Below are 288,358 nucleotides of genomic sequence, written 5' to 3'. Positions count from 1 at the left end.
AACCCTTTTTTTTCTCTCTTTTTCTGGTATCCCTTTCCCAAACAGACTGTGATGCTATGTACATCATTGTGCAAACAATACTTCTTTAAAGTATTGGAATTATTGTGATCTTAGAAATGCTTTACATTATGTTTTTCTGACTGCATAGTAGACTATGCAAGATAACTTTTTGTCCCTTTTTTTCATCTACTTCCTGTTGTTGCCAGTTGATTGACAATGCTGCCATCATATTTTTCCAGAAGTATAGAAAAATGAGAGAAAGAAACTGCTTTTCTGCAGTCATAACAAAGAAATTGGTATCTATAAATTGCTGTAAAGTGAAGAAGCTCACATGATATAGAAAAATATTGCAATGCCTCTACACTCAGAAAACTCCTTGCTTAAGGCTTAAGATTTAAAATCTGCAAATTTGTTAAATTTTGAGACTTTTTAAAATTTAAAATAGAATACAAATGGAATGACCTATGTCTTTCAATCCTCTATAGTACATGCTACTTCAGATTCCAGGCTCTACAATGTGTTCTTATTATTGCTTATATATTCATTGTTATACCTCAGAGGGATTGCATTAAGAAGAACAAAAAAATTGTTAAAAATAAGAAATAAATGTTGATATCCAGCAAAAAAGACTTGACAAAAAACTTCCAATCTCTATCAGTGAAAATGTTGGCCTTTCATGGGGAAAATTAGAGATAGAGTGTTATCCTTTGCACAGGTAGTCCAAAGACAAGCAGGTATCCTAACAAGGGAACAATAGGATTGCACTAAGATGAGTTATAGAACTTTTCTTAGTGGTAACACACACTGTAAGTCACAGGTTCTGTCCCTTTCCATGTGATTTATTCTGTATTCAGATTAAGTTTAACAGAAGAAAATACCGAAATCCCCTCCTTCTTAGTCTCCAGCTGAGCAACTATGCTTGTAAAAGTCCTTATTTTTATTTAAGATCTACTGAGTCAGTTCTTGCAGCACTAGCAATGGCAGAATTTCTGGTCTCTGGACTGGCCTTGAAAATTTTAACTTCACTTGGATGTATACAGAGCTAGGGTAGCCCGTATTTCCCTTAAAATTCAATAGGTGCTATCAACTATACTTCTCATTTTTTATAACGGTGATACCAAAACCTGAAAATATTATATTCAAATGGCCAGAAAGAAAGTTAAATCTTATCTTATCTTTTCTTTTCTTTTTCTTTTCTTTTCTTTCTTTTTTTTTCTTTTATTTATTTATTTTTTTGCCAACTTTAACAATGTAATTGCAAAGATTTTCTGGCATTCAGCTCTTTAAAATTTTCACAGTCAATTTTGCTGCCTGCAACCAAATTATTACATCTGTTCTTAAATAACTTTAAGATTACTATTTTTTATGGGGTGAGGAGGAACAGATCTGAATCCAAATTGCTGGAAGGTAAAGGAAGAGCAATAGACTGTGAAACTGACTTCTGAACAAGTGACAGTGCATGTAACGCATACCTGTAGCTGACAGATGACTGGATTACACGCAATTCTGAATCATCACTCATGTCTTTTCCACAGCACAGCAGACAGCGGCAAGTTATCACAGCCAGAGTCCCCGTTGAGAACATGTTCTCTCACATGTCAATGTTTTTCCACAATGTAACCTTACAGATATTAACAGAATTGACAAAGTAAATGTCATGCAAGATAGGTGAATCTATAAAAACAAGTTTAAAATAAGCATGATTAACACAGACTAATGAATCTGACAATTCCAAAGACTTAAGACTCTCTTTGTTGTCAGTTTTGACAAGCAAGTACACATTATCCTTATTGATTAAGTAAAAGAGTCTTGTAGCCAACAGAGGGAAAACCCAGGTCATTCACTTCTGTCTGTTAGGTTTGATCAAGAATATTTCCTGCTTCATTTTGATCATAGGGATTCCTGCAGAGAACACAATTTTGATTGATCAGTCCATATACTACTTTAAAGTGATATTATCCTTTCATTTCAGCAGGGACAAAGTTCCAACAAGGACTAGAATATTATCAAAGGCCTTCTAGAAGTTAAAGACAGATTCTCCAGCAGATAGCTCTATATTAAGACTACTTTCAGTCCTCACTTTAGGCTACATACCCTAAAAATTGTATTACCTCATCAAAGAAAAATGATCCAAGATTTTTTCCCCAATATGAGAAATTTTCCCAAAATAAGAAATATAAGAAACAAGAAAATCAAAATTAAACATATTGTTTTCATTGTAATCTGAAAGTGAGAAGTAATTCTAAACCAAAAAATGTAGCTTTTCAATGGCTTTGTCATCACTACAAACATTTTGCCAAGACTTCTGGAAAGTAGAAAAGGCATGTAATGTAAGACCAGAGTGAATCATCTGCCTCAAGCTTCCTTTCTTTTCTGAACTAGCTGCTGTCTGATAAATATGCAAGGATGATATATATACAAATTAATTGTAGTGATGGATATGGGCACCTACCACACAGGCAGAAGACTCTGTAAATGCCAATGTGTGGCACATGGACTGGATTCCTAAACCTGGAAAGAAGTTCCTAAACTCTCTGCTTTGTGAAGGAAGCGACCAAAGGAGCCTTAGGAGGAAACATCAAAGTGGTGATGAAAATAGATCAGACTGAAACATTATCACGGCTGAAGAGGTCTCTGGCATAACACTTGGATTGCAGATAAATGTAAAGGCAAGAGAGACAAAGGAGAGCAGTGTGCTACTCACAGGATTATTATTGGTAATATAGAGCCAAGAGGAGATTAGAATGCATCAAAAATGGAGAGCGAGGAGAAGTGGATTTGTGTACTGCTTGTAAAGGAGAGACCAAGTTGTTAAGAGGATAAGAAATGGTCCTGCTCCTGGCCCCACTGATCTCCTCTTTCATTCCTGTTCACTACTTCTTTTGTACTGGAGGTGGAGAAGAAGCTATCTGTCCTCAGAGATGCAGCGTCTGTAAATGCTTTGTGTGTGATTGCGCAGTTGAGTAAAAAATACCTATTTCTTTCATTGGTAATTACATTTCCTTTGTGTAGGTGTTACCATGTTTTCTCCCATTGAAAGAGACAAGCTAATTCTTTACTGTTGCGTGCTCTGCCTTTGGAAAGTTATGTGACCATCTCATGCTTGGTTGCTATGAATGGGTTAGTGTCATGGAGGGATTGGGTCAGGGGGGCCACAGGCAAATGCAATCACGCCATGACACGCACTCTAGAATTTATTTAATGTGCAGGATGGCTCAGGAGTTTACTGATTTCTAGTCTAGCATTTCCATCCTACACATCATACACCAGTCTCAGTCCCTTCCTCTCTGTCCAGCTCAGGCGAGCAGCACAGACCCAGGCGAACAGGACACGCTGGTGGTGTTCGAGTCCTGACCTGGCTGCCCCTGCACGAAACAGTTCCACCTTGGGCTCAGCCTTCAACATGGTGTCTGAAGTCCTCCTATGGTGTGCTGCCTTCATAGCACATGGGGCTATTGTCTTAACAGCCCACTGCTTTCTAAATTAGACTGGCAGCATAGGCTGCCGATGGCCTTGCAAGGCACATATCCCCAGGCCAGTCTTTTCCACTTTCTGTATACCTAAGGCCAATTAGCAGTTGTCACCATTTTCACCAGGGTTTCTATCACCCGCTTGTGTCCAGCCTCAAATGTGTTACAAGAGTGTGAAATCAGTAACAGGCATATAGCACAGTTTGTCTCTGGTCTAGGCTGCAGTGTAAGGAAGATATATATAGATTGTTCAATATTAGAAAGTGTTCATATTTCCTGTAAAAGCTAGTAAGTCTGTCTGAAAATACTTACAATGGAGCAGGAAATTATTCAGTCTTTCCCTGGTTTCACCCTTCCACATCCCCCTGCATAATCCAGTGTGTTTACCTGCACAATTATTTGCTCCAGAGTACAATAGTCTCATCCTGTTTTAGTCTAGCTCATAAATTGAGTGGTATTTTTTCAGACTAATCAGATGACTTATACAAAAATTCCACTTGCCTATTCAGTTCACCATTGTATCAAGCAAATATTTGATATTAAAATGTATCCACATGCATCTTTCAGGGTATTTATACTAGTAAAATTCAGATGCTCAGAACTTTGTAAGAACAAAGTATGACAAGGAGTTTGGAATAAGACTTTTGAATCTCCTTTCTTCTCAGATTTTGTGCTCACATCCTTCAGACAGTAAGCCATTGTCATGCCCTAAGAAAGATCAAGACCCCTATCTTACAAAACCCATTATAGTTCCTACCCAGCTAGCAAGACTGGGAAGCTGGGCCATTTCCAAAGCAGATCTGCATTTCGGCGAAGTAGTCAGTTTCTCCACTGCCTGGAAATGCTAGCTTGCTGCTGCTGCTGAGGAAAGGTCAAAACATGAAGGATGGTCACTACTGCTGAGTGGCTGTCATCTATCCTTTCTCCTAACAGCAGCAGGAGCAAAAAATCTGGCTCTCGATATCTCTCCTGCCTCCCTCTCCTGCCTGTAACAAGAGTGACCTAGGTCTCCTTGAAGAGTTAAAGTTCCATAATGCATCAGTGGTTTATGTACATTTCCTTACATGTAAAATAAATTCCTCCATCCAGTTTCTTTAATGGCCACATAAACGTTGGTACTGGCACAAAAGTAAGACCAAAAGGTCAGAACAAGGTATGTGCAGGACTATTTCTTTCAGCACTAATGCCAACCAACAGTTGTAACAGAATCATGGAGCAGCACTGCAACCTGCAGTCATTATAGTAATAGTGATGTCGCCATCAAAGTCCTCTGTCACTGGTGTCTCATTCATTTTCCCCCTTTCCCTGCTCATTCCTGAAACAGTAGGTTCAAGATATTTGGGGCAGATGTGTGCTGTTGCCCTGTGGAGGCAGATCACGCATGTCTCTGGAGCTGAGCAGAGTGCACCAGCAGCAGAGAAGGTAAGGTTGTCAGGGCAGACTACTGTAACTGAGCAGCTGCTGTGGCTGGCTGTTTTAGGGATAAATACAGAGAAGGGCAGGAGAAATTTAGACGGCTTTCAAAATGTCGCCTAATGCTTATATGACAATTGCAGTGCAAGTCAGGGAAAGTGCAACTTTCCCTTTCTCTTCTTTACTGTTCTTCTGTCCATATTTCAATTCCTATAATAAAATATGGTATCATTTAAGCTGGAAAAAAGTTGTATCGTCTGGCTTCTCCTATACCCTCTAGAAATTGTTCTTTCTCCCACTATACTCAGCTTTCCCAGTCAGAACAATTAGTATAATTATCTCAGTTCACACCTCAGTTCACAGTGCAGACACTCCAGTTTAATGGGCTGAGACACAGATGAACTCAGACACAGTTCAAATTATTCTCATAGTCTCTGTTCCAAAGTCACTGTTCCATGAAAAAATATTAGAATAAAATTTCTAACTCATATTTACCCATTCAGTTCACATGTCAGAACAGACTTTTTTTTCCCCCCCTCTCTGAACTACCATCTGATTGTCTCACTCTGTTGCTGGCTCTTCTCCCTCAGCTGAACTCTCAGATGATCATCATGCTAGAGACTGAAAAGAAATACCTCTGGGCTACATTCTGCTCTGCTATGCAGATATGCCTGTGTAAGTTTAAAGTCACTTAATTGATTTTCTGGTTAGAGAGGCATTGGAAATGACTAAATAGGAGGCCAAATCTCTTTCAGCCTTTGGCTCCAGATACTGTTATTACCGATAAACCATTTCATAAGCTGCTTTCCTTTTCAGATATTTTGCTTGTAAACATGAATCTTGCCTTTAGAAAACTGTAATCAAATAAGTGCTCATGCTGTCTAATATAGAACAGTGATAGCTGCACTGCACAGTTAGTGTAATCTGTTTCACAGTATGTCCTCTTTTAATCTTTTATTCGGTTCACAGAAACTGCCAGGTCAGAACACACAACTGCTGTCTCTGAAGGAGGAACCTGTTAAACGTTTCCAAAGAAGGCCAAAAAACATTTACATTAATTATACTATACAAATATTGTTTTTTTTAGGCCCATCTCTTTTCATTAGAGATGAAATGTGAGTTTAAGAAAGAAAGCTGAGACTGTGAGACCTACTGAGTCTCTGAAATTCCTGATATACTGGCTGGTGGGGAAGATAAGGTTCATATTGGAAAAGAAACCCCTTTCCTCTTGTGTGTTTGCTCATCTGAAGATGACAGAACTTGTGCCTTTGCCACTTCTCATAATGTAAGATTTAAAAATATGTTTTTGAAGACTCCAAAGCTGTTTCATTCTATTGTGAATTTAGGAGTAAGAAAAGAGTTTGAGGCTATTTTTCCCTTAACCTCTCAGTCATAAATAGCTGAAAGCCCAGCCGAGCCGCATGTTGTGCAAGCCCAAAGAAACAGGGGCATTCTCGCTGTACTGTCTCCGCCTTGAGTCCCAGTACCACAGCGTTCCCAACAGGAACGGGACTAGGAACAGGGCTCTTTTGAACAGAGACGTTTATTCCTAAGTATGACAACAGCTAGAGTACTCTCAAGTGGCTAGAAGTCTAATTTCCAAAACACTATAAGGCACATTTCCACATGTTTACATGCATACAGTTCCTATAACAAGCCATGATAATGTGTTCATATTCACCTCCATACATGATAATGTGTTCATATTCATGTATTTGCCTCCATGTTATTTATAAATGCAAACACTTAAATTACGTGGCAAATAGAGATACATAAGTTGAGACTTACATGCCAAATAATAAAAAGTATGGGGAAAAAACCAAGTATATTTAAAGTTTCAAGGTATAAAATCAGTTAAATTCAATATTGCATTGGCAACATAATACTTGCATTTTACATTGACCTTTAATAGACAGCAATACTGATGAGTCTTGTTTTCTGCATTTGCTGTGTTGACTAGAAAATACGTAGAAATGCAAAAGGAGCTACTCAGATTTGTTTTAGATTTGACATTCCATTCCGCATAACTCAAGGATATAAATTGTTATTATCAGGTAACACTAGCAGAATATGTAACAAAACAGAACAGGAAAAAACTACTGAAAAAACTTGTTTCACTTAATTCAGTTTTTAATTACTTATAGATACACAATCTGTATCTCATAGTTGTCTTGAATCCACTAAACTCTGAAATATTTTATTTTTCCCAAATAACTATTATTTAAAAAACAAATCTCCAAAAATCATATTCTTTAAACAGGAAAAATAACTACCATTTTTAGTGAAACAGAATGCAGAAAAAAAATCATCTTCCATCCAAATCCGTTTGACTGTTTTGCAGTTTAATTTAAATATGTCCTAAAGTTTATTTTCCTAGATAGAGGTAAAGTGAATAAGAGCAATGGTGTCTGATTCAGAATCATTCATGGTAAATGCTGTTATGTGTTGACCTCACATCAATGGAACTTATGTCCATTGTTTTTTTGCTTACATGGGCAATATAGCTGTAACTATATATATGTACATCAATAATTACAATTATAAATAACTACAACTATAAATATAACTATAAACATAAACTTGTTTTGCAATAACTGAGATCCTTGGGTCTTCAAACTGAGAATATTACATGTTTGTGTGGAGGTAAGAATTGAGAAAATCTTACCCACAATTTCAGATTTTCTACTTCATTTCTCCTGGTCAAGTTGATCTGACTTACTGATATGAATCACTTTCCCCCACTCCCAGGAAATAAGTACAAAGGCCTGGGGATTTGTATTTGTATTCCAGCCACCCTACGTTTTATCTTGGTTTCTCCTTCATTTGAACTCCAGGAGTTAAAAAACTCAAAGATAGCCTTTTATATACTGCAAGAACAGCTTAACATGACTAGCATTTTCCTTATTCTTTTTCATCTCAAAACAAAGCCCTAATCTGTTCATACTCTGAAGTATATACATTAAAAACTTTATACACAAAAGTCTTTGGAAAATCTCAAGAATACTGTTGGAGTTGAAGAGAGAGAGATCCCCAAACTTAATTTTCAAAACTTGGTATTTAGGTACCCAGGTGTAGCTCTCACCTAGGGGGGCATTGGGTACCCCCTACCAAAACTTTATAATCCTCAATAAAATCTTCCTGAGTCATATCTTCCTTTTGCACTAGGTGCAGCCTGCATGTGTGCTGGCACCACGCCTGGCACAACATGCACCCAGGAAGCGTACTGCTTCTATGCAGCAGCCCTCGGTGGGCATTTACCTGGCTCTTGGAGACGGGCAGGAGGCAAGCTGAGCTGAGTGTGGAAAGCAAAAGGAAAGTTGGATGGTCTTGACACCCTTGCTGTCCTGCAATTTTGTTTACAGGTAAGCAGGGAGAATCTATTGTATAACTATGTGCTGCAATCACCCTTTTAATAATGAAGATGAATGAAATACTGTTTTTCCATTGAAAAACTAGTTTGGTAAACACATCAAAGAGTTCTTGTGTGTTTGTGAACCTCAGTGGGGTTTTTGCTGGCTACTGCCACGTTCTCAGAGAAACGTGGCAACAGGGGCTTAGTGTGAAAAGGGGCACATGGGAGAAAGCTATAACGTCTTTAGAAGGGAAAAGCTTTTTTTCCCCTGCTTTTAACAAGTAAAATCTAAATATTTTAATCTTGTTAGTATTGCCTTGAGAATGAATTACCTATATTATTCTCATTTTGTAGGATATCTCATAGAGTTGTATGTGCATCCATGCCCACACTCACAATCTACTAAAAAATTTTCTGTTGAGATCTCTAACATCTAAAAAGTATTAAAACTGCCACTATAGGTACCTATGTCCAAGATTAAGATTCTCAAAAGCTCTGTCTATGTTTACAAATATTGTGGTACTGTAGGAGTAGATCTGTATTGTGAAATGGTTGATGCTAAGGACGTAATATCCACAGCCTACTCATTTGGTGGGGTTTAATTCAGATTACCTCTCATCCAATCCCATGGATCCATTAGCAGTTGGAATGAGTCTTCAGTTATGTGTCCTCCAAAGGAATCAAACTCCTGTGCTTGAAATGGGAACAAAAGAATGGTAAGACGGTATAATTTGGAAATTCTCTTCGAAAGAATACTCCCAATCTGAAATTAAAAATTAACACTGGTGCCCTAAAGTCTCTAATCCAAAGTTTCTTGGACAACCTCCATTAGCAAATTATTACAATTCCCCCTATTTCTGCTTCTCATTACATGAACTCTGAAGGTTGTTAAATTCCAGCAAACTGAAAAAACTTCAGAACTTGATATACATTCTTTGAACAAGCACCTTAGACTGGCCCATGCAAGCTATAGCAGGGAGGAACTCCACTCCTCAATTAATTCCAGAAATTTAGCTGCTAGATCACTTATGTGAGTTTCAAGAGACCTCATAATCTTTCATTTGCCCAATTTAAGAGCCGACGTCTAGCTTTCGACGATAGTGCCTAGTTATCAAAACTGGATTTCTTACACATTTACAAACTCACAGATTTAAAGTTAGCATATTTTCTATTCAAATACAATTTGCCCACCTAATCCTTAACACATTCAGGAGGTAAATTTTCAATGGATGAACTCGAGAGGACCTCACAGAGGGTGTTCAATAAACAAGAACTAAGACCTTCTGTCAGGATCAGAAAGAATCAAATTGGATTCAGGTGTCTACATCAACAGTGGCTAAAACAAAAATAAGAGAGTTAATGCCTTTCATAATCCATATGGTTTTCCATGCTACCAACCTCTCGTTAAATGGAAAAAAACAACATCAAAAAAAGTACAGGCTCTAATACTTTGGTGGTTGGTGCTGCTTAGCATCCAGCATCAAAGGAGGTGCTTTTCACAGTGTAGAGGAATGAATTTAAGACTTTTCTTCTCCCGTCAATATTTTAATACTGGTTAGATTAAATAGCTCACCATTTGGGGTCTAGATTTTTAGGGGATTTTACTCTTGTCTGCTAACACTCTCCTTTCAGTTAAGTGCCTAAACCACTTCTGATGATTTGCTATAGAGGAGGATAAATTTATACTAGAACATACATTTGTCTGTTTTAATTATTGGTTAAGTTTCCAAAACTTTCTTTTTCATTTCACATCACATTTGAATATCATCAAAAAAAAAAAAAAAAGTTCAGCATTTATTCATCAGAAAGCAAATATCAAATGAATGTAGCATTGATTATTATTTTTATAGACTGTCATAAAGTTATTAAAATGCTATTCAGAATGCAAATAATAAGAGGTCTGCATGACCAAAAATCCTACATTCATCCCTAAAAGCAGCAGTGGCCCCAATGCTTCCTGGTTTGTGGGGTTCTCCCCCACTGAGGGCCACTGTGCTGCTGGAGCATCTGTCTTGCACTGGTGTGCACTTCCAGGTCCCATTTCTGCTTCCTGTCCTGCTGAGTTGTGGTGCTGGGTTTGGGGCTAGCATGTGTACTGCTGGCACTTAGGGGCAAACAAGACTCAGAAAGATTGTACTGACGGTTATAGATTTCTGGCAGGGATTGACCTTGCTGTCCCCAAGGTAAAAGCTCTCTTGCATATAAGTATGAAAAGAGAGCACTCTCAGAGAACCTGTGCAACAAAAAAAGAATTCTCCCAATTTTCGGTTTGAAAGCTATCCTCAGATAGTACGTGCAAGCCATGAAATTCAGCCTTAACTTTAAATAACAAGCTCTCCACAGAAGGTAGATAAAAAATGTTCCTCTCATGTTCCTGTACATATCCTGAGCTTGGCATGGATGATAACACGACCTGAAAAATCTTTATTTCATTATATAGATCTTTAACAAGAATTATAGTAGCCAACAGACTTAAGCATTCAAAATAATAAATAGCTATGAAAATTGCCAAAATTGTTTGACATTCACTGCAGACAGGCAAAGAAAGAAAGATTACTTTAACTTTAAACCCAATTTTTATTTTACTTCCCATGACTATCAAATAGAATTCATGAATCTTTAAAAGTAAGAAGGTTGGGAATTTGAAGATTAAGAAGCATATATATGTATGGGGGAATAGAACTACACAAAGCTGTTCACACTAGCGATTCAAAGTGTTTTTAAAAAAAACTCAGATTTGCATGGGAAAACTCAGAAACATGGATGGGAACAGGAGCAGAACTACAGATCAAATATGAGATGAATTACAGAAGCTGACAGGAAGACAGAGAGGGCTTCCCTGCGCTTGTACCTTTTTCTTTTAGATTATTCTAATTTCACCTCCACAAACATTGATTTTGAGCTAATAGACTTTTTATAGAAAAATGAAATGCTGAGCCAGAATTCTGCTTTATAATTAATATTTTGTTTTAACAACACACAGAGGTAAGTAGAGAAGCTGTACCTGAGAGAAATTTTGCTTAAGTAAGTATGCAAATAAAAAGGTAATATATGAAGTTAAAAAAAAAAAAAAAGCTATTAACAACTGGGTGTGATTACATAAACATGGTTCTATGAGTGCTGGTGACTTATGTATTTAAAAATAGTAATACCATAATACTAAAGCATCTATCCAATCTTCACTATTTTTGAATGCTGAAGTGTTATAAAGACTGCATATCGAGAGTGAATTCAAAAAAAACCCAAAATAATTACAGAGCTCTTTAAAGAATGCCAAATTCAACAAAAGGAGCAATCAAATCCTCTAATACTTTAATCTCCACCACCACCTAAACCAAGCCCCAGTTCCATTGCAGAAAATAAAGGTCTCATAGATGGAATTTAATTTTTATATTTTGTATGGACAGGCAGGTGGGAGCAGAGGTAAAATAGGTAACAAGTCTTTATCTTATTTTTAGGCCTGTCATCGTAAGCGTACAGAGAAAAAAGCAATGAGCAAAGATAATGAGGGATTGCCTAGAGCTGACCAGAATCAAAACAGGTGGACTGGAAATTTCCCTGCCTGTAAAACCTAGGATTTAGTATGTGGGTGTATATCCTGGAGAGGGGTTTGTTAGCATAACCATTAGAGCTATCTGAAAGAAAAATGTTTTGAGATCAAAATGTGATGAAATCACAGCTGTGGAATTTTGAGCAAGATAGCTCCACTATTGGTTTTGACTGTATTCAAGGGGAATACATTTTTTTATGCAAGATTACATCTCTGTATCTGATTTTTGTCATTGAATAGTTTATCCTCACAAAATATCCTTGAAAGGTCTAAGTGTTGACCTTATAAAAGTCAATATAGGGCTAAGCCTTAAACATTATGGGTTATCTTGAATTGTTATTCTAATATTCAACTGCGAATGAACCTCAGATTTAAGATTACTGCAGAGCATGTGGAATATCACTAAGATGCACAGGGGACTATAGCTAAGTATTATAAGAGTGAGTTTCTTAAAAAGAAGTTCAGAAACAGTGATTCACAAAGTAGGGGTAGTCTGTAAGCAATTCATAGCAGACCATATGGTACTATAAAGTTGTCAATAAGATCATACAGTTAAAGCAGTTTTGAAAATGAGTAGTGATCCATCAGAATGAAAATATTAGCTAGTCTAGAATAACTGTCACAAGAAGTAGGTCATGAGTTTCGAGCAAGTTATTCAAATTCATTCACAGTTTCACCCTTCAGACTAGGGCAGTCATCCAGATAGTTGAGGGCCAGGAAGTTCTGCTATTTTGATAAGGACCTCACCTGTTTCGTGTAGTGCTTTCAGCTGAAATATGTAAACAGTACATAGGCCCATAGCAGCAAGAGGCAAAAACAGTTCCTGATCTCCCTTTGCAATTCCTTGGAAGATTGGCCCTACTTACCAGTTTTCATTCATCTTCTCTCAGCGCCTCCATATATGTAATGGCATACATTTCCCATAGAGAGCAAGTCTCAGCTTTTGTCTACTTCAAGAAGTCTTGTATAGAAATCCCTTCATTTTCCCTCACTCTTTAAAGAGGCTATGATTTATATTGTTAAAGCAACTGGAAATTAAATTATGTTAATCTTATTATCATGTTTATTGTTATGACTGTATCTAAATGGGCCACATATCTAGAGAGCAAAAACTAGTAAGTGATAACAGAGTGCTGTACCTATCTATGCTCACATCTACGAATATATTTGAACCACAGCAAAAGAGTAGTTAAAGAAGTCATTTCTGATTTTTCTCATGACTGAAGTCAGAGACTTCCTATTGCTATATGTGTGACTGATTTAAAACCTATGCTTAAATATTTTGTGAACTATAATGTTGTAATTATTGCCCTTATAAAGTTCAGTCAAGAACACAATTTCATTGCGCCTGTAGGAAAGATCCATCAACACTCCTGTTTCATTTTCTAATATTCCATCTTCTTGGACCAAAGAAGCAAGAAGAGCTGGAGGGTCAGATAACATAGTTTCAATGCTGTCTATCTGCAAGCTGTCAAACACTTATCATCCTGAAGCTGAGATTTTTTTGCAGCTGAGAATTCATTAATCCTAGCTTGCACTTAGTATGTTGCCACTGTAATGGGAATTGCTGAGACTAAGACCATGTAAAAAGCACTGAACAGTAACAAATCATGTGTCTATGCTGTAGTCATCACAGTGATTTGTGTAATGCAAATCTATCTGCACTAATTTTAAACTAGGTAACTTGAGTACTCAACAAATCCAAGTCCAGTGAGGTCTACTGACTCAAGCATTTTACTTATATTTGACAGATTTTCTTAGCTTCTAACTCAAATATGTCTAGATCTCATCATAATTACAACAGCTGCTTTGCAGAAACTGGTGGCAAAAGTTCATGCATGTCCTACTCTTCTGTAGAGATGCTCCAGGAAGATTTTGAGACCTGTCTGAATTCAGGGTTTCTGGAGAAGCGGTTACTCCTACAGGACCATGTACAGTGTATTGTACATATGCATAGAAATCCCAGATGATAATGTAGTAAATCTGAAGAGAATAAGCCACAGCTCTATAGAGTAAGGTTGAAGGTATAATTTGCATACATCAAATAACTGAAGTAGGAGGTTTTGTGGGTAAAATTAGAGTGAAAGCATGGCTTTTTGTATTTTAGAAACCATTATTTCTTCAAAATCACTGAGAATGGAATGATTTCTGAAAGTTGTCATAGCAGATTATAATCTTTGTACCATTGTTCAGATTTTAGGTTAAAGGCACTATGATCCAGGTTTGTGTTTTACTGCCTACAGCACAATGCAAGATATTGCCTCATGAAAGGAAAATGCACTACAGAAGACCCTACAGGAGCTAGGAGACTATTCAGGACTGATGATTTGGCTATAAAAATGAAAAGAAAAAACTTTTCCAGGAGTGTATGGATAGAGCTGAACAGGCTAAAATTAAGACTGTAAATAAAAGTAAGTGTTGAATTTTATTAAATACTCAGAGCACTCATAATAATTGCAGTCACGTGTTGGTCTAAAATTAAGTTAATTATTTTACATTTCTTCAAATCAGGTACTCTGACTGGATTTTCTGCTGTGGTTATGCTTCAAAGTCTACAGAGGAATATTGAATTCCATGAAAAAATACAATTATAAAATAAACGCTGTGCTAAAATTTATCAGTCCTTAACATTTCTATTTCATGTCTTGTTCAATGAAGTTATCAACTCATCTTTGGCACTCCTAGTAAATAATATTTTATTAGATGTTTAAACTCATGCAAACAGGTAAGAGAATAATAAACTACATAACTAGAAGCATGGGTTTGCTGGCTGAGTGTCAGGTATGGCCTTAATATGATTTACCCATCTACCCTTTCAGAGAAAAGGTAAACAAACATATAACCTTATAAATAGATGAAACACAAACTTGACAGCTTATGCTATTTATTATAGATTTCTCAGGCAGGCAAAGCAAAGGTTAAGGTTAAACTGAGACATAGATTATAACCCCTTGCTTACACATTCTGACAACGTCCACAGAAAAAAACTTTTATTTTTTCAGAAAAAAAGATTTTCTCATCCCCTTCCTCCAAAAATAAAAACAGAAAATTAAACTTTCAGCTCTCTGAGTGATATGTAATTTTTATGTTAAAGATCTTTCACTGACATGGCTCAAATACTGATTTTGGTTCAAGCGCTGGAAAGTACGAATAATATAAATATATATTCAATCATTATTCAATTAAGACTAATTAGTTCTTGTAATGTAATCAGAGAACATACTGGTAGAAAAACAAAACAAAACAAAAAAACAGCCCCCCTTTCAAACCACAACAGCAATGGTAACAAGACTTAAAGATCAGTCATGCCTGTACCATGTAAAATATTCACTAAAATAATAGTGCTCTCTACAGAGGTAATGCATATTGTATATACTTTAAATATACAATGTGCCAACTTCCAGAGGTGGGTAGCAGTTCTGGTTTACAAATTCTGTCCTAGGTCCTGGTTCATAATTTCTACTGACAATCTTATTATAACACAGGTTGAAGCATCACATGATGGCCTCTAACCTGCACAGCTCCTAGAGAGATTGTCTGACTTACTGATAGAGCCATAGTACAGTCTGGCTGAATGACGTCTCCTTCCTTCTTTCCCATGTAACTTCTTCCAAGACTTTGCATGCACTTTACAGGATTAGTTGCTGGGAAGGATGACATAGATTCAACTATGTGCTTTTCCACCACCCAAAGGTGCTAAAATGAACAGAACAGGACAGTCCTTTTTCATGGTGTTTATTATAACTGTATGTTTTTTACTGATATTTCACTCTGAATGAATAAACTATGGAAACACAGAAATCCATAAAGCAGGTTTGATGCAAACACTTGTTAGTTATAACTTTCTATACACTGCATGAAAAACAGGACTGGATGTTTCATAGGAGTTTTAATTCACCTGATGTGGATTACATAGCAGTTCTCACCAAAATTCATTCTTGACTATATATTCCATTAGAAGTAAAAACATCTTCTGCTTGTAGTTTGACAGTTATATTGGAATTCCCAAATTAAGGTATGTCAGGAATGCATATTTCCAGACCCAAGAATAGGAAATAAATACTACAGAACAACGTGTATTAATATCAAACTGGGTGGTGCGTATATGTGGGCATGCATATATCTTTATATTTTTATATATGCATGCCCACATGGATACATACATAAAAACAATGTATCTTATATATTTTGTATATAATATATGCAGGTAAAAAAAGATTTTGTTAGACTTAAAAGAGCAAAAGTGCACAGAGGAATTGATTCCAATGGAATTTCCACAGTGATTTATAGATTAAAGTCTGCCAGAGACCACAATGATAAATGAATAAACACGTTCTCTGTAGAAACCATAAAATTATTCTAAAACTATATAAATAGTTTATTTAGAGAATTACCTCACCTTGCCATAAATTAACATTTGTCCCCTCTCCATCCTTTGCAAGCCATTCCCAAACTAATCACCATGATTATATTTCATGTTCGTTAAGGTTAAACTTGCTAAATCATGCCTGAGAGAATTTGCTCAAGTAATGCCTTTCACAACTTTACTTCAAGAGCTCATGGTGAAGCAGCTATTAAAGGTGACCTCCAAATAATTTATGAGTTGCTGCTTTCTGAGACAGTAGCTCATGCCTAGTGTATAACCTGTGATTCTTTGTTTCAAGGTGCGTTAATCTGTACTTGTATTTTGTTGTATTCTGGCAATTTAACCAAGTGATTCAGATTAAATTCTAACTGTAAACTGCCCTCCTAGTTATTTAGTATGCTATCAATCTTTTTGTCATATGCAAATTTAATCAGGAAAGATTTTATTTCATCATCTAGATTGTTTATAAGAATGCATTGCATACTGTTGGACCACGAATTTCTCCCAGGGGACTTTGCTAGAAACAGCCCTGCTCATTGATATCTGCCAATAAGCCCTTTTTTAATCCATCTAATGTGTGCCCTGTTGATTAAAAATCTTGCATTATAGGGAATTAAAAATGCCATGTGACACTACTGCAAAACCCATAGAGAAATCCAAAGATGCTGTATCAACACAGTTGCCAGTTTTGTTTTACAAAAGATACCTTTCTATGAGACTGTCTTGAGCAGTGTTCATGATATTTTCAGTTTATGTTCTTCACTGAAGGAGCCCTGAAAAGTCACATTAATTTGTATGAGATTGAGGTGAATTATCTTTCATTTCCTCAGTTACCCCTTTTAAAGTAGTAGAAGCATGTGCTTCACTGTCTTTTCTTAGTAATTAAATAGTCCTGTGAGTTGGGAGGATCTGACTACAGCCATCGGTAATTAAACTGTTTTCTCCTAAAGTCCAAATTATTGAACATACAGTATGCATGTATGTATGTATGTATGTGCGTACAGTACACATACACAAACACACGCAGTCTAAGAGTAACAATCTATATATGTCATTCATATTTTCTGTAGTCGCTGCCAAAAATCAGTTTCAGTTTTTCAGTTCATTTCAAGAAGAAATAGATCAATATCCTATGTGTCAAAATGTGATTTACTTACTTGGAAAATGCCTATTCACTACAGTGGAACTAAGGTGTAAGTACAGAAATAATTTCAGCTCACTGTGATTATGGCTCTGCTACATTGTGACAACATTTATGATAATCTACAGTTTTGATCTAACTCTTCTTTTCTGCATAGGCCTGCAATAATTATGTAAGTTATTATCTATGTCAAAGAAAAGAAGTGAGCTTGAGAATGTAATGTATTTTATTCCTTTAAGATTTTAGGAGAAAAAGGCAGCTGCACTGCAGGCTAATGGGAAAGCTGCCTCACTCTAAAGGATCTACTTTCACTGGCCTGTGACATACCAATTCACAGTGTTTAGCATTTAATTTACTGGTAGGTTATGCAGTATTACGAGCAGTGAAGTCCCTGGTCCAAAGTGTCTTTACCTTTTGATCTTTACTGAAATTTAACTTCTCTTTCAAATGAAGATGTGGTCACAGCTACTCACCTTCATCAATCCTTTGAATGCTGCTTTGGATCATAAAATAAAGACATGTTCTTATTTAAAGATCATAAAAGACTTTAAAACCTTCATAACTTTTAACAAGATGCATATTTTAATTAGATTAAAGTAAAATCTACTAAATATGTTTACTAATTGAACTTTTAACTCCCCCAATCAAATTCAGAAAGTTAGTAAACTGACAATTTCCACAGAATTTGAAAGAATTACTTTGTTTTTGTGTTTAAAACGTACAAACTTTTCGTAAATGTGGACAGGATAAACTGTGCAGGTATAATTCTCATCATTCTGAATGCTTTGATACTCTGATATGCCTTCTAGCACTTCCATCATCTTCTCTGTAGAAGAATGCAACTGAAAATAATTCTTTTGGTTCATTATTGCAAGAACACTTCTGCATCACCTTCTATTTCCGTACCTACATCGCCAGATACATATACTTCATGGATTTAGAATCATTTACCACATTTATCCCCAGTGATATCACGTAAGTCATAGGCAGTCTGGGAATATTAAGCTTCTTCCTCTGCTACAAGAAAAGTTTTAGAGTGGTTTCATTTTTTATTTAGAAATATTTGATATTTTTCTTGCAGAAAAGAAAGTTTTTAAATTGACAGCACTGCACATTGCCCAGAATTACGAGTCTCTGACAGAATCCGAGTGTCAAATACTCTGGCTTTTAATAAAAGGCATTCAAATACTTGTGGGATTCAAGAAAATTGGGCCTCTGTTCTTCACTGAGAGCTCTATGGTTTCTTTTTACTTCTTGATTTTTGAATTGCTTGATCTGTGCTGTTAGTAATTTTGTGAGGGGAGGTTGGTAGGTGGAATGAAAACAGATTTTCTGTAGTCTATGAGGAAAGATATTCTATTAATATATTTGTAAATTTATGCAAATGTATTCAATTTAAAACAATTTAAATTGCTGAAATGACACAGTTATAACAATCAGCTAGCCTCAGTAAGAGGCCGCTATTACAGTTTGTCTCCAAGTACTGAAATACAGACTTTAGCATCTGTGACTATTATAAACCAGAGTGATGAAGAATCTGACACATGAAAGCAGCATACTGTTTAGTAATGGGAATTAATTCAATTATTCACATAAAAGATTCACTCTTCAGACTTATATTATCTTTGAACTGTCTTGCATAGCACTAGTACCAGTGATAAATTTTCCTGCATTGTAAAATAGAGGCAATGCCGCACTGACATAGTTTTGCTGTTTCTCACACCACAAAGTCGGACTTGTGGTGGTGACATTTGGTTTACATCCTAGTACCTTTTTTTTTTTCAGACTTGTACTGACAAAATTCTGCCTTGCCTTGTAACAGAAAACCATCTCCAGCTCCTACATACAGCTGCTTTTTACTCATAGTAAAGCAACACAGCCAATTTACATCTTTTCTCCTCCTCCCATCATCTTCCCCCTTACTATAGTCTTTAGGGACTCACTTCTGAAGAATTGCTCCAAGCACAGAATCTAGTCCAGTCTTCAGAAGAAACTGCAATGAAATTCTGGGAAGGCTTCTTTAAGACAAAAAGTTTTGCACAAACTAATTCCTCTATCTCCAAACTAAAGTGGCCATGATATTTAACTTGAAACATTAAGCATAGGTGTGGTGAAGAAAGAAAAACTGTGGTCAGAGGCCTTTTCCACTTTATTCCACTCCGTAAGTGCAAGCGAATACATGCAGGTGTATCTCTAGGTTGCTGAATACTCCAGCTGACTTCAGCATGTGATATCATCAGTTGCACAGCTGAAGCTTTTAAGCAGGATTTCTATGGAACAGATCTTGAGGCACCCTAAAAACTCTATCTTTAGAAGCCTGACTCCAGATTTAGGTATTGAAGTCTAAATTTTATCTTCAAGAACTCTGCTCAGTTTCGCTCTAGCAGTAGGAGCATACACTTTAGCTACATTTCAGTGGCTTATTCATACTCTTTTCCAGAATTTAACATTTGTGGGTATGTTAACGTGTACCACCTTAGTACACATGGTAGCTGGTGTCATAAAAGTTCCCGGACCAGCAGCTCTTAACTTCTGCTGGCAAACCCAATCTAGGCAAGATCATTAAACTTCTGTCTCATGAGCTTCTCCACTCTTTTGGTTTAGGATCTCTCATGTAGCATAGTGCTCTTCTAGCAACCGTATTCATCCTCTGAATAAGTGAGAGCCCCTCCTCCACTATTTCCACTTTCTGCCTTGTGCTCTGGGCTTGGCCTCAGGCTCTTTCATTCCAATATAGCCAGCAAGAGAACTTTTCTCCAGGCCCCTGAAACATGTGACTACCCATCTGCATTGCCTTGATTCAAAATGTACTCTCTTCTCTTCCAGGGATTGTGGGGAGTTAGATTTTTGAAAAGGTGGCCATTTCTTTTCTCTCAGCATTTATTAGTGTATAAAAGCCATGTTTTGTGAGCCCTCTATTAGGTGCAAGAATTTCTGCTTTAGATTTCTGTGGCCTTTGTATCAATGTGCTTGGAAGGAGACGCAGATGAAATTCCTACATTCAAAATGGAAACTGTAGGCCAATGCAAGCACTCCAAAGGAGTTCCCCATTATCAACGAGAGATCATAAGCTGTTTGGAGAAAGATTTGCCATATTGTCGCACAGGAGCAAGCAATAAAATGGTTTGGAAATAGAAGACAAAATGTCTGTAGTATTCTAACAACTAGCAAAATCATATCTTCCCATTTTTACTAATAATCAAATACCTGGAAGTAGAATTACAAGAGACTGAAATTTACACACTTATGCATAAGAAATCAATGATTAGAATAAAGCATCCTTTTATTGACGAAAGGCTACTCACTCGTGGTAATGAAACTAAATGATTTCACAACATTAAGAGGACAATCATCAAATCTGTTCCAGTCGCTTTGGCATGTTCCAGCTGAAAAAGCAATAGAAAATCTGAACATTCTTCACTTTCTAACCCTAGCATACAGGCTCTTTCGGGAGAAGTGGGGAATGACCTCAGGCTCCGGTGCTTCTCAGCTGCCAGAATAGCTCCTTGTGCAGCCAGGCTGCTATAAATTGCAGTGCAGATTAGATTGCCCCTGGCTGATTGTAAAGTCAAGGGAATAAAAATATGGCTTTGTTTCCATTTTCTCAGCTGTGCCAGCTAAGGAGCCAGCCTTAAAAGTTCACCGCTTGCTAAAGGCATGTAAGAGTGCCACAGACAGGGCTGAGAGCCATGTCTGCCTCAAGGACTGAGGGCTATCAGGGAGCCTGTGAACCAGCACATTCACTTGTGTCCTCCCATGTATCTGTGCAGTGCTTCTGGCAGCGGATGTCTAATGCTTTCTGGGGCCTTTGGTACTCTTGTACAGTACTGCAAATAAATAACAGTATGTTATACACACGAACATGAGAGAATACTCCTCAGCATTTCCTCCAGTAAGCTGTCTTATTTTACAAACAGCAAATGTACTAAGAATTAAAAACATTTGATATGAACAGAATGGATATGCAACTAAAGATAAAAAAACAATTAATATGCTGGAAAATCTAGAAAATGATAAAGTTTGAAAATATATTTTTTCTAAGAAGAAATCTTTAAAGTCAGTTAGGGGATAGCAATTTAAATGGAAACTAAAATCTTGATTATTTAAGAACTACAAACTGATTCTTTTTTAGTGATTTAATTTCAGTAAAAGGAAGACTTTACTAAATGATAGGATTTTGAATTGGTGGATTTCAGCTCAGACATGATCTAATTCACAAATTCAGTAATCTCCACCTCATTTCAGTAAACATTCAAAAACAGTTCCTGTTCAATTCAGCATGCTGTTTGAGCTTGTCTAAAGGATGAGCTTGACCTGAGGTGTCTCAGGTCAACACTAAAATATATGCAAAAAAATGTGTCATGAAACTATCTCAGTAGCCTCTCAATTTTGATTTTTATGTATGTATACTTACTTGGGAAACAGCATTAAAAACTTTCTATTTAGAATTTATACTGTATATACTCTTTGAAAGTATATAAAAGCAAGATACTGCGAAGTCTACAAAATGATGCCAATACCCTCATGACACATTTATTATAGAAGAAGTAAAATATTACAGGAGGTAAATATCAATGTATGTCTTCTTATACCCTTAAGAATTTAGTCCCACAAAGAAACAGCTCAAACCTTTTTCAAGTTTTATGAGGGCTTCTTTAAATATTTAGAGTTGGGAAAGCCACTTCTTTTCTTCCTCAGGCCGATGAAAGAGGAACTTTCCTTTAGTCTTTTTAGAACATGAAAGGGGCAAGATCACTAACATCAGAAGCCCTTTTCCCTAAGAATGGTTCTTTCAAATCTTCAGACAAGAAAATACTTTCCTCTGTAGTTTCCTGATCTTGCACAAGATGTTGGGCCACATACAGTGCTTTAATCCCACTTAGCTCTGTGTGAGTGTGGGTGTGTGGGTGTGTGCGCATGTGTGTTAGAGGAAAAGAAAACCCTTTCACTTTCAAACATTGTAATATTGTAAGAATGAATATGTTAGTTATATGCTATTACTTTAGCTAGTTTACCTGCTTATATAGCCAAGAATTAAGGACAATAAAATGTTACCACTTTTTACAGAGAGAATAAGACAAATTAAGGAAAACCCAAACTATACCATAAAACAGGCAATGAACAATGCAATTATCTTCATTTTTCAGCAATGAAAATATCTAGACTCCCATAATTTTGCATAATCTCACCTAAGTATTTCTAAATAACTTGGAAAACACTGTAATATTTTTTTTAAGGTATAATGGTCACCATGCATCACAAGAGCAGATACAACTAAACAAGTGAGAACCCAACTCTTTTCCTCTCCACAGTCCCAAACCTGTCACATTCTACCTTCACAACAGGCTATGCAACCTGAAGCATGTAAGATGCCACCTGAATATGCATAGATATGAGCTGATGAGGGGAAAACATTTCCTAGATCTTTGCCCTCTCCTGTATTGTATTCCATCAAAATTCAAGCTGAGAGGAATCATCTGAGTCATCTCTGTGGAGCCTAACAGCAACAGTATAGTAAAAAGATGAGGCTGGACTCTCGAGCAGTCAGATCCCTGGGGGTAAAAGCCATAAAACCTTAGATTAGATCTAAAATCAGATTTGAGTGGTAATTAGGTCCTCAGGCCTTACAATGGTCCTGCAAACTTTCTCCTTCTATGCCCAGAGCAGTATCTTGCTTATATGATTAAAAAAAGTTACTTTCATACACTTTTTAAGCATGTTAAAAAAATGCTTAATATACACTCTTAAAGGAAATAGTCCTATGCTGGCATAGGGTTAGCTGATTTACTTCAGGTACATGAACTTACTGAACTTTTCAAAGTGCTTGACACTAAAAGCTATTTTTACATAATTTATGTCATACCTGATAGCTGAACTCTGTTCTCATACTTCATGCCTGCCATTCTCACACACATGATAGCAATAGTCCATCATGTATATATATACATATATATATAGCATTCTGATGCTATTTGCAGGTTGATAGGGATAAAGATACAATGAAGCAATAAATAGAAGATGGTTGCAGAAAAGCCCTGGGCTTATGAGAATTGAGGAGGGGAAACTTTATTCTTTCATATTTACATTAACTGTTGGGCACCATGTTAGTATACTGCAATGTGGTATTGTGGTAAATGCTAACCATCCATGTTTTGTTATAGCACATGGTTAATTAATACAAATTGCAGTCATATTCTGTCCTTATTAGGCCAATTCCACAACTATCATGAATATATTTAACTATCTTGGAGCAATTGGAGTCTTGTCAATTTATAATAACTGGAGCACTGGACTTTATATATATACTTCATTCCTGGTAGCATCAGGGTAAACCGTTTGAACAAACAGTAGTTTGTAGTTAAATATTACCATTTCGAAAGGATTTCTTATGAGTTAGCTGATTGTGTGGGGAAGATTACATGTATATAGTACACAGGACTGAAGATATATTTGTTCCAGAGGTAATGATGGAGGTCAAGAGGCGTGATGCTTCTTAGTGAGCCTTCTAGAGTGCTGCACCTGTCCAATGTGCTTGCTTAAGGAAGTGTATGAATGGCCTGACCTCACCCTTCTCTAACGTACACCTATCTGATTCTTTCCACAAACAAAACAAGAAAGATTAAGGACTAAAATAATCAAATAGAGTAAGGAAGTGGCCTGAACAGATAAGTTAAAGCAGGTTAAAACCGACTAGAAGTTTTTAAACGTCAGTGAACACATGGTCTATTTTAATTGTCTCTAACCATTCTTAATTATTTGAAAAAGCATACATGATAGCCAAAGATTTACAGGCCTCTAATATTTATATTAGATATACTATATATTTATATTATATATAATATAGATATACTATATTACTAGAAATTTATAGCATGAGTACTGATCTTAATCATTGTACTAGCCAGTAAGAAAAAAAAATGGATCACCAGGAAATGACATACAATAAAACATGATTGCAATTAATAATAGAGGGTAGTTATCACATACATTAAGGTTTTGAAGGTTGTAAGTGATTACTTAGGATATGTTGAGGATGCTCAGTGCACTGCCTTCAGAGATACCTAAGTTTTCTGTGAATGATTTGAAAAAATCTGTGTGAGATAGAGTAGCTCCATGCAGAGATGGCAGCCTGGTCCTAGAAATGGAATAACCATGTCAGCATGACCCTGAGGAACTAATGCAAGTTTGCCACTGCGAGGCAGCCTTAATGAGAGAGGTGGAGGGCTGCACCCACACAACTATGCTGTCCTTCGTTCTGGCGCCAGCCTGGCACTGCTCTGCCTAGTGGACTCCATTAAAACTTTATGTTTTAGGAGGAAATCCCTTCTCCATTCCAGTCAATGGCAACATTCCTATTTCCTTTAACAGGACCTAGTCTTCTTATCTGTTTTAGAAGCCAGTGCATTAAAAGGGAAAGTTCTCATGAAAGGAAAATTTCTGTGATACTCTAACAATAAAGATGAAAGTGTATAGGAACAAGCTTATAAAGGCCAAGGCACAGAAAAGATACGGCAAGCAACTTACATAAAAAGAAATATGAAAAAATTCTATAAATTCATTAAAATAAAGAAAAAGTTGAAAGAAAGTAAATGTCTATTAGTTGATAGGAAGTAAGAGCAAATAACAGATGACATAATGAAGAACAAAATCTTTTTTCTATCTTTTTTCGTCATTCTTCACCTAAAAAGGTTAATTGTGACCAGAAGCTTAACATAATTAATATTAGCACCTAAGTGCTAGAACTATAAGTCAGAATTGGTTAACAGACAAAAAAGTTCTTAGATGAACCAGATCTCTTCAAATCACCATGGCTTAATGACATTTTTCCCTAAAGTATTTATGAAGTAAGATCCTCTGTGAACCATTAGTAGTTACCTCCGAGAACTTTTCAGAATAGATAAAGGCTGAGTGGACATATAATGGAAAAACACAACTAGTAAACTAAAACTAAAAAGGAAAAGAATATTATATATATCATCTGCCCAGCTGATACATCGAATGATACTGGAATTAAGAATTAAACAGTGATTTTCTCTCAGAGTACTTAGAAAATCTGAAGTTGATTAAAAGTAACCACAATAGAGCTACTGAAAACAAATCACAACAGACCAGTCTAATTTCCTTCCATGATAGTGTAAATAGCTAAGTGGGTAATGGGGAAGCACTTACTTACTTTTCCTTTGTTGACAGGTGACAGTTCCACACGACACTGTCATAAGTAAACTATGGAAATATGTTCTGACTGAAATTACTGTAGAATTGGTTGAATCACTTAGCAAAGACAACTTATCATCTTTTCACCATCAAATTGAAAGAACATACTTGAGTGTCATCCTACTCTACGCAGCCTTACGCAATATTTTCATTTGCACTTGAAGGATTTATATTTGTTCATAACCCTAACCAGATGGATATAGACATGCTAGAAGACAGAATTAGATTCAGCATGATTTTGATAAACTGGAGAAATGGTCAGAAACCAATAAAATGGAACATAACAAAGACAGATGCAAACTACTAAGGAAGGAAGGAAAAGAAAATGCAGAATGTAGAATGCCTCACTAGGCAGATATAGTGTGGAAAAGGGTCTAAGGATTACACTGGATTGTAAATGGAACACTAGTTAATGTTCCAAAACCAGCAAAAAACCAGGATGATTTAAAATAAGTAAGTCATGAGAGACACGGAGTAAATATTTCACTCTGCTCAGCATTTGTGAGGTCTTGACAGGACTACTGAATGTAGTTTTAAGCACCACATCTAAGGGAAGAAGGGAACAAAACAGAAGACGTGTACAGGACAGCAACATAAAGCTAATATATTGGGAAAATACTGAGCAAAGGCTGAATGAAAAACCTTTTTTTTGAGACTAGAAAAGCAAACCTTGAGAGGACATGATAACAGTCTTCCAATATACAAATTGCTATAAAGAGAAGAATGATCATTTGCTGTCAGTGTTGCGACCAAAAGCAAAGCAAAAATAATCAGTTGCAGTAGAAAAGATTTACATTAGATATCAGGAAAACCTTTTCATACAGTTAAGAACAGGTTACCTACAGCACTTGCAGAGTGCCTCTCATTAGAGATTTTAAAGAACAGGTCTGATAGACTGCTGTTAAGGTTGGTCTAAATATACCTGTTACAGCCTTGAAGGCGGATGAGGGCATATCCTGAGGTCCTTTGCAGCTCTCCATTTCTAGGATCCTATGTTTCTTTGTAAAGCCTTGTAAGATACAATTTTAAACTGCAATTACTCTCAGAATGTCTTTTGCACATTTAACAAAGTGCTAAGTATTTTTCTCCCTTCAGGAAAATATGAAAAATAGGATACAGCAATTGAAGTGGAGGATTTAGGAGTTTACTTGTTTATTTAGTACAGTGTAGTGAATAAGTGACTGGATAATATTTTCCATAAAACTATAAATAAAAAATATTTCAGTAAAAAAATTTAGTAAACTTTTTCTAACTCACTCTCCCTAATGAAGTGAGTTATCTTTTTCACACCGTATCAGATGTCTAGGTTGACATTTATCCCAATGTTTTCATAAATGTTACTACAGTGTCTTCTGTGATGTATGTATTTGTATTTGACCACAAACATTTTTGTTTGAATGACCTGGATCACCAAGTTTCTTGAAAAAATTCCATGTTACCTGTATTTATAACTGCCCATAAGTCTCCCATGTTATACTCATAAAATAAAGGTCACTGAGACAGGAACTGACTTTTACTTACTTGTGTACAAATGTGAAACAAACCTTTGATCAGGACCTTTAGTCACTAAATAAATAAGGATTATCATAATGGATAAATCTTGGCAAAAGGTCATAGTGACCCTGAGTTGGTTGAATGGATTCATCTTTGCCTTTAAAAGTGTATCTATTTCACCAAGAGAAGGAAATTTAATTTAAATATACAAAAATAAAATGAACTGGCTTTTCTGCTGGTGACTTATCCTTGAGCAGGAGAGAGAACTCTGGTGCACAGGCTGGTTTGCAATGAAGAAAAAAAAAACTGTTTCATCTTAACTATGGATCTGTTAACATTTGAAAAAACACATTTTTTACTTTTTAGAGAAGAAGACTTTATCAAATCATTCTTGTTAATGATACTGGAATATTTTTTAAATTAAGATATAGTTACCTATGCTTTTTATTCCACCTCGGGCACTGTTTGTGTTCTGTTTAGAGTCAGACATAATTTCTTCATTATTCTGACTTGTCACAAGTATTCATTGTTAAACTATTCAGAGAACTTTTAAGGACCTGCAGTGTGACATCTCTGTCAGAATGAGATCTGTGTTGCCCTAATTGTGAAGTTCATCTCAAATTGCTTACAGTGAACCAGAGAACATCATATACTTTTTAATGTACTCAACTTGTATATGAGTTAAAATAAAATGAAAAGCTAATGGATTACACTGCTTCACTCTTTGAGTAGTCCCTTGAAAATACCTGTCATGTTAATAGGTTCAATCATTAATCAGACACTTACAGTGGCTGAGCAGTAGGAGTATGGTTTATTTTTTGATTTGCTTTTTATGACTGTTACTTGAACTCAGTCTGGACAGCACATACCTGATGGACAAAAAATACCTTCTCCTATAGTTCCTGACTTTTCACCAATATTTTTTTTTTAAATCACTGCAATAAATGAAACGTCATAACAGAACTCATTTTTTTCCTATAATAGTAAAGCTTAAGACTAAACACAAAAAAAGAATAAATAAGGATCATTTCTAAATAATGTTTTAAATATTTTTTCCCAAGACTGTTTTTACTATTTACTTCTAACCCCTTTGCCCTGTAAGAATAAATTTTGAAGGGAATAAAAATTGTACTATACCTCTTCTGATGCCGGAAGTGAGATAGGCGGGCTTAGCTTTCACTGAGCATGACTTATCTTATGAACTAGTATTCAAATAATAACATTATTCAGTCCCTATTCACACATATAATAAAGAACATGCAGTGAAGAATTTCAGCAAGGCCTCTGTACTTGTGGTTGCAACCCCTTAAGTTTTGTTGAGGCAAACGTTAATTCTGTGCAAAACAGACCATGCAATAGTGTTGATCCTGGCCAGTATATCTCACAGTAGCCTGCTCCAGGCCTCTGGGTTGTAAGATTAAAAGTTTAAACGGATTTGAAGTTTTCTAAAATCCCTTTCTCTTGTTTATCTACTATGTCTTTACAAAAAGGTATCAGTTCAATTATTCAAAATTCTTTAGAAGAGACCAAAATACAATATGTTTTTGGACCCATCATTATTAATCAATATATCTCTAATTTTTAAAAATGAGTATTCTCAAAAACACTGCATTGAATTTTACTCACATTCAATCCATTGCATAGAAAAGATCCTTGAAAATATAATTAAATATGTTGACTAATGAGTACATTCTATAAATCTATTTGTAGTCATTCAATGGAAAAAAGATAAACTCATTGGCTTGCCAACTTCCCTGAACTTTTAGAAGTTATTGCTAAGGACTGGGATAGACCTTAGCTCATTGATAGATGCTGAAAAATAGAAAAATTTTAAAATTCAGATTTTTTGAAAGATCATATGGTGATCCCAGATTGATTTTAGACAAAAATCGGCAGTAAGACACAGCAGTGGAATTATATAGTTGGAATTGTTTGCAAATGGCTCTTGGGCATTACAGAAAATAAATTGTGGTTAGTATTATGTTGCCTTTGAAGAATCTTTTAGAACAGAAAAGATACATCAAGCTTTCTAAAATGGATTTTGTTCCATATACACAAACACATTTTTTAATGATATTTGATGGTACATTGAGAAATACAATTAGTTAGGGATTTGAAAAGAAACACCACAAAGCAATACAGAAATATACACTACTGTACAAAATTTTAACTAAGGAATGAAAACAAATGGAGTATTGAAGTCTTTTAAAAAATTAAGTCTTAAGTTACAAAAAAAAAGTATTTATTTAATTTAATTATTAAATAATAAAAGGTAGCTTTCTTCTACATGATAAAATAGGAATTTAAACATTATAGAAAAATAAGCAAAATCCTAAAAACACTGACAGACCCAAAATTTGTGTTAGTCTCTGGGAGGGATGTGTTGGCTGACTTTAAAAAGAGATGTAACAAAACTAATAGGTAACTTGGTGCAACACAGAGTGTTATTCTGATTACCTCAATTATGCAGATGGTTGATGCAGTAGCTTTGGCTCTTCAGAAATATAGAATCGAAGTGGCTCTGAGGGAGGGCAATTCTACAGGGTTCTCACAGCCACTTCCCATAATTGTTCTTTGGGCTGTGAGTGTACCTACACCACGCAATCGAGAATGGTACTGAGATGCTCAAGCTAATGTCAAGTCAGCTGGGATATCTACCTAGCACAGAAAAGCACTGTGTAGGAATACTAATTCAGGGACTAAAATCAGTACAGATGAATTAGCAATGCTAATTGATATAGACAGTGCCTAATGAGGCACTTGTACTGCTTTTGGTACTGGTGCTACTACCTCTGCAAAGCATAGGTGTTGCTTGCAGCACGGGGTAACCCGAGCACAGAGTATTTGATCAGATGAAGCTTCCTTTAAATTGCAAAAAAACACAAGTCATTTCACAGCTTTCTCCTACTTTAAAGCTTGCTTTTTCACAAAGTGACAATGAATACTGGAAATACCAGAAGAAGACTGATATCAGCTCAGATATAACTTTTTTTTTACCAAAATGGGGAAAATAAATCCAAAAGTTGGGACAACGAGAAGAAAGTATTTTTTTATAGTGGCTAAATAAAAAGTAATATTTTTTCTCTGGCTTCTACACTGTTAAAATTATTGTTATTTTTGAACCTCAATATATTTTTTACTCAGAAAAATTATTTTGAGATATTACCTTGATAAAGTAAAATTATAATATAATCATACAAGATTTTCAAAGTCAGTTTTGCTAGCCAGATAATGTTGCCATCAAAGTAAAAAATGCTTTTGACTTTGCTGGTGGCAAAGTTAGATAATAACTAAACACTCCGCCAAGTGTTTTGAAACAGAATTCTGAAAAGTTTGAAATGGTAAGACTTTGAAACATCTTGGAAATATTTACTTCTGCTGAATTTTTGATTGCAGTGACTGTGTTTAGTAATCATTATTTATTATTATCTATGTACTGGTAACCAGCAATTCAGGCTATCTTTGAAATCTCACTTTTAGTTTTAAGCAAACAATTAAAACCTGTTTACTTGGAGTCCCATGCCAAAAATATGAAAAGAGAACAACACACGTTATCCTCACATATGAGAATTCAAGCAATAGAGATTTTTCATGTCTTATCACCAGAATTTACATTATACATGAAACAAAAACATTATCTTAATAGTTTTTCTGACTATTCTAATTAGAGAGCAAATATAAAAGTTGTGACCGTAGAATAGAAAACACAGAAAGGCTCCATTTATAAATGTGTTGTTGATTTCTGTAAGCACTCTTATGTTGAAAGACAAGTGCATGTTACAGGCTGCACTTCTTGTGTAAGAGCAAGTTTTGACAGATCAACAGAGCCTTAAATGTGTTTAGCACCGAGGGAAGCTGATGGAGGGTTCTGCTTCAGGGATGTATGAACCTCATTATTATACTGTATGAGTTATAATTACTCTTCTTGAGAGTAGGAGGATGCTTTGCCAAAATCTCCAGAATGTGTAGGGTAACATTTCAAGACCTATTTGTATCTCTGGAACAATTGATAAACAGATGCATTAAAAATACAGCATGCCTCTGTTTGATGTGCACTACATTGTTCTAGTTGTTTTTTATCATGATATCTGCAGTATCTCACGGTTCCTATTGTCTCTGCTTCTGTTAGGAGAAGTTTTCATAATTTTCTAGGTCTCAAAATGCTTTGTAGCACAGGGACTTTTTTATTAAATATATTTTAAAATTACATGTCCCCTAAAGTTATTTTAAGACCTTTCTTCAGGCTCTGATTACAGCACGGGCAGCAGGGGAGAGGGCGGAAATAGAGAGGATGGGAAGGAATAATTTTTGTTGTGCTCTTGATAGCTTTGTTGCTGTCAGTGGACATGCCCCACTGAATTAGCTATTGATTAAGCTTTTGCACATATGTGACAGAACAAGACACAGAAGACTACAGTCTGATAACACTTTTCTTCAGTGGCAGTGCTGACTTAGGCAGCCGCTACATCTCTGGCACTCCTTATCCTCATTTCCCTTGGTTAAAAAAAACTAGGGAGAATGTCTTATTTTTCACTTCGGATCAATTCCTCAATCCAGTTCATTGCACAGACCTGCAAACAGCTGTACCAACTTAACTGAGGAGATGGCATAAAGGCTACAATGATTGATGAGAACTCCTTAAGCCAATACTGATGCTGAAAGAAATGTTCTTCAAAATACGCTGCAAATACATAGCTTTAATGGAATTTCTTTTTCTGTTGTGTGTAAATGTGAATGAGAGAAAGAAAAGAGCTGTTTAGAACCAACTATGGATTGATTTTTCTATCGTGCACTACTAATTTTTGACAGTCCTGATATTTGTAGTATATAGCTTTATTTTTTCTTCATAAACGAATCAGATTTTGTTAAAAAAAATGCAAAACCTCAAGCAGCTAAAAAATGAAATCCTATTTAAACCCAGCTAATCTTCCTACCCAGGAAAACCAGGCTTTATTAAATTGCCTTTTCTTTGCTTGATGCTATTTGACTGGCTTCATTCAACTGTTTTTCCTTTCTTTTGTTGTCTTCTGCATGCTTATTACTCTTTTACTTCTTGAATTCTTATATTACAACATGATAAAACACGATTCTTAAGATGCCCTTAAAAATAGATTTTCTCAAGTACAAAGATACTCCAGTGATATTATTATTAATAGAATGTACCCAGGAAAATGTTGGACAACAGATATGTCAAGAGTCTCTGCTCTCACAGAAAATCTGACCTGAGAAGTTCTTTCTACTAATGATTGTATCCATCAAGCTTCAGAAGTCGATTCTCTATTACATTTTGGGTTATACTGCATTTTGTTACTTCTAACAAGTTATGTTAGACCAATGCAGCATTGTATACAGACAAAATAGATGGATACAGTTCTCTGTTTAAATTAAAGTTTAATCCAAGTTCTTCTAAGATCTTGGTTTTAAGATCTTATCCTTCTCAAGGGACAACAGATAACAGTGTCATTGATTCTCTTAATTAAAGTTTCTGCAACTGAATACTTCTTTACAAGAGGAATACAATAACAATTATAGTTGTGCAGAAAGGATTTCACAAATTGTAAAGGAACTATCTCAAATGTCTTCTTTTTTTAATCTCAATATCAGACAAAATACATTTATTTTGTTTCAGTGGTTCTTCAGCATTTTTGATCAATGCCAGATACATCTCTTTTTCAGGTAATTTTTATTTCCCCAGTATATTCTCCTTCCTCCATTGTGACCTCAAGGCAGGCAAGAAAGGGTCGGATACCATCGGAGAGAAACACTCAAGGTTCATAAGGGGTTAAACAGGATAGGTTTAATAAAGGACTTACACTACAGACTGCATGGGGAGCCCCAGGAACCATGCGGAGGGGTTGCTGATGGAGGCTCCGGAGGCATGGGTCGGACGCCCAGGCGGGACTCAACTCATTGTTCATAAGGGTCCCTTAAATCTACTAGAACTATTTCCTTATCTCAGCTGTGCTAACATTGAGAAACTACTGTCCGAGAAGCACCTAGACATTGTTGACCAAACGGAATATGCATGCTTGACTCTGAAGGGAATTTGGTCAGTGTGTAGTTTCACATGCTGGGCCTGCTACCGCATAGTCTGCCAGTCACTGAATCCTCAACAGGTCTTCTGCAGGTGTTCTCACTACATTCACCTTCATGTAATCTTCATATTTCTCATATATTTACAGATGTGATTGATAGGAGTAAATCTGCTCTATCTTTGGACCAAAACTAACTCTGTCCTTCTGTTTAGTGGTGTCCCAAGAGGATGCCTCATTGACTGTTTCTCATTCCTTCACAGTTTTTCTTTTTTTATGTAAGATTTATTACATACTAAAATATCAGAAAAAATCATTTTCAATTTTGATGCCCAGATTCCAGAACATCATAAAATTTGCACTGAAATCAAAATGAACTTCAATAGGACCAGGGCCACAGAGATGGATTCTGAAATAACATACAGCTGAAGATTTTGTCTGCTAAAGTCATTTTCCATTTTCCTTCATGTTTGTCTCCCATAATTTGAAGATGTTTTCTGATACCTACTTTTAGCCTCAGTAAATATAAATTTTCATTGTTGTTTCACTCTGCATGAGCAGAATTAAGTCAAATTTCCCTGTGAGAAGACATTTATTCTCTTCCATATCGTTTTAATTACTACTTGAAAGGGCTATGTAAGCTCATCTCAAGTATTTAATAAAAGGCTTCCAGATGACTTTTGAATAAAACTGCTCATATTATTATCTCAATGCCAGGGTTAGAAGGCATGTTATTTTGCTGTTTAGCTTGTTATCTGTTTTTCTTGCCAGAAATCTATTGGGCTTTAACTATTATTTTGAATTGACAAAATTGTATGTGGCCTATTCATCTTAGCACCTTGTCAAGATAGATTTGCCCCCTTAGCTCCAGTCTTTGCCTTTTTTATTGTTGTCCTCCCTGTCTGATCTAATTTTTCTGTGTAGAAACAATTACTTGTTCCTGACAGCTTCAGAATAAGTATGTATGTTTTAAGTGGCAGTTTTAGATGATATTCCACGTTGCTGAATCACTGTATTATTAAATCATAACTGGTAAGCTGAAAAAGAGGCAGTGAACACTTTTGAGAAACAAGGAAGTGCTTAGTACAGCGGGGAAGAATAGTGAGTCTGTTTGGACTTAAACTAGGGTTACCACAATGGACCACAGTTTAGAAGTCTGATTCACAAACAGGATTAAACTGCTGAAGTAAGTCTTGACCCCACTGTGTGGCCTGTCTTTCTCTGCCTCCTTTATTTGCAGGCATGTCATCTAACACAAAATACTGAAATTCTTTCAGTTTAAAGCTTGGTCTATTAAGAAAAACTGGCCCCAGTGTAAACTTTCTTACTTCTACAAATCTGTAGTTTGCGCTCTGTGCAGAGAAAGTGCAAACTTCCAAAACACGGGCAGAGCATACAGCTGTAGATAAGTTACTCTAGTTATTTATGGATTTGATCCTTCATATACACAAGTGTTAGTATAATTCACAGATCAAATATTTTTCAAGGTCATTTCCTATAGTTTTCACTCCAATGAATTTAGATTTCCTGCGGGGCTATGCTGGATTTGACCTGTTTCAAGCACACAGTCTTTCAAATTTTGTAGAAAACAGACTTTAAAAAAGTTTATTAGAAACTAACCTAATTATATTTTTGTCAAAAATAATAACCTCTCCATATTGCTTGGTTTTGTTTTCTAGTTAGTCAAATATTTTAATAGCTGTAGGCTATAAAATCTGTCATTTATTGTGAGAAATGGGGTGGAGTAGAGTTCTTCCCGTCACAGCTGATGACACCTAATTATATACCAGAAAATAGAACTCCCTAGGGAAGAAAAGAATTCAGAGCATGCTCAAGTGCAATTGTTTAAGGCTATTTTGGATGGTGTGAGTATTTATGAGCTCTATTAATAATAAATAAACTAATGTTGTAGCTCTACAATTTTCAGACAACCTCATCTGACCAATGAGGAGATGTCGGCTTTCTGGCAATAATGAAAGTACATAAATATTAATATCTTAAGAAAAAAACCCGTATCACTGCATAATGGTTGAAAGCACATAAAATGTAATGAAAAATATGAAAACTATTGGGCATTACAATTTGGGGTAGCTTACCATTTTTCTTCATTTACAGTTTAAAAATCACATTAGGTATTCTCTGTGTAATAAAAGCCATTATATTTTTTAGCCTTCAGCCAGTTATTTAACCAAAAGTATTAATTTTTTGTTTAACCATAGTGCTTTGAAATACACAGATATAAAGGAGCTTTGCAACCCTTTGGGCTCAACTTTTTGGTGTGCTTTCTAAATGTGTCTCAGAGCCAAATGAATACTATATAATTCCAGGTAAGTTAAAAAAAAAGAAAAGAACATCATGTAAAACAGTGCTTATCATATTCACTACGCAATTTTATGTTCACAGATGCACAGAATCCCAAGCACACAAATGCCAGTAAATGCCTTCTAAGCACCTGTTCACAGTTTGAAAATATTGATAATTATAAAGGCTGTTTGCATTTTATTTGAGGCCATTCTTTCCTAGTTACAAAATTAACTCAACATAAATTGTACAGTACCTAATGGGAAAAGAATGCATTCTTTTTTTTATTACTTATTATCACCATTACAATGCCTAGGAACCCCAATCATGGAGCAGGGCAGTATGTAACAATAGCATTGGCCTTAATTTCTTAAAATATGAGGACATGCTTTTACTCACCCTGATCAAGGCTATCAACACTTGTAGTAAAACCCACAGGCAGGAAGATAAGAACCACTCTCTGAACTGAAGTCAGTAAAGTCCTATTCCCCTTAGATTTACAGCTCAGGAAGTTCCTTCTTGCTTAGGGATCTCTATGACAATATGTGATGTTGGTGTATCCTGGGACTTCTATGTATTCAACTAACACTGGGGCAGGAGGGGAGAGATACAAGGTAAATGTAAGCAAACTTTTATACTACTCTGCAAGTCACATATGCTTACTTTCCTTGTGGTTCTAGAAAAGCCATGCAAGCTCTTCTGTTTGATTTTCCTATGGCTAAGCTGTCAAAACAGGGACAGAACATTCTCGTCTGTGAAGTCAATCAGCACTACCAGCGACTGAAGAAGATTTTAAAAAAGACAAAATAACGATGCAAATTAATTGATTTTATCTCCCACCAGTGAATTTAGTAATTCCTTTCAGTAGCATAAATATGTATCTTTATCATCACACAGTCTCACATGACTCAAATATTCATATACCAGATGTAGGTGTAAAATGATGGAAGGACCCCCTGGCAGGATAGGGAGGACATAAAAGCATGGAGATTTGAGCAAATGTAACCACTGAAGCCAAAATGCAAAGTAGTACCACACATACAGCTATAGTTCAAAGTCTAGAGTAGCATCTACAGAGAATTGTGATTCTTTCCGCAGCTTGATACAAATGTGTGTATCAAGCCACTTTATGAGCTATACTTAAAAGATGCGGCTCAGGAAAAGACAATCTGATGAATAAATGCAAGCTCCTTTCTTCTTTTTCTCTTAGCAAATGTCCGTTGTCTATTTATTAAGATAATTAATCTTTTTTGCATATCACCCCTCCAACTTAGAGCCTTCTTGTTCAGAGCAATCAGGAGAATCAAACAGAAGAAATATATAAGAGCTGAGAAATCTTTTTTTCTGGTTCTCTTTGTATTTTTTAGGCCTATTGTGCAGGTGCTTTTACATCAGTCTGGATACCACAATGCACAGGAAATGCAAGAAAATGTGCCTGTGCAGTAGGCCTGAGTGGGGATTTTGTTGACTGTCCCCAAGTGCCCAGAGCTGGCCATGTGATAACTCAGGCAGAATGTGAAAAGTGACATGTAGGAGAAAGCTACAAAGTCCTTCAAACAGGAGGCAATGATTTCTCTTTTTCAACGTATAACACATGATAGTCTCTGTTAGTATTATCTTGAAAATGAATAACCTGTACTGCTCTTGTATTGTTCTCTTATACTATTGAACAGCGTTGTTCTCGTAAACCTTTGTTGTATTATATACGCTTATGCTCACATACATGTGCACATGCACACACACACACAGAGTCTACTACAAAATTTTCTCTTTAGAACGATACCAGCTAAGAAACTCAGCCATAACTGGTTCTAGTAATTCCATAACTCATGTTGCCTTAGTGCTCTTATATAGCTGTTATATAGAGTTGTGTGATCCCCGAAATTCTAGACATCCAGCTTATTTCTAACAAGGCATTTGAGGCATTAAAAGGGTCAAAGATTCACCCCTCATTCACCGAGCAACATTAAACATGAATAATTGGAGATACTCTTGCTATTTTTAAACAGCTAAAGGAATCTCTATACCAATAATTTATTTAAACCATTAGCAGTAAGATGTTAATATTGAATCCATGAATAATTTCCACTTTATGAATTTCTGGTTTACTTTTCTGAATCAGGAGTATAAACTTACCGATTTATAGGAATTTTCAGACAACTGGAGAGACTCATCTTCAGTATTTTGTTTCAAAAATGATAAACAATGAGATTCACTGCAGTTGACGAGTACATGCTGGAGAGAGCCTTGTATACTTTTCTGTTTTGCTCTTTGAGATTTCTTTTAGCATAAAAGGGAAGAAAAAGAAAAATCACAAAGTCTGTAGGTCTGTTGGTATAATCAAGATCTACTAAAACCGCAATTCTCCATTGAAAAGAATGCTACCAGTTGTTCAGGCAGATGTCCTTTCTCATGGAGAACTGGATCTTATCCCACTGCACTTGATGGTCCAGCCTCCATCTCTCCCCGGAGGTCAAAAGAGTTTCAGCCACTGGTGCAGGATGGTGGTGTAAGGTGCTATTCCACATAGGCATCTAATACAAAGGCATTAGAATCTGTCCAAATGTTCTATCAGCTTTATCAGTACAAAATGAAATGTTCTCCAGGTTTTAGAGAGTTATATAAACTACAGTGCTTTTGTTTTTTCATTCTTCCTCACCCAATTATTCCCATTTTATTTCAAAACACTAGCTGCTATAACAAATAATGCTTTATAATGCGAATATAGGCAGCAGAACTGTCATCTAGACCAACATAGCTACCTGCAGTATGAGACCAATAGTTTAGATTTCTGCTTTTAAACCTATGAAGTTTTTCTATGAGTCATTTGAACTCTTTCCTATTTTCTAGCTTTTGCTTATCTCTTTAAAAAGGTTTCCGCTTTTGTTTAATCACTTACTAAAACTGTGACACAACAGGCATAATTTGAAGAAAGAGAACTCCTGCCTAAATGTGAGGAAAACCTTTTTCACTGTTAGGACATCCAAGTACTGGAACAGGCTGCCCGGAGAGGTTGTGAAATCTCCAGCCTTAAAGGGTTTCCAGACCCGACTGGATAAATTCTCGAGCAACCTGGCTGATCTTTCAGATGATCCTGTTTTTAGGAGGTTGGACTACAGACCTCCTCAGGTCTGTTCCAGCCTGGATTATGCGATGATCCTAGATGCAAATACAATTAATTATTAAATACTAAGTGAGTTTATAAATTAAGGATTTAATACTAAAACCTTTGCACATTCTTACTAGTTCCCAGTTAATCCCAATCTCTCTCCACAATTTCCCCCTACCATACATAGAAACTGTACTGTCAAAGGCTATCAGTGACAGGGACAGTGGAGCTTAGCACTATCCTACTGTCATGGAGAATGAATAGTATTTTCCTCCCTTCTTAGTGCTAAGATGTTTTACATTTCAGGTTCCCTAAATAAGACTGCCTTGTATTATCTCTCATAGCCCATGTCTCCCTCCTACATTCAGTTAGTTATAGACAGTTACAGATTTAATCTTATTTTGGTCCACTTTGGTACATTCTTTAAAGAGTCCTTACCATCGGACTTTTGCTTTGTGGCCTACAGATAAATTGAGGATGGACATTTTAGCACAGCTTTATTTGAAGAACACTGGGCTCTTTGGTGGCTGAAGCTGTAGAGTATGTTATGTATGAGATGGAAGGTTACTCGTAAAAAGATAATCTCTTTGGCTTTTCACAATTTTCTCACCTCTACCTACAGTAGTACCTCCTCCTTGCCCAATTAGTTGCTCAAACTCAAGGCTCAGATTCTGTTTTCTTCTCACTCTGTCTATTTCAAGGCTAAATCTAGACTTCTGCTTCCATTCTGTTCTCTCATTTCCCCTCTGTGTTTTGGATTGGATTCCACTTGAACTGGACAATTTCTTTCTGTCAGAGACCAGTATGAGGGTCACCAGCAATGGCCCAGAACTGCAAACCGAAAAGAAAGTACTCCTTTGTAATAGACTAGAGAATGTTCTATACAAGCAAAATTGTCTAAGGCAATAATTGATAACCAACTTTATGTTGAATATATGAACTGTAATTTTTGAAACCTTGTACAGGCATGTTAGGTAGATGTTAATATAGAAGACTAAATGAATATGTTTCAAACAAAGGCCACTCCCAAACAATTTCTAAATAACTGCTCAAAAGTATGATGCAACTGCACATGTTACAAAAAGGCTGGCAATTGTTTAACGTTTGCAAACAATGCATAATTTTCTACTTTCATTCTCAAAAAAAATGAACTGTTTTATCTGACATTAAAGGTGAAAAAGAAAAGAAAAACATAAAGAAAATCAATCTGAAATGATCATTTGGAATAGAAAATGTATACCCAAAGAGATGAAGTTTATCAATATTCTAAGCAGCTGAAAGCACAGTCTTATAATAAGAGTGATCAGACTACCTTAAAAATAAGTGGTACTACTACTGTCTAGTAAAACTGCGGTTCAGATATGCTTGGAGAAATTCATGCTCACCAGAATTAAAGGCAGATTTGTCTGCAGAAAGAATGCCAAACCAAGCACTCTTCCCTCTACATTTTAAATATGATCGTGTTAGGATTATGCAGTTTGTATGTCCTGGTACTGCAATCCTAGCAGTATCCTACAGTAATCAGCTCTGGAGTATTCTGTGCACACACACTGCAGGCATTTTGATTGCAGTGGCCTTCACTCACTGTCAGCTATGGACCATTAGATGTTGAGTATGGCATGCCATAAGAACAGATTCATTGCCTAGGTGTAGTTCTGGATGAGAATAGTCAACATGCATTGATGAAACATTGTGGGATTTGAGATGGTGGTAAGGAGCTTTTGGCTTCACAGTATGCAAGAAAAATTCAAGTACATATGTATACAGCTGGCCCCTTTTCTAGATTGCAGTCTGTAATCTCTGAGTGAGACTCTTCTCACTGAGTGCTCAATGAGTTCAATGTGGTCAAAATGTTTGTCACCCAGAGCACTAATGGAAATACACAAGGTCATTCAGATTAAGGCCTCTTCCTAGCTTAAAACTATGTATATTTTTTCAGACTGTTGCAGAGTTGAAGAGGCTTTCATGACTGCAACTTTCATGACTAACTGGGGACATAAATGTGACCCACGTTCTCATCCACTGTACTCCTAGTTTATGCCTCTAAATATTTAAATGGAAAAGACTATCACTGCAGACCAGGAAGAATATTTGCTCATGTGCAAATGTCAGACTCTCTGGCCATGGGAATCCCGTACGCTCAGGAAATTTACAGTAGCATCTACAGATTATTCATAAGAAAAAAGAGTTGGCTCCCTGCCCTCATCCAGTGCAAATACTCACCCATATCAACAGGACAGGGCCTATCACTTGCTGTCCTGGTACAATATGTAGCCATTGGTTGGCCAGTATGGCACAAATGGAAAAGTCATTTGTACCCTGTAAAGTCTCCATGGAACGTGTTTGTGGCTGTGTGCTTGCTGTGCTGACCACATCTGTACTGGCTCACTGCCAGCATGCCTGTAACAGTACAAGTAGTGTACCAGACATGCAGTTGCTCTACCACAGGCGATTTCAGAGGAGCAGTCTGAAAAGCATTTTTCTTACCAAGGCAGTGACTTTGGGAGTGGCCTCAGTAGCCCTACACTGTGAAGGACAAGAAGGGCTGATGTGATACCATTTTCACACATGGGAAAGGGACGTAGGGATTCTGTTCCAGTTCCATAATTGAATTTGGCTTGGGCTGGCATAACCCTGCCAATGCAAACTAGACTAAAATTTCCACCCACTTTGCCTTCTCTCATCTTCTATACTGCACTCTTTGGCATCTTCTACACCAACAGCAGAATCAGAATTCAATTTTAACTGTGGGGAAGTATACCTTACAGATGCTGAACATGCAGATGCTTTCTAAATAAACATTATCCTACATTTTCCATTTCTTAATATGCCTTTCCCACAGTTTAGCCTCTTTTACAGGGAAGGCTGAGTGCCTCATTCTGTCACTCTCTCTGTCCCTCTGACTGCCTACAACAGAGAGAAATCCCATACCTGAGCACAGTAGCCAGCCATTTCACTCTATTACTTAAGACTATCCAGTATAGAAGCCTGTATCATCATGGATAGATTTTTATGGTTTATTTGTAAATGCTTCCTCAAAACTCTGTCCTTGCCTTAGCTGCGTTTTGAACCTTTGCAATGTAAGGTAGAATCAACCCCATTCGGCTATCTCCCAGCCGTCTATGTTTTCAGTTTCCCCATGCTTCCTGAGACCTGGCTGATTGGTAGATTTTCAGCATAATGCTTGATCTGTTTTTCAGTCTGTAGATGCCAGTTAATGATCTATTATGGTCATGCATGTACACAGCTGAAACAGTTCCACAGAGATAGAGAACAAAAAGATTTTTTTAAATGATAAAGCTGCCTACTATTTCGCTATTCTCTGACAAAACAAAATGAATTTTTCAAAAGCTTAAAGAAATGGCACACATTTTCTTCTGCAAATATTACTGTGAAAAGCAGACTCATAGAAATCTAAAATACTTTTAAAATCACTGCCATTTTAGTTCAGTACAGTAGAGTTAGACTTAAGTAAATTCTACTAGCTTCCCAGTATCTTCTTCAGCTGCAACTTAAAATGGCCTGATTAGATAGCATTTCAATCTATTTAGCTAGAAGGAAATAACTTTTCATCCTATCCCTCTTCTGAGCCTTCAGCTGCTGTTGCAAACACATGAACTCCAAGTACAGTTCTCCAGTAAGGTCTCTTTAGAATGCAAATATCTCCCCAAATAATTCTTTTACACTGAATTCTACCAGACATTCCGCTGAGCCACACCCTGTAACCGAGTTTATTTCTCTCCTATTTGAAGCAGATGCAAAAAAGGCATCGCAAAAAAAACTGTTCTATTTCTTTCTATGTAAAGAAATATTTCTTTCTATGTAAAGGCTATGTAAAGGGTCTCTGCAGGGAAAGTGCAGTGTGGTATGACCATTCTTTGCTCAGTCTTCTCCTGTTTTCATTGCTAACCTAAAATTACAATAAACATAGCATAATCACAGAAAATAATTATGTTGCTTGGGAACTCTGGAGATCATCTGACCAAATCCTCAAATCTAATTCAGGTTGCTCAGGACCTTGTCCAGTCAAGTTTAAAATCCTCCAAAGACTGATTTTTCTAAACAACTCTAGACAATCTGTTTCAGTATTTAACCACCTTCACTGTGACTTTTTTTCTTATGCCCATTCAGAATTTCCCTTGCTGCAGCCTGTGTTGATGGTTTCATATATCTTGCTGTGCAGCTCTGAGAAGAGTCTGGCGCTGTCTTCTTTGTAACTCTCCTTCAGACAGTTGAAGGTTTCAGCTAAATCTTCCCTTAGCTTTCTCTTCTTCAGCTCTCCCAGCCTCTCCTTGTAACATACGTGCTCCAGCCTCCGACAGACTTAGTGCCTCTCCACTGGACTTGCTCCATTTGTTTACATCTCTTTCACACTGAGGGGCCCTAAACCAGATACAATATTCCAGATGTGGCTTCGTAAGTGCTGAGTACAGTGAATAATCATTTCTGTCCACCTGCTCTACCTTCTTCTTCCCCCTCTTCCCTACACACACTTCTTACTGCAGCCCAATTTGTAGTTACCCATTGCAAGGGTACATGCTGATTTGTGTTCACTTCATCCACGAGAAATCCTAAGTCCTTTTCTACTATCCATCTAGTCCTCCATCAGCCTGTACAATTGTTTGGGATTATTGCACCCCAGCTACAGCAATTTGCATTTGTTTTTGCTGAATTTCCTGAGGTTCATGTCGACCCATTCCTCCAGCTTGCTGAGGTGCCTCTGAATGGCTGCCTTCCCTTCCAGCATATCAGTTCCACCCCAGTCTGGTATCATGCACAGACTTGCTGAAGATGTGTCATCATTCAGGTCAGTGATAAAGAGGGTAAATAGTATTGGCCCCTGTGTTACCCCCAAAGAATGTAATCAGCCTCCAGTTAGACTTTGAACCATTGACCGCTATTCCTGGTTGATGCAGCCAATTTTTCACCTACTCTCTTGCCCACCCACCCAGTCTGTATCCACAGCTTCCCTCTGTATCCTTGGATGCACCCCATCCAGTCCCACTGTGTAAGTAAACCAGATCCAGTTTACTTATATGGGCCCTAACTCATTCCTCCACTACTGTGTGTAATACCTTTCTCCTTCAAACTCTGCTACTAGGCCCTGCCTGAGATCCAGAAGGCATGAGAACAGACCTTTCCAATAAAGACTGTAGTAAAAAAAGTATTAAGTACCTCACCCTTTTCTGTGACCTTCATCAGTAGGTCACCCACAACAATCAGTAGTAGACCAGCATTATCCTTGGTCTTCCTTTTACTTTCAATGTACCTTTGTTATTGGCTTTCACACCAATCACTAGTTTCAAATTTCAACAGTTTGGCTTTTCTACTTCTATCCTACTTGCCTGAGCAATGGTTCTGCATTCCTCCTTAGTAGCCTGTCCCTACTTCCAACTCCTTGTTTTATGTTCGAACTCAGAGAGGAGTTTTACATTCAGCCAAGGTGGCCTCCTGCTGTGCCCACTCTTTTTTTTTGGACACTGGGCTAGACCATTCTTGTGCCTTGAAGAGGCTGCCTTTGAAGTTCAGCTAGTTCCTTTGTGCTCTTTTGGCCTTCAGGACAGACTCCCTAAAGAGCCATCCTATAAGGAAAAGACTAAATACTCTCTCCTGAAGACCAGAAAGTTATTTATTTAGCATTTCCTTCAGGATCTTAAACTCTGCTGTCTCTGATCACTGCAAATAAGGCTGCTATTAACCATCACATCACTACCCAGCTCTTCCTTATTTGTAAGTAGCAGATCCAGCAGAGTATTTAGCCTAGTGAGCTCATCCAGCACTTGTATAAAAAAATTTGTCTCTACACACTCAAGAAATCCCTCTCCAGTTGTGCTATCCCGGCACACCTCTCTAATCCCAATGATGTCAGAGCTCTGCAACGCTGCACAGACTTTCACTGACCCTCCTGCCTCCAGTGTTTGTATACAGGTGTCAGGCAGCAGTGAGGATAGGGAGGAGTTCCCTGTGGAGCCATGACCCTGTCCCACTGCCTCTGAGGGAGCAGAGGTGGCAGCCTGGTCTGGGGGTTCAACTAAGAGCCCATGTCATCAGGCAAGTCTGTGGTGATGAGGCACATCCAAGGTCAAGCTGGGAATGTGACTCAGTGGGTCAGGGTGAGGATCAGGCCAAGTGAGGGTAAGCAGGGTCAGACACAGTCCAGTGATCACCGGGCAGGGCTGTGGTGATGAGGCACAGCCAAGGACAAGCCAGGAAGTCAGCCTCACTTTGCATTAATTTGTCAAGAGGAATGTGTGAGAGTTAGGGAGGAGGCAGCCCAATGGGGCAAAGCTGCTGCAGCTCCATGCCCCCAGGTCCAACCAGCAGCAAGGCTGAGCACCTATTCCCAGAAAGCTCTCAAGCAAACACATGAGCACAGCACAGATATACATGTATACACTGCTGGACACACAGATCTACATGGACACACATCCACAACACTTCACAAACCCAAACAGCACCAACAGCCTCATCCTGTTCCCCTCTCTGGCTAATCAGGAGGACAGTCTGTTAGTGGCACATATATATATATACCTATATACAATGTGCATCCCTCCAGCAGCTGGGCATAGACACTCAGGCCACCCAGTAGCTGGCCCCAGGATCCCCGGTCTCCCCAGCTGCTGGCACCTGGACATGTGAGCCACTGAGGGCCACAGCCCTACTCCAGCTGCTGGTACAGACCACCTCACACATAAGAGATGCACAGACACAGACACAGACTAGAACCATCTAGTAGCTGGCCTTGGACAGGCAGTTCTTCAGGCAGCTGGTCCTGGATCCTTGCTCTTCCCAGGTGCCTCATCCCTAGAGAAACATGCATACGCACACATGCAGGTCTCCCAGCCCACCCCCAGACACTCTAGCCTCGCTGGCAGCTGGCCAGACTCCCCTTGTCCCTCTAGTAGCCAGCTGTCCCTGTGGTCTTCCCTTAGAGACACACACACACACACCTGGCTACCATGTTACTTTACCCACTTCCTGGGTAGTCTGGCTTGATGTTTGCACACTGACTTAGAGACCCTCATTCGCTCCAGCTGCTGGCACGGCAGATGCATGGCTCCCCTGACCTGTGGTCCCCAAGTGCTGGCACTTAATTCACTCACTCTGGTCTGAGTCCAGTTGCTGACACTTCAACCTCCACAAACATGTATGCACACAAAACAGAGTCCTTCACCCAGGAAAAATAGTCAGAAAGGAAATCAGTACTCCACAAGTAGAAGGAAAAAAACATAGCAGACTTCTCTAATCTGGCTTTATAGTGATTTTTAGCATTATCCACACTATAGAAAATAGAACTGAAAACTCTCAGGGTATTATTATATATTTTTTTAAAATTTATTCATTAAATTAGACAAATTAAAGTACTCAAAGATAAAAAAAATTAGAAAATGGTAAACAAATGCACTGTATTCTGTCTGTTTCAAGAACAGTAGTACTAATGAAGCTCAGTGAATGCAAAAATACTGAAATGGCATCATCTATATTACTTTTTTTCCCTAGATTTCCATAAAGAAAACATAGTTCATAATAGCAAGTCCACAACAGAAATAAAAAGTCTTGAGATACAAAGTCACTTCTTAATGTTCATCAAAAGACCAGATCTCTTTGATTAAATTGGTCCTGGATGTCATCTCTAAGCATGTGGAAGAAAAGAAGGTGATCAGGAGTAGCCAGCATGGATTCACCAACGGGAAATCATGTTTAACCAGTCTGACAGCCTTCTATGACGAAATGACTGGCTGGGTAGATGAGGGGAGAGCAATGGATGTTGTCTACCTTGACTTCAGCAAGGCTTTTGATACTGTCTCCCATAACATCCTCATAGGTAAGCTCAGGAAGTGTTGCTTAGATGAGTGGACAGTGAGGTGGATTAAGAACTGGCTGAATGGTAGAGCTCAGAGGGTTCTGATCAGCATCTCAGAGTCTAGTTGGAGGCTTGTAGCTAATGGTGTCCCCCAAGGGTCAGTACTGGGTCCGGTCTTGTTCAACTTACTTATCAATGACCTGGATGAAGGGACAGAGTGCACCCTCAGCAAGTGCACTGATGATACAAAACTTGGAGGAGTGGCTGATACAGCAGAGGGCTGTGCTGCCACGCAGAGAGACCTGGGCAGGCTCGAAGGCTGGGTGGAGAGGAACCTCATGAAATTCAACAAAGGCAAGTGCAGGGTCCTGCACCTAGGGAGAAATAACCCCATGCACCAGTACAGGCTGGGGGCTGACCTGCTGGAAAGCAGCTCTGCGGAGAAGGACCTGGGAGTCCTGGTGGACAGCAAGTTAACCGTGAGCCAGCAATGTGCCCTCGTGGCCAAGGAGGCCAATGGTATCCTGGCGTGCATTAGGAAGAGTGTTGCCAGCTGGTCGAGGGAGGTGATCTTCCCACTCTACTCAGCCTTGGTGAGGCCACATCTGGAGTCCTGTGTCCAATTCTGGGCTCCCCAGTACAAGAGAGACATGGCACTACTGGACAGAGTCCAGCAGAGGTCTACAAAGACGATTAGGGGACTGGAGCATCTCTCTTATGAGGAAAGGCTGAGAGAGCTGGGCCTGTTTAGCCTGGAGAAGAGAAGACTGAGAGGGGATCTTATCACTATACACAAATACCTGAAGGGAGGGTGTCAAGAGGATGGGCCAGACTCTTTTCAGTGGTGCCCAGCGACAGGACAAGAGGCAACAGGCACAAACGGAAACAAGGAAGTTCCATCTGAACATGAGGAAAAACTTCTTTACTGTGAGGGTGACAAGAGCACTGGAAAAGGTTGCCCGGGGAGGCTGTGGAGTCTCTTTCTCTGGAGATACTCAAAACCTGCCTGGACGTGATCTTGCGCAACGTGTTCTAGGTGATCCTGCTTGAGCAGGAGGGTTGGACTAGATGATCTCCAGAGGTCCCTTCCAACCTCAACCATTCTGTGATTCTGCGATTCTGTACTTCTCTGAGACTGAAAAGTGTTAAAGAAGTGACTGCAATGTGGTCCTGTGGTCTGTATGACTTTCAACTTGTGGTTAAACATGACTCTCAGCTGTTTTTGAGTGGTTAGATATGTGATAGAGCCAGCATAATATTTTTCCTCTCCACTTAGCTAGAATATTGTAATCTTATCTTTCAGGCACTTGTCAAATTGTTCAAGGAAATATTTCTACCCTTAACCTTTAAACCACTTCTCTCTGCTTATTTGCAGTATTTAAATTTGCTCATTCCTACCTACAGAAAATCCACATTAATAATACTGTTAAAATTGTTACGCATAAACTGTCAAGCATCTAAGCTTTCACAGAATCACAGAATTGCTCAGGGTAGAAGGGACCTCTGGAGATCATCTGGTCCAAACTCCGTGTACAAAGCAGGGTCAACTAGAGCAGGGTGCCCAAGACTGTGTCCAGTCGGGTTTTGAGTATCTCCAAAGACGGAGAACCTCTCTGGGCAACCTGCTCTAGTGCTTAGATGCTTCTTTGGACTGAGCTCCCAGTCCCTCGTCAGCTACCAGGGCACTGGACCTGTTAAGGATGCTAAAGGAGCTGCTGAATCCAGCGGATGCCAGGATGTGGGATTCCTTCTTGCTGACCACTGGAGCACAGCTGGGTGCCCACGTTGAGACCCTGGCAGTGTCTCTATCCCGGTCCCACAGAAGCAGCTGGTCTGTTCCCATTCACAGGTCTGGCCAGTAGTGAGACTAAGTGCGTATACAGAGAGGTGTGCGCGCACACACACACACACACACACACACACACGACACTAACATGGCTGTCCACACAAACTGGCACAGACAGAGCAGAGCCTTTAGCAACAATCAAATATAACACTACCAGAATTCACATAAAACATTAAGTACAGATAGTCAAGTCCTGTTGCTTCTCTCTGGCTGATCAGGATTGAAGTTCACTGGTGAAAACACACATGCCCTCCCTCTCTAGATTAACAAGCATGACCATGTTCATGGATCCACTGAAAATCAGCATGGTCTCTAAGTCCATCCAATATCCATGTCTGGGCCCTGGATCCCCTTAACTGGTATGCGAGTCTCTTCCTACTTGCCTGCTAGGCCAGCTTGACATTTGCTACAAATTGCACATGCACGTATACACAGGCACACGTTCAATTCAATGGGGAAGTATCACACCAAGGTCTTTCCAGTTGCTGGCATTTAGACCTCTCACATATACCTGTACACCACAGGAACCAATTCCTCCCTTTTGGGTTAATTACTACATAGTAAATATGTTAAAATTAAATTTCTTGCATATTTTATTTTTAATAGTTTAATGCTACTGAACAGATAAAGGAATATCAGATGAAAGCCTGTGTGATTCTCAAAACGAAAACTGCCCCTCAATGCCCAGTGCTTTATAACAGTAGAGTTAATTTTGAAATAAGAACAAAGGCAGATTTATTTAAAAACAGAAACAAAACTTGCTTTTTTTTTTCTTTTTGCAAAACCTATATTATCTGAAGCTAGTTTTTTTCCTCACAACTTTTCTAAATTGACTGGAAAAGAATTCACTGTTTTTGCTTGCAGTGCAACACTATTTTCACACTGCTAAACCACAGCCAACATACTATCAAAGCTTCAAGAGAAAGTCAGTGTGCCAGGTCTTTCTTCTCAGTTTAATATCCCTGACAGTAGAGCGAATATCGATGACAGCATTAAACATCTTCTGGCAGAGCTTTGCTAAATCTGCAGAAAAAATCTAGCCACTCAGTAAAAGCACGCACACATCTTCAGAGTCTGTACAAGAAAAAAAATCTCCTTATGTGCAAATTAAAACATGAAATAATTGAAAGCTTTCTACTTTTATTTGTTTTTTTCTTTAACTCTTTCTGGAATGGCTAGCGACAAAGCAAAGGCTAACTGTGAATAAAATACACAATGGCAGAATAGGTAAAGCATATATGCTAATTCTAGGACAGTCTTGAATCTTTAGTAGATACTTTTTATAGTATTTAAGGGATATTGAATAGAATGACAGTAAGAAAGTGGCAGGTATTGCTCTGATAACTCCCTTAACAGCTTTCTGAGGAGCACATTGAAAAACATATTAGATTTTGAAGAAGACAGTTAAAAACTCCTGCTGCTGAAAAATGTGTGGTTATTTTATGTGCTGGTTTCAATAAAAACATCAGAATAACAAACATGCGGGAGTCATTACACCCTAGCTATCTTATCCGGTGCAAGGTTAATGACTTTTCTAGTAATGGCAATCTGGACAGGTACATAAAGATACTGGATACAATTACTACTGTCCTAGCAGGTCATAATGCAATGTATAGAAGAAAATTGGTCTCTCCAGGATTATCCATTTGTTTTCTGTCTCTTCTTTTGCTTCCTCAAATTCTTTTCCAGGAATAAACTGTGGCCTAGAGCTGAGAAACATGTATTTTTCTCTTGTGATCAAAACTCAGTAGCTGGATACTACTTCTGTATTGTGGAAACTCACTTAAATGATAATAAAACAACAGTATGGGAGGATGTCTCTGCGTGCATTCACTCCTGAATCAGAAAATACAGTGAGCCTTGACTATAAGTGCTGTCAAGTATTTAAACTACCCTTCTTCAAGTATTTATTCAGAACTCATTTTCACAGAGCAGATGAGGATATAGTTACTAGACACTGAGAAAAGCCAAAATAGCAAGAGTATTTTTACAGTTAAAGAGAATATTTTTTAGTCTCACAGGTTGCTATTGCTGATATGGCTGCTGCTGGTGATACAGATTTATGGTCATGACAGAGGTTATTTATGGTGTTATTGTAAAATAACACTGCAATGTTACCATGATTTACCATGTAGTTTATGCAAAATACCAGGTGGTGTTTTACAGTATCTGGGTAAATAATGCCACTCTTCACTGCAGCTTTTTGACAATGACAATGATATATGATGTCAGCTGAGGTTGAGAGGCTATGGAGTAAAAAGAAGGCCTTTGGTTATATATCGTCCTCTGGCACCCCAGTATCACTTACATGCCTTGACATACTTGACTGAAAGGCACAGAATTAAATGGCCTTGCATGGCATCATTTTGCTATAAAACCAGGTATATTCTACCTGTGTGGAAAATTTTCAAACAAATAATTAACCCGTTAACATCATCCGTCATGATTTCTTAAAGAATTAGTGACTATCGGCATCTCCATTTTTAGATACCCAACTTGGGACCCTGTTCAAAAATTGTGTACTTTACAAACTGAGGCCCATTGCAGATGTCTCTCTTTTACTGCCCAGTAGAAATATGCGTATTTCTTATTAATGCAAGTTTTCAGAGAACTGTTCAAAACATAGTAGACTAGAAATAGAAGGGAAGTCAGTAAGAGGTTAGGGGAAGGTAACAGAATCCATGCCAACTGTAATCAAGCAACAAATGATAAAGTAGTAACAGGTAAGGGTGAAATGCTTTCTCTATTTTTATGTATCTAAACAGACTGTGTTCAGAAAGGCTGAAGACCTAAACTTTCAGGGAGTTCACTAATAGTGCACAGAAATAGATAGCCCCAAAATAAAGATACTGACTAAATACTGACCTCAAGGACTACCCTTTGCTAAATAGAAGTGAAGCTAGCAGTGCTTGTGCCAAATGTTTCTGAGTGCCTACAAACAGCTCCCAAATCCTAATAGACCTGTCTACTGACACAGTAGAAACTTCAGGTACAAACAAACAATGTATTTATACATGTAAATACTTAGTAAGGTGTCTTGCATACATACTTATGGCTCAGTCACAAAGAAGCTAGTCACCTGCAGCTCCCAATGGCTTCAGATAAGTTAAGGCTCAGTACTTGTGAAAGTCAAGTCACAAAACCAGTAACTTTGATCTGGTCTCTGCTTTCCTCATTCTCTTGGGACTTCTTTTGAGTGCCTTCCCCCCTAATGAAAACATTGTGTGTTTATCTACTGTGCAGTGCAAACAGGGACTCACAAGAATGCACTTGCACGCCCATCACATTTTCTGCTCTCTGCCTCTTCCCTTCCTCTAGGCCCCTCCACAACACCTACGAGCAGGAGAATGTTATTCCCAAAGTAGAAAGTCTTATTGTATCACTTCAAAAAAAAAGGACAACAAGAAAAAGGATGAAAAAATGAAACATGAGGCTTCCAGGAAGAAAGCCTTGAAGCACAGAGACAAAAGAGAAGTTTAAGGATGTGATCAGTCTTGTCCAGGAGTGTTTTCCTGTTCCTTGACAACTTGATGCTTGCTGGTTTGAGTTTGCTTTTAAGACACTTCTTTCACTCTCTTGGGACTTCTTGTTCTGTTTTGTCTAAGCACAGAGTAAGACTCTAGGGCATATATTTAGGTTCATAAATGTTAACTTGTTGATCTAATATTCTGAGGTTTCGAGGTTAAGATAGTTCTGGTAACTAAGCTCCCTTTGAATATGCAATATAGAATTTGATGGTGCCCTGCCCTGTATGAAATGAGACTGAATGGAGAATACAAAGGTGCTAATTGACACCCTGATATATATCTGGGAAGCTGAACTGGTGAGCAGCCCTGGTTCCTTACCATGCCCTTCTGATAACATTTATTTCTCCAGAAATATGGATATCTCAATGGAATTTTTGTCCATTCCTGACTTGTTAATATAAGGATGTTAATATATATATAAAAAAGAAATGTAAGGAGCTGACACAAATCTGCTGGTGGACTGAGAAAAAACAATGTTACATCAATACTCTGTCTGAAAACTGAGGCTGCCCGAGAGCAGATACACATTCTGGTCAACCATCCCTGTTGCCAGGGTGGTGCTTTGTCAGATGGGGCAGGGCTTAGGGCAGCATTTACTGGAGCTATACTGACTAATATATTACTAAATATAAGTCAACTCCCCTAGACCCTTAATACATTTCAAACAGTTTCACTATCAAATAAATAGTGTATGTATGTAATAGTGACTGAATTACAGAATAAACATAGCAGTGGTGCAATGGAAAGTGCTTACAGAGACTTTAAAGTTGGAATTCTTAAAAAAAAAAAGAGAGAAAAGAGAGACAGAGAGAAAAGAAGCTTCTTCTCCCCAGTACTGCCTTTAACAATAGAAACTATATAAGTATATTTCTTCTCAGTGCACTCATTTGTATAAGGAACATAAATTACATTATAGAAATAGTTTTTCTTTTCTTTAAGAAAACATATTAAGCTCAATCTGCTTCTCTTCAGTTATTAAGATAAAACCTAGCTGATAACAGACATTGCGATTTTATGGAAATTATTAATGTTATAATCTGGAGAGAGGCTGTGAAGTGTAGAAATGATATACAAGAACTACAGAGATCTTGTTTCCCACTAAATAATCCTAGTGAGGAAGAGTAAAATTTATCTGCCATCATTGTGATAATAGATCAGAGTGATGCTGTATCTTCTGAAACCTTCTGATGGTAGTTTACCATTAGGACTGTAGGAATATGGGAATCCTCTGTGATAGGACAGGTATTTGAATTCCTGCAAGATGCTTTATTTCCATTTAAAATAAGGATATACTCTAAAAACTGGCTTTAAAAGTGTTTTGATAATTTCTTTTTATTGCCTCTCAATATTTGTTGGAATTAGGCCATATTCCATAATCCAACCCTCACATGTAGACCCTTCATATGGACCCAAACTGTACAGATGTCATTGGATAGCAAAAGTGTACAATCTTGATTAATTTGTGATATAAATTAATCCTACTCATAATCTCACTCTGAATCTGAAAAACAGATTCCAGTCTGTCCAGCTGAATTACCATCACCAGCATAACTAACTTAACAGATGTGGTGAAGGTGTTCATCTCTGAATATCTTGAGAAGAGGATTTTGATCTAAGACTTTTTAATTAAATCACTTTATTGATTCAGTAAGAGACAGAAGAGATTCCACCTTCACTTTTGAACAGCTCTATTACTTCTGCATTTCTAACTGAAATAAAAGCAATGTAAATCTTATTACTAGTAGTAAAATGCAGAGATATGCCTCACAATTAGATCAGGATGAATATTGTTTAATTGCACACTGACAAATCTGCTGGTGAATTTTGCTGAAATGTTGCAAATTCACACAGTTATGTTTTCAGTTAGTAATATTTGTCTATAATTTTTCTTCCAGAGTAAAGATAAACATTTTATTCCTGCATATAGCAGGAATAAAACAGTGCCATTATAGAATTCCACTACTCCCCATACATGTATGCTAATCTTTAATTACAGAAATATTAAAGAAATGGATAAAGTATGGCAGGTGATTATTGATGGCATTTGGTCTAATATGTGCATTGTTAAGCATAGAAACTGATAAAATAGAATAATTACTTTTCATAATGGAAAAATGAATACGGACATTTTCTTTTTACTTCACTCAGAAACTCTGATAATAATTATTATTATGTTCTTGTCAATAGAAGTTGTGCATTATTGATTCTAGCTGAAGCATATGCTTAAAGTTGGAATGACTGAACTATTTTAGCTTTAGCAAAAGACCTGTTTAATCAGAAAATAATCTTTCACCTTTTGTTTTTTTCTTCTTTACCTGGTTTATATACTTCTTAAGTCAACCCATTCAATGTTTTTTCACCTCATAATAGACAGCACTATCAATAGATAATAGCACAGAAATACACTCATGCATGTTACTTCAGAGAAACTGAATTTTCTTCTATTTTTGCATTGGCACTTATCTCACTATATATTGCACTCCTTTGTTCCTGTGTCTATACTTTAATGCAGGAAACAGAACTCTTAGCTGATGAATCAGCACTGCAAAACCTCATATATTTTGATGCCTGAACAGCTCCTGGAGTAGTAATGAAAACTGCCACTTCCTAACAGGTATTCTGTTGAGTCTAGTGAAAAAAGAAATTTTGCATGGGAATCTATAGACTGTTGAGACTTAGTTGCAGCTTTTTCCTCTCCAAGTTGAAATGTATTAATAATAGCATCAATGGCAATTATACCTGAATAAATTTATTTTTTTCTTATTTTCATATCTATACTTTGAATTATGTGGCAAAAGAACTAATCTCTAATTGCTGATGCCGCCAACGATCTAAACAATTAACTGTGAGCAGTTGGCTGATCAAAAATTTGGTGGTCTATAGATAAAATGTGTAGTATAAGATTTTCTGCCCTGATTCATTAGTAGTCTCTTGTTCTTTCCATCTCTTTTGTTTTAGCAACTTATGCATTTATACAGTGTTGATATTTTAATGGCACCATTAACAGAAAATGATGGGATGATGTGGCTACTTGTGTCACTGAAATAGTTTGGATAAAGAAGACATTTGTAGTCATGTTTCCAGATGTTTTGAAATTTTTTTTGCCTGTCTTCTTGTCTCTCTTTTCTAATTAGGAAGGGACAAGCTTCAGAAATTTGCATCAAACCATCTAAAACTCTTACATATTTGCCCTGGTTTCCACTGTAGTTGGAAAACTAGTTACAGAGAACCATCAGATCCATAGACACATCTATGATTGGTGTTTATAACAAAAAATCAACTGTAATCTAGCAACCTTAAAGCAATTCTGACAATTCAAAGTATTTGTTGAGTAAGCTCAAACTGCATGATCTATAGCAAAATCTTACTATTTCAGTGCCAGAGATTTCAGTCAGGTTACAGATTGTGGGAAAATAATGGGAAAACTTACATGAAATGGGAGAATAAAGGAAATTTTGAACAAACAAACAAGAACAATTATAAGTCACCAGGTTCCAGAAGAAATAAACAAGCAAAATATGCAAGCAGGTGAGATAATGTCCTTTATAATTCACTTTTCTAAGTTAATCTTATATACGACAGTAATTTTTATCTGCAATTATACCTGCTTCTAAAATTTGGAAAAGGAGTATGCTATACATGGGCAGATATCCTACTATGCTATATGTGGGCACATATCCTGACTTCTTCCTTCACAGAGTTACTCTTTTTTTTTTGTACGGTATGTCGTCCAGCTCCTTTTATCAACTTGGTGGCTCTCTGAAGAACTCACTCTAGGATGTCAATATATTTCTTTTACTGAGGATCCCAAAACCATAGTGCTCCAGATGTCATCTCCCAGGTGCCACAACAAAGAGGAATAGTCACTTCCCTTGGTGTGCTGGCTGCACTGGCACTAACAGAGCACAGTACGGGTTCAGCCTCCATTGCTGCAAAGATGCACTGCTGACTTGAACCATCTTGCAAGTAAGAGCGGTATTCTAATATTAATTGGGCATAGGTTAGATGCCTGGTTTGTGAAAAGCCATTTATACAGTCCAAGCAATGGAGAGCTACCTTAGATGTTTACAGATCTTTAGATGTCAAAATAGGCCTATGAAGTTTCTTGATGCTGAATGTATGGCAGGACTGTGACATAGCATGATGATTGATGGAGAGACACTAATGATAGCGCATTCCCAGCTTCCAAGTAAATATAATCAAGCTTTACATTCCTAATCCTTTTTTATTTCTTCACATATGGAGAATTATCCTTTCCTGTAACATGCTTTGTCTGTTTTCTTAATCTGCTCGCTGTCAAAACATCTTTGTGGTAAAGATGTGGTTGTGAACAAAAGCATTTAAATAGGTTTCACTGGCACCACACAGACAAAGATTAATGCCTTTTGTATGAAGAGAAAAGCATCCCTTGTACTAGTTTCCTATGCTTCCCCACCATAGTATCTTACTGGCCACCTTGACAAAAGTGAGCAGTTGTAGCACACAGTGTTGTATTTCCTAGATTACAGATGGCTTTTCTAATGGGAATAGTTTGTTGGAAGTTTCATGTGGGGGAGAAAAATAGTCCCCAAATATTTTAATCCCTAGTGTATCATCACTTAATTAGATCAATATAATTATAATAGAAAACAGGCATGGCCTTTTGTTTCCCCAGCAAAAGAAAGAATTTAACTGTGGAAGGATTTGGATGGACAGAATTTTAGACAATATTAAATAATTTTCTTTCCAGGTCACTTGAAACACCTCTTTCTTGAAGTATCATATTATTTTTCTTTCAAGGTCATACAAGTTTATTCCACACACTCTGCTAAATCTTTTCTTTCTACTCACTGCCTGAATAAAGCCAAATATAAAATCTCACATAAACATAATGAGAAAGGAGAAACTTTTCCCCATTTGGACAGTCAGGCTGCCCAGAGAGGTTATACAGTCAATCCTTGCAGGATTTCAAGACTTGACTGGACATAGACCTGAGCAATCTGGTCTGACCCTGTTCTCAGCCTGAGGCTGGACTAGATGACCTCTTGAGGTACCTTCCAACCTGAAACCTTTGATCCTAAAAGCAAACTGAGAATGGTAAAATATAAAACAAATTAAAGGTGAGAATTAGCAAGTGTGTTCTTTGACCCCTGAATGCAATTGAACCATATTGCAGGCCAACGCAGTCTTTATTATATTCTAAATAAAAATAGTTGGAATGTTGAAAAATTTCAAGTAATCTAAGCATGGGGATATTCGGTTGGAGACTTTGATTTAGTGTATAGCAGTGTATAACTTTGGATGCGTTTGGAAATATTTTCTAGTGCTTTTCTTTCAGACCTTTGAGTCGGGCTTTCTTCTAAAACAGGAACAGAGGGAAGCACTTGAAAACTGCTTAGAAGTTCATGAGTTAATGTCTATTAAGTTGAAAGCAGAGTAACCTGAACACCTTAAACATATAGGACATTTTTAATTGAGTATAACCTAACAATAGATGAAATGCAAGATGATTCCTTCCTCTTGTACATGGCCAAGGATAGCAACTAATTAAAACTCATTTGTTATAAAAGATTTACAGTTATGGAAATTAACCTGCCTATATCGAGATATTTGAAGAGATTGAATTTTTCTTTTTATGAGAGGATTAATAATATAAGAAATTGAATTCACTATAAAATGCAGTGTTTTTGAATACATGCAACAGTATGAAAATAAAGAAGTATTTAATGAGAAAAATTAAATTTGTCTGTAATAGCTAGAACAACAAGTGTGTATTAATTTTTCCTGGTTATACTATTTTTGAGTACTTAATTTAATTCACATATGTAATGCATAAAACATAGTTGATTCTTTCTATATCTTAAAAAGTGACATGTCAGGAAATATGCTATAAACCATAAAATTACCTATCACAAACACACCTATGTCCTGATAACAATGCAATATCTAATTGCTCCAGCTGAAGACTTGCTTTACCTGAATATGATTTTTTAAAAGTTTTTTGTAGCATTAGAGCCATTGGCTAAGGCAATAATACTAACTGTACACATCTTAAGAAAAAGTGTCTTCCCCAAAACGTTCAGCAATTGTGAAAGAAAGAAGGGCAAGTGATTTTTTTTTTCCCTCCAAGAGCTAAAGAGTAGCTTAGTATCGTATCTTGGATTAGAGCCCTTTGCCCAGTGACTTACTTATCCATTGACTCATTTTGTTTAAATACATTTCTCATTTGCTTGCTTGGAAACCAGCAGCTAATAACACCAATGCCAAAACAACCCTCTGTAAAGAAAAAAAAAAAGGTATGTCTAACACACACTGCTGTTAACAGTGTACTTCCAGAAAAATATATACCTTACAGTAAAGCAATGTCTTTCACATGGGTACTTTGTGATTATGCAGACATTTTTCCTTTCAGCAGTGTTAGGCTGTCCACAGTGGCACTCCATACAAGGCAATGATAATCACTATTTTCATACAGACAAGGAAATACTCCTAAAACAAAATTCACATTGTTAAAAATTTTACTAAAGATATGAATAGTAACAAAGAAATGAAAACAGAAAGGCCACTGGCTTGTTCTCTTCAAGAAGTTCATCTTTTTTCCTGCTATTAAAGTTACCACAAATCCTGATAAGAAGCAAGAATATAATATAAAGTACAAAACAAATTCTGATAAATATAAAATATGCGTTCAGCATACTCCTATATTAGAATCACTTTCACAGTACCAATTCATAAGAATGTAGAACATTCCTAATTAAAAAATGATATAAAGGCTGAAGTCAAAAATATTATCAGCATGTCTTCTGTATTTTTTAAGCAGGTACAGTTCTTTCTTGAGTATCAGTAAAACAGAAATGTAACAAAAGCTGAGTAGAGTCACTTCTTAATTATCTTTTTTAAAAACTGAGATATGTCTGCCACCCTATGATATTTTTTAAATCTTAAAATAATTATTATGAAATTGCCATCTTCAGTTATTATTAATTCTACTGAAAATAAAGGCTTCAAGTTACCACAGGCCAGAATGCCACAATGTATTTAGCTACACACCACACTGTGCTAGAAGGAAAGACAGAATGCAGCACCACTGTAGTTAAAAATGAGATTTCCTCTGAGTTCACATACCCTTCGAGCTAAAATGTGGTTTGATGTCTCATGGTCAACTCAGGTACTGGGGATTAAGTTAATTAAAAGAGTTGCCCTACTCTATTAAGGCTCCCTGTAGACTAATTACTAAAGTGCCTTGGACCATTACAAACCTACAGCAACAGAAAGTCACAAAAAGGGTTGCTTATATTATAAGCACTCCAGTACCCAGTAGATTATCTTTTGCATGGAAGAGCTTGCAAAATAAGAAGCAGATTGCCATCTCCTCTTCTTTTCTGCCATCTAAGGAATAGGAAAACACAACAACAGGAAACCTACACATTCATTAGTGCTTTCTTTAATATATACACATCCATCTGGTTATATCACTTGTAGTCAAATTCCTTACATGTGGAAAAGATCCTCTTTTTAATTCCCTATTTTTATTTTCTTTTGCTAGATTGAGTCAGCATGTATACAAGGCATAGGGATTTTAAAAACTCTAATTAATGAAATAAGGTGCATAGAATCATTAAACAGAACTTCTTACAGAAAGGCTGAAGCTGTCCTGTCCTGTCCTGTCCTTTAAGAAATCATAAAAATACGAGGATTCCAGGCACACAATTGTATTTTCTCACCCCAATTTTACACCAGCGTGGACCTACTCATTTCGCTGAAGGTTATCCTAGCATACACCCGTGTTACAGAGAAGACCAATGAAGTAATGCAAGTGACCTCACAGAGCATAGTCTTAAAATGTAATTTTGTTTATCATATTTGTGTATTTCCTTTTAGTTCTTGGCTGAACTAAGCATGATGAAAATGGGGAAGAGAAGGAGAATAGCAGCAAAATCATCCTCCCAGAGCCATTTAGTACCTCTTAGGCATAGGTCCGTTATGGCTCTGGACCACTGATTTTCCTCAGAAGGACTGATTGTACTAGCCTACTAGCCACATGCGATTATACGAAATTTCACCAGAAGCATCTAGGGCAACTCTGAGTACTTTTGAAAATCCACCTTAGCTTTTTCCCTAAAATTTCTGGCCATAGGTACAGCTGATGAGGCCACTCAGCATGAAAGGAAGTTGAGTGAGTAATTATAAAGATGACTTTTCTTAAAGGAAACACTTAAAACTTCAAGTGTATTTCTAGAACAGAGAAACAAGCTCATACGTAGTACAGTACACTGGAAGTAACATATTTCGAAAAGGCTTTTCAATATAGTTGACTTATTCTTGTGCTTTGCCATTACACTGTGCAATTTCACAGTTCTGTTTACTTGATAAATTTGGCCCATTTTAGGTGGTACCACATGGATGAGAATATCCTCTCTCTCACGGCATAGTGAATAAGATGAAAATAAGTTTATTTCATGGATTGGCTGTTTATTTGGAGACACATAGAAAGAAACTTGTGTATTTAAAATACAAATTGCCCTTCTGATCTTACTATAGCATCATCTTATCATTTAATTATTAATAGTCTTTATTAATGATAATTATGTATTACAAATCACACTTTCACAGTTTAAAACAAATACAGGATCTGATTGATTTGACAAAAATAACCCTCTTACTTTTAATGATGGATTTGCATAAGTTTGCAGTGGAGAAATATTTCACAGTAGTTCATTAATCAATGGTGGAGATAAGGGAAGCAACAGTATATCTGAATGACATCAGACTAAATTTAGTATATTACAGCCATTGCAATATGCAATGTGTATCCCATTAAAATTGTTTCCCTCAGATATGGAATTGTTGAAAGACATGGCCAAATCATACGCTAGGTCTGTGCAGTCATATACATGCAGATCAAAAGCTCACAGATCTAGTTTAAAATAAAAACTTAGAGTCAGATTCAAAATAGAAAGTGGAACTTATAAACAATATAAATGTTTGAAGCCCAGAAGAGCAACTCTGAAACCCTTTTGCTGAGCTACTGTCTCAAGATAAATTCTGTTATTTTATCAGTTCAGTGTTAGCATTCTCAGGTAACATAAACTATTTAAAAGATGCATTAATTTTCAAAATATTGACTATATCAGCATAAGGCCCATTCTTAAAAGTACGAGGGTTTCAAAAACAAGGCATTTCTTGGCATTTCCATATCCTGTCGGGCTTAACTGGTAGCCTACATCCTTGTGTTCTTGCTTCCTATAGAAACAGATACCTAAGTGTTTTTTTTTTTTAATATTTCTGTATTGTGGCATTATCATTAATAGTGGTAATGACAATAATAATATAAAATAAAGATCTATGGTAATGATTTGTTATGCTCAGTATTTTTCTTGTTATGGTTGAGTAGCTACACTTTTAATTTCTTGTGCTAAAATAAGTATGTGTTTGCCTTTTGGGAAGACAGAAAAATGGACATGAGATGCAATCATTTTCACACTATCTACTGAAATATTACATTTACCACTGTTCATATGTTTCTAAAAGTTGACATGAAAATGCAAAGACCTACCTGGTACTGTTGTTTGGAGAGCATGTGGCATGTTCAGTGCAAACCTGGAAGCAGACATTTCCTGCATAAAGAAAGTTACTGACAATCACACCTGTCCAGTTGCAGCATTAGTGAGAACTGCATAGATCACTGCCTCTTATTGTCGTGAAGGTAATATAGCCATTTTTTTTCCTTTCTGGTTCATACTGATGACCAGAATTGTTTAAACTGTTTTAAGTTCTATGGGGTGATAAACTTCAGAGCAAGGAACAGAAATTGGCCAAGGACAGGAGGAGTAAATCAGAACACAAATGACGGCCACATAAGATCTATATGTCATTAATTCCATTAAATTGTCAGAAACCACTGATCAAAATTGCTTTTTCCCCAACAATCCACAGTGTTAATAAGGATCATAAAGCTTAGATTTGTTCTGTCAGTTACTGAAGAATCAACTATCCCAATTCAAGAGCTCCCAATTAAGTAAAGTTGCTTCGCCTAATCAACAGATAGTTGAGAGATTTAGATATTATATGTATTTAAATAATTCTTTAAAAACAAACAAAAATCAACCAATCACTCCCTTTTAAAGGTGTTCTTTAAAGTCATCTCATTGCAACATTATGCATCTTGCAGACACACCACTGTATCACCTGCAGACCTTTAAGTCTCATACATGGCTGCTTGGTCAAATCACACAAAGCTGCAATAACTCTAAAGGGAAAAAAAGATGGAAAGAGAAGCAGAGGAGAGCCACAAACAAAAGCCAAGCTACTTGTCTGCTATTAGTGACAGTAGAGTATATCAGTATTTCAACAGGTATGCAGTCCCACTGTTTTTTAAACTTTATCTTTTCAGAACGTACCATACCTCTCAATCCAGTGATCAAATCAGTTGCCATAGGAACAGCTGAAGATTTTCAGTTTTTGAAGACTGAATCTATAATAGTTTCTATATATGGCTCCTGTAGTAGGTCTGACCTGATCCTGCAAAGGGATGTCTGTGAGGCTTAGCCCATTCTGAGGCCCTGTAAAACCTAAGGCCCTATATACCTAATAATTAATGAAAAAAAGTTCAGAGAGAAAAAGCTGGTGACTCAAGGAAGGAGGCTGGCTAGTGAAAGGAAAGAGTATGGTCAATCAAAATCAAAGTGAATGAATCAAAAAGGAACACTGTAAGAAAGGCTGGGAAGAACTTTCTAGTATATTAATGGGAGATTCATTTTATTCCTAATTTCTAAAAATGCGTCTCTATATTTTAGATCCTCTAAGTTTTATTTCATCTGCATATTTACAGTTAGATCATTACACCTAATCTGTTGTACTAGATAGCAGTTGTTGTGCATATTTACATTTAACGCTTTTGAAAACTGAAAGAAAAAAAAACAAACGCAAACAATAGAAAAATAAAATTTATACTTCTATTCCAAAAAGTCATTAATGAGCTGCTAGGCTTAGCATTAATGTGCTAACCACCTCTGATAACGGGGACTAAAGAGTCTTTGCTGCCCAGACCATGATCAGCTGGGAGGAGAAGGTCGCCTTTGCGCCTCCTTGCAATGAATCCTCAGCGTTGCTGAGCTGCTGTCTTCCACTGTCTCTGTTGACACCGATGACTTGACCCAAGGATTCCTGACTAGCCTGACTGTACTTCCTGGTTATTTTTCTTTAGGATTTTATACCTTTCCATGCTGGTGTTTTCCCTCTTGAATCCTTGAGCACCAAATAATCCCATCTTAACAACCCTATCTCTATAATTTTGCCTTTCTTCTTTCTCCACAGGCTTCCTCACAGCTCTTTCACAGCAGTCTGAATCAAGATTAGAGCTGAGCCTGAGAGACTTGGCACACCAGCAGCTAAACCCAGGGAGGAAGGGAAAGCTTACAACAGGTGCCACAGAGAGGTGGTACAACACCCTCTCCCAAAGTACTTATTAAGTAGACAAGAAAAAGCATAAGTGAGGAAACAAAGGAGCAGTAATAGTTGCCTTAGAGCTGAGATATGAAAAAAAGTGTCCCCTGTTACCCTCACCAGTGTTCAGTCCATCAGGCTGTCACCGTAATAAAAGCTTGAACAAAAGGGTATTGTTCTCCAAAACCAGGCAGGACAGACTGCTAGGAGAAAGTAAGGACTTTGAAAAACACTAAGGATGAAAAAGACAGGAAAGCCAGTCTTTATTTTTGTAGTTGTTTGAATATTATATGTACATTTGAAAAATCTAGAGTTATAGAGAAACAAACAAATAAGTTAAGCTTACAAAACAAAGTGCTAATGATTTATGTCAACAGATCCTGTGACGGACTAACATCATCATGCTATGTGACTGCTTATCTATTATTCTTTTTATTCAGTTCAAGAACTTGTTAAAAATTACTGCTCTTTGCTTGTGTGTGTGTGTTCTATGTATGAATTCTGTTGGAAACTAGTGAGGAGTATTTGGAAGGATGGAAAATATGGAAATATTCTTTCTTTAACTGTTCTACCAAAGTATTCAATGTGAACAATAAAACTAGAAAATATGTCAGGAGAAGTGAGCTATAATTAGATTTAGCCAAAAATTGGATACTCTGATTTTTGGTTCAAGACATTGAGAATTACGTTGGCTACATTGTCCTATGTTTCTGTGTTTCTTTGCTATGCTGTGGCTATACAGTCTACAAAAAGGGCATTTCACATACAGATCAAATCTTCACAAACATCTTCTTACTTTATAAAAAATCTTAATATTGCTGATATTACTTGGACATTTTACACCACTTATTTTTGATTTCTAAATTTCTTAAGTATATGTGGAGGACCTTCGGGCAATGTAACCATTCTAAGAGAGAGGAGGGCATTGCAGAGAAATTCCTGGATCCTAATGTTGACTCTCATATTGACAAGAACTCCTGAGGTCTAATGTTGACCTCTTTGCTATTAGATAAGTCTTTAGACTTTTCTGTGTTGGTTTCTTAATCTGTAAAAATCTGAATAATCTCCACGTGTAGAGCAATTTGAGATTTTTGAGGTTTAGTTCAGCTACACCAGAACCGCTCATCTTCTCTGAGAAACACATTTTGAGTCAGTATAGGTAGTCATTGTAGGGGTTACAACCATGTTACTCCTCTTCTGGACATGTAAAGCATACAAGAAAAAGTTAGTGTAAGGCTAAGCCTCAGGGGAATCATACTGGTGATAGAGAGCACCTGAACACCCATTAGGGTGTAATGGTTCTGCAAAAATGCTAATTTTTCATGGATCAAAGCAATAGCACAAAAAGGAGCTACTGCCCCTCTACTCTTGCTGCAAACTCCTTCCTGCTCCACCTACCTCTCCAAAGTACCTGTCTTCTCTTACATTCTGGTAGCTCTCAGTGCTAACAGCAGCAGCTGTCAACTTTTGAAAATATGTGGGCAAAAAATGACAGATGTGCAAAGGCACAACAGAGCCATTTTTCTGTACCATATTATCTAATAAAAAATTAGTTAGAACAATCTCCCATAAAGAAGGACTAAGCACCTAAATCTAATAATGAAAGCTAACATGAAATGGTGGAGAAGAAAGAGGGGTACATAACAACTGGAGTACATTTGTAATTCACTGACTGAATAACAGCATTTAGACTCAGCCTAAACAGAGCTAGTGTGCTAAGCATATTTTCTTTTCCTGAGTTTTAATAAAGGTTTAGATCTGAAAAATAAAATAAAGAAAGAAAACACTATCACCAACTAGTGATATAAATATACATATATATTTCATACATCTATCTATCTATCTATCTGCCTGCCTGCCTGCAAAAAGGGGGTTATTTCAGTTAAATTCAGATTGTACTTAGAATTATGGTTCATTCATCCCTTTTGGTATCTTCTAGCAAGAGAATAAAAACATGGAGAATTTTGAAATAAGAAACAAAAAAATACCACTTTCTACTCACAACAATGCTAAAAATGCTAATAATAGTTGGAAGCTACAAAAAAGATTGATTTTTTGCATACTGAGTGGTTAAAGTGAAAAAACATCTTTAGCCACAGTCTGGGAAAATAGTTCTGGTACTGAGGAGAGGCTGACAGATACATTCAAAATCCACCTTTAATTTTATTATTATTTAGTTCAACTGCTTACATTAATTTTTTAATATATTTCTTTGCTTGATCTGTCACATCAATCTCAAGAACATGCATGTCCTCCCAATGGCTCTCTCTTCCTCCCCTCACATGTCCTTTGCCTTCACATTCTTTAGTCAAGTCATCCCTCTCAGGTCTGGTTTTGCACTGCAAGATTGTTTTAATCATGCCTGCTTCAGCAATGCAACTGGTGTCTCTTTCTAGCACCTGACTGCTGACATGATGATTTTGGCCCTTCAGCTACGTCGGATTATAAGAAAATTCAGGCAGGAAAGGACCTCAAGTGGCTTGTAGTCCAACCTCCTGCTCAAAGCAGGGTCAGCTAGGAGGTCAGACCAGGTTGCTCTGGGCTTGATCCAGTTGGCTTTTTAAAGGCTGCAAGGATGGAGACTGCCATCCAGCAGCCTGCTCCAGTGCCTGACTGTCCTCATGGGAGAAACATTTCTCCTTATAATCAGTCTCAACCTCTTGTTTCACTGTATGCCTGTTGTCTCTCATCCTCCCACCATACAAGTCTGTGAGTGAGGAGTGTGGTTCTGTCTTTTTGGTGACCTCTTCATAGGTGCTGGGGGGCTCCTGTTAGGTCTGAACAAGTCCAGCTCCTGCAGCCTCTCCTCACAGGTCAAGTGCTCCAGCTCCTGACCAGCTTTGGGGCCCTCTGCTGAACTCACTCCAGTTTGCTCACATCTTTCTTTTCTCTGTATCAGTAAATCCACTACCTTGGCCCTTTCATAAACTATTTCCTAGGAACTGCTTAGATGTTGACTGCCAGCTGATTGTAACTAAATAAATGACAAAGTAGGTGTTTCTTGTTTAAAAGAAAGCATGCTTCTTTTATTGTAATTTTAGTTCTCTATAACTTCAGTCTCTCTGTTTCTTCCTCTTTGTCACAACCCTGACTTGAGTTCTCCAGGACAGAGAGGATCCTAGATGACTTTTACATAAAAGATAGCAACTTTCTTGCATTATTTCTATAATGTTGAACAGGGCTCGGGTTCATGACTGAATGTATTTTTGTAGTACAAATGAATGCAAAAACCCACCATTGCTCAATTTCTTTCTCTTCTGTATCTGATATTGCCACCTGTTTCTCATATTGCAGTTAAGCTCAAAACCTCTTGGAAGAAACAACTCTTAAGGATGCTCTTTTGCCAAGGTCAGACCCTAATTCCTTTTCAGTCACTCAGCAATTATTCAGTGTCAAAAACAATTAAGAACAATAAAATGATTCTTACTTTGGAAAATTCCTTCCCTATATTTATATATCATCCTTCAGATGATAGTGTAGGGAAGTCAATTTTTTTTATCCCTTTTGTAGATTATTTTAAAAGGTGTCTGAGGCTCATATATAGAGAGAAAAACTTTGACAGGACTTTTGAAGGCAGAAAAAGCTGTTCCTAGAAAGAAAAGATCTGTGGCTCTTTCCAAAGCTGTCAGCAAGTCAATGGATTGAAGATCTCTCCTGCTGGGAAGAAGATGGGCAATGAGACTTACAAAAGAACTTATCATTGATTTAGTTCATTGACTTGTTGTTGGTTGGTATAGAGGCAGCTGGGAATGAGGTGAAAAATAATAAAAAAGGTAAACATTTGTCAGCATTTGTACAGCTGCTCTTAATTAAATTTATTTATCATTTATATTTTATCTATATGCAGAACTATCAGCTGCGGTCAAATTCTGACAAGCGATTAAAGGAATGGCTAGTGAGAACTTTATCTCACCTAACTCCATGTGCTAGTGTCTAGCCTAGTGTCTAGTCTGAACTACTCTTCTGGGTTCTCTCTCTAGACAGTAGACAGAGAATGGCACTTCTAGACTGCGATTGCTTCAACCTACATTAGACATCTATCTTCATGCAGAAATAAAAGCTAAGTACTCATATGTCTCCACTGACTGTAGAGGAAATATTAATGATTAGCTTGCACTAGTTGCCTAACTTCTTGATGGCCACATTGAAGTAAGATGGATCCTATTACCAGTATAAGTGTAGGTAATGTACATTCAGCTCACATATTTGAAACAGATATGCCTTTGTCTTCTAGAAATACCTCTCTCTATCCATTGATGTTAGCAGAGATGTTGAAAGAAATAATTAGCTTAGACTTAACTTTTAAGCAGCTAAGGTTAAAGTAGATGAATATCACCCTTAGTGGCAAGCCACTAAAAAAACACCATGATTTTGAGGTTGACATTGCCACTTTAACTGACTTTACTGTAATGCTGAGAATTACAAGGAAACCATTATTACATTCCTGATATAAGCCCTAGCACCTGATGGTTCATGCTGACCCAGACAAGCCTATATCTCCCTACTGTTTCTTGATAAAGTGTTTATCAGATTTTCCCTGCCTACTGCTTTTCCAATATTACCTGTTCTTTTGCATTACAATTAGGGTGGACTCAGAATAGTTTTGAAAGGCTGAAACAACTTTGAATATACAGGATTGTATGGCATCTACTTTCATATGCAGGCATTACACTACCTGCTTCCTAGAAATGGGTCAGAGACGCCTGTAGTCACTTTCACAATACATGTTTTGTTATTAGTTGAAAGATGAGTAACATCTTTTGTCCATGATGGATTTACTCAAATGATTTGAGTGGAGAATTACAAGCGCAATCTTTACTGATGTCAAAAGACCTTTTGCTTTGACTCAAACAGAGGCAAATTCTCCAGAAGAGACTTTGATCCTGACATCAAATGAATCGTATTGCTCAGTGTAAAATAAATTCATTTCTAAAGCACTTTGAAATCTAAAAGAAAAAAAATCCAGATAAATATTTTTTGTTTCTATGATGGATAAGTGATAATAGCTAGTCACACATTTTGCCTATATGGACAAACCTTCCCTCTGTTCATCACATTCTGCTCATCACATCATACAATGGCTTAAACAAAGACTAGTCCCTGCTCACAAAAGTTTGTAACAGAAGATCCTGTTGAGTCAGTGGCATTGCCAGTAAATTGGGGTGTAAGATGGAATATATAAAACATAAAGCATTTGGTACATGACACCAAGAAAAAAAATACATATTTTTCATTTCTAAATAAATAGCTCTGGCTCTTCAGGAATGAGGCATAAAAAACATTTTGTGTTGATTCTTGACTCAAGACCATATATTATACTTAAGCTTGAGGATCATTTTAGAGAGAGAGGCCATCGACTCATAAAAAAATACTTCCTGCTTCGTCATTAGTTATCATAACGGTAAAAATCTGTTTACCCCCAGCTTCTGAATTAGTCATTGTATCAAACTCTGCTTTTCTAAATAATGACTCCATCACCACTTATCTGCTTTCTGATAAATATTAAATTTTCCTTTTTAAACCTTATCCTAAAATGCAAGATGTCCAGTCAGTAAACATTCTGAAGCCTTTACAAATTGTCGGTAAAATATGAAGTGTGGAAACACAGTTAGTAGGTAGGTAATATAAAAGGTAGCTTTTGAGGATTTGGAAGGTAGGAACACAGTTTTTCGAGTATTAGGCACTGCCATGATGCTAGAAAGGAATTAGGGTAACAATAAAAATATGATACTTTAATAGCACTGCGAGCTATCAAAAAATCAATTTTTTTTTGGTTTTCTAGTCAATGAAATCTGTTGTGTAATGGTTGAAAAACCTCCAAAAGTTATTAAAAACTGGATAAATAAGTACCAGTCAGTTAATATAGATTTACTCAGGTTATTTATACAACTCTTATTATAGAAAGTACATAAAAACTCAAGTTTACTTTACAGTAGAAAATAAAATATGTCCTGACCTTTGATAATTGAAGTTTGGAAATGCTGATAAAATTATTCACCTTTGCACATTTTAAGTAATATAAAATCTTACAAGCTGACGTAGAAAAGGTCACACAAAACGTCTTCATGGTCCTCTCAAGTCTTAAAAACTGATTTGTTAATAGAAGAATTTCAATGTTGCTTAGAAATTATTTCAGTCTAAACATTTAGAATCCAGACACACTATTATGCCCCATTCATCAACAGTCATGCAGATTGCTTCAGCTCAGTAGTTCCAATATCAAAACCATGTCTTATGCTGAAGTTTGAGTATACTTTTAGAAGGAGATCCAATATTGACTTAAACACATTTCATCATTAAGTATCATGAAAGTTATAATATAGTAACACCCTCTTTCCCTTTTTTTCAAGATCACAACAGAAATACATAACTCTTCAGCATATAAAAACTGCCAAACGCTTAAAAGATCTATCTACTTCTTGCAGTCATTTGCTTTTTGTAGGTCATTAACTCCCAGAAAAGATTTCTAATACACTGGGGTAATCTAGAAGGATCTTCTGTTCTTTCCTCTTCTACTTTTTTTCATAGTCCTTAGAAACACCAGGAAAAAGTCTGCGACATGCAATGCCATAAGCCAGTATTCTCAAATCTGGTAACCTCAGGATACATCTCTTAGGAGCAGTACTTTGTATACAAAGAATTGCAATGACATAAATAAGAATTACCCAGCAATGAATAGTTGAATTCATCTATTTTTCTGATGCACAAGCTAATTTTAAGTTAATAAGAACATCCTAATATAAGTATGATGATTGGAACAGTGAAAAAGAAAGACCAGTGATGAATAGATAAAGTTCAGATAAAGCAAAAATTATGCTGGTTGGTCCATCACCTGCTGAGTTCTCCCATCTCATTTATGGTGCCATTTATTGGCAATAGGATTTTATGTTCCCAATCTCAATGTCATTTTGGAATCAGTTTCTCTTTAACTACATCATCCTTCTAGTTAAGATTTCATGGAGCCATTTTGGAAATTTAAAAAGATTATAATCTTGGCTCTCCTGGCGCAGCGCTGAACCTTCGTTGATTTATGTAGCATTCTAACCCTAAGACCGCATTTCTGCAGTTCCTCCTGTGCTGAGTCTCCATGAAGGGCATTTCGTGGCTAAGGAGAGCCTGAAAACGTATTCTCCTCTTTCCCTGAATATAAATTCAAGCAGTTAAAAAAACTTTGTTACTTTAAAATCCATATTTTTTTCACTTTCTTCCCATTAGAGAGCAATTTTGTTGAATTTCATTTTAATGAACTGTGAACATATTGATAAATTCTTTTTGATTAAAGCTGGTAGACTGAAAGGAATTGTTTCTTTAAAATAATTATTCTCTCAGTTTAACAACTCAGTCTTTAACAAGCTAGAGTTTTATTATATAAAAGAAAATTTGAGAATTAGTCTAGATATCTCAAATGATGGAACTCAACATACTCTGAGGTAAGACGGAATGGACAAAGGTTAGTATGTGGTACAAATCTATACTACAAACATCATACTGAACATAGGAGAAAGAGGAAAGAATACTTGCAATATGAGCTAAATAATTCGCAGATTTGTTACGTCATATGGGAACTACAACCAGTAATTCATATAATCCATGTCATGGTTCCTGTTTGAGCTGTTTCCAGTTATGATATTTTCCTGGGTAGTTACTAGGTCTGACAGGAGAAAAAGTGATTATTGTGTTTTTCTGTTGGAAAAAGCTAATTTGACCAAACCAAAAACTTTTATAGGAAAAAGAATAACTTTGTTATTAAAATGAAAATATAAGACCTTAAAATGATATCAACTTTAACTGAAATTAATATTTAACCAAAAGGTATTAGGCGGTAAGGACAGTGGGAGCAAGAAGGGCATACGTAGAAATGTCCATTCAACAGGTTTGGGGTTTGTTTTTTCGCTTCACTTTAATTCTCCTGTTTCTTGCTGAACACCTTCCCTCCCATTCCCCAAACACAAAGACATAAACAAACAAATCCAAGGATCTCTTGATCTCTAATGGTAATTAAAAACACAATGCTAAATGAATTTCATAATAAAATGCATACCTTTAGGTTCAGTCTTCTTAAATATCAAGAACTGTTTTGATTGTTGTTCTATTTATTTAATATGGAGGAACCTGAAAACTATTTGAGCTGAATTTTTCAGCTTATGATTATTGGAAAACACTGATATTGGGGCCAAATTTTGATAATTTTTTATTCTTCTTTTTCTTTTCCCCTGAAATAGTTTACATCAATACAAACTTTCTGATTGATTGCTATCTAGTTTAAAGATTTTATAGAGCACGTATATACTTAACTGCAAGTGTTATGACATCCCCAGAGAAAACATAAACCTCAAAATGGAGCAGTACAGAGTGAAACAGATTCTGAAGAAATATCAGCTATTCTCTACTCTGTCCTTAATATTCCCTTCAAGAGCCATTGTTTATATAGGGTTTAGCTTGCTCTCATTGTAGCTGTATTATATTTCTGTTTAGTTAGCGCACAATATTTTCTTTTCCTAATACACAAACTAATGAATAGCAATGAATGATAAACCTGGACATATGCCAAGAAAGATATAGGAGAAATAAAAGTAGATAACTTTTGGGGACCAAAATAGGTTGGCGCTGTGTAAGACAGCAGAGAATCTCTAAGGTAGAAAGTGATGATGTGGTAACTATGATCTGTGGCCAGAATGTGTGCACGTGAGTTGCCAGTGATCATGATGTGCCTTCTTCCCTATGCACCAGCAGCCATGAGGTGCCTTCTTCCCTGCATACCAGCAGTCACGGTGTGCCTTCCTGCCTACATGCCAGCAGCTGCAGTGGGCCTGTCCTGCTGGCCTGCCTGCCCACTTGCCAGGGATCAGGAGATGTCTTCCTACCTATCATAAGATGCCACAATGCTTAGGAGATACTTGGAGGAGTGGCTGGGCTTGGTTGCTATATAACCGGCCATTGTGTTTTTCAATAAAGGATCTTTGCACTACCCTACCTCAGGTCTGTGTTGTCATACGCCACAGATAACGATAAAAGATAAAAATAAGAAAAATCAGGTAAAAACCATAAACCCCTCCCTCCCTACCTCCCTGTCCTCAGAGGAACGACTCCAAATTCAGAATGCATATATGGCCTTATTTGGGCACTGTTTGTATTTTACAGTCAAAGGATCATTCAACCTCAAATATTCTTCTAGTTGACTTACAGTACTTCCAGAAATACTGCCTCAGTGACAGAAGAAAGTTAGTTGTTTCCTTTTTGAGGTGGTCTCTCTATATTCTAATGCGACCCATCTACCCAGCAACACTGACAATGCGCATCCATACTGACGATTAGTACATCTAGAGGCTCGACTTACCTAAGGACACACAGAAGTTAATTAATCATTGAAACTGTAGACAAATCTCAAGTCTCCTCAGTGGCAAATGTGTTTTTAATTAGCATTTCATTGCATTGCTTGGAAAGGGATAGAGAGAATGCAAATACTAAATAATGCAAATTTAATATACCATAGAGCATATATAGTATTGCTACAATCCAGTGAAGACTATTAGAAGTTCACAAATTTTTAAATATTATTTCTATGTTTGTTAAGCTGTCAGTTAAAAAATGATGGACTTGCTCCATGACTTTGACTAATCTTGGTAGCAATTCAAACTGCCTTCATGTGGTTTGAAACATATATAAAACAATAACCAGCCTGAAGAATTCATATCATAATCTCATTCTGTGCAACATCTCAAAGGCTTTCCTGAATATTTACTCCTTCTTTCACTCTTGGTAGCTCTAAAGGAGGGACGTCACAATCCCAAACAATAATATTCCTAAATATGTTTATGTCTCAGTTTTCCCCAAAAGATACAGAAGTTCTTATAACAAATGCTGCTAATAAACTCTGAATGCTTACAATCAATTATAAACTATAGTAAGCCTGAGTCTCTTTAATGGAATTTTAAAACATGATGGGGCAGAAAATTATGGAACTTTTAAGAAGCAATTGTACAACTTCCATGAGAGCATAAGCAGAAAATATTTAATGTCATCCCAATGTGGATACCACTGACACATAAAGAGATACAATAGTGGTGGAGTGGTGGAGTGTCAATAATAAGTAATTATAAATCAGCCTTTTTCTATATTAAAAAAATAAATTACTAGAAACAAACTTTTATATGTCAAAACTATAGAGTTATAGTAAAACAGATGGCTGTGACAAAGATGTAAGCTGTTGCCTTTTAGATGAGCTATAGTTCAGAAATGCCAGGATGTGAAATGCCTGATAATCTACCCCTGAAGTAACAAATCTGTTTACCCATATTTCCAGATTGTTCATAATGAGCAATGATCTCAACCTGGCAATATTTCTTAGGTAATAAAAACTGTAACATTAGCAGACTAAAGAATTTGTCCACAGGCAACTGAGGACAGTGTAGGTAGACCTTCCGTTCAGTCAGCAAATATTTGATGTCAACAAACAAAACTATGCTTTAATTTAGGATAAGTTTCATGTAACTGTTACATTTTCAATCAGTATCATACCATAGTGGTTAGAGTAAAGCTAAATTCATTTTTACACAAATAATAGGCAAAAACCAAGGCTTCTTAAAATTTTAACAATAAATAGCATCCATACAGTGACAAACCACAGATGATAAGAAAAAAATCAGTGCTGGCACTTTAGTAGGAAAAGAGCTGTTTCTTTCTATCATTTCTCATTTCTAGTCTGTTAATGGATATTAATACCTAAATAAAATTTGTGCTTAAAGATTATCTTCTTTTTTAAAGTACTTAGCAATTTAAACCATAAAGAAGAAATCCACAATGGCTACAATTTCAAGATATTGGAAAAACCATTAAAGTACACACAAATAAACAACTGAGCATCAGGCATCAATTAACTTTGGGCCCAGTAACCTTATACTTTGTTCTGAATCTCTTTAGATATTCTTTCAAAGTTTCTATCTGTTTTGAGTCTCAAATATAGTATGAAATGCATTTATTTTTTCAGGAACAAAGCCACTTTCATTACAGTTACATTAGGATGCTTAGCTATAACAGTACTTTGATGGTGAGGTTATATGCTTATATTTAGAAATGTAACATATGCAAATATCAGAAAAATGTCTCAAGCTGGTAGTAAAGGAGTTTTTCAGAAAGGTATTATCTTATTTCCTCCACTTGGACTAGTAACCCTGCAGTTTGGGCTTTTTTCCTACTTCTAATACATTTAACTGGTCTGTTGCCAGAAATATGGGAATGCCATCATTTTCAGGTTAGATTTTTTTCCATCAGAATTCATTTAGATCTTTTGAGAAGGATATGCTCACAGAGGCATTTTAGTATCTGTGAGGATGACAGAGTAAAAGACCACACAAGCAAAAGTCCAGAGAAAATATCCCTTTGATGCCAGTACTGAATTGTATATTGGCAGTAAAGCCTGGTCACTCTGTCTTTCTATTATACTGATAGGAATATGATAATTTTCAGACACATTCTTCTTGTTATGCAAGTATCAGTTCACTTGCATCCTTATGCATGCCTAAGTATGTAGGCACTTAACTACTTTGCTAAATTAAAACCTTAGAGATATGTACAAAAATACCTGGATATTGCTGTCTATTTCATTTCATTGCTATTATGTTCATTGACTTTAATTAAAAATGACATACAATATGCATATACAAATAGCTAAAACTCATTGCAATATCCACAATATTATATTAAAACAAATGTTTCCTACATAGACTCAGCAAAACTTACAACCGTAACCAAATCTGAAATCATCCATATGAAAAACAGCATTTGATTGTGTCTCTTTTCTATAGCTTATAGATCCAAATTAATATACTGAAGCTAAATGAAAGTAAATGTTTCAAAAACTGATATCGCACATGGTACTAGCAGTATTTTTCATACCAATATGCCAAGAATTAAATTAGTAACTGGAATTTGTCTGCTTTCATTTTCTTGAAAATTCATTTGCAATATGTAGAATCTGGCAATCTGCCTTATTCCTTTGAACCCATAGTCATTCATTACATATGGTTTATTTCCTAATGGTGCCCATTCAGTCAGAATCTGTATTTCTGAAATGGTTTACCTTCCTCAAGACAAATGAGATATACTGCCTGTAATACACATTTCTCTATTCACTCTTCATCAAAGCTCTCTGCTTTTACTTGGATAAAATTTTCTGAAGGGTTCTTTTCCCACTCCCCTTCGATCATATAAACCCTGCCCTTAAGCAGTGAGGTTCCATCAACCTAATTCTTTTCTACAGTATACCTCTGCTTTCTATTACTGCATCTGTTCTTAATGATTTTCTTCTTACAGTTCAAGATGTTCAAGAACTTCCTGCTGCTTGTTAAGTGAGAAATCCAGTAGTGCAATAACTGGTAAAATAAAATTAAGGAAGCAGAAAACAGAACTATGTTTCTAGTTTGTTTGACTGATACCAGAACTAATCACAGTGCAGTTCAACCCATATATCCATTTTGATTATTCTGAGTTTTACAGGCCAACAGAAGTATGAAACACCTTTCTAAGGGATATCTAAATGCATGCAAAAGTGCTACTTGTTAATAGAGGATCTGAATAGTTTTATTTTTATCTATTATTATCCGTTTTTATCCATTTATATCTCACAGGAAGTAAACTGAACTTATCTCTTAGCTCAGAATAATAAAGGTGTACTTTTGGTTCTCCAGGATCCAGCTGTGATGTTTAATGCCAAATTAATGTTTATCCAGAGCAATAACCAATAGAATATTGTGCATGTGCATTTTTCACATCTATTTCCATGATAAGAGAAATGAAGGTTACTGAAAGTTACTGAGCAGCTTGTACAGAAAATGACAGATTTGCCACTTTCAAAGTTGATCACAGATCTGTATCTAGGTTGAAAGGGCTCTCTGGAGGTCATTTAGTCCAACTTTCTGCTCAAAACAGTGCTAATTTCAAAGTTAGATCAGGTTGTTCAGGGCCATACCTAGCTGACTTTTGAAAATCTGTAAGGATGGACATTCCCCAGCCTCTCTGGGCAGCCTGCTCCAGTTCTTCACCACCATCACTGTGAATTTTTTTTTTTCCTTAATTCCAGAGAGATCTTCCCTTGCTGTAAATTATCACCATTGCCTCCTGTCCTTTTGTCGTGCACTTCAGTGTCTGGCTCTGTCCTTTTTATATCCCTTTTTTGGAAGACTGCAATTAGCTTTCTACTTAGCTTTCTCTCCTGCAAGATAAACAAACTCAGCTCCCTCAGCTTCTCATGCTTTATCTGCTCCAGGCTCCTAACAAGTTTAGTGCCATTCCACTGGACTACTGATCTCTTGTATTGGCAGGCCCAAAACTGAGCACAGAGTTTCAGGTTTGGCCTCATGAGTGCTGAGTACAGGGGAATAAGTGTTTCCCTTGAGCTGCTAGTTATGCTCTTGTTAATGCAGCCCAGTAGGCAATAATCCTAAGGACATGTTGTTGACTGATTCACATGTCCTGTTCTGAAGTGCTGCTTTCTAGCCACTCCACAGTCCATACTAATGCACAGACTTATTCTGTCCCAGATCAGGACTTTCACGCATGTCTGCCAAACTTCATGAGGATCCTGTTGGCTCGTTCATTCATCTTGCTAAGGGCCTTCTAAATGGCAGCCCTGCCCACCCAGCTATTAATAGTTCGCCTCAGTTTGGTGTCATATGCAAACTTGTGAAGTATGCATCCTATCCCATGAACTAAGTGCTCAATCAGACAGAAACAAGCACGTGCTTAGGATGCAATTCTCTATATTTTAGGTGTAAAGAATGAGACCTTCATCTCTTACAGACAGATTGACTTTATGTGCATTTCTACACATTGCAAGTGTTCAACCTGCACACACTGTTGGAGTCTCAGGCAAGCCTATATCATCATCACTTCAGTTAGGTAGGACTTCCTAAGTCTTAAGAAATGATCCTGCTAACAACACCACTGTACTACTTTTATCTAAGCAGAGCAATCCTTGAATTGTTACTGAAAATAATGCCTAATGAAGGAACTGCCCTCAGATTGAGCAAGTATCATCCAGATGACTGCCAGCCAGCCTCCCAGCCTATTATTTTTCAGGCTCAATGGCTCATCCTCCCAGAAAAACAAAGTAACCAGCAAGTTCCCTTATTTATGTTTTGGATCCGTGTCAATTTTGCCCATTTGTTTGTTAGCCACTCTCCTCCCAACATACTGTTGTCATGATAAGTAGCTGGTCTTAGGAGGGTGGCAACCCTATCCATTCTTACACAACAGTAATTCCTGAACAGGGTCTTAGGTCACCATACATCAGCATTTTCTTTGGTTTTATAAAAATTATTTTCAGTAGAATTAACAAATATGACAAATTATTTCAGAACCATAGTGCTACCCTTGACATTCTAACATTAAATATTAACTGATTTTTTTTTTTAAGAATGAATTGGGGCATGCCAATTACTACAAATAAAACTATAACCAGCTTCTGAGTCATGCAGCTTTTATGACTATCATTCACCCTCTGAAATTAATAAGAAAATTTTATAATAGTGATGATGGCAGAGATCTAAGGGTGAAAACTGTAATGAGAAAATAAAATTGTGTTGAATATAATAAAAATATGCTATTAATAACATTGATAAAATTACCTTTAATATATTTAAACTGTTTTGTAATTTCAATCCTAGATCCCTAGAAGGTGCAAACAAATTGGCAGATAATGTCCATTTACCCAAACTATGCACAGACTCTTCAATAACTGAAATCACTAAGAATTTCTCTGGTTAATCCAGATTCAAGACAGTATTCCTAACCTAGAAACAGTATACTAAAATCTTCATATTTTATACTTCTTTTTTCTGAATTTAATAAGTTCAGTAAAACTCACCAGGTCAAAGGGGAAAGTGATTCTTTAACTAAAACATTAAGAGACTACTGTAGCTGTCACTGCACATATTATGGAAATATCTAAGCACTTTGGGGCAAAAACACTGCACCCGATGGAAAAGGAAGAGAGTCAAAAAGTCAAACCAGGCAGACACAAACAGCAAAGCTTAATTTAATACCATATGTGAACTGAGAAATACTCACTAGCATGTCATGAAAAGAAAACGCCTGAGGAAGATTCTTTGAAAAGAAGTCACTTTATGTATTGGTAGTGACTCATCCACATGAGTTTCATGAGTTTTTTACTTCATTATCTACCCACTGAAAGATTTTCAAAAAAAACCCCCAATTTGTTGGTCTTAATAATATCTGAGTTGGAAATTCTAGATACTGGATTCTTCAGCGCATGACTCCTAAAAAAATATTCCGGTGAAATCCTCATCAAGTTTTGTGTAGGTGAGGTAAGGACCCTTGCTTCTGAGATTATAAACAAGGAAAATCATAATCTATTTCTGGACTAGAAAATGTATTTTTCACAGGGCCAAAACAAGCATTTTTCACATTGCTTCTTGCTCTGTTAAATTCCTGTTTGTTCTACCAACACTCACTTTTTCAAGACAGGACATCTAGCCTTTTAGACCACAATCTAAATACATTCTTTCAAGAAGACTGGATTGTTGTACTGTACAGGAGGTCTTATATGCTTTTTATTATTCTTTGCACCTCTCTTATGAAAGTGGGCATAAACCATCTGTGAGACACCTTACGGGAGCGTTCCTACTCTGGGCACATATAACACAGCCAGCTCTTATGCCTCTCTTCCTAAAAATCCTTTTGAGGAAGACATATCAGAGGCATATGGGTTAAGACCCTTGTGCTGTCATTATTTCTGATTTGTATATTTGCTGTAATTTGTAAAGTGTCCAATCTCAGACAGTTCACTGTAGACTTTTTACCAGGCTCTTGAATATCAGGAGAGAAAAGTTACCAGAATAAGGAACTTAAATGACTGTTATCAACTTCTTCCCTTTTTGTCCTGTCCTTAGTGATGAGACAACTTTTGTATATGTACCTGAACAGGCGTGCAGAACTAAACTAATATTTATACTTTGTTGTTCTTTTTGTGAATTCTACAGTGAGAAAAAGCCAAGTGATGCATTCCTAAAATGACCAGTCCTCCTTATCATGCAGAAACACTTGAGTTTTGGTACAGTTCAGGTGGCATATCTTCCCTACCTAATCAGAGACACTTTTTCTTGAGGATCATATTTAAAAATCTCGGGGAACAAAGTTTAGATCCCTGTCTTAGACTTTGTTTAAAAGACATGCAACTATTTTGAACAGATATTACCATGCAACTTTTTTTTTGCATTTGCTTATGGTCCAGCATTTATATTCTAATAACTAGATCATTGTTGTCTACTTTACAGAAATCAGATAACTATGTGATTAAAAAAATACACCATTCTAGTGAGAACTCCAATAAGCAACCTTGCTTGTCAGTGCTTAACCAATGAATGGGACTTACAGTCAAAATGTTTATCAGATCTGATGAAAAAAAAATTCCAATACATTTTTATCTTTCTTAAAAGAAAGTGATTATCAACAAAATAAAAAGCTTGGAGAAATCAATGAAAATGTCCACATCAAATAGTCCTTTGAATGAAACCTTGTGAATATCAAATAACTGTTTCTATAGTGTTGCTTTAAAGTTAGACTACGTTAGGAGATTAACCATTTGCATTCAAAATTTCAACAAATGGATTTTATTCTTTTCAACTTGAAGGTAGAAGAAAATTAGCACTATATATATAGTCTTACTATTCTATCTCCAACATATAAGAAGTCTGTCCAGCTAATGGGCATGCCTCGGTAAAACTGAATACTACATTTTACTGAAGAATTTCAGCAGATAAAATGATAATTGAAGTTAAACACACACATACATTTTTGCAAGAACACATACATTTTTGCAGATGGTTCCAGAAATATTTTGTTTTCTCTGAAGTTATTCACATTTCATCATTAATATGACATATACATGTTAATGATTATATATATTAAATGATATACATCTACTAAGACATACATTTATTTAAATTAAGTAATATGATATCATTTGTGATACACATATTCAGCCTGTTCAGGGCCCACTTTGGAAGAATCCCACAGGATTGCCCTGGAGGGAAGAGGGTTCCAAGAGAGCTCATTGATATACAAGGGTCACCTCGTGACCAATGTGGGCATACCAACAAGCAGGAAATCGAGCAAAGGTCACAGGAAGCTTGCAGGTGAGCAAGGAGCTCCTGCCTAAACTCAAACATAAGAAGGAATTGTACAAGAGCAGTGGCAGGTGACCCAGGAGGGATATCGAGACACCATCCATGCATGCAGGGACGGAATCAGGAGAGCTAATGTCCACCTGGAGTTGGAACTGGCAGTGGACATGAAAGGCAACAAGAAAGGCTTCTATAAGTGCATAAGCAGCAAAACAAAGGCTAAGGAAAATGTAGGCCCGCTGCTAAACAGAGGCAGGGGCCTTGGTTACAAAGGACACAGAAATGGCAGAGGAAGTAAATGCCTCCTTTGTCTCAGTCTTCACTGCTATGATCGTCCCTCAGGAATCCCAAGCCCCTGAGACTGGCAGGGAAGTCTGGAGTGATGAAGACTTATCCTCTGTGGAGGAGGAGGTTAGGGATCATTTAAACAAACTGGACATACACAAGCGCATGGGCCCTGAAGAGATGTACCTGCGAGTGCTGAGGGAGCTGGCTGATCTCATTGCCACCTTCAATTATCCTTGAAAGGTCATGGCAATAAGCAGAGGTTCCTGAGGACTGGAAGAAAGTAAATGTCAACCCCATCTTCGGAAAGGGCAAGAAGGAGTATAGGGGGAACTACAGGCTGATCAGCATCACCTCAATCCTGTGAAAGTGATGAAGTAATTAATACTGGATACTATTTCCAGACACATGAAGGACAGGAAGGAGACTGGAAGTAGTCATTACGGATTTACGAAAGGGAAATCATGCTTTACCAACCTGATAGCCTTCTATGATGAGGTGACTATCTTGGTGGATGAAAGAGCACTGAATGTTGCTTACCTTGAACCCTCGAGCAAGGCTTTCAGCATTGTCTCTCACAACATTCTCATAGACAACTGATGAAGTACAGGATAGATGAGCAGACAGTGAGGTGGACTAAAACTGGCTGAACTGCTCAAAGCTTTGGGATCAGTACCACTAAGTCCAGCTGGAGGCCAGTCATCAGCACTGTTCCCCAGGGATCAGCAGTGGGACCAATACTGTTTAACTTCACTAATGACCTGGATGATGGGACCAAATGTGCCCCTGGCAAGTTCACAGATGATACAAAACTGCGAGGAGTGGCTAATACATCAGATTAGCACTGCTTATCATAGGGACCTTGACAAGATGGAGAAATGGGCAGAGAGGAACCCCATGAAGTTCAACAAAGGGAAATGCAAAGCCCTGCACCTGGGGAAGAATAACCCCATGCAGGCTGGGGGCTGACCAGCTGGAAAGCAGCTTTGCAGAGAAGGACCTGGGAGTCCTGGTGGACAACAAGATAAACATGGGCCACCAATGCACCCTCGAAACAAAAGAAGGCCAATAATATCCTGGGATGCTTTAGGAAGAGTGTTGCCAGCAGGTTGAGGAAGGTGATCCTTCCCATCTACTCCGCCCTGGTGAAGCCACACATGGAGTGCTGGGTCCAGTTCTGGGCTTCCCAGTACAAGAGAGACATGGATTTACTGTACTGAGTCCAGCGAAGGGCCCCGAAAATCATTAAAGAGCTGGAGCATCTCTCATATGAGGAGAGGCTGTGAGAGTTGGAACTGTTTAGCCTGGAGAAGAGAAGGCTCTGGAGGGATCTTACCAATGTATATAAGTATCTGATGGGAAGGTGTAAAGTGGGTGGGTCCAGACTCATCCCAGAGGTGCCCAGTGACAGGACAATAGGCCATGGGCATAACCTGTAAAACAGGAAATTCTGCTTGAACATAAGAAAACAATTCTTCATTGTGAGGGTGTTTGAACACTGGAACAGGTTGCCTAGAGAGGTTGTCATCCATTCTCAGGGATATTCAAAAGCCATCTTGGCATGATCCTGGGCAACCAGCTCTAGGTGATCCTGCTTGAGCCTTGGAGTTGGACTAGATAATCTCCAGAGGTTCCTTCCAACCGCAACTATTTTGTGATCCTGTGATATTTCATCATTAGGTCAATGGTCCAGATTTCTCAGTGTCAGTATCTAATTAGGAATGGTCTAGAATATTTTTTAAGAAGTTAAACTACAGTGAAACTTGTGCTTAACTATATCTAAAATGATTCTTTTCCACAGTTTAACCTAACCAAAATATATTCCTTATGAACATGCAAATCTGTTGCTGCTTGTGAGGAGGGAGGCACCTTAGATGGAAACTTATGTGCTGAGGAAAGCGAGAGTAGAGGAAATATTTTTCAGGTCTTTTGTATCACACTTTATTTAATATTCTTCTTATCAAGACTTCTAATAAAGCCACTATTCTAGAGTTGTGTCTTATGGGAAATTCTGGTGTGCTTCCTCAGGGAGTGAAAATAACTTTGGAAACAGACACTGTAGGCATTACACTACCACCACCAAGCAGCTACCTCATTGCTTGGGTTATGCCACAAAAAGTCATTTTATTTCAGCACTGAATCATATCCAAGATCTCTTCATCAAACATTTTCATTTCATTGTGTAGAAGCCCATTTTGTGAAACATCTTTATTCCATGAACAAAAAAAGATTTTTTAAAAAATCTTTTATTTCTATAAAGAAAATATATTTCAAGTCCCTTACATTTATTTTCAAACATTTACTTTAACCTGCCAAAAAAATCCATCAATTATATCATCTTTTCTGTCAGTGTTGTCCCTTTCAGTTCATTTCTACAAATAGAACATAATCTTCTTCAAAAATATATTAAATGTTTAGACTGTTCCACTTTATTTTTGGACATAATGATAATGTGCAGATGGCACAAGAGATTTAAAATACCTGAATTAAAAACCATAGTTACTTCATTCAGAAATTATCTAAGTCATTTTATTAAACCTATGCTGAGGGGGGAGCCGGAATGAAAAAGCAGAGAAAAATCAGCAACACATTTTGAGATACTAAAGAGAGGGTAGTGTCAAATAGTAGGTGGCTGTATGGGTGATAATAATAGCATTTTGGCACATATATGAAGTCAGATGGATGATATAACACATATTTTTGGTCTGCAGATGGCAATCAAAATAAACAGGAGTTGCACATCACACGATGAAGAATATGCTTAATACATTCATCATAGAATTTATTGATTTACAAATTATGTTGTGAACAAAAAAGTGTACCATGAAAAATTACCATGAAAAATTCCACTGCTTTCCACAGTGTCTCTAATTACACAAGCTTTCTGATAAGACAGAACTGAAAGTTAGGTCTGATATTTATTTAGTTAAAATTTGGAAAAATGTGTTTTATTAAAATGTTCTTTTTTATCTTGTGATGTTATTCACTACTTTATTTCCAGAGTATTCCTTACCACTGGATTTATTATGATGATATGCACATTAGTTCCTCTGCCAAGTCTGACTCTTTGTAAAACATCCTCTCTTTTCTGATTTCTTCATGTAAATAAAAAAAACCTTTGTTTCTTTTCTAGTCCTACACAGATTCCACACAAAATTTACAGAAGATTCTACACAGAAGTATAAAACCTTTTTATATTCTAAAGTTACTTGTATTCATTTTTCCTATGCTTTGTAGAGGACTGCAGAGGAACAGTAAAGCAGTAAAGCCTGGAGAAAAAACACAGCTATGTTGCTTCAGCCTTTAGTATTCCAGAGCTACCATTATTCATTTTCTGGCAAAAATATCCTGGAGTCACTGCTAGAGAAAATGAATCTGAGCAATGGATATTAATATTTATTTATCTACCTATATTCTGAGATAATTGTAGAACAGGCATTTCTGTTACATTCCTCCTTGCCCCACTTTGCAAACTGCAATAAATTACACCCTAAATTCTACAGCAGAAGCATGTGGTCTGTTTGATTTAGCTTCTACATCATCCAGAACATATATTATACAGAGAAAATAAATGCAACAGAGATTGTTTAAAGACTAATACCAAATTTTTTGTTGTTGTTGAGTAAAAGAAAATGCAGGAGGAAGAATCAAGAAACATGGCTCCTTTCTCATAGGAGGAGGATATTTTTTCATGGATTTTGCAGGGATTTTCATCTTATTACCTACTGTATGCATGTATGCATGCTGGTTCCCCAATAATAGCGCAAAATAAATACTTACCATTAAAGTGACAATTCCACTGTCTGAGAGCTATTATTTTCAGATTAATACAAACTGACATTCTTTCATAACTGATTTTTAGGCACAGGAATGTACTAGATACCATTTTTTATAGAGCATCTGAAATGGTACCACACATGAGAATATGATTAAATTAATAGAGACTGGCAAAACATCTTTAATGTGGAAGCTAGACAGAAGAGAATCAGAAAGAGGTAGTGTTGAAAGAGGAACTACCTGGCTTAAATGAGATTACTGATGAAGTTCCTCAAAGATTAGTTTTAGGACCAATTTTGGTTAATAATTTCATTAATCATACTGAGAAAAAAAGTGGGAGTACAACAAAGAAAATGACAAAGTTAAGTGGTATTATTAATATAGAAAATCAAGAAATAACTGGCTGACATGGAGCACTAGGATAACAAAAATGGCCTGAAATTCAATTATAAATAAACTGAATATAAATTCCATAAAATGAAACTTCCTTCAGACTTAGTAATAAGAATTTCTACCATGAGTTTGGAGCTTACCTGGGAACAACAGAGGAAGGGAAGATCCAGCAGTACTATCTGACCACATATTCGCTCTGCAAAAATCATCTGGTGCAGCTGTGTGGAAGAAAAATACAATATTATGATGTAGGTGCTAAGTTTTACTTAGAGTTCAGCTGAATTATCTCCAGGATAGACAGGGAAATATTTATTTCATTTTTCAAAGTGTTTTTGAGACCTCTTGTGGTATCCTTCTCTAGAATACTCTGTACAATTCTCCTCACTAATTTCCTAGAAAACTAGAATTTTGAAGAATACAGGAAATTATGAAAAATTCTCCTTCATCTGAACTCTGAGGTTCTGAAAAAGCCTTCCATTAGTAGGATGCAATAATAAGTGAATAAATAAATACATAAGTAAAGCTAGTCCATTTGTAGAATTTGAGCACCTTATGAAAAGGATATTATGTTGTAATTTTCTAAAATTATGACAGGATCATACCAGACAACACAGAACACATTTTACTCCTACAGTCCTGTGTTTGTAAAATTATTTAGATTATTTGAACACCATTCCACTGTCTTCAATGTAACTAAAGTTCAAAAATAAAAAGAAGAAAAAGAAGATAAGCACCAATCTTTAAATACAACTTGCAAAAGTTTTCAGTGGCTATTTGAAACGTTATTTTAGCAACTGCCATGATATCCCCTTCATAGCTGTTGATATTATATCGAATGATTTTGTGAATTGTGGACACATGCACTTCTACATCTGTTCGTCTTTCCTGACAGTTTCCTTAACAGACAAAAGGGAAGTTGGAACTCCTATAAATTGATGATGCATTCAACATAGGTACAAAGAAAAGGGCACCATAAAGTAGTTTTTATATATCATTGAATTCTAAATTAAAAGAAAGGAACTTTATACTATCCAAAAAGTCATCTTCTCTTTAGTCACTTCAGTTGTAAGGACTAGTTAAGTGACTTCATCCACTTTCTATAAAATGTATGTTTTCATCACATTATAATGCCTCTATATATCTTCTAGAAAATAAGATTACTTTGCTGAAAAATCCTTGGGAATCAAAATATTCATTTCAAAGTTACACATTACGTAAAAGACTATCTAATGATCTGAATGTCTTTCTTTTACACTTGCATTTGAGAGATTATATACATATATATATATGCACTATGTGTACACACACGCTAATTTACAAAATACATTATGTCATGTATAGTGTGGCATATATACACCTATTCTATAAATATGATGTAAACATACATATACATGAACACATTAAATATACACACATAAATGATTATATATCTACATATCTATCAAACACAGTTCCAAGTATAGATGCTTTTGAGATGTTTCAATGTTTCAAATAGTCTGATGGAAAGCTTTTCAAAGCAATGAAGAATCTTGTTTTGTTATGAACTTATTTCAGGGGGAAATAAATGACAGCGTCCATGCACATCTCCAAACCCTACAAATAATCACGCTAGCAAGGAACATGTTTTTTAAATGAAATCTCTCACTGTTAACCTCCTACTAAAAGAACAATCCCACATGAGTAAAAATAATGTTCTACCACTGACTTCAATGCAAAACAGAACCTAAATATTTTGTTTACAGATAACCTAGGTGTTTCATCATCTGTTACATGTATCTTTCACAAAGAAGTGCCTTCAAGGGCCATACATGTGTTTAAATTTTTTTAATGTTGCAATTTCTGCACTGAATAGAAACAAGATCATTCTTCTCTTTGGCAGAGAGCAGGAGAAATACATTCTTAGAGGAAAATATGTTATATTCTAATCCTTACAATGTTCGCTGGTATTCTTGCAGTTAATGATCTGTCAGTATTTTCATGTGCCATATTAGTTTTATTAGTTTATATTTTAGATATTTATAAATCAGACCTAATGATTTAATGCAGGCTAAAATTTATAAAATAAAGTTTCAGACAACAGGTTATTTTTATCTCACATTCAATTAAAAAAGTTTATAACTTAGAAAACTTTGCATGAGCGTCATGCAACATAAAGTTCCTGTCTCTCCAGGAGGAAAAAAAAAAGTTATTAATTGAAGTAACTGTGATTCATGGCTACACAATCTAGTTGGATTACACAGATTATTAGGAATCTGTTACATAAAACAAAAGGAAAATATAATTCCCTTAATGTTCTGGCTCCTTTTTTAATCCAGTTGATTGGTACATATGCTTTAGTCTAGCCCCTTCAGTCCATAATAAGAGTACTGTTGCCCTCCATTAAAAAAAAAAAAAAGGTCATTACTAATTGTCAGTAAGGAGTGGTCCGTCAAAATGAAAAAATGCTATCTTAAGAACGTTCAAAATAATTACAGATAACCCAGACTAGATCTGAAAGGAAACTACATGTTTAGAACAACACCAAAAAGTTATGCGACTTGCAATCTTTTGGAAACAACAGTCCTGAGTTAGACAGTGAATAAAGCAAGCTAGATGACTAAAGAATTGGATTAATGGAATCCAGTAATCCGAGAAGTTTCCAAAGCTCCCATAATATCCATCGACAGCTGAGTCACCCTCTCCAAAGTGGCTTCTCACTAATAACCTTAGTTCTTGAAGCTGAATGCACAAGTCAGGTTTTCATGTCGCGTGAAAAACTCCAACATAAACTCTCTCGACCTTTTTCATTTCTTCAAAGAAAAAGAAGAGAGCATCATGAATATTTTTTCTTTTTTTTAATATATAAATTGAAACAACTTCATGGAAGAGACTGAAAAAGACAATGCAGAATATTCACACACCTGATAGTAAGGCTGCCCTCACTGCACATGGAAGGTATGACTGGTTCTTTTGAATTCCCAGGGAATACTCACGTAGCTAGTATATTTAATATCATCAGTAATACCTCCACTAAAATACCTTGTTCCAATTTCTTTCTCACACAGGCTGTTTTTTTTTTTTTAAAGGTCTCCCAGATTGGGTAACACAAGAAACACAGTCTGAGAAACTCAGCAGGGTTTAGACATGAGATAGGACACAGCAGCAAGATCATGAATTCTCAGGAGTTATACTAGCTCCTCAGACATTTTAAAGCCCTTACATAGCCTTGCTAATCAAAATGTCTGCAATCATAGCCAGCTCTTCAAAGATATTTATGTGCTCTACTCCCATCAAAATTGATATCTTTGAAGATCCGGATTACAAGGACACCTACCAGGTGAAGCACCAAAAGATTTGACTAGTTTTGAAGGCATTAACAGTACAAAGTGGCAGTTAGGCACTTGTATAAAACTAGTCCATAGCTTTTTCTTATCAATAACAAAAACAAACAACATTGATCAAAAACCCCCCACCTCCTTTACATTTCCAGCAACATTTGTCACATTAGTAGGAAGATTTAATATAACTTTGTAAATGGAAATGCTCCAGAAAATGAGAGGGGCAGGTAGAAGACAGCAGTGAATGGCGAAACACGCAGTGTTATCTGTGAACTGCAAAATGCCCCCATAGGTAAAACACTGCACTGGGGCTTCAGAGCGACAAGATGATATGAAAAGAGAAAGACTATAAAATGTGATAGGCAGGGCTGGCTGTAGGCACTTTTGGTTGCCAAGGAAGCTTGCAATGTTCAGATGGTTCCCAAGGGAACATTTTAGTCAGTCGTTTAACATAAGCTGTGGATAGAGTGTGATGGGTAACAGTGACAAAACTGTGCTACCGGGGAGTTTTTTTTCTCTCACCTATAACAACATACCTCCTGCCTCAACCAGTTGTCTGTTCTCCACAGTCTAATAAAACACTAAATGGTGCTTAGTTAATGTTGTGTTCTTTTCTGTTTATCTACAATGTGCAACTTAACTGATTTAAAGTCAGCCCTGTGTTTTCTTCACAGCACTGTTCTTGAACCATTTTGCATTATTTTAGGGAGAATATCTATACCTAAAAGAATACACTCCTATACATGATATTTTAAAGAATACATTTAGGTATTCATCAACATGTAATTAATGCATTAAAAATAAATTAAAAACTAAAAATTTTTTTGTATCATTTCCAGTATAACGTATCAAAGCTGTTGTTTAAAAAAAAGAAATCATCTACCATGAAAATATATGTAATAGGTAATTAGATTCTGTGTAATTAAATATGAATTCACCTAATTCAGACTAATTTAAAACTACAGCTCAAACTTAATATTGGAAAATATTAATAATTGATGTACATAGATACTTTTGTTTTTCAACATGATGAATGGCTGACTTGTATTTCAGGTTAAAAATTGAATTTACTTTCTCTTCTCTTACCTCTAAGTCAAATAATATTTCTGACATTAACATAATTTTGCAGAAGGTATAGGGGTATACAAGCACCTTAGAGATACCTACTGCAAAGCATGAAACAACTTTTGGGAAAAACTAACTAAACACTATTAACAATTAAAATATAGTAATGATTTCCATTTTTCATATTGGAGAATATTTCCACAGCAGGCACAGTTATAACTCCCATTAATAACAACTACATCTCTCAAAACAGGGATCCTGTTCTGTTAGTAGTCTCCTAGGTGTTATGGAACTACAAATAAGGAATAAAAGTTTATTATAGAATCAGAAGAATAGGCCCCTGGGGATGCCCTCAAGAGACCATGTGGTCAATCTCTCCTCACTGAAGCAGGATTACTTGGTTTCAGAATCATACCTGACAGCATCCCAGTAATTTGCACTTAAAACCCTTCTGTTTAAGAATATTCCTCTGCATCACCATGCAGCCTGTCCCACTGTCCACAAGCCTAAAAACTTTATTCCTACTATCAAACTGAAATATTCCTTGTCATTCAGTAAGCTGATTGCTTTTTATTGTTCTGCCAAGACACAAAGAGAGCACTGTATCTCCTTTGTAAGGACAAATTGTATTTGGGAAGACAGTTATTACTATGTCTCCATTTCTCTCTTTCATTCTATACATCGCCCTTCTTTTTTTCAGGGGTATCATCCAGTTCCTTTAACCTTTTTTCATTGATTATGTTTTTGCAGAAACAGATCTGCTGGGGAAACTAAGGCACTTTTGCTTTTCTCATTAGTACCATACCATGTTTGTCTGAGATTTCTAAATCATGTAGGCTCCTAATCATGGCAGTAAGTCCAATGGCACTGTTTGATGCCAGACAGTCCCATATACAAGGGTGCATGTCTCATTTGGTTATTCAGAACACAGGCAGTAAGAATTCCTACATAGACAGCACTAGTGACCAAATCTGAAAGGCATTTTTATCCTCCACGTGTGATAAAAAAATACTTCTCAAGTGTTAGTGAATCTTGGAATCTAATTGCCTTTTTTGCCACAGCAACATGTAAATTCTTGCTTAATTTGTAGCCCCACAACAGTCTTACATCCTTTTTGGCAGCACTGATGCCTAGACAGATAATTTCATCGCACATTTGTACAAATTTTATTTAGGCTTCTTAATTGTGACATCTCATACTCTGTTTTTATTGATGATTTCAGATCAGTTTTCCATTTTCTCTAGATGACATTGAATTCTGATCTGCTGAAGCACTTACAACCCCTTCTATCTTGCTGGCATCTGCACATATTATTATGTATCAACATATAATTCACTAATGAAAATATTAAACAGAATCAGTCACAGAACAAACCCCAGAGCGACCTCACTTGAAATCTTTCCAAATCAGACAGTGAATCAATAATAAATACTGAGTGTAGTTTTTCATCCAACTGTACACTAAATTTATGCAGATTAAATATGAACCATACTTCCCGAGGTTGCTTGTGAGAATGTTATGTAGGAGAGTCCCCAAAACCTTACTAAGATCTTAATAAATACCACAGTCTTTGCTTCTCCCTCATTTATTATCCTATTACCCTGTCAGATAAGGAAACTCGATTGATATGACGTAATATGTTCTTGATAAACAACAGTGGATGTATTTTACCACTTAAATATCTTCTATTTAACATCTAAATACATGTGAATTGTTTAATAGCACTGCTCCACAGTACTTGAGAGGGAAACAGTTGGGTGACTATGTTTTTTTAAATTATCTTCTTTCATTTTTATTCCACTTTCTCCAATTTCCAGTATCCTTTTCTTTCTCCCAGAAGTTCTCAAGCATGACCATAGGTTCACAGATCATTTCAACATTTTTAATGTACTGCTGGTTTCTCTAGTTCTTCAGTTCATCAAGCACAAAAGACTTGAAACCTCAGTTTTACTAAATTATCCCTCAACATCTTCTTTCCCTGTTGTGACCTACAGTCCTATTCTGTGCTAAGATTAGTATTATGTGTTTGGACACAGTCAATTCAGTGGAGACTGAAGCAATTTCTACTTATGCCTCCTTTGTATAAATCAGTTGTTCTCTTTTGCATAAACCATTAACCTATATATTTTATGTTGTTGCTTTCATCTAAAAAAAATCTTTTCTGTCGCTTGCAATAAAACTCATTTTGTCTTTTAGTCTTTCTAATTTTATCCCATTTTTATATAGGTATATTACATAATGGAGAGTATCCACGAACAAACAATTATTTATGAAGGGTCATATATTGTAAATGTAATCAAACTATTGAACTGGACTTAACATCTGAGTAGGATGATGCAAGATGCATCTCTGAGAAGAAAGAATATATTCAAGGAGAATGGGGGAAAAATGCAGTATCTGGCAGAAGAACCCACAGCCAAGACAATCTCCATTATCTACAATGGGAAGCAGGATTCTGCAATCTTTTTGCTCCTGTGCTGTGGGCAAGTATTTGTGAAATTTAATTGGCAAATACCACAGTCCCTTCTTGTGCTTCTCCATGTAACTGCTGAACATCCATTACTACTTTTTTCTTTTAAGGAACAGATGTCTCTGTGATGGAAGGAAGGCTTCCAACTGTAGTGACACACATATCAATGGTAACTATATTCTACTTCAAAGGCAGATGCCGTCTTGTTCTGCCCATGCTCCAAACAGATGCAAAACCATGTCAACACAGCACTAACTCTATGTTAACAAACTGTGCTAAGGTAGCGTATATTGGCTTTTGCTCAGTGCTTTCTTATTCTGTTCATGCAGCTTCTAAGCTGTTTGAAGTGCAAGTGAGTGGAGCTCACATGTATGTAATGAAACACACGCACCTAAAATGGTGCAGCAGTATGGCTTTTTTCTTTTCACTGTTTTTTTTTTTGCAGGCATTTTCAATTAATTACTAATCCCTTTATGCATACACACAATCTTAGGAAAGACTCTTGTTAAGACTGAAACTAAAACCTCATATGTTATTGAAATGTCAATATTGGTATCTTCTGCAGGGTACATGCTTTGATCCATCAAGATCAGAAATACAGCACAATCTGTATTCTGGAATTCTGTATGTTGGTTTGAGTTTAAACCTAAGACAGTACTTATAAATTTACTGTATGCTTTACATATAGGAATTCTTAAAATGCAGTAAAAGTATGTCTGGTCTCAATAATGAAAGTCTAGCATGAAAGTCTATCATTTGCCTTGGATACCTTGCAATTTCTCCTGCAAATAAGTAACCATCAGAGCACTTGATCTCACAACTTAGCAAAACTGAACTCATTATAATTTGCTTGTGTCTGCTTAAGTCTTTTTTATGATTTTGTTGAGGGAGAAATATGGGAGAAATAGTCTCTGTGCATGCCACAATATATAATGTAATATCCATATGCCACTTTCTTCCTGCTGTGAATCTCAATCTATACAATTTCAGCACATTACCCTTCTCAAAGAAGAATCAATGCAGCTTACTGGCTGAACAATCCTCCTATTCGGGATATTTTAAGGCTTCAGAGAGTCAAACATATGATTCTGTCTAATATTTTCTATGTTACATGACTTTATGTCTACAGTGCTTCAGTAAAGCCAGTGAAAATATATATAAAAAAATACATGTGCCATTTTAAAGCTTTGAGAGTTTATAGCTAAGTGTACTTTTCTGTAAGGAATCTAAAAATTATGTTCCCTTTCAAAGTTAGCCAGATGTATGAAGGCAGATTTCAAATACAAGGTAGACAGAAATAACATTGTGACTTTACAAAAGAACAGCAATAGTCATACAGTGGAAAATATACTTCATATCTTTTCCCTTAATCAGCTTTGCTAGAACATAAATACCTGGAATCGTTTGACTACATTGTGTTCTCCGAGAAAACCGCTTCAATTATCAGCTGCTGTTCCTACTGCTTCTCCTCATATTGCTGTCTACAAGCCTTCATATTGTCTGTTACTATTATCAGCACAGTCATTTAATGATGATGTGCAATACAAAATGCATTTTCTTTCTTTGCCCCCAGTACTAAACATGCATGAAGGAGTTTGGAAATTCTGAACATTCAAAGCTTCTGTGGCTTTGCACAGGTTTCAATTTTGGGGGAAGGTGAATTCATTGGGAAGAAGAATGAACAAGATGGAAAGAACACACAGATCCTTAGCCTTTACTTCAGAGTTTTGCTCAGCATAGTTTGGCAAAAAATAAGAAGGGAAAGATTAAGTTCTTTCATCTCAATGCATAACCATTTCCAATTTAATACAAAAAGCTTTAAAAATAAAATCTAAGTTTATTGAAAGAGTGGGGTTTTTACTGTGACTTCAATATTCTACCCAAGTTAACTTGTTTCCTAATTATATAGTATAAAGCTATAACATGTACAAATTTTAAGCCAATCACAACGCATGGCCAAGTGAACATTTTGATAGTATGCTATTATTGCTTTTAGAATGGAAAGGCTATTAAATTGCTTTTTATTTCAAATATTTAGAAATGGGAAAACATAAAAAATAAGAAGTTAGTCTCAACAAACATTGACATTGTATTTATACTGTGCTTTTTACAAGGAAGTTGTTCTGTTTCATGAAATTGTAAAGTCTGGCAAACTCTGCATCTCCCTTGAAAAAAGACAGAAAATAGAATTGTGTGCCTGCTATTATAGTGCTGTATGCAGTTATTCACTGAAGCTTTTAAATAATTTACCTTGAGTGAGTTTTCAGCCTATACTTGTTCCAATTCAGTTGTCCTAATGAATATGTTTATTAAAATACTCTCTGGCAAAAGAACAAGTTTTGAAATAAAACCAAAGGACACTTTGAACTTCAAAATGGCTCTGGAAACCAGAAACCAGATACTGTAAGAATTTTGCTAATCCAATCATATAATTCAATCAAAAGAGCTATAATCTCATATGTTTGTTCCCAGATTGGAAATATTATTCATTGCAATTTATATGTCATTAATAGCTTAAAATATACAAAAAAAAAAGCATTTATCAATCCCCTTCTATACACAAAGAGGTAACATATAGAATGGATTTTCTAAATTCAAATATAGTTCTCTCTTATGTGAATTTTGATGACTGAAAAGACAAAGTAAAACAGAACACATTACAATAAATGTATTGTCTTATTTGTGACTTTACAAAGCTGCAGAAGTGCAAATTCAATGACTTGATTTACATGATATATTGCATCCATTGTCTGAAGCACAAAACCTGAGAATCACATCTGTGATAAAAGGGAAAGTTAAATGTTTAGATGTCATAGGCATGTCAGAGTCCTATGCCTGTGCTTGTTTCCCATTTCAGTTTAAAATAAATTAGGTAAAAATATATGGTTGCAAGGTTATCTATGCTACACACTTTTTAACAAGCACACTTCTTACAGCAGCAAATCACTTCCTTAAAGGAAATATGAATAGTAGAATTTAATATAAATAAGATAATCTTTGAAGGTTGTAATTGAAAGATTAACCAAGCCTTTTTATTTCACTTTATTCCTTTTCGCTAGACATTAAAACATACAACTCACATAAAAATATATTTCAGAATTGTCCTGCAATTTAAATTGTTGAACCAAAAATGAAAACACACAAAAAAGTTACTCTGATACACATCCTTTCCTATTAATTGCTTGCAATTAATTTTGTATGATGAACTGAACACTCTTAGTAACAATATAGTTATAGATGCAGTAAGCCATCTATATGCCAGACATGAATATATTCCCGAATGAATGATTAAAAAACAGACAGAATATGGTTTAAAAATATTCACAGAAAGCTTTCTTTAATCATCATGGAATGCTGAAATAAAGAATGAACAAACTAATACAAAAAAAATCTGAAATATGAATACAGAACACAGGGATTACTGAATTTCTTAATCTAATATAAAAAAGGAGAAGAGAGAAAGGAAAAAATATTTTTAAGTTAAACTCTTTGAGCTCTGCTCATTTCATAAAAGGAAATGGAAATATTCTTAACTACTACTTTCAGTGAACCATGAATTTTCTAAGTTCCTTGACTTGATGCATCCTTCTTGGCATGACCTGCTTTTACACCCCATTACAAAAGAACATTGTGTTTCCTTGCATGATGCAGCTTGCTGATGTAATAGGGAATAAGGTATCATTCTGATGACCCTCAGATTGAGAGTTTTCAGAAGTTGTGGTCTACAGAAAATCAGGATTTAGACAGAAGTTTATTTATTTTATTAACCTTTGCAGTGCCATGGTTTTATGATACTTAATATAGATTAAGCATATTATATGAATTTGCCACATTTATTCTCAGAATGTTGTTCTTCAGATTATAACTAATAAAAGTGTATAATTTGCATCCATTTTAACCATTGTGTCAGCTTCAAAGAAGCACATTGGAAATAATTTATTATATATATAAAACCTAAATGTAATTCATTAGCATTGTTAGCTTCATATTTGACACAAGACATTGCTTTTGTTTCCTGTTCATTCTATGACAGTCCGACTGCAATTGTGTTGCTAGACTTAAAAGCATACAACATACTATGTCATGTGACAGATTAAGTTAGCTTGTAACATGTCACCAAGTTTTACCATTAGATAATATTCCAATATTGTCTGAACAGCCAGGTAGGACCACATAGATAAAAATCAATCTGTCATAATATGCTATGCAAATCTTGTATTTGAAATGTCAGTTCCTGTACTGCATACTTTTGTATTTTGAACTTCTGTACTTTGTACAGAGATAATTAAGGGATTGGAGCATCTGACATACCAGGAGAAGCTGAGAGAGCTGGGACTGTTTAGCATGGAGAAGAGCAGGCTTGGGGGAGTCTTATCAATGCATGTAAGTATCTGATAGGAGGGAGTAAAGAGAACAGGGCCAGACTGTTCTCAATGGGAGAAAAAGAGGCAACAGGCACAAACTGAAATATAGGAAATTTTGTTTAAATATGAAACTTTTTTACCTTGATGGTGGTCAAACATTGGAATAGGTTGCCTGACTGGACATGGCCCTGAGCAACCTGCTGTAGCTGACCCTGCTCTGAGCAGGGGGCTGGACTGGAGGATCTCCAGAGGTTTCTTCCACCCTCAACTGTTCCATGTGACTATTCTTTTTTTCTGTTGTGACAAAGAGCATGATGTTTTATCTTAAACTCTAGAAAAGCCCAATGCATTTGTAAAAATGGATCCAGGTCTTGCAGAATAAACTGTAAATATTCTCCATGTTGGAACCCTCTATCTAGTTTTACTTCCCAATGTTCAGAGTCACTGCAAAGAGCATGCTATCACATTTTGCTCCTTGCCTGGTGTTCACAAAACCAGGTCGCTAAGACATCTGGCTAGAAAATAACATTTTTTTCCGAACTGTATATGACAGTAGAAATTGTCAGCAGCTTTTTCAAGGAAATCATTTTCATGGATTTTCATGAGGAACAAATGAGATACTAGAATAATCAGTTACCTAGTAGATAGGACCCTCACTTGGAGTATTGGTGACATTTAAATACTTTCTCTGTATTGATTACAAAGAATAGAATCCAGCTCCACTTCATCCCACGCTCACCTAAACCAGGGAGCTGTAACATTCTCCACCTATAGAGAAGTGTCTTTTTCTCCTTTTTTGTCCTCCTTTGTCAGTGTATTCAAATTTGTAAGTGTTCATTTATTCGTCTGGAGAACTTTCTTCAAGGTGTCTTTGTGAAACTAAATAGAAAGGTAAACTGTACATTTGTACAAACAGCACAGATTTGTACAAGTATGCATCCACATTTTTGGGCAGCATCTGCTGTACTATGAATATGTTCCTGTCAACACCTGTGCTTCTACTACTTTCCTCTTGTGTTCAGAGCTGTTCTTGGGTATAACATGTTCTTAGGTATTCCAGTAGCTTGGGAGCTTTGCAAGTGCTGGCTCTCAGACTCCTTGAGCTTTCTAGCTCCCTGCAGAGTAAGCACAGAGGCAGACGATACTAAAACCTCAATCTCATCTGCAGCCTCCTCAGTGTATGTCCTAGTCCTCTTGTACAAATAATGCCTAATGTCCTCAGTCCTAACTCTCAGATATCTCCTGCCAGCCTCAGTTGTTGCTCTCTTCAGAGTTTTTTCTTCACTTTGGTTCTACCTGCTTTCTTACTGAGGATCAGCTCTCCTGGAGGTATGTCAAATAGTACTGAGTACTTGGCTTGGAAAAGTCATTTCTATTTTTGACATGTTTTGATTAACTATTGTAGGTGTGTCATAATAAACAGTATTCTTGGAAGAGAAACAAAACAACAAGAAGAATAACAGACATCCCTTTAACAAACAACAGAACCAAGACTGAAGCAATTAAATATTTTTCAGTATCTTGGAAAGATCTAAGTTTTACAATTTGCAGGAAATATTGGAAGAATAGCAAATAAACAAGAAACTTCACTGATACTGAATGAAACCAAGTTTTCACTAGAAGCATGTGTTCCAATATGGCCAAATGTGAAGTTGTATGTCTAGTGCTCACTTAATTTTGCTACTCTCCAGTGATGATGCAAATCCAATTAAAAATCTATCAGAAGAAAAGACTGTTGAAGATCTAGGCATTATGTTTCTTAATGCCCTCCTATTGTTTCTTTATCCAAAATTATAGCTTCTCATTTTCTCTGCCTGGAATTTGCTAGTAATATTTTTGTCTTGAAAACAATGAGCACTTGCTAATGCTGATCGTCACACATTAGAATATAATTTTCCTGATGTTTTAAAATGTAATAATCTTATGCTAAGAGTGAACATTTTTTGAATAAGCCTGCTGAATTAAGAATCTTGCTTTACATGGCTAAAAAACTGAGCTGCTAACAAATCTTAATGACATGCTTTAAGCATACTTGTTAATATTGCAGGTTAACTTATTTCAGGGCTTGTTCACTAGAAAAAAATAACACTCTAATACAGTGATATTTTTTGAAATCTTGCTTTTTGACTGTATTCCAAGGTGTTGAAAATTAAGCATTTCTTTCATTTGGAATTGAATAAATATGTTATACAAATGGTAGAAATAAGATACCTAGTACATGTAGGAAAAATATTTTAAGACAATTAAACTACAGAATTCTTGTCAGGCTTGTAAAACATACAGCACAGTAATCGTACTGTACCACTTTCCTTTAGAAACACCAATTCAAAGTCGTATTTGTTTTTTGTCTTCTGTCACAAACTATGAGTGCTTTTTTGCTTTTTGTTTCCAAATACACTTCACAGGACAATCTTAAGAACAGATGAAAAACACTTATGAACACATTACCTTTTGAACAGATACTCTGTTTTCAAATATATATAATACAAAATTTCTGCATATACATAGGCAGAGAAACTGAGAAGCATTTTTTTTTTACAATATGTGATTGTTACGGTCATTCACAGGTTTCTATATCTTTGTTAGTAAAAATTTCCAACATATTTAAACACATTATTTTAAAATCTTCTGCTAACAAACACAAAGAGAAATGCTAGGAGAGGAGGAGAGGGACACACAAAACAGAGATATTGTTGTTAAGGAAGAACTAAAAAGTCTTATTTTAACACTCTTAGCTGTCTAAGGATATATCATGTAGAAGATATAAATAGTTAGTAATAATTTTTCACAGCCAGTTTTCAGAAAAGAATACTTTGCAGAAGAACAAGAAAGTAGTAACACGGGAAGCAAGTAATAGCAACACAATAAAAACAAAAGAATACGCCACTTACAGTTAAATTGTGTAACTGAAATGTTTTTATACGATCTGTTTCTGCTTTAGATTTCAGAGCATTTTAGAAAGACAATTGTCATCTTACAGATGAATTGCTAACATGAACTAAGTTCCCAAACAGATACACTAAATTATACTCAAAAATCAGATTTCCTTAAATTGAACCATATTTTGTTGTAGAGTTATCTAGAGTAAGAAGTGATGCAGTGCTTTCTGAGGGGCACTACCAGGAGACCTGTTGCCTCAGGAAGATAGAGCATTCTTATCCATCTACATTATTGCAAGAATGTATTAATGACAGGAAAGAATGAGGCTTGTTTTAGGGCAATAAGATGATAGCACAGCATACAGCGAACACATCACTTGGAGTCATGGAGTGTACCCTGGTATAACCTGGCTACCTGAATGTACCCAGGTATACCCAGGAATATCTCATTTGGCCCCAAGATTTTTTTTCTTTGCACTTAGGAATAATGAACACAGTATGATTCAAAGTCAGTGCTGAATATGTGGATAAGGAAAAACCAAAACACAGTCTACTCACTTACATGCTGCCCATACTTAATGAAGAACTCTTGAAGAGTCAGATTTTCCCATTTTAAGCTATGCCTTTCTTCTGGAGCTGCTTCATTGCTCAGTGCTATCCAGTACTGGCATAGGTGGCCAGTAAAAAATGAGTTATATAGAATGTCCTATTTTTAAACAGACATCTTTCAGCACCGAATGGTGTGTAAGAATTAAATGATACATCTCTGCATAAGAAATGCAATGAGTCAGACCTCACTGTCAGATTAAAGGCACATTTACTCATGCAGCCTCTCTCTGACAGGGACCGGAAAAGAACACTTAGGGAAAGACTGTACAAAATTAGGCAGGTATAGAAAGTTCTTTCCAACTGTACAGCTTTCTTGGAAGGCAGGGGTCTGTAAAAAAAAGACATCAGCGAGCTTGTGAATAAACAAAGGAGCAGGTTCAGAGATAAATAAAATCAAAACCATATTAAATTCTAATTTGGTAAATTAAGATGTTGAACAATGAATTATCAGTTAAAATAGATATAGAAGAGACAGACTTGGTCTATCTTGAAAACATGGTAGATTACCTGAAAGGTATATTTTAGTAAATAGCTTCAGAAAAGTATCTCAGAAAGGAATTATAGTGGTCTCTCTGTATGTTAGTATCAAAGGAATGAATAAATGTGATAGAGTCTTTAACATAAACACATGTTTAGAGATATTGTGACCTAGAACTGGAATGACAAATTCCATCTTTCCCTAGGAAATCATTTTAAAAGGGAAATGCAAATAAATGTGTGTCAGTTGGCAGTATATAAGGTTTTTTTTAAATCTTCTATTGCCTTAAAGAAATATCTCTAATCAGAAGTGCTTGCATTGAGGAATATTAAATATTCAATTAAATACTTAATTTATGTACTAGCATCAGTAATATCAGTTAACCCATAGAATTTAATTTGTTTTAGAACTAGACAACATGAGGTTTTAATCATAAACTCAAACAAATTCAAGAGCTTTTCAGGGCAAATTAATTACCGTAAAGCTGTACTTAGCAAGGTTACAGAGGAAAAAATAAATCATACATCCTAAAAAGATTCTGATAACCTCGTATCACATGATAGGTCAATGTATTATATTAAAAGCTTGCTCTCACTAAATTCTACATTTTTGGTGATGAAAAACAGAATTTGATGCCAAATGAACAAGCAATGAACAAATAATTTTATATTGATGTTTTTCTTACTTTTGCTGATAAATTCTTCACTTAATTAGTGCCACCGAGTCCCGGAACTGGTAGTCCGAGAAATTTGTCATCCACAGAATAAAGGACTATGAAATCCAGACCACAGGTGTTAAAAATCAAATCATCAGTGTAATCCTTCTGGATGTGGGTTTGTTGCAGATCAGGAATAATTCAGCTGATATAGACATTTTGTGAAAAAGATGTATTTTTCTTACAGGAGAGCTTAAAGTTGTCATGTCAGATTAAATATACATCTATGTAGTTATTTAAATAAAATTTGTATAATAAAGAACATTCAGGAGTTACAAATGAATTAGCAACTAAAATTACTTATGGATTAAAGGGATGTTCATATCAGTTTGCTTTAGTCTCAGAAATAAAGCTACCTGATTCCAAAGTTTCTCAAGTAATAAAACAGAGTATCAGCATGGACTGAATCATACTCATCTTTAGAACAAGTGTTATTCAGTTTTGCACCACTCATATTTTACCCAAAAGAGGGGCAAAGATTGACTTAATTTTACTTAGACTATCCTTGATTCCAGTCTTCACAGTCTACACAGCTTCACTTTTTTTTCTATTCTCTTTTTATTTATATACTTGAATCTTCTGCTATTTGTTTTGATATACCTTACAGGGCTAAACCAGCTTGCCATTTTGCAGCACTTATCTCTATATTTATTCATCTTGTCAGACATAGCTTTTTTCATGGATCAGTCTTATGTATTTAATGCTTAGCTCTACTTACATTTTTTTCCACCATGCTTGGAATAGATGTAACTACTCAGACTTAACCAAACGTCAAATTCCTCCTCAGGTCATTGAGTATGTTCTTCCAAGGAATATCAATATTTTTGTCCCTGAGTTTCTCAAAATTTGCCCTTCTGAAATCCAGATCTATTTTTCTTATCACAGGACCACATAATCTGAAGACTATTTTCTAAACATCTTTTCTCACCAAATACACATCTAAATTTTTGCATCAATCTTAATAGTTTGTTGACAAAATGATGAAGAAGTTAGGCATTTATTAAATCCAGAAATATCTGAGCCATATCATTCCTAACATATTTTGTTTTCTACCCCCAAAATAACACATTTACCAGTAATATTTATTTATTATTCTTCATTCCAATCCAGCCTAGAAAAGCTGTAAAGGAGTACCAGAAATATCCAGAAAACACCCATTCTGACTTCCTTGCTCCAAGGAATACTGATTCAAATCTGTTCTGTTTTATGTATGTTATTATCCATTCTTATTTCATTAAAGCTGTAACATGCTGTTCTGCTTACTTACACCTTTTATTTCCAGACACAAAGTATATTTTAATGTTGCTTTTCAGGCATGATGTTTTGCTATCCATGGTATTCATGTTTCTGTTATTCCTGCAATGCCTGATTAGTTCCCTTTTTTCCATTTTGTTGTACAGTATGTTTGCAGTTGAACAGAAGCTTTATGAGTTGTTCTACTCCCAATAGTCTGTCTCCTAGCCTGATCAGGCATAGTTTTATAGCTGTCACTATGTTAGTCCATCTGCTATTAATATTAGCACTTTCTTTTTATGCTTCTGTATTATTTCCTTATTCAGTTCCTTTTCCATCCTCTTGAAGCTGTCTCACTTTTTATCTAAAATAGTTAAATATTCATTAGTTTGGGGACTCCCGGGGTCATTTCTGTTTTTATTCAGTGACTATTAATATAAAATGCATGAACAGTCCTGGCAGCAAGACTGCCTCCAGATTACTTCAGAACTGCAGGCAAATAGACACTTTGAAGATCTCAGCGATATTTAAATGTTGGAATAAGAAACTGATGTTCAAACGAATTGCTTACGTTTACACACAAAGCATTGGAATTAAGTCACATACACCCTGTTCAAACACCATGAAGCACCTCAAACCTCTTAAAATTTGTTCCTCTTTAATCTGTTTAAGTGAAACCATTAATATCCTAGTCTTCTACTGCAAGACTGTTAGCTTTACACTAGTCAAGGTTATTGAGTCACCAGCTCTAATAAATTATAAATGATTTAACAATTTGTTCTAAATTTATAAGTTATGGTAAATATATTACCTGTATAATAATAATACACAATAAATAATTATAATTATTATAACATATAATATATAATGTATATTATATATAAATTTATAATCTAGTTACATGCTAGAATAAGTAATAGCTTGAGTCTTAAAAATACAAAGGGGTCTACAGGCATGCTATTTGGCTGACTGAGCTCATTATTCATGGAAACAGATATAACAATAAAGTATCATGATACCACTGAAATGAAATGAGTAGCTTAAAAAAAGTATTGCTAGTCAATATGTATTATCATAAAGAGACAGCAATACACATATTCATACTGTAAAGAAAAAATTATTATAACGCTTAACAACCTGTAGCAGATCCATCTTTGAGCAATGGCCTGTTTATAAAGTTTTATCCATCCAGATTTTTGTCCTGTTCTAGAGCCCAATTTATTTTCTCCAATTTAGCTACCTAATTCTTCAGCTAGTAATTACTTCCTTGTGCCATCTGAACACTGCAATTATGCTATTTCTAAAGAAAACTGAGAGATAAAAGGAGACCCATTTGTCAAAACCTTTATAAATGAATGTTTTGCATTAATATCTATTTATGAAGAACTAAAGATTCTAAAAGGGGGAAGGAAATGAAAACCTGCATTGAAATGGGGTTAAACACTGAAATCTATCATTTACCAACTTTTCTCCTGAGAATTTGCATTTGTAGATAAATACTTGACAGACTGTGGCATGTTTAGTCTCCTATAGAACTGCCATCTGGATAATCCTTAGCGGTTTCTCAACTTCGGTTAAAATGTGTATGTATGGCTAATCTGTATCTATATTCACTTCAAATGTGTCATAAAGTGAAATTTAGATGAAATGTTCTTCACAATGTTTAACACAATTTAAAATGATAAAGGTATTGCATTTGTCTTACTAATCAAAAGGGGCCTGATTAACCTCCAGCTGAAGTCAATCACAGAATTCATTGGCTCCAGTGCCACCGGATCAGCCCTACCAGTGACCGAAACAGTCTTTAGGGCTGGAGCACACTAGCTAATATACAGGTGAAGTAAGTTCAGTGCATTTGGCAAGAGACCCCCTGCACTGCCTGTGGCTTTGTATCAAGGAGGAAATGTTGGGGTACCTATCTTGAGAGAGTGCAGATCACTCCTAAAGTCTCTCAAACATAGAATACAAACCTACAGGAAAATGTGTAAGCTAAAACCTGACAAATACAGACTGTCAAACGAAAGGACTCAGTAACAGCACATGCTGCAGATTTTCAGTAGTATTTTAAAGGAAGGCAGATGCCCCTCAAGCCTAACAAAAAAAGAAACACAAAAAAAGAAAAAAAAATTTGTAGGATTTGCTATGTCCTTTTTTACTCTAACAGAAATTATTGTTTTAATTTTATTATGAATATTTTTATATAATTATTATGATTATCATTTATTTTCACAGTGATATCAGAAAATGGAAAGAAATGTCATTTCCATGAAGATATCTTAAAAATTTGCCTTATCTGTAAAAATCTCAAGTTAGCTTTCATTAGATTAATAAGCGTTCCATGAATCTTCCCATCGCCTACTCTTTTATTAACCGTTTTACTGTTATGCTTAAGAGTTTCACCAGTGTTAAATGTACACAGTTGTGAAGTACTTAGACTGAAAACTGTATTACATGAAGAAGTTGTGTTAAATGCGATTAATTTTGTTTTCTCAGTTTGGAATGATTACATTTAGACATCAGCTTTTACATACTTTCTGCATAATTTAAAAGTATCTATACTTGACATTTTGTGCATTCTAATTAACTGTCAAATGGAACTTAAAATAAATTTCATAAGATTTGTAAGTATCACTTTATATCACCATACTAAACAACAACATTTCAGGAAGCACCATTCTAAAAAAAGAATCACCAGAAGATGAGTTCCATAAAAGTTTGCTGTCTCTTTCAAATGTCATCCTTTCAAAACTGCCTCTTTCAAATATCATCTTTAAAAACAACCATCTTTTAAAGATCATGTTTTAAAGTGACAACTCATAGTAACTACTTAGTTTTTAGGGTATCCATAAATAAGTGCGGAGATCAGAGATCAGAGAAGCTGAGAGCCAACCAGCCGAAGCCTTAGAGCGTAGCTTACAGCCAGCCTTAGCCTATATAGCTTTCAGTCTAACCATCAGATAAGGTGATGTGTATAAGTGTACAGAGGTAACTACATGTAAAATGCCAGCATTAAATTCCAGCATAACAGCTGGTTTAAAAATAGGATCTGCACACAGTTAAATAATTTAACAACGCACTTGTGTTCTGGCCATCCTGTCAGCATCTTGTTAGTATGTGCTATGTTGTTTTTAAGCTAAGAAGAGTGTATAGGCAGCCGCTGGGAACTTGGACTGTTTCTCTAAGTACAATAAAAAGATACATGAGAGATGGTAGCAGTCACTCACCCAACCACAAAAGGATTTCTCTCCACCTAAGTTCACCCAGTCCAAAAGAATCAAGCAGAATTCAAAGTGGCCAATCAGAGATTCTGCATAGCAGATACTTTCATTCAGAAAGAAGAAAAAAATCAGTATGAACTTAGAGGTCACCCAGTGTTTAGCTGAAGAATTATCTAGAAGAAAAGAATGCTGAAAATTGAGGAAAGGCCAAAAAAACCTGTGAGAACCTGATAATCCTTTGGGATCTTTCACTAGATGTGGGTGACATTTTGTAGTGTTCTGAAGAGGATGAAACTGAATTGCTTGGTTATGAATTAGGGAACTTTGTTATTAATAGATAGAGCTACAGGACATGAGGGTTACTGAAATTTTGGAATCCAATGTCAATGGAAAAATGTTAATGGGTTATATTTAGTGAATTTTCAGGCCAGGAAAATAAATTTTCGATGTCATATGATATTACAGTTAATTAAGTTGGCTTCTTCACCTTGCTCTAGCTGAAAGTATCACTGAGCATCTAAACCACTATTTAAACTGTGTATTTCTTTCTAAAACTGTAAGAGCCTACAGTCATATTCTGAAAGTGTCGTCATAGCAGTTTTCTGATGCAGTGAAAATAATTGCATGACTTCTGTATCTTTCCACTCTCATAGTAAAACCACTTCTGGAAAGAAAACCTAACCTACTGATCTATTCATTGCATTGAATTCATCCCTGAAATGCAAAGACATTTTGAAGGATGCAACCATTTGTATACCTTCCCTTTAGAAATTTTTCAATTTTCTCTCATTGTCCTCTATGCTGTCTCTTATGTGTTTGGCTGAAATAGTTCAATACGCTTGTTTAACCACTATAAAGAATTATTTTCTTGAATGCTTGTTTGAATAAGCAGAAATATAGTTTAGATCTTAACTTTTCCCATTAGATATTCACCAAATTTTCTACACCATCTATAACACCATCTATATACATCACTCATTAGTGATTCTCTGCAAGAAAAGAATGCAACTCAAATAGCGTTTTAGGTCAGAATCCAAATGTGCACTCCTTGCTAAAATTTAGCTTATTTTATTTGTAAGAGCATATTTTAAGTCTACAGGATCCAAAATATCTAATGTCAATTATTACTTATTTTTATCAGAAAGCAAGAAAATGTGACAATCATTCTTCCCATGTAAAGCACAAATAATTTCTGTAATGTTCCTGGTTTTAAGAACATAGGATAAGGTGCTCTCAGAGCAGAAAGTTCTTTGCTCCCCTACGCCCCTTTCATCTGCAACTAGCATTTCATTCTTTTCTTAACATTACAGCATCAACGTTATGAGAAGTTATCTGCATTCTGTGAGGGCAAACTGCAAACTCACCCTCCAGATTATGGTTTTAGGTTTATATCCATGACAAATATAGAATAAAGTTTCTGATAATAATATAAACTGTTTCATGACCCTTTGACCTAAAAAATATTATTAGTTCTTTTAAAGCAGCAGTTAAACAATCTATCACCCAACACCATACCATTGTTTGGAATGCCAACAAATATTGTATCAACTATCTCTCACCTTATTATTTCGCATACTATATCATGTTGTGACTGCTGCAGCCTGGGGTGACATACTTTATCAAACATGTCAACTATGAAATTAAGATCTGTAAATTTAAGGATGAAATATTTAAAAAGTCAACTTATTAAAAAACAAAACAAGACAAAACAAAATGAAACAAACACACAAACCTTTGTACTGCTTCCAGCAAATAACTGGACAGGTGGATGTCAAGAGTAATTTATCCCAGCAGTGGAGTCCCTTGAGGACAGTGAAAAGCTCCTGTCACATGTACTACTCACGATTTCGATCAAGCAACTGAAGATATCAATATTTAACATCAAAATCATTTTTTATTCATGAAGTATCATAAGCGGGAACCATACTTTACAGGTAAATAGAAAGAGAAGGTCCTAGCCCTCAGTCAGTTACTGCTTAAATATCTGAGAATCAATTCTTAATTAATGAATAAATAGGAAAGTCCAGGTTCTTTCCCTGTATTTCACAGACCATGCTACTTCAGACAACACATTCCTCAGCCAGATGTACAAATCTTTGGTTTTTTAACTATATGGATTTCTTTCAAATGTATGCTTAACAGCATCCTATTTTAGGATTGCACTGAATAAATATCTCTGTATTATTCCTCTCTAGCAGCAAAGAAAGGCAGACATTTTTTAAAAGGACATTCATAAAATACTGATTTAGGAACTTTTCCTATTTGCTATCATTTGACCACTGCACATATTGTTTTTATGTCCCTTTATAGATAATGTCCTGTTAACTAAAGTTACACGGGAAAGATACAAAGTTGCCTCTGAAAAGAAAAGCTAACAACCTATATTTGATGGTCTCATTAGAAATATAAAAGAATAGTAACCTTCTGCATGTTACAAATATGCCAGTATGTCCCTAAAATTTACCCAAGTATATTCCAGGAAATACTCACCTTGCTCACCCCACAGCCTATTGTGATTAGGTTATTCTCCCAAAACAGAAACCAGTAAAATAGGTTGAATTCCTTTAGAATTCTGGAAGGAAAGTAACCCCACCTGCATCCTCACGTCCGTTCCACTCTAGGCAGCACAGTGGCAGAAAAGTGTATTGAGAAGCTCAGAGAGTGCCTCTGCGCGTGGGCAGCCAGGGCACTGTCCTAGACAGGGAGAGCTGTGGGCTGATCAGACACAACAGACAGATTTCCCAGTTCCTACACAAGCACTTCAACTCTTAGCTTAGACCCTCTCACGCACCCATTTTTTGAAGGAAATGAAATGAACTAACCTTTCATTTCCAGTAGAATAATTAGGCAACTGAATCCCAAAGAGCACATTGTACTGGGAGTTATAATCTTCCAAGCACTATTTGGAGCAACAGGTAGGCACTTACCTTTGGGAAACATGCTTCTTTCTTTCGCCCTTTTTTGGTTAGCTGACATACTGCCTACTTAACCAGTCACAGAAGATTTTGGAAATGCTTTGCTCACAGCACCTAAATCCCTTCCCATGGCATATGACATCTCAGTCTTTTTTTTTGGCCATGATGCACTGAAACTCACTTATGTGAATCCCATTTTGGGAAAATGCGAATTTGGAGCTGAACATGATAATGTTAAGAATCACCTTCTTTGGTTTTCGCCAAAGTTATTGGAGGAAAGATAATAATAATCAAGCTCTGTCTTCCAAGAAAGAAGTGTAAATATGTCTCTTTTTAACTGGAAACTCAGAAGTATGTAAAAATTTACTTTTGTCTCTATGACTAAAACCAAGTATTACTTTAGAAGTAATTTATATCTTGGATTATTTTACTCAAGAAATATTTCTAAAACCTTTAAGTCTGAAACTACACTTATGCTTTTTTAATTATTTTGGAGTTAAAATGAATCTATGTTTCATGCAGTGCTATGTAAGTTGGGTTATATACACCTTCAGGATATTTCTGAATTAAATGTTACAGCTTTCCTTGAAAAGTATGTAACATATTGTGTTATTCCTATTCAAGAAGCATCTGATTCAATTTCAAGAATATTTGTATTTAATTAAACTAAAGATGAGTTATCAATTCTGATTTCAGAATGTACTTGACTTGAAAAAATATGTAAACAATATTTTTATAGGATTCCGGTGTCACTTCTGAATGATAATATATAATTATATCCTTATCCCACCAGCCCTCTCACAGATAAAAAGTTTACTATTTCCCATGAGTCCCATGGTGACCTTGTTTCCTGCTTCCTATCAGTAACAAAGTTACGGTTGAACGTCTTTCAGGCTACGCTTGAATAACTCTGTCAGCGGCCCATCAGTCAGTGACCTGAGAGCTCTGGTCTTCATTATTGTCTCTGTTACCTCTTGTTAGGGTTTGCGTGTTAATTACTACTTTTCCTGTCTCTTTTTTTGCTTACTATTGACCATTCACCAGATAAGCCTCACAAATGAGATCTTCTTACATTCCAGATATCCACATATCCTTTATGGAACTGTCCTCATGAATTTAATCTTACTGTTCCAAATGAAGTGGCTGACAAGAAGGGGGAGAAATAAGGTGACAGCAAATGTGTAAAAGAAAACATATACAGAGAAAGTGAAGTACTGTCAAAATGAACTAAGAAACAGGTTAACTTTAAATCATATGGAGGCTATTATCTAGGATCATGAATTAAGTGAAACATTTTTCTCATTATTTGCTGTGTTTTTTATTTATTTCAGTCAAAATCAGTACAGGTTTTTATTTTCAGTATGAAGAAAATGAATAAAAATCAAAGAAAACTATTTAATTCACTGCCCTATAATTTTGACAGCAGAAGGTTAATCATGGGGGAAAAATACGCTTAACAAATGTGGTATGTCAAACTAGAATAAAAACAAACTACAGATTAGAATATTCTACCCTTTAAAACAGTAGAATGAGGAAGTAATAGACAAGAATAGTTTTCCAGAAACAAAGCATTTCTTACTTAAAATTTGTTTAACATTTTTGCTGAAGAGCTCTATACTTGTATTCATGAAAGTTAATACTTGTCAGTGCATTAACTGTTCTGTCTTGCTTCTTGTACCATAATCTAAATCCTGGTAGAATTATAAAAATGAAGCAATATTCATTGAACTTTTACAACATTTCTTTATTTTTTATTTCTTTGTAGCTTGCATGAAAAACTAGCTATATCTTCTTAACTCAGTTGTTCCATGCAATACATTAAAACCACTTTCAGTACCTTTATAATCAAGATATGAAAGAGATTGAGAGACATTTTATTTACTTAGATCCAAATACATCTCTTTCCTACCTAAATGAATAATAATGCCAATTCTATGGAGAGAAGGCAGATGTGAAGCCCTGAGAATGTTTTGGGTTTCTAATCAGCATACTTACACAATTTTGTCCTTGGTATACAGTGATTATAACTAGTATATTTACGATCATCAGTATACTTCTATGGTTTAAAAAAAAAAAAAAAGGATGCAAACAAGAGGGAGGGATGTTTGCAACAGAGGTTATGGGAGGCAGAGAGCTGGGAACAGACATTATGTTTTGTTTGTATGTCCCTCTATACCAGACCAAGCCTAGGTGTTCAGGCAGGGGACCTTATGATGACAACCAAACTATGTTATCTCAGATAACATGTGCTCCTATTTGTTTTCCCCTGCTGTTCCAGACTCAGAAGATCCAAACTCTTGCCTAAACATCAAAATGTCCTGTGTCCGAGAACCTTTCCTAGGTCAGGTGCTTAAACATAAGGTCTGCAATGCAACTTGAACCTCTGCTTCTGGCTTGAATTATGTGAACTCATTCCTGTGAACTCAGGAGTTAATTGCATGTGCTTACTGCTCAGGCTCAATCAAAATCCATGTCTTATATCTGAAAGTGTGTTAAAGCCGTATTACATCTCTTTCCTGGACTCAGGGAGCCACCCTTGTCACAAGCCCAGCAGAGCGCAAGTGATGAACGTATGTAGACCAGACAGAAAAGTGAAATGAGCAAAAGGCAGATTGTGTCTAATCTACCTGTAAAAAAGAAATCTGAGAAAAATGAGCAAATGTTAGAAATTCCACCAGGATACATCTCCAACTAGAAAATCCAAACATATGGCCCTCTTAGCTTCCGGGTATGTAAATTTATTGAAATATGCCAACATACAGACAATTCAATGCTGTATAATTATGAGGCAGATCATTACCTGTTCTACACTGTCATATCTCCTGGGATCCAGGATGATACATGAAATAATGGTAATTTAGCTATGGATGTAGAAAGAGAGTAACAGTATTAAATAATGCTACTGTATCAGGAAAATAAACCCCAACATCAGGAAAATACTGCCCTACACAAAGTCAAAATAGGACATTTTTATCTTTGGTGATCAGCTGCAAAGGTTAAAACAAACCTTCACATAGCGAAAATATTTATTCAGACTGCATATCCCTACATTTATACAAAGACTACACATATTTTTCTATTCCTATCCTGTTGCTAACGAGGTTTGATGATGACAACAAAATCATTATAGGGCCTCTGTCATTTTTCTCTGAGCATATGAGAGTATAACCCTATAACACGTGACGATTTCTTATTAGAAGACATTGAGGAAAGATATTCTTACTAACCTATTATGGAATGACAAAAAAGCTTCCGCTATGAAGGCTGATCAGCCTCACTAGAGAATATTTCCAAGATGAATTTTCAACCCATGGGCTGTTAAAAACAAAATCTAGAAGAAATGTTCTAGTGAGAGAGGATGAAACTTGCTTATCCAGATCAGTATCAGCATGCAAGAAGGGTGAGTCAGTGCCACAGCATGAGGTCTCTTTCTGGGGGGCATGCATTAGGAAGAATGGATACAGATACAGAATTTTGGCACCATTCCCTGTATTTTAAGCCCACTCAGGCATGGAAATATAAATTAATGATGAATCAGAATTACCTTCCACTTTCTTTTTCCAAAGCAAATATGATCCTAATATATGATTCCTGGATTTAAGCCTTACATGTGTCTGACAGCCTTTTGTCATTCTAGAACAGAAAGAAAGGAGGAACCATACCTGATGCCTGTAACCTGTACTGTAAGTGCAGCATGTACTCCTGGAATATTGATATAGTTGTTCAGCTCTGTCATACATGTCTGGGCTGCACTGAACCATGGAAGGAGGAGTTTGGAATATTAGGGCATTACCTTCTGCCTCTTTCCTCTCTCCAGTAACAGCAAATTTTGTATAGCTAAAATGCAAAGATTTTAAGTTCTTGTTAAACTGGAGAAATAAACAATGCTATTGGTTATTTTAAGAATAGAGCTGGGAAACTTTTTTATTGTTATTATTTGAGTCAGAGATATGTTGTTCAAAATATATTAGAGTTGATTAATTTTAAGCAACCCCACAGCAGAGTTTCAGATGAAACCGAGGCAAACTTCAGCAGAGCAGTTCTAAAGAAGCTGTAAAGCTTTCAGTGTCAAGCAGATATTTTTGCACAGGCAAAATAATTCCATGTTTTGCTTTCATTGCTGTTATTCCTGAGAAAAAGTCAATTTCAGTAATCTTCATAGATGGCTTAGCTTTTCCTAAACCTGGAAAATTGTACATCCTTTTCTTGAAACTGAAGAAGCCTGACACATTGCAGAGAGTCCATTCTGATCTAGAAATCACTTTATGGTCCATTACGCGGAACTTCACTGAGAGTGCTACCTGCATGTGTATGGGACAAATACATCTAGTCCTGGCAATAATCTGGAGATTTGATATTCACTCACCATTTGAGGACTACCAGCATAAACAATACTTTTCTTGTCTTATCATCAGATTAGTACATTGACAAGATACCTAGATATTGTGAACATCATCTTTTCATAACTAGTCTTCTAGTTTTAACCAGAAAGATTTCTGCTGGTACCTTGAGCAGAAATATGGCCAAGGACAACTATGCTTGAAGTAACACTATGAGTACTTGCTGCATAGTGGACAGATAGTCACAAAACTGGATGTGGGGGAAATAGAACGAACAATATATATTACTACAGAAAAGACAGCTATCTTTTTCAGACATTAACAGGAATCACACAACAGGAATCACAAAACATTCCATATTGGAGTCTGCCAACTGCCAGAGCCAGGGAGCTTGAAATATAGGAAAGAAGTATTATAAATTCCATTTAAGAAAATCACCAATTAGAAGAACTCCCTTGCAGCTCTTTGGAAACTTTACTGTACTGTAGCTTGTGATGGAATCCTATTAAAATAAGTTCATTATTTTGACATGAGCGTCAAAAGGAAAGAAGGTACATAGCACATTTTTAATACTTGCTTTACAGTACTCTACGGTTATGAAGAGCACTAAGCCAAATCTGTCCAACATGGTTCAGGCACCATGAGGCCATGATGTTAAGTCTTATTCTTGAGGAAAATGAAAAACAGAGAAAAGAAAAATTAAAGAAGACAGATCATGCACTAACTGGGAAAGGGATTTTGGAAGCACATTCCAGTCCTTGGGTATTTTTTATTCTACATAAAAACATGTGTGTCTGTCAAAACAGACAGCAGCTGGTGGTCTGAAGGGAGAGTACACAGACTACATTATTATTATTATTCTTTAATTTAGACTATATCAGTGTTACTTCATTAGTTCTTTAGAACCTGTAAAGTTAATTGTTCAGGTACAGAGGACATACAGCAGATGGAACTGGCATTAGAAGGGAAACTGGCAGGAATGTTAAACCAATTCAACTCCTCTTAGAAAACAAACAATACTTATTATATGTAAGAGAAATAGAAAAAATAGTACTTTAGTACTTCCTCAGTGAATACTTTCAAGAATACTCAAGAAAAAAAAGAAATGTGATGAGATATCGCATACTAATTTTGAACTTTGAAACGATTCTACTTCCAAGGTTTTTTTGCTTTGAAGATGTGAATATAATGACTGTTATGCCTCTGGCACAGACAAATATTGCTAATAATATATGACAAATGCATTACATTTATTATGCTATCTATGCAACATAAACATAAGAATGTTAGATGTGGCTTATTTGCTGAGCGCATTTTCTTGATACCTTTATGATAATTAAAGGAACCAAGAAATAAGTATTTAATACAATTCAGAAAAATCTGTATTATTTCTATCAGTATGTACATCAGTATGTACATAAGTATTTATTGGATATTTTGTCTTCTCTTCAATAAACAGAATTTTGTCAATGACTTAAACGAACCTAGAATAACACTCATTTTCTCCACTACATAGTTTGAGTTTAAAACAAATCCAGTTAAAATACAGAATCAGGAATCTAAAGTTTAAAATAAAAATATCTCAACAGAGAAATGTTTTACATATTGCTTTGTCTTACTGTGTTTTATTTTGTGACATAGGTTTACTGTTTTTAGTGGATTAGTTTTCACGGAAAAAAGTACTGTCAATGTAAATGTAGTGTTGTTGTGTTATAGTTTGTATATTGTGCTGACAGATGATAAATTATATTCATGACAATTACTGTTGTTGGTGTGGGAAAATCTTGGTTTTCTTATGAGCCATACTCTTTTACATTTCATTTGTAGCACTCTTATCAGTTAAAGGCAACAAACATTTAATTTACAACTCAAAAATATATTGGTTTAAATAAACAATACGTATTTTTATAAGAAATAATTGCATGAGAGAAGAATTTTGTATGTAAAATAAGTTTCCTTTAATTTTCTTGTCATGTATGGTTCAGCTTGGGAGTTAACTTGTGTTAGCTTAAAAATGGGAGTGATAAAATAATTACCAGGTTTACTGTCATCAACTATATTTCAGCATTACATTATGCTGTGTGACTGAAACACTGGTTTGCCTGTGAAAGACAGAGAATTGACAAGGTAAGCATATTCAGTAGATTTTTGGGTAACGTGTAAATGACAATGATTTTCTTGCTTCTCCCTAATTAGTGACACACAAGCCTATTCTTCTATCACATATAATTGCTGCACAGTAATATAATTTGGGGATATTAAATCAGTAGAAGCATATAAATTGATAGTAACTTTAGTACATCAGAATCAGGCCCGATGTATTTCTCCCAGTGAAACTGAAATGAAACAGCATTAGTTCTGACATTTCTTTCACAACAGTTTTGCATGAACAACTGGGTCCTAAATTAGCAAAAGCAGCAAAATTGGAGAAAAGAATTTTTAGCATGTTTTCCATGAATTATTGTGTGTGCCGAGAGTCTTTATGTCTGTCATTCACTATAATCTGCAAAATCCCATTACATGCAGGCTCCAACTGTTGATTTCCTATAGCAATCACAGAGCAGATATGGATTACCAATTTAATAACAAGATTCTGTGCAAGGCATAGCTACCTGTTATCCCACTGTATCACCCAACAGGGAAAAATATCAAGCTTTTAAAAGAGAAAAAAGCAATTTTGTGAGATCATCATTAAAAATAATCTTTTCTTCTTCTATAATCATTCTAGAACCAACTATAATTCTGGAAATGATAATGCAGGACAGAATGCCCGCTACGAATTGCAGGATGATTCCACAAAACATAAGGGCATTGCAAACATCATCATTTCAAAGTAATTCAGTCAAAATTTCTGCTGCTGCTTATTCCTCTCTACTATTTTTTGCTTTCTTCTAACTACTTTTTTCCTCATAACATTTTTGTGCATGGTTCTTGGAAGCATATAAGGAGCTAATTCAAAATCATTACAATGTATGTTAGGCAGGTAACAATGAATAATAATGAACTAGCTGTGAGATAAAAACAACATGGGGTAGAAATTCTGCTCCTGAAGGAGCTCTGTGCTGTTTACTATACTGACATTATGTCGCCTGCCCCTTTTTAATTTAAAGGCTAATGTTTTGCATAACAGGAAATGCAGAAATAAAAAGACTCTGAAAAGTGATTAGAAAAACAAGTTCATGTAAGCCACAGAGCTAACTACTTATGTGAAATTTCACTAGAAACTATTCAGCGCTCCAGAAATTGGAAAAGGCAATAAAGCTTCCAGTTTCAAGGAGTGTGAGTGGAAAAGCTTGGAGCTGAAAATACATTTGAAAGAGATGGAGCCTTGGCACATGGTGAAAGAGCTAGTTAGATCTGGAAAAGTTTTAAATCAGATACTTTATGAATCTTATGTCTGCTGTAAAAGAGACTGAATACAGCTCTGTTATTTTCTGTAATCATCACTTTGCACTGGACTTCAGACAATGTGAAAATTGATCACTAATAGTCTGAAACACCAGTGTATCTTAGCCTGGCTATGCAGTAATCTCTCTTACATTTTTTCCCAAACTTTTCAGCATTGATCTTTCCCCAGAAATGGACCCACAGAAAAATCTATCTGAACAAATGGAATGTCTACCCAGATTCCACCCTCCTGGAGATCAGGCTGCAAGAATAATCTCATTATTCAATTTATAGCATGGACTAAGAATGCTAAAATATAGAGGCACTTCAACACTGTGCTTATTACACAACAATCCTAATAAGCTTATTTATCCAACAATGTTTTCTTTGTACACAAGAAAACTAGCACCAGATAAATTAACATTATTTTTTAAACCTACCAAACCTTAACATCATAGTTTTTGTGCTTCATGTATAGGAAAACTAATTCAGCATTCATGTAAAATAATCTGCACAGCAACCCTTTTTCATTTGCCTGCCTGACTAACCCATACTTCCTATAAACTTAACTACATAATGGGATTCAAATGCCTTCTCAACCACTACAGACAAAAATTTTCTCATTTCAGCATTTTCACAAAGCCATTGTCTATTTCTTCTATTCTTTTCAAAGTCAAGTGAAAATCTGAGAGTGATCTTTGATATGTTAAATGTTATTCTAAATAGCAGGTTGAAATCTGCTATTATTAATGATTGATGTATTAGAAATATTTAATGTTTCTTTCTCAACTCTTTATCCAGAGAGTCTGCCTTGATTAGCAGCACTACAGTACTGTTTCCGCAATCTTTGGTACAAATCTGTAACAGAATAAAAAGATATCTACAGTCTCACTATAAACTCTATAAGGTGTCTTCCCTATCTTTTCTGTTACATCCTCCTTCCCCAAAAGGATATATGCTAGAAGGTCATGTTATTCCTTTACATTCATTTCCAGATAATCCAAACCCTGACATCTTAAAGAATGTCAAGATCCATCATTTCAGATGATGACACTAGTATGAAAATTTCCTATATGCTTCAGGAGGTTTATTGCTCCCCAGACTTGTTTTAGCACAGTAACAGCCTAATAGATTAGTAAGGGATTGTTCACCAGTCTGGCAATATGCAAGACTGAAAGCATTCACAGGATTTCGCAAAGGAATTTTTTTCTTGATCTCTTCTTGCTCCTTCAATTCAATCTGATGATATCAAGATAACAGATCAAAACTACTAACATTATTTGCTACTGCTGTTTCATCTGTGGTGCCATTTATGCAAATGACTGTCTTGAACTGTTAGAGAATAAAGTGACATATCCTCTGCTGATATAAAGTAACATTTTCTCAATGACTTCAACAGTTATGGTAATTTAAAACTGTGGAGATACTTTCTTCTTGTTTTAGCAAGCCAAAGACAGTTGGTACAATAGCCTCATCACTGCTATTACTGCTTTCTGTAAGACTCTTAAGAAATCTGCTGCTGCGTATGATCAGCCTTGTGTGCTCTTTTTTTGTTTGTCACTTATGAAAGCTATTCATCCTTCATCCTCTTATTAAAGGGTGTGTTTGTTACTATTATGATCCACCTAGCATTATGGAACAAGGTTCTCAGCAACTATGGCTTCTATTGCTGTGAAACTTTATAGACAAGATCTACATGTGGCATCATCCCCATTTTTGAGTGATCCCTGATAAAATGTCTAGTAATCCCATGGTTTGTTCTCTTCTTGTTCTCTGATTTCCTTACCCCTTAAACCAAGTTCTCTGCATCTCTTGATTAGATGTTTGTAATTTTGACACATTTGTAAGTTACCTTTGTCATCTTTTTTCATCATCATCATTCACATTCTTAATGCCAGATACCAGACGACATGGTTTCATACACTAATCTCTTGATGAAGCTATTGTGTTTTTATAATCAACTACAGAATCAGGAACCTGCAAGCAGGTGGGAACAAATAAAAACCTACTCCATACATTTTTCCACTTAAACAATTTTGTCTGCATTTTTAATTCTTAATGTCTCTAGGTTAAAAAATTAAATACAGCTTGTAAGAGTTTTATTATTTTTCTGAATAGTACGATTGGTCAAATTCTTAGAACAATTTCTAATTTAGTTTTTAAATAATTTTTCAGATGGAAAATGTTTGAAAATCTGCCTACATTATTCTGACAGCTGCTTTTAATACAATTCTAGAATTTGGAATGGTATAACAAGGTCTTATTGGCCTTACTGACAGTAGAGGCAAAAATTAGTACTTTAACCAGAATTTATGATAAATTTGTGAATAATACTAATTAGTGCATTTCCAAATGGAAAATCTTTTTAAACTATGGTTAACTGCCAACCTCGCAATTTCTATCATCTCTATTATTTTGGCTCACACATTGCAGTACATGGATGCTTATCCTATACAAAGAGAATACAACCACAGTAACATACCAGATCTTGTATCAGTTTACCTAATATAAATTCATGGTATATTCTGTTACACTGAGGTAATGATTTCACATTTACTCTCATTGCATCCAAATTTACTCTGACTTGGTAGTCAACCACCTTATTCTGTTGGAAGGCTGGAGCAAAAAACACACACAAACACAATCAGCTCTTTAAAATTCTAGTTTACCTAATCCGATTATATAGTAGACGTCACTTTAAATGTGACTGATGAGTTGCAGTCATAAAATGTAATACACGTAATAAATGGCAAAGGGGACAACAGCACTCTCTCTCTGCTGAAGGAGAGGGAGGACCTGCAACAGATTAGTAGCTTTGATCAGGTTCAGCATCCTTGCCCAGGGGAGACAGTGCTGGTGTAATTCCTCTGTTTTCCCTTCACATTTGTCAGGGCTGGGACTGTCCTTTATCCTTCAGGGTTTCACCGTATATAAGATGCTTTCTTTCTACTCTTTGCTATGCCATAAAATTGGTTGTATAGAACTCTCAAGGTTGCATTTCTTAAATGACCATATGTGATTGTGGTTTTATTCTTGGGGCCTCTGCTTTCACATCCTTTGCTGTCATTCTGTGTTTGTACTCTCAGGAATCCTTGCTACATACCAGTGTTAATTAGTATGAAACCTTGCTTATACGTGCAAGTGGAATGCTTGAAGACTTTCTAACATGTAAGTTTGAAAGAAGCAAACCATACAAATGCATTTTCAGAATAGTTAACTTTGTAAACTTTGTTCCTAAATTTGTGCGTGAATTTGTGAGACTAAAGGTATTCTGAAGGACTTCACAATGCTCTAAACAAAAATACAGAACAACCCTTGTGAAAAGCATATTTTACCATATAAAATCCTGATTTTCTATGGTGTTGAGAAAACTGCAAGAAAGTATCAAATGCTTATTCAAGTCATCTATCTGTGCTCAAGTCATCCTTTGAAATGTATTTCAAAATATTTTCACCTTACTGAAGTTTATGCTATTGGAACTTCCTTAACCTGTAGTATCGCTAAGATTACATTCATACTAGATGAATAAAATATCAACTATTCCAAATAAATATCTCTTAAAATTATTATTTTTAGTGGGAATTCTAAGGTTTGGGTTCTTCTGATTCAACAGCTTATGGAAAATCATTCATTTTTGCATGGCTTTTCTGGAATAAAAGTCCTTTTGGTGATCTCTGTAAGCACCAAAACTAAGACCAGAACAAAAGCATATTTGATGTTGCTAAAAAACTCCCCTCAACTTTCCTGGAATTTGATCAGAGTCAAATCACTGAATTATGCCACCACAAATGCTGGTTTGAATTTTTTAAGTTACATTTTGGTGTTTTCTTTGAAATAGAATGAAGTCTCCCATATACCACGTAGACCCATTTAAATAACAGGCTTATGTTAAAGTAACATTTCCACTGTCAGGAACACAAAAGGATCTCTGAGGTACATATAAGGATACTTTCATATGTTGTATGAAAATACAAAATACAAGCTTTATGGCTTATTGAGTCTTTGTACAAGCCAGAGGTGCAGAGGAACCTGCATGGTTTGTCATGGAAATAAATAGAAAAAATTGTTTTTTTTCTGTACAAAATTTTTCAAAATGAAATACTGACAAAAATGTGTCCAAACTGACACGTATTTTTGGCAAAAAACTTAGAATTCAGTAAAACATAAATAATGAACAAAAGCATAGTTTCTGTTCTTTATGTGGCTAGAGGCCTTCCACTCCACTTCCATGCCCAGGACAGCTGAAACTTAAATCTGTTTTTCTTCCTTTATTAGGCATAGCACCTCTAACTCATATGGCCCTCTAACTCATATTGACCGCAAGTAGTGATACTTTTGGCAACTTTATTTCCCTCTGTATTGTCACATAGTTTGTTTTACTGAGCCTTGAGGGAGACAGACAATAGTAGCATGTTCTATAAACAAACAATACTATTTGGGGTAAGAGAAGTTCTAAAACTAATCATCAAATGACAAGTTTTCCATGCCAAAACTTTTGAATCAATCAGGCTGTAACAGATTTCCCTCTAGGCTGAAAAGATCCATTTCTTCTGCCTCCCAATTCCCTTGACGTAATTACTGGGAATATTACAGATCTGCTGCAAGGCAACTCCAAACACCACTCTCTGTCTTAGACAATAACAAACATATGGCCCTTACTAGAGCTGTAATAAGGGCAGGATAAGAAGGCCACAAAATGTGTGAAAAAAACGTCCAGAGCATATAGTTTGTTGCAGCTGCTACCATGGAGGAGCTTTTCAAGTCCATGGAGAGTTGGTGGCAAAGGCATCTTGTAGAATTTCAGCTTTGGAATGAGGGATGGGCATCAGGTCCAAGGAGCCAAAGAGAGATGATTTTATTCTTTTGCATTACCAGGCCTCAAATCTCAGTGAATAGCCTATAAAATTATGTTTCGAATTCTTGCATGAAATTAAATGAAGAAGGACAAGCAAGTAAAAAACCTAGATCGAGAAACTATCAGGTAGAAGAAATGATTCCATAAACACATGGCGTTTTTACTTTAAGCTAGAAGAGTTCTAACATATTTATGTTTAACTATTCAGATTTAAATCATATTGTGGAATAAAGAGAAATCTGATTGACAGACCAGCTTCACTGTAAAAAGAACTTGACAAATCTAGAACTGAAATGTGAACGTAGCACAGCTGGATTCTCATTTCTCGGAGTTATACATGCACCCCATTCTTTGGATAAAGGATATGTAAATTGTCAGAAGAGACTTTCAGAATTCACAGACAGGAAGCCCTTGGGCCTTGTGCTACACGATACCTTGAAGTTAAATGACTTTAACATTATTTGGTTGAACATGTTTTTAGTGAGTAGAGATTGAATATAATCCAAATTATCACACAATAAAAGGTTTTCAGGGTGTTCTACATAGGAGTTGCATAGTGTACAAACAGTAATACAGTGCGGAACTATTAAAGAAATTACCTAAAAAGTAAATGTTTATGTCAATAATATTGCTTTGTGACAGGTGGGCACAGTAACAAGATGATTAAAAGCTATTGGTCCAGTTCTGAAAATTAGTTGATACTTTTGGCATCAATTCGGTTGCCTCCATGCTATCCTGTTATTGGGAAAGTTCGACTAAATGTGGAGCATTACCAATTAGCTTTTTCCCCTTCAAAGGGGGGAAACAGAGGAAGACAAGAAAAAAAGTCTCTGAGGTTTGCCATTATTTGCTGGTAAAATTATAGCTATGTAATTTCACAGATGTGTATATACAATCAAGCAGCAAAAAGGATAGATTGACTATTCCTACCTATCCATTGACAAAATGAATGCAAGCCATCACTTCCTTAATGTGATACACAATGAGCCACAACAAAGAAGTTATGCATTTCAAGAGCAAATACATTATAATGAAATCTTTATGAATTTAATTATCATATTTTCCTTAATTTCCTCACACTGTCATTTCCTCATAAAGAATCCCAGTTTCTGTAGTATTCAATAGCTATACTAAAATAGCACTTCTGAAGTTTTTAAACTGGATTTGTTCTGTATTTTCTGATATTTAATGTAAAATCTCAATTATACATGATTTCCTTCATTGATTTTTATTAATCATTTTGAATAAAATGATAACATTCAGCAGTGCAGCTCTCCAGGACCACTACCCTAATATTTTCACCCCACTAGCCAGTGCTTTCTGCAGTACCCTGTCTCACTCTGCCAATCCTACTGATGCTCCTTCTACGTATTTGTGAATTCTTCCATTCACTCTCATTCTCAATGGGTTTGTTTCTTCCCATTTTCTAACTCTTTTGCCCAGATTGCCTCAATGTCTTCCTACTCCAGTCTCAAAGTCTTTCTTCCCTCTCCTTACCAACCCATGCCACTCTAACACTAATTCCACATTCTCCTTGCTGTTGCAATGTCTCAGGTTCATGTTACTCCTCTTTATCCCAATCTCTCAATGACCTTATCTCATGCTCCTTAATGTGCCAACTTTTTTTTTTTTTTTTTTTTTTTTTTTTTTTTTGCATTTGTGAGATCTCTCTGCTGCCCTCAGTCATGTCTTACACTAGTGCCTCTGTCTCACCTCTACGGCTTTTGATATCACATTCTTTTCCAGGCTAGTAGACTGTTTGGGATCATCCCCCGTGAACTTCTTGAGATCATTTTTATTCCTTGAGAACACATTACATAGTCTGCAAATTCCGCAAAGATGAAAAGCCCTTCAGAGTATCACAAGTCAATTTCAGATGGTCCACGAGGTAGGTCTATATGAGAGTCTCATATTCTCACTTTCAGTCAAATTCTTCCTTGAAAGGTCTATTTAGGAGTTCTAATTGCAGGACAAAGTTTTATGAGGGAAGAAAATGATCTATTTTACGTTTTATTTCAGGTTCTCCCTTTACTCCCCCATGCACAGTATTTTTTTCTCCATAAACAAACACAAAAGACTAAATCACTGATGATATCAGAAATAAGGCATCTTTAAAATATGTCTAAACATGTCGCATGTCTTTGTTATTTGTACTGGTATATTGTATTCGTCTATCTTTTAAGCTCAAAGCAGATACATCAGCAAAAAGTCGTTCATCAAAATTACATACAGGTGGTGTAAGTCCATAGATTACACACAGTCTGCAACACCACAGCTCAGAAAAATCCTGTTCTAGAAAACAGAATCAGGCAGGTACATTTGGGAACCATTATGAAGAGAAAAATATATAAATACTTTGGGCTATATTGAGAATGACAACTGTTCAGAAGATGATTTTATATTACTCTGACAACTTATTGCAGAATTCCTAGTGTTTCATTACTGTTTATCAGTGATATTAATGGTGATTCGAACTTAAAAGATGGTAGGAAAGTAGATGTTACTTTTGTAATACTTTATGTATTTATATACATTTAAAATGTCTTCATCTTGTTTTCATTTAGAGTGTACTTCAATGTACTTGTTACATTTCAAAGCACTAAATATATTAAAAGACAACAGAAAGTTATTTGCTGATACAGGTTTACAAAAGACAACAAGGGTATCATATTAACTTTAGGCTCTTTTAGACACAGCACAATTAAGGAACATCACAATTCAAGCCAGGTGTTGAATTCTGCTTATGATGAGGAACCTGAAGGTGTTTACGAAGTTTGTACGAGTTCCAATGTTGAAGCATCTTGGTTTCAGGCAAATAATTGGGTGTGATTATAAATGATGACACACCTGTGTTTGCAGCAAATAATACAGAAAATCAGGATTACCATACTAGGTTAGTTCAAAGGTTGATCTATCTATCTAGTCTCTGATAATAGCCAAAAGAAGATACATGAGAAAAGCATAAAAGTACACAATAATACTTCCCCTGAGTACTTTCTTGTCTCACAGAATTTGTTGGTCATGGACTTCTGAGCCACAAATGGTTTATGTGTGTTCAGTAATTCTCAGTAGATTTCTCCTCTGTGAATTTGTCAGTTCCCTTCCAAAGACAGAAGTTTTTGTATCCATAAACACACTATGCCAAATTCAACTATTCAACATATTGTAAGAAGAACTATGGCCTGTTATTTTTTTTCATCTGCATGTAAATGACAGAGAGAAATATACTTATCTCAAATACCACATGGGATCAATCTTACAGTGCTGTCCCACAGAGAGGTTAATCCTCATGTTTTTAAGCAACTTCAGAGCCATTACTGGCTTTAAAAGATTTGTCATTGTTGTTTCAGCAGAGCTAAAGAACAGATCTCCCAAACAGAACCACAGATGCAGACAAAGGCTTTATGGGTCCATGGGTCCTTTATGGGTCACTTTATGACATTTACTGAAAAAAAATACAGAACGGTGAAGAAAGAAAAAGGTATAAAGGGTGCCAGGAAACATAGAAATGGACCCAAGTGAACCGTACAGTGAGGAGGAGGAAGCCATCACCTTAAAGACCATGTTTTCTCCTGACAAAGAGGAGGAAGCAGCCCCCTCGAATTAACATCCCACTCCTGGGGTGCTGCAAGAATGCTGACAAGTCATACCACCAGGACCCATGCCGAAAGCGCTGGTCTGAAGACCAACAGGACAAGGGGAAGGGGCCAGAGCACATCCCCTCCTCCTGTGCGTTTGCCTGCTGGGGCTCAGGACCAACTTAGAGATAGCACAGCTGGTGTCCTTGAAAGAAAGGGCCAGTAGAGGCCTGAGGAGAGGCTTCCAGCTCTTCCTGTGGGAGCTGCTTTAAGCTGAGGCTCACCGTGGGCCCCGCCTCACCTATGCTGTGGCTACACTGCAACCCTGCCTGTGCCTGGCCATGCACCCTGTTTATGCGGACCTGGACCCTCCTGTGGGCTGATTTCCTGGCCTGACCTCAGCTTTGCTCTGTCTCCATGACCCTGCCTCGCCATCATGAGGCTGTGGCTGAGCCTGATTACCCTCACCAAGCCTGACACGAGAAAAAGGGGTAGCTTTTATAGGGTTTTTCTGCATTTAATAACTTTTAACTATAGTATTGTTAATGAGATTTCATTTGTATTAATTAGAAATTTTGGACTGTGTGTGTACCACTGTAACTTGTAAATTAAATTAAATTAAAATTTAAGTAGACTATCAGTATTTTTTCATTTCACTTATAGGTTGTGGTCCCTTTTCACATTTTACAAGATTTTGAGCAAAATACAGGCTGCCCCATAACTCCCAGACCAGACTCCTAGTTCCTTCAAACATCACTCACTCATCAAGAGTTTTTCAAGGTAACACTTTAGTAGCTATGAGACTGCCTCTCAAAAATTTTGTAGTCTTTAATATTAACAAAAATAGTATTTATGCTGCTAATAACACTTGGTTGTCCAGGGCTCTTCATTAAGCCTTTCACCTGATCCGTATAAACGTATCCTGACTTTCTTCTTATTATTCCTTCTTTTTCACATTTAATGCAAGGAATTTGTGTATCCATTTACACTAATGTCATATCCTAAATTATTACTGGTTTATTTTTGTTCCCTTTAACCACTAACAACATTGCAATTTAGACTACATATTAGCTTTGCCAATGCTTATACTTTTCAACTGTACAATTAGTGTCTTTGACAATACTTTTAGAATTAATTTTCATGGCTTCTAAATCTTAAAACAACACTCACTTTGCCAGATTTCACCTTTTACCGTACATACCACTTGACTGAACTGCTGTCACCTTGATTATATATTTATCAGAGCTTTAGCAAACCAAAGCTACATTTAACCATTCATAATATAATTAATATTATATGTGACTGTATGTCACAATTTACTTCTTGCTGTTAGCAGTCATAGCGACAGACACAGAAATAAGAATGTCTAATCCTTAAATTTCTATTTTGAAATGACCTTGACATTTCTTAGTCTTATGACATGATTTTCTTAAGATACTCTTAAAATGAAATAGCAATTTTATATTACAGTAGTTCGTTTCTTAAGTACATACGTTTAGGTTACCTGTTGCATACTAATTTCTTTTCCTTTCGTTGAGGCAAGCTGAACTTTACTACTGTTTATGGCCTAGTTTTACTTTCACTGCATTTGGTATATGATGCTGTTTCTTTAAATGTAACACTGAATTATGACAATGATCTTTGAAAGTCTGACCATTTCAATTAAGTAAGAGTATCTTTTGCATGGTTTGAATGTTTTAAGTGACTGAAGATGACTGCTGTTGAGTGTCACTGATTGAAGTTTATTATGCTTTAATTTTTAAACACATTAATGAAAATTTGTCTTTATATTGCATTTTGTGCTTCAGCATGAAATTGTTTTAAATTTCAGTATACTGCACTACTAATGTATGTATTTTTCTCCTAATAGCTTATAACACATCTGTATAGTCTCTACTGGTTATTAATTGTGCTTGCTTAATTGTTTATTATGCTGTTTCAATAATTATATTCTTTACTTCAGTCAACTATCAATTTAACTTTGTTGATGTCCCATAACACATTAAAAAGCCTCTTGATGATAAAAAGTGGGATCATATCCCAAAATTAGTTTAAAAATAACAGCTGATACTTTCATGAAAAACAATAGTTCCACAAAACAAATGACTGTTTCACAGGTTTTAAGTATAATAATTTGGCAATTCTCTCTCTCTCTCTTTTTTTTTTTTTTTTTTTTTTGCAATTTCTTTTTTCTTGTTACTACTTTTTTTTTTCCACTGGTGAAAATATCCTGTCTGTGACATGTGCTACACTTTGTATTCACTGAAAGCTCATGCCCAAATTATACATTTGGCACGTTTGCACAATGTTTAGTTTAGGCAGCTAATTTAGGTGCTCTGAACTATGTAGAACAGCTTGGTTATAAGCTTAAATTAGGCTTAATTATGTCCTATATTCTAAAGATTAAGAACAAAAAAACTACCACATGGCTGAAAGTTAATTAACCTCTCAACAGAAAAAGAGAGAAAAACCTTGCAACTGAGAGCCTCCTAACTATACTGAAATATTTCAAAATGTAAATTGGGAATTTTATAAATCAACTAATCATGGAAAAACAATTGCATCTGATTTTGTGTGGATTTTCTTTGTTGCATTTATTCCTATAAAGCTGTTACTTCAGCAATGAGTTCAGTTTATACGTTTTGGGGTCAAATCTTAGGACTTGCTTATTTATTATGTATTATCTCTGCTATTAGAAACTTTTATCAGTATAAGGAAAGAACAAGCACATAACAATAATTCAACCAGCTCTTCTCCCAGGTTCCAACAATTTGTGGTTCAGGGACTTCCCAATGCAGAAGGTGTTTCTATGTACTTGATAATGGTTACCCAACCCCTGCATTTCATGAGCTTGCTTACTCATCCCTGGAAGCCAAATTTAAGCTTGACTTCACATAAACCCTTGGTGTAATGCTCTATGACAAGGAGTTTCACCGTTTAGCTATAATGGTAACTACCTGAGCTATAATGTGAATTACCTTCTTTCATTTGTTTCAAACTGCGTACCTACTAGCTTTGCTGAAAGTTCACTAGTTCTTGTGCTGGAAAAGGAATTTTGAGGAGTTTTCCTGAAAATCTAGATTGGCATCATGTTTGCCACCTACTTTTCAGCTATACAGGCAGTTTTATGTGACATGTTACACACCACAATTTCTAGTTGAACTATTTAATCTTTTAATTTCTCCAAACTGCTCAGTTAATATCACCTGACACATAAATAAGGAAGTTTTGGGGGAATTCTCTTATAACTTTGCTGGGAAATCAGCACGACGAGGTGCCTCTCTGAAGTGACTGTACACTAATGCACACAGCATGGGGAACAAACAGGAGGAATTGGACCTCCATGTACAGCTGGGCTATGATCTCACTGGAATCAGAGAGACACAGTGGGATAGTTCACACAACTGGAGTGCTGCAGAAGCTGAATACAAGCTCTTCAGGAAGGACCGTCCAGAACGGTGAGGAGGGGGAGTTGCCCTCGATGCGAGAGAGCAGCAGATTTGCATGGAGTTCTGCCTAGGGATAGATGATGAGCCAGCTGAGAGCTTGCGGATCAGGATCAGTGAGTAGACCAATGAGTGATGGTGTGGTGGGTGTCTGCCACCATCTGATTAGGAAGAAGAATTAGATGAGGACTTTTTAATACAACTGGAAGAAGCTTCATCCTTGCAGCAGGCTCTGGTCCCCACAGGGAACTTCAACTACCCTGTTATCTGCTGGAGGGCCAATACTGCAGGGCACAAGCAATCCAGGAGGTTTCTGGAGTGCATTGATGATAACTTCCTGATATGTATATATATATATATTTTACTGCAAGGATAGTCAAACACTATAACAGGTTGCCTAGGGAGGCTGTGGAATCTCCAGCCCTGGAGATATTCAAAACCTAATTAGACCTAGCCCTGAGCAGCCTGCTCCAGGTGACTCTGCTTTGAGCAGAGGGTTTGGACTACATGACCTCCAGAGGTCCCTCCCACCCTCAATGAGTTTGTAATTCTGTGATTCTATGAAATCAAATTCTTATTTACTATGATGCTCTCTACGATTAGCAGGCAAAAGTAATCTGTTACATGGGCATTCTAACTGTATTTCATAATATTATTAAATACTTCAGAATAAACCAATTTTTTCTAGTTTTATATATAATTATATAATTATATATATATATATATTTCATATGTAATTATGTACAAATTATAGACAGGCTTGTTTAATATGTAACGTACACATATAACTCCTGATTACTCCAGGCAACTTTTTTTTTAATGTATTATTAATGAAAAATATTCCTGATAAGCTGTTCCAGTTAGATGCAGCCTAGTCAGTATATGAGTTCTGTTTTCTACTTACGTTGATGGTCGTGAATAGAGGGCATTCATTCTGAATATAGATAGGTATGATTTTTACATACAGGTTTAACTTTCCAAAGACTACAGTCCTTTCCAATGATTGCAAGTGTGGTGGAATCAAAAGTCTTCCATAAACATGCTGCTGCCCCTTTTTTAGGAGTAAAGAGTTACAGAAAAAAACTGAATTATGTTCACAGATTACAAAAATGTCATTGTTCATCATTACTAAGAAATCATTTCAAGTAACTCAAGCAAAAAAAATTCTGTCAGGCCACTGACACAAAGTTAGCCAAAAATACTGGAGATATCTTATAAAAAATGTACTTCTGTGAAGGATTTCAACTTGCTTTTTAGGTAATATACAGGTGAGGTTATAATTAAGATAAATGAACGCGAGTTGTGTATGAGACATACTGACCGTAAATCTACATTTCCATTTAATGTAGTACACACTTACTATCCTCTAGAAATGCTATTGCATGTGGAATCACTTTCTAACAAGGTACTACTAACAGACCAGATTTTTAATTGTAGTTTCCATATAAACATCTAAATAAAGCAGTCTGATTTTCCAGCAGTCAGCAGGTGTCAAACCCAGAGATACATTATTAGCTGTATACTAAAGCTTCCTATGTTTCGTAATTTGAGAAAGAAAATATTTTATATTCCATAATTTACATGTTTTGAAAGAAAACTGAGCAGTCTGCTACATTGTACTAGAAAATCTTCTAATTATTAATCTGGTATCTCTTACTATGTCTTGGATAGCTAGATCTCTATTTTATCTTTTGTGCAACACTGCATGGTTCTTTATGATTCTCTAAAAGTAAAAATTCTTTGCGAATAATGTGTATGTACACTTAGATAATCTAGCTAATATCTTCATGTTCCTTATTTATATACTGTACAGATTTTAATTTTTCCAACTGGATAGGTTGTTGTAATCTACAGGATTTTAATCACCATCTTAAATAACTTGCTTATTTTGCACCTACAGTCTTGTCATTGGTTTGTGTTCTTGTTGTTCACCTACATTTCTGATTCAGCAATTTTCTCTTTGGGAAAAGTGCGTGCTACTGTTTTTTCTTTTTTTTTTTTTTTTTTTTTTAAAAAGAACCTGACTATCTGATTCCATATAAAACTACAGGCATCATGATTTCATTTGACTTTCATAAGCCACCTTTCTCACATTTAAAATTAACCTTTTTTAAATCAATGTAGTTTTCTCAGATAAATGTTTTTGAATGAATATTTTCAGGAACTGAGCGATATTGTTCTTATGTCCTTACAGATTATTGATGAATTTAAATATTAGATTGCTAACAGGGTAGTTTATTAATGTAGCAATAATTAAATGTGCTCTAAATCTTTGTATTAAGTAATGATTGCAAATTACTATTTTTCCTTTCTAGTTTATCATATTTCTTCCTCTTCTATGTCATTCATTAGTGAATTTACTTGTCCTCATTTTCAAAAATAGCAGCACTGCCTCTCAAACACATTTACTACAGTTATTGAGATTCCATGTATGTGCTGCAATACTTAAAAGGTTGCTTTTCGTGTTCAGACAGGATTTTTTGCAGCCCAAAATTTAAAATTTCATGGAAGTGAGTTTTCTATCAGTTAAAGTAATGTAAAGCTAGAGATTAATAGAAATATTCTGTATTTTACACCATGGAAGCAGAAATAATTTAAGTAATGTATTAGACCAAAACAATAACTTACTGTATTTCTAAAGACTTTAAATATTGTCCCTGAAAGTAGCTTCATCCTGCCCATATGCTAAATTTGTGGAAAAATTACATGCATATTGGCAGAAATGAGTAAAGCTACTACAGTGAACTATTTGTTGATTTTGCAAAAGGCTAATACAGCAAGTAACTTATCTGTCTTGGTGCAGTTTTGAGATTGTTTCCATAAGCAAAATGTCACATTCGTTTTACTGAAAAGAAACATTTCCATCACAGAAGGTATGAAAGAAACAAACAGGAAAATCAATTCATTTTCTCAATACATTTTTGCCAGATTAATCTTGCCATGCCGTGTTTTTGCACAAATTACAGTGCTTTGAGGAATGTAAAAAAGCTTTACTATAGAACCTTCAGACGACACTTAAAAAGAGAGTCAAATTATTTTGGTGTAATGATACTGTTTTGGCTGATCCATTCCCCAAATAAACTACTAAGTAACTTCCCTGGTTCTGAATCAAGTTGAAGTAGTTCAACTCATGGTTGAGTTTTTGTTTTTTTGAGCATGGAATATCTTAGTTTTCCTTCACTTTCATTTTATTATTAAAAAAAAGGAGAGTAGAACAAAAATGAAAAGTTGTTATGTAAAGTCTTTGTAGGAGTTTATCTCCACCTCTTTTCTTTCCTGAGTCTCCTGGGTTTTGCACCTTATGAGGAATGCCAGACACAGTCCTCCTTACTGCAATACTATCCACTGTTCTGTATTTCACATTAATCAGGACGTCAGAATAGACCTGCGATCATTTTTCACACACATCAGGTAACAGATGGACTTGCTTTTGTAACAAGATAAACACTTTCTTGTCACAAAAGTCTTTCTGAGATTTATACACTTGATTTGTGCAATACTTTGGAACAGAGAGCAATGGAGAGCGTGGAGAACAAGTAGTGAAGCTATAAAACGAGTTTGCAATAATGCGTCACACATTTCCTTTGTTTTTCACAAAACAGTTTGCATATTGCTGAGTTTACTACTTATTCAAATTTTCTCAACATAACCTGTGTGCAAATATTGATAATAGATACTAGTTTTAGACAACACTACAGCACTTGTTCTGTCTCCTGATCAGATGGCCTATGCAGATACTGCAAATTCTGAGTAAACTGTCAGAACAACTTATTTTATTAAGCTTTTCTGCTCACAGTGTTACATTTGAAATAAATACAGGACTTCTCTGTACCTCACAGGTCACCTAGGAAAATACACAGAAATATGTTACCTCTTTTCTTCTTTTAGAAAGTATAGGCACAGTGGAGAGAAGCATTTCCAAATTATGAAAATAGAAAGAATTATAAACTCTGCCAGGTTAAATGTAAAAATAAAGTAAGATATAGAAAAAAACACACAAAAAAACAGAAACAAAAAACCTTGAGAAACAGCTTTGACATAACATAAAAATAAATTATTTTCAAATGCAATGGGAACGCATGTTCCCACTATCAAAGGATCTTTTGGCCCAATTCACAGGGTATAAAAGAAATACGTGAGAATGCCATCAAAAAGAGCTAAAGTCTTGCTTACTTCTGTATTCAGGTGGAAGGTTCTTCTCACAAGAAATCTTCTGCATTTACAACTCATTAGATTATTTGTTTTAAACTGACATATCAGTTGAAGATGGAACAAATAAAATGAACAGGAACAAATCACTTATGTGCATATACTTGAAGTAGATGACCTTCAGCCCTTTTTTGTTGATTCCGTCCCTATTACCCTGAACTCTGTGCTTGCCAACACAGTCCATTGCTTGATTGTGGATTGTCACCTCCCTCCCCTGTCATTCCTCGTTTAAAGTTTTCCTCATCAAGTTGAGCAGTCTATCAAATACACTTTCCCTCGACTTAGTGAGGTGACCCCACTTCTTCCATGCAGTCCTTAGTCTTCAAAAAGGATACCATGGTTATAAAAATCAGTATGTTTATTCTTCCTTTAGGAAGAGCTTTAAAATTGCACAACTTGTATCTAGAAATAAGTTATATCTTTAAAATTTAAAGCATATCATTGCTTTTCATCATTTCACCATTATATCTTTATTAATGGAAATACAGAAAGAAAAAAACTTTCTTTGCTCGGAGGACATTGTTCTGGAAATGCAATTTGCCTAACTAAAAATATATGGGGAAAGCACAATTAAGGTATTCATTATGAGCCCATCTCCCCCTGCTGCCAATCAAACTGTAAAATCAGTACATCGGTAGTACAAGTTAAACTTAATAAACAGAATAAATTATTAAGGAAATGTAGCAGTGAAATTAACAACAGTCATATCCTTAGAAAATGAGATATTATTGCTTAAATTTTGAAGATGTTTTCCTGTTATATGATTTATTGCAAATAAAAGATATTTAGGCAAGTTTTTTCTAACATAAGAATTTTCCCTCCCCTTATCAAAAATATGATTGCATAGGTCTGTACTCAATACTGTCTCATAATTCCATTTCACTGCTAGATATAAGTGGGGAGAAAAGGGAAAGGGGAAAGATTAAAGGGATCATGGACAGGAATAAAAAAACTTTCTGTAACTCCTGTTTCATTTTTCCTGAGTTGGTAATGGATTTTCATATGAAGCATCCCAAAAAGAAATTATATGGGTTACAAGAAATTATGAGATAATAGCCTAACATTGAAGTTATGATACTTGACTTTCACTTATGAGCTACCATGAAAAAAGACATTTTTGAGGTCACCATAACGTATAAAAAAGCAAAGGTAGGTTGTGAAGTATTATCTATTTATTGAAATTACTGCCCACTTGAGTTTAACCCTATATGATTGATGTCACTATATTTTTATTACTGTCGCCTGTGATAGTCTCTCATTTTGTGACAATCATTTTCCTAATTCCACTTCCAGCTCTGAGCTATCCTAACTAAAAGGTCATTTTCTGTAGTATTCAGCGTCCATGAATACTAAGAATGGCCATAATAGCGGTTCCAACTTTACAAATGCATTCCAAAATAATTTTGCTATTTGTACTCATCACTGTGATATAGATCCTGAAAAAATCACCTTCTGATTTATTTCTCAGTAAATATTAATATTTATGCAATATCCAAAGATGCTATTTAAAATCAATTTGGGAGAGCAGTGTAAAAGGCAACATCTTCAAGAATTTAAAATGGAAGTCACTATGCCACTCTGAAATAGTTGCTGGAATACTGCTGGACTACCATGAACCCTTACAGGTATCTTGCACAGTTAGGTAATGTATGATGAACTGGTACAACCCGCACTGATGCTAACCTAAGAGAAGCCACGTGTTGCAAATTCTTTTATATTTGTGTTTTCTGCATAAAATATCCTTCATGTAGGTTTAAAAGGAAAAAAAAAAAAGGTTTTACATAAAAGCTTAACTTTTGCTCCTTCGTAAGACTTAGCACCAATATTGCATGACGGCATTTTTCCTCAGAAAGCACTTTATAGCAAGGTGTTTCCCTAATGCGGTCTGCTATAGCAACATTAATCAAAGCATTAACAACATAATGTCTGCTCTATTAGATAAAGATAAGCTGTAGAAACTGAAAATCCCTTGTACTGCTGAGTCTACTTTTATATATACACACATATTATATATTTATATTTGTACATATAAAATCCTTATGGGTTGTTTACTAAACCTGCCCTCATATTTAACATTGGAGTTCGGGAGGAAATATTTCATTATACAGGACAGGAAAGGGTTCAGGGCTTGATAGTTTAAGTGCTGCATGTTAGTCCTATTTCTGAATTTCCTGTAACAGGATGTCTGTGTTTAGCATTAAGCAATGGCTGTATTGTTATAGGCTGCAGTAGAGCTCTTCAGAAAAGAAAAAAAAAGAAAAGACTCAAAGACAGTCTAGTCTTGCTTTTATCACAGGACTGATGGACTTAAACTGTATATGCTGGGAAAAATAAAGAACAGCTAAGGCCTAACTCCTCATAGCTCCTCTCCAGCTAACCAGAAGATCCAAGGAGACTTTAGGAGAGTCAAGTAAACATAGTACCTTCAAATACAACTGTCTGCCCTGAGCATGATATTCTCTTGTAATTTATTTTCATTACAGAAATTACAGTGTTTAGAAGCTTAAGTAGAAATCTGCATTGCACTGTAGTTGTTACTATTCAAATATGTAGAAAGAGGGAGCCTGAAAAAAAAAGAGAAAAAGAAAAAAAAGAGATACAGGTGGGTCTGACAGATGAAAAAACTTATTACATCCATCACATAAGTGAGGTGCTCACTCAAAGAGAGGATAAGGAAGGAGGCCAAGGCCTCAAAGAATATTCATAAGTAAAACTGGAAGGATAATCCAGTCTTTTCTTAAAACTGGCTAATGCTAATTCCCAAGACCATTCTTCATTTCTCTATAGGATAATTCATAAGATATGCATCCTTTAGACATTCTGGTTTTATAGCTCTATGGTACTGGAATGTGAAAGATTTCTGTGACATGACATAGATTACATGACATTGTTCAATAGCAGCACATACTGTCATCTGGGTTTGTGCATCTGTATCCTCTTTGCATAAAAACATTAGGAGACAAGAAACTTATTTTTAACCTCAAACTCAGACTAGCTTCCAGCAAGATGCACCTATTTCCATTTTTATTTTCAGCTGGAAATATTTCCAAGAAAATTTATGAAGCTGTGAGTAGACAGAGTGCTAAATTTTCGCTATCTTAGGAAATCTAGAAGAAATTGATTCATTTCAAGGGCTTACTTCTCTGAAATAGCATACCTTGTATTGTTTTAGTATCAAATTTTAAAAAATACTTCAATTTACTTCCCATTGCAAGTTCATGAAGTGGTCATAGGTGAAAAATGTTGCATTGGCTTTGCTACTGTATGTTTACAAATTAAGCAGTAAATATGCATATGTCATACATGAGAAAGCATAAATAACATTCATTTTTAATTATGTAATTGTACTGTCATTTGCTTCTGTAATTGGAGAAGGATTACATCATTATTCATACCATGGGCTCAATTTCAGAATGAAGCAAATGTAGCATGAAAATGTCAGCAGCATATCTGAATTACTGCTTTTAGAAACAGCACATTTTGTTTTGGTTGGTCATGTGTAAAAAATGTGTGGTTCGATAGGCTTATAGATTGGGTTGAGTTTACAGAAAGTGTATTTATCTTAGACATAGTTGTATTAGATAATCACCCTTCCCAAATATTCAGAATTTATAATCTAGTAATTATTCTCCAACTTGGCATATTTCTGCAGTTTTCTTTTGATGTAAGAATTTTCCTTTACCCTTTGAATACTCTCAATGAAGACCAGTACAAGACAATGGATTAAAAGTAAATGTACTTCCTGAAGCTTAAAGAGGAAATATACACCAGGAAGAAACAAATGAGGCTGCATTCTTCACCCTATTCCCTCAAATGGTGTCCAAGTGCCCAATACTTGCCATTTCAAATAAAATGGCTCAATTCCATTAACAAGGAAACATCCTAATTCACAAATATACACAGTGGGCAACATGTGTTAATAGCACCATTATCAGCTGATAACATGGTGCAGTTAATGTATCTCAGCATGAGTTGACTTTACCACAAGCCATTGTTTCCTTTTAAAACAGCACGAGATCTTGAGAAAAATCTCTCAATATCTCACTATGGGGACTTAATAAACATTAGTCACCATGGTGCAGAAACAGGGAGGAAAAAAAAGGTACCTTAAATATCTTCTGTTCCATGCTGTTCTATTCAAGCATCTTTAATTAATTAGTTCCTTTAAGCACTATATCTGCTCCTGGGCTCCCTGATTCTTACATTGCTGGGATAGATACTTTTTTTTTTTTTTTAATTGACAACTCAACTCAGCAAATATCAGAATTCTTTAAGTGATACAAATACATACTTCACAAAACTTACAGAAACTTCTCATAAAAACAGCAAATGGGACAATCTTCTTTGTGTTTTACCACTAAGGCATCAGTAAGAACTAGGAGCAGCCAAAATCTTTGTCCTGGACCTGAATCTCTGAATCCACAATACCTTTATTCTGGGTTTCTGTCTCCAAGTCAGCCCTAGGGAGTTGCATTTATTCTGAATTTCCTTGACTCTCAGTTAAATTTATATATAGGGCTATATTTGAAATTTAGGAGTATATGAAGACAAAAAAACCCACTTATTCATAGCCAAATAAATCACAGCAAGCTATTACACAGAGTGAATCTCCATTATTTGACAGAGTTGGAAGGTAGATGAAACTTCCAGTTACATGTTAATAACAATTAAGTGCCCCAAAATACAAAGCTTGTTGCATAACCCATTAGGCAATCGATTTCTATGGCAAGTAGGCCTATATTTACGTTCTGAAAATTCCAGTTGCTGCCTAGCTTCATGGTTTTTGTCGTAGTAAGAGCGCTCTATCTTCATTAACACAAGGGTTAACATGCAGGTACTGAATGTGACATTTTCTGAAATTTGTAATTGGGCTTCATTTTCAGCACTGTATCAGAAATTCCTGAGTTTATACTGAGATTTAACTGTACATACCTGTATACCATAATTCTACTTATATGCAAGAGGCTTTGCAAAGGTTCTGAAATTAATCTACTGATTTACATCTATGCTAGCTGAATCTTGAACCTATTCCTCTGTCATCCTCCTGCCACTTTTCCTTTGCTTATTTCCATTTTCTATATGAATCTGAGAGCTATTTTCACAGCATATCTAATTCAACAGTAAGAAAATTTTTTTCCTAAATTGTAGGCACTATGGTTTTTTTTTCAGCAACTGGAAATACTTTATTTTGAAAAGAGCAGTTATATTGCACAATTCTATAGGAAAAAAGTGAGATATGATGCCTTTTTGAAAACTACTTCATAAAAGAGGTGAAAACTTCAGCATTCGAGCTACTGTAAGATCAACTGATTGCCCTAACATGAGTCTTCTCACTTTTGAAAGGAGGCAAAGTTTTAAGATGTTTCAGTTGTTTCCCTATAGGGTAACTTGCTTTAAAAGTAAGAACTGAAAGCTGTAAATACATACCTCTATCTCAAAGGAATTTATTAATGGCTTAAAATTACAAGATAGCTAGAGAGTATTTATTACCTTTAGAAAAAAAGTAATTTCAGAAAGCAAATGCTGCTTACAGATTGTGAACATATGTGAAGTCATAACAGTTCCAAGGGTAAACCTGCTCTTTATAAGTATGCTCTGTAAGATGAGTGAGGGAAATGGAAAACAAATGGACCCTAAAAATAAGGCATTGCTAACTTAAATAAAATTTAGAGTGAGGGGTGACAGGGAACCAACAATTCACAGAATCTCTGCCCAGCTATTTAAAAGCTTAATCTTTCAGAAGCCTAAATTATCCCAAATAAAAATAGCTACTCTCAAAACCAGCATCATTTTCATGGGACTTAACATTTCAGCAACTGCATGCATGCATGCAACACTTCATCTAGGTTTCACAAACTAGGTACCACCTTGTCTATGAAGCCTAATTCATAGATAGGATTTGGAATACCACTCAACGTATGCATATGCTGACTAAACTAAAGATATCAAGAACACCTTCATTCTTAAAAGGATATATATATATATATATATACACATATATATTTAAGTTATTTTTCACAACCAGAAGTTTTGGTTAGACAGAGTAACTGTGACTACACCTGATCCTCCACATAAGATAAGTTTGCATGTTCAAGTGGAGTCACCTGTGCACACTTGCAAGTCTCAGTGGGTCAGATGTGTGCCAGCTCTGGCAGAAATCATATAGCTGGACTGACACAAACCAGAGACTAAATTTGTATATCCTGATGAGTTATAAGATACCTTAATGTCCTTTTAGGACTGTCATACATGTATACAAACATGTGATCTACCCAAGCCAGAACACATTAATCTGAGCTGTATGACAAATGTATTTCAGACTTAGCTGGTCCCTGGCTTAGCTGGTCCCTGGCAGTAAATTCGCACCAAATTTTCAAGTGACTAAAAGAGAATTCCTAGTAATTCAGCTTAGAGCATTTGACATGCAGAATTGATATTAACAACCTTTTACTAGTTTTGTCTGCTGAAATGCAGTATGGCTGCAGATCAATATTTTAAGTCCTGACCAGGATAGATCACATAAACTGATGCTACCAAGCTATTCATTATCCCTCTTATATAATCAGAATAATCATAAAATATTAGCAAACTTGCTCCCTAACTGGCTTTTGATATTTTCCCTCTTTTCTACAGAAACTAAGTAATAGCGTATCAGCATAATACATGGTTTAATAACAAGTGTGGGATCTTCCAATGCATAAGCATTCCATATCCTAGTCACAATAGCCAGTATTATACATGGTTCTTTAATTTATATGATTTATACAAATACAACTTTGCTGCAACTATTATATTGTATAAGCCATAAAGTAATGGGACATGAGTACTTTCAGATGCTTATTGTTAAGGGATTATTATTTTTATTGATCCCTTTCAAAGTTTTAGTAATTTTACTGCTCCTGAAAACATGAGGAGCCTGACTCCTGCACCTCTTTCATAAGTGGCAAATTCCTATTTGATCACCAAAGTGTATTTTCACTTATAACTAGTTATAAAATACACATTTTTTCTTTTCTTTCTTTCTTTTTTTTTTTTTTTTTTTTTTTTTTTTGCATCTCAGAAGCAAAAGCCACTCAAAACCAGCGGATTTTTTTAAGTAAGTCTTTTTTTCATACTCCCATAACTTAAAGCAGTGAAAATAATGCAGGAAAGAAAACCAAGCTGATTCTGAGCAGTGGAAGCAATAAGAACTGTGTCTTCACATACTTTGTCACTTAGCAAGCTCATCTGCTCCAAATCCTTTATTTCTATGTATTTGTACTACACAAGAGACAGGAGTACCAAGCTAGTCCAGGCTAATTAGATGTTCATAAAGCGTGTGCTTTTGGAGAGGGAACTGATACTAAAAAAGTACATAAACAGAATTCTGCCTCCCTCTCTCCCAGTGGATGCCTAACTTAGGTCTCTAGTCTACAGATAGGTGGCAACTTTCTTGAAGCTTGCAGGAATGTAATTTAATTTAGAATTGGTTGAAATTAACCAATGGGTTCAGAAAGTTATTAGAAACAGACAAGTAGACAGACTAAATAAAATACTGTTCTTCAGTAAATAGGCTAAGAGAATGCCTCCAGCTTTGCACAGGATGTCATATCCCTATGAAACTGAGAATGATTTTTACAGGTGATATGTATATGAATAACAGTTTTTTAATGTTATAGGAAAACAGTGAAAGATGTTTAAGCTTACTGGCAGTAGCAGGTGACACTACAATAAAGATTAAAGCCATAGCTGATCTTACAAAAAATGTGAATTGTGAAATATTTTTCATTGCTGTCATCATTGTTTTGAAATGCAAATATATCATGGTTCATTACAGCAGTCTTTAGAGCCAGGATTTTATTCAGCTGAATCACTATAGTACATTTAATCATTTACAGTTGTGATATGGCTGTATTAGGTTAATATTTAATACAAGTTTCCAGAAAAAGAGAGGCTCTAGATAAAATAAATTGCATTTGCCACCAGTGAAGAGAATAACTATTACTAGAAAAAATAACTTTTGGAGGAGCCACAAATTAAAAATTGTTCTACTCCTCCACCAGATTATAAACTGCATTTTTCATTTCCATCACTGCAGGAGACCATATGAAACAAAGGGAAATTGTGTAAGACAAACATTAAGCTGTTTCCCTTAGGAGGGGGCAGAGCGGAGGAGAAAAGTTTTCTTAAGCAGGAAAAGCCTACTAGAGAAACATAAATGGGGTTATTCTATAAACTCACAAACAGATTGCTAAACCCACTGTGCTGTGTACATTAAACTTCACTTTCCTTAGTATTACTCTGCTATTTCAGTTGTATGTATATCGTCAACACTTAAAAAGTAAACTTTAACCCTAAATTTTGGGAATGCTGCTATCACTTGTTCAACAATTCCACTTCAGAAGTAATGGTGCATTTGTGAGAGAAGCAATTTTTCTACATGGGACAAAGGACAGAATCCGATAGATTCTATCCATGCAAAAAAACCAACCAAACAAAAAACAAAGTTCAAAAACAAGACTAATATGTTGCTTTAAAACTTTCATGTATAAATTGCTCTTCCTAGTAGGATGTATAATTTTAAGAGGTGCTGTAGTGAAAAAAAACGTTATATATGTAAAACTATGTAGTGTGTTTCTTCTGACCATGTTACTTTGATTCTTACATTCCATAGTGTAACAACCTGCTTTTTCAGTTTCATCTGCAAGTGTTGTGATTTCATCCCTGTTTTTGATACCCTTCCTGGTCTTCCATGGAGGAGTTACACACTATTGCCTGGAATTTGGCCCAAGTTTTATAAAATGTTTTGGGTTACATAATCCATATAAATAAGTATAAACTATAACATATTTTTTTCCAAAAAGCACTCCAGGTTAATTGCTTTTTTAAGTGCAAAGATATCTCTCACGATGGGTGAACAGTGATAAGCATGGCTGTCACCTAGGCAATTGCTATCTGATATGACTGCAGCATATCTTCATTGCTCTTTGTTTTCTATACTATCAAGAGATCAGGACAGAGATATAGCAGCGGCTTTTCAAAATGAATTAGTGTGTGTCAAATATATATACCCTACAGAGACTCTCATTTCCTTTATTTCTAAAATACGATTATTGTTTCCCATGGTAAAATAACAGTTCAGAACAAGTTACAATAAGTTACAAGAGCAGCTAGGACCATAACTGAAAAATAATGGATACCATTTTGATAGAAAAAGAACAAGATGTCTACCAGCCAAGAAACATCAAGTATGCTCAGGAGTTAAAGACTTTTTCCTTTGTTTTTTACTATTCATGTATCTTTAGAGAATACAAAAAATGTGGATTAAAATACTATCAAAAGCCTAAAAGTAATCCAAAATAAATTCTACATCATTGCAGTTGTAAATAGTTGTATGAAATGAATGTGGAAGACATATTTCTAGTCTATAACTGGATAAAAGAAGGGTATGTTAGTCCTGCATGGAGATCCTTAGAGCATTAAGATTAATTGATTGAATAATTGAACACTTCAGAAAAACACTTGAATGGAAACTCTTTTATCAGATCTCCTACTCCATTTTATAATGAATTTTAAATATAAAAATAAAATTAGTACACTAAGGAAAAATAGATAGGACTGTGACCTGGCCAGTATGTAAATGGATCAGCAAATTTTATGCTACTGGACTCTTAAGATGTCTGGAATGATTGCCTGATTTCACTCTTGAACTGTCCTAACCTATCAGCACTACTATACGTACATAGATAGACCTGTGCTGATTCAGTATCTCATGTTAGCTTCCCCGCCTCTTTTCTTCTTGAAATGCAAAGGGACAACTATCCAAACCTTCTGAAATTGATGGGAAACTAAAAAAAAATCTAAGTGCTCTAAGTGTAGGGTGCTACCTTACTGACTTGCTAGTGAGTTTAGGATCAAATTTAGACCCTGGTATCAGATATATCAATATTTATTCTTCTGTTGGATAGTAGATACCTAGCCAAATACTGATACAATATAATGGCACAACATGTCAATCAGTAGTAACATGTCAATATGATTGATAAGTAAGATCTGCTTATATCTGTACAGATAGAAACTGCAGCATGGGAAATATTATTGCTAATTCAGGTCTCTTCACAGACAATGCTATTCAATGCTTTATTGCTCAAATCCCCCAAGAAAACAATACCACAGAAATGTGTGGTTTTTTTCAAACTGGTTCTTCACAAAATAATATGTACATTATGTTCTTATCTTGTTGTAAAGTATGTATTTTATTATTTTGTGAGTTGTTTTATTATAATATAATTCACAACATCTACTTGCCATCCCCTGATCATCTTTGAGGATGGAAGGAAGAACTGCTTAACTCTTACGCTATCTTCTTGAATTCTTCCTAAAACAGGGAAATGTTTCCTGACATCTCTAAGTAGCTAGGTAGGCTATCATATAACAACGTACTATGGGCAAACCTTATCTGCAGTGTACTGATTTTTAAGTACTAACCAGAGCCAGTGTGATATCAAGGCATGAAAGAAATGGGTTTTTTTTTGCAGATGTTAACAGGTTAAAGCTATAGAATCATGCTGCCTTTGCTGCTTCTACTTTTTCTAGACATGTCCTGGGTATAGTAGAAAGAAGAGCAGATTCACAGGGTTTAAGCATTATTGCAATAATCAGCAATGCTATTTGAAAACTGCACTACTTCCCATATCATCCAGGATTAGAACACCATTAACATCATTTTCTTCAGCCTGTCTCCACCTTGTTATGGATAATCAGATAAGAAAACCATGTCTTGGCTAATTCCTCTTCATCTTTATACATTTTCTCTCATGTTAATTATTTTAACTGCCTAGCCAAAACTAGTCAAAAAAATCAAAACATTCAGCTACTATATGAATTTAAAGCCAAAATATTTTAAATGAAATACTGAAAAATAAATCTATTTTCAAGTCAGTACTGTTTCTCATTACCGAAACAATTACATTATTTCATAACACATATACTTATACACAGTATATCTAGTGAGTCTGTTACACAACCATTTTGTTGTGTTTACCCATACCTTTTTACAAGAAATTGCAATTTTCCACAAAAGCTATACATTCTGATTACATTGTTTACTATTCTCTATGCTATTATTGACTTACTTTCTAATAAATTTTAAGTTAATTTTACACACTGCACCCCTTGGGGTAGTAAACTGGCCTTTTATTTCCTTTGAAGTGGCATCTATAAAGTAGCTCAAGATGAACATGCACAACTCTATGAAAAAAACTATACTAAACACAGTAAGAAAGAGGTAGGACACCCTTAATTTCACACTGCCTTCATCCAAACCATCTCAGCACTTCAAAAATAATCACTTCAAGTAGCTTTAATGTGATCCCACTTAGAACAAACTCAGGGTCAAGGCTTAGGCTCCATTTTTAATACTGTTGCTCTCGAAAAAATAACCATGCAAACCATAAGACATGCCACATATACATTAAGAGCAGGCTATGTAAAATAATTCAGGAAAACACTGTCAATAGAAGATCACTATAAAACATAGTTGTTGCTATTAACATTTTACTAGAATTTTTACTAAGCGAAACACATTTCAAAATTTTCATCAGCTATCCAGATAACCAAAAATTTATCTATGCAAAAACCACAATGGCAATTTATGAGGAAATGGTATCTACAGCAACCATATGGAACAAGACTGTTTCTTTGATAAGCCAGCCAGGTCTGTTAAAGTAAACAGAAAGTAAATGCCAAGGAGTAAACAATGCAGGCTGTTTTTTCAGCATGGATAACTACAAAGAATTACAAAGAAATGGATTATAACAGAGAAAGTGATACATAACTCCCTTTTTCAAAGCTGTAGGTAAAGAAAGGGTGATGTGGTAGTTGGATATATAGATAGGTCAATATGAAATAGAGTAAGGGGATATATAGCTTTGTATATGGCCCCAGTGAGACTGATTTCAGCTGTGAGACTGCTGAATAAACTTCTAGTGTTGACATTTTAAAGAAGTGAGAAACGTTTAACAGCAAGCCGTAACACAACTGGAGACCAGGTAAAATGTCATGCAGTAAAGATTCAGGGTGTAGTTCCACAGTGCTTCATGCTAATCTGAGCCTGGGCTGCTGCCATTCTGCCTTTCCATTTGCCTCTGTTTCTATTGCTGCCCTCCACTTTGGGCTAGCAGCAGTATTCATGCGACATTGCAGTAACTTGGCTCTGGGAACTGCTCAGGTTAAGTGCAATCACTTTTTCATGCTGTGTTATTTTTCAGCTCGGCAACCTGGCCTGGCTCCCTGCAGGATGTACTAGGTAATAGCGAGGAATAGGATAATTCCACCAGAAACCATAAGAGTACAGATTTAAATTGGCATGTGCTGGCATTCGGTTCTTTTTAGGGGTGCATAGTTACCTGTTTTCTTCTGTTTCAAAACAAAGTCGGTTGTCATGTAAGTACAGAAACAAGCACCTAATTAGAAGAAAATAGTAGTGGGCTATTTAACCTGGGCATAGTAAGGATCAAATACTGGAGGTAGAAGCCAGATGAAACCAAAAAAAATCAAGAGATAATTTTCAATGTTAAAGATGACAAACAGTTGGATATTGTGATTAATTTTTGGTTTAATAAAACCGTATGCTTTTCTTGAAAACATATAGGAACTGCATATGAGGTAAATATCTATACAGGGATAACTGGATAAAATTTAAAAGGCATTAACACTTGGCATTTTTTGATGCTTTCCATAGTATTTTAATTCTGACTCAGTCAAGATTCAAATTTATTTGTTCTTTTCCCTAATATTCTCAATTATAAATCTCTTCTCAGCCATGCAGAAGACTTGCATTTTTTGACATGCTTACTCCCTGAACAAAGTATAATGCAGTTAAAAAATATTTATATTATTTCAATGTTGTCATGGTGAAGTTTCCATTCTAAAATATAGCATTAAATATATCTATAATCCTCACTCTTGTTTTTTAAAAAAGGCTTTGCTGAATACTTCTGATTTCAGGAAGTGTTTCCATGAGAACATACCTCTGTCCTATAATCTTAATTTGTACTAGAAACACAGCAAAAATAGCCTTTCAGCTTAAACCTCGTTTTTTCTTCTGTTTTTTATAAAGCAAGAAAGTGACACAGGTTGAAAGAAATATGAACACCTTCTCAACATTTTTCAAGTTTTGGATGAAGATCCAGTTTGTTTTTTAATGTATTAAAGCTGGTTTGCACTTCTGCAATATAATTCTTATTTTATGAGGACAGGACTAAGTAAGCCTACGTAGGCTAGGAATTCTTTATTCATTTGAGGAACTCAGATATATGTTATTTGGAGCATAGGCACTTGCCAGATTTTTTTTCCCCCACACTGAGATGAAGCATCATAACTTGGCCATTTTGGATATAATTAACAAAACTAAAATTAATCTCCCTTTCTTGTTTCTTTCCTCTCACTTAACAAAAAAAAAATCCTTCCACCCTGTAATTAATTTTGATACATATCCTCATATCAGGCATAAACAGCAGGGTTTCAGGGCAGGCGCTGCAGAGGTGCCCTGTGCCAAACAAGCCCAGGAACTGCCCTGTGCCGGCCACAGCCGGTTCCAACTGGTTCCAGCCAGCTCTGAAAGGATGGAAGCTGCAGAAACCACAGCCAGTTGGGGGAGTGGCAGCCGCCAGGGGCAGAAGATGTGAAAAGCAGCCAGAGGAGCCCCCTGAGGAGCCATTTAGAGAAAAGGCAGGTGAAATGGAGGAAGCCTACGGGAGGGGATGATGTTGAGAAGGCAGCTAGAGGCGTGCTCTGAGAAGCAGGCGCTCCACACAGGGACAGGGGCACCCGTGGGTGGACTGCGGCCCGTGAGGGACCCGCACCCATCAGAGCAGAGGAAAATGGGTAGGAAGCGGGAGCAGCAAAAGGAAACTGCTGCGCAGTGCCCCTGGCCTCCTGCAGCACCTGCCCCCTCACTGAAGGGGCTGGGAGGGCCCTGGTGTAATGTGGGGCAAAGATGGGCAGTAGGGCAGTTGAGGGGAAAGGAAGGGGATTCAATTGAACCAGAGCCTGAGAAGAAAAGAGGAAAGGCATTTGCCTGAGTGCTTAATTTTTGTTATCTCGTTATTCTCAACACCTGAATCAGTAATTGAAAGTTTCTTAATTGGCAATAAATTAAATTCCCTGAGTCAACTTTTGCCTGCAACAATGCTTCTTTTGAAAACTGTTGGAATCACAACTTTTCTTCTTCATAACAGCATAGTACCATAATATTTTCTTAGCAACTCCATAAAAATTTAAAAATTTAGTTAGTATGCCTTTTTCACATTCTGAAACAGGTATTTGCTGGTCTTGTTACTATTATCATAATACTCTTTTTTGGATCAGAAAAAGTAAATTTTATTTCATGTAGCATAACTGAAGTCCAAAATAGCATAATTATTTAGAAATCTCTAGATTTTTCAGAAAAAACTGCATAGTAATTTTAATGTGTTCTAATCCTATTTAAATGGCTTTGCTTCTTTTTGGCAGTCAGCTGTACACTGCTTTCAAAGCTTAAATAATTTGCCCTAAAGGAGCAAAGTTGCACCTTGTCTTATGCATGAACAAAACAAATATATCATCTTAATTAAATGTGTTACTTTTTCATGCCCTGTTCCCAATTGCAGAACAGGATTGTGATAGTCAGAGGTTATTTGTGGAGTGACCAGAGTACAAAAGTATCGTGTAAGAGTATAAATCATATCCTGAAACACAGATTTGGAATTCAACTTGCATTGCAATTGAAAACATGGATTCTGGAATAATATTCTGCCATGTATAAGGTATCTGAAAGAAAAATCAAATGAACTTTACCAAGATGAAAGTTTTCATTTTTTTTAACTTTTTAGTAGTTGAAAGACATTTGGGGGGAAAAAGAAGGAATGCATGTGCCTCATAATCAAAATATTCTCAATAGTATTTATAGAAGAGGTATACTGTGGGTTTTCCTCTGCGAGGAAAAGAGGAAAAATGGAGTTAAATCTTAACTTGTAATGGGATATTTTAAGAGCACCCTGTTGTAGAGAATTAGGAAACAGCGATAAATAGATCCATCTGGAAAAATGGATTAACCTATTAAATGAATTTTTAAACATCTCACAAATGATTTAATAGAGTATTATATGGGAATAATTACAGAGTAAATTCTAGAAATGTAATTCCATAAAACAGATGTCAGAGCATTTGTTAAGAGTAAGATTAAACAAAAGGAAAACAGAAAACCAACATTCCAGTTTCAGGACTCCATCATGATTGTCTGTTTCAAGTCATTGTCTATATCTACTGGTCTCCCGGGTAGAAAAAGAATATGGCAGAGTAGAATAGGCTTAAAGAAGAAGGAGAAACAAGGATGGTTAAACAAAGGGATAGAAAAGCTTTCTTATAGGATATGATTAGATGGAATAACTATAACAAACCTAGAACAAGACAAGCCAGAAAGAAGAAAAGGCCTATAAAACCAAGAGTTACACAGAGAACAAGGATAGGAGTTTAGGAGATAGACTGTTCAGCATTTCTTCTAACATGGGAACAAGGGGGCATCAGTTAAACTAACATAAGCTTTTGAACATAAAAAGGAAGGTACCCCAAAATAAACTTAAGCTTTAAGATTCCTTGTCACGGGATCTTGCTAAAAACGCATGTGAACTGAAAAATGGGTTTGGATAAATTGAATAACTCTCGCTAAATGTTTTTCTCTGTTGTTCAACAAAGGCACTGTTTCTGCTTAGCGGTTTCTGAGATACACTTTACTGGACACAGGCAGAACAGGCGGAAGAATTTTTAGTAAAAACTTTCTCTAGTTTTTTTTTTTTTCCCCCTGAGCACCCACAGTATTCCCCATCATTAGACATACTTGGTTAAGAAACCTGTGTTTGATCCAGTAGAGTCATTTGTTTTATATACAAATCTCTCTTTTACAAATCTTGGACTTTGTATACTTTCTGATAAGGATCTATTTTATATTGTGGTTGATTATATTTTTCTGAAACAGATTTTTCTCTGTATTTTAATGGCATCTGAAAATGCCTGGACAATATGCTACAGGTCACACAATAAACAATACTGTACAGAATCCCTTTCATGAAACATAGATGAATTAGCTGGCCTATTACACCTCTTTAGCTATAAAATGAAGGATTTCTGTGAGTTTGCAGTAGACTTCCCTTTTTATAGAGAAACAACAAGAGTAGATGTTCTCCTCCAGAATCACAGAAAACCAGTAAGTTAGGAGTATGCCCTTAAGAGCCTAAGAGACAATCTCTAGCATATGCTAAAGGTGAAATGTAAAAAGCTCCTTTGCCCTGCCCAGAATGTCACTCCTTATTTCTGGAAACTTTCTGTTTTCCCTTTTTGTTCGAAATGTGCAATTACTTGCTTATGCAAAAATAATCTATTATCTGTACTAACACTCTAGAAGAACAAAATGTGTGGTAATTATCAGTTGACAAGTTAATTATTTTGCTTTTACCTCCAGGTATAAAGATGCTGATGGCTGTTTTACATTATCTTTGTAATTCAGTTAGCATACACTAAAGGCTGTATGTACCATTGTGACTTCAGAGATGATATAGCTGAATTGTAAATAGGATTTTGTATAGGGTATTGCAATGTGGAATGTTATGATCCAAAAACAATTTACTGAGAATGCTTCCCTGCTTTTGCAGTATTTTTGACAGTTCCTGTTTAGAGATGTGTGAGCACTTCAAATAAAAAATACATTTGTGACCCCAAGTTTTAAGATGAATTTATTCTTACATGCTTGTATTTCATTTTTTTATTTATTTTTCAGCAAACAGTGGACAAGATCTAGGTACACTAATGTTCCCAAACAGAAAATAATTGCACATAAAGGGAAAACTTGCATGGTGGATAAAAGTTCTGTTACCTTTACATTGAATTACAAAGCTCTGCAGAAACTATCCACTGAGACTGCAGAAAAAGAAAAACTATCCTAAGAAACAAACCCTGAAGTAGAAAATTTCCAGTAAAGAAGCTTCGTACACAAACAAGCAAGCAGGCTTCTGAAGTTGTAAACATGTTATTTAACAAATCTGTGAAAACAACTTGTTAGTTCAGAAAACTAGTTATGTGAAGTAGGGTTGCATGTGATGATGGGATTACATGATTCTCCCTACCTGAAATGTGCTTCTGTGTATAATATGATTGAGTCATCCAGCACTTTTTCCTTTTTGAGGCTACATTAATCAAAATTGTTCAGCTTTGGTATAACTGAGAAGGCAGTGTGATGTAAGGTATTATCAGTATACTTCTGATGTTTGGAACCACCTTATTATCTCTTACCACGTCTTCTCAGAGATACTGGCTTATTCTTACCTGACACTCCATAGTAGGTGAAGTGCAGATTGATGAATTTCAGGAAGAATATTTAATTTATAAGACAGTGGTGTAACAGCACTATCTGAAAATAAATTCTTATTTTTCCTCAGATGCTTACCCCAAACTAGTTACCATATTCCCTTTCAGATGTTATTTGCACGAATTAGCAAAATGATTGTTTTAACTCTTCTTTTGCATAATAGACTCTCCATTCTGCTGACCTTCGTAATACTTTTCACTGCAAACTATGTCCCGTCTGAGTTCGTCTATCCTGAATTTGTAACAGTAGACCTCTAGCCAATGTTCCAAACTGTTCATTATAATTTCTTATCCGAGCATGTCAGTGCAAGTATTTTACAGGTATAAATCCCACAGCACCTTTGAAGCAGCTAGCATTGCTCATTTTGCTTTCTGTTGAGGAAAAAAAATTAAAAGTCTGTTCAATCTGCATGAAAGCCTTGTACAAACCACTCTCTCTCTGCCTTTATAGCAATGTGTTTGATTTATGAAGAAGTACTTTTTATGGATGCTTAGTCTATCATTAGTAAATTATATTCTACTAACACTCTATGCTGAGTTTTTCTCATCTTTCTTTTTCCTCAAACTTCTTTTTAAGTAGTGTTGCTTAGACTATGAGTGTGCAATGAATTACACTGTTACATGATATGAAAAAATGACACCATCCATTTCTTTCTTTATCAAAGATGATAAATATTTCTCAAGAAGAAAATCATATTCTAAGAGAGAAATGTACCACTAACTATACTTAAAATTTAGAGTTTAGATTTTCTGAAATATCAGCACCTAATTCCTTGTTTTTCATTTTTGTTATTTGTTTCATTTTGTTTGCTTTATAAATTCTATTATAGGAGGTTTATTTCTACTCCAGCTTTTGTCTTTAGCACTGTTCAGAAGCAGAGAGAGATTTTACTAATGGTCTTTAAGGATTTAAGATTACAGATCCATTGTATTTTTGCTCTTAAAGTACTTTCGAAAATCTTCACCTCTGGCTGCTGACAAGAACTTAATGAAGGGAAGTTCTGTCATAAAGGAGCGCTTTGGGACAAATAAGAGGGAAGCAAAAATTTTTCCATCTCTGCAGCTTGCCCATTTCCATTAACACCCTCCGGTGACACCATTCTTTCTCTTTCTGCACGTCCTGTGAATAGTTGTGTGCAGTTCTGCCGAATCATTCTTCCAAATCATTCTTCCAACTAAGGGCAGTTCCAGCTGCTTCAGCTACTTATTCATTTTAAAACATGAATGGACAGCTGTATGTTTTCCATCTTTTCTGCATATGCTAGGATGGAAAGAAAATACACAGGAGTAGAAACAGTCATAACTACTAAACAATCAAGAGAGAAACACTTATGTTCAGCATTACAACAGTTTTGTGTTTATTCCTTCTGTTTTAAGAAGAAAAAAAATCCTGGTCTTACAGTATCATTCACTGTAGAACACAGAACTTGCAGGCCAAACATGCAGTCAGCAGTAAACAGCAATGTAAGAGAGAATGTACTGCTATCCATGTGCTTCTGTGGCCACTGAAAGAACTATGTGGACAAACATCTATAGATAGGGCTGCATTTGTAAGAAAGAGTGTGCTTAAGTTGGCAGAAGATGAGAACTTTATGCACATACTTAAAATGCAAAAATGTTGTTTTCTGTATGATGCCACATAGGAAAGCAGCAGAGAACGTTATGAGACCATTCTGGGATTGCGTGTAGAGTGCACCTGCTGAATACTAAAGCATCAACTTGCCAAATGGTGGTATTTCAGATTATGCTGTTCCTGTTTTAATTTTGTTTTTAGTTGATAGCCCATTTGTCTGACAGTGGCTGCTGACAACTCCTGTATTTCTATTTGTATTTCCACAATCACACCATCTACATCTTTTTTGCAAGATGCTTTGTGATACTCTGACAATACTTCTTTTGGCAGCTATAGCTCCCCAAGTGACAGGCACAACATGTTCTGAAAATGTGATTGACTTATATTTATATTTGGGTCTAAACAATTGAGAAGCTAGTCATTTATCCAGAGAAAAGGGCTTGTGTTTCATCTTTCAGAATGTCTAACATAATGTGAACGTCTTATGAATGAAACAATCACATTTTGTTTTTAGCAGCTCATTGATTTTATATACTAAATACTATTCTTTGAAAGCCTGACTAGCAAAATGTGCCACTATATTAAGGATATAGAAAGGGGGAAGAAAACCCAGATATCTTAATTTATTAGTTGTGCTTTCATTTTTCTCATGGGCTTGCAACAGAAAGTGCACTTTTGGTTCTAGTACTGTCTTTTGATGTGACTTTATTCTTAGATTAATTCCACCTTGTTTTTTTCATCCTTTGCAGTGAATATGCTAATAGAATTTGCTGAATACAGTTCTTTTCATAAGTTTCTGCCTTTCCTCCCTTTATTGTAAGCTGTAAATCAATAGTAACTAATTCCTGAGGCCAAATATGTTGACAGCAGCTTAATCAACTTGTGTCCATGCTACTTTCAATGCCATCTCTAGCCAGAAGGCAGCAAATTCTTCCAAAGCATTTTTCTTTGAACCATTCTGCTATATTTTCTCTTTGTTTGTTTTGGAATGTGTTTCTGGCCCTTTCTCTCGAAAAGTGCTTTTAGTCAGCAGTTTTAGAGGGTGCCTCCCAACCCTCCTTGCCTTCATGCATTTCCTTTATATTCTCCTTGCTAGGAATGCTTTTTGTACAAGTTCTCTTTGGCAAGATGATTGATCTTAATAGACTTTTTATGCTTTCAATAACCACTCTATTATAGAGGCAGTGTACTTCCCATCTGTGCCATGTATTCTCATATCAGATACCTGGCTATATTAGTCTCACAATTTCTGAAAAGTACTAAGTAAACCAAATTCTGAAAAACTCTTCAGTGAGAATATTTTCTTGAAGGAGAAGTCATGGTAAGAGATTTAAAATAAAGAGGGATATTCAGTATTTACAAAGATCAAGGAAAACTTCTGGTATGTCTTTCTCCATTACTTCTCCATTTGTTAAGTCACATTCTTGTTTTGTAATGAATAGCCTAGCAATATGATGTGGAACATTGGATCATCAATAGCATCTTTTGAACATCTAAGCTCACAGCATAACTATAAAAGGTGAATGAGCACAATTGCTAATGAAGTATTTCCTAAACATTCAAGCTTTAATAATAGTTTGGGACAGATAGATGGAGGAGGTAAAAGCCTAATCAATTCCTTTAGAGAAGGGAATGCTACCAGCTTAAATTTACAAGAATAATATTAATTGCAGAATATGAAAGTGATATATTTATATCTGTTTCATAAAGTATTGCATATTTTCTTGCAAGCCAAAACTCAGCCGTATAGTTACTTTGTTAGATATAGTCCCCAAACCTCAATACAAAAATATGGCTTCTCTGTCTGGCAGAGCTTTTACCCTACTCGATTATGTCCCACTCTCCCTCCCTTCCTCCCTCTGCCCCAGGATTATATTCCCTAGATCTCGCCCTCCCTTCCCAAGCAGGGGACTGCTGCTTTTCAGGCAGAAGGTTGTGTTGGTTCCTGCTGTGCAGCTGCTTGCAGTTACTGGTCTCAGGTGTTACCAGCCAAGGTCCTGGGACTACCCTGGCATTTGTTTCTATGCATCTCCCTGATCTGCAGGATCTTACCCACTTTCCACATATTTCTTCCAGGCAATGTTTTCACCTACTTCTTTCCAGTACCCTAAAATCACAGTTTTCTCAATCTAGATAGCGTACATGCAGAAGCAGAATTTAAATCCACCCCCTAATTAGTTGTTCTGTCTCCATTTTTTAAATTACTTGTAGGATTCAGGACCAGTCACTTTTGTTTAACCCAGCCATTATCAAAATGTACAGCCAGCCCATACCAGTTGTAGCTAACAAGCAGCAGGCTGCTGCTTGAGAGTTCAAAAGTCAAATTTCTGACATTTGCACACACACAATTATCTGGCACCTTTCAGCATTCACATTAGAAGTTATTTTTTGCCTACCACAACTCCCCAAACAATTTGTTCATTTTGAATATGAAGTTCAGACATACTACATTTACTAAAGTGACCTAAAATTAAGACATAAAGATACAATTGATTTGACTTTAGGTGTCAAAACTCAAGGATGTAGTCTAAGCCAGCAACCCACTCTCTCTTGATCGCTCTGGCATACAATTGCGGCACGTAGCACATGCCATCCTAAACTAGAAGCTGAAGGCAAATAAGATGAACCAAAAGCTGAGGAATCAAGACATTCCCTGAAGTGTGTCCTTTGCCCAGTTCAGTCTATTTATTTAAATGTTTATCCCAGTTCTGAAGCAAGTATAGGAACCATGTGTCCTCTGCCTGTATTTGTTTCCTGAAAATTGCTTTAAAGATCTTGTTCTGACTTGTCTTCCATCTCAATGCAATGAGAGGAAAAAAAAAGCTTTTTATGTTGTTCTCCTGACTACGGGCTAGAAAAAGGTGCTGCAATACATGATGTTTCTAGATATCACATACAGGTGTTGTATTTGGAAAGACAAGAAAGAAAATTGTGTGTATATGAAATGCCATACAAACAAAACCACGTTCCCTCACGTAAGCGAAAGTCAGATGCATTTTGTTCAAGCGGGAAGATGGGTCAGAGCTTTTGACTGTTGTTTCTGAAAATTCTAGCTTTTCTTTCTTAAACCACATTAAAGTACTGTTTTCATTTCCTTCCACTGTACAGGAATACTTGAAAATGTATTTTCAATGGCATCAATTCAGTAACTGTTCCTAGGGCAAAGTTACAAAGATGCAAAAATTGAAAGTACATTGGTCAGTTGTAATATGCACCAGCACTAACTTCACCGATATATCATGATAATATGAGTAGAGGGTTTTTTGTTTGTTTTAAAGATTGAATTCATTGTTGAGAAGCAAAATAACTCTGGGTTTTCTGGTAATATTACAAAGGTTGTATTTGTATGGTTGCATTACCATCACCTTGCTTTTCTAGGTGTAATATATACATTACTCTACAGATTTCCTTATCATTGGTTTTATTCCAAAAGGATAAAATTACTATTTTTATAACCTGGATGAGTATCTATTGCTTTATATTTTATGTGACAAGTAACAGACTCCAAAACACATTGCACTGCATGATAATGTTTGGTGGCATCTCTTTCTTTTAATATGTCTTTCATTAATGCTGTATTTCAATATGTCCCTTGATAAGCTGTATAGAGGATTCTATGGTCTATCTCTTACCATTAGTTTTTGTTACCTTGTCTTCAACATCATATAAAAAGAGAGAAGATATGGGCCAAAGAATTACAATGATCATAATCAATTAATTTTTAATAATCAAAAGATAAACACATGCCTGCCTATATTTTTTAGACATACAGAATGGAATAAATAGAACTCTTGTGATTTTGCTAGCAGATCAAGGTCACAATGCTAAACTAAACATTTTTTTCATAAAAGGATATGATACAGGGAATGATAACTCACATGGTAATGTATATACAAGGATTTTAGGCAGAGATTAAATGAATTTTCACTCCACAGTGATGCACACACAAGACAGTTACAGCTCAGTTACGCAGGATTTTCTCTAATGAAAGCAGAATGAAGTCCTTCCTAACTAATTGCACTGACTTGATACATGTTGAAAGTAAAATGATTCTTTTATTCTCTTCTTATTCTTTTTATTCTCTGAACAATTACAGGAACATTATTGCTGGAAATTTTGTACTTACACACAAAAGAAACCATATGAGATGTGAGCTAACATTGAAAATCAAAGCAAAAAGTAACAAGCAAGCATAGTAAGAGATACTTTTTGCTGAGGAAGTAGATTCCTCAACATAATGAAAAGAATGCCATCTTCAAAAAAGGTGCTTCAGAAAAAAAGCCCTCCTAAAATATATTCTAAGTTCATCTGCTTTGCATATTAATCACCTCACCCATATACATTCTTATGCTCTATTCTCTTACCTAAACATTTACCTATTTACAAATTGCAATTTTCCCTAATCTGGATATAGTCACTTTATTATATCCCCACCTTGCCGGTGTCTTATACTTGAGTACCAAAAAAGTCTGAGGCCTATACTACACACATTTCAGTAAAACAATCCTATTTTTCTTCTTTATTCTCATTTAATATAAATTTACATTCATTTGTTTAGACAGATGTCCCAAAATAAAATCATCTTACCCGTAACTCATTGGCCTATGCACAATAGAAATGCTGCTAAGTGATTAGGACTTTCAGGCCTTTCAAAAACCCGTTTTGCTTTGGGCATGCCTACATTAGGGCTTTAATTCAGATCAGGAATGTGCTTTTGAGAAGGAGTTGTGGACCACCCCTTTTACCTCACTTGGGTTTACACTGTGGATTAACCTTGGATTCTGCAAACTGGATTCCTTTTCAGAGGAAACTAAGCTGGAAGATGTGCTCTAGGAATGGAATGGACTTAATGTACAGCAACCCATCAGGAGTGTCCAGTCCAGGTACCAGACTAGAGCGACCTAGGATAAAGCTCCCAAAACATGTAGTGTGATGGGCCCACAGCATCACCTGTTTTGCTCACTAAATCTGTTCCCATTGCACAGCACTACTTTCTAATGTAGAGACAATGTTTTACTTCTATGACGGCACTAAATGTGCCCTCAGCGGGCAGCAGCTCCCGGGCAGGGCTGGGCCCCAGCCGCAGCCTCCCCGCGGGGCGCCTGGGTCCCTCCCCCGTGGCTGGTGGGAAGGGGCCACCCTCGGTCGCGTGGGCACCACAGGGCCCAGGCCTGGCGCCAGACCCCCAGGATGGGGCGGTGCCCTGAGCCCGGACAGTTTCAACAGAAGGCGAAATGCAGAACTGTTCTTCTGTTGCAGTTATTTCAGTGAGTTTAAAATGTTACACACTGAATTCCATTAATGTAATAAAGTCTCCCCAATGCCAGAATCTTTCATGATTTTATGAAGTTTTTAATAAATGTAAGTCTGTAGAAAAAGAGGGCTGTGCCCTTAGAAGCCCCAGATGCTCAAGAGCTTTGTTGGATGGATAGAAAGTCCTTTGGCAAATAATGCAGCATTTCGTTTTGCTGACTTTGCTGACAGGCTTAAAACAAAGCCTGGCATATGTTCATTTGCTGGTTTAGAATACATTTCTGATTAATTAAAATATTTTGAACAAAATATTAGTAATATGACTATGTTCATCGTAGTGCTGTTAACATGAAGTGGTATAAACAGAATTAATTTGTGTTTACCAAGTAGAATAGCCCACATATGTTGTCATATATGCTATGTATGCAGTGAACATGTAAATCACATGGCTCACCTGGACCTTTCAGTATTTCTTAGATGACACATTTAACATTTGAAGGTAATTTTGTTTTGCTAGCTGAGGATATAAAGCACAAAAACTGCTTTCTAAGACTGCAACTGGATTATGATAATAAAGAATGGTAACTTTGCTTCTTGATTTCTGTTGAAATGAAGCTATGACCTTCTATAGTGAATTTAATGTAACTGACCATAATCAAACCCCCCAAATATGAAAGTTTTAATAGGGCCTTGTCTATTTACAAACAGCCTTCCACTGCAACACAAGGCCTTTATTTTAATTGTAGTACACATGATGGAATTGCCATAGTATCTATGTATGAGGCACCATCTGGAGTATATGGTGTTCAGCTATTCTGAATTGGTGTACTGCTGAGTATATATGCCCAACATTTTTGTAATAATAACAAGAATATATTCTTTTTGGCAGAATTTAAAATAATGTAATCTGACAACAGAAAAACTTCAATTCTGAATAACTCATCATTACAGACTGCTGGGAATAGGCAAAGGAGAGCAAAGTTATTTGATATGAGGCACTGCAAATATTAACTACTTTTTAAACTATAACTTTCATTTTATGAGAACTCATTAGTGTATTTGTGTTAAATATTTGTGCAGCTGCCTCATACTTGACCAGAGAAAAACTGACAATGTTCAAACATACCAATGCTTTGAAGTTACCAATACTCTTTGTACACAATAAAACAGGTGCAAAGGTACCACTTAAACTCATTTCATTCTGAAAATCTACCACTTCCATACACAGATATGACAGTGTCATGGTAGAACCAGAAGACTAGTCATTCAGGTGATTATTTTAAAGTGGAGATCATCATTTCCATCATTTCTTCATTAAATTTTAACTGTTCTTGCTTAGTTGCATGCAAACCCTAATGAAAGTTGCAACTGTTCTTGTATGAAGCAAGCTCTCTACAAAAGAAGACTTGTTACATGCCAGTGTTGTATGGATTCCAGTCATTCCCAGACTGAATTCAAAGTCCCAAGGCTGATCTAAATGTGCAGCAATGTAGTACTTCAATACTCAATAGACAAATGGCAATGACTTTCTTTGCTAACTGTGACATTAATAAACAAGCCAAAGTAGACTTGGGAATGAAAAGAGACATTTCTTTCTAAGTTGCTAGGCATCCTGCTTTGAAGTATCCTATTGACGCTGCAATCAACCAGGATCCAAAACCAACTCACATTCACATCTGGACCAGAGTTGTTATCTTAATGGCTTTTACCTCATAACATGCAAGTCCCAGCCAATGGAACAAAGGAGAGACAAGGAGTCAAAAGATTAAAAAAATAAAAGCTACAAAATATTAGAATTTTCAAAGATAGAGGGATGAGATATTTTTTCTAATACTGCTTCATTTGCTTAATGCAAAAATAGGATCCTAAAAGGCAGTGCCTCACAGCTATGAGAACTAAGGTTTTTTGAAGCATCCTAATTGCAATTGCCCTGTTGTCTTAAGTGACTTGTTTACAAACATATAATCACAAACATAAAGCTGTTGTAAAGATGCAATTTATGAATAAGACCTACATATGTACAAATTCAAAATAAATTGACAAAATGTTAATGCTTCAAGCAATTGAGAAAAATGTTAGCAATAAAGTGAGTACAAAACCCTATCTTGTTCACAAAAAGCAATTTTAATTGATTTATGCCTTTAACCAACTGTCGTTTAAAAATTTCTGATACAACCCTTTGTCCGTATATAGATACATTCATTCCTGTGCATGTATACCTTCTTGATCCAGAACACATCTCAGGTTAATTCTCAATGTTCTTGAATAACTTCTTAAATTCATAGTTTATTATTTTTTGTTCCAGACTGACTTCAGGTGTGAAAGGATTCACATTAGCAGAAGAGGGGAGAAAAAAAATAATCATGTTCTTACTCCTAATTGGACTACAATTTGAAATAAGTCTAGATTCCTCTACACTGCTGCAGCTGCCAAAATTTTGAGTGTAGGCATCCTAGGCTGCTTCTATGGGCAAAAGAGAACACCACCAGCACCACTTCACAATTTCCAGAGGGTGATCCAGCTCACCTAAAATCTGTCTGGTTTGTTCTCTTTAGACTCTTCAAGGACTGAAGAACACTCTCCCAAATTAGATGTTTCAACTTTGGTATCTAAATTGGGTGAGATTCATGCCGTGATACTTAATATGATATATGATCATATATAGTATGATATATGTATATCATGTATATGATATCATGTGCATAGTATGTGCATGTACTTCAAAGTAGAGCAGTAAAGGACACTATGAATCAACAGGAACACAACCATTCCCTTGCTGATTACAGCTATACTAGGAAACAAAGCTAGTGACCCATTCTCTAGCCTTGAAACCAAAAAGGACAGCCTTTACATGTGTAAGTTATGATGCTCCTTACTGTCAAAATGGGGTTGCCACATGTAAACAGGGAGTGATTCCTGGCCAGTGCTAAGCCCTTAATCCTGCCACAGATTTGTTTGTTTGAGAATTAGTTAGCCTGCACCAGAGCCATACCAAGAACTATTCTAATATTTTTAATAGTATAACTATTGATTCTCAATGTCTAGGCCCATGCCTTGATATGGTTTTTACTAGTATGGATGTAGTCATTTTCTCTTTTCCTTCAGCCAATACACACAAGTTTCCTAGTTAGAAGCCGTGGCTACTAAAACAACCCTGATCACTTTCACCACAGGTGTGGAGCTAGCGAGAATTACTTTATTTTGATCTCTGAAACAAACATACGTCCTCCCCCCAACCCTAAAATAATGCTATGTATTGTTAATAATTCCTAAATTGTTAGTGACTGTCAACAAGTCTCCAACTTAGGAATTTCTGCTTTTCTCAAAATTAAATAGACCTATATACATAAAACAGCACCACCAACAAGAACTTCTTTGTACTGATTTCCAGTCTTCAGACCAGTAATTGCTGCCTTTCTGGCTATCAAACAGTAAAGCTTTTTGTATATCGAGAAAGAATACAATAGTAAATATTATGTGATACACATTTGTCAACTACTCTATCTGGATTAAACATAGAGTTATTTTAATGAAACATTATTTAAGTGTGCATTGTATTTTTTTACAACGCTATTTGCACTCCAGTCCACTTCCTCATTACTTCTCCAGTTAATATTTATTCATCCTAAGTGTATTACAAAACCTATAAAATTCACCAGTTCTAAGAGATACTATATGAAACTTTTTAACATCTTCACTACCACTGTGTTTATCCCATTTTTTATTATTCCCAGGTGAGACCAGGTTTTGTCTATTATGGGTTTTCTCTTTTCTCCATCAGCCAGCTAATTTAATTATTTATCAACTCATTAACTTGCCTGTTGATGCCAAATACTAAATGTGCAAAGTTATTTTTGGTGCTTGATTGTGATTTTCACATCTTTTGATCTTTCTTGTCCGCCTTTGGTCATTATCACAGCATTATAAGGCCCCAATTATTTTTAATTCAATGCCTCAGATAAAGATCCCTTATTTAAAATTTTTTTTAGAAAGATTAAAAAGGCAAGATACAAGAAAGCAAAACAAATTAGCCTATCTTTGCACATCTGCAGGAAGAAAAAAAGGAAGAAAGACATTTCATAATGCCTAATTTAGTAAGCATGTTTTATTGCCAACCAAATAAACTAGTTGTAAGTTGCAATTTTTTTATAAATCTCCAAAGTCCAGGGTCTCCAGAAGTTTTAATACATTATTAAATAAATTTTAATAGATGGATTTAATAGATTTAAAATACTAAATTTATTATTTATTTAGACTTTGTCATTTGTAGTTACGTGCAACTATTTCCAGCTCTCTCTATGGCTTTTCTCAAAATACTGCAGATTGCCTGAAGCTATTCCAATCATCAGTGTTAAATTTTGACGTTTTTAGGATGTGCTTATTAGCCATTCAGGTGAGATTGCAATGCAATACATTCTGTCGGTTTCTGAAGCATTTTACAGGTGTTCTGTTGTTTTGAATCTAATCTTTGCAGAGTAAAATTTACCAAAATGGTAAGATCACTAAACACTTAAGCTGTATCTTAAAAGAATTAAGAACTGGTCAAGAATTAGATCCACCACTGGTCAACAGATCCACGTATCCATGTATAATATGCTTTAATAAAATGGGTATGTAATTCTTGCCGCTAATTATAAAGCTTTCCCAGGATTAGTTTCCTTCCAGATTTGAAGTGACTTATCTCACATTACACAGTCATTAAACCCAATGAAAAGGAAGCTGAGGGAGCTGGACAGCCCTTTCCAGCAGTGAACTCCCATGAAAACAGGTGATTGTATGTCACAAAATAGATATTTGACAAAGTCTGATCTTGGAGGGACATCAACACTTTAAGGTGATATTTAAAGGAAGTCTATTTCAAAATCAGAAATGCAAAGTTACAGTGCTAGTGAAACATCATTTACAGAAATGACAGGATAAAGCTATATAGAAACCTATATTTCAGTAGAGCAATAACAAGATGCCCCTCCTCCCACCATCCGCCTGTCCCAGCAATAATAGAAGAAGTCAATATTTATCTCAAGTTTGTTATTTATGTACACTGGACTTTGGTGAACTACTATGCAGACTGCAAATGAAACACAAAGATGTGAATGTGACATTGTCATTCAGAAACAAGTGCTGGTGCTTCCAAACATTTGCGAGCAGGTGCGTTTGTGCAGTGGAGCACCATTCCCAACTTGAACTCAGCAATTCAATAAGATGGCTCTACTGCTTCTGGGAGCTGCCCCTACATACAGATTTTACCACAGAATACATGTTTTATCATTTAAGCATTCATTTATTAACCAATAGTCTGCATAAAGATTAGAAAATGAGTATTGAAACTTATAAAATGCTTTAATATGTTCAATGCCTTGGAAAGCCTAAGGAGTGTAACAGAGATTTTTATATTTTTATTGTATCCTTTAGCTATGAGCCCCTTTTTTCCCTGTATTGTATAGATTACTAGGTCCTGCTAGTCCCTTTCTGTTCCGGCTGCCAACCCACTCTGCTTGGTGAAAAACAGTATTCAGCAGTTCTGCCAGTTGCATATGAATGCTGTTCATCTCCTCCATTTTATCTCAGTTGTCAGTTATAGCAAAGCTTTGACAAAGCCCCAAAACTTTTCAAAATATTTTAAAAATCTGAACAAAGCTGAGACCTTGACATACAATGCAGAGGTGTAGCACTTAATGTAAATCCACTGTGGAATGAATATTTTTCAGAAACTGCTCATTTGGCTGCATTGATACACTTTTTCTTTCCCAGCTTTCACTTTCTTTTCAAAATAAGCCTTGCACAAGGATGGTAATTTGTCACAATATATTTGCATGCTAACTGTCCTTCATGAAAAGGGTTTTTTTTTCTCTGAAAGAAATAACATCTCTCTGAAAACTATAGAAAACATTTTCTGAACATGTTAGGTGTTGAATGCTTTATCTCGCACCATCTACACCTTAAAGGCATTTTGAATTACTACTATACAGTGAAAATTGTGTAATTTTGCATGGCTTTTAAACAGCTATTACAGTGCAACTGTATGTTGTCTATGATTATTTTTTCTGATATCCCATGTTAATTAAAAGCAAAATACAGAGTGCATGCAGCTATCACTCTCAGAGAAATTACTTGCCATTCTACCACAGCTATATGTACAGACTTTATGATTAGTAATGGTATAATAATGGAAAGGTGGCAAGTGCCAGCAGAACCAAATCTAGAATTGTTTATAGGAAAGAATTCTGAAATAAACAAACAGCACCCCTAAATAGGCCTGGCACCTGTATTTTCATTCTTTCACACAACTTCTTCACATAATAGCAAGTAATAATACGTCACACAGTCACATCTAAACTACAATCAAGCCTCAAGGGGTACCAGACCACACACTTCATGAAGCTTATGTAGGCTAAAGAAACATACCTTATATACAAAGCCAAGCATTTACTGATAGTCTAATAAAAAAATTAGCAATCTAGTCAAAAAGTTATTGTTAGTCCAGTTACAATGATAGTAACAATTATAAACCAAACTGTCCAATTGCTGGTAATTCCCACTAATACAGCCAAAACTGATCAGACTGTCTAGTATCTGCTGGTTTCTCTGGTGCTACTGTCACCTTTCTTTTGTTGTTCAGAAAGAAGGGGGTTGAGGGAAGGATGGAATATGACAAGTCATTAGTGCTTAGGGTTCTTTGCTGGAAGAATGATGTCATATTCACACCATGATCTGCTTGGTGTCCTTTTATGTATTTTCTAATATGCTCCACACCTTCCTCATTCTTTACTGGTCCACAGTTCTACTCTTTTTATATATGCCGTATGTTTTACATGTGTTGGACATTTTTCTTTGTTCCCTAAAATCTATTCCCTTTGCTCTTTGTTTCCCTAAAGCTGGTCCCACCAAGCTCCCAAGGTTACATTCCCTTAATGTCTTGTAGTTTCCACAGAATGAGTACAGGTTATTACTAGCTATTAGTTACAGAAATACATCAAAATCATTCTAACAGTAGGTGTTACACCACAAATCTGTGCTAAGCTGAAACTAAAACAGATCAGGTCACTTAGTTGTTAGCTTATTTAGCAGGAGCAGCAATTGCCTAAAACATAACTGCTGGTAGGCCAAGTCTAGGCAAAGCAAGCCTGAGCTGTCCAATTTCTAAGTCTTTGTTGAGTTAATATAAAGTCTGTGGCCAATTACTAGAATGGTAATATGTTTACCAGGTAGAAGGCTACAGGATTTTTTACAGTCACACAAATGAATTTGCAATGATAGAGACAAGAATTCTATTTCTCCCTTAAGCAAAGGCTGAAGATAGAGGGGAATTGTTATTTCTATTTTCAAAGAGAGAAGATGCCAAGATGCCTAATTGGTATCTAGAAAAGACTGCACTTAAATCATTGACAGCAGAAGTCAAGCTCCTGACACTGAAAACTCTGTAAGAGTTCTTACAACTCAAATCAGACTCCTAATTGCTGTAAATCAACACAGCTCATCTGAAATCAGTTAAGTGCAGTGTTTGAGAGCAACTGAGGCCATTACACTGAATATCTTGAAATAGGCAAGACGAAATACTTCCATATGCAAAGCCAAAAAAGTATTTTTAGTAGAACTGAAACCTCCTAAGCAGTCTAATCTATGAACTCTTATTTGTCCAGATCTAAATGTTACAGAAAGAGAAGAAAAAGAAATGAGTATTATTACAGGGAATCTCAAAAGTGATAGAGTTAAGATTGTTATATACACACTTTCTAGTATCTGTCCCTTTTTTTTCTGTTATGCTCACCCTTCTGCTGCTACTTGGGGTGTGAGATCACTGGCTTCAACTGGGGGCCAGGGGTTTATGGCAAGTCATCAGTGTTCCAGGTCTTTCATGGAGAGAAGTATGATGTTGATGGTGGTGGTTTCCTCCTCCTCTTTGCCAGGTGGAGCACAATGTAGATTGTTTCATCTTCAACATAGTCTGCTTGGATGTTTCTTATCATGATTTACACTTTGCTCTTTCTTCACTGAAATTCGACTTCACATCCAAATTTTCTGTATATGGAGTGCCTTACATATGTTGGATGCTTATTCTTAGCTTTCTTTGTCAACCCTAAAACTAGTTTTGCCCAGTAACCAAGGCTGCATTTCTTTAAGTGGCCATTGGTGAGTTGTTTATAGCTATGGAGCCTCCAATATCATCTCATATCATACTATGGCTGAACTTTTCTGCACCTCACTGTATCCCTGCTTTCAAGGCCACTGATATCATGTTACCTGTATTCCTTTATACTGCATTGTTAGGGTCATGAATATATCATTCTACACAGAATAATTCCTTGTCATCTATACAAAACTTATGGTTATATCACATGATTACACACAGCTAAATAAAAACTAAAAGAAACTGGGTAATAGTTACCCACTCATTAGAAAATTGCTGACATAGTTAAACCAATTAATAAAAACAAGTCAAGATGTATCCAGATAAAACCTTTAGGTCACAGGCTCTGTACCAACTTTTCAAGGCCTTAGGACTTGTCACTAGCAGTGGCAAGTTAGTACTTACTCAGCTACAAGGATCTGGCCAAATATTTTATTGTCCATATTCAGAGATACAGCCTGGCTCCAGTGTTGCTGGTTAACAAGACTGAAGAACCTGCTTTCCTAAGTTTAACCGATTATATTGGTTTGTGAACAAGCTATCCCTTTCAGCAGTTCTGCAAATGAAGGTTCAGCCCTTGTATCTCAGAACTGTTGTCTCTGCCTCCCAGGCTCAAGTTCTGCAGTAGTAAGAACTTCAGCAGCTATAGGTGAGTAATTTTTGAGTGATGTTCACAAAAGGGATTTTACCTAATACTTCCGGATATTGTAGAAGTTTGTATTTCACTCCCACTTCATGCTGGATTCACACACTATAAATGGTATTTCAAAGCCTGTCAATCTTGCAGGAATAACTAGGTCTTGACCCACAATTCTTGAACAGAAAAGTAGTGAATCCATGAAGTGATTTTAAGAGCAATTACTGGAGGAAAGTTCCCTGGGTCATACCTGCACTATAAAATCTAAAAGAAACAAATCATAAGAGTTCTCTCAATCTTCTGTGCATTTCTGGCACAATCCTACACAGTCAGTGGCTGAGCTGCTTGCTTTTTTCATGTATTCACATTATTTCAACTTTAAAGTGAAAGTGGCATTTCTGTTTTATGTTAGCTTTACTCTCTTATTCAGCAATCACCCATAATATCTTGTTGCTACACAGAAATAAATGCACATCTTCCCCAAGAACTGGAATGGTAAATTAAACACCCAAAAGAACTTACAATCAAACATATACCTAGCAAGCTGATGGTCTATATTTAGGCTTAAGTATACAGGAACATGTTTAGTTTAAAATGTCCTTTTTGGATGTGTTCTAATTTCAGATTTAATTGATATTATCTAGAACTTGGGGCAAATCACTGAATACTTTTATGTGGAAAGTCTACATCAACTAAAAGGGGCTAACACTATTTTCTTACCTGACAGAGAGATGAAGGTAATACTGCTAACATATCGCATAGGTATTATGCTGATCATTCAGTTTTTCTATTGTTGGTAATATAAAGGTTACTACCACAGGAAATAAAAAACAATGTAAGTATCAGTTTCTTCAAAATAAGAGAAAGAAATCTAAATCAGTCTGCAATTGAGTATCTGAGCTTGTAGTAGAGCCCAAGCTATGTTAGATACTTTGACTATCAAAGCTTAATAAGAAGTTTCATGCAACTAAAAACAGAAACCCAAAGAAACTTCAGGGAGTTGCATTTCTCCATGAAGCTGCTCATGGAAGCAGATGTCCAGACAGGGGTGCCTCTGAAGTACTTTCATAGTGACAGCCTTTTATATAATTGCACAGTGATTAGAGCTTTTGTGTTTGCTGAAGAGAATTCCAGCACACAGCTTCTGACCTTCTGGATAACATCTCATCCACACATATAAGATGCTTTTCTAGATGGTGTAAGAGAAGGATATTCTCCATTTTTTTCCTGTTAAGCTTTGCCCCAGTATGTAAGGAAAAGCATCCACATTCACAGAGCAAAAGCCACAATAAAGGTGCATAACTTCATACTCTTCTGCCTATGAAACTGCCTTTTCTAAAAGGTTTTGTAAAATGCAGACAGTGATGGAATAGAATATTTGACATTATTCATTTCCATAAATGACATGAAAATTTTCATCACCACAAAAGAATATCTAAACACTAGATCATATAGCACTTGTTCCAAGTCCATTGGAACATAGAGGAGAAGAGATTTCCCTCTCTTTTAAAACCATTTCTTTTTCTTTCAGGCACAGGATCATCTAAACTTAGCTTTAATTTGAATTCTTTTCTGAAGTCTATTCTATGAGTCTATTCTATGTGATGGGGCCTGTAAACAACATGTTGACTGTGGTTTGAAAATGATTACTGAACTAATCAGTTCCCTTCAGAGCTGGAGGACCCAAATGGCCTAGGACACATTAGTATGTGGGCCTGCCTACTCATACTCTTGAGAGAGATATATACATGCTCTAAAATAAATTTCTTTAGGTCATTTGAAATTGTCATGTATAGAGATAGACATTTGCTAAGTTTCAGTGCAATGAAAGGCTTAGCACCACAGATTTTTTCCAGCATCTCAGTCTGGTCATTTACATACTATGTAAATGTCCTACTTTAGCTATTTATGTCCAAGTTCTTAGCTAGTCCTTAGTTTTTTACAGCATCCAAATATATTTTTGGAGTGGTAAGGGTAGTTTGTTCTCTATACAAAGAGTCTCAAGAACAGGAATTAAATCTCTGTAGCCCTTTGGTTTTCTACTCCCAATCTACTGCTGGGATGAATTCCCTAAAAGTAGCTATTGAAAGAGTGAGAAGAATTATAGTTCCCATGATTTTCCAATATCTGAAATAATAGGTTAGGAATTATTTGATATTGAATATTTTTGTAGCTCAAAAAGTAAAACAAGCATGCAGAAAATTTTACAGAACAATTTGTTTTTCTAACTACACTACTTCACCTAGTAGTGTAGTGAGGGAAGAATTTTATGGTAAAAGTGAAACAGCAACAAAATGGTTGAAATGTATACATTTTTCAAGCATATGAAGATTTTCTGAAGCTAAGAACATTTTTCTAAAAGAAAGCACAAATAGTGCAAAACTGGGCTAAAGAGCATCACAATAGGAAAACTTGGGTGAAACAGTCTATAGTATTTGTGAAAGGAAGACAGACACCATAGATAAGTAACTTTAAAGGAATCTCTCTGGAAAGATAAATCTTACTGCTAAGTGCAAAAATAAGCAATAAGTTAGTCTAATGGAACAACTTTATGGCAGTTATTATTTTCCTACAACTGTAGCATAAATTAGCATTTCTAGAGTGTTGACTTCCTCATATGAAAGGAAGGATATGCAGATATACTACTCAAAACGTTTATTACTTACACATCACAGTACTTTTATTCCCCCCATACTACAACTATGCTTCACTCTCCAAAGTATCAGGGAAAAAGCATTTCTTCTATTTCAAAGGCTTAAGAAAAAAAGACCCTGACAGTGGCATTATCCTAGAAGTTTAAAGTGTTTCATGATATCTTGAAATACCTCCTACTGTGAATCCTTAAAAAAAGGAAAAAAAAATTCTCATCCTTTTACTAAATACTGCCCTGTACAAGCATCTTTTCTTCATATTTGCTTTCAAAGCAGTTCTCCACATGAGCGTGCATTTTTTCAGTATTACAAATGAGCTATTAGATGGACTTTATTTGCCTCCTGAACAGAATAATCAAGCTGAACACTGCAAGTAAAGAATTTAAGACATTAGATAATTGCTAGGTGCAAAGTAGCATTTGCCTTTTCTATAGGTCTAAAAATTATAGTATGCACTTCTTTTACTGAGTTTCATTCTATCACTCTGTTTCATAATGAAACATGAGGAAATAAAACAATTTCAGACAGATGGGTTATTTCATGTCATTTTAGTTGTGCTCAGAAAGCATAGTAATGACTGTGCTAGAAAAATGTAGAAAGACTAGTTGAAGCAGCTAGAGTACAAATCAAAATTGCTTTAAAGTGTATTTGTAGATCCCAAGAATAAAGTATCAGCCCTAAAGAGCAAAGCAAAAAATAGCAGAGCAGAAAGAAAAATGCTTGCTGTTAAAAAAAAATAATTAGGTATTTCTCTCCAAACTGGTATTTCTTTAAAAGTTTGTTGCAAGTACAATTCTCTGTTTCATTTTGAGAATTTCAGTCCATCAGTTGGGTTTTGCTCAATCAGGTCATTTTGTCAGAGCAATATACAAAATTAAAGAAATAGACTACAGCTGAACTATGTGTAATTAGATTTATAAAAGGGTTTTTGTGTTACAAGGACAAGAATCTTATGTGATGATAACAGTCTGAAATATGGGAAGTCCTTTTAGGGGCTGTGTTAGTATCAAACCAGTGGCCAAGGAGCTGAGGCCATGGGGAGGACCGTTTTAAGCTAAGCCAAGCAGCAGCAGAAGTTGTTGAAGAGACAGTGGGAGAGGTTCCCACCCAGGATCTCTGACCAAGGATCTGACAAGTTTAAGACCATAGAACTCATGCTGAATTATTATGGAAGCTAAATAAAATCCAGACATAGTTGCAGCAAAGGTACCATTGGCAAACCTTTCCTGGAAACAACCATCTCTGAAAGCTGTTATAGATAGGAAGAGGGGTTTTCTTTTGCTACTGGATATTTTCTAAGTTTCGTGTATTAAGTTTGTAATACCAACTCAAGTTCTAAAGGCTAACCAGTACTTCCTGCTTAAAAAATCATGGTTTCCACAGACCTGATTTCTTATTTGGCTAGAGTACAAATTCAGTACCTGTGCTTGAACACAAGGAGTTCAAAGTTTTTCCTCAGATTCCATTCCCATCCCTTCCATCACAGCAGCTAAAATATATCCAAAATAGACAAAAGTGATGCAGTCATTAGCAATTAAATACATTTTAGAATAATTAAATACATTTTAGAATGTTAGTGGCATAAAATAATACTTATTGATGGGATAGAGATTCTCATATCAACAGGTGGCTCAACATGAAAAATATAGGGCCAGATAATTTTCCATTTCCAGATATTTCAGGATACAGTGTCTCTTGCTCATCTCTAAAAAGTGGACATGCTGTCAAAGGTAGTTGTCTTGCTCCCTCAACACTCCATGTAAGGGTGGGAAGAAAGAGAGGAAGAAGCACTGATAGAAAGATTTATCAGTTTAAATTATCATCATCATTCATTCAGTTTAAATTAAATGTCTAGTCTGCAGACAACTAAAAGTACATGACTCTTATCCAGGTCAACCATGAATTATTAGTTAGGAATTACAGATTCTAGTAAAAATAAATATTTTCTACTTCCTGGAATTTTTGGAGATATTTAGAGTTGTTTGCAAGCATTCATATATTTGGTTTTTTGTATGTGAGAAAACCATTTAACATGGACAGGAGGAGAAAACTATAAGATGCTGGTGGCCTAAAAGGACAAGAATCAAGTTACAGTTCAAACCTTGTGAATCATTGCTCTATTTTCCTGTATCTGGAAACATATTTTAAGTTTCATGCCACTCAAAAGACTTATACTTTAATACAGCAGAGGGGTAGGAAGAAGAGCAGTTAAGCTGAAGACAGTGCAAACCTACTTCTAATGAATGAATTCCACTAATGAAAATCATGTACTTCCAAGTGGCAGGATTTTCCATTTGCTCAAGGTTTGGTACTCCACGATTATATTGAAGACACCATTCTATTTTGGGAGAGTTTTATGCATGTGTTTTTAACCTGATCTATCTTCTGCTGAAATCTTTAGGAGACTTTCCAGTGATTTTAATGAATTTGATCCATCCCTTTGTGTCTAGTGTGACAACATATATATTGGTAGGTATTTAATGGTTAAAATAACAGCAAGAGCTCTGGGAAAGTTTTCAGTCCTTCACCTCATCTCAGTATTATTACCACAGGGATTTTGGGTCAACATTAAACTGATGCCAGTTCTCCTTCTGTGTTCTGAAATTCCCTTGGAAAAGGTTAATGGGGAGTAATAACTCTACCTAAGCTACACTTTCCCCCCTCTGTCTTTCTGTTAGCATTTATACTAAGCTCAGGACTGCCGCAGAAAGGGGACAATGAAAAAAGGCTCAGATCTCTGAATCTTTGTGACTCAGGTATTGATCAAACCACCTGCCAGTTGAATGAAGTGGCACACACGTACGCAGACAGACAGATTTATAGAAAACTCCAGGAGTTTCCAGTCTACTTTATGGGAGTATTTAGGCCAAAGGCTTTTGCAATACACTGTTTCCAATGACATTTTTGGCTGCAGCAGCTTAAACAGTCACTTTTCAACGGCCTATGTGTATGTTAGATCTGTCAGGTCCACTGTTTTCCTTGAAGTCTTTACATTTTAGGTTTGTTCTGCAAGTAAGCTTAATCAATCAACTTCTCCTCCCCCATAATGGTATGCTTTAATTCAGTCTTTCCTTTTATGCTCAGAGACTATCCTGCACTTTCTTAATTCCCAGACTATATATAGGCCAAAAAAATTTCATACCAAAATTTAACCAACTTGATTAATGTGGTAGAAGATAGATAGAAGAGAAAGTTTATACATGTTTATACATGTTTATCCATGAGTGGTTTAAGACATTGCTTGTGGTTTTCCACTTCGTTGAAAATGTCTGTTTATAAAACTTCTAATTCTCTTTTTCTGATCATAAAAAAATCTCTTAAAAACTGCTCACTCTCATTTCTATCAATAATAGAATATTTACAAATAGAGAATACAAAGGAGACTATCATCTTTATTAGCTTGAATACTAACTCCAGTAATATCCAAGACTTCTTTTTCCTGAGAGAAAGTTTGCTCAGCTCTAAATATGGTATGTAATTTACAGTATTTCTAGATGACTGACCATGATCTTTCCTTCAGAAACCCAATGCACTAGAAGAAAAAAAAAGATGAATATTCATTTCTCCAAAATCATGGTCTACTGCTTTGTGTTTAAAAGCTATTAATATGCATATATCTACATAATTGCATTTATAAAATGTTATAGAAGACAGACATATATGTAGGTGTTCTGACCTAATCAGTCATGTTACACTTTTAGCTCCTTCTGTTTTCCTTTTAATCCCATCTTTGTCTCAGAGACTTCAGAGAAGAAAGGAAATAGGTTTTCAATTGTATCTGCCATCACAATTATATATTTTACAATGATTTATTCAGAGCTTTTTAATCTGCAAATTGCCATAAACAGACTTTATTTTTACTGCTCTGCTAAATAATTGAACTTTGCCAAACTTTTTCCATTGAGCAATCTTTCACATTGTTGCAGAAATTTCCAGATGTATTTTGGCAATGTCTGAGAGACACATTAAATGTTATTTTATCAAACAAAATCAGCAATATTTTTACGTGGCACACATTAATTGGATAAGGCTAACACATCTGCTTACAGGTTCTACAGCTTCATTAATCCATTTTATCAGGGCACATTAAAAGGTGGACAACAAGAAACTAATAAACATTGTGCTGGGAAAGGAACTGCCACTTACAAGTAACTTATTTCATACTTTATAAAACCATTTTCCTAACATAGGGCAATAAACAACATTGATTTATAACTATATTACAATATAGTATATCACAATGTAATTACTTTATATAATTATTGTATATTTATATTGTCATCAGAAGTTAAGTTCACAAATGGCCCCTAGTCAAAAACTGTTCTGGCAAGACAGTCTTTTAACTTAGTATTTCCCTCATACCTCATTTTAGTTCAGAAACGAGGTCAGTATGCCCAAAATTCAATTATCTGTGCCAAGCAGCCATCTATGGCAACAGAATTTCTAGTTAACTAGATCACTCATGGGTCTCATCTCCTCTGCCTGAATTTCTACAAAGCTAAAGAAAAAATCTTAATTTCATCAGAACATTGTGGTATTTCATTAGCACATTGTTTTGCTATATAACAGTTAAAGGCTATATATGTGTGTATATATACACACACATATAAACAAAGCAGTTATGACTTTACTGGCTCTAAGTCATATGACTTTAATACAAAGTCAGAGCAGATCAATGGATGAAGATGTCTGTCTTGATCTGTATAATGCATGCCAAAGTAAGATGAGGAAAAACATGCTACTTTTGCCCTTTCTGAAGCCTCTGCCAGTTACAGTTTTCCTGGATTGAAAGATCAGCCTTAGGATTATTGGTCTGTATTTCAGACAGATGCTTACAGACGTCAGCAATTATTCTCAGTTGTGTAAAAACCCATTCAGTTTCAACTATTGTAACTTAATTTTGACTGTAGAGAGGAGAAAGTGTCACGAGGAGAGGTTAAATATGGTCCTGCATTGGGTGGAAATCTCAACATCACATTCCATTTGTCAGTGAAGGAAGTCAATGTGATTTTCAGACTGATTCTCTACTGCTTAAGCTTTACATAGAGAGAATACAGGCCCCTGGACTCCACTGGCAATGAACATAAATTAGAGCTGCTCTCACCTGTTCTACTGCTAGAACAAAGCATTAAAGAACTACTACAGCTTCTCTTTCTCTCTTTCTTTGGATTACTGTTGTTGGCTTTGATAGGGATAGAGATCATCCTTATATGAGACCCTTTTAAACACATGAAATAGCTGCCACCTTCTTATTCCTGCTCTCACTGGAAGCCCTAAAGCCTACCAGGTAATCTAGCAATTACATAATTAGAGGAACTCTACCTGCTACTCCTTCCTCCAAATATGCTATTTCAGGTACAGTGATAATAGCTACTGCTCAGATACCTTTTGTTGCTAGGGTTGCAAGAAAACACTAGCATGATTCAGTTATTTATATTTAAATATCACCGCACAGTTCACACAAAATTTGCTTAAACTTGATTTAAAAGAAAAGATTTTACTGATGTAAAATTTAAATACTCAGAAAAGATCACTCCCCGCAAGTCTTTAACATGGTCGTATTCAAGGACATTTCAGAAACTTAATGTCGTGCTGGACATTACTGAACTATTCTTTCAGAAATGTAAGCTTCCTAGAAAAAAGTTGAAGGTTTGTGAAGGTTTCATGAGGAAAACTTGTTGTATTTTTCTCTCAGTAATGAATGCTTAGAGCCATAAGCTGAAGGCTTCAAAAACCCATAGGATGTAGACTGAAAAGCTGTGTGTTAGATTAAAGTTTGGAAATGAGTTGATGAGCACAAACTTTTGCATCCAGAATTGCTTCATTACTTCAGAGGAAATGCATATGAGCATAAAGACATAGTCTGTATGGACTGATGATTGACTGGGGCTTAAGGCTCAAGAGTCTGAAGATGAAAACTAGAAAACACACCAGGAAAAAAAGTTACGAAATCTGAATTTTATGATTTTCATAACACAACAAACAGGGGAATAACTCCCACAACAGCTCATGTTACAGCCCAAGGCCTTTATGAACTATAATGGAAATTTAATTAGTCACAAGACAAGATATGAAGTATCATTAGCTAATAGCTCCACAATATACTTTTATACAAAAGGTATAAAATATACGTTGTGTATCAATGTTGATCTTTGCATTTTCATGGCAAGATTAAAGTACTGCATCTGAAATTTGATTATATTATATCTTATTGCAAGGCTAATCTATTGTAGATCTACAATATGTAACTTGGGAAGCACAAACCAGGGTGGAAACCACATTGATCTTACCAAGTATATTTTCACTTTTATCTGTGGTGACATTTTTAGTGATATATTTATTGTTGACATTTATAGTATTTGGTGTGATTTGGAAGTCATTATTGTATGCTATGTAATCATTCAATAACAACAAAAAATCTTACAGTATAAGATTTTTGCATTTCTGCTACTTTCTGTACTATAAAAATCTGTAATGAAGCATTTATTAGTTTTTTGTTGTTATTCTTAATAGTAATAATAAATATTTATGTAGTGCTATAATTTGGAGTACCAGTTACACAGTTTAAATAGAAATTAGACTGGAACACTTAGGAAGCAATGACAATTGAGGCAAATTGGGAAAAGAAGGATGAAAGTTAAATAAGCCACACAAAAATTAGCAAAAATTAGCAAGTAAAAACTCCATTTTTTAGGTAAAGAGAAGAAGTTGGGCTGGCTGGAAGGAGAAGTATACACATACAGGAGAATTTTTTAGAAGAAAGAAAAGTAACAAAGACATTGGAGAGATTTTTAGGATACTATCCACCAGCTCAGCCACCTGTAGTTACCTCCCAGATAGAGAAATTCTCTTTACAAACAAGCTTAGAAGTCACTACATTCTCTGGGTTTTGGAGACCCTGCCAAAATTCTAGATATCATATTGCCCAATTACTGTTTGAGCAAATGCCAGGAAACTGGGCATATTTCTGACGTTTCCACCTACTTGGAAAAATGATAATGTTTGCTTCAGGTGCTTAAAATCAAATGCAACAATTTCTAGCAGAAGGGACCACAGAAAAAACTCCATGCAGATACAAGTTCTGAAAATGACAAATATTAAGAATTCAGCATTAGGCTCTAGATTTGAAAAAGGTACTGAATACATGGTTATTAGAGAGGTTTAGCAGCTTTACTGATTTCCTTCTTTCAGGGAGGCTACCAAGTCCAATAAAACAGCAGTAGGGAGTGTCAACTTTCCCCAGAGGCAGACAAGAAAATAGATATTCAGATAAATAGTCTGTATCTTGAATGTTTATTTCTAAGAACACACATTTCAATAAGAGTCTATTTTTGACTCTGTTCCAAGTAACTCACAGAAATTGTTGGGGGAAAAAATAACTACTGTAGAGCCACTACAGCATGATTAACCTTTATATCTATGCGAGAGGATGTATACCATATACTAACACTGACACAGTACAGTGGCATTTTAGGCACTGCCAGAATAAACGCATCTGACATCTCAGTCACAGGGGACAATTTGTGACTAAAAGCAATTTAATAAACTCAGATAAAGAAGAGAAGAAGGAATACTTTTCAGGTCAGTTAAAGAACTTGGAAAACTCTCTCTCTCAGAAAACCTTTATCTAATAATCAGGTACCAATGTGTGCTTTTAAGACCATTGAAGTAGGCTCATTGCTTTGTCTTCTGAGTGAATATACTGTATGAAAGCCTCTGGATCTACAATATATGAAAAAGGACCAATGCTACAAAACAGAACTATTCACTGCCCCAACCCCCATCCTTGATATTATTTAATTAAAACACACACACACACACACATACACACACTTACACACTTTCCTGTACTTCTAACATCTTGAGCTTTCAGGTACATATCTTTTTCACACTCCTGTGAAAAATAAGAATTGATCAAAATAAATACGGAGTGGACAGATTTTTTAGGATTTTGATTCAGATGTTCACTAGCTTTGAGCTGATGACTTAAATTCTGTTGCAAGAGTGAGGAGGCATCTTTCTTTTTAGAATTCAACAGCTGTGTCAGTTGTCTGCTTTTCCCTACTTACTTTCCATCAATTAGTTTTATCTTTTGTCCTCCAGAAGTAGTTCTGTTCCTCAAACCCTTATTTTCCAATTATCTATAAGACAGTCATGAAGTATAAACAGTTTGACAAAGAGCCCCTTTGCCATTCTTACAGCTTATTTTTCTATATATATTTGAAACTTCATTCGATTTAGTTATATTCTTCTAGAACCTTTATCAGAACAATTCTGACAATGATTTTCTAGATTGAGTTTGTTTCATCTGTATTTACATTCCCTCATATCTTTTTGGTTCATAGTTATATTTAGCTATATTTTTAAAATCCTATTAAAATGTTTGCATTATCAATTTAACAATGATACATGTTAAATTCTAAGGAATCTATTTGCAACAAGATTGTGTATTCTTTTGTGACTGGAATTACAAGTGGTATTTAGTTCTATTATAAATGCCTCCTCACCTATATTAAATCTTACTCTTTATGAAATTGTTTTATTTAATACACAAAATGTGCCTCTCTTTAATTAGTAAAATGCCTTTTTAGATAAGTTCCAGAGATCTTTAATATCTGTACAAGCAGATTTTACCCATGTAATGAGACTTGCCTATTTCCTCTTTTTCAGTCATGGAAGCTTTTCTCCAAAACTCAGTAACACAAGAGAGATCCTTACTGAATGTGCTGTATGGCCATTTTTAACAAATAACTAACTCAGACTTTCTACTCTCCCTCTTAGGATACTGATCTAGAAATGATTTAACATTATTTACCTCCAGGATTATTATGCGTCTAGATTGTCAGAAATTTTAGAGCAAACTTCCCCCCACCCCAGGTAATCCTACCTTTGGCAGGATGCTGCTCCAGCTCCCATTCTACCCATACAGCTTGCCTAAATAATGCAGGAAAGTAATTTTAACATCTTAAATATGCTAAGTCTTCCCACCAGCCTTCCAGTTCTCAGTTTCTTCTTTTTATAATCCACACTGCTGGCAGTGTGTAGATTTTAAATGAATTTGATATTGCTTGTGTTCCCAATAATATCTCTTTACATCCGCTTTAGGTATTATGGGATTTCAGCACTTATTTATGTTTCACATCTCTTGCAAAAGAAAAAAAAAATAGGACTCTTAAAGTTTTACTCATTTCCTTGGATTTCTTTCCCTGATGGCTGTAAGTATTATCTACTGTCCTGAACTATGGTAAAGTCACCCACTGTAAATTACAATCTCAAAAGAGTAAAATCATTTTGCCAAGTAGCTTGAGAATTGTTCTAACATGAAAAGTCGCTTGCTGGTATCTTCTTTGGGATAGACTGAATCCATTTAGTCTAGTTGATTCGGGGTTTAGTTAAATGTATATCACAATCATTGCTATGCACCCTACTACATTTTTTCATTTGCATAAAAACATATATAGCTTATCAATTTATGAAAAAGTCATGTATCTAAACATTTAGCAAAACTTAAGCAAGAACAATCAGAGTAGCTACTATGAAAGAAGAATTCTGCAATTAGAAATCACCATCAAGAAGTTGCAAACATGAAAGATAAACAGTGAATAGACCTTTCCTTGCTGTAGGAAAGATACTCATTTGCACATCTGCTTGGAAGCAGGCTGATTTGTACATTTTTTGATTTTTATTTCCTTTTTCCAACAGGTATATGATCCTTCAAGGAACAGAGATAAAACACAAACCATTTTGCATAATTATATTTACCTAACATATGTAATATAAACAAATCCATTACTGATGAGATTAGTGATGTTAAGTAAAATACTAAATGCTGTCTTTATGTATTTTGTGCTTACAGTGTTCTCAATCAAGACAACACTATCCCGCACTGAATGGAGAAACAAGTACTTTCAGTGGATGCATATGGTATGATGAATGGACAGCTGCATAGAGAAGGCAGAGAGCTGCTTAATTACTGAAAACAAGAGTTGCATCCCTATCAAGGAGTCTTGAAAGCAGAATAATATGCTTTTAAGTTCAAGGACAAGTAGTAACAAATTATGTCAATCCAAACACTGATCTACTTTGGCCCCATGGCATCTTCTATTTTACTTTGGTTTCTAAATGAAGACACAAACACCTGTTCTTGCAGCAGGTGGTATTTGTTTATTGTATCTCTTCCTGCTGAGTTTTAATCAGCCTACAGCTGCAGCATCCAGGAGAAGTAACAGTTTATAGTACTAGATTTTCACATAACAGTAGTATTGGTCCAGAAAAAAAATTTATACCTCATTTCCATCATATGTTAGCAATCATGTAATCTTTTCCTTCTCCCACTCCAAGTTGCTAATTAGAGAATGAATTCATTTATAATGCTCGTAAATGAAGTTTTGAATATTGTGCCCTGAGGGTGATACTTGATCATGCTCTTCTATTGCAAAGTCTCCAATTCTTGGAATAAGATTCCCAAACCTTTGCCAGTTTGTACTCTTGCCATTCTTTACTTCGAGAAGAATTGTTCAGGGAGAAACAAAAGGCTTAAAAAAAAAAAAAAACCCAGGGAACAAGTTAGCAATATGTAAATCCCTCCATTCAGATGCAACTGAGAGGTGAAAAAAGTACTTGTGGCACAGAAGTAGGGGAAAAAGTTTCTTTACAGAACTGTACATTAGAGAACACTGAAGAAATTAAATAGAGACATCTGCCCATTAAAAAAGTGTTCCTATATATTTAGATATGCTGAAAAGATTTATCCATATTAAATAGTGTCTTGTATTGATGATCAGCATGCAATGTTAATGATTACTTATATTTTTTATCTAGCATGAATAGAAGGAAGTCATGGACTTCATAATGCAGTGGACTGTACAAAAATGTAATATTAATTTTACTTAGTATTAAAGAAAGTATTCAGTAAGGCTTAGATGGGAATTTGGTCAAGACATAGGAAGATAAGGGTTAAAAAAGCAAGATTTTGTTGTGTGGTATGATGGATGGTTGCCTCAGTGTGTCAGTTCAACAGTATAGCTGTTAAGATTTTGTGTATTTAATTGCAAAGAAAGTTTTAAGGAAGGATTTGAAAGAAAATAATGCCTTTAGTCTGAGCGAGAAATCCTCTTAAGAGGAGAAAAGGAATAAAGTGCAACACTTCAAATACAAATAGAAACAATACAAGAAAATTTTTGTTCAGATAAAATTGCATTCCTAGTCCAACATGGACTTTAGTGTTACCAAGCTAAGAAACTTTTAATGCCTTGTATCAAAGTGGTATATGATTATATGGTGTCAGGAGTCTCTACTTCTGTTATTAGCTGTTTTACAGCTGTAAAGATTCATCTCTTCAACCAGGTGATATAATTTCACTGCAATCAAAGAAATCAGATTGATCACAGAACATATGACAAGTATAACATAAGAATGGCTTGAGAATATCATGACATTGTGAGGTTTTCGGGCAATGTGAATGCATCTCAGATTGTAGCAGTAAGTTCAGGCCTTATAAGATTGCCCAGGTGAAGCTGAAAGGTGAAATATCATATAGTCTCTATTTCGTAGACTGTGTTGTGTTTCAGTATTGCTTCACTGATTAATGTATGTGGGATTAGGAAGGTGAAGGTGAAGGAAGGTACTTTACTTCGTATCACAGAAATATGAGATACAAAACACATTGGAAAACAAACTATAAAGTGAGACTCACCCTCAAAGCCAAAGTATCTATATAAGTTTCTGAATTCCGATCAGAAATGTGGTTTTGAAGCAAATTTTCTCATCATTTCTATTTATTGGGTTTGGCTATCAGTTTTAGTTAAAGAAAGTGGATTCCTTTCAGATGTAACTAAACTGTGGGTATACTCCAGAGGCACATCCAGTGCTTCTAGACACACACTACTTTGGTGGCAAGAGACAAGAGGCAGTGGCATACATTCGCAAGGAGTGCAGCATTTTGCAGCTCCTTTTCTGGCTTCTCCAGAACCATTTTTTGAGGTTCTGTCTGCACTTCCATGTGGTCTCAAATTCATAAGGCCTCATGCTCTACCTCTACCATTGCTGTGTCTGGTCATGCCTCTGGGCAGCGGCCATTGTTAGGGATGAGCGTAAAGCCAACCTTAATGGAAAAAACAAAATGAAGTATCATGAGCACAGTATTATGGTATATAACATTTTAACTAGCTTGATTTAGTTTGAAGTACTGCTGTTTGCGGAGATTTCCACTTCTGCTTTTATCCGTGTGCTTTCTCTAAAGGCAAGGGGGTTTTGGAGGAATTTTGTTGTTGCTTTGGGGTTTTTTTTAAAGCTGCTTTTTTTTTTTTTCATCATAACATATTTTGGAGATACAAAGAATTTTAATATCCTGAGCTCTGACCTCTAAAAAAGGTGGAGAAAGTAAAGAATAGATATGTGGCTCTTAATTAGACACAGAATTAGGACAAGTGCTATCAAGGACGCTGTCATTTCAAACATCTCTTGAGATAAGAATGTCAATGATCAATACAGTTTTTCCCTTGTGAAGGGAAGGAACAGGGCTGGGAGGGGACCAAAGAAATGAAGTCTTTTAGTCTTTTGGAACATAAGATTCTTTTGTACTTTCTGGTGAGAGAAAAGAAATGGTTCCAGTTTTACATAGGAAAAATAAATAGAAGTTTATAAAGTGTTTTCACTAATTGTGATACACTAACAACTTTTCTTTACAATCATGCAGTTTCTAAAGAATGGCACCCTCATCCAAGCTATCACCATTCTGAAAGAGAGATCTGTACTAAGAATATTCCATAGAGACACAGAAAGTATTGCAAGTGAATTCATCATTATTTAGCTTTTTGCCTCTGCTTTTCATCATAGATGAAACAGACACAGTGAACATTTTTATCTTTTCTACTTGCTTTAAGGCATAACAAGAACCTCACACAATAAAGGGCATTAACAGAAATGAATGGGCATTAACAGAAAAAATATTTGTCCTATGAGTCCTTGCTTTCCTGAGCTGAAATTTTTAGTTCATTTTGCTATTGAGCTTATAATATTTAATATTAACCCCTAAGATTAAAAACTATTTGTCCTGAAGAGACTTAGCACTTGAGCTGATCCAAAAGGCTGATCTAGAAATTATTAGAAGCTGGGAGAGCATCCTGGGAAAATATCTCTAAGCTTCTCTTGTTAAGAACTTTCTTGGAGATCTTCTGATGATCATTGCTAAAAACATGGTACTGGGCCACACGCAACCTGAGCCATTCTGACAGTTGCTGTCTCAATTCCTCCAAGAACTCCAGTAGCTTAAAACGTTCCAATTTTGGATGGATATATGATATAGGAAAATGTACAGATATCTGCTTATCTGTTAACAATAAATTGAAAGGATGCTAGAAGCTTTGGAGCTGTAGCCCTGAAAGTACACAGGAGAGTTAAGTGGATTTGAGGAACAGCTTGGATCAGGCTACTCAGTCAGCTGAGTTCTGGCAAGTACAAAACTTCCCAAGCACCTAGAAAACATGAGTATGTGTGGGCTATGGAAGATGCAGCAGACCTTTAACAGAGTTCTCTCTGGAAAAATCTTGCTTTAGAAAATTAATTGAAATGTATAAGCACGCGCACACACACACACAAAGATATTTTTATTTCAGCAGAAAGATATTTTTATTTCAGCAGATAGTTCAGTAATATTTATCTTATTTGAATCACCTTGGCCAGATTTCCAGCAACTTCCTAAAAAAGATCTTGAAGTTACTGGCCATGTATGCAGCACAGCATGCATCATCACAGCATGCCCTTTGCAGGAACCTAGTTCCTGTAACACACTGCTTACAAAGCCTGCAGACATTGAACCAAATCCAGGTCATGATACACTGTCTTTGCTATATTAATTAGCATCAGTTCAGAGTTCTAAGTTAATACAATTAGCTCAGGAAACAGTTATTTGCTAAAAGGATGGTATGAATGGCTCAATAGTTTAGATAAATTCTCAAGAAGCTGAGATCCTTTTGAGAGAGTTATAGCCAGTCTGAGCCCTAGTTGTACAAAAAATGCAAAATACCCGACTCTGCTAAATAAGTTATATTATCAAAAAGGAGTATTTCAAGAATGCTTGCTGAAATGATGTCAGATTTACACCACTGTCCCTATCTGAAGCCTGAGACTTTGTAATATTCAAGAGAATCTAAGGACACACATGGATTTCAAAATCATATCAAAAGATTGTTTTCTAAAATGTGAGTGTAACAATTTACCTACAGCACAGCTTTTTTTTTAAACATTACAAATAGCCTTGAATATCACATATAGACCCACATTTAAAATCTAGGAAAACTAAAGGATATTTATTGTATGTTTTGCACTCATTATTATGAATTGAGAAATGGCACAGCACAGAAGGCATGACTAAAATGGCAGAAGAATTAAAAGCAACCACAAAATTATAGGAGAGTGTGAGCCTTAGCTGTTTGTACATTTAAATGGTCTCCAATTGTCCCAAAATTTATAGGGCTAAGAGCTACCTACGGTTTTCACTACATAAAGATCAAAATATCCAAATGTTTGCTTTCAGATTCACAAGTTAGATTATGCAATTTAGTGATCAAAGTTATTTTTAGCAATTTTAGTCCTTGAATAACAGTAGATCAGGCTGTGGAAATAGAGTCAGAGACCTAGATGAAATTCCTACAAATGCACTAAATTCTATCAATGTAAAAGACAGTTATAGTGAACCCCTTCCATACGTTTTGCTGGAAATCTTTTTTATGCACTGATACTTTCGAGGAAGCCGAATCATTCAAAAATGATGAGACACTATTAAGGAAGTAGAGTCTGAGGACACAGATCAGTAGGCTGGTTACTGGAATAGACAGGAAGGTGGTTATAGCTGAGTTACTACTTTCTGCGGACTTGTCAGAGACATGTTTGAGAGGTAATTTACTAAGCAGCCATATAAAGTTGTGTCGTTATTATGAAGACACGCTTAGGGTTTCATAGAAAAGGTTGCAACTTAGTTCCCATAAAACCCATATTTTTAGCACTTCTATGACTTAAAAAATGGTAACTGATATAGCCCCAAAATTGTCTGATTTCCCTTAAAGGCAAGCTAACTTCTCTCCCTCCCCCCCAAACTTTGAGGAATATTGGTGCTTAATTAAAAATAATAACTGCTGGTCATTAAGATTAGCCTTATTGAATTTAAGAGGCGTATAACATTTGGTTAAGTTTCTTTAAGGGAAAGCAACTATTTCTATTCCCTATATCAAGTGTTAAAGCATCTTAATAGCTAGAAAGCAAAAATCAAGCAATTTTTTTCATGATTATTGTACTGAAATTGATTATTTTTTCAGTTATAACAACGACAGAAGTAACGAAGTCTTTACCCACTGACTTTTACTAACAAGGTTTTCATTTTGCTGACCAAAAAGTAGAAAAATATTATAGAAATGGTAATTTATGAACAACTTACTTAGTTTAAAAATGCAAGTTCTGTGGTATTAGCTTCCATCTTATTCTTTTCTAATGTAGGTTCAGGTTTCAATGCCTAGACTGAAGTGTCATTTAATCATGCTAAATTAAAGATTTTCAGAAAGTAAACTCATAAGTTTCAAAGCTTGGAGCATTATGATAATCCAGTCTGCTCTCCTTTATAACATAAGCCATAGAACTTCATCTTGAATTGCTCGATTAAGTCAGAGCATTTACTTGAACAACATCTTCTAGAAAGATTTAAGTCATAGATTTATAATTAAACTATCAAAGTGGCACACAGCTAAGACCTCGATGGCAGTTTTATGAATAGCACCATATTCCAAACCACCTTCCTCTCCCCAGCCCAAATGACTAGATATCCTGGTCATTTTCAGTTCAGTCTCAAGAATAGTTTTAAATCAGTTCTACGGATCTATTCTGTAATAATTCAGCTGTCCTATGACTGTGTGCCTGAAAGATAGCACTGCCTACAAGCTACATGGCATTTCAAAGAAAGCATGAAAGCAAAGTGCCTTTTAAAGATTTCAGCTTCTTTTAAACTTCTGTTTTCCTGCTTTCAGTCCTGTAATCTCATTTTTGCATGTGCGAGGGAGATCACTAGGGTTTCCTTGCACACTCCAAAATCAGATTATGGGTGTCTTCTTCATGTAGATGGTACATAACTGGATGGTAATCTGAGAAATGTATAACAAAGGATATATATGTATAACAAATACTTCATAAAACTCTATGAGTCTAAGAAAATATCTATGCCATGTCTCTTTAATGAGAAAGCAGGCTAATATCCATCACACTTCTTGCCCTTGGCTTAGGCATCCACATTAACATATAAATTCTACCTTTTCCACTCCACACAATGTTCAGAAACTTCCAGAAAGAAGCCCAGCTAATTCATCTGCTTAATACCAACCAAAAGAATTTCCTACAAAGATAGATAGGATAGGATCCCTGGTGAGATGTGGATTGGCACAGGATAGCTAGTCTGTCTAACTTTTTAGAGCTTTCTAAAAGAGAAGGTGGGTGCAAAATCTGTGGAGTGTCTCTCACCGTGAGATTACCCTCACACATATGCTTTAAATGAGTCACCTAGTGTTAATGAGCAAAAAAAAAAAAAAAAAAGACCTAAATCCATGCTCACAAAGTCACACAGATGTGCAGCGTGTGAGCTGCAAGTAACTCGAAACCGCATGAATCGCCAAGTTCTACAGGGCAAGGAAAGAGGGAAGTGTTAAAAAGAAGCCAAAAAAAAGGCCAGATATATTTTAAGCTGAGTTAAGAAAAAGGATCTATCTAGGCCCACATGGGCTCTGGTCCATTTTAAGAATACCTCTGGATTTAACATATTTGTTCATTTCAGTAACAGAGGGAGAGGCTTTGTGGACACCCTCCCCGACAAAGTACCACATCATACTGGTAAAATATCACACAGTTTAACTGTAAGCTGGATTCCATATTAGGAACAAGTCCACTATTTAAGCCACTGCTTCCCTATTCCCAAGAAATATATTGTAATCCATAGTCTATAGACACTTGAAGAATTAATGTTTTAAGATTTAAAGAATATATTACCTACAAAGTGCATAACAAAACTTACTGCTGAAAATAAATTCCTTAAATCCAAACTGTTTTTGGAAGGAGCATGAATACATCTATATCTGCTAAGAATTTGGACATGAGGTTTTTAAGTGCTTTCTAAAGCAATTTGATCTCTTAAGTGCCAAAATAATTGTAGTTATAATGCACTATGAATGGCTTTACACCAGAGAGGAACAACAGCACAGTAATTTTGTTAATAACTGTGTCAACATGTAACTAGAGCCAAATATATATTGGTTTCTCTTTATTCACTTGCGGCTTCTCCCTGAAGAGACTAGAGTCAAAGCAATCCATTGAAAAAAGAAATGCGAAAGTCCCTCTAGAAGAAAGAACAGCCACAACATTTTCTTTTTACAACAAGCTTACGTAGTCCTGTTTATGTCTCTGTGTTCTGTCCACGCTTGGCACAGAGGAAAGCATAGTGTGCTTTGGAAGCACATTGTTATACAACTTTGAAATAAGACACTTTCATATTCATTTTTTTAATTAATGGGAATTAGAAGTTCAAGTGCTGTGCAGCAGGTCATTGCTGGGTCAACATGTCTGAGAACACAGGTCTAAGCATGGTTCAGCAGTTATGGTAGTTTTCTTTAACCACAATGCACATTTATATTAAATGGTTTAAGTATTGTTAGTCATGGCTAAAGAGTCTCAGCATTTCAGTATGAAAATTAAAATACTGTTTGACATTTCTAGAGCACCTCCCAATTGTAGATTCCAGAGTGATCCAGCTAGTAAGCCCAAATATCCTTATATTTTTAAGTTCTACATCTGGTTACTAGAGCAGGTTAAATTTTTCCTAGTTACCACACCGAAAGCCATAACAGAATCATCTCAGGGAAATTAGTACTGGTTTTAGCTTAAGAACCCTCTATGTAAGCTATGTAGCTTAGAGCTTTTCTATACAAAGGGATTCAAAGAGATACATCCAACCCAGCTGCGCTCTGAGGCAGCATCAGTCCAGAAACAATGTAACCCCATTGAAACAATACCAAGCTGAACACTAGATGCAGGATCCGTCAGCTCAGCTATATATTCCCTTAAAACATTTTAAGCAGCTTCCAGACCAGAGCTGGCTTGCACCTGACCACACCTGAGAGCACAAGAGGCAGAAAAGCAGTTGTCTGTAGCTACCCACATAGGATGGCTACGCTTCCTTCTCTGAGAGCTCAAAGGCATGCTGCTAATCCTAGAGGGCCTACGATCTACTCACAGACTGTTCCCTGACCATTTCTAAAAACATATTTTCCTGCTTTTTACTTGCAAAATGAGGGGAACCAGGGCCTGAGCTTTGCCAGACCTGAGTACATCAAGCTTTTTACATTTAGCTTGCTTTTTGCCTTACTTCCAGTCTTTCTCCTCACAATGCTTTTTCACATTTTCTGTTGGCCTTTATCTTGGAAACCTCTTGCTTTTCTCTCTTTTTTTTTTTTCTGCCTAGACAACCACTGTTTCTAAATGACTGATGGGTCACATTTGAGTTTGATATGGAGTTCCTTTATTAACTCCTTCCTAACTACTGTATTTGAGGAGGGTGTGATTTATCACAGAATTATGATTATATACTTAAAATTTATACTATTTGAGCTTTCAGAAGAGAGTGGTAGATAAAAGAAATGAAAACTGCTTGACTGTCTTCCAGGTGTTCAGACTTAAAGTAATCTCACTCACTGATAAAAGGAAATCAAATGGTAAAATCAGGTATAAAAGTGTATCACCATGATTATGGTGAAACTACACTTTCAGCATGTATCGGGACTGTCATTAAAGACCAGTGATAATCACATAACATGTTTTCTGGGTGGATCAGTATAGAAAGAAAAACAGTAAATGAGTCTAGCAGATGGAATTATATTCAGAGGAGTTCTGTACAAATCCTAGAAGAAAATAACTCTGTATTTTTATTACGTTTTATTATGTTAAGTGGAATGGCATAGCAAGCTTCAGAAAATCAAATAATAGAAAGCCACGGGTTTTTCTGCCATTCTCCACCTTCTCTTTTCAGAAGCACTAGAAAAATGAAGTGTTGTAGCACTTGATTTATAGACTTTGCAAACTGCAAAAAATCAAATCCTTGTTTAGAACACTGAAATTTTGTAAAAGTCCATTAAAGTGCATGGATTATTAAGTTTTCATACAGTTAGAAATTCCAAAGGTAAAAACATCTGCTATGAAATACAGTGACCTCCTGAATAAGGCAGAATGTTGACCCATATCTAGCAATTTTGGTATCAAGCCCTTTTAATATCTATCTGAGCTACAGTATGTTCTGATCTAAATCCTTCATATAATGTACATTCTACTGCTTCCCTAGATAAACTGTTTCAGTGGATAATTAGAATATTAAACACTTGCAAGGTATGTCCAGTCTAAATTTGTTTATATTCTATTTAGAGAAGTTGGATTATTATTTTCTATTCTTCCAGATTAAAGGCCAATGTGCTATCAGCAATCTTCACTTCTTGTGGGTTCTTGTACATATTGATCAAGTCATCTCTAAGTAAACTAAATGTCTTAGGTTTTTGCTATAAAATGTTTTCCTTCACTACAAATCATTGCTACAACTCTTTTATGGATAGCCTCTCTACTTTCTCAAGATACCAAGTCCAGTAATGGTCTCATTAATTTAATGTACAGAAGTAATACAACCTTTATATTCTGACTATTTTCATGCCAGGGGATTAGAAATTAAATTCAGAAATTATGTTAGCCTTCAGTGCTACAACATCAGATAAAGAACATATGTCTAACTTTTTATCAGTCATGACCTTAAGTCCTTTTCCATACTTTATATTTGATAACAGTCACCTTGAAAATATATTTAAATAAAAACTAGGCCACCTGACAATATCAATTTAGTTGTGAGTAATGGGCAATACTATTTGTGAACCAATGATGAAGAATGTATAATTCAACCTAATAATCCAAGTGCTGTCTTTATTCCGAAGGTCAAGGGAATTTCCAAATCTCAATGAACATACAAATGTTGAATAGTTACACAGACTTATAGATATTAAAAGATAATGTGAGTTTATTAATTTTTGTGTTATAATGTACTGGTTTTACTGCATATAGACAAAAAAGCTGGCCCAGTTCTGGAAGTACTAATTTTCATATGAGTTATCACTAATTTGTCCTTGCAAATAGCACATAAAACTAGAAAATCTCAGTTTTAATTTTTTAAAAAAATTTCAGGTCAGTCTAAATTTTAAGTAACTTTTACAAAAATCCTGCTGTTTAGATTTACCTAGTATAACCCTCTGGAGAATCACTTCTTCCTTAATGTTACATGAACTCTCTCTTAAGCAAACTACAGAGTACCTGGGAAGTGTCACTGTGAATATAGCAGAATCTGTATGAGACAATTGTACAAAATATGCTTTCTTCTCATGAATGAAGAAATGACTTTTTTTTTCATTTGAAAATACTGAAATGAACAGTTCTTAGCACTTTTTGGAACTTTGTTCCATGAGAAAAAAAAAAAACAGTATTTTATTCCCGCGAGCCATGAAAACAATTGCTGAAAATTTGGAATTTCTTTCCATAATTTTGGAATATAAACAGAAGTCCACTCAGGTTAAACTTTTACATAATGTTTTACTAAATTTTTTACTGAATGTTTTTACGAAATGTTTTTACTACAAGTGACTTAGAAGCCTTGAGCTGAATTAGCCTTCTATATCACTTGGTTAGATTATATGACCCAGCAAAGTCAGCTGGGACAAAACATGTGATTGCATTCAGTACACACACTGCAGAGACAAATACCAGAGCAGGAGAAGACATAAAGCTGATGAACACTGTTGGTTCAAGAAAAAAAAGGCTCAAACTATCATGTATAAATTCTGGATGTTGCTGAAAGATCCCTGGAGGACCACATCTCTGGAATAACCTTGTAATAGAACTGGTAGCAGGAAATGTGATTTACCAAAGATCTTGAAAAGAACTCTGCTGTACAGCAGTTTTCCCCGTCTCTGATTAGCTGGGATGTTAAAATTGACTCAAAGGGTGTAGTCATTAAACTAAAACAAAAACAAAGACAAAAATGCCTATATATTGTTTACTAACTTAAAATAAAGATTACTGATGTGAGCATCCTGAAAGTTCTTTTATATCTGTATATTACACTGCTAAGTAAAAGTTTAACTGAAAAGTCTGTTTACTGCTGTTTGTTAAGGAAAAGGTGCTTGAAGAGAAGCTATGAAAGATGGGTATATAAATGATTGCAAAATGATCAAAAACTTAAAAAGGGGGAAAATGCACATTTTAGTTCAGGTATTCATTGTGACTTTGATTTGCATTACTAACCTTACAAAGCATGTTTTACTCTTGGAAAATTTTCAAAGACTCTATACCTGAATTTATATAGAATTTCAGATCTCAGGTCTGAATGAAACACTTGGATGGAGTTTTCATTTGATGATACATCATTATATGTGCAATACTTAATACGTGTATTGAACAATAGGACTGAGTTATGATTTAAATTGGTATAATTCTATTTCTGTTTCTATTCATACCTACAAAGGTAAAGAGAAGCAAGCCAATTGAAAGCATGATTTTGAGTTGTCTTTCCAAAATGCTTTCTATTCTTTAACACCTATAGAATTATTGTTTTGGGACTGCCACACTGCAAATGTTTACACATACAAATTCATACATGGAGAATTCTAGCAAGCACGTGCGATCGCTCACACAGTACTCCTGCATAGGCTTCTGAAGTTGTTAATATCTTTACCCCTGCTTGATAGTGATATATAAATTTAATATTAATATTCTCATATATTCTAAATGATTCAAAAAAGAAAGATGAACAGTACAGACTTTATAAATAGATATAGATAACAGAGCTAATAAAGGAAAAACTCTGAATAGCCCTTACTTTACAATTGCAAACCTTAAAAAGGCAAGGAAAGGCAAAGGCAAGCTTCCTTTAATTATTCTTCTTCCACTTAAGCTCTTCACTGCTGTAAGGACTCTCTTTTCTATCTCCTGTGGATAAAGAGGAACACATATACCTACAATATATGCATACAAGCATATATATACACATTATATGCCCTCTGTTTTGAGGGAATGCTCCTGAATGGGAAATAATATTTTAAACTTTGGAAGCACTTGATTTAGGGTCTGTGCCTAAAATCAAGCCCAAATCTTAAGCATATCCTGAAGACATCTGTTAGTCTAATCTTGAATTTTACATTGTTTTTCTTTTATGGGTTATTTTTAGCTTATATTTATTTAGCAAAACTTTGCCCCAGCTTTGCACCAGGTAAATCTTGATTAAGATAGCATTATAAAGCTTTAAAACTATGAACTCTCAGGCTGGAAATGTACAGTGCGAGGCTACTCACGATTCTGTTTTTAATGGCTTCCTTTCAGTCATGACCATTAATCATATTCCCCCAGTAATAGACCTACAGATGTTATTTATCTCCAAGCTTGCTTCTACATTATTCTTTTTGTCATTGTCACCATCTTCATCTCTCTCACTCTATCTCACTTTCTTATTAACATATTAATTCTTCCCTTTCCAGCTTCCTTGATGCTTCCTCATAGTTCTATATTTAAATGTCAGAAACTTAAAATATTGATTTCTTTCCTATACAACCTTTACGAACATGCATTTCACATGAAATGAACGTTTTATGTTCACTTCTCTCTCTGCTTTAGCCCAAACACATATGGAAGACTAATAAGGGTAATGGAAGGGGGTTTTTTTATTTTAATTTAAACTAAATTTATGCATAAGTGCATTAGATTCCTCCGTTCTGCATTTCTCTGGCATGGCTTGGTGCCACCTTCTTTGTTATTGAAATCTGTCCTCTTGGTTTTATAGAACATACGGATTTCATCTGGAATTCATCTAGCATTACAATACATTGATAGCTGTACGAGGTTTGTCACAAAAACACTGTCTACTATTTGCTACCAATATTTTATGAGATCTATTTTGTTCAGCTGTCACAAGGAATAAAATAATCATTATTTTTTTGAAAAAAATTGTTCCTTTGTTGAATAGTTTTATTGAAGAGTTTTATTATATTTGTTCTTTTAAGCTATTTATTCCTCTATTGTAAGGAGTTTAAAGAATTAAATGTCTTCTTATTAAACTTATTTTTTCAGAAAATCCTTATTTATGTTTAACATTTTTCTAGAGTATCCCCTAGTGACTGTTTTTATCAGTCTACATATAAGTATCTTGACCAGCTCATCACTTATTTCATATTTAAATAACACTGTAGGGATTATTCTCTTGGATGGAACATTATCTCTAGGTATACAGAATCTGATAGGACTTTTAGTCATGTATCTTATTGTTCATAAAAGAAAAGCAATATGTATCCAGAATCTGTTCTCTGGAATTGTACCACAACAAATTCTAGAGGAAAGTAAATGAGCCTTCAGTACACAGGACATCATAGCTTTATAAGGACCGAAGGTTTTGCAGAATGATTTCTCCATTTGCTTTGGAAGTGAGAAAGTTGCATAGAAGATGTAGCAAGTAAATAATAAACAAACAAACAATCCATTTGTTAAATATCACATAGAAGAATAAAGATCTGTCACAGGTTCTCGATCAGTCAAGTAATCTAAAATAAAACTAGTAAATTATAACTATATTACCTTTTTATGGATGGTTTATTCCGCTTAAGAGATGATTTTCCTGAACATCAGAATAAGACACAGAAAATAAAACCAATGGGTAGAACCAATGATTTGTGCAACTAGCAGTCTGGAGAATAAAGACATGGGAATGAGACTGTCCTGACTCTGATAGTGACTTTGCAAAAGCCTGGGTCTGATTCCATACCTGCAATTAGTGTTTACTCCTCAGAGAGGATACGGCAAAAATTCAAACAGTGTTATGCTACAGGAGAACCTCATGAATAAAATCATAATTCTGCACTCAGGGTAGACCTTTGACACTAGGCAGAAAACAATGTTAGAATTATGCTTTGAATAATGAAGATAATGAGAAACACTATGTGGCTGCATTACTTTCTCAGTATCTATTACATTCTTTATTACTTTTACATAGAAACCCTGTTTCCCTCATTTTATGTTTATCTATATACATATGCAAATACATATACTTATATATCTGTACACTTATATGAACATCTACACATACAAATCCTCCCTTTTCTTTTGCACATATATCACAGCTATGTGTTTAGTATATCTTCTAGAGCAAAAGGCTATCAGCTTTCCACTTCAAATTCAACTGAAATAATAATAACAATATTTCTACCCCAAACCAAGGTGTAACCTCAACAAACAAACAAGCAAACAACAGTCAGAGTGCCGGAAGTTTTATGTAAGCCTTAGAGTAGTAAAGAGGCTTTCTTCTTTTGCTTTGGTGCCTGGACTTGCCAGAGCATCCTGGTCTAAATTTATCCAGCTCTCACCTATTCCAGCTCTTGCAAATATTACAGATGGAGGCCAGCATTTCTGTAAATGCCATTCCAGGTAAAATGGACTTTTAATCTTTAAGCCTGAATTATTGGTTTGAGACTCAAACTCTCAGAGTTACAGCTGAACATCTGGAAGATCTACCTACAATCACCTAGTGAAAACTCTCCATGTGCAGGCAGTCCACTCTCCATCTGTATTTTATCTTTTGAGGCAAGATTGCTTCAGTGTCCTGGCTTGTTTCAGCTTGTTATTTCTCATATCCCTACAATTATCATGCAGATTAAAAAAAAAAAAAAAAAAAAAAAAAAAAAAAGAGGAATCCAATTTTGTCTTTGAAATAGTATTTTTTAACTTTTATAAAGGAAACTACTCTTATTGTAAGAACTAAAATATCTTTAGACATGAGTGCAGAAAAAAAACAGACCCTGCAATGCTTTCTTCTCTTAGTGTGCCCAGAATGCTGATTATTTGTCTGCTTCTACCTAAGTGTAACTTATGGCTAACTACAGACTTGAATCTTTTTCAGAAATAAAATCTTATTTCTATTCAACTTTCTGTGTGACTTTATGTGAATCACTAGTTCTCTTTAACCTCAGTAGCAACAATACTTTTTCCTCGCATCCTTTTACCCATATTGTTGATTATATTATGAGCTGTTGAAATAGAGACTATTGCTTAATAACTGCTTAGAGCTTACTTAGAAGATTGGGTTGTGACTTAGATCAGAACTTTTAAAAAACAATAGAAACAAAGCAGATTTGCCTTTTGTATCATTTTATCTAGATATGTAAGAATTTCACTATATTCCAGGTATGTAGAAATTTTCACTTAAAAATTACAGTAACTTCTCAAGATATATCAGGGATATTCTAATAGACATATTTAGCAGATCTTGTGAAATTTTAACATGAAAACTGTTTTGCACTAACAAATTTCTAATTACATTAAGGATCTGCATTTCAAAGACCTAAATTAACACATAATAACACAGATCTATTCAGATTTGTCTTAAGTGTATTCTTAACCTATCATTTGAAAACTATCACCACGGTAAGCAGTTCTATTATGATTTTTTTGTCTTAATGAAAAAGCTGGCTTTTCGATTACAAATAAAAGCAATAAAGTAAAAAATTCTTTAAAGTGCAGCCTGTAATATCAAATATACCATGTCTAAACTGATATATTATTATTATATGTCATCATGGTTTTGGTATATTTATATAATAGAAATGTTTGTGTGTACTTTCTACTTTGTGAATAGTGGGTTATATATGCTGAGAAATACTCCATGTATGGTCTTATAAGTATGCAATGAGCATTCTTGCACAATTACCTTGATAGTTGAGAATATTTAAATATCAAGATAATTGTGCAAGAATGCTCGTTCAAAAACAACAGTAGTAAATTATTTTGGAAAGATAACAGACAGATAACTCTTTGGAGAGGCAAAGTGCCTTAAGAGAGGCAAAGAGAAAGAGAAAGATGTTAAAGTGTCACGAGTAGGTATTTCCTAAGAAAACAGTCTTCAGAACAGCTGTCCAATAGCTAGGAAGAAAAACAGAGGGAATACATACTTCTAAAAAGTTGTGAAAGACTTATGAAAACCCATTCGTGCTGTTTTTTTGCCAGATATCACCTAAAAAACAATGATGGTCCTGGGTTCCCTTAGATTGACCTGGGTTCCTTGGTGATCCTAGAGGACGAGTTTACAAGGGTTGAATTAGACTGCCAACTAGTATTTCAAAAGAAACTGGATCATGGCACAACCAAGCTTGAGAAAATTTAGATTACAGAAACCTTTCAAAAGTGATTTAGATCTGAATATTTAAAAAACAGAATTCTTCATGAGGAAGAAGTCTAAGTTCTAGGTAAAATCTGCATGTGTAATTCCTTGGTTTCACCAAAAAGCAATTTTTTTTTCTTTTAAAAATTTACCTTATTAAATTCAACTTTACTGTTCTTTTCTTGTGTCTAGGTTTGAAAGTTTTATTTTTGTACCTTGTTCTTATCTGAGAAATCTCTAGTTGATCATTTGCCTTTTCTGCATCCCAGTGATTCATTGTATTTCTGAAAACAGTGGAGGAGCTTCCACTAGCAGACATTATGTTGCATCATGGTATATGTTATGTTTTGCTTTTCTATTACACCATTTTCTATTACACTTTGCTAAAATACGTTTTGTATGACTTAACACAGAAAGTAAGGCTTTTGTTAGTCTTTCTGTGAGTAAAATAAGAAAAAAAATAAAAATAGTGCAATTCTGTTAAAGCTGCTTCAGGAACAGGAAATGATCATGATGGAAAGTTAGAGCCATGCGATCTGTTGAGTAAGAGAAGAGAACTGAGATTAACTGAAAAATTACATGAATGGCGGAAACAGGTAGACACTTGGGATCCTAGGCTGTGCAGCATAATGTTCATTTGTCAATTACAAATAAGCCGAAAGGAAGCCTTTATGCAACTGAGTTAAGTTTCCAGTGCCAATAGCTATACTACTAAATACTTGCGTAAATGAAATGCAGAACTCTAAAATAAGAGTCAAAGAAATGTCAAAACAATAAATGCAGCAGCCAGAATGTTAAGGGAAAAACAGGAACATCATTGATTTGTAATAACATGCTGAAGTTTCTATATAAATAACCATGATAATTTGTCCTTTCAGGCTTTGCAAGCAACAATTTCCTGCTTCTGACAAGACTGCAAACAAACTCTTAGTTGGTAATAATATCAAGATATTTGAAATAAAACATTAGAGAAAATAATAACACATTGTTCTTTGTTGTAGGAAAAACAAAACAAAACCAGACCAAAACTGTGGGAGGAATTTCTGGGGAAGGTAACACGTCTTCTTTTTCATGGAAATGAAGTTTGGATCCAGTGGGGTTAGTTTGCAAACAAGGCCGAAATATGTGAATATGGGTGTGTCGATGGGCCTGTTGCAGACGAGACAAACAGACTCATGTTCTTACAATAGTACTAATATCATGGGATCCAGCTTTAAGCCTTGGACTGTAACTTATTTGTGTACTCCTGAGGATGTAAACACCTCCAATCTGTAAACATTTCTTTTTCCTTTCTCTCCCAAATTTCCACTGTCTCCTTCCTATTTCTCTAAAGTCTATTTTCCTCATACTTTCCTCCACCAAAAAACAAGTGCCTATGGTCTTCCATCAGCCTAAATACTGTTTTTTCTCCTCCAAAAGCTATTCCGGTGCTTTCATTCTCCCTCAGAGGCTTTCTGTGCTCTGTTGTCCACTTTGAGCTCACCTCCTCAAGTCCTGTGGACAGGCGCAGATGCTGGCCAGGCGAGCGATGACTAACTCTTTGTGCAATTAACTTAGTTCTTCACTCATCTGCGATGTAGCCAGATAGAGGCAGTTAATCTGTTCCAAAAAAGCTCTTGTGAGTCTGGTTAGCTGAGAAGCAGAGCAATTCACTTGTGGTTCTATCTATAGCTGCTGCCTTCCTCAACTAAGGAATGCTCTAAATTAGCTTGTACAGAGCTGTGCATCTGCTAACCCATCTATACTGCTTTCAGTGTCTAATCTGTCTTGGGTACACCAGTTTTGTACTACATTATAAGTTGCAGATATTTATTAAGCAGACTCAGGGCTCAGACAAATGATCAAATCATCCAAGTCATTTGAGCTGAGTAAGTGGACATGTGCTTTGTTCACATCTGATAAACATGAAGTGAAAAATCATCTCAACCCAAGAAGGTGAAGACAAGCTATCTGAATCTGGTAGAGCCAGTTACTGGATTTTTAAAATTTAGACTAGCCCACCAGCCAAGATAAATCAGATGTTTGCCTGAGTCTTTAGCCTTTCTTTCATGTAGATAGGGAATGAAGTTGGATGTAGTGGCAGTGGTGCAAATGCTGCTGCTCTTCTGCATGGACTCAAAGAATCTTATGAAATGTGTGTATATTTGTATTAAAAAATATAATGTGAATATCTTTGTTCCTTTTAAGTTGCTAGACACCATTGTTGCAAAGAAAAGCTGAAGTACTGAAGATTCAAAAAAGAAGATAAATAAGCCTTAGTAATACTTCGAAAACCAGTTCTTAATGCAGTCTCATAATTTTTAATACAGTCCCACAATTCTAATGACATTGATGTGACTGTAATTTTTGAAAGCTTTTTTCACAAAGTGTTGGCTATTACTGCCTATGTGTCCTATGCATTTCAAAAATATCTCAGTTGGGAACAGCTAAGCCTTCCATAGCATGAAAGATCTTGGGAAATTCATTAAAAAAGAATACAGTGCAGGGATTTTCTGCTGATGGACACAGTCAGAACCTGCCCTATTCAGGTTTGTGACATTGTGACACTACTGCAGAAGTCCTGCAGATATTTTGTGCCTACCACTCTTCAGCTCCTCTACAAGAACAAACAAGTATAGCTTGGGCAAAATTTCTGGATAAATTCCAGAAGAAAAAATGCACACCCCTGAATTCCTTGGTTTTCCTAGGTAAATACTTTGGAAAACACAGGAGAACTCTGTTGAAGTAAGCAATGAGAAGATCTAAGTGAATAGTTTCATAAAGCAATAGAGAATCCTCTTCAAGCAGTAGGCAATAATGGTAGACCTGCATATGTAAGGAAACTTCTCCTTTTATAAGGACCTTTGAAGCATTCAGTATCCTAAGACAGTAACTGAAAATAGAAAAGATATTGCATATGAAAATTATATTAAATTTTCTCAGTATTGTGTGTAAGGCAGCAAAGGTACTTGAAAGCAATTTTTCATTTTGCAGCCCTGTCATAATAGTTTAATTAGATTGACTACATTATTTGAATATTTCAGTCCTTCAGGTGAAAAGAACATAATGAATCTAAGACCATATCAAGAAAAGATGATTTCAAGTTCAAACTCCTTTTGCACTAATAAAAAATGCAGACAGAAATGTTGACTCTTAAAAGAAACAGTAACTTATCAAACAGCAGGGGGCAATGAAGCATAAATCAAAATAAAAAAGTCTCTTTATAAAACAGATGAAACATAAAATAGAATATTACTACCTGAACATTCTGTTTGCTTTAGTGAATGTTTTATGAGCAGATAAAAATACAATGGGGATTTTTTGGAGAGGAAGAGAAAGGAGAATTTTTCATGTAACCTATAGAAGTATATGACCAGAAGTATATGTAGTTTTAAATACTTTGTGATATGTCAGAAGCTCAATAAATATGTTCTGCAAAAATTTTTAAGAGTTCTTAAGTGCTACCAGTTTCATGTCTGTAAATATCTTCATGTATCTGCAAGCTGAAAGATATAAAAAGTCTGTGGAAATAATATTCTGCTGAAAGCAGGAGTTCGGATTCTTCTAAAAAGGCACATTATAATAACTTGCTACTCTTTCGTTGCAGCACATGTTTAGTGTTTTTAATTACATATTTTTGTTCATTCTTATTATTTATACAAAACAGTGTAGTACTTACACATTTGGAACCCTTATTTATTATCAAAACTGCTAACTAGTTTCAAATTTAAATGCAATTATCCATATATGCAGCAACTCATTTTCACAGCACATATTTCAAAGTTAAAATGTGTAATTGTACACTTTGTCACGCAAATGAAAAAATACCCATCTCCTTAGCTTACAAATACATTGAGTATATAGTATATACTGTTCTGTCATATAATTACTTTCTAGCACATGTGTAACGTCTGCTGGAACGTGTCAGATTTGACAGTCCACATGTAATGTGTTAGAAGTATGAACAGTGAATTAAATTTATAGTAGGAGGAAGGAGGGTATTTACACAGAAGACTGTTAAAGCCTCCCCCCTCCCAAGTAAAAAGAAGTTACAATGTGTCAGTCCCGGTGTCCATTTTATCATTTGCTTTCCAAGCGAAAGTTTTGCTGGCAGTGAAGTCAATTGAAATGCATAAGAACCAAACCTGTCCTACGCTAAGTGCCAAATAACTGGTAGGAGATGGTCTGTACTACTCTCTCTTCTGCAGTTAATAGCTTCAGAGGCTGTTGATGCTTTCCACTAGACCTAGCACTTGGTTTGTACCATCCCCTCCTGCCTACGTGCACCAGAGAGGCAGGAGCTTGCCTCAGCCCCTCGGCAGGACAAAGAAATTGTCCCGTTGCCTGTACAGCTCCTTCAGGCCCAGTTAGCTTGCTCATACTTCTTATTAACCAAGCCAGTGAGTGCCAGACAATTAGGTGAAAATAAAAAATGTTTAGTGTACTTCAAAGAAATGGCTGGGACAAATCTTGGCAGTTAATATCAAGAAAGAGAACAAAAGAAAGTCTTCCAAATCAATCCTTAGATCCTTTCAGTCCTTCTCAGGTGATCCTATTCCTTTCTGAGGTAGAAGCCATTTAAACCTGCCAACTGGAAAACAAATTTCTATTACCCGTGCCTATTTGTCTTAGGAAATAGGGCCAACAACCATTCTCGACCTTAACTGTCCCATACATGCTGTTAAAGCCCACTTCATATTACTTCCAGCACCCCCTTCCCTCTTCCTAACCCTTCCTTTTTCATCCACTCGGGCAAACCAGTGAGGTTTCCCACCTTCCAGGACAGGTTTCAGGAAGGGCCCTGACAAGAGCAGCACCACCAGCAACCGTCAGACACGGACGGCAGCTAGCGCAGGCAGCCCCAGCGGGACGAGGCAGGACGCTCTCGCTCTCATTCCCGGGGTCAGAACGCTGCAGGAAGCTGCGGGAAGATCTTCTACATAACACACGCAATCTCCCCTGAATCACTGGGAGACTATCAGGAGTTTTATTACGTACTAATATTTGTTTCTGCCCTTGGCCTTTTAAAAACAAATGGAAAAATTAACATTAAAGGAAAACATAAAGCAAAACTAGGAGATGCTATCTACATATATATTTATTATCACTACATAAAGAACCTTTTTAAGGCTGTAAAATGAACAGCTTGTACTGAGTAAGGAAACACATATAAATATTTATACTGTGTTCTGATAGCCCCGGATGCTTTTGATCTTCAATTACGTGACCACACACCAGGTTCTTTGTGTATTTTTTTTCTGAAGAAACAACTACCTCTGTCGCTATCAGGTAGGAAACACTCAGAGGCTGTAGTAATATTGCATGAAGAAGTACGAACCTCTCTTTTCGTAACTTCTAAGTGCTTACTTTTGCAAATTAAAACATATCCATTTAATGTATTTTTATAGCTTTCAATTACACAGTATTTTTTAAATTTTATTTTGTCTAATTAATACAGTTATGATATCGAAGTTTTAACATCTATGTCACACTTTTTTATTCTAGAAAAAGGACTTATGTAAATATTCTTTGTTATTTGAAAGAAAATGTTCTAGAGACTTTAACCATGTCAGGTAGTAAATGATAACTTGAAAAACCTTGAAGGCCATGCCACTGCCACTGTTGTTACGGGAAGATCTGTATTATTTTCCAAGGAATTTGGATTGCTTCCTACAAAGATGAAAAAGTCTCAGAAAACTGGTAGCTTCTGTGATGCTAAACTTTTATATGTGCAAATTATTTTACTAATTGAAAGGTAATGTTTAAGAACTTTGCAAATAATTCTAAATAATGTAAGTCCAGAAATTGCAGATAGGTGTTACACAACATCAAAGCCTAAGAAGGAATCAGAATAATGATTTTCTCTGGATATGTTTACGTATCTTGCTGCACTCAAAAGCAACAAATAACCTCAAATATAGCCTTTTTGTGTATTAATGTTTATGAAGACATACCAGTTATAGCCAATAATAGACTGTAGTTTCACTATGTTCTAGATATAGCAGATATGCTTCTAAGCAGTATCTGTGATATGTCACAAACATTTTATGTTACATTTTGTATTCTACTGCAAAGCTCCAGTGTTGTCATATTACATATTTAGGTTCTGAAATTGATTGATTGCTTCAGAGAAAAGTGTATATGGTATTCCACTTCTTATCTGAGTCCATGTTTTTCTCAATACTGTGAAGTAAATTAAAATAAACTGTTTAAATCTACTGCTTATGATAAAGAAGACCAAATCTCATTCTAATATATGTGAAATACAACTTGTCATGTTGCTTTCACTTTGTAGAAATGCTACCACAAGGCTTAGCCAGTTAAGTCTAATATGTTGACATTTATTTTTGCTGCAATAAATGTTAGGATTATATTTTTGCATTAAATTCTGGCATTTTTAAAGATCACGATGACAAGTAATTTATTCTTCAAATCACTCTGGTTTGTTTTTACTTTTTGAATATGGATTTGGCCATGTGTCTCCAAGGCACAGTACAAAGCATATTTCATATGTTTTGCAACCTATTAGTTTGATTTAAATCCACTTTTTCTGTCAGGATTTATGCAAGCCTTTCTTGATGTTATTTGCTCTGAATTATTGCCCAGAAATAATCACACTGAATCCAATTTCACACAGGCTGTGTGGCCTATGAGGTCTGTCACTGTAAAGCTCTAAAGCTTTTAATTTTTCTTTCAGTGGAGGTGATTCTTCAAATTTGTTCAATCTACAGCAGTGTGTCTTGTTTTACTTTCACATTTACCCCTTCCCCTCACACTCTAAAGTGTGATGAATTTGACTGTGTGCAATATGTAAGTATCAATCTGTAAGGAAGAAGGAGAAAATGAAAATTTTTTTTGAAAAGAAGTATCTAATTCTAAAATGCAAAATAAACGAAGGACCAAAGTACTATTAAAGTTGTATCCTTTCAAACCTAAGTGTTTACTCTTTCAAAACATGTGCTGTCTTTCCACATGCTTTGACTTATTTGTATGCTGTTCTTCACTGGTTTGAAATTAGTGTGTGCTCTTTGGCAGGAAATATCAAATACAAAGATTCTTGAGTTTTGGAAGTACACTAAACTCTTCTGCTCAAATGGCTCATTCTCAACTGACCCCTACAAAATGGCCTGCAAGTTTTTATTTTCCCAGACACCTGATTTAACAAAAAGCACTTGTGTTATACTACTGGTTAATTTGCATAGCCAAGTGCATGGGTGTATTACTAGCCCAGAGGCAGACTTAATTGACATCCTGACCATTTCTGATTAATTTCCTCTACCTTGTCTTTATTAAGCACAGGTACATATGCTGGCACTACCTGCACTGCAGGGAAAGCTTATTTACCCTCAGCATTAAAAAAATAAACAACTCCCCCAAACAGTTAAGGCTAACGAAGTGGGGTTTTTTAGTTCTTTCTTTCTTTTTCTGTTTTGTCCTCAGAAATCATTTTAAATTTTTAATCAAATATCTAGTTCGTCTGATTATATTTATTATAAACAGTGAAGCCATCAATCAGTAGAGCACAGGCAGTATGAGGCAGTTCAAAGAATGTGATGTTTCTCCAAGAGAAGTAAAGTTATACACTTATTTATTCACTACAAGGGTAGTTTGATATCACAGTTTTTATGTATTTCCCAAAGCCCTGATCTTGGAATCAGACTGCATGAGATCTGACCTCCCTTTAAAATAAACAAGCAAGCAAGCAAACACATAAACTCTAACAGTTTATAGCCTTCACAGCAGTACATAGAAAAGTGAGGGAAAGAAAAACAAGGGTACTCTAGAGACTTAAGAACTAGAAGGCGCTCCAGAATTAAATTAGTTGATTAAAGCTGTTTCTGCAATCTGGACTGGAGCAGTAATGAGGTTTTGAAGGAAATCCCTTGATTGTCTCCACTCATTATGTGTTGGTTTAGTTCTCAAAGCAGCTTTGCCATGCATACACTAGACTCCTTCCAGAGGAAACGAACCCAAAAGATCCCTCCAGTGAATGGGCTGCACCACTTCAAAGTACTTCAGTGCACGCCTATCACGCACATACGCTTGAACTTTCAAAAGCTTCTCTGACATCACAAACAGCTTTTTGTAATATACAGAGGGTCAAATGCCATCATATCTGCTATCAGTTGCAAGCCCCCATTTCTCACAGATATCACTGATCATTCCTCATCCATTTATCCTATTCACAGCTTATCTTCAGCCATTCCCCAGAAAAGCTGATCAGAGCAGAAATAGGTCTATGAGCATACCCTGCATAAATCTGTGTCCTTCAGAACCTGTGTTCTGTGGGGAGGATGACTGTAGGTAGAAAATTAATGTGTTGTATCCTCACAGATACTCAAGGACTGGCAGGCTTGTTTTCTGCCCTCCTCTGATGAAGATGATTTTCAGCAGCTATGGTCTCCCTGCTGATTTGTGCCCATGCATGTGGCTAAGGGATGGCTTAATGGGGCATAGGCTTCATCCTTGTCAGACACAAGCATGGACCTGTAGCACAGGGGCATGCAGCATCTACCGCAGTGCAGACAGGCACCAGGATGTCACAGATGTTGTGGTCCTAACTCAGAAAGAGATTACCAATGTCTCCTTTGAGTCTTAGTTCCGGAAGGTATTCGTCCTTCCTTTGAAAGCTGCCATGTTTTTCATAATGCTACACAAACGTTTGCACAACAGTTGAGTGGTAGCCCTTGCAGTTTATGTGTTCATAGATACTCTGGCTTGGGCACCATATGGGAATATAGATTCCCTCAAAGTCCCCTACCCTCCTCTCCCCATGGTACAGAAACCCATGCAAAGTGGAGGCCTGAGTGACCTTACTTACACATCCAACATTCACTGTTCAAGGAAAGAGGGTGTCCTTGAGACACCTTGGAGTCCAGTACTTCGCCCATTCCTTTCCAGGCAAATATACTGCCTGGGGATTCAGGGCTAACTCTGTTACTCTGACTAGGGTGCCTGGTGCTGAACTGGGAAGATGGAGCATGCAGCTGGTACATGGTATTCCTTCAAAATTGCACAGAAACAGAAGTAAAGGTTCTATATGTGAGGCTTTACATAGGCTATGGTGGTGGAGGCACATGACAGGTCTGCTGATCTGCTGTCATCATCTTTATGAGATAGCTGAAAAGCTGCAATGCTTCCAGAGGGATTCCTTGAAGGTGAATCAGTCAAGGAAGAAGAATCACAGTCAAGGAAGCAAAGGTTTCTGAGATGATAGCTTTCCTTCATAAAACTTCCAACTACATGTGTACTGGGGACTTTAGACCAAGGAGATCAGATTAAACCTAATCTGAAGTAAAACCCTCCAAACAGCATAGGATGGAAATAGGACAAGCCTCAGCAACAACTTTGACCTACTGATAGACTCCTTCTGCACCAAACCACTCGCTAATGCAAATATAGCCTACAGTAGTCATGCTTTTCTTCCACCGATTAATTTTGCACAATGATTACAATGATTCTGTTAATACTTCAAAACAGTCAATCCTTTAATCAGTTCTGTGCCTTTTCCTACAGCCCTGTCTTAAGTTTCTATTGTTCCTGAAGGGTAACTATCAGATCTATAGGCATAGCATTTGATGGTAACAAATATACAGATTAGGTAATCACTGTACTGCCAACCACTATAACCCTGCTTATGCTGCATATTAGCCCTTTTGGCCACAGTGTCCCACTGGGAACTTCAGTTCGGTTACTGTTCACTGTGACTTCCAAGTTCTCTTCTTTCCCATCATGAATTACAGCTTCCATATTACTAGATAGGACTGAGGCTTAGTGACATTAGAAAACAACTTGCTTGCTTTCCTCAGCCAATCAAATTATATAGATCAGTGTACATCAATCACCAGCCTTCTTCATCTCTTCAGAAGATTCCTTCTATTTCTTAAGAGGCCAAGACTCATTCAGATCAGGAACCCACAAGAAACATTCCCATTCAAGGGCTCACATTTACAATTTTATTTTTGAGATGTCACATAGATTGTAATTCGATTATTTTGATTTTGTATCATAGTTCCTCAGTAAAATGTATTATTAAATGATAACTGAAGTGCCTTGCAAGAGGTTAGATAGATTACATCATCACTATAAAGTCTTACCAACCACATTTGTATTCACATTAAAAATAAAAACAAATAGACTTGACAAAAGCTTTTTTGATTAAATTCTTATTAACTGTATCTTCTATTCATATGGCAATAAGATTTACGAACTGAATCATATCAGTTACTCCACAGTTTTTTCTAGTACTGATGTCAGGTTGACAAGTAACATTATTGATATAGTACAGTTTGCCACATTTGGATATTGATGCTATGCTAGTTTTTTCTAGGACCTGAAACACTCTCTCAGATTTAAGACCTATCCACTCTTTTAAAACACTTGCACAGCTATTTCTCCAAACTTCCATTTATAATCTGTGGTTTTTGTAGCTACTCTTCAACAACTTCCTTATGTGTAAGACAGAGTGTGTTTTATCTAGTCACAGTATGATTACATCATCTAGCTTTTCACAGGTGTAAGACACAAAGACTTATAGAACATTTCTGACAGCTCTGTGTTATTAATTCTACCATTTCTTTCGGCTATTATTGCAATCAACAGTATTGTTTAGATGTCATTTTGTTCCTAATATATCTGGGTTTTTTTCCTCTTTCAGACTTTTGGCCAGGTATTTCTCCTTCTATCCTTTATCTGGTTATCATTTTCAGCATTAATTGCTATTATTTTTCCACAGTATTTGTTTTCACTTCTCCTCTAAGGAATTTTCTCCTTTTTTTCTTTTAAAAGGTAGAATATCTTCCCTTCTCAATTGTGTAATTGTAGAAAAGTTTTTAGGATATCCAGTAAAATGCTCTTGAAAAGTTTGCAATTAGTATTGGTATCTTACCATTTACATCTTTCTTTTTCCACGATGTGGGTCTTAAAAATATTTAGCTTTGTGGAAATGATAGTATAAAAAATGCTACAGGTGTGTCAAGTCTCTTGCTGTCAACAAAAGACATGCATCTGGCTTTCTCAGTCACTTGCGAGCTGCTGTTTTAGTGTCTCATTTCTATTAGGCCTCTTCTTCCTGAAAGAGCTCTACCTGATGGAGAAAATTTAAATGCAGAAAGAAGGCATGCTGCTTTGCACTTGGTATTGTGCAAACATGTTATTGCTTACCAAAGGGACTATTGTCTCTGTGTGAACGAGAGTACACAGGCTCTTGCATGGCCCCACAGCCCCTCTCCTGTCATGCTATCCAGCATACACAGTTATACAGCATCTCTCTCACTGACAGCGTGCTCTGAATAAAATGCCATGTCTCTGTTCCAAACAAGCTGTGCAGCCAAGTGTCTAGTGCTGCAACTAGACAGCTAATGGCCCAGTTTACAAAACCCAAGGCCTGACAATCACCCTCCCCATTTAGAGAGGAGTAACTGAACCAGAATATGGAGGACTGAGGCCTATTCTGTACATGACAGCAGAGGAAGAAGGGCTATCTTAGCTGGCAGAGTAGTCTCCACACCTATCAGGTCAGACTGTGACCACAGTGGGTGACTGACTGTCCTTTTCAGGAAGCAGCAGTGGGATGGAGAGCATAAATATCTTCTAGTTATAAGCACATACATCTTTCCATCACGGTTAGCAATATTTTTTAGTTCTTGTAGTCAAGATGCATAGATTACCAAGACATGTATATGAACATAATTATAATGAGCATGTTCCTTCTTTTTCATATGAATGTATGCACATACATCTTGCTACAGCTACAGATTTACTGACATTCTATGCATATAAATAATGAATTGACAGTAAGATGGAACATAGTTCACTTTAGTTCCCTGTACACTGCTTTCAGTGGTCTTTGAAATAGGTTGGTGGTGTAAGCGTATTTACTTCAGCAATTTATATTTTGTTAAGAATTCTATGAAATTCCTCCAAGCACAGCTTAGGCCAGTCTGTCCTCTAACAAGTGGAGGTTTGGAATGGAGATGAGCTATCACTTGTGAGATCATGTACCTCCCCAGTTCTGCCAGAACCAAAAAAGGAGGCAAAAGCTTCAGGATATTGTTGACTCACTTTGCCAGGAGCTAGTTCTGCTAGTTCTGCTACTTTAAGTTCACCCATCACTTTTACCAGGAGAATACCACCCGGACATGAAGATACCACCTTTGGCTGACAGAAGCTCTAAGCTTCATGGAACAGAGGACATGCAGATTATAAGAGGGAATCATAGCTATACACAGGTTCATGATTATTCAGCCAGTTGGTTCTCCAACCTGTACTGATGCATGGAATTATTCTGCCCAAGGTACCGAATTTTGCTATTCTCTTTGCTAAAATTCAGTAAGTTGACACAGTTGTCATGTTGCCTTTTAAATGGCCTGTGCACTTTTCATGTTGAATATGTATGAAATGGGCAATATCATGAGATCCTAAGTAAAACTTACAGTGACCCATGCTGCCTTAACTGAGTGGAGTACAACCCCCCTTCTCCCCAAGCACTCTCCTCCCCAGCAAATTAGCAGAGAAAGCAAGTTAGATGAAGTTTAAAAAGAAAATGCCTTCTTGTCAAATGAAGAAAATGTGCATCTTCCTTTATGTCACTATAGTTCTCTAAATCTATATTCCTTCTCATCTCTGAACTCTTTTTCTTGTCTTCTTGTTTAAAACACATTCCTGTCATTATCAAACCACCATACAGGCTTAAGCAGTTATGATTACCATATATCCAACAAGACGAATCTTCACTAATTACCAGTACATATGACTTTGTAACCATTCATCAAGTGTAAACTGTGATACCATCCTTCAGTATGTATAAGCCACACAATACATACTTTTTGTTGAGGTATTTTTTGGAAGACGAGGTTTCCACTCCAGATATGTGAAAAAGAGGACAGAGGAAAAGAAAAAGATGTAACTTGAGTAGATCAGGAAAGGTGTAATTGTTGCAGGAAATACATTTTTGGATGAAAGGGGCCAAAATCTGCTTTTTTTCAAAGCTATCAACAGTTTTTTTGATTTTAAAATGGCAGAGTATAAGAATGGGGCACTCTCCTTTCCTTTTTCCCTCATTCCTACTTCCTTCCTTTTTCTGACCAGAAAAACTCAATCCTCAAAGAGGGCCACATGATCTAAAATTCAAATCTGTCTCTATGATGTACAACCAGCTGTTGACCCACAGGACACTGCTGCTCCTAACCAAGCCTTTCCTATCTGATGTCAGGATTGAAGAGGTACCACCTGGGCCCCCAGGCGCTTCACGCTCAGTGCCATGTAGTCATTCTTTGTATGTACAGTGGACATCTCCCCTGGCAGCACCACTGTGTCCACGTGGATGAGCAGGAAGAGATAACAGCCTGACCGCTGAACAAGCCTTGGCAGTCTCTCCAGAACATCTGGAATCCAAGTCCCTGACAAGCAACAAACCTCCTTAGACAGCAAGTGGTATTGGCAGATGTGGGCCTCCATTCTCCACAGGAGGGGCCTCCTACTACTATCAATTGTTGCTTCCTCTTGATGCTAACCTGTGTTTCAGGCTCAGCTGGCTCTGATGCCACCACAAATAGAGCTTCCTCCCTTCATCTTCTACTAGGGCAGTGAACCTGCTCTGCTGTTGCAGATCTGTGCCTTCCTCCTAGTACTTCTTCTCCAGTATAGAAGTTACATTCATTCACTCCATGACCCTTTCTGTTCATAGTCTTGTTCATATTTGCTCACAGAGAACAAGTACTCAGAAAAAAGATTCTACAGAAGTCTCAAACCTGAGCTCTATATAAAAAATCAAGTCAGCTCAGGGGTTATGGGTGGATCTTCCCTCAGTTTACTTCTCTGCTTAGCTATGTAAAACATATGCATGTTCAAGCCCTACCTCATTTGAGCTAGAAAAAGCTAAACAAATAATGTTTTGGTGTAAAAAAGGTTTGTGTAGCTTAGCAAAATGAATGCTAAGAGGGAATATGGTGCTGATATAAGTATATTAGGGAGGCAAAGACTAGAGAAGGAAAATAACTATTTAAGAAAAAGAACTTCATTGCCACAAGAACAAATGGACATATATTGGCCATGTTTAATTTTAGTTTAGAATTTAGAAAGTTTGCAGCTATCAGTATAATCAGGTTCTGAGAAAGTCAAATGGGAGGGCAAAGAGCTAGCTAATTACAAGATGGAATTTGTTTTCCAAAGGGGTTATATCACGACTGCTGTAATAGCTGATACTGAACAGTGGCAATATCCAGCACGTTTGTTCCAGTCCTAAACTTTTATGTCTTCCAGGGTAAAATACAGTGAAAAGGGCCATGATGCATTATTACAAAGGCAAAGGAAAAGAAAAAGGTTAAAATCTTTGAAAAGATGGAAAAAAGATGGTGTTATATATGTACTTTACCTTTAAACTGAGCAAGCTAAAATTATGGAATCACTTTGAAGGATGGGTGAGTTTAGCGAGCTAGCAAATGACTAACTTTTCTCCTTGGAATGAAAGAAACCAATAATAGAACATAGGTAAGCTCCTAAATGTTCAGCTGAAGAGAGGAAAAAGGTTAACGCTTTCCACTGGTATTTTTCATAAGAGAAAAGGACAGCATGTTAGAAAATAGAAGAATATAAAGAAAGAGAAGTTTAGGAAGAATATATAGAAACACTATACCTATTTGAAATATAAAATAAGAGGCAATATAAAGTAGTGTTAAGGCTAACTCTTCTCCCCCACCCAACCATTTTCTCTTTTCTAATAAGGGCCACAAAACTGTTTAACTCTTTGTAGAGAACCGGTACTAAATGCGGTTTTGTCTTGGCGCTGGGCAACGCCGCGCTCACGCCCCCGGGAGCTGTCCGCGAGGTAAACAACCTCATGCGCCTGCACAGGGAAAAAAGGCGCGAAAAGGGCAGAAGAAAGCTTCTAGGGGAACAGCACGTCTGGCACGAACCGCACGTACTCATTTACCATCTGCGCATGAGCAGGAGACCCCCCAGATGCCCCAGCCCGTTTCTGGAAGGTTCCGAGAGGGCGGACTGCGCATGACAGCTCATCTGCATGGGAAGCGAGGAAGCAGCTCCCAGAGGCGGGGCAAGAACCTATAAAAACTGCGGACTGTGTGAATGGGGGGGGGCTTGTTTGCAACAACTGGAGATCTTGAACGGAGTCAGCGGAACATCATTGGACTCGGAGTGGCAGTAGCTAGTTTCTTTTCTTCCTTTCCAACTTTCTCTGTCTTCTCTCCTTATCCTTTTCCCCTCTCCCCTTCACCTTTCCTTCGCCTTTTCCCCACCTTTTCTCCCCACTCTATTGAAAATAAAGTTAAAAGGTTGTACGGTATTTGACTGGTTTTAGCGTCTTAATCTCGTCCTTGGTATTGTAACGAAACCCTCCCAATATTGTATCGGGACACTCTTCTATTGTAGATTCCTCTTATGTAAAATAAATGTAAGGTAGCCTAAAACAAGGTTGGTGACTGTTCCAGTAACACATTCAAGAGAGAGGACACTGTATTCATTTCCATATGCTTAAGATCTTCATAGCTACTGCTTGGATTCTATAGAAAACCAGCATGTTCTTGAGTTGTCCTTCCTGGACGTGAATGCATTTGTCTCAGGAGGATCAGGGAATTTCAAAGGTGGTTTACATCTAAGCTTTTTACCATACTCTTTGTTAAATCCACGTTAAACACAAAGGAAACTACCAGAACAAATAAACCTGTCACTGAAAAATACTTTGGACAGCAAAGAGACAACAAAAAAAGCAAGCAAGCAAAATACAAATCGTGTGTTGTATGTCAATTTACAGGAAAAGGTCAAAGCTCTAGGATGTTTGCCCTGTAATAAACAAAACTAATCAGACAGTACACTGTTACAACACCCTGTATACAGTAGGGATTTAGGATACACTACCAAGATAAAAGCAAGAGCAAGAAAAAGAAAGATAATAAATGTATCTAAATTAAACCGCAAAGACAGAAAGTAATGATGACAAAGAAAACTGAGAAAAAATCTGAGAAAAAAGGAAGTGTGTCCTTTCACAGAAGTATAATTCTAAAATACAGAATATCAATAAAATATCAGTCTAGAAGTAGAACAGAACAAAAATCAGTATGTTTTCTATTGCAAGAATTCAAAATATTCTGAAATTTTCAGCTAATACTGTAACTTGATTCAGGAAAGTATCAAACTCCATTTCAAAACCACTGAGTTTCTTGTTTCACTATTGTAGTTTGAAAGTTCTGCTTTTTCAGATTTGCTTTGGAATAATGATTGTTCATTACTTTGGATAATGACTTATTATATAATGAGTCCATATTATTTATATTGTTAAAGATTTAGGAGTGCTTTTTGTCATGTTACTTCAGAGCTTCTACCTCAGAGCTTATGACCCTTCAGAGTTTTTAGGGGCCTACTGGCAGGGAGAAGTACTTTCCTAGACAAAGAGAAAAGATTTGGGTAACACAGATTTTCCTTAGTACATGTATGCAGAGACTTCCAGGAGAAAATAGTTGATCTGGGATTATATTTTTTTCTCTGGATGAGTTTGTTTCTAATCTCAGCCTACCTAATACAGAAAGTCTTGGAGTCACTCACAGACAGAAAGTGGACCACTGGGGTTCTTTACAGAAATCCCAGGTCAAACAGAGTGATGAAGTGTGCAAGGCTGGGAAGAAATCTTCCCTCAGAATTTCTTTCTGATTATACATTTTCTTGTCCCATATCAATGTTCTGGAAAAAAAACATAAAACAATGATAATAAATTATGAACTTGGTTGGTTAACTTTTATTCAGCTTTTTTTTCATGTCTGTAGAATGCTGTAAGACTTCTCAAAAAAGTATTTATCTCTTAACATCTACTTCAGCCAATAAAATGTTACTTTACTAATTCTTTTCACTCTCAGAAGACTAAGTCTGGTGCTTTGGATTAAAGGTTAATAAAAGAAAATTACAGATCTACAATTCGACCTTTATATGGAACTAAAATGCAACTGAGCAATTCCATTTGCATTTGAACTCACTCTTGGTGATTAATACTTAGGGCTGATTCTGAAGTTTGTGTATTGGTCAATCCAGAATTAACTTCGGCTACTTCTTAATCCACATTCTACCATCCTGGCATCAGGAGGAAGAAAGTATATGAAAGGATATATTCAGAACTGTTACTCCCTGACTTAAGAAATAAATTCAGTGATTCTTGCTACTGGAACTTTTATCATGTCTCTAATTTCTCAGCAATCATAAGGCATACAGAAAGACTGTGTCTGCAATAGGTTGATAACAAACTACTAAAGAACTAAAATTTATTCAAGGAAAGATTGACACAATTTTGGGACTTCCATAGCAAGGACTGCTACTGTTAATGTAAACCCAAAGAAACCGAGTAACATTTATACACTAACTACTGTTATAGAATATTATTCATGATTTTAGGTACTAAATATCATAAAAAATTGGGACAAAGTGTTACATTAAAAAATGACAATTTAATCCTACTTCCTTCCTCTTTAATATATGTTGAAAAATTTTTCCTGTTCAACCTGACCATGCAAACACCCTGCACTTGATAAACATAAAAGTAAGATTTTACAACACCAGGGCTCAAGGACGGACAGTAGGTGAGAAGGATACATCTTTTTCTCTAGCACACAAAACCCCTCTAATCCCCAACTGAAAAGGCTCTTCATAGCACTGAAAATTATGACTGGCTTGTGAAACTAATGATAGACTTTAAAATAAATTTCTTCAAGGTTAATGAATTTAAATTCCCATATCCAAAACCTTCCTGGCAGTAAAATACTCCCACTTTAGACCATTATTGATATGATATTTCTAAATGTTCACCTCAGCATAAAATGATGCATTATACATTTCTAAGAAATATGTATCTTCCTGTGGTATGAAATACACAAAGAAGAGTCTCCTCTGCAGCAGCCTGCAGGCAAACTTTCAAGGTTTAAAAAGCAGCCTCTAGAGAAGCTTAAAAAAGATGACAAAGTCAATTAAGTTATAAGAAATCCTTTATTTTTATGAAGAGGGAACATATTAGGAATTTTATTACCATTCAGTGCCATAGTGCACATGTTTCTCCTTTGCAATTTAGAAATCCTGACTACTGCTGTAAATTAACCACTACAGTTCAAACAACTGAGATGCTCCTTAGAGGAACACTGTACAATGTTTTCAGTTTCTGTTGGAAAAAGGAGTGTATCTTAATTCAGAGGCTGAGGCCTACTCCAAAATGTTTTATTATTTAGGCCTTGATAAATACCTTAGAAAAAGATTTTATTATTACTATAAAGCAAGACATTCCAGACAATGCATAAAATTACCTACTGAATTCAAAGTAAGATTCCAAGTAGGCAGCATCTTTGAAACAGTCAATTCAAAATGCAGTACCAAGCATTACAATGATAAATGAAGCAGTCAGTGATGATCGCTAAGGCCTTTTAGTGAATGACAAAGCACAAGAAACCTTCCACAGATGTTGAAATTATGAAGGAGCAAGGCAGGTGCTTAAATCCTATTTACTAAAAATAGAAACAATGATCAAGTTACAAAAGGAGACTAAATTTCATCTGTCAAGCTGAACCTGCGCTGTGCAGTGTTTATCAATGCTTTGTTTTATGATGAGCCTAATGTTCCATATTTTGGCCCATAATAATGCATCTGTTCTAGATTTCACAAATAAAATAAAGATTCAGGCTATATTAATTAAATCTTGTTAAGAACTTAAAAACATAATATAAAAACTTATATTAAAATATATTTAATGTGCCTACCACAATATGTTAAGCTTGCCATCCTGTTAACATTCCCATTAATTGTTCTCTACCATTTGAGTTAATTTGATCTCTGTGGATTAAACATTTTGCTACTTCAGAGATTTTTTTGAAAAGGTAAAATCAGCTTTTTAAATATAATCTAGCAAGACATTACAGTGATCTGGCATTAATAATGAAATTATTGTACTTATCTATTAGTGGTATGTCAAATTTGCTTTCACTGGGCTACAAGGCTCCCCCAGGAATCCTCCATATCCTGTATAGAAAGCTATTTTTTCTCTCTCTCCTGCTTAAAATCACACTCAAAGCAACCCAAAGACTTTCTCTCATAGCCTCCATCCACCTAAACAAAAGAAATAACACCATGAGCTCCCCTCAGAGTGAACCATGTTTTTCATTTACCACCTAATTGCTATGATCATCACATCTACTACATCTATGACACATCTGGGAGATAAAGATCAGGACCATAACTTTGAGATGTATGTATGGCTTATATGTTATGCTCTGTCACTTTTCCAGTCTAGCGTATCCACACTGGCAATGCATATATTAATAAGAGCTGCTATCATACTTCTATCTTTTATGTGATTTATGAAATACAGATATATTTCAGCAATTTCCAATGAAGTACTGTCAATACATCATGCAGTGTCAATCTGTTTTTTGACTCTTCCCCTTCTGGCGGTTTTCGGTCTGATACACAGCAGTGGTAACATCATAGAAAGGTATAAACAAAGGAAGTTCCATTAAATGGTTATGAACTTCCTTATTCAACAGATGGATGAGTGATACTTGTTCTGGGATTATCTTAATTGATTTTTCACTTACTCAAGATCTTTTCTGTGGATTTCCTGACACTTTTAGTTCTTCTGCACTTTTGGGAGGCTGGACCAAGAAAGGACATTTTATAAGTCACCTGCCATATCAAATGCTCTTCCTAATTTTACAACTTTGGATAAAGCATTTGTTGCACTTGATAAATACTTGGACAGGGGACAAATATTTTGGCAGAAACTATTATTGCCTTTGGAAAGCAAAACCCCTGAGAACCAAATGACAAGTAGGAAACTTCTTTATAGGAATTTATCTTTATGTGGACTTTTAGTGCACTGGCTCATAGAATGATTCATGTTTAAATAGCTGAAAAGACAAATAACTTCAAGCCTAGAGAGAGAAAGAGAACATTTGTTAAAAGAGAAAGATTTAAATCCAGATAATGCTCTTGTAGTTAAAAAAATTAAAGAAGCCATTAAAGATGCAAAATCATTACCTACTGTACAATCTTACAACGTTTCACAGGCAGTATCCACTATAGGCCAGCCATGTAGAAGGAGAAAAATAATCTGTTTTACTTACACATGTACTCATCTGTTTAGGGCATTTTTAAAATTCCTATCCTTTTCCTGGGCAAATACTTTCTATATTAAGTGCTTGTAATTGTTTCAACACTGAGTTACAGTACCATAAATCTGACATAGAATTAGGTTCATGAGTTATTTGAATACTTAATTATTTATAATTGAAAGTAAATGTAAATCTTTTGCATACCAGGATTAATGTGTGACACGTAATGTGTAAAAGAGAGTGAGAAGATTTATTTTTGAGTTAGGTTGGCAAGTACTATTATGGTGGTAAACATAAGAACATGAAAAGGTTGCTACACTTTAATAATAAAATGAATACTTAACTCCTTTTTTTTAGCTTTAAAATTAGACTTATTAATAAGAAGTAAATCTACTGAAACAGAAGTTAGACTTGTCTATGTAATAAACTGAACTTACTACATAGCCTAACCCCTCCATAAAAAGAGGACTTCGCTTTCTCACTAAAATGATTCCATATAGAAATGCCAATAGGCTCTCTTTTCACATTCTGACAGTGAATCTTTTTTTTTATTTTTACTTCAAAATACCTTTGTTCTTCTACAGAAACAAACCTAAATAAAGCAAACAAAAAACCAGTAATATGAAATATTTTGTTCCAAAGTAAATAAATTCTCTGTTTACAGAATATGCAATTTTTGTTAAAAATAAATGCATACAGACTAAAATACAGAAAAAACATGATTTGGATTGAACTACTGAGAGAATAAAATATATTATTTGTTAAGGTTTTTTTAGAATTATCTTGACTTGAACTACAGTCAATAATCCCTTATACTTCATAAAGATGCTTATCTTAAGTCTTGTAAGGTCTGTTTTGGTCATCGAGCAATTATCATTGATGCAAACAGCTGACAGACTTAAAATTGTTTCCTCATTATTTCACCTATAAGCATCTCAAAAAGGTGAGATGGTATATATACACCATTTAACTTTAACCAGGGTTCAGCAGGTGTTCTTACTTAGTCTTATAGACTCTTTGTATTATGGCTTCAGCAGCAACAGGAAAATGTACACTCATGTTCCCAAGCCCAAATACCTCAGCTACTATTTGCACTATGCAAGCTTGAGGCATGCTAGTTACCCCGCTCTTCCAGCCAGCAGGCAGGAACCTGTGTACCAGATTGTGGCTGGCATCACATATTCACTGCTACATTCAGTGTTTTGGGCATCCCTACTGTCTTGGGCATGACACCCTCTAGGTGCTGAACTACTGTTCGGTATCAGTACCCTGTTTGAACAGTTCGCTGCAAGATGAGATAGTCTCAGGCACAGGGTCCATGGCAAGGATATGACCATCCACATCACTTTTACATACTGCTTCTACAGCAAAACAGTCATAGGTGAGGTTCTGTAGAAAATTATTTTCTTCTCAAGCTTCTTCAAGAATTCCTGCCACCCCATGGAATAAATCCTGTTCTGCGAATGAAACTCTCTCATCCTTCCTAATGTACTAAATCTCTCCACCCACTCTTCGATGAGTAAGGTCTCCTTTCTGGAGATAGTGGCTGAACCAGAAGAACACTCAAAATAGAAATGTACAGTTTTCATGGAGCAAAACTGCTGGATAGGCTCCAGAAAGCTGTACCAGACTACCTTCTCAGAAGCAAGAACAGTCTCTCTGCCAGCCTATGGTACTGAAAGTGAAGGAAATTCACTGTCTAGGTCTCTTTCCCTAGATTTACTTGCCAGGAACTTCCAATGGTTGAAGATTTGGGTTTCATGCCCAGGAAGCTTAAGGAAATGCTGACTAACCTAAAAAGATACTGATACCTCTGTTGAAGCTAGAATCTTTGTAAGAGCGTGTATTTCTGATGAAAGGTTGTCAAAGTTGTCCATCATTTATATCAAGCACACACATTGCACTTTAGCAGGTTTTACAACCCAAATAGATATACAGAAGTATACCAGTGACATGGTTCTCTCTCTCTTCTTAAATGGGGACTATCTTTTACAATGTAAGTATTATGCTACCCTATGTATTATCCTCTTTAGTTTCTACCTGCACATGGCCAAAACATGATAGACCTTATCAGGATATTATCTTTGGCAAGGCAGTGAAGCTATCCTGATATCAGGTCACTCTGTGCTAGTTCTGTATTAAAGCTTTGCATACCAACAGCAGTTTCATTTCAATAAGCTAGTAATAATCCCTAAAAATCCCATAAAACAGCAGAAAAAATCCCCATAGCTGCAACTCTCAGAAAAGCAAGAGTTTATTACCCCGCACAAAAGTGAGTGATAAGGAAGTCTATGTGTTGGTCCACAGTAGGGCATAGGCCTGTTTTAGCCTAACTGGGCCTATGGCAAGGTTTTGGTAATGTAATAGCTGGTTCCAGCAGCATTTGGTTCTGGATTATGGCCCATTGGTCAAGTAACTGAGGAAAGTTGTCTGGATACTAGAAATATACCACAATACAGTACTAACCACTGGGAGGAAGGAACTCCACTGTTGATTTTTTCTCAAGGACCTTTAGTACTCCTTGCATAAAAATAGCCTAACTTGTAATAACAATGTGAAGCACTGATACTTTATTATAAAGTGTTATCATCTTATTCCAAGCCACTACCTTAAATATTTTACAAAAGATTCAGCAAATGCTGTCTTTAGAGTAGTATGGTTTCAAAGTAAGTACATATATTTTCCAGAAAAAACAAACAGGCCTTAGTTTCTCTGTATTTGACTACTAAATTAATGTGTTGTCACTTCCTTTTCTTGCTTCTTTTCTACTTCTCTTGCTAAAAGAGAACTGAACTAGAAGTATATTGATTCTTCATATGTCAGCAAAAAGGAATGTAGAACCAAACAGCTTTGCCAGCGATCCTAGTACTGCAAGTTTTTCTCATGAAAAGTTCCACAGCTTCCAGCCATAAAAAAGTGAAATTTCCTTTTTTTATGCTTCATATACCAGTTCCAGGTTGCAGCCAGAAATATCAAATGAACTGCTGAGTAATGCAGCTTTCTTGGACTAAAACATTTGCATGTAATGGAAAGATTTCTTCATAATGAAACTGTACCTTAGAAAATTTGTGTGAATACTTTCAAATTAAAATTGTAACCTAATGTAACTGTAAGAAATCACTTCGAGTTATTTTACAAGGTTTTTTACTCATTAGAAGTTTAACATAATTGCCTAAGCATCATAATTTGAAAATTTAGATGTGTAGTTAGCTCTCAGTTTGATTATTTTAACAGGAAAAGTTTCTTGCTGCTTTAGTTATGTTCTAGTGGTAATGATGATGATACTGAAGATTTCTTAAAAAATAAATCCTCCTTACCCCATTTAAATTTTTCGTGACCCCTACAGCATTTTTTTCCTTCTCCTGTATTTTCAATGTTACTAAATTCTGAGATTTTTATGTGCTAAACTACATGGCAAAAAAACACATTAAGACAGAAAAGTGATTACCACTACGTACAGCTAACAACGGTGCTCCAACAAAACTACTTCTCTCCTCTGATCTTTCTCTGTCCGTAGCTACTGCATCAAAATAACCAGTTCCTTATCATTTTTATAGTTTGTTTGTTTTTCCTTAGATAAGTAGCAGGGAGTCCTATTAGGACTAGACTAATGATGTGCAGGAAAAACATTTAAAGCCTGTGATCCCAACTAATGGCTCAGGCATGAATAATGCAAGTGTCAAAATTAATCTAGTCCAGATATTTATTCTTGTTTCTAGTGAGATAAATTGGAATGGCAATAAAGATCAAAATACTGTACAAGCACCACATAATGTATCTGAAGGAGTACAGGAAAGAACTGGGAACTCTGGTAAACAAAACAACAACAAAATATTTCCTTCTCATTATTTCCAAATCAGTACTTTAATTAGGCATTTTCTAACTGGTAGGCGTATAGCGCTTTACCTGTTTTGGGTAAGTTCCATCAAGTGATAAAGCTTAGAACTTCAACTTTTGCAAATAGTCAGACCATTTGACTGTGCAGGTACCATGTTTGTACATCCAGTGGCAATAATTGTATGACCAATATGTCTAAAAAAGCTGTATGAATTTCTTGGAGAATTTGCTTTTTAAAATGTACATTATGCGGGACAGAACATGCAAATAGCAGGAGACATCTTCACTCCTGCAGAACCCTTTTGTTTATTGTTTTTTGGGAGGGAAAAGAACACACTACCACAAAGGCTGCGTAACAGAGTTGCTTTGAATCTGTATCTGTGGCACATGGCCTGAATTCTGTGTTACGTTTTGGCACTGCCATTGTACTTCAGAGAGGCAGGTTTATTATTGCAAATAACCATTAAATGAATAAAGAGATTCCTTGTTATTTTGATGTGTTTAAGAGCAGGCCCGTCAGGGGTCATAATGGCAAGTAATTGCACCCCCACTCCTTCTATGTTTTGTTAGCAGTAGTCATTCATGCAGACCTATGTATAAAGTTACATATGATTTTTTAAATACTAGGGTAATATGTTTTTGTTGAAAGACTGAGATACTCTAGGTTCCTAATTAAGAATTTCCCTAAACTATATCTGTAAGACGTCTGTTTCTTCCTTTCCCCACAACACAGTTCTGTTTTCCCTTTCCCCTCACCAGGACCAGATTGGCCTGTGTCAAAATAACAAAGGTGTGTTTTGCATGCCAAGTAACCTTGCAGCCAAATAGGTCAAACTGCCACCGTGACAACACCTGCCACTTTTTATTGACTTGCACAGTACAAAAGGTCACTGCTACTTTTCAGGTGAATTGAACCCTAAGGGCTCAGCAAGAATTTCTACCTTAACTTTTCCTCGGGAGGGAAGGGGGAAGAAGTAGTTTTGATCTGTGTAGGACTACTGAAGAAAAAAAAAAGAAACCCTTAGAGGTGATTATTTATACTGTATTAATTACCCAATTTAAAGCCTATTTTACATTTCTATCTAATAATATTAAGCAGGGATTTACACTTTTATCTCAAAAACATCTCTGAAGTTGGTTTGCTTCAGGCATTCTTTATATATATATATATAGTTTAACTGTCCTTTTTGAACTATGAGTAACAACTTGTGAAAGTGGTAATTTAGATATAGTCAAAAAATAGGGACCCTGATGTATCTTTCTATGGTAAGCCCCATGTTTTCTAGTTTCTCCACCTACCTGTTGCATACAAGTTGTAAAATGTGTATTGCTGTAAAACATGATATTTAAGAAAGTAATAATCAAAACAAATTATCATTAAACTACAACCTGATAATGGTGAGAAAAAAATCATTGTGACTTCTATCAATGGTTAAAAGTTGTCTAAACAGTCTTTCTCCCCTCACTCTAACCTGCTTATTTGTCTTATCTGTTCATATAGTGCTGCATCTTAGATGGTAAGACCTTGGGGAAGAACTACCATTTTTAACAGTTTTCCTAAATAATCTGTAATCATTTATTTCAATAATCTCTAAAATATTATATTATTGCCTGTTTCATGAACAAAAGCTCCCACAAAACTATTCTGTTTCTCTTCTCTGCCACTCCCTCGTCCCTTAATATGAACTCAGAGATGAGGTCAGTCATACTGTGAACACGACAAGAGAGGGAAGAAGAGCTACAGGGAATTAGGTCTCACATATTCTAGAGTTTACAGAAGTACTCCTTCAGTGCTCACATATTTTAGTAGTAAGAACCCTGAAACCTAGTCATGACATTTAGTATAAATGTGATATAAAATAGCCTCAATACAAATGGACAAAATTAAGTAATATATAATGATCCAGAAACTTGAAATTGAATGACTATGTACACATGCAATTTTCACACAGCCATCACACCAAGTTCTGTGGGTTCCAGTCCTGAAACAATGACACCTTGCTGATGAGAGCAATATACTTTCACACTCACAACAACAGTCATATTTGTCAAAAGGTGTATCTTTTTTTTTGCACAAACTGTGGCAACGAACAAAACTAACATAAGAATTTTGAGTGACTTTACACAATTCATCTGTAAAATGGTAATCTTTGGAGATACTTCAGGGACACTTTGACAATAAAATCAACATGCACAGCAAAAATAAGCCCTGCTGCCCTGCAGGTCTCAGGGTCTGCATGGACAAGATAAATTCAATATGTGAGAAATGTTAAGAAAAAGAAAGCCTCATGGAGGACACACATCAGAATAGCCTTAAGGAGCTATCTAACTTTTACGTGGTTAAATTTAGGAGCTAAGCCACTGTGTGAGCTGCTCAGGCCACACTGACAAGGCTCACCCACTGTTCTATTTTTGCCGTAATGAAGCGACCTCAAAAAACTCAGATCTTAAAACCTTCGGTGTGCAAGAGCATCCAAAATGGATGTCACTTGTAAATTTAGAACTCGCCTAAGTGTTGCTACAGCATAGTCATCATTTTCACTGTTATACTGGAGAGTTTTAAGCGCATTTGGTAGACCTTCTATAATGAAGCTTTTATATATGAGAAGTAATTTAACTGTCCTCACAGCGCTCTTCCTTCCCAAAACAATGACAGGAAGAACAGATGAGATAGATACACTTCTACAGCTATGTTCTTTCAGTTACAAAAGTCACTGAGAGCTGCAGGTGTCTAACACCTCTAAAGATCAGCTTCTTAAAGTATACAGTTACAATAAATGAAACAATGTAAAGACTGGAAAGTGCTTGAAGGTGTGAAGAAACAGAGAGGTTTTTCCTGGTTAAAAAAAATCATAGAAAAATAAAATGGTGAAGAAAAAAGGTTTTCAGTTTTAAAAATGGGAGATAATATATAATGCAGTCAGAAAACTGAGAGGTGCTTTTTAGACAATTTTGAAGGACTTGCCAGAAAAATTGCTGTAATTTCACATATGAAGCTCAGTCAATGGTCTGAAAAAAGTGTAAATTTTCCAAGAACAGAGAGCAACAAGAAATTCTCAATGTTCTTCTCCTCACTAACTGTAACCACCCATGCATATCTATTAAAAGAGCCTTCTGTACTTTTTGTTTCCCTTAATGGACAGGTAGGATTTTTAAACTTAAGATTTGGAAAATACATGAATTAGCCTTTCAAAAAACCAAAAGGATCACTTAAAAAATAAGGTACTTTTTAATATGAAATTTTAGACATATGAATTTCTGTATTTGTTTTCTGGTATCAAAACAATTTTTTTTTTACCCTTTCAATGATTTCTTGAAATATTTCTTTAAAACATTATCTAAGCAGATGCAACTTTAAAACAGCAAATAGCCCAAGATTTCTGATAGAACCGTGGAATATATGACACTACAGAAGATTCATAGTCTCTTACTGTATCTGAGCTGTCGCTAAATTTCCAGGGCTTAAGAATCACCAGATGACCCACTGTCCTTACAGCTAGACTGTCTGGCCCCTTGCAACCCTTACACACACCCTTACACTCATTACAAAATCTCTGAACTCAGCTATTATCACAAGTAATTAAGTGTTATTACAACACAGTAAAAAGCACTAACACGCATGTCCAAACTTTTTTTCCATAGTCTCACTTCTATTGTAGGCCCATGAGGATCTAAATATCTTTGCTGCATAAATAGGAGAAACGTAACAGCCAGTGACCTACCGCCATTCATCTTTTGTTTTTTCTGTATGTTGATTTTTTTTTTGGTACATGCTTTTTCAACCCTTCTATTCTCAGCTTTCAAATAACTAAGATGTTGTAACACATATTCCTTCTACAGGATGCTTAATTAATATGTCTCATTTGCTTTTTGGACATTTTCCTGTTAAAATGACAATTTATTTTTTTACGTTCTCCAAGTATTTAGAAGTTTTCTATTTCTTTTGATACTGTTTACTAGGAGAAAAATACTGCCTAGAATAAACTCTGAGACTTATAATTTTACTTGTATTTTCAAATACCTACAGAACTTTACATTCATAACTCTTATTTTGCAATGGTTTTCCACATGTCAACAAGTCCTTTCTCATACAGATTTAAAAACCAACGATGGACAAGAATTCGGCAGTCTTCTGCTTTCTGTATGACCCTCCAGTGTAATGCTGTATATGTACGAACTGTCATACTGGCAAATATAATCCCCAGAATACATCAGGAGGGGTATATGAGGAGACAGGACTCACTAGTTTGGCTTGTTTGACCTAAAAAAAAGGTTTAAAGAGGGGCTGGGATTACTTTTTTATAAATTTCACAAAGAGAAGAGTAAAAGTTTGGAAAGGTACTGGCAGAAGAGTCCATGCGTATAAAGAGCCATAGATAATTCAATAATTTTGAGAGGATGGACAGAAAGAAATCATTTGACTTGTTTTTTTTTCCTTTAATGCATAATGCTTTAAAGTAAAATATACTATATTTGGAGTGCTTTGTTTGTATTTGATATTCTGTGGGTCACCATCACACATATATATACTGATGTATGAACATCCGTGAAAGTGAAACTTCTGATGATATATTTAACTCAGACCTCTAAAGATGTCCTGAAAGAAATTTATTTTGTACTTAATAACCCAATCGATATGCCCTTAAAGACACCCACAGATGAATGATTAACACCTGTATTCTTAAAGATATAGATTTTTCTAACTGTATTATAAAAGTATCATCCATAGTGTATTACAAAAGTAATTAGTTACTAGAAACACATTTCTTATAATGTTATAAACAGCTACCATTTTCATTTTCTGTTCATGCCAAATTCCTACATGGGAAATTGTTGCTTATCCATTAGTGTCTGCTACAACACAAGAAAGTGCACACTTATTTCACAGTTTATTAAAATAATACTCATTGCTCTTATTTCTATAACCAGAACCTCACTTCTAAGCATAGCAGGCTATATATCCAGTGCAACTGAGGAAGGAAAGATTATAGATGTTCACTTTGATACCTGTTTCCTTATCCAGCATGAGACAACATGGACTCCAAGGGTACCTTTCAATAAACTCTGAATGTGTCTAAATTATTTTAAGTGCAGTCAGTCATTACATGACCAATGTACAAATTTAGGTTATAATAACATTTAATTCACATTAGAGAAAATAAGGATTTTAGAGAGAACAGATGCAAAAAATAAAAAATTTGATATATTTGTTTTTACACCTACCAAAACACAACCATTTAAAATTGAAGTTCCCTCTTTATTTCAGAAGCATGCACTGCTTTCCATACCTTCAGTGAAATTTGTGACTGAAAACAGAATTATGATCTCATATTTTTAAAGTTAATTTATAACTGCAGATGGATTATGAACTTGTTCTTCATTCTGCTTTTTGTCCTGCTCCCCCCCAAAAAGCTGCTCAAATTGGTCATCTTTTCTCCACTGAAGACTGAGATTAAAATACTGCAAAACTGTAATTTATTATAGAAGACCCTATTGCTGGTTAAATGGTATTTTAATTAATAATGCCACATTTGAGATCAGCTATGAGGTAACATACTTTACTTCACTGAAGTTACATAATTGAGTCAATAGTAAGGACAATATTCAGAGAGGCAGCTTGGAAACAGAGTCACACTTAGACAGATTTCTAAAAGAACAGACCTGTAGGTTTTTCAGATCTTCTTTCAATTCTGAATACTTATGATTAAGTGAACATTTTTTACTGTTTTTCTATCAGCAAGTGCCAGCTTGACAAAATTCTTGAGTTCTGTAGGAAGGTGTTGATTTTCTTGAATCTCCTGACAGAAACCAGGCATATTTCCCAGGATAAGGTTTCTTGCCAGCAAGCCTATCATCTCTGGCAATCTGAAATTACCAGCTATCTGCCATAAAACTGCATATCTCATTTCCTAGGAGGTCTTTCTTTAGCCAGGATACTCCACGGAGAGTGGGGTTCTTGTCAGGATATTCAGGTATCTAAATCCTTCAACTGAGCTGGCAGAGAGCTTCCTATTTTTGATGTCCTGGCAGCATCTGTTTGAGTAAGACTTCTTAGGGCATAGACTCAATTCAGCTTTGCAGTGGTGGCTTGGAAGCTTGGTTTTCAGATCTCTAGGAGGCCAGAGAATGTCATTTTCTTTGCTATAGAAAATCAAGTAAAAAAAATCAGTTGTTTTAAATAGAATTTTTTAATTTGTTAAAGCATTAATACTTAGAGAAGAAATGGATTTCTGAATTCTCAGCCATAAAATTTCTGGGGTTATTAATTCTTGAAAAGGACAACACATAATAAAGACAAAACAAATGAAACTGTCACAGTGAAATTACATTTTCTCTTAAAAAAATTTGAACGTACCTCACTCTTTGCCCATCTGCATACTTGCCTTTTCATTTTCAACATATCGTCAGCCTATTTCAAAATACTTCCTGTCTGTGTTAGCAGGCTCAGAAAACAGATTTCGGCTGGTCAGATGAAAACCAATACGAATGGAGGAGTTCAACACCTTCACTTATATATCAGCATGGAAAGACCTTTGTGTTGTGGTTTTGATCTTTTCTTATACTATAATTAGAGCTGCTCAAGATTCATCTTTTTACATATTCTTCTGAAGTGCTATATTGCAAAAATTAGAATTTTTCATATTTAGACATTTTTGTTAAAGGAAAATATAGGAAAAAAGTGGATTAAAATAGTTTGGGTTTTGAATAACACTTTCAATGCATATTTTATAATACAAGTACTTATAAAATGTCAATGTTAGACCCAGAAAAAAATTTCTAGAAAATATCTTTGAACGTTTGACAGTTTTAAAGTTCTTATTTTTCACCCCTCAGAACAGTTTTTAAGTTTTATTTCACTTTAAGTAGAGAAAATATCAAAAACAGTCCAATTTTTTCTGTCTAGTAAATTTGATATTGCTTCAAAACTGGTGGGAGAAGAAAGTTGCAGAAACAATCATCTTTTCAGGAAGCAACACTTTCTGCCTCTTTGGAAAACTTTATTTTTTATGCTTAGAAGGATCAGTAACAAAGAGATTCCTTGTATTTTCTAGTTCTATATATGTTTATGCCATTTACGATATTCATTCTAAAAGCAATACATCCAGACTCATAAGCTTGATACCTTCCTCACATCAGGATCTTCCTACGAGGTTTTAAAACAAGGACAGACATGTGAGATGTCAATTCATGTAATCTTTTTTGCTTCCCTATCATCACTGTGTTTTGGATGCATTGTGCAGTTTCAGCCTGATAAATATAGCTGTTACTGGAACTCAGGATGCAGGAAGGAATGAAGGAGGCAGAAGGAAATAAAGTACTAACCCAGCTGAATTTCTCCTCCTCACCCTCACACGCAGCCCAAGGCTATAGTTGGACCCTTGGACACAGCTGAGAATGGAGGAAGAGAAACCAGTGGCAATTAAGATCTCCACAAATAATTCCTAAGACACCAGTGTGTGTTATTTAATACCGGTATCCTCAAAGACTCCTCAAAGTTGTATCAACAGAGAGCTCTAGAAAACTTGTAATTGCATAAACAAAATGCAGCGCTGTCTGTTCTGCAGCTCCTGTTCTTCTGGGACCAAGCTCTGAGTGACATTTTACTTTTCCGTGTAGACAGAAAAGGTTCATTCATTAGCAGCCAGGATATTTCAACACAGGTCTGTGCTAGCAACCTAGTTCTAGATTCTGATAGGGCTGAAGGTCCTGCATACCCAGGACATGATCATACACAAAGGCAAGCACAGAGCGGCTAAAAGTTCAAGAATTCAATGAAACATAGGCAACTAAAAAGAAGTTCAGCCTGGTGTGTTTTTGCATAAGTTTCACTTTAATACTTTTTTGGATTTAATCTGTAATTAAAACATCCAAAAAAAAGATATTCTTGTTCACATCTATTTGCAATCTGTTCATATTTTGAAGCACAAATGCCATATTAGTTGGGAAGCAGAGGTGGGAGAGAGGTATCATGTACTTTCGCTAACATTTTTTTTTTTTTTTTGCCTGGAAAAGAGTGTGAAATTTGTTTTGGTCAGCATTTAATTAAAAATAATCTTTGTTTTAATGTTTCATAAAAAATACTTCTTCACCATGTTTAAAATTAAAAACTGTCAGTGAATACACAACCCTGTAATTTATCTCTTTGACATTAAAAAACTGTATATCTGGATGCAATATCTGACAAATGAGGTACTTTCATAAGTCTTTGTGGGATTTTCTCCATTTATTCTGATATCAACGCTCCAAACAAAATGTATTTTGCTGTATTTTAAGAGAAACAAAAACATGCCAGTGAAACAATTGTGACAGGATACTGAATACTCTAGCAGTCTTGGAAAAAAAAGGTAGAAAATAAACTAATGCTCTCAATAAAAAAAGCAAAGGTCTAGTATGCTAGCCTTGAAGCAAAACAAAACAAAACTTCTGCAGTCTGGAAAAGTCTTTCAGTGGTAGAAATGCACTGAAAATGCTTCACCATTGTGTCTGGGAAATAAGACAGACCATGAAGATTTTGAGATCTAACCCTATTGGAGTCTATATGATTTATAAGAGCTGACATACGAATCTCTTCTAGTGTAAACAAGTTGTTGCCACACTTGAAATTGATTCATCTTGGTACCCTCAGTACTTTTGCTCTGAATAAAATTTGGACAAATGTGGGGGGATTTGTTATTCCGGCCAACAGTATAAAATGGAGTCCTCAGGGAAATGTAAGCTTCAAAATGTGGCCGTTAGGCAATCTAGGTATTTCCATTCTTCCCATCTTCTCTACATACCCATGAAAGCACTGAGAGTTAAATCCACTGAAGATAGTTGCTTTTCTTCAATCAATAGCAATTTCTGAAGTGATTCTAATAGTGAAGCTGAAAACATCCAGCTATACAAAGACAGAAGTCAAGTTGCTATTTCCTACCCTCTGGTAACCACTTGGCCTCCCAGACTAAAGATACTATTTCTTTACTGAGGAGAGGGAAAAGAAAAAACTCTCCACCAAAATTTTTAAAGGACAGAATATCTTTCCAACAACATTCATCTGCTCTGCCAGACTGTCTCACAAGCAAGTTCCCGAGGTCCTACCTTTGAAACAGGTCAACATTTAGAGCTGCATAGTTCTGTGCTGAATCATAGCTAGTATTTATGACAGTACGATTTTGTCTCTTTGCTGCTTTTCTGTTATTAAACACAAAATATTTCACTAAAAATCCACAGAATATGCAGTTGTGAAGTTATGAGCTTGTGATTAAGCAGAGGGAAAAGCTGAAGAACAGCCCAGTTTTTGTATGGTGGTAGTAAAATGAATAGTAGTAAACTGCACCTCCATGGAGTTCAAGTTACAGGTGAGGCATTTGGTGTTGGCTTTCAGTAGATGGGGGGGGGGGGGGGGGGGAGTGGTGAAGTGATGTAGATACATTGCTTGGCTGCTGTTTTTTTCCAAGTCTATGAAGTGTGAAACATCCTTGTATTTTTTTTTTTTTTGAACTGACCTTTTGTGTTTTAATTATTTATTAGGATTTAATTGCTCTTCATGTGTTTATCACCCTTCAAGATCCATCCAATGCCCCTCGCAGTTTCCTCCCTGGAGGAAAAAGCAAGACAGAAAAAAGGACATGCTTGGGAAACACAAGAAAAACTCTAAAAAAACCCTATATACATACATATATATATATACACATACATACATATACACACACACAAACCCCACCCACCCACCCTTAAAAAAAAAAAAAAAAGTAATCTGACCAGCTGAAAACTGTCCACGGTATTCTATATTTGTATATTGTGCGTACTCAAAAAAAGTGTTTCAAGTAAAGAATAATGTATTTTTATATATATTATAAGTACATACCCTCACACATGCATTTATGCTTTCAGTTGGCATAATCTTTCAAAAACAGGAACAATTATTGCGGGCAAGTAATCACTAGTTCTGACCAAAGAAATGATTATTTTACAGTGAAGATAAGTACAGGTTAACCTTTTGAGTACAATGATGAAGGGAAGGATACTATTGAAAAAAGTATTACAAAGTAAGATTAGTACATTAAACATACATTTAAGATGCTAAACACCTAATCTCGCTATAGAAATTTCCTTCTGAAATCCTCTTTTATACAAGAAATTGCATTTCTGCATTAGAATTACACCAACACACATTTCTCTGAAGGTTTATAAGATTTTTATTACCTGAAAAAATATTTTGCAATAGACTTTTGCATTTTTTTTCCTTTTCTGTATGCTGCTACTTAACAAGCCTCTAGAGGAGTACAAATCTCAGCGCTAACTACTCTTTTCCTTTTTTCCTGAAGCTGTCCATCATATCGTAACAAAGCTGCACAAGCAGATTATTTAAAGAACAACAAAAAAAAAATTAAATTCAGTCACTAGTTCTAGTATTTCTTCTTCCTAACCTAAACTTTATTTCTAATTCCAAATATATCAACATCTTTGAAATTATTCAGAAATGAACTGCAGGAAGTATTCTGATATTAACTAAGTGCTAATTTTAGTGCTTTAGTCTGTACTTACATAAAACCATGAATATAGTTCCAAATTATTTCAGTGCTCAATTTTGTCACAATAAGAGGGGCAACAGTCTGTAAGTAGTAAGTAACAACAGCATCAGCCCTTTCAATGCCTCATCTCATTATTGATGAGCAGTATTTTATCTGAATGAAAACCTATTTTGCTGGTGAATGTTAACATAGGTATTATTACTGTTGTTATTGCACTAATTTTGACATTTCATTTACAAGGTGACCCATACTCTGGGCCTCTTTTTGGCCTTTCAGATATATGTATATATAAAAATATATATATAGAGATATATATATAAGATATATAGATATATATATCAAAAAGGGCCTATCTCCCTGTTTGCACCTGTCCTTTCCCTCCTAAAGCTTGTTTTTCATAAAAATGACTTCTTCATAATTGAGCATTATTCTTTCATTTCAAAGTACACTGCAAGAAGAACAGAATTCAAAGAGTATGCTCTTACATGTTTACATTCCTCAAACCTCCATCTTACTATTTCTTTATAACAATTTTAAAGTCTTCTTCAGCCTAACTAATCCATACCTCTAGAAAGTGAACTTTCTTCTTTTTGTATTTGTAGGCTTCCATGTAATCATATCAACTCTCAGCAATACTTTTGGAACAGTTCTTGCATTTGTCCCTTTCTCACCCAGTCTCTTCAAAGTAGTAGCGTGGCATGATTTGGATCTGATTTCTATCCTGGTTATTATTAGCCAGGGTGAAACCAGATATAGCATGTTCTCATGCAAACAAATTACTAATTTCCTTTATGATAACTCATATATCGTTTCACATTCCCAGCTGATCCCTTTAACATCACTTCGGCTTAGATTAAGTAGCAAAAGATCACACTGGTAATGTAATTTGGACATGATATTTATAAGAAGTATTATACAAAATTTATTACTTTTCTGAATGCTGAACAGAGATTCTACTTCATAAAATGCTGTAGATGTACATATGGCAACAGAATGCCTTTATCTAAAGAAAAGTTTTAACATTAACTAGCCTTTACAACTGAAGTAATTTTAAGTGAATAAATAAATTCATGTCTAGGGGGTGGGTGTAATCAAAGGCTTGGATATTTCCAAAATGAATTAGTATGAACATTCTTGTCATTCATAAAACCACACTGAAGCAAGTAGTGACTAGAGGGATGAGATAACTTGAGGTAAGGAGATAATTATTATAAGGCACCCAAAACTGGAATTTATCAAAGAGAAATGATTAAAAAATAAAAAAAAAAATAACTGAAAAAAGCTATCAAGTTGCCCATATAATATCACACCACTATCTGCCCATTACCTTTGACATCTGACCACTTATACTATACAAACTAAACCATAACCAAATGTATAAAAACATTCATTTTTACAGAATGTCAGAAAGGATAATAACTTAGTATTGAAGGACCATGAAGAGAAGCAAGTGCTGAAGAACATCCTGTAAGAATGATATGATTTTTATTTCCGATTCTATTATTAGAACATGGCAGTATTTCACATTTATCCAAAAAACAAAGGAAAATAAAACAAGAGTTATATAAAAAGAAACAATAATGAAAAATGAAAATGGGAGAGGGAAAAAATGGTCAAGCCTGTGGAAGACTTTACTAAGACTTTGCAACAGATTGAGTTCCCTTCAAATCACTTATCAATGAGGTTAGGCAAATAAACACATATGTGACTAAAAAGGGAAGCTAAACACGTAAGACGCACCTTAACTTATTTTTTCTGTCTGAAATTTTATCTAAATTAAAAAAGGAGTAATTGACCATGAACATCTGCTGAAAAGTTAGAGGTGCTACTGAAGAAGTGTAAAGTGCTGAAACACATAGGATCTGGGAAAATATTACAGATATAAAGAAAGAGACAAGAAAAGGCACAAGAGTTAAACATTCATGTTTACCGATCTGTTTGATTCAATTTTTGCATGTCCCTCTTGAAGTATCATCAAAGGAGATCACCTTCAGATAGCTTGTCAAATTTATCTGAAAATAAGGGATTTGTTAAGATACCTCATATTGCGCCATCACAACGACTATTCAGTTCTGAACATAGAAGACACAGGTTTTTGACTGCATGCGGCACTGACAAGGCACATCATCGATGAAATTACATTGGTCATAATCTGTTTGTATTTTCACAATTATGAGTTGTTGGACTTGGAATAAAATTTTGGTTTTGGCCATCTTGTAAAATTAGAAAAGCCTCAAGCAAAGCATTTGAGCTAAGCATATGCAGTAAGAGGAAAAAGGACATAATTAAAATACCTCTGTATCTAAAAAGTGATGTTAATAGTTTACCAAAGACTTCGCTTCAGGTATCATTTACGTCTCTTAAATCTCATCCTCTAGGTTATACAGAGAAACCCTAACAGATATAGCACAGTTATACTATACATCAAGCTTATTAGATTTGAAGCACAGTTTATGCATTAACTCAGTATTGAATAGTACTTATTTTAACCACCCTTTTGGTCCAGACCAATGTATCAGAAGTATGCCTTAAAACTATGCTGAACCTTGCCCACAGTATGCCCAGAGTAACGATTTAATGGAATAGGATTTTTCCCATTGACTGCCCATTGCCCCTTGACATGGATTAATCAGAAGTAAAAAAAGATGATACTGAGCTCTGCAGCTCTTTAAATTCAGAATTTGTCATTTGACTAATACCAGGTGTATCAATGCAGACAATTTATTCTGCTGTAAAACTGGTTGGAAAGTTTCCTTTAAAAAGAACTGAGACTTGTAGTAGAGTTAAACCATAAACTGGGAAGTCTGCCTGCTTAAGAAAAGAAAGAATCTGGTATGTGCTTTCAGTGATCTGTAAAGAATAAGGTACAGTTTTCATAATTTCTGTATGCTGTTTCAGCAAACACCAGCATAAAGATTCCAAAGAAAAAGAGGTGGAATATCTCTCCTATTTTTATATGGGAGACTTACACATTTACATTTAGGAAGAACAAGAAAGTAGTAGAGGACAAAAGAGAAGGGCTGGTTTACATACCCATTTTGATTAGTGCAATATGTTTATAGCACTGTCTATATACAGACTTGGAAAGAAAAGCCAGAAAAGGTAACTTGGTAGAAGTTGTAAAGTAATTAACATTCTGTTCTGTTCTGTTTATTGATTAAACCACTGGTAAAGAAATCAGCAATCTCTGTTATGTTCTTGACTTTATCACTAATTTAGTTGGGATCTTCGAGCGATTTGTTCTACCTTTATGCATCTTTGTGCATACATATGCAAAATGGGGACAGGTATATTCACTTTCCATGTGATATACTGATGAAGAATGCTAGAATGCGCAAAATAGAAGGGTTATGAAAGCTGGACTAAATGTTAATGGAGTCAGCCTGCTTCTAAGTAAAATGTGGCAGGTACACAAAACATCACGCACCGTAATTCTGTTCTGGTAACAGTGTATTTTGATGGCAAACCACTACAAAACAGAAAACTGACTTCTACAAATATTTGATCTAAACACAGCATAAGATCTTGGGCTTTTTTGTCTGGATTTCATACTGTACAATTGATCTGTACTTTTTTTTTAAAAAAAATCTTTTTCCACCATTACTTGAGAAGTGGTCTCTATGTAAGTTTTTACCTGTAAAACATTATACTCATGATAAATTTACAAAATTTTGCTGCATGCTTTGCAGAAAAGGCATTTTTTATTTATTCCAGTAAATTTACATTAGTAAGGATAAATGTTCTATTTTTCCTAAACAATACATAAGCCTGATTTCATGTTATTCTAGATTACATAAATTAGATAGGGCTTGTTTAAATCAGTAACTTGGATGTGACTTATACCAACTGATGCTCCCTATTAAACATTTTTTCTAAATGTATAATAATTTCACATTTTTTTCCATTTATTATTTACAGAATATCGGTAGTTTTGTATCTATAACCTATTCATACTTATTACTGATGCAACTTTGTTGGTCAGAAAAGTTACAATCCCCATTGCTTCAACCTGCTTGGGCCAAACCAATAAAATAAATGAAGTCTGTGATGCCAGTTTTGGTTGAATAAACAAATCATCTCAAAATTAACCCATGACTTTCTGAAACTTGAAAGAAAAAAAAATAAATTCCAAATTCCAGACTGCTTATTCACAAAGTGTATCTTTTCCATATAGTATATATTAATTCATTTGCAGAAATTCCTTTTAGTCCAAACTTGAAGCATATACAGTGTAAGTCAATGATACCGACTTAAAAAAACCAGAAGTTCCTATTTTCTGAGTTCTTTAGGACCAAGTAGAGGAGTCATACTTCTAACTCCCTTTCCATATATATCCCCACTTGAACAAGAGTTTTATATAAAATGTAGAATCATGATGTCCATATAAAGAAATTTACATGTTAAAAAGAATTTCATTGAAAGTTTCCACGTCTCCAGCTTCACTGTTGCTTAAGGTAGTTGGTGAAATTCTTAACAGTGTTTGTGCAACACAACTCCTAAGTTCTAGCCACACAAATAAAGGAAAATATCCTCCAGTGGCTTTGAATAGACTACTACACTTTTCAAATGTTCTCTGTATTAAGTTGTTGCAGAGTCTCAAACGTTCACCTGCCTCTTTATATGGGAGTGACATCTACTGAGTCTCTCCTTCCAGACCTTGCTTCTTAGCTGTACTTATCCAATGAGTCACAACGATCACCTCAGCAAGTCTGAGTTCAGTTTTGCATCTTAAGTTCTAATCTTGGCCAGAACGATCATAATATTAAACTCCAGTAAGACAAATCTCATTAGACATAGTTTATTTACTTGGAGCAGTAAGACCGCAAAGGATGCATCTAAATTTACTAAACATATATCCATATCTGCCTATGAAATGATAATTCATCTTTCACATGAAAACTGTTACAAAAAAGAGGTCATTTTACAGGAGCTTGAAGTTCTTTTTTCCCCACTGGCTCATGAAAACTCAGAATGTTTCATTACCTACATTGCTGCTTCTTTTTCTTGTTTTTCTGGAGATACGCTACAAATCATTTTGGCCAATGTTATGTTAAACACTGTCTTTAATTCTTGTGGGAGGCAATCACTACCTTTCCATTTAACCAGGATTATAATCATTGGAAAGGCCACACAGCCAAAAAAGAAATGTATGAAATTAATACATTGGTCCTTGAATACTGCATGACTCTGCAGCATCTGCAACTGTTTCCTTCATGCACCAGTAGGTGAAGAATGGAAGGTGTTTTGGCTGCAATCTTTAATATGACATCCACCAGAGCATAGATATAATATAGGAGGAAGAAAGCTGGCACAGGGCTTGTAGTGATAACCTTCCTTGCCATTCTGTTTAAAGTATCCTGCATCTTCTAGTGTAAAATAAAAAAGTGAACAGTTGTAAGAGAAATACAGAATTAGTTTTATACATACACAGATTAAAAGGTTGTATAAAATGCAGTATTAACATAAATTCTGCCATTTCATTGTTCTTCTCAAGCCTGTGATGTACAGTTCATAGAGCTTTCTCATTAACAGAATGTATTTGTAAACAAGCAAAAACAGTAATTTTCTGCAAGCCACACTTTGATTTCACCTTTCACTTCACTTATTGTAATTAGCTAATCACATTCGGGGATGCACATCCTTTGCATGCAATAAAAAAAAAAAAACTTTCATGTATTAAATTACAATTATCACCAAACTCTTACATTTAACATTCAGCAGACACTTACAACACGATTTAATTAGAAAGCAGTAAATATCATTGTGGCAATAAAACCACTGTTTCAAAATAATACAGATATGTAAAAGATGAAGTAAAATCCATGGGTGAGGTAACTGTCTCTCACATCCCAACAGAGTGAGATGGCATTGTATAAGAAACAGTTCTGCCCCTCAGATTAGTTTCTTCCTTTTTCCAGCTACCTCTGAGTTTGGAAAATTTAAAAGAAATGGAAGATTCTAGGATGGATATTTCTGTTTAATTTCAATGACAAAATGTTTTAAATTTAAAAAGAAGGGGAAAAAAGGTAACAACTAAGCTAAACATCCAGAACATGCTTACATGTGGAGCTATAAAAGCCAGGGGAACGAGTGGCTCCTCCTGTCTACAAGGAAAAGGCTGTAGCAGAAGGAAAACTTGAGTCTTGATAAACACGTGTGACAGGGAAAGTACCAACATAACTGCAGTAACAGGAGAGACATGGTATTTATGGAGTTATTGGCATATTAGATAAACTGAAAATTAAAACTTTCATATGAACTTTCTACAGTGAAACAGTTTTGATTTAGGGAATTTCAGTTAATTTATTGCCAGTTAACACAAACCCTTTAATTAGTGATTTCAGCACTAGGGGGAAGGGGGGAGGAGACAATTAAACACCCAAGTAAAGTTTTGATTTAGGGTATTTCAGTTAATTTATTGCCAGTTAACACAAACCCTTTAATTAGTGATTTCAGCACTAGGGGGAAGGGGGGAGGAGACAATTAAACACCCAAGTAAACACCTTTCCTCCTTTTCCTCAAGCTCACTTTCAGTCGAACACCTCTCCTCTCCCTCTTACTCTCAAGCCCCCTCATTTTTGCTACACCTTAACCCTCAGGCTCCCCCAGTCCCTTCAGTGAGGCAAGGGGCAGTGGAAAAGTCCGAGGTCAGCACACAACCACTTCTTCCTGGCACTCCTTACTTTTTCCTCATTTTCCTCCACTGCTCTTTGCTTTTTACTGGTCCTCCGTGCAGGCGAGGCGAGCCTCCCTCCCAGAGCACACCTCCCGCCACCGCCCAACAGCGCCCCCCGCCCCTTCCCCAAACGGCGCCCCACGCGTCCCCACCACGCGCCCGCCTCTGACGCCTTCTCACGTCTCCCGCCCCTGGCGGCCGCCGCCCGGTGTCACAGGCGCCTGCGCAGAGGCGCCAGCTGCTCCCTGGCCGGCTGCGGTTTGATGCGGGTCGGGCTGCTTCCATCGTGTCAGAGCTGGCTGGAACCGTCTGCAGCCGGTGCAGGGCTCTGCTGTGGCCGAAATCCTGCTGTTTATGTTCAAATATCTCACAAATTAAAGTGAGAAGTTGGAGAGGTGGTTGTGGTGTGTTAGACTTGCTCTGCTTCTGCAATCCTGTAAAGACATGCATGAACGCACATTTTGTCTATAGCTCATTTAATAATTCAACTCAAATCCACTTTGTCATTTCATTACTGTATTGGTCATATACTGTCTGGTTAATATATAGCACTGGGCCTTCAACTTAGTGTTGTTTTCTTTTTATAGGCATATGTAGAGACCATCAATATTTGAGTATCTTTAACAATTTGAAAGGGAAGCAGGTATTCAGACATTTGTGTTACACCAAAGATACATCTAACCTGATACCTCTTTTCAGAGAGAGGGTTGTAGCGAGCTTTCAGGTAAAAATGAAAGAACAAGGCTTCTAAAGGCCGAGTCTTCCTTACTACCTTCTGGCAAACAGTAATTTTAGATCTTCTTGAGCTCTAGGTTGTATTCAAGCTTTGATGTTTCAGTCAGAAGGGATCTAGCCTCTCTGAACTTCGCTAAAAACTTTGGAAATAACTTTGAACTTAAGGCTTCCGCAATTTAATTAGATACTCTTTGGGAAGAACAAACAACCCTCCTTATGTTTATTTTCAGGGTATTATATGATAATTTAATTAGGAAAACCCTACTTCTGAAGCAGCAATCAGGAACATCCTATTTTCTTAGTAGAGAGAAAAAATACCTAATATATCAGATACGTACGAAAGACTGTCTATTTCATTGAAGAGATGTTACTAACTTGAATAATCCTTCATTCTGTTCCAGAAATACAGATGCCAGTAATAATTTCTACTGAAATAAATGCTTGCTACCACTTAAGAACTAAGAGAAGAAAAAAAGACTCTTAAAAATCTGAATGCAGTGCTAGCAGGGAGAGGGGATTGGGGATGGTTTGCAGGTGAATTTCTATGCTCCTGGTGAGCAAGTGATGGTACAAGGCTTGACTGGACATTACACAAAGTATAAACACAGCTTTTGATAAACCACTGAAAAACTTTCAGCTCAGTATCCTGTAAGATATTCAAAAGGTTACATTTCGTGATAGTGTCAGCTTTTCATACACTGACTTAGAGCTGCTAGATTTTATTCATGTTCTTGGAATTTGCTCCAAGAAAATGGAGAATGATCCTTACAAGCACAATAATAAGTTAGCAATATACCTCAAGGGGAAGTTAGAGGGTAGAGTTCCTCAGGCTTCACAGATTTTAGCATGGTACAAGCTGGTGAAAGAATTTATCCTACCTTTACTCTGTGTTTGGAGCACATAGCATTTAAGACTTAGGTCTCATTACTAAACTGGTACGCATGATAGAAAGAAGGTAGCTGAATTAAATTTCTTCAAATTCAGAAAGAAGAAGAAGAAAATATTTGCATTCTCACTTGAAGAAAGCAAGTGAAATCATTGGGTTGGGGGTGCTGTTTTCTGCCTGGGGCCATCTGAAGCACAGTGGAAGAAAACCAATGAAAAATGCAACAGAAATTCAGGAATTTTAACATAAGCAAAATCTAAGTAGCTGTTCCTATAGATATCCTACAGACTATTAGGGCCAATTTATATGAAGACCTTCATACCTTTGTGTATCCAGGAAAGAGAAATATAGAAGTTTTACTATTGCTTCTCAAACAGCCTACTCAAGTTCTGAAGTAATATAGGAGGTAACTGAAGTGAGGCTTTTCTTCAGGAGATTTTTGTTATAAATCACAGGACTGATGAAACGGAAATGAGAGAGTCCACTATATTTTGTTCCTTAACAGATGACCATCCATAACTTCTAACAACTTAATGTCCAGCCCGATTTGGTTATGTAGATACATTCTCAGTGGGCCTTTATACATCTCTGTCTACACCAATTTAGCTTTACAGATTAAATCAGTATCAGTATTAATTCAGGCCTGTACGGTTTTAGAAACATATATCAACATATCCTAGAAAAACAAACTGTAGCAAACAAGTCTGAAGGTGAATACCAGACTTGTTTGCATATAGTGAAAATCATGAAAAAAACTGTTGTAGAATTGTACATGCTGTGTTAACCCATTTGCATATGCATCATTGCAGTACTTTCTGTGGTGGTGGTGAAGGAACCTATCTTTTTTGCATTTACCTGTGTAATTCAGTGGTAGCCACAAGCCTAGAGTGGGTTTCGTGAGAAACCATGTGAAAGAGCACTGAGAAAAGATGACAGTATGACTACCAGAAATGCAACAGCAATAGCCTCTACCACATTCTTTAAAGTTGCTTTTACCACAGAAAGCTACTTGGAGTTCAAAAAGCCCGAAGTCAGTCATGTGGTTTTATGTACTTGTTCTGCTGCAAAGTTCCTCTATGATGTTTACTAAATCACCTGGCCTATCTGTGCCTTTATTTATCTATCAGATGGTGATAATAATGCTAATTTACTTCACAGGAATGTTGTGATGATTAATTAGATTCCTCAGAAAGCAGGTACTTTTGCAGTGCGAAGTATCATCTACATACAGTAGAGAAATACTTTTTTTCCCCCCAAAACAGACAGTTAATTATCTGCAAAACTGCGCTTGGCAAACATTTGATCTGAAAGTTTGTAGATAAGGTCATGTGGGTTTTCTACAATTCCTTTCTTCTTTTTTTTTTTCCCTTCACATATTGTAAAGCAAAGCAATTTATAATGCTAACCTTGTATTTTTATATAACTTTAAATTAACTTTTAATTAGATTAGATATTGACCTGATGGCTATGTTGTACCTTAATAATCTTTGCCTGTAATCTGTTAAACACTTACAAATTTCGTGTAGGTGATTCAACACAGATAAATTTAGAGTTCTATGAGTGGGGTAATAAAAGTTCAAATACTTCTGGTGTGGTTGATTAACAAATTATGTTGAGTGTTTGGACAAGTTCTTTGCTAAATACAAAGGAAAATTACTATACTGGGAAGTATTGTTAAGTGTCTGAATACTTTGCTATCTGTCTAGCTTAGTATCTGGAATATTTTAGGTATATTCGTAAGTTCGTAGTAAAGCCACATCTAGAAAAGATTAAAGCGGAAGCAGGGGACAGCTTCACAATAGCACAGCTGAAAACATATCATTTAACCTGGAGTACATCTGCTGCACTGATCAGGTAGAAAGCTTCCTAGTCCACCTGTTCTTTGTGATAGTATGGCTAAGTAATGTAGCAGAAGTTTTAAAAAGTGGTTATTCATTTTTTTGAATATCTCTGACTTCTAAAGAAATCAGGGCAGTCTAATCAGAATACTCAGTCTTTGGTGGCAGCAGTATTTATTTTTATCAGCTGAAGAGATAAAATAGTGCTGCTCACCTCTATTCACAGCTGAGCATGTAGGCCAGCAAACCTAAATGTTGTTGTATGGGTATATTGTCACCTAGTATGTCTCACCAAGTAGATCTGCAGACAGAAAGCTGATACATGTGACCTATATGGATTCCCCAAATTTTGTTGATATCGTTTGTAGAGAAAAATCATACTGATTCTCCAAACCAGTTCCTGTGTTTGTATAACTGAAAAAATATCTTTTTTTTTTTTGGGGGGGGTGGGGGGGAGGTAGCCTTGCAGGACCTTATCCAATTGTTAGCTGTACAATATTTTGAAGAAGTTGATTCCAAGGAGATAAAGCAATTATTTAATATTATGCAAGTGGATGAGATGTAGGTCAGATATCAGGAAAACTATCAGAACTACAATAAATCTTCAAGCATACCTTCTTTATGTGTATGACACTGCAAGTATATGTTCTTTAAAAACAGAACTGTGTACGTGATCTCTTTTTTTCTTCAGCCATAGGATAACATGAAAACAGAAAATTGCCCAAAATTTTGGAAAATCTCATGTAAGGAGTCTGTTATCTGTAACCTCTCAGTATTATGTGAAAGCAAAGGCAGACTTTTCATTGTCTGCAAAAATGATGCTGCCACTTTTTGAACAAGAACAGTGATTCCAAAGTAATAATGAGGCTTTTCACATTCCAGATAGTCTTTCAATAAAATCTGTATGGAAGCTTCTGCTGTTGAAAATATTCCTACTTCAGTCTTATGTTTGCATTTTTGAGTTTCTCAAATATCATTCAGTCATATTTCAAGTCTCACCAAATATTAAATGTTTCTGAATGTCCTAAAGCTTTCTACGAACTAAGATGGAAAACTTGTGCTTTTGAATCATTTTCCAATCATCACAGTGCTAGCAAAGCAGCGTATTTTTTGTGGCATTTCATAGATACCAGTCTGACAGTATAATAATGTACTATGGTAGCATATGACTGGAACAAGCGCATTTCTCTTTCAAAGTCAAGAATGATGTTTCAGGATGCCCAGGAAATGCCTAGCTAAGTACAGGAGACTGGGAGTAGAGGGAGTCATTCGATTGTTTTCTCCTAAACATTTATAAAATGTGTGTTTAGTCTTCCAGTTATAGCTGTTTTTTTAAAAAGCATTGTTTCAAAAAGGAATCCCTGTGACCTGTGTTGTATTCTTAAGTGCATTATGCCATGATTATAGGGTCTGTTTCTGCTCCTCACATCGCCCCCGCCCTCCCAAAAGCAGAACCCCATATAACTGTTTGGAACAGTTTCCGAGGTTTGTGGAAGGATTATCCTGAAAGTTTGCACCACTAAAAGCTCAGTACATAGTGAAAGCATAACAAGTTATTCTTGATAAGAAATCTTGTGTTCGTGGAGAGGTAAGTTAAATAATGTTTTTGATAGCCTTCATGTAAAGGCATCATACCAACAGGAGTGTTCATAGTTTCCTTGTGTTTTCAGCGAGGCCTTGGGCCTTATGTTGGATAATCGTTTAGCATTTTTTTGTTTGGTGTGTTGGTTTTGTTTTTCAAGCAGTTGGCTATTAAAGCAAGTTACACTATACTTGTGCCGCTATTTGCCGTATTGTACAGTGTATAAGTTTTCAAGGGAACACTTCTTCATCTTAGCTATTGTTTGTGTATCTGAAAGCATAACAATAGGCACTTTAGCAACTGAACACTGAAGAGTCCTTCTACCTGAGCTATCTACCTTCTGAACTGTCAGAAACTAAGAAATAAAATACTTTTAACAATACAGAAGAGTCATGGTTAAGGAAACTGTTGTCCAGAACTCTAATACAACATGAAAATGAAGGAAGGCTCATCTTTAACTGTATAAACTTTACTCCTCTTTCTGAATGACAGCTGTGGTCCTTAATTAATATTAGAGTTCTGTTATCCTGTCTGGGGTGTTCTATTAGTAAGTCATTGCATATAGAAATACTTTTTCCCTGCTAATGAACAAGCTTTAGAAATTTCTAACCTATTTTAATGAGTTTCTATAATTCTCTTAAAGCTTGGATTTCACATCAGAGGAAAGTTTTTTCTAGATGGTCCTTGAGACTTGTAGGTTGAATATTATACAAAGTAGGAAATAAATTGGGATAATTCCTTTTTTAAAATCAATTTTATCTAGCATTGCAGCAGTAATAGAGTTTTATATTAAAAAAAAATACTTCCCTTTTTCTGATCTATTACCTATGGCATTCTCATCCTGAAAGGCTTGACTGTATTAATTACTTTAAAAGAAAGCTCCAGAAAGTTATATAACATTTCATTTTTCATTATTCCCTAATAGAATGAAAAACAGAGCTTCGTGTTTACTCATGAATTGAGATAAATTTTTGTCAATTTCAGACTGACAGGTGACATTTTCAGAAAGTTCTGAGTGACTGAATATACTGGAATATACTGGTTCCTGTTGCCTAAGGTCAGCAAATAATAAGCAGGAATTATACAGCATGGATTCAGTTAAAGTTCCCTGATTATACTCTGGCCCAGCCCTGATATAAGACATATTGACAGAACTACTCTCATTGGTGTATTTGAAAATAACCACAGGTTTACCCACATTTCATTTTGGTAATGCCATGTTTACCTGCTTCCTATATACAGTGAACAAGAGAGTTTACTCATTTTTCAGTCTCCTAAAACAACACTGGCTACTTTTAATTATGTTAATAGCAAGCAGGTATTCAACAAACCATGTCCCACCCTCTCTGTCCTGAGTTACTCCTTATTTCTGCCAGCTTTTACTGTGTGGCAAGAATGGAATGATCTGGCTTTGCTGAGTGAATCCTGTGCATTCATCTCAAGGTGTGGCATTTTTCATTGCTGAGTTTTAATCAGATTCAACTTCTACTGTGAAAACAGAAAGAGTTGAATTATAATGGAGTATCTAGCCAGTAGGTGAAATTCCTAGTACAGTGCTGAGAGTCTAGTCCTTTAGAAGAAAGCATGGCATGCGAGTTGTTAAATGCTGTTGTGTCTGAGTCACTGAGCAGTACTACGCACCTTCCAAGATGAAAGAAAGTATAATTTTCTTTTAGAAAAGTCCATTTAAGTAATGATTAATATTGAAATAATAATATTAACAATTTTTATTTGCTGACTTAGTATAGATGTAGTTACACACAGGCCTCAAACAGTGTATCAGAATTCTCCTCAGCTTATCATTTGGAAATGGTACAAAAACTACAGTCCTGTAAACCTTTCTGAATCTCAGTACCAGAAATCCTTTCAGGGCTTATCGGTACTGATTTTCCCAAAATACCTGGTTGCAGCTACATGCAAGAGTATGCAGGTAGATGGAGAAGCAAGAGTTAAAGGACAAAACATTGTCCCTCATACGTGATTGCACAGGTTTTTGTCTTTTAGCATTCTTACTTAAGCATATTCTTTCCAGCCATTACAAGTTAGAGTGATATAGGTTGATTGTTTAACAACCCCTTGCTACCACAAATTAGATTCAGCAGTGGGAAAACGGACAAGTATTTGGCTCTTTGCTTGTTTTGTTTTGTTTTTGTTCTCTCAATTTATATTGATTTAAATTTTTAAGCAGGGTGCCAAATACTTAGTCACTCCTGGCATCTACTCTCAAAGTATGGGCTGAGGCAGTGGTCAGCGGAGAGATCTTACACTACATCATTACTTGATATAAATTCTGCCAAAGCCCAGACTTTGCTTGCAAGCTGGGTGCTAATCCTATATTCCTCTCCTACTTCTATCTCTGCCAAAACCCAGCATCTGCTCCCATATAGGGTGTTGACAGTTGAAGCATTTTTCCATTGTGTTGTAACTCTGCTGAGACCTGGCATCTGCTCACAAATAGAGGTGTTGACAGTTTGAGCTCTAGCACTTTCCCTTTGTGCAGCAACTCTGGAAATCTGGCGTCTGCTCACACACACAAGTTTTGACAGCTTCAACTACAGTCTAACGCTAAGTTACTCTAATATAGGGGAACACATGTAGTCATAGTTTTTGGGGAAAATACTTCCAGATAACATCAAATCCTGAGAGATCAGAGGGCAAAGTAGGTATAGGACTTGGAACATTTTTCCTGCAGCACAAGTCTTTACAAGATTGACAGACATATTGTGTCAATGGACTATATAGAAACCTTTTCCTTCATAACAGACATTAAGAAGATATTAACCACCACTCCAAAACCTCGCTATCACGTTATAGCCTTTTCTTCATGACATAGGAAGTTGCACAGTGTATGTTTAGTACTTGGGCAAGATCATTCCTGTTTCCTGTTATTGCTAATAGGCAGCATAATTATTGTGATCCCATTGTTTTCTGTGGGAACTTATCTTAAACCTTCTGCCATTTTCAACATCTTAATGACGTTTCCTGTCCGTTTTAAAAGTAGCTAGGAAAAAAGATAATTTTGCCTAGCAGTCAGAACTCACATGACATATTATTATCAGTAAGCACACCAGAGAAAAGATTTGTCTTTTTTTTTGTTTTTATTGTTGGGCATCAATAGAGAAAATTGTAGATGAGACGAGGCCATCTCCTGCATGAGAAGCAGGCTAATTTGTTGTTCGATAATAATATGTATTTGTTCTGAGCTCTGAAGTGAAAGCAGAGTTAAAGTCCCTGTGCTGTATTTTAGGATAAATAGAAAAAGACCAAGTACATCAGTTCTCCTAGATGTTGTGTCTTGCTCAAGTAGAACAGCAGATTATTGTTCTTACAACTAATTCTGCAGAGATTTATTTCTAGGGGAATGTATATGATTCATTATAAAAAACAGTCAAAAAGGATGATATCTTAGATATCTTCATGGTAAAATACTGAGTATAACAGCAAAAGACTTAAGGGAAGCTGTATTTTTTCTTAGATTGCCATTCTGGTTCACACAAAATAAAGTGAAACAGAAAATCAAATGTTTTCTGAGAAACGAAGCACAATTATTTGGTGTGACTTTATGGTTTCATCAGACTTTGTGATTTCATCATCAAATAAGAAACATACTGGGAATATGACCTTTTTTTAACCATATGTCTTGCCCTAAATTCAGATCAAAAATGATTCAACTACATTGTGCACATAAATATGAAATTAAGAAAAGTAAATAGATCAAAATAGAACAAAGGTAGCAACCATGCCCCCCTTCAAAGAAAGCTTTGACAGATACAAACCTAAACCTAGACAATGTTGTATGGACAGATTTTAAATTAAAACCAGGACTGCTCTATTAGTATTTCTCCCCTTGGGAATGAAAAGTTATCATACCAGACATGAGAATAGATAATACTGGAGGAATTGGTAGTAGTTATGGACATTAAGTGTGGCATGTTTTGAAGGATTTATGATAGTTAGTTTATTAAAGGGATAATACGATGTGACTGCCTGTTGGGCTAGTCTCACAGTCTTAATATTTTATGATGCAGCATGGAAAAAATAAATGTCAACATTATAGACTGGAATTTTGCTGCCGTAAGTTATATTCTCTTCTTCCAGTATATTTAACTACAGAACTATATCTGTCTATAGTTATGCATATGATATGTATACAAATATGTGTATATATACCTCCTGTGACAGTTTTCCCCATGTGAATTTGTAAATACAAAATCCTGATCTACATGGGAGGGGGAGGGGTTGAAGAGCTGTAACACTGCTTTCACCATGTTTCATGATCTGCCCATCTTGCACTGGATAATGTTGTCACAGATTAAGATGGAACCTTTCAGAAAATCTCTGCCTCTTTCATTGCTGTAATTTCAGTGTGTGTCTGGTATCAGACAATCGGGTGTTAACTGCCATACCTGGAGAGATGGTTCAAGTGGTATCTAGCCAGCCACTGAAGAGTTGGATGGTTGCCTGGACACTAACTTTCAGTGTTCGGAATCTGTGTCTTTAAATAGGAAAGGAAAAAAAATGCAGCTCGCTCTTAAGAAGACGCTAAGCAGCTAGACACTTGTCGGTTTTGAATTCTATTCTTAAGGTTTGCTGCCTCCTGAAATTGCACACAAACATGAGCTTAAGAGTTTTCTCGTGATCACATCTGTTACCTTGCTAAATGAGTTAACAGAGTAGCACTGAGACATTTTGCTGGCTTGGGCCCATCTCACCCTCATCCTCTGCATCTCCAGTATTCCGCTGCCACCAGAAATCTCTACCCCCTCTTCTCTCAGGATGCCATAAAATCATGGGATTTTTTATGTTGGAAGGGACCTCAGGAAGTCATCTACTACAATCTCCTGCTCAAAGCAGTATTAGCTGTGAAAACAACATGAGATTCAGTATAGGCATTTTTATTACTGTTGGTCATCACATCATGGAGGCAATCATCTCTATTACAGGTTTGAATATATATTGCAAACTGAAAATCACACTCAAACACGAGTATCATGAACAACATAACATCACAAAAGATCTATTTTCGCAAATGGTCTCTAAAGCTACAGACAAACCACAAATGAAGTTTTCTAGACTACTTTGTTGAATTAAATGTCTAATTTCCATTGATTTCAGTTTAGCTAAATGACCTTTTAAAGCAGAAGACATTTGGATTATTTATGCAAATACCAAAAGTCTTTTGAATGTGTACTAACCTAATTGTTTAAATAGTATTGGCCGTAATATCAAACCCCACAACTGACAAAATTGAAGCACAGAACATTTTAGGAACATTAAAGAAAAATACTATGTTCCGGACTCAGGCATATGTCTCTACTTATATTTCCCTCAATTTTGACTTTTTTAAGGCTCTGCTCTTGATTAGTCTCTGCTCTGGACTGAGAGATGATTCTGTTCATGTTTTTCGACATGGTTACTTTCAGTTTGCTATGAGATAGAAGAATGCTGTGGTCACTTTTTAATATGAATGTTAATATATTGTCTCAAAAGCTAAGCAACTCCAGTTAACTGTTCCTTGACCTTCACTTCAGAGTGAACTCTGGCTGTGTGGAATACCCTGCTGCAGTCACTTCCTCTCCAAGTCTAAGACCATTAAGAGCTTTGTGCAAAAGTATCTCTGTGGGCTAAGAGTGACCTAAAGATATCTGGAACTCTCTCTGAAGCTGCCAGGTTGGCTGACAGTGTCACTTCAGTTGACCTGATGCAAACGTTTTGAGTGACTGCAAGGACGTTTCAGAAAGAGAAAAAACAGTAGCTTCCCAGTTAAGGATATATTTGAGATTGTAGTAATATGTGAGAAGCTTTGCTTTGTTTCCAGGGGATAGAAGACCCTGTCACAAAACATCTCAAAAAACAGGGTCTACATCGTTAAAAGTATTGCCAAAACCACAGCCTAATGTACTTTAATAGCAATTGAAGGTGTTAGAGTTCACAGGACTGTATGTCAAAGGTTACATTTTTCAGACTTATTAGTCATACTTCTTTTAAATGTCCTGCACACTGACATTTTCATTACTGATCTAAGGGAGTATTTGCACTAGTAGAAGAGTCACCCGTTTCACTATATATTGTTCTAACACATACACAGCAGCTGCGTGTTGGACTAGAAAACAAAAATCAGGAGACCAATCTTACAAAACATTTGACTGTGAAAATTGTTTAAAAAAATGAATATTATCAACTATAGGACAAATTGCAATTTTTAGGAGTTTAGGCTATAATTTTTGTAAATGTCATATTATTATAAATTTTGTGGCTGCTACTGTAGACCAGTAAATACGATTTTTGTCATTACTAAAAAAAGCCGTAGGCTTTTTATTGATCTGATAGGGCAGTTTGCACATTTTTAGCAATTGGCTAGTGGTCAAGTGACTGTTGCCTAATCTAACTGATTATTGCTGAAGCTTTGTGAAGACAATATATAGTAAAGATCTGACCAACATAGGTAGTGACTGCATAACAAACAATAGTCCTTCATGTCAACTGAAGCTGGGGGAGGCTATTATGCAAGGAAAACAAACTGTGATATGGAAATGTATAAAACCAAAAAGACATTAAGACTGAGGAGGAAGGAGCCCCCACCAGCAGGTTTGAACTCCTCCTTGCGAAGAACTGGTACACTGATGACTATCTGGGCATCTCACTACTTCTCTGCTGGAAAGTGGAGAGCCTAAAACCAAAGAAAAGAGGCAGAAACTAGGAAATTACTTTATATTTAAATGTTATGGGTATTCTTAATGAAACTTTTATGTATTGATTTGGATTATGAGTATTGTGACTAGACTAACTGTTGCATTTTGCTGAGATTGCTAAGATTTTCGTTAGACAAACAATAAATGCTTTGTTCCAGGTATATAGTGTGCATTTTGCCCATAGCAGTGTTTTAAATGTAATACTACTATTGTCTAGTATATCTGTGTGGCTGTCAGTGGAACTTGATGGGAATTTTGCAGATAATTCTGAGGGCAAATAGATGCGATAAACTTTGGGGCTTTTGGTTTAGAAAGGCTCTTTCAGATGCAGATCTGCCTTTTTTCTTGTCTAACTAATGTAAGAATTTTTTTTTTTCCTGGAAAAGCTGTCAGGAATTAAATAAGGTCAGACCTACACATTTTTCCAAACTTCTTTGCTTAAATATCTTTCACATTCTTGGAAACAGTGTGAACAATTTTCACATATTTTTCTCTCTCCACTAAAATTACTGTACATATCTTAATGTATACCAATGCATCTAGGTATTTATAGAAAAGTTCCTTATGACTGTTTCTTTCTTTTTTTCATGAAGGCTCAGGCATCTCTTTGACATGGGAATTTGCTGTGTGGAAACTGTTACAAACTACAGAAATATGACATGGGGTTGCCTGTGAACGGGAGCAAGTTCTTTGGAAGAGCTACGTCTCTCTTTTTTTGTAGAAGTAGGAAGTCATATGTTGAATGGTGAGACAGCTAAATGCAGTAAAGAAAAGACTGAGTCATGGTTACAACAGCTGAAATCTGTCTGAGGAGTTGGATTTGATCTCCTGGTTTCTCATAGGATAGTTTCTAACCTTCAGTCTTCTTATATGATGCTAGGCACTTAAAACTTTGCTAAGTTTTGTAACACAGTAATGATGAAATTTTTGACTGTTGAATTTGAGACCCTGGTATCTGACAATCAAAACTTTCTGGCATTCTGACCTCTAATTGAAGTCAGTGGGAGGTTTGTGGTTGAAACATACAGAGTTAATGGCATTAGTCTAGGAAAGGAGCTCACAGGCATTTTAAGTTGTGCACACAAAATTAGTGTGTGCTTTTAACCATAATCTGTCTGCATCTCATATTGAAGCTGTAGAATAAGAATAATTATATTTTCTTATTTCAGATAACTATTGTGAAAAATAAAGTCATTGTTCTAGTGACAGATGTTCAAAAAAAAATGTATTCAGAGCAGAGTTTATGTAAGCAAATCACAGAGCATGCACCGCATGAGCACAAACTACCTTGAATAGCTTCTTTCCAGGTCAACATCATCCGTCTTGTTGAATGAATGATTTAGGGGGTCACATGAAAAAATAGCAAGGGCTCACACAATGAAAGACTGTAGTGCAACACATTTGTGCTGAAGAACTAACTGTTGGGTGCAGTGGGGCTGGCGGCTCCCGGGCCGGGGCCGGGGCTGGGGCCGGGGCCGGGGCCGGGGCCAGTGTGTGTGGGGGCTCCCACAGGGCCGGGCTAGGCCTCGCCGCCAGGGCCCGTCCCACCACCCCGCCAGGGAACAGCACGGCCGGGGGCAGCCCTGGGCATCGGGCACCGCTGCAGGCTAGGCTTGGCATGGTGGAGCTGGAGCCGGCACTGCTGCGGCATGGCAGGCAGGGGCTGAGGGCTTTGGCGGGGCTGAAATGGCGGCCAGGGCCGGGGCCGGGGCCAAGGCTCAGACAGCGGGGCCTGGTGGTGCCTACGAAGTGCTGACACTAAAGAGGAAACAAATGATTTACAGGCATTTTTTTGCAGATATGAATGCTTGACTTTTCATACAGTATTGTTATGTTACCATATCTTCTTCTGTGTCATAAGTTATATATATTAAAATGTTATATTAGTCACTCTTATTCTTGTAATTATGTGGACTTCATTATTGGTCTGCATCAAGCTATTCTTTAAAGAAGGAAACAGCATCCTCTTCCAACTGCCCACGCTCTTTTTTTTCTCTCTTTGAAATAAGATTGCAATTTGATTTTAACAATTCTAAGAAACTGCTGAAAGTTAAACTAATTTTACTTTTTGCATCTTCCTGGATTCTTTCAAGTTTTGCTTTTTCACCCCTTTCCTTATTTGCTTTTCTGAAATCCTTCAAAGATCCAGAATTGCAGGTTACGTTGTACTTAATCTGCTTGTCTTACATATCCAAATTTCTACCAGCAGTATGTTTGGTATATTTTTCTGGTCTATTTTTGGCAGTGCATCCTCTCTTATACTCTCATCCTTCAAACCTTTGTGTTCTTTTGCCTTTTACAAATCATGCAAAAACATGCCCCAAATTACATTGGTATTTCTTGAGCAAACTATTTCTGCTTATTTTTATCTTCTTGTCTTTTCCTTTTATTTTCATGTCATTGCAATTCAGAGAGATGAACATCATGTATTTTGTTTCCTTTGAATCTGTATCATTTATTGTCATACTCCTTGATTAAGTTACTTGAAATTTTTCTCAGCTTGGCCATGGCCTGTATTCCATATTCCTCTCTGATTTTGGTTGGGCAGCTGGGAGATAGGTTGAACTCGGTAAAGTATTTTTGTTGCTGTATTTTAAGCTTGCTATTAACAAGGCTGTGTAAGGTGAATATCTTCTCCAATGTAAGATATCCCCCTTCAGCTTCTGTAAATATTTCAAAACCCATACTATTTCTTGGAGCTTAGCTTTGTGGGAATATGGTCTTATTTACCTTCGGTATGCTAATAAATTGCACACTGTTTTCTATGTGTTGAGTCTGTATCTCTGCCACTACCATAGCTCATTTAGAGTTCAAAAATCTGTCAGCCATGAGTTCTGGCTTGCAGAGAGCTTGCTCAGAGCCTGGATAATAAGTAACGATGCACAATTTACATTTTGATTGAAGGATCCAGCTCAATACACTCCCGTATGCATGCCAATGGGTATAATCTGGCAGGAAAGCTGGTCAGTGTTTCATCTCCTTTTGTCTGACTTGCCTGAAGACAAATGTTTCATAAACCCTATTATTTCCTAGAGAGATATGGTCAGCCAGAATACTAAGGGCATTTTCAAGGACATCTTCATCTCTGCCACTTTGTATTGTTAGTCAGTGAATCACGTCTTCTACATCACTGCCCATGCAGTACAGATGAAATGCAACTTGTAATGTTTGACTTTGGATTTTTAGTGCATCCAACATTTATGTGCTCCTTCATTTCCAACACCACTGAACAACATCTCTATCCTAGTGGGATCATCGTGCTTGAAATAGAGCTACTGCAAATATCAGATTGCTTTATACCTCTTTTTGTTCTAGTTCTGTCTCTATTTTTCTTCCTCAGCCTTTATTTCACTGTAATGTGTTGAATTGTTATGATTTTGTTACTAAAGATTTTATGACCTACTGTCTTTTAGTTAGTGTTAAATGACTTGAATCTGTGCGTTAATGACCACATCAAAGTGAACAGAAAATGTGTACTATTAGATTTTGGCCCTTTGGAAAGGTGCCTCTAGAAAGGTGTCTGGTAACAACTGTAGTCTCGCAACTGTAAGATAAAAAGATCTTGTAGTCAGTCAGCTTGTTCTCTTGGGTAACGTGTTGTTGATTACTCTGAGGTGGTTTTTCATTACATTAGGTATATTATTTTCTTCATTCTTTATTTGATCTGATCATTTCTTATTTTTTGTTTCATAACTGTAATTCAGGATCATTGCTACCAGTCATAACAATTTAAGGAGAAAGCGCCTTGTTACACCTTGTAGCTTATGAATGTAAGTGTTGAATCCACTGAGATGTGTTTCTTGGGTGTACTATTGGATGCATTAATAGTTTTGAGAAATGGACTTAAGAGGTGTGTAGGCTTTTGCCTTTTTAGGAAATACCTTAGTATAAGGCTTTTGCCTACATACAATTTGGCAGCAAAATATGTTTATAAGGTTTAATATTTTTATTTTTCTGACATTACCATTTTCTGTTGTACAGACTAGAAGAAATAGTGCAGGATGGTCGTTCAAGGGTCTCCATACCATTTTGTAAGTATATTAAGGAAAATAAAATATAAATTGTGTCATTTCTTTCAAAGTAAATGTGTCTTAATGACACCTTACTCAACAGAACTCTCTCTTAAATGTATTATGAAGAAAATCTGCTAACTTCTCTGACTATAAAATAAGCTCTTAACACTTTTTACTTCTGTCAGAACTGTAGAGTCAGCAGATGGAAAGCTCATACAGCTGGATTCCACTTGTCTTTGTGCATTACCAACATAATGGTTGTGAACACCACAGAAAGACAAGATAGGAGTGATAGCTGGTAGGTTAACTAAACTCCCACTCTATTAGATGGCCGTGACACTTGTTTAGCAGTGATTTCTCCAGAACAGATTACATACCTTTCTAATCATGCTATTTCATAGAAGTATGCCATTTCCTAGCTCTCCCTTTTGGTCCATCAAGTACAGGATCACCACAGCCCCCTTCCCCTTCCTACTATTATCTCCTCAGATTGTCTCTCCTTTTTTTGCAAAGATTAAAGAAGAACTTATAGTGTGGGAATATGGGATGCCTCCAGCTCCTGTTGCTGGCATGTTCACTCTGCACAAGTCATGACTCCATCTGAATGGTGGCCAGGTGGCCAGGACTGCAAGTGGAGCTTAGATATCCCGAAGAATAGATATCACTTCTATATATCAAACATTAGGAATCCCACTCCAGCTGCCTATCTTTGCCACAGAACCAGTAATACTACTGAATGATCATTGGTACATTGGTACAATAACATTTTTACAATCCACACCACCAGTTGTCTCTCTTCGCTGCTGAACAAAAACTGAAATACCTCTCCTCCCCTAGGCTAATCTGAAAAGAAAGGTAGAATTCTTCCTAAACATCAAATATAATTAGCATGAATGCAGGCAATAAACTGCCCCAAGACTGCCTGGGTTTAATCACAAAGATGTTGTGGGCATTAGGAAGAAGAGGAAAATGCATGTATGCATGAGTTTACAGAACTTACTGGAGGAAAGTCTTGCATACACATTTCCCATAGGTTCCCTGAGCAGTGAGATGGTGAGTCAATTCTTCTCATTCCATAACTTTTTAATTATTTATGTAAGAAAGGACACACTGCAAAAGTACCCTAAAAAGGATACTCTTCTGCCTGGAAAGTAGAGCACTCACCTAGAATCTGAAGTCAAATCCTGCACAGCATCAGACAGATCTTGGTCTAGGTTTCTTTAATCCTATCAAAATATTAGACGATTAGGACACCAAGGATCCTCAAATGAAGAACTAGGTCCAGGTAGCCACATACTAGTGTCTTATCTCTGATTATGTCAACCAGTCACTCATTCCACTTTTTCTTTGACATTTCAGTACTGTTTAACTCGCTTAAGTTCCTGCTTGAGTAGGGGATCCCATATTAGGCTTGAAAATTTTCTATGGGATACACAGGGACATAACGAAGACACGAAGTTTCTAGGAGTGATTAGGAAAAATATCTTTTTTTCTTTTTTTTTCGACCAAGACCCTCAATTGTTTTTGCTGAGGCTGTTTGGCATTTTCTTCTGAATTATCTTCATATGATGCCTATGGAATCTGGCATTGTGAACGCCAGTCCCATGAAGAGATGGCCAAATTCTAGTCACTGAAATGCTTAGGATAGCACAACACAGGTTTGCTTAAGACTCTGAGCCTAAGAAGCTATTTCTGTTTTCATATTGGAAAGTTAAACCCCTGAAATTCTAGAGATCTGAAATATACAGCTGCTTTGCCAACTTCACATTTTTTACTTCATCTGAAAGAACCTAGTGCCTGTCCTAAAGCCTAAGGTTCTGAAATAATTTCACTGTGTGAGAAGCTCAGCTTTCATTTTTAAAAGCAAGCTTCTAGCTCTATGATTAAGGAGAAAAGCTTGAAAACACTAGTCCTAACGGCTGAATACCCAGAAGGCAAATAAAAAGAACTCACATTTATTATTTTCTTAAAATAAAAATAATAAAAAACTTAAATCAGTCATGAGCTTTTGTATCTGTCCAATTATTTTGAATGCATCTGGTTTTCTGTACTGTGAAGGTAAGAAGAGAAGCAAGACCCAGGATGATATTTTTATCATGTTTACCATGATTAGCTCTTCCATTAGTTATTTAATTTTATATATACTTATGTAATAAAAAGTTGTAGTAACTTTGTATAGTACAAGAACAAATTTAAGATTTATCTAATACTATGCAGCTTATTTTTGTGCCAACATCTGAATACTGAACATGATGCAAAAGGGTGGACAAGAAGCCATAACCCTGAATTTGTGAGATTGTTTCTAGGTTTCTTTTCCTCTCCTGTATTTGCATACCTTTGCAGAGAAGTTATCATGAAAATTCAGTCATAGGTTTCTGAAAGGAAAATAGATGGTAGATGAAGATATATGTAATTCGAACAGATGTATCCATACTGGTTTTCATCTCATGATCAAAAAGGTGATTACTTTCTTTTACAACGTTGTGCTGGACCACAAGCTTATTGGTAATTCCAGGAATGTGTTCTGCTTACTGTGCTATACTGCAGTTTATACTGTGATGTCTTTAAGAGCTTTGTTTCTCAGACTAAGCAAATCTAGGATGGGTATGTCAGCTCACACTGCCCTTGAACTTTCTTCCCATACATCCCTAATTTCTATGTGTAGGCATATAGGGATGGTGTAATTTAGTTTAACTTTATGCATAGACTATGCACCTCAGTGGCACTCCCTATAGTGAGTGGAAATCTGTCAGTAAAATCAATGGAAAATAAGAGTGATTTATCTCACTGTAACATGGATACCTGTATTTGGTCAAATGTATTGCATCAAAACATCCACCAACTGCATTATGAGATGTCCGCAGATTGTAATGGGAGCCTAGATACAGAGTTTTCCTGTGGGTGGCTACATGATAGATATCTAAAGTTAGATAAAATCAATTCTAACGATATTTATTTTAAGATGTTTTAGACCTTTCTGTATCAAATGCAAATATACCTCTTCTGTGCAATATATATTTAGCAATGAACCTTTCCTGCATGTAACGTTTGATAAAAGTCCTTCTGAGACAGTTCTCTCACTTTTCTTTCAAAACTTGAATCAATATTCTTTGTGTGTGCAGGCCTAATGTTTATCCCCAATGCACAAACTAGACAATCCTAGGACTGAAGGAGACAGAAAGAAGTCCAGATAAGTAGATGGAAAGAGGTGCTTCAGAAATGCAGCAAAATTATCACTTCTGAACTGGAATTTGATTGGAATGGATGAAGACAGAGTGTTCATATATAAAAATATATGTGTGTATTTAAATATTTAAGTTTTAAGTAGATTAAAGAATCTTGGCTCCTTGTATGGCAGCTCAATTATCTCTAATTATCACTTGTATAATGTGTATTGTGTTGACAAAGAATAAAAGAGCTATTTGTTGGTATCTGCTTTTAATTGTAACAGCAACAAAAGTTCTTTTCCTGCAGATGACCCACAGCTGGCACTAGCAAGCATTGCTCATGTGTTATTTAGGTGGTTCATTAATGTGTTCAGATTCTTAATGGAAGGAACTGATTTTTTAGTGTCTTTCATTTGGAATGTAGACAGTTTCAAAAGTTGTTTTCAAAATTATTTCCGTCATCCTTGGAGTGGAAGGATATTTAGTCATGTTTTATTTCTTAGTACCTCATACCTCACCCTTATTGCAATCCACCTGGAGATCTTAAAGCTCTCCACAAGGGAAGTATCATTATCTCTGTTTCACAGTTAGGGGAGCCAATAAACCTCCCACCACAACCCTATCATGCACTGCTGCAGGCTTATGCATCTTAATTTATACATTTTCACACATGCCTCCTCTACTTTTTCATGTGTTTTCCCACACACATACACACAAACACACACACACACACACTCACTCGCTCACTCACTCTGTGGGAAATACTCTTCCTGTATGATGCTTCTCCTTTATTACATGCTTTGACAATGAGTGAAATAGTTAATAATGTTAAACTTTGAAATCTCTTTCTTGGCTTCTGCATCATATGAAATAAGCAGGACATTTCACAGCTCAGAGCTATGGCATCTGGCCCTCTACTTACTCAGACAAATGTCTCTCTAGGTTACACTTTCTCACTTGCATTTTGAAAGTTTTCTTTGCAAGTACAGCACAGAGGAACTTGCATCCTCTGGGTTTGTTTTCAATTTTATAATAAAGATAAAGCTGTGGAGAACATCAGAGATCCCTGCTGAAGTCTTCATACTTGCCCTTTATGCCCCAAGAGGGAACATACTTTCATTTTGAATCACAGATCTGAGTTATAATGTTTGTTAACCAACAATGTGAATATTTTTTATACAAACACTTTTCAACTAAATATTATTGTGAGGATACTCATAGCTCACTTAGGAATTAGATGAAAGAAGGATAATCTCTTAGAGTTTTGCGTAGCATTGGAAAACCTGTGTAACCGAGTTATTTAAACTTGTTACTGATATCCTTTTCAAATCTAATTCTGCAATGGCTTGGATGGCTGTATGAATCAGAGATTGATGACTGATGTTAGGTTTGAGAATAAATGTAATCAGATGGTTTTCTTAACATCAAAAGCAAGAAAAGTAATATAGTTTCTAGTTCTTTAGGTTAAGAGTCCTTTTGGATTTGTTTTCTTAATCTGGTCACAAAATGAGCCTAAGCCTATCCAGCCACACTGGTGTTTGCTCTGTGTGTTCCGTTTAGGTGGACATTACAATGGGCTGCTTTTAGGGATCTCCTAGTCTGCAGATAAAGACTTCTTCACTCATTTGAATGTGAATGTTAACATTCAGGTGCAAATGTCTGGTCTTTAAATAATAGTATGGAAAGATTTGTTGGAAATTTTCTTTTCTGATGAAAAGATGATCAAACTAATGGAACAGCAGCTAGGTAGGTCAGCAGTATAATACTTCCTTCTGTTGTACCTCAGTATCTGGAAGGTATCAAAAGATTAGTATAGTCAGTAAATCAGTTTACAGAGGAGAAAGGAGTGATCACTTTCTTCCTCCAAGCTTCTGTAACCTAATTCTATTTATTTGAGTTTCTTTGGAGTTTGAGAGGGAGAACAGTATTTATGATTCTAATGTCTTACTGTACATATAAACAGGTCCAATTGGCAGCAGACAATACTTTACCCTGAGCAAACAAACTTTCCCCCTCAAATAGTGATTTCAATGCAGTCTTGATCAGGCTTTCAATTGTCTGTCATTGCTACAGAGATGTTAAGTAAATAAGGTAGGTGGAACTAAGCAACATAAATCTCGTGTGTACCAGTGCGTCAAGGAACACCATGAAGATTTTGATAATTATTCTGATTATTTCTATCTTAATATATTGTGTTAATGGGCTGTATTTTGAGCTGGTGAAATGTTGGAATGTGTCGTGCCTTTTAGTCTATATTTTGACATTAATGCTTCGTTTCTTTTATTAAGAAACAGAAATGGATAGCAGAAGAATCAGATCTCTTCAGAGTTTCATTAGAGTTAACTCTCATGTACATCAGCTGTTTTCTATTGCTATGGCAATTATTGCTGAAACACAAGCAGATAAACATATAGAAAGGAAAAAAAAACCAGAAATAATATTAATATAAATTCTTCCTCTGCTGAAAGACAGGTTTTTACATTCTCCATCTAAATCCTTTTCCTTTTGGGTATCCCTTTAGGCAATAAGTCTGACAGGTATTGACAGACTAGGAAAGTCCAGGTAGTGCTTTGAATCTACTAATGTACATTTTTTTCAGCAGAAATTCTAGGCAATTATGAAAGCTGCTCATAATATTTTACGAATAGTTCATTAAACAAATTCCAGCAGTATTAATTTAAATATAGCCTGTGGGACAAATTCACTGCAGGTCTAAGTCAGTGCAGTTTCTCCTTGCAAATCTTATGCAGTGCAGGGGAGTCAAACCCATTGCACATGTGTGGTAATGGCCATCATAAATTTTGACTCATTAAGTCTCAATCCAGAACATCTGAAGTTATAGTTTCAAGGAACCAAGTTCAAAGAATAATTTTCAGAAATATATATTCTTGAAAGATACTACTCCAATCTCATTGTCAAGGTGTTACACTCACAATCTTGTTTATGATCAGAGAGAAAACAGCCCTTATATATAAAGCCAGGAATTTATTGTTGTTGTAATTGAAGTCTTAACAATCTAATCATTATTAATCCAGATCTAATTAATACACAAAAAGAAAGAATATTTGTATACAGAAATGGTTTCAGTACTACTACTAATGCAGTTAAAATTGTTATACACGCACTTCTTAGTTCCTACCCCATTTCCTGGTGTTGTGCTCACATTTCCCTGCTCCTCTGGGTCTTAAGGTTGGTGGTTTCATTCCGGTGGTAGTGAGGTTTTTACAATGAGTCGTCAACATCTGGAGTCCTTTGCTTGGAGGAACTAGATGTTGACAGTTTCTTTCTCCTCTCTCTAGGATCCACTTGAGGTCCTTTTTATATGTTTGCTAGCATGTGTCTGCAGCTTCAGGTTTTTACATTACATCCATACACAATTACATCCAAATTTACTTTATATAGTAGCTTTTATGTATGTTAGATACTATTTCCTACCCCTAAAACAAGTTCTGTGCAGCTCTAACTTTGCATTTTCTGAACTGATGGTGGGTGAGTTGTTTACAGCTGTGGGATCTCCACGGCCAGCTTGTGCCCCCTCCCTTAGCACCCCAGGCCTCCACACCACACTCCGCCTCTCCCCTTCTCAAAGCCTCTGCTGCTGTACCAGGTCTGTATTTCTCTGTAGAGTTGTAAACCCATGGTGGTACCATACAAAAATAAAACAAATTGATCATAGCCACCTGGACAATGAGAAAAAAAAAGCTCTAAACCAAGTGACCAAGGCAGGTCAAAAAAAAGTTAAGAGAGTGCAAGCCTGACAAGCCTCAATCCTGAGGCCTTGCAAATTCAGTAAAAAATCTGTGGCCTGTTACTAGCCATAGCAATACCTTATCACAGGGCTAAAGGGTAGCAAAGCAGATATAAGAACTCCTGAAATTTGAAGAGGTCATACTAAAGAATAGAAAAAGTTGGAAAACTGATCAAGCAAACTTCTTTAGGGAGTTTCATAGCCCCCTCAAAATTATCCAGTGTTGTATAACATTTGAAGAATATATCATATTCTTTGTCATGGTGAAATAATGAAACCATCAGTGTTATTTGCAATAGCAAAGCAGCTCACATAGATTTTAAATGGTGACTGAGCAGATTGGATACCTCCATAAGCATTTCATAATTATCCCAAGAGGTTTCAGAAAACCTCTGCCATTTTCTTCGCTGCGTCAAGGTATAGTCTGGCCAAGGTAATTTCAGAGATGCTTTCTGCAGGATTAAGTCAATAGTATTAAAGTTTGAAAAGTGCTTTGAAGAGAAAAATACTGTATTATTTAGGAGTGATTTGATTATCAAATCTGAAATATGTTTTCTTACAAATTTGTGGCAGGCTTTCTGCATTGTCCTTTACTGTGAATTTTCTAACCCCTGAGGGAAAAAAACATCTTGGATGAGGGTGTTTTTTAATGTCTGTCTTCTCTCTGTACAATTGAAAAGGATACCTAGCAGTGCCTTTGCCATAGTGGTTTTCTTTGATATGTTAATTTGGTCATTAGGCTTATATTACAAAACGTTTACTGGAAAAAAAAGAACAGGGAAGAAACATTTTAATCTCAAATGTGTTCACAGAACTGCGTCTTTTTGAACACATTGGAATGTAAGCCTTGGATATGAATAATATAGCTTCTCTCAGTGGTGCTGTTGTAGGTGGCAAATAATTTGCAAATTTGGAAATTGCCATGGTTGAGTTCACAAATCCCTCAGCGCATTTCTTCCTGCAACAGTCATTGAAGACAATAATGTTAAGTGAATACTTAATATGAAATAGTATATAACTGTGAAATGGGCTGGGGGGGGGGGCACAGATCCCATTGCCTGCTAATGGGTGCCCCTTTCTGAACTATGGAGTTTTATTTCCTCTTTTTCTCAGTGACTCAATTAATATGTAGTTATTCCATGCAAAATAAAGTGATTTCTAAAAGAGGGCTTTAAAGTGCTTCCAAAATACCTGTAACTTAATGGACAGTGCACTGTCATGAAGGAGACAAATCCAGATCCTCTCAGATAAAGAGGGTAATTGAACCCAGGCACTCATCTCTTTAGACAAGCGGTGTAATCGCTGAGATAGAAAAGAAGTGAGGAAGGAGGATACTAGGGAAGAGAAATTAGGCATGGCTCCTCCTCTTTTTGGCTGAAAGTATAGGATACCTCCTTGAATTTTGATAGAAAAATGCTACTTAACTGAAATCTAAAAGATAGCTGTGGGTTCCGAGGGGATAAAAAACCTGAGGGGTACATCAGCCCCCCCAAAAGCCTCTTTCTTCAGTGTTTCTGCATGAATAGGTCAGGCACCTTCCTCTTTCAATATACTGGATCTCACTCTTACCTGAGTATGTCTCTCCGTGCCTCTACAGGCAACCTGAATGAATAAGTTGGTTTTCATTAAAAGGGTGAATTATTAGTGATAGTCTCAATAAAATGAATACTGAAAACATGTCCTTTTCATAAGCTGAAATAAATCTGACTTTACAGTTCAGCTCAGCATCTCATACTTCAGCATTCATGATCTTAAGTCTGTTTGCACCCTGGAATACGAACACCCCAGTGATGATAACTAATTTAAAAAGTCAGTGAAAATAAATTACCTTCTCTCCTGTTCTATCTTGTTTATTCAGCTACTTGTAAATAAACCTCAATTTTTTAAAAAAGTATTGGTGATTGATTTTGGGAAAGCATACTTTTTCTTGTTTCAGCAGAATCTAAAACAAGAATTAAGAAAGAACAAAATTTCAAGGATACATGAACTACCTATTTTTAATTACCAGGGCTGTGATCTTCCAAAATGCCTATGTGTTTTTTTTTAAATAATATATATTACAATGTATGTTCTAGCAGTACGTGTTAAATTCTGCTGAACTGTGAATTGTATTAAATATATAGTGAATTCACAGAGAGCTAGTCACTAGACTGCAAATTTAATAACAGATTTTGTCTTCTGCTATAATGAAAGAAGATATTTAACTGTTTCTAAGCTTTCATAAAGCAGTTTCCTTTAACTATGTAGGGCCTGATCCAAGCCGTCCTGCCTATGTTAGTTGATTTTGAATTAGTCTGTTAGTCAGTTTCACTGATATTCTAACTTTGCTAGGTTTAAAAATAAAAGCGTAGCATTTTGTCAGAGCAAACAGGGTATGAAAAGTATACATTTTGACAATGAGAGCTGAAAAGAACAGTATCACTGTGATACCTCTATATTCAATTCATGTAGTGTTGTAATCTCATTAAAATGAAATATTTTATGAGGAAATCTTATATATATCTTGGTGTTTTAATTATTATTTTTACATTTGGATTGCAGAAGTGAAAAGTGATGACAATTCATTTAATCTAAATTAAGTGTAATGGTAACAATTTCACCAAAATTTCTCACAGAATAAAATCTATAATTTTTTGTTAGGAAATATTTCAATTTGATGTTTATTTTGAAGGAAAAGTGTAGATATTTGCTGTTTAAAATTTTCTGTCACTTCAATATTTTATATGTTTACAATAGTAATGTGTGCTGCAACGTGGCACACCATATCATTTCACACAATGCTCCAGTGATGCTAGTGTGTCACATGTACTGTGAAAAATCTTCACATTATTTTTTATTTTTTTATAAATGAAATTTTTTCATTTATTGAGAATTCATGAGAAATGTTTTCATTTTGATTCAGAAGTTTTGGAAAAGGTTTTTGAAAGTTAAAATTTAGTATGAAATGCTATTTCAACTATGTGCAAGCTTGAATGTGGTGGTTTATTTCCATGAGGAAATAATAGGGAAATATCCAATAAAAAGATGGAATCGCACATGGAAATTTTTAGCCTTGATCTTTCTCCTACTAAAGTGAATGATAAACTGTTAGAATATACTTTAAATATTTATCTTATGTTAGGAGCAAAACATAATACAATACTTTACAGTGGCTATGCTTCTCAAATTAAGCTAAGGTGTTCCGGGTACTCTGGTTGCCTTAATATGCTCCAGTGTTTTGTAGATGTATTAAAAAGGTGTTTTCAAATTAGCTTAGGGAGACTAAAGATAACATTAACCTTTTCTTAAGCATATCACACTTTCATACATGGACACACATCAGTAGAGCTGGATATTGGATACAATAGGTTGGTCTGAAATAATATTTTATAGTTAATACATACACAGACAGGCATGTTTAATAAATATAATTCTCGACCAATCATTTGGATCTAGAACCCTGTTTTTTTAATTTGATTTCCTGCTTTTCATAGCAATATCAGTACAATTAACAGTTAATTAAAATGACAAATTAGTTTCAATTGACATTGATGTTAAAAATGAAGGTAAGGAAGAAACAAGAAATATCAACCTACCTTCTTTTGGCTTTACTAAAATGCTGAAAACAGAGTGAAAGACAATCACATTGATGCTGGAGAAATATAGCTCAGCATATATTCTCTAAATATATATACTGGAAAAAGACCGTGCTATTTGTCAAAGTGAGCTGTGTATCAATTAGTGACAACAACTGAAGTCAAGTTTTAACTAAAATGGAAGTAGCCAGATGGAAACAAGTGTAGCCAAATCAATGAAAATGTCAAACATCAAAATAAAGGTCAAGATCAGCAGTGCACTTTAAGCAATCTAATAACCGTTTGTCAGACAGCGGATCAAATACTATAATACTCACGTGAATTCATTGACACATTGATGTATCCCCCAATGAAGATCAATGGTGATTTCAGTCCAAGGACTTAAATTTGGTTTATACTTTTGTAATTGGGAGTAAAATTTAGTCCATTTTATATTGTCATTGCCATTTGATTATACAAAGAAAAAATTCATCAGTCTAAATCACTTGCCAAGCTAGTGTGTCTGTCATGATAGCTATTACTACTGCTTATAGTGATTAAAGGCATGAAAAACAATCTAAAGAAGTGACCAGTGTAGCTGAGAAGCTAAAGAGGAAAGAGGATTAAATGGACTCAGAAAATTATTTTGTACAGTAGTGCTATGGAAGTGCTTTCTTATTCTTGTTAAACATTAAGAACAGGGTAACTCCCTGGGGATCCTAAATGGCATTCTTAACGATGAGATATGATGCCTCCCGATGAGGTTTGATGTCTCAGTAGTTCCTTGGGCAATTTAGTATTGGTTTAAAAGCTGTCAGTCAATAGAAGATGCTCTTTAAGTACAGTGCTTGACTGACACTGAAGATTTTCATTACTAGAGAAAAATTCTAGCCTTGTCCAAAGTTTTGATGAAAATCTCCTTCAATATAAAGCTCCACAGAAGAAAATCTAGCTAATGTTTCTGTCATTCTCTGCAGTCCTGTGGTGAGAGGAATATATATATTTTCATATGAATCAAAGCTTGCTTTGGAATAAGCTTCCCTGTCCCCCACTCCCCATAATTAGCACGTTTCCTGGAATGGATTTAATTATTAGAACATTATCATTTGGATGACCTATGACTTTTAGAGGAATTGTTGCTGTCATTATACCTTCTTTTACTTCTAGGAAGTTTTTACGTATTACATTTTTTTTTATCTTTTACTTAAAACACTATCCAAGTTGCTTAAATTTTTTATACCTCTTCACCTTACTTTTTTACTATATGAAAATAATTGAAAGCCTGATGCCTAATAGCATTTTAAAAACAAATTCTTTTTGAGTGGTATATTTTCATTCTTTTCACTATATTTAGTCTGTACTTTGGCATTTATACCTCTGTATCTAATTGTGGTATAGAAATTGTTCCACACTCAGCTCTAACATAAATGTTGTTGGAAATCTGTATAGGTTTTAATACTTTTTAAAGGACAAAAGGTTTTTATTTTCTCCTTCTCAAATCTTATTTTCGCACGTGTAATTCTCCTTCCAAGGCATGGTTTTGTACATTTATCTAATAATCTGCAGTCTTGTTGCAAGTGTGTTACTTGCATTTCCATTTAAGAATATATAGGGCCAGGTTGTTACATTTCTACCAATGAGATTCATTTTTCAGTTCTTACTTGCTAAACTACATGTTCTTTTCACAGACTGATTTTAATTTCCAATGCTAATCTAATTCAAATCTGTAAAGTCAGTCAGAATGAGGAGATGGACACAGGAGGAAGAGGTAAAAGAGGTGGCTTACTCCTGTTCCCTGGCTTGAGCAATTAGGGAATGCCCATCTCATTATGCTTTATCTTTGATTATAGAAGGACAGTCACTTTTGGCCTGGCCTCTTGGGATCTCTGTGCTCCTTCAGAGTTATTTCCATACACACAGTCCAGTGTTAAAATGCTGCTTTTTCAGTTTTTGTTCTTGCAAAGATGTTTATATGTTTAATATAATTGATTGAGTAGTCATATTAAAGTTAATGAGACTACTTCCTTGAGCCAGTCAAGCACATATACAAGTCTTTACAGGATCAGAGCTATAGTCACTGCATATTTCTAGAGGAGGAAAATAACTTAATCTTTGAAGAGTATGTGGTGTATAAATAACATTGCGTGTGGTTGCTTCTGAACTCAGTTTGATAAATTCCAAACAATTTAGTTTTAATCAACACTGAAATACTGATGTGATATGTTGCATGGGAATTACAATTTGATAAATGGGCATATTTTAGGTTCCATATTGAGTCCAGATGGTTACAGATTCTTTAATACATCTATCCATGTGGCATTTGCACATTTGTGTGTCTCAGTCTCCCTCTCATTTATGTTTAATGATGGATTGAATCCAAACAATACAAGATGTTCTTCAGCATGCTAAGCTTCTGTTAAGTGCACTGATAGTCAGATCCTTCTTCTTTCTCTCAGCATGCTCTATTCCGAGACAATCAATCTTCGTTTGAAACACTTTTATCGACAACATTTAATGTATAAGCAAACGATAGCACACAGAGCCTTCCCAGTTATCCAGGTAGAAGTCTGACTTGATAGGTGTGTAGAAGGGATGCACTGCAACATCCTTGCTAATCTGTCAATTTTATTTTTGTATATACTGTCATTTCTAAAACTGTATTTGGTCATGAAACCAATCTACAGTTTTCAATGAGCTTAGAGTACTTAGATTATTCAGGAAGGTGGGGTTTTTATGAGGGAAAGTTGAAGAGTTCCAGATTGTCCTATTGCTTTGGTATGTCCCATCTTCTCACCTCCATTGCACCCTATTTGTCATCCACTGATAGGAGACCTGTTTTCCTTTCGCTGAGGAAATAGAAGAATAATTAGTTGGATTCCCACCAAAGAATTCAATTAACTGAGATAACAACTTCTTCCCTTAGGTGAGGAAGTCCTGTGAGATATCGGCTGAACTTTACTCTTCTAATGGAAGAAATATCATGTTCACTTGCACTTGGGTTCGGAATTTGTTGGTAACCATAAAAAAGAGAATTACCAAACAAGAGCTTTTTTGTGTGTTTTATTGCCTTTATAAATCAGTGCAGTGCTGTGGGTTTACAATGTGTTATTATTTACACTGCGCATTAGACTGTTGTGCTGCACAAACACAAGTGCACTCTATAACCTTGAGTGATGAAGGAATCATTCATTATGTGGTCACTTTAACCAGTTTTTGAACTGAGAGAGTTCCTGTTTTCAAATATGTCTTAGTATTTGTTTCTCATTTGAGATACGCTTCGTTGCCAGGCCACACATTTGTCATTATTGCTGTCTTTAATATATGGATATAAAAATGTTTATGAAACACTGCTGAGGTCAATTAAGTTGTTATTAATAAAATATAGAGTCTTTTGTTAAATATCGTTTCTCCATAATATTTTTTTTTCACTTGAAAACATAGATTTCCTTGCTGTACAAAACAGCTTCAACTTCAGGTCAAAAGGTTCCAGTACTAGATCATTAGTTCTTGTAATTTGGTATCATTAATGAATCTGTGACGTTCACTGTATACTTTTGCTAACTTTTGGGGAAGTTCAGTTATGATTTTGCTAGTTTTTACCAGATTTATACCTAAAAATATTCTGAACCATCATCAGCTTCAAGTCTGTGAGCTTCTTTTGGAGAACAGGTTATAGGTAAGCAGCATTTCCAAACTCTTTTATCGGAAATTTCCATTAAATCAAATATTATGTTATCTGCTATTAGAGACAAACCAAAACACAGAATAAAGTAAATATAGATGAGTAACTGTGGGGATTTTCAGTATGGGTAAGTGAGATTTCAAATAAAGGTCACTTACCTATTATAATACTTGTTGCTTCCTGTTTGCCATAATCTAACTTCACAAATTGTCTGGACAATTTCTCTGACCCTAACAGTGTTGTTCCCAATACTTATCATCAATTTATGCCATTTGACATAGACCTTCTCAAATCAAAATGGCAGGATTTAGAATCTGATGTAAAATGAGCTTTATTTGTCCTTAATAAATGTCCAGCAATAATTTTCAAATCTCACATTTTGCATCCGATGATATTTTAATGGATTTTGTTTTGCTCAGAAACATGGAGTGGACACTTCCAGCGGGTTAATTCCATTTCCCATTAGCTGAATCTCAGGATGCTGCCTCCTTCACTTACGTACTCAAAGCAAGGGTCAAGGTTGACAGGGTGTTAGCTCGAATGGAGGATATAGAAATCCTTGATAGCTAGGTCTAGCTCCATATTAGAAAAGGAACACATTATCTCTCATCTTTCTAAGAATGGAGCTCTGAGTCATTCACATGTATGTATCAAAATTTGGAATCAACTTTATTTATAATTTAGCTTGTATATTTATGGGTGTCTCTTGAGCTGATTTCAATTATAAATATTTGTTACTAGCTGCTACTTTTTTGGAGGGAAAGAATTCCTTTATTTCATGCATTTTCAAAATTCTTTTTTGTGATTTATCTTACTTTGCTTTACAGCATTTATTATTTGCAAGACTTTCTCTGTGTTTTATATGACTCCATGCCTCTTTCTGTGTTGATTCTTTACTAACAGACAAAATGAAATATTAAAGCCAGTTGCTAAACAAAAAATCTGCCCTATAAAAATGAGTTTCTAATTTAGTTTTATTTCTTTACTAGGACAGAAAGCTGAAATTATGAATGATGGGAGTATAGTTGTTTCTAAATCTAAGTAGTAATCATTCAGTGCTTCTAATGCTGTTGAAGTTGATACCAACTGCTTGCTTAGAGCAACATAACAGAACCAGCTCAGACTACTTCATGCCTTATTCTAACTGAGGAAATCCATTTTAGATATGAGTTATAATACAGCAGCTACTATTCTTACTTCTCCTATTGATCCCCGCTTCTGTAAGCATTCTTTCTCGCCTAGGCAGGCAATTTCCTAGGCGATCATTACCCAAAGTCAGCTTCTCTCTTGGCCAGTTTAAACAATTCTGCAGGAAGCTTTAGAATGAGAAAGAGAAATCATGGCTTGCAGGCTAACCAATTTACAACTGTAATAAGCATATCATCTGGCAATAGAGAGGCAGAAACTTTAAGCCTTTGACTGTATTTGACAACAGTTGGTAAGTCGGTTTGAACATTGCATTAGCGAATCATCGTGGATGAAAATTGGCTCGGTTGAAGCAAATGACAAAATTCTTATTCATTATATTCAACAGAAGGTGTGCAGAAAATTTACTGGGCAATTTACAGAACCTAAGGGAATGAGAGCTATATGATGAAGGGGCAATATTTTGAGTTTAAAAGTAGTTCATTTTGTGACAATGGGAATAAAATTAAGTATAAAAGTCCATGAACAGAGATACAGTAGACTTTCATATCTTAGTTTATTAGAATCCATTAAAAAAATCATGATCAAGACTCTCAGAGTTTAGCTGCATCCCAGGAGAGATGGGAAAGGAAGAAAACTAGTTATCTCTGAAATAGCTTTACGTACAGAAATAGAGCTTAGAATCCTTTGCAGAGAGGACGAATGAGCTTGGAATGGGAGAAGATGCGTCTGTGTTCGACTTCAACAAGTTGGTTATTCCAGCTTCAATAACATGCAGTGTGAATGAGCCACAGTCAGAATGTTTCATTGCAGGCCTTTTCAAGGGCTAGTTGCCTTCACATGATCTTCCTGGAAGGACTGGGCAAGAACTAACTCGGGGAAAATGAAGAGCTTTCACAGTAACTTAAGTGTTGAGACGTTATCTAAATTGTACATATAGGTATCTTAGCTTGATCAAAAGAAGAAACTTAATGGGATTAAAAAAACACTCCAAGAAAAAACGGCATAAGAACAGAAAAGAGATTGAGTAAGCTAAGTAGCTATACCTAGTTTCGTTTACCCAAAATTAAGAATGAGATGTTTTCTGTAAGCCATGGGCAAGGCGAGGGAGGGGTGTTGTTTGCTCCTTTTAGTACAATTTTGTATCCTTTTCATAACCTCTCCTTCTGATGTGATACAAGCCTCAGTCAACTGAAGTAATTTCAACTGCTCTAGAGTGGCAAAGCTTCTCCAAAGAAAGCAAAACCCTTTGACCTCTAAGAAACATGAGGAGAGAGACAGGATGTTTGGTGCATTCCCCTGTTTAAAGTTGCCATTGAGAGGGTACAGACTGAAAGATTTCTGTTCCTGAAGATTTGTCGTATTGAAGGCTGTGTCAAAATGAAATATGCAAAAAAACCTTAGGGATCAAGGTGGCATAAATTTTAAAGGAAAGAATACCACAGTATTAATTGTCTCCATCATGATATTCATCGTAATAGCTAACTAATTGTTTTATACTGGTGAATATCTGTGGCGGACAGATGAGTGAACTTGTGCCTTAAACATTTCTTGGTACATAAGGTGCAAGCAAACCATAACTCTGAACAAGCCAGCTGTTCCCGGCGGGAACAGGACTGAGCTGCTGCGACCCCTGAAATGGTCTCCCTGCGACCATTCAGGACACACTAAGCCTGCGCTGAACCAGACCACGACCGGGCAGAGACTTTGGGACCTGGACTGTAAATTATTGCCGCTTAGCACAACTTCTATAAAACTTGCTTAGCATGAGTAGCTAAATTTGCTGAAGCCTTAGGCCGCACTCCCTAGTTCGGTGAGAAAGGGCCCCAGAGCTGGTGCAGGCAGGAAAGACACGGGGGTTACCAGCAGTTTGCATTCCCATGCTTCATGCTGCAGGAGGAAGGATGTCAAGGCATTGAAGTGAGGCCTGCTTGGGCACCAGGACCCTGGGGAGCAGGGCCTCCTCTCGCTGCTGAAACAATGCTGACTGGGGGGTCTGGGCTATCTCGGGGTCCAGATCATATTCCCTTTGTCTGGACCTTGGGAAATAACACCTACTGTCACTGCTGGGGAAGTAATAATTTGTCAGGGCCTTGAGAGATAAGGGCAGGACCCGAAGAATGAAAACGCATCTGTCAGCAGAAACCACAACAGTAAACAACCTACCTAGGGACCCAATAAGGAGCAGGAGACCCCAGACCTAAATATTACTACTGGTCCAAACTACTGCGTGAGGGGTGGAGAGCTTAGATTGGAAAGTATAATTGCCCAGGGATTTCTTTGTTCGGGGTCCCTCTTTGGAGGCACCCAACTCGAGCTGTAACTACTGCACGCGTGTCATTACAATTTATTTATTTAATTTGCCTTGATTTGGCTCCGAACTTTTCAGCGGGAACCTAGGGTCAGACCCTGCTCGAGTTGTAATTACTGCACGCGCATCGCTAAAATTTACACCCAGGGTGAAGAGGACCAACAGGACGCCGCTGGATCCACGGGTGGTGATATCCCTTTCTCTCTCTCTCTCTCTTTCTCTTTTTCTCTCTCTCCTCCCCTTCGCCTTTCCCCACCTTTTCTCCCCACTCCGTGGAAAATAAAATTAAAAGGTTGTACGATATTTGACTGGTTTTAGCATCTTAATCTCGTCCTTGGGATCGTAACAACCCCCCCCCCCCCCCCCGATATTGGATCGGGACAATACCCACAAAAGAACTATTTGAGAAAAATATCAGCCATACACTTTCTTAGGCTATGGGGACTATTAATACAAAATTATACCCATTCAGTTGAAAGTTACATTGCATCACCCATATTGTGATTATCAGAAAGGAGGGGTACCTGAGCACCCTTTTAAAACCTACTGAGACTAACAATAGTGAGATAACTAGTTAGTATTGTGTAACTATTTCCGCGTTTTTGGATAACCCAGGGAATATAATTTTAGCTATACCTAGGAAATAATGATATTTCCTAGATTGCTGAGTGACATAGTGGTCCCAATGAAAGTTTCCTGATACATTATTATATTCATACTAGACAACTTGTAAATAAAATCCTACAAAGCCATTCATTAAATCCAGGAATATGAACTGTCTTTGAAGCCACAGAAGTCTGCATTTGGGCTCAGATTTCATCCTTTCTCTAGCCAGCAGAAATTTATCCAAAATGTGTTTATGTCCCTTGACTATATATGAATTTCTCAATGCCATATGTATTTTTCTGTTCATACCATTAACCTTTCCTTCAGACCATTGCTTAGAGTGAATCTATAAGTGTGTTCATTCATTAACATGAATTTTGCTTTCTTTGTTGCTTAGTGACCAAGTCAAACTCATATGCTCAGCGGGATCAGCCAAGACCAACTGGAGCCTATTGCGGTAGAAGAATCTGAAGGGAAACATTTTGTTCTTAGAGCCTCTGTCTGTGATACTAGATTTTATTTTTTTTTTCTCTAATTCCTTTAGGAATTGTCAGTTATGAAAAATGATCTTATGGACACACAGTATCTTGTAGTTTTACATAAAGAATTTTGTTTCTCTGTTATACAAGGTCTTTTATGCCATCAATCTAAAACATTAGATTTTATTCTTTCCTGTACAAAGACTGATACCCAATCTACCCTTCTTATTCTTCCACTCAGCTGGAAGTTGTCTGAGTCTTATTTAATATTTTGTTTCAGATAGTTGTCTCCTTTTTGGAAGGATAATTTTTCTGGCTATTTAACCTTGTGTCATTGATTGAGACAGCACATTTACTGGGTAAGTCAGGAAAAGGAAGAGAAATTTCAGTGAACAGACTATTTGGTAGATTGCAGTGTTACATACAAAATTAGGGGCTCTCTTGTTTCCTCAAAGGAGAAAACAGAACAAATGCAACTGAGATCAACATGCACACTTTGCCATGCTATGCCTTGAAAATACAGGGTTAAAAAAGGTTTAATAGGTGTGTAAAACCTATTTTGTTCAGCATCAACAGACAATGAATTGTGATGATCTAGAAGGAGTTTTCTCTCTTATGCAGGTTCTCATATTAACAAGAACAAAATGATGTTACATACAGAATGCTGCTGAAGCAGGCATCCCAAACAACTCCATCGGGGAGCTTCTGGTTACTTAACGGCATAAGAAAGTACTAGTTCAGACCAATAATCTATTTAGACCCACAGCCTGTCACTGGCAAGGGGCCTTGCTGGTTTTCTAGAGAAACGTGCATGACTAGGTTAAACAAATAGTAATATTTTCCCGAGGTAGAGTGTCATCATCTAAATCTATAAAAATAGGCATTCTAAGGAGGTATTCAGCCTATGTGTTTCAGCCTTTTCTTCAGGAGCAGTGAGCGCAGGGCTGCCCGTGAGGGCAGGTGAGCCACAGGCTGAGGGCACCCCGGCACAGGCAGGGCAGTGCCCTCACTGCCCAGGCACAGCCCCACAGCCCCAGAGTGGGGCGAGCGGGGCTGGGGTGGGGGGTGAGAGCTACTGGTCCCTTCGACAGTCCCATAATCACCAGCCAAATGCAAGATAACCGGTTGGGTCTGAGATCAGCCTGGGAGGGCAGGATCAGCGAGGGACAGGGATGAGCACAGGCACAGCCACATCAGAGCTTGGTCAAGGATGGGGTGCCCAGCCTCGAGCTTACCCCGAGCTCCTGGGCCCAGGGGCAGAGGGGTAAGTGGGGATTTCAGGTGGGGCTGATCCGGGCCATTAATGCCTATGGGTGCACTCAGAGTCCTGACACTGTGTTAGAATGATATCATTTATGTCCTGAAAATATCTGCTGCTTCCTTCTGAATATAAGGGAATTCCAGCTGACTAATTCAAATGTAGGTGTCTAAATTTGGACTGCTGTGTTTAATAGGGTTTAATGGACTTTTTGCACTATTTCATCTAATTTTGTTTGAACTCATAGCCTTTTTGTCATGTAACAGTTAAACAGTTAAACTATGCACACCTTCCTTTATATGTTTTGAACATGACACCTGCTAGTATATTTTTGTCACCTTATTCTTTAATTTGAAGACACAGTAGACAATTGTTCCCTATTCATCTTCTTTATTTGCGCAATACCTGATTTTATAGATCTCAAACATATCACTTCTCAGTCATGTCTTTTGCAGTCTAAAAGGTTCTTGTCTATTTAATTGTTATTGGCACAGAAAGCCAATCAAAGCTTTGATCATCCCTGTTGCTAGAAAGGATGCTAGAACTAGAAAGGATCTTTTCTAGTTCTACCATATTCTTTTTGAGATGAAGAGATCAGAACTGAGTTGATAAAGATATTGAGAAAATAAAGATGCTCATCTTATTTGGTAGTTGTTAACTTTCTGTATACTGCAGACTTAGGTGTTTAACAGATACATGGCACTTGGGCTTATAGGTTTGAAGTTTTCTGTGTGTATTGTAAAGCAAGGTAGCACCACTGTCAGGTGATCAGGAAAAAAAAACATAAGTCAGGAAAAAAACACAAAACATAGAAGTCAGGAAAAAAACCAAAAACCCCACAGATATATCAAGATTCTTGAATGAGAAGATTTGGAAGAAGAGAAAAAAACCTTTACTTTTTTTTTTTTTTTTTTTTTTTTTTTTTTTTTTTTACATTTTTGTACGTGAAGTTCACAGAAAACTGAGTAAGAAGCTGACTGCTATACTATCCAGGCAACAAAATACTTTGAGCATGCAGGAAGACTGCAGCTTTTCCCTAGAATGTATAAAGTATGTTGCACATGCCTTGTGTCAGCCACCTGAATGTTCTCAAATAACAGTATCGAGGTAGGTGAACAAGTGTATCGTGGCTACTCTAGTTGCAACTTAGGAGGGGAAGCAGAAGAAATTATTTATCTGCCATTTCACATTTTGCTGCAGCTACATTATCTGCTTCAAGGCAAGCAACAAAGTCTAAAACATTGCAGAAGAAAAGATGCTTTGCCATCAATCACTGTGACATTTGAGATAACTAGAGGAAGTGCAGAAATCATAGAGCTTTAATCATTTCCCAGTAGACAACAGAGGCTTTAGTAAGTCCACTCACTAAAGAGCTCATGCTGCTTAAAACACTGAATACAAAGAGCCCTAATAGTTTAAATTTAAAGATAAGGCTATGAACTTTAACTCTTTGGCAGCCAAGAAACTCTGAGACTATACTTACACTCTGTACCTGACACATATTCTGGCATCTAAATACTGCAGCACTTACTGTGACTAAAATTATACCATTTGACAGCATTCATTAAAAGAAATATAGGGAGGTAAAATGCAAGAGCTAGTCTAGAATCATAGTCTAGTAATCTTTTTTCTTCATTGTCCATGATGTCCAGATCTCCAAATGCCCACAAAAATGTATATTCAGTTTGACTTAATTAGAACTAGCACACTGAAGAAAACAGAAGTATCATTTTTCTTATCAGTAGAGGATGATAATGTCTGGTGTCTCCTGAGTGCCTGGCTGAACTATCACTGTGGAATGGTCTGATGTGATGAAGGAGACATATTTTGCTGCTCTGGGACTAAATTGACACAAATTGAAAGAAGTCTGGGTTTCTCAGAACAAAATGGCTTTTCAGACTGAAAACTGTCTGAAACGATCAAAATCCTTTCACTGAACTGAAAATATCTATTTATACACAGGGAGGCCATATGTAATTGCAGTAAGTGAGTATTCAAATTGAGAGGTATCAAAATGCACTCTTAACATTCATCTATATACATTTAGATGTGTATAGATATATTTAGACTAAAGATAAATGCTTTTTCAAAGATCAACATTTTTGATTTCCAATGGAAAATATTTTGTTTCTCATAATGAGAGGAAAGCTTCACTTTCAATAATCCTACATTCAATTCCTTGACATTTTAAAATATGAAAGGATAGGATATAAGAAGGAGGGATCATTCTGTCATCTGCTAAGGAGATTATTCAGGGAGAGGTGTTCACACCCTTTCTTAGTTTCACAGAAGCACCCATGCAACCACTTACATCTTGTAATGGCTCTCAAAGAGAATGCTAACATCTACCATTACTTTTGGAAGAACATATTCAAATTCTTAGTAGTCTAAACCTCATCACAGCTTCTGTCAAAGTCTTTGGGGAGAAATGGTGAAGTAATCAGCAGTGTTGCTATTTTCCTGATTCAAGTTAGAGATGGGCAGTAAATATATTTTCTGTGAAAATGTTCCAGAGAAATATTTTTTTGGTTTTATGGATCATGTATAGGATTTTTTTCATGTCATAGATTAAAATTTCAAGAGAAAGGTTTTCAAGACTGCTCTTTGGGTGCTTACACAAATCTCAGATACTGTTCATGAACATTGGATTGATTGAACAGAGACTGCTTTTAGGAGCCTTTGAAAATCCAGATTCTTTATTTTAAACACTTACTTACATTTAAAAGTATATTCAAGAGCCAGTATCCTTAAGAATGGCAATAATACTGTAAAAAATACTTAGGTAGTCCTCTAATATATGTATTTCTGTTGTACTAAGTAATATGAAAGCTGTGCTTTAAGTACCTACATTACTAGCTCACATGGATTAAAAATTGGAATTGATTTATGAATGGAAGACAGTGTTGATCAAGTGTTATATTGTTTTTGTATCTGCAAATACGAAATTTTTGCTCAATACCATTCAAAAATGTGTGAAGTACATAATGGGACCTACTTCCATGTTAAGATACTGAACTCAGAAATTCAGTCAAATTCTGGTTTTTGTAATAGAAACGCAATGTGATCCTTAATAAGACAATTAATCTAAGAGTAGTATGCTTTCAGTCCTCTCTATTGATTTAGCCAGAACATTCCTGAAAAGAGAAATTCCTGAATAGAAACAGTTGCTTCTTTCTGCGTTTTTGTCTTTTGAAACTACTGTCTTTTTTCCATTTTTCAAAATAAGATGGCGAACAACATCTTCACATTGAAAAGATAATTTACACAACTTTATGAATATATTCTGTATTAGAAAAATAGAGGAGGCATAAGCAAGTACATTTTAATAGTCTCACTACTTTGGGTTGTAATTTCATGTTTTTCCTGAGGTTTCAGGACAGATCATGCTTAACCAGTACTTGGTTGAAAGACCTCCAAGGAGAACTCATCACTGAGGAAGAGTAGATGATTTTTTTTTTGTTTTCTTCCATTGCTAATTAGTGCTTTATCATGGTCTAAAAGAGTGTTGTGTGGCTGAATGTGCCAAAGTAAAAGTTTATGCCCAGGTATGATTACAAATCATTCTGTCATTGTTATAAACAAGTGATGTTTTACAATAAGTGGACCCTGCTACACTCTCCTACATACATCTCGTACTGAAGAAGTGTTGCAGTTTGTAAAATTTAAAGTTAATTTGAGACTGTGCTGACCACAGCAGCAGTGAAGTAAAGATTAAGGCAGAAATGTCAGAAAAAAAAAAAAAATCCGTCATGGTATTTTCCACATCCTCTGGGATTATTTTCATCTTAGGATGGTAGAACTTTAAAAGTATATAGTCCATAGTATGTAGTGGAATTTAGCTGTAGCTTAGTTTGCTTACTTACAACTAATTTTCCAAACTGAGTCATCTGTAAAGCAATTACCTTTATGAAAATTTTCTACTAAAATATTAGTAACATAACTGTTAATAGTGACTTTTAGCACTTTGTTGTCAGACCAAAAGCGAGATATTTTATAGCCTATTTTGGAGAACAGACTTTTAAATCCCCCTTAAAATATCTTAGACTGAGTTTCCCAAATTAGAGGTATCCAAGGCTGGAGCAGTACTGAACTTTTTGAACAAAAGATTTTTCCTTTTGGAAATACTGCTTTGATGAAACTGATATTTAGGCACTGCATGATTTTGACTATTTGCTACAAAATAGTCTTTAAAAATTCCTGAAATGTTTTAAATATATAGTAGCTGACATGTCATGAAATAATATTAATATAAAATATATTTTCAAGAGTGTTTTTCTTTAAAATAGAAAGGAAATACTGATATATTTTCAAACTTTTTTCTTGATTTCTTGGAATTTTCATTTGTGAGGAAAATATTTTTATTTTATTTTGGAATTGAGATCAGTTTGGGACAAAAAGCAGTTCTGAGTTCTGAACAGCTTTACTAGGGACTTTACTTTAGAGAAAATAGATATCTAATTAATTCCAGTGTGACTGTTGTAAAACAGATGTATGTAGAGCGCAAATAATAGTATTTCATATAACTGTAGAATAATTTCCCTAAGATTTTATTAATATAATTTGCTTAAAATAGATTGCTATTAACATGTTACAGTTTGCAGTTAGAGAGCTGGTAAAGTGCTTGGTCTTAAGAACACTTAAGTAATTTGAGATGAGGTTTTCACAGAGAAATAACAAATTCATATTTTGTGCAACGCTAACATGGCTTCCCACATTTTTAAGGTACGTGACTTTGTCTCATGCTTCACAACACACCTTTGTCATGGTGTTATCAGCATAGGACATGCTTTTTAGCATTTTCTAGCTTAAGTGATGTGTTTTAGGAAAGCATATGCAAAATAGTCTTCAAAAATCAATTATACAGTAGTATAATACTGGTTTTGCAATATTAATAAAGGTCCTAAGAGACAGCTCAGTAAATTTTGCTCCAAATATAGTAAATTTATCCTCATGCATTATACATTGCTTAAATTCGTGTAATATAAATAATACATAGTGGCTAATAATTTATTTATAAGTAATAAACATAATTTCCTTTTCTTTTGTAGTTTTAAGCCACATTGTTATTCATGTACTTCAGTTAAACCAATTAGCTATGCTTGCTAAATGTTATAAGTAATATGTGCAAAATACAAAATTATTTCAAGTAACTTTTAAGATCTTTCAGACTATTATGAACCACAACAGTGTTTTATTTAATCAAAACTGTAATGGATTTTTATGTTATTTCAGATTGAGATTCCAAATTTGCCTCTAGTGTCTTTACAACCCCAATTAAAAGAAGTGCATACACACATTCAGAGACACTCGGTCAATCACCCACCCAAACAGAAGTGTCTATTCAATATGACGAAATGGAGAAGTTAGGAAATGAATCCAAACTACCACTAAAACATTTTGTTTTAAGATGCTGATTGAGCAATGAATCAAATGCTTATGTATGGATGAATGAAACTGGTGGTTCCAACTGAATAAGTAAACCTGTTTATCTAAATCTTCTCTATACCTATCCATAATAATCTTTACTTTGCAAAATTTAACATAAATTGTACAAAGTCAAGCTATCTTATGAGAATTCACTGTGTCCTGGTTTCAGTATCACAAAAATAACTTTTAAAATGGTATTTCACTAGTTGTGCTTCTACTTACAGAGAAAATTAGGATGTTTAGAAGAGTTTTTACATGGTAAGAACTTTGTATAAAGAAGGCTTAGAATATAATACCTATATGCGTATTTGTTCCACTTTTACTTTTCTCTGTAGTTATTGAAATTTCATGACCATATATAGAATGTGAAGATATTATCATCATGAATTTTATACAGAAAAATTAGATCAGGGATATTTTTATGTATAGACTACTCTTATAGTAAAGGTTGAGGTTTTAAACTTGTTTTAGAGCAAGTTTCTCTGATAGGTAACATGACAAAAACCCCAGTAGGGGGTTTCATTATCATTGAATTTGAGCATTTCACCCTCACATACACTTAGAGTTTTCTGCAGGTCATGAGGGGGAATTTGTGAATTGCAGTCAAAACTCCTTTTTTGTGACACTACCAGGATACCAAGATAACATTGTATCTCCAGCATTTTTGAATATGGCCTTAATATTGGCTGTTCACTAAAGCAGCAGAAAAGAGAGTAAAGCAGAAATAGCCATAATCTTAAAATAAACGTAAAAGAATAATCTCCTTAAAAGAGTGAGAGTGTTTGGGAAGGAAGAAAACCTGCCTTTATGATGAGCCCCTAATTAAAAAAAGAAAAACTGATTAATTATACAATAGAAAGTTCATGAGGAATCCACATCCCATCTAGCCACGTCATCCATTAAAAATAATGGATTAATATGTCCTTTAGAAGGATCAGATAAGGATATTATACACATATTTTTAAAGTATTATAGCAAATTGTTTTATTTCCACCATACCAGATGTTGTTTGGTTAGCTGTTATTAGAACTAACACTGTCAACCTTAAATCATTTAAAATCGCCAGCTTAACAAATCCATATTAGTAACAAAAACAAAGCAAGCACAGATGTTCAATATAGGCCTCTTTTGCCTACAGCTTCATTTTGCATGTCTGCCTTCAAAAATAATCAAAATATGGCAAGAACATCAGTCTTCACTAACGTCAGCTGTTTCTTAGTTTGACCTCATTAAAATAACAGTTTAATAGGTTCTTACTTGTCTACTTTGCAGTGTGGCAGCTGGGCAACACCCATTATACGCTCCAAATCTGTAAATCTTAACACTTTCAAATTCTAACAAGATTCCTATTAGCACTGTAAGACAAATACAGCATAACTCACAAAACTGAAATGCTAACGTGTACCATACATATGCAGAAAACAACTGGGGTATCTGACTGCATTATAATAAACCATGTTTCACAGGTCAGCAAGAGAAAAGGATGTGGTTAGAGGTATTAGGAGAAGGAGTAGAATGACAAAAAGTTACAGAATTAAGTGTAATTTTATCTCTTACTTGAGCTTGCCTGTGACAGCCATCAGTCTTAAAAAAAATAGCAAATTTTTTTTAAATTATTTATCGCGATAGTGATTTAGTAGTAGATGTAGCTGATTGAGTACTTTTTGAGTACTTGTAAACTTTTTTTTAAAGAGCTGAGAAATTGTCTTTATAATGATGGCAGTAATTGTAAGAAATATAAGAAATGGAGTTTTACTTTTTCTTAGAAAATGTTGGAAGTAGAGCATTTCAAAAAAATTTTTAAAAGTTTAAAGTTTAAAAGAGAGAACAATTATGAAATGAGAAATTTCTGGACATAACAAATAACAGAGTGAGAAGCCGACAAAAAGAGCTTGCAGTGCAAGGATAGCACCAAGAGGGTGAGGAATGTCAAGATTTCAGGGAGAGTAAAGGGGCAGCTAGGGGAGAGTTCACCAAATGTCACAGATGATTGGAGGAGAGCATTGGGCACCTTTTGGTGGCCCACAGTGCCTAGGTAACCAAATCAGAAATACCATCTAGGCCTGTGATTACCTAGGGAACTATATCAGAAATAGAATATTTGTGTATAGACCAATAGGGAGAAAGTAATTGGGGCATCTTTTTATCTGGGACGAGATAAGGGCAAAGAAAAGAAGGGATCGAGATGGATGGGGGGAAGAAAAGCATGGGAAAATGGAGTGAACGGGAGATAGATGGGACCAGCTAGCTGAGTGTAAGCAGGCCGCTGGTCAGCACACTTGCCTGACTGAGCCCTGCACCCGATCATTACAATTTATCCCACTTGATTATTAAGCTCTATTCCTATGTATTGCTCTGCATATGTTCTTTAGCGTGTGTGTGTGTGTGTGTGTGTGTGTGTGTGTGTGTGTGAGAGAGAGAGAGAGAGAGAGAGAGAGAGAGAGAGACTGATAGCAAACTTCAAACTAGACAACTGAGTGAGTAGGACGAGGGGTCTGCATACTTGCAACTGGACTTGTGCTGTGAGTCCCAGAGGTCAGGGGGTTAGCAACTGCAAGATCCAAAGCTGGGGCCAACAACTGGATAGACCAAGCATTTAAGCCAGCTATGGGAGACATCCATTTTTCTGTGTGTGTGCGTGTGTTTGTGTGCAGCCATCAGCAAACTCCAATCCTGACCATCCAAAGAGGAGGAACAGGATGGGGTTGTCTATGCAGTCCATGTGAATGCTGTTTCTGCTTAGGTGGGTGTTGATAAAGGCACTGCTCTCTCTCTCTGTTGATCCACATGGCTGGCCATGTTACTCTAGAGTGTGTATCTGCATCTTTGTAATTTGTGCTCAGCCTTGCTAATGGTCAGACCTAGGGACAGAGAACCACAGCAGCCACATTTATGTGATGGAGCCTGGAGAAATCCCCTGGGTCTTAGAGTCCTTCAAAATCTGCTTGAGCAGATAGAAAGGAGGACTTCCCTAGATCCCAAAGACCATTAGATTTAACTTCCCGCAGCAACTGTCACTTTTTTAATTATGGAAAAACCATGAATAATCTCATTCCTTCAAAAAATTCAAGACCCATATCACACAAAAAAAGAAATGCCTGTGTGCAAGTGCATGCATAGAGTTTGCTCTCAAATACTTCATCAGTAGGTGTTCCACCTAATCTCACAAGGAGTCTTCTAAGTTGTATGGGAAGGAGTAGAGTTCTGAATGTCTCTTTTTTTACAGCATCTTCTGACACATAAAAGTTGATAAGACACAGTGTTGCCAGAAGGTTGAGGGAGGTGATTCTTCACCTCCACTCAGCATTAATGAGACCACACCTGGAGGCCTGTGTCCAGTTCTGGGCTCCCCATTGGTAGAGAGACAGGGACAGACTGGAGCGCGTCCAGTGAAGGGCCATGAAGATGATTAAGGGATTGGAGCATCCATCTCTTATATGAGGAGAGGCTGAGAAAGCTGGGACTGTTTAGCCTGGAGAAGAGCAGGCTCAGGGGGGGAATCTTATCAATGTTCATGAATATCCAATGGGAGTGAGTAAAGATGGAGCCAGACTTTTCTCAGTGGTGCTTCTCAGTGGTGCAGGACAAGAGGCAATGGGCACAATTTGAAACACAGGAAATTCAATCTGGACATAAGAAAAGACTTTTTTATTGTGAGGGTGGTTGAACCTTGGAACAGGTTGCCAAGGCAAGGTTTCCATCCTCGGAGATATTTAAAACCCCGGTGGACATGGTCCTGAGCAGCCTGCTCTAGTAACCCTGCTTTGAGCAGGGGTTTTGGACTAGATGATCTCCAGAGGTCCCTTCCAACCCCAAATATTCTGTAGTTCTGTGATTTTTTGAGATTGTGGTAACTGTGGTACAGATTTGCAATTATTTTTAAAAACATAGATTGAGTCTCTTCCACATCATTTATGCCAATGAATATGTCTGATAGTTAGCAAACTTTTGACTTTGAATTCCATAAACAAAAAATGGGACAAGTCCACATTCTATAAATGTTTCACAAGTGAAGTTTGGAAGAACTATGAGTTTAGTTTGGAGTATTCATTCTATACATTGACTATTTGATTGCAGACATGAATGAATATGATCATGGGGATGAAAAAGATATATGTTTCCAGTTACCCTCAGAAACTGAGTATCCCCTGAGGAGCTGATTGCTTCCAGCTAGGCAGTGAATAAGCAGGAACCTTGGCATATGGTTTACCATATGTTCACAGCACAATTTCCCTAAATTATTTGTTGATTGTTTATTTATTTTACTCTAATTTCTGATTGACTGTTTATTATTTTTAATTATTTTCTCAAGAAATGAAATCCAATAGGCAGTTGAACTTTAGAGAAACAAAGATGACTGAATTCTGAATGCTCTATCAGCATAAACTTATTTGCAGCATAGGACTACTAGTATATAGCAGATCTTGAGAAAATATACTTAAAAAGCATAAACACATATCATATATACAGCAAAAATCTCTTTTTAATCAACAGATGCACAATTTAAGATGATGTGATCAACTACAAAAAATAGTACAAAATCTTTGATGTTCTTATACTTGTAATTTAATGAAGATGCAAAATTAGGTTCCTTTTCCCTACAAGTCTCCTCTAAGATTTCTTGTCCTTGTAATATTTAATTCATATGTTTGTGCTGAAAATTTCATTGAATTCACCTTCAATTGTTTGTCCTCCTTCTACCCTTCAGATGAATGCAGTACCTACAGTTATGAGCTTTCTCCTGAGGTTTATCATAAAAAGTCTGCCAAGATGAAAGAGGCATATATTGTTTGGTAATTTTATCTGAAAAGTTGTGTAATTGAAAAAATAAAACTTTTAAAAATATTTCAGGGTCAGGCAAACAAGTGACAGAATGCTTTGCATTGAAATGACACCCACTGAAGTTTGAGCCTATTCTTACTTAAAACAATAACTGTATTCCAGCTGAGTTCTCTGGAACTAGATTCAGGTCATAAAGGAACTATTGCTTTTACTTTTGGTGTTATAAAAATGAAAATTACAACTGAAACCGAAGTTCCATTGTGACATTACTGTAACTATTAAATAGAATTCCACAAAAAGTTTCTATTCTGAACACACAAAAGAGAAAGAAAGAGAAACATTGATATGTTCATTTTATCCGTAGGAAATTGAGATAAAATCAGTTTAAGTGCATTGTGTGGTCCTACAGGAAGTCTGCTTTAGAACCTGGAACTAAAGCCAGATCACCAACACTGAGCCCTCCACAAAATAAAATAAAGTAAAATAAAATCTCTCTTGTGAAAACATGAAAGATACAGGAAACATCAAAAATATAGACACAAAATGTTCCAGTTTCTGTATTAAAAAACAGGGGACCAAAGCACTTCAGATATAGTAAGAATTTTTCAGGTTCCTTAGGATTTGTCAGGAACTAGAGTTGACTCTAGATAGGTCACTTGGCTGACTACCTCTATAATGCTCAACAGTTGCTGAGAAAACAAGTTACATTGTACACCCACACAGATGACCAAAGGCTTTCTGCAAGGCTGTCTTTTTTGTTTTGTTTTGTTTTGGTGCTGCACTAAGATTACGTCTCCCCACAAAGCGTCATTTCTTTTGTGTGTATAATAGTCTGTATTTTCCAAGCATGGATACTGAATTTCATTTCAAGGCACTATGACAGGCTATAATGAACCTTGCAATTTATCCTTATTTTGCAAAAACAGTAACACAGTAATCTGAGTAATCTGTTTTTGATTATCATTGAAAATGTATCAGCTGCAGACTTTGGAAGTTTCCAAATCCTTCACCCCATTAAGTGACTCTCTGTCTATGCTACCATTCTTTCGCAGTTCTTGAATACATTAGAGAAATGAAAGAGGGGCTCCCTGTCTCAGACTCTCTGTTCCCACTAGTTCCCTCTCCTCTGATTTCCTTAAATGAAGAAGCCTTATAGCTCCCATAATACTCTCTCTTCATATTCTATGTACACTCCTACCCTGAATAGACAGGGAAAATAGTTATTTCTGAAGCCTCCTTGAGTACTAACTCTCATCAGAAAGATGACACAGAGGGAGAGAGAGAGACTGGCACATGTAATCAGAATGAAGATGCAGAGATACTGAAGGGCAAACTCGAGAGGAGTGACAGGGCTGGCTATGGTTAAAATTGCTGAGTGGCAAAAACAACTTGCAAAAGCAGTCTTATGTTGAATATAATCCACGAGAAATACACTCTTTATTTCACCATTCCCACAAGTTTTCTGTTTCCTCCTCATAATTCTTTTGTGTGGACTGCATTCTGCAGTGTGGATGTCTCAGTGGATTAGGACTTTTTAGGGAATACTGAACTCTGAAAAATTCTGCCACTGCAGAGGATGCCATCCCACAATTTGCCATGGTTGTGACTGACAGCTAGTAAGTGACAGATTTTACGGCTTCTTCCTGATGTGTTTCTCTTCCCCTTTCATTCTGCACTTACTGGGATTTCTCAAGGCTTCCCCAGAAGAGTATTTTATATATCTATATGAAAGTGCCTAATTTCAGGCACACCAGTTTCAACATGTTGCTTAACAGCTTAGTTCCACATAGGAGTGTTAGGCCCAGTTTGTAAGACCCACCGTTATCCTTTGTTTCTTTTCAGAACCTCATCCTTGATGAAGATCTATAATTTCCATATACAAAGTACAGAAATAATGGACCCAGCCCTCCAAGGCACATAAATAAGCCAGTGGACACTGGGAATAGGATGAGCATAAGGGAACTAAGGGATGCCTAGCGTAGATCTAGAGTGCCTAACTTTCTGATTCAAGGAGATGCTACTTCCAGATGGAACATAAAAACCTAAGCTATTTTTCAGCATTAGATGTCTATGAGTGCTTTTACCCATAAAATATAGCCATTGTACTAAATACTCTTTCCTTTTTCATATAACAGCCTAATGCCACATAATTTGTCCAGGATGTGGAAGAACCTGGTGAGATCTTTACCTAAACAGAGCCAAATCTACCTCTCAAGACCTCACCCCCACTAGCAAAATGTGGGTTATTTGGTGTCATGAGAGAAAACTAACACGGTATTATCTTTATCATTATTTACTTTTACATTAACTAAGTCTGTTTTCTTATTATTTAGCTTCCAGAATATGTATTTTGACCTCCATCTGCCAATCTACTTTATTCTTGCTAGTAACTTGTGATACATATGAAATAAGTAAAATTAAAAAAAAAATTATTACAGAATTCCATTAACTCTCCCCCCCAACTAATTGCATCTGATCTGTGCTTAAAAGTTGAAACAAGGATAGAGTAAAATATTCAAACAAGTATTACTTTTCCTTGGATCCTAATTTTCTATTATTGCAAATACTGACTGAAAAAAAGCAGAGCATGTTTATAAGTAGTCAAATGCCAGCTCCAGTTTATTCCTCCAGTGACCTGCAATATGCATGTTCTTGTGCTCAGTGTCATCGATTTTATTCTAAATAAGCAGTGTTTTACAAAAAGAGAGAAATAAATGTGTATGAAATCTTCCAAAAAAAAAAAAAAAACTTTAAAAAATCCCCCCAAAAGAATCACATGACATTGGTCTTCCTCCTTCTAATTGTGCTGTCATTCTTAAAAATGTTTCATTTTTTAGGGTTGCTGATCTCCCTTGTTACCTCAGCCTGAATCATTTAACGCAGTTTAGAAGCACTTCTCCATGTGAAATTTCTTCCCTACAATTCCCGGTGCTCATTAGAAGGAACTTTCAAACAGTTTGCTTAAAAATGCTTTTATTATAATGATATTTACTTGTCTTCTGGTAATGATTTCAATTCTTCCATGGTTTTTACATGCTACCCTTTCACAAACTTCCAGGAAGAGAGCATGAGGCAGTTGCTGCTATGCTATTCAGAAGAAACAGCAATAGGTCTATTTAAGGCCCAAAAATATGACTCCAGTACAATATTTTAGTATCATGCTTGATGAGAAAAAGGAAGTAACTTCTTGTCTGAAGAGGGCTGCATCCATTTCTTTCTGATCAGGTAGTCAGTAGCAGACATCCACAACAACATCACCCATGTTGGTTTGTCTCTTGATCCTGACCTATAAGCTCTCAAATGGCTCATCATCCACACCTAGGCAGAGCTCCATGCATTCCCACTCCTCTCACATAAAAGGGCAACTGTCCCTACTCTTCCTCCCAGCTGGTCCTTCCTAAAGAGACTGTATTCATCCATTGCAGCACTTCAGTGGTGTGAACTATCCCACTACATCTCTGTGATCCCAATGAGATCATAGCCCTGCAACTGCATACAGACCTGTAATTCCTCCTGTTTTGTCCTCATGCTGTATGCATTAGTGTACAGGCACTTCAGAGGGGCATCCAGCTGTACTGATTTCCCAGAAAAGGTATAAGAGCTTCACCCATAATGCTCTCAGCCTCTCAGCACATCATGCTATGGTGTGCATATGCTTGTGATGGGCCCCCTTTAGCCCTGTTTTGTTGGATGGCCTGATCCTCTTCCTCTGCTCCAGCTGATCAGGGTTGAAGTCCACTGGTGGACACACAAACAGGTATCTCCAGCATGACAAACCTATGCCTCCTCAAACTCCACAGTCTCTCCAGTAGCAGACTCGGACCAACAGCCAACTCTCAGATGCTCGGTCTTTCCATTATCCAGTCCACAGACCTATGATTTCCCTGGCACCTGGCTCCTAGACCTCTTGTTCTGATTCCTGGTTACTCTGGCTTGAAGTTCGCTAGCATCACACACGCAGAATAGAGAGCACTCTCGCCCAGGAAAATAGCTAGGAGTAGAGTTTAATAAGAAGCAGAACAGACTATAGAGAGCAGGAGCAGGAGTTCGCTAGCCAAGCAACCTGTTTACACCTGATTGGCCCCTTCATTCCCTTTTTCCTCTGCCTTCCCATGCCTGCTCCTCTGTGATCCATCTTGATCCCTCCTTTTCCCTGCCTTTGGTCCTTCCCATAAACATCCCATAGTAAGTTTCACACATTCTCACAATCCCCTTAAAAATACCATAATAAGTTTTACACAATGCCAAAATGCTTTTTCTCCTTCATCCCACAATGAATCCTTTATCCCTGTAAGGATTAACCCTCTCTTCACTCTGCAAGGCTTTATAGGAAGAGCTTCTTTGATTAACTCATTTTAGTGGGTTCCCTACTAGGGACAATGGATGAATGGTTCTATTCTGGTAGCTTTAGGAGTAGCCAATTCAGTGATCTCTGTTTCACTGATTAGATTACCAGGGTTCCTTGACCTGACGTTGTTCCTCATATCCTCGCTGGCCATTGTGTGATTTTAAATTAATTTCATTTTAAATAACTTTAAAAATAACAAATGAGCATACCAGGAAACCAGAAACTAATTAGGTGTGTATTCAGTAAAAGCACATATACCACAAACTGCTGGAATGATTTATGCATGAATAATCTCTATTTAGGAATAGACCTGCAAGGCAACTTGCTGAAGTGATAGCTCTTTGGGGAAGCTAGTGACCTGTTACATTACAATAATGGCTTGATAAGATAGGCTACACAGGAAGTCATACCTCTATCCATTTATTATTATACTTACAGTATTCAGAACTGCAGGATCTGGGAAACTCAAAATTATACCTGTGGAGTATTATTCACAGTTTTCAGGTAGAGAATTTAAGTAAAAGAGGAGATAGATTAGGTCCCTATCCATACAGTCTTCAGGCTGTGTTTGATGGCAGAAACTATCCACTCCTCTGCTTCCAGCTTTCCTGGAATTAAGCCTAGGAGTAAATTAACAACTGTGGATAATCAGGGGACTGGAGCTGTGAAGGAAAGTTGGGAGCTGAATCGAACTGATAGTGTAGGCCAATGTGACTTGATGGGCACAGAAGTCCACGATGGAGAAAAGAATAGAGCATACTTTGCTTGATACGCTGCACAGTGACAGTATCAGGAAAACCACCCAGTTCCTCCGTACTTCTTCTAAGGAGAGAAAGCAAAGGATGTAGATCTGCTTACTTCTTAACACCTGGATATGTGCGCTGAAGACACCTGTATAACTTTTCTCACACATGCACACACACATATGTGCCAACTCATTGTACTTGGAGGTTATAGCTATAGCTTTTCAGAGCGTTTAGTAACTATTTTAGTTACTAAGTATGAAAGAAATGAAATGACTATTTTCAGTGTGACAAATAAACTCGGAAGTATAAGATAGATTATACTCTGGAAATATTAACCGCACGCTCTGCATATTTAGATTTTGTTCTGTAAGTGGATTACTATTTGACTGGTTAATCACTTTTTAAATAATAAGATCACTTTTCTAAATAATAAACCGTAGTTTAGGGCACATATTTCACACTGTGTTGTGGTGCATTTCCAGTGAAGCATTATTCACCACATTTCTTGCATAATCCCATTAGCTCATGCTATGTGATTGACAAGACTTAGACTTTTTTTACGTCTTCCTAATTTCGAATGCATGGATGTTCTGCAGTCATTACACTCTTTCAGATTCCTTTTTGTATGCTTCCCGCTGTGCCTCATGAGCTTCATACACTATTACTCAATTAAAAGCTGCCATACAAATTTTTATTATATTTAGCCCTCAGTCACTTTGATGGGGCTCTGGAACCCATGCATAAATGCCTGTACATTTCAAGAAGACAATGGATGAGTTCTTCAACAAAAGATTATTTATAAAAAAATAAGAAAATCGTTGAAACCCAGTATCACATTTAATTGTATGAACCTACAGCGTATTTTTTAAACAAGGAATGTAGGGAGATGCTTGCTATCTCTGACAAAATGTGTCTGAAGGAGAGCTGCCTGAGACAAAATAAGTCAACAAAACACCCTGTATTTCTTAAAGAATGCAGGTGCAAAGAAGCCTAAAAGCTACACCAACAAAACCACCTTACTACAGTAGATTGGTAGTGTAAATACTATATAGCAGTTACTATGTTATCTCGCCTTCTCTGCAGTGCTGTCACAGGAGTCAAGGACACGAGAAAGAAATGAGGATGGGGTTATTTTATCCTTTTTAATCTTCAGTTAAAAGCAAAGAATACAGATGAAAAACACCTCTTCATGTTAGCTGCTGTGCTTTTTCACACCCATAGCTGAGATTTGGTTCAACATAAATGAGGAAAACTGTGCTTAAAAAAGGAAATTATGCAGGTAAACTTTTTTTAATGGGAATAAGTTAATTTTCCATTTCCCTAATTCAAGCATAATTACTAATTAACTGCAAGAACATACTTGAGTTTTTAGGGCCATGTACTTGCAGGAAACCGACAGTATGAGACAAGTGGGGTACCCTGTAAAAGAAAGTTGTATCAGAGAAAAGGAAAACTCTGAAAATAAAATACAAAATTATTCTTTCTAGCATCTTCAGTATAAAGTATATAATTATGCTTTGCATGCTATAAAACTACAAATCAAACTATAGCAGCAGGGGAGTGAAAGTTGGAGGCGTAAACATGGGATGAAATATAAGATTTTATCTGAGATTTACAATGAAATTAGATGGAGAGGTAGAGGTATGTCGTTTCAGATGCCAAGACCAGCAGAAGAGAAGGCTTTTGCACCAGATTGTGCAGAAAGAGCGAGGGAGGCTGAAACTGGATGAGTGGGGGATAAGAGGAGGAGGAGAAGTTAAATATTAGAGAGTATTTCTCAGTAAGTAACATAGCAAATTTTGTGTACATTTTTTCCTCTGCAAAATCACATTTTAAATGCTTATAAAGGAGAAGCTATTAAAAATAAATGAGAAAGCAACAAAAATGCCTCAAACATCTAAAACAATTTACAAAACCCACAAAAGAAATGTTTGAAGGGCTGCATGATATTTCTGAATTTTGTTTTTCCCACTGAAAAATACCAGTGACCCCCTTTGGTCCAGAAAATGGTACCTTGACAAAATATGCTAAAGAAAAGAGAAACTTCAAAATTTTTTGTGAGCAGGAATTCATCAATCAGACCTTGGGTAGATACTCATGTCATAGCTATGAACAGCAAATCCGTGGGTGAAAAGCCATGAGAGCAAATATTCTGCAGCTATTCTGCATAAGCAGTCCTTTCTATATGGCAAGTTTGGAAATTTTTAGACAAATTCCTAGTGGCCTTTTCCCAGCAGAACTGTGATTCACAACCCAACCTTCATTTCCAAAATGTTTTTGGTTTATGTGATTTCTTTTAAACAGGACCAAAAAAAAATGAAATGCCAATTTCAGACTATGTCAGTGGTACTATCCCTGGTGTGCCTAAAACCAGAGCTGATTAAGCTATCTATAGCTGGTTCAGCTGCTGCCAGCAAAATTGTAAATTCCAGTGTCATCCTAACTATGGTAAAACCTGGTAATTTTGTGCTTTTTTTCTTCTAAAGCTATACTATTAGCAGTATCACATGATGACATAAAACTGTCTCTTGAATGTGTAGGTGTTTTGCACGTGAATATCCTGGGAACTCTGAGGTAACACTGAAGCATGAGACAAACAGACGTGTTTTGGATATCTGCTACAGAAACAGATAACTATAATATTCCCAACACCTGGCTGGAATC

This window comes from Dromaius novaehollandiae, chromosome 4 (genome assembly GCF_036370855.1).
Source record: "Dromaius novaehollandiae isolate bDroNov1 chromosome 4, bDroNov1.hap1, whole genome shotgun sequence".
NCBI lineage: Eukaryota > Metazoa > Chordata > Aves > Casuariiformes > Dromaiidae > Dromaius > Dromaius novaehollandiae.
Note: the sequence above shows the minus strand (reverse complement) of the source record.